A 227,889-nucleotide genomic window follows, 5' to 3' on the forward strand; every position below is an offset into this window, starting at 1 on the left:
ATTTAAAAAATTTATTTACAAATTTATGAATGTTGAATGCATTTAAATATAAATGTTACCTAAGAAAAGACATAATTATTTTTCATTATTAAGATAAGTTTCGTTTTAGAATTATGGTATCAAGAACATTATCTGTCAGAGCAGTAGTTGTCTAAAATCTAATATGAGAGTCAATCAATTGTCAATATTCATACAAATACTTTTTTCAGGCTATACTCATTTACTCGATCGCTTACTATTTCTAGCTCCACAGCAAAATGTTTGGATGCATATTTTTCATGAGCCTCTGGTTAATGGCTACCCCTGGATTGGCTGAGATATTCACAGCTCCTGAAACGTCGGGTGGAAAAAAAGCCAGATTAGTTTACATAAAAACAAGAGTCAAATGGCAATATATATTCTCTGCTACAGTAAAAAATCTTGGTGATAAGCCCTGTTACGTCAATCTAACAAGTCGCCCAACCAGTACCTCAATGAATATCAATGCATTTAGGCAACTCAATAAAGAGCTAGTTGTACTCGCTTGGTACGACAAGATGGCGAACGATCATAATCGCCAAGCTCAAATTGCATTAATAAGCTTGAATAATTGTACTAGAGGTGATCTTAATTTGAAAGTCGAAAATGCTATCGTTGTTCCATCAGCTGATAATTTAGATATTTTCTTTCAAGACTCCAGCGATCTTTGTTCTGTTAATCAGAATAATAATGACACCCGCTCCATTTATCGATGCTGGTACAGCTATTCTACACAGGATATTATCAATACTCCTATAGCAAGCGTAGTAATGAAATTTAATGTTAATCTCGATTGGTCGAGCATACGTATCGAAAGATTGCCATCCACAGATTTTGTTGTTCGTGGATTTCAAGGCGAACTTTACAAAGTATTAAAAATGGATCATTCTAATGGTAAATTTAAGGAGGTGATGTCACTAAAAAGTCCTAATCGGACTTTACAAATGGCTTCCAGCGGTTTAACTTTTTGCTGGGTCGGCAATTCTGGCCATGATAAGAACATTAATTGTAATCAATTCAATAACGAAAACAAGCTAGTTTATTCGGCTACAGCATCGTTTCAAAAACCTATAATAATTAAATACGTGCAATCCGACTATGAAGGACAGATTAGCTGTTTAGTTATGAAAGCTATCTGCAAAAATAGAAAAGATTGCTGGACATTTACGCGGAAGAATTTCTATCGCGAAGGTAATAAATCCACAGAAGACTCGGATATGGTCGATTGTAGATCAATGTATAGACATTTTGTTTTTTTTGGATTTGAAAAAAATACTACTGCTGTAAGTAGTACTAAATACTGGTATATCTGTACTCGGTCTGGAGATGTATTAGGTACTGAGTGATATGGAAATGTATCTCAAGTTTTATTTATTACATATCTGTTATATTAATTATTACATATCTATCTGTAATAGTTCTCCATACTGTATATGAAGTTACATCACTATGATGAGCAATTTCAAGTTGTTACATATCTAAATCAAATAAACTAAACCTAGTCTCTCTTTCTCTCTTTCTCTCTTTCTCTCTCTTCTCTCTTTCTCTCTTTCTCTCTCTCTCTCTCTCTCTCTCTCTCTCTCTCTTCGCTCTCCCTTTCTCTCTATTTCTCTTTCTTTCTCTCTTTCTCTGTGCATAAAGAAAAGGTTATTTTTCGCTCAAGTAAGTATAACAATATAACAGTTTACCTATGTTGTAGTAGACCATACCTTATACGAAGCCTATATTAGAAGCATATTCATTTGCATAATCTTTGTAAAACATTTCCTGTTTGAATGATTATTTACGTGAACGTTTGAAACATGAATACAATTGCAGAGAACCACTTCTAAGACCCTTGATACGGCAAAAAACTCGTACATCGATGACAATATCGAGCATGTTAAATCGCTAAAACTTAAATGGTAAACGCTTCATGACATTAGGATCTTTAGCCGAACTTTATCCTCTCCCTTACTGTTGTTCTCTCCTGATGCTCTTCATAATCATTACGCTTCCATAACAAACCGTCTCCCTATTTTGGCTCAGCAACGATTCGAGCCCATCCTTAGCCTCCCACAGTATGACCTTATGACCTCTAAACACTTCTCCCCTTTTTCCTTCTCTAATGTTTCTCAACATGATGTTGAGACTGAGGTGAGAGCTATTTCCTCTAGATGCAAGAGCTACGACGGTCGGACTGCTGAGATGCTCAGGCTCGGTCTAAGCTCCCTTGTTTCTCAACTCGCGCGCAATATTCTCATCAACACTCATCCTCACTTACAGGGTGGTACTTAAGAATTTTGCGTAGCCTTCTATCGTATTTTCATCTAAAATTTTATGTAAATAATGTATATCATTGAAGCTACTTATTACTAGTCCTAAAGATTTTATCTTAATGTTAAATCTTGTATATTTGTGAACTTTATCTCTTCTGAATGCGTATTTTATTGCGAAACGTTGATTTGTAATATCTTCAACTATTTTAATCAATTGTTTTTTCGACTTGCGCTATCGTGCGAAACTATAGTTTATATTATTTTGTTTGTATTCTCTTTGTATTTACCTAAAAACCACGGCGTTATACCCCATGGTTAAAAAGCTCAATCAATCAATCTCTTTCTCTCGTTCTCTCTATCTCTCTGATAAGTAGTGTGAAGACGTGTGCAACTTCGTTCTCCCGTTCAACGGCTGGAACTTTGCAATAATCAAACTTGCTTTGCACTAATTAAACTTGAGTGAAATACGAGTATTTTACAGATTTTCCGGTCTTTCGCAGGCTCCACGTGCTAGGAGTACTAACTGCTAGGTTCCTCTAAGAGAGACAGAGAGTCCTAAATCATAAGTGCTACTCCAGAGAAGTTGAAAAATCTGTGCAAATGTTTGCAAATTTTTGCAACATTTGGTGCAAAATTCAACATCACTGCGCCTGCTCTAACTAGTACAGTTCCGCCTCAGTAGAACCCGGTAAATCTTAAAATGCTCCAACATCATGAGCGAGTCCAAATGTGTCATCTGCGGGGAAAGCAGCAACAACAACAGCGAGGATCGCTGTCGGCGACAAGAAAATAGACGGAGGGTAGTGTGAGTGCCGCGCAACCTTCATTGACAGCGAAAACTCAGGTGAGCAAGCTGAGCACGAACATCGTCACGAGCGTACCAGTTAATCGCCACTCAAGCGTTCTTACCTACAAAGGGATGGAGCTTATCGCCCAAGCACTCACCTCGGCCGCCGAGTCGGCTAGTTGATGCGGAGCATACGGCAGAAGCACTTGTTGCAGGTGTGCGGGCGTCAACCGAAACTCTTGGATCGTCGAAACGGGTTGTCGCTGCACAGGCGTCTGGATCCAAAATTAGCCACATTGACGTGGAAGTTTCGAACAAAAACGAAGAGCACATTGATAAACACTTCCTAGGGACACCTGAGCTGCCAAGTAGTAATAATATACTGATTCCAGTAAGCACCCTGGAACTGTTATTCCAGCGTTTTGATGCCATTGAGAGACAGGTCGATGAAGTGAAGGCTCTCGTGAAGCGGCATCCAGACCTGGGAAACACTTCCGAGGTCATTTCATTACCTGTGACTGAAAGAGAAAGTACCAGTGAAGGTCGCTTCACAGCACTAGAGAGCGTGATCCGAGATCACTCCTCGATCGTAAAAGACCTGCAGAAAGCATGCGGTTCTTTTCTAGAGATAAATCGCTTTCTGGAAAAAAGATTTAAATAAGTTTGGACCAGGTCTGGTGATGTCCAGTGTGTTTGCCGGCTCACTAATAAAAAATACAGCCCAAAGAATGCGTTATCTAACAGGGCTAATGCTAACAAAGACAAAGGTGTTATCAAAGTAACACCTGCTTTAGACTCCAGTGGCCCCTTTGGACCTGGGTGAGGACACCGTGCAGCCTGGTGCGCGGGGGAAGTCTCATTGCCGTAGGATGTGGGTGCTGAAAGCTGCAAGGTCATTATCCACCGCCTCCTCAACGAAGCGTCGGACGCTTCCCCTGATAGTCGGCGCAGGGTGGCTCTTGTGACCCTGAAGGTCGTTCTTCCTTCATAGGCACAGGAGGACGTGATAGGGCTTCGGGCCACCTGGCCCCATCGCCGGCCCACGGTGTGTGACGAGAGCAAGTAGTAGTCTGCTTCTCCCATCTGCCCCCACCAGGCGCAGTGATCAGTATTGGGCGCACTATTTTCCATGCGCTTAATACTGTACCTCTTTTTCAGCCGCCATAGATTGCCAAGCCTGACTGAGATAGCCCAAAGAAAGAGAGAGAGAGAGAGAGTATGATGCAATGAAAAAACGAGAGAGAAAACGCTGCAGTTGAAGAAAGAGAAAGAGAGTTAGAAAGAAAGAAAAAGAGAGAGAACGCACGTAGGAACGCACTATGCAAGTATAGGCAGGCGGGCGACGCGCGACCAATTAGCGTTTTGTCGCGCGCCGCCTAATAAGTGATTAGAACTTGATGGTAACTATCACATACGTTGTTCTAAATTATATTTTAGATACTCATACTCTGCAAGCTGTTAAAAACGCATTTATCGTCGATGACGAAGTTGATTGGACGATTTAACGAAACATATTTCGGACAAATATTAGTTTTTTGGAAAGGATTGCACTGATGACGAGGTTGGAAAAAAATTGATACAAATTTTTATTATTTCATAAAAATCTTCATATATTGAATAAAAAATTTTGAACCATTGAAGTAATATTAATTTTTTTCAATTTTCCAGATGCACCGTATATACAATAACATGTACGGCAGAACAACGACTTTACAATATACGAATACTCCTGCAAATAACGTACTTTCAGCTGCACATATAGCGAGACGGGTGATACCGAAGATATTCAAAATGAACGCTATATTAAACGGTACCATAAGTGGGCAACCCTGCAAATCGCAGAAATCAACTGATCTGCTCAACAACAGTAATGAAAAGCCAAAGTTGAAATCACATACGAGACATTGAACGTTGTTGTTATAGATGTAATAATACGTAAGGAATCAGTTCAATGTTACTGTTAAAAGTTTATCTGAATAATTTTATAAAAGCACAGGTGAATCCTTTTTAAGAAAAATTTAATTAAACATTTTAGAGTTTTCAAAAAGGGCTGTCAAACAGAAAATATTTGACGAAAACAATATAGATAATCAAATCAGAGAGGTCAAATCTCAAAGAATTAGTGAGATTAAAAGAAGCCATTATTACGCTGTTGAGAAAAATATTCCCTACGAATGTAAATAAAAGACGGGAAAAGTTTCTACAGCGTTATGCTAAAATATTCAAAAATTAATATTTATTTAAAGTTTTTCAGCGATCGACATTATATTTCTCAATTATAATTATAAGCACATAAAGACTGTTGATTTGTTCTATAATATTATATTGACTTTTATATTACCATATACGTTCATGTATAATTAATAAATAAAAATTTCTTTAAATTAGTTGTATATGATTATCTATGATTATACATGTTTCAATATGAACATATTGTCACGTATTTAATTATGTATACTAAAAATGTAAGTATGATCATATATGATGAAACATCGTGGATTACGTATGGTGATACATAAATCATTTTTACACGGGTATTTTCAAAGATCTTATTTTATGTATGTATAATTATATAAAATTAGTGTTTTTCATATTTATATGTATAACTATTCTAGCAATTAAAAGAATTCCGCATGAAACTGCAGGAAAAGATACGTTGAAATGTGATTTTTCAAATAATTATGCAAGGTAGAAAAACAACATAAATAAGTGGTCAAATCTTTTTGATAATATTTCCAAATCTTTAATAAATTCAATCCGGTTACGAAACTTTTATTATTTCTAAAAACAATGATTTATTGCACACTAATATGAAATTTCTTTAACGTACGTTTGAATTTTATTATAATTATTTACACATATACAAATCAAGACTGCTACCTGAATTTTCATACAATATATAATAATACATACATATACTTAAATCTTACAAAAAATTAAAAATAAAGGGATTCTTTAGTTCACCGGTGAAAACTAATCAAAAATACAGTTCGAAAATTTTTGTTTCTATGTCTATAACAATTTTTTTGTATTGGAAAATTTCCAACATTTATTACTTGTAACGGTCCACTCTGATTTTTTCTTTGCTGCACTACGGTAATCTGCCACATACCCGAAATAAGGAAAAGTACTATCAAAATTAAGGCGCTACCTCAAACATAAACTTGTATCGTAAAATTTATTCAAAACGATTGCTGTCAGATCGTCGATTTTTTATTTGCAAAAGAAATAATTTGCGAATTCGTTATTTAATTATTAATTATTATTCAAATTCTATTTGATGAATTAACAAACTTGAACAGAGTTTCTTGCATCATAACCGATTTTTTGGTGTACAAAATTCATATATTATTGTAAATTTTGTTCTATTTATTTATTTAATTTTATTTCTTTATAAATTTGTAAAGCGATTTTTTTTTCAATAAGCGATCAATATCATAAAATTCAGTGTCTTCACGTTCATTTTTTACACCACAAACTTTTCACTTTGCGCGGGCGATTTTGCGTTAAAGCTTATTCAAAGTTTGTGCAAATATGCGAAAACAACGTTATAGGACCAGCCCCATGTAAGAAGCGGCCTCTACCATGAGTATAAATTCGCTCGTCACTGCGGTAAAAGGAATGCTGATTTAACCTTGCCTAGTAACGCGAACTAAAAGTCTCACCTATTTTTTAAGATACGTTTCATTATTTAGAGGTTAGCCATGCTTTTTTCTTTTCTACATGATTGTCTAAGAGCACAACTTATAAGACCCTTTCTCTTATAAAAAAAAAGGAGCCTTAGACAATCTCTTCTCACAATTATATTATTGAAGCCTAGAAATTGGACTGAGTCTTTGTTACGGCGCTGTCTGGTCTTTCACAGATAGATGTAACAATACTTAGTAGAATTTCAAGCGACGCATCCATGTAGCGAACCATGTCAACTTGGACTCTGTTCATTGCTCGATGAACGATATATTTGTTATTGAGATCTGTTTACTTTCTATCATGCAATTGTCGAGGAGTGTTACCCTCCTAACTTTGAATTTCTGAAGATTTCAGTAGAAATTATTGATATTCGCGTAAAAATGCGTCAATCTATTCTAGAAAACCATTTAAAAATTACTATTTTTATTTTTAATCATACATTTCTTGGTCAAATTCTTGTTTGCTGGCGGGAATTTAATTTGCAAATCTACCTTAGTTCAAACTTTATTTTTATGATATATTCTTGTATTATCTACACGTTTTAACAAGCTGTATCTACAATTTTATTTAAATGATTTGGTTTGGCGCATTCATAGTATCAAACTTGAATCAAAGGTGTCATAAGCACAATGTCATTCAATTTAATTATAACAAAACGCCTCTCAGAATCTTCAGATATTCGTAAAATATAGGCTATTCTTGTTTAGATTTCTTTTTAATGAATTTGTCTTCTAGTTTAGTTCAAACATTTTTTAATAATATATATTTGTGGCCTCCATCGTCTTATTTATTATAAGTTAAAATATAGAAGTTAATGTAAATTATGTTAACGCTCTGTTGGCGTTAGCGACTGAGCAAAACAAGTTTTTCTAGATTTTTTCTCAAAAACTGAATTAGTCAACTTGAAAATTTTTCAGTATATCCATTATACATAAAGAAAGAACTGTAAAGATGCAAGTCGTTTATTTTTGAAAATTGTCTTGAAAATCGCAAAAAAATAATAACTACGAGTAGTTTTAATATTTTTTCTTAATTTCAAAAATAATTAAAAAAATAGCTCTGTATGGCTCTTTGTTTATGTACAATGGATGTACTGAAAAAATTTCAAGTTGGCTAGTTTATTTAAGAAAAAACCTGGAACAACTATTTTGTTCAGTCGGTAACAAAAACAAAACGATAATTGCGACAATCCATATATTTTCATATCTTGTACAAACATAATGTCTTATATTATAGAATATTGTACTTACAGTTTTGTGCATACGGGAATAAAATGCGAGAAATAGTTATTTTCTTCGAAAAACCGTACCTTGCAGACGGGGCAAAAAAAAATGGCATATTAGCATAACAGATAAACACACTTTTTCCAATTTATCTCAAAACATTTTCAAGCAATATACAATATGATCTAACCAGATGAAAGGTGACATTATTCAGTAAATTTATACAAAAAATATTCCAATGCAATAATTTGAACCGAAACTAACGTCAGTAGAAAAAGGTGTGATTTTTTATTAGCGAAAAAACGTTTTTACGGTGCCAATTTTAATATATCACTTCGGTACTTGAAAAATGTTTGTAAAAACCTTCAAAATTCGGTATTGTCGCTATCCAGAAAACAAACGGGCGGGTGGTAAATTAGGAAGGGTCTCGGACAAGCGGCGAAAAACTGACTGACCATGCAAATCATAAAATGGTGCCATTAAAGCCTATGTGCAAGATGAGTGATATTGCACAGAAAGTTTGAGCAGTAAAAAATAAAGTAATTCTCATAAGTCCAGGTATTTCAGACATTTAAGGCTCAATTTATAATTAGGCCTCAGATAATCGCTGTCTTGTTTTACTGTGGATAGGACCTTTTTATTTTTAAGGTTTTGAGCCATTCGATGCAATCAAACCGAAAGTGCACGATTTGAAAAGAAAAATGGAGGAGAATGATTGTCTCTCTTTTCGTTGCCGCTACAGATATTCTATAGGTGTAAATAGAAATAAGTTTATTTTTGATGTGTTTATTTGTAATACGAGCAAATTTTATGTAAGTGTTATTTGTATTAGGACCGATGCGGAGATCAGAAATGATGTGAGGATTAAAAGCAATTGCACAACGATATGCGGGAGGGCAATTTTGTATCAATTTGAAGATGACGCTTCAAAGCTATCGTAAGAATGGAAAAATACGTGTTGTGATATAAAATACGTTGTGACTTTTATATAGAATAATATTGTAGAATTTAAAACTCTTAGAGCTATCTATATGTATTTTTTTGATGAATCTATCTGCAATATTTCAAAACTATCTCACAAAATGAAAAGGTATTATTCAACATTTGATCAATAAATATTGAATGCATAAGTATACAGGGTGAGTCATTTTAATTTCCCCAGTCTAATAACTTTTGAAACAAGCAAATTACGCAAAAATGTTTCAGACCAAAGTTGTAGGGGTTCAAGGGGGACATCTAGGGGTGACTTTGAAATTGACCTTGAGCTTGACCTTGACGGCTTTCTCAAGGTCAAGTCTATTTTTTTATTGGGAACCCTTATTTCTGACCTCGGAATCGGAAAGAGCAGGAAATTTTACAGGATTTAAATTTTTTAAATTTAAAAATTTTTTAAATTTAATTTTTTTAAATTTTACGGGACTATTCTTGTTTCCGTTACCTATCCTTTTTTATTTTTCACCGGACTGTATGATTATTATTAATAAATTTCAAATATTGGAAGTTGTTGCTAATAATTTGCTATTACAAGTCTATTAAATTAATGAAACTATTTCAGTATCAATCTGATGTTCTGCAAAGAAATAAGAGTAAAAGTTAAATACATAAGGATAAATTTCATGTTCAATGAAGAATCTATTACATTTGGAAGTCGTTTAGAAAGTAATCGCAATACGTTCAGTCGTGATTTCAATTTTGAAAAAGCTTTAAATATTACTTTTGTTTTAACCATGCTTGTGTTCATTGTATCACTATCATTATTTCTTCATATTTGAATAAGAGACCTTTCTTATTGCCATCGATCATATGAAATCTAATTTGGACAATATTGCCTCTGTTTTCAGTAATATTTAATTTGTATCATCTTTCTATGATCTTTGCCTTTGTTGATTTGTATTGAGGTTTTTTGAAAAAATCTTTTAAATATGGCTGATTTTACCCCAACAGAGATAGTTGATATGATTTGGATTTTAGGAGAATGTAGAGGTAATTACCGTGAAGCGTCAAGGTTGTATCGAATTCGATACCCACAAAGGCGCCATCCTGATCACCGTACCATTCATCGTCTTGAAGAAAGAGCTCGAGAGAAGAAGAAGAAGAAAGGGCATCTACGAAGAAGTCGACCAAGACATGAGTATGATGATAGAGATGCTAGGGTTTTGGTTGTCTTAGGATTGGTTCACCTAAATCCTCATATCAGCAGCCGACAAATAGAGAGAGAAACAGGAATACCTCAGAGAACCGTTATTAGAATTTTAAGAAGTAATAGATATCATCCGTATCATATTACCTTAACGCAAGCATTAAACGCTAATGATATGAGAAACAGAGTAAATTTCTGTGGGCTCTACAGATGATTTTGCAGGATCCGAATTTTTTTAATTATGTCCTTTTTTCTGATGAAGCTACGTTTCATAGTACTGGCCAATTGAATCGTCACAACAGTCATTAGTGGTCTGATCAGAATCCTCACTGGTACAGACCAGTCGATAATCAACATCGTTGGAGTGTAAATGTATGGTGTGGAATAGTTAATGGTCATCTCATCGGGCCATTCTTTTTTGAAGAAAACGTCAACGGCAATGCTATTTTAGAACTTTTAAGGGATCATCTCCCACTTTTACTTGAAGACGTAGATCTTGAGACTAGACGTCGAATGTGGATACAACTGGATGGTGCAGGACCGCATTTCGCTTTAATTGTACGAGAGTTTTTAAATAGAAATTTCCAACAAAGGTGGATTGGAAGAGGTGGTCCAGTTGCTTGGCCTGCACGATCACCGGACTTAACTTCCCCAGATTTCTTCCTTTGGGGATACTTAAAAAATACTGTGTTCGCTGAAGCGCCCACAACAAGGGAGAATATGATAGAAAGGATTAGAGTTGCATGTAGACAAATCTCTAGAGATATCTTACTGCGCACTATTGAAAGCTTCGAACAGAGGCTCAGGCAATGCATCGACGTAAATGGTAATAATTTCGAGCAAAACCAATAGGAAATAAGTTTATTCTAGTTTCATCACGAATTGTGAGAGGCAAGGGGACTCACATTAATAAAGCACCCCAAATCGTGAGAGGCAAGGGGATTCACGTTAATAAAGCACCCCGAATCGTGAGAGGCAAGGGTACTCACGTTAATAAAGCACCCCAGAGGGAACATAATCCTATTACGTCCACGTCGTTGTTCCTGGGTAGTGCTAAAGATAGGAAGTTTATGATCTTAAACATCAGCATCGTTAGTACATGGCCAGTCCCTTATTCTTTGGAAGTTTATTTAACAACGGTCATATGCGATAAAAGCTTCGCCTCGAAATGTAACAAAAATAAGAGAATTTTCAAGAATTTGACCTTTGCTTCACATTGAGAATAGAAGTACGACAAAGGTCTTCGATGCTCGTTAAACCTTTTGATGTTTGAAAGCGGCTTCAATTTCTTAAGTAAAAACTGAAATATTGTTTATGTTCTTATGAAAAAAAACTAAATAGATACTTGAACGTAAAATTTCTCGCTCTTTCTGATCCTGAGATCAGAAATAGGGGTTTCCATTAAAAAAATAGAAATGACCTTGAGAAAACCGTCAAGGTCAAGCTCAAGGTCAATTTCAAAGTCACCCCTAGATGTCCCCCTTGAACCCCTACAACTTTGGTCTGAAACATTTTTGCGTAATTTGCTTGTTTCAAAAGTTATTAGACTGGGGAAATTAAAATGACTCACCCTGTATAGGCTATTACCACAGTGTACAATAGCTGGATATTTCTATTCAATACATGCATTTAAGCGGAATATTTCTTATCTCGTGTGCTTACGGTAAAGCTATAGCTCTCTGCCAAAAAATATAGAAATCGGTATTTAAAAAATAGTATGTATTTACTTTAACTTCGCTTGATTGAACGTGCAAAACAGTTTTTAATTCTTAAACACATATACTTTGAATAATTACCTTTATATATGACCTCCATGTGTATTCGCTTTCAAATTTAGTGGAACAAGCTTATTCGAGTGTTTCGTACTATTTCATAACATAATACAGTTTTCGTATATTGTTATCGCAAAACAGTACTTTATATCTTACTGGGAATTCTGACATCGACGCAGAAATAACTCGTGTAAAGGATATTGTCCCCTAAATATTTTTTTCATATCATAAGAAATTTCTGAAACAGGTTAGTATTTTATGTTGATATAAAACTAATGTTTACACTGAAGGTTCGATCAACTTTAATTAACTTCTTATAACTGGATTATATTTATTTAATACTTTACGATACAATATGAATGCTTTATTCAAAACGGATTGTTTAAAAAATTTATTTATAACATTATGAATATTGAATGGGCTTAAATATAGAAGGTACTTAAGTAAAAACAAAATTATTTTCCATTATTAAGATGAGTTTTGTTCTAGAGTGGGAGTATCGAGAACAGTATCTATCAGAGCAGTAGTTGTCTGAAATCTATTATAAGAGTAAGTCATTTGTCGATATTTATACAAATACTTTTTTCATGCTATACTCATTTTCTCGATTATTTATTATTTCTAGCTCCACCTTTGCAAAATGTTTGGATGCGTACTTTTCATGACCCTCGGGTTACTGGCAACCCCATGTTTGGCTTACGAATGGTTGACAGCACCTGAAATATTTGAAGGTACCATTGCCAGACTATTTTATACAAAAACAAAAGACGAATTGCAGTATACACTTGATATTAAGGCAGAAGTAATTCCGAACATAAATAAAGAACCAAATAAACGGTGTTACCTCAATATAACAAGCCGCCCAGTCAGTACTACAATAAATATCACATCATTTAGGCAACTTAATAAAGAGTTAATTGTGCTCGCTTGGTACGATGAGATAGAGTACGATAATAGTCGCCAAACTCACATTGCAATATTGAACATGACTAATTGTTTTAGAACTCACATTAATACGATGATTCAAAATGCTATAGTTGTTCCGTCAGCTAATAATTTAGACATTTTCTTCTATGACTCCAGATATGCTTGCCTACATGTTAAAGATCATGATAACATACAACCCATTTATCGATGCTGGAATAGTTATTCTTTACAGAATATTGACAGTAACCCTGAAGCAAACGTGATAATGGGATTTAACGTTGATTTTGAATGGCCGAGCATACGCATCGAAAGATTGCCATCCAAAGATTTTGTTGTTCGTGGATATCAAGACGGAAACTACAAAGTACTGAAGATGAGTTCTTCTAACGGTAAATTTCAGGAGCTGTTGTCACTGAAAGACCCTAATCGGAATGTACAAATGATTTCCAAAGGCTTAACTTTTTGCTGGACTTCTATTTTTGACCGTGACAACAAAATTTATTGCAGTCAGTTCAATGATCAAAACGACTTAGTTTACTCGCCTGAAGCTAAGCTTGATGAACCAATAATAATTAAGTACGTGCAATCTGATTATGAAGGACAAATTACTTCTTTGTTTACTAAAGCTGAATGCACAGATATTGAAGATTGCTGGAGTTTCACACGGAAGAATTTTTATCGCAACGGTAGAAATTCGACAGAAGACTCGCAAGTTATCAATTGTAGAACACGAAATAGGAATAAAATGGTGTTTTTAGGATATGTAAAAGATACGACTACTGTAAGTCAGGCAGTTATCTGTACTCTGTCTGGGGATTTATTAGGTTCTAATTGAAATCGAGATACAGATAGTCATCCATTCAAATAAAGAAAAGCCTAGACATTTTTTCATCGTTTTATTATTTCTTTTTTCGATAAATCAGTGTATATGTTGCACGAAAAATAATTTAATTAATTAACAGCACTTTGGTAAATGAACAGTAATTATAGATTTGTGGTATTTAGGTTTCATTTTCAAAAATCATAAAAGGATAAAATAAAGGATAAATCTATCATAAAACGATTCACTACTTTACCGAGTTAAAAATATTCGTATAAAATCTGAAGGTGTCTTTTTTCGCTAGGAATCTTAGTTCAATTCCTTAAACTATAAATATTGATTCTTAAATTTTTATTCTATTTTAATAGCTTAAATCATAATAGCTTTGGTAAAATACTTTATATGGTTTAATGAAAAGTCAACAAAATTATTTTCTCTTATTATAGTTGTTATTACTGTTTTTTACTATTTCATTTCCTATTTTTCTGTATGTATGTTAACATCTGAAATATTTATGATTTTGTATATTTAATAATGTCTATATAGGTTTTTATTTCTGTAACTATATGAGTTATAGTTGACAATTTGTTTTATTTGTCGAGATGATTAAAAAATATTTATTTTTTCTTATTATTCTTCATGTGATTTTTTTTATTTTTATTTACTTATTTGTTATCGCTTTCCTCGATGTGGGTATTAACGGCAGTGAAACAGTGGCACCAAAATTGATTTACCTTATTTGCATAACTTGAATGGATAGTCAATTTTAACAGATATATATTTATATTATAAAATGTTTGTAGTTTTTGTTTTTTCCACAAATGTAATTACATTTTAGCATTAGTGAATGTTATTGAGAAGGATTTTGATGTCGATTTATAACTTGAGATTTGTCGTTCATTTTAAAGTTCTGTGCAGTGGAATTATTGCGGATGACGGTTATAAAAAAAACCGGCACGTGAAAGATTTACATTTTACGGGAATAGAAATACATCGAAACCCTCCTAACCGTTTAATTTAGACAAAAACGCCCAATAAATGGGAAAATGAGCTACGGTCATAAAAAAAGTATCGGAGAAGAGACTAGCCTGCTCGTCATAAATTATGACACGCTGATGTAAACACCGGTCCTTTCAGCGGGAATTTGGTGGTTTTCCCTGTACTCTACCGTACGTGCGAGATAAAAAGGAGAAAATGTTTCTTTGCATTTGCGGCTCGGCGTCGAAAATTTAGTTTAGGTACGTAGAATTAAGTTGCGTAACTTATAATAACGTCTTTGTAAGAAAAAACCGTAGCCGTTAATATTTCATTGATGAACAAGGGTGCGAGTCAAGCGGTGAAGGTCGGCCATTGATTTACGGTCTTCGTCTTCAGTGATTGCGTGGGTAATAAGTTAGGAAATCATCGACACCTCTCTTCCGTGGCTTCGCTCGTCTAACGAGCATGGCTGCCAACAGGCAGAACCAGGGCTGTACGCCACAGCTCGAGGTAGCATAAGTGCCGTGCGCTTCCTCGAGGCTGTTTTGACCACCCGTGGGAGGTCAAAAAGATCAAGGTTCGGTGGTAACAAAAGATTGTCCGGTGACCCACGAGCGAAGCGTAGTTTGAGAGAAAGAAACTAACAGATAGCGTGGAGGAAGGGGAACGAACGAAGTCGAGAGAGGACGGAAACGATCTATGGTCGGGGGAGAAGAAGCGGTACGCGTTATGTACCTGTTTTAGGGCCCGCAAGACCCGTTCATGATGACGAAGCACCGAGATCGGCGTGAAAGGGAATGAGCAGGGGAATAGTGCACCAACATCGGGAAGAGCAAGCAGAATGATTTACCTTACAGCTTGACGAGACAATTACAAAATTAGAAAAAGTCTGGCATTACCGCAGTTGTTGCGTTTTCTTGTAATTGTATTACTGTAGTAGTAGTTTAGCTGGCAAGTCATTGAAGCTGCTTCCGGAGCGTTTGTATTGTTGTTGAAATTATCTAGAATTATTTCGGCTATCCTTTCGAATAAAGTTAGTTTATTCTGTATGTGTTGTATGATTATGTTCTGCAAATCTTCTTGTAGTAGTTGAATGATTAGATCTTTGGAGGTTGTATGAATTATTGTTTTTTCGGTAAGAGTAGACTTACTTAAGGTATGTAGAATTAAGATTTCCAGTAAAGGCTGAAGTTTATAATATTTTGGTAGCTTTAGTAAAAATTTTTCTTGAGAGGGTAGAATAGCGGCGGCTATTATTTCTTTGGTGTGTCAGATTGTGTTATATTTTGCTTATCTTTTTTTTTCTTGCCCATTTGATTGGGGCATAATACATACGGCAGAAAATCGTTATATCCGAGTTGGTAGTCGCTAAAACATGCTGTAGCTCGAAAATAAAAGGATTTTCTTTGTCGTGGTTTGTTTTTATCATATGTGTTCAGGTATTTTGAGAAGAGGCAATGTGCTTCGGTATTTGGCGAGTGAAGGACTTTGATTGCATTGTTCACGCATAATTTTTTCCGTCTTATAAGGAATGGCAGGGAGGTGTCCGTCACCGATTTTCTTCAAACTTTGCATATGTGTAGTGTATCAAAAAATATTGAATACGTTATTTTTAGCGGCTCATACAGTAAATTAGAGAGTAAAAACAGAGTATATATACTTACCCTACATTTGAGTGCGTAAGTTGATGAAATCTTAAATTCAATTTATTATATCTCGGTGAAAAAAGAAAGATATCTAAAAGATTAAAAATTTATTTTAAAGGAAAAAGCTCATACTTTAAGATGCATTGATTAGTTTAGAAAATTTTCAAGTCTCCACATATTTGCCAATTATGTTCTTTGTACTTTATTTTTGTCAATACCAATTCAAGATTTGAATACTCTTCTTTCAGCGTAGTTGAATGTACTAACGGTATAGGAACATATACTTGTTTGTATTGTGAAGAAGTACTGCTTCAAGGCTGCACTGTGATGAATCAATGAACAGTCGTCAATCCTCAGGCTTGTACACGTCTGGCTTTAATTCATCGATGAGTCCTTTTATGTTAACATCACCTGGGAATGGTATTTTAATAAATCTGATGTCAAATTTATGATCAGCAACCTCAAAAACTCCCAATATACCATTCGTAATGCTTACTAATTGTTTTGAAGTGATAGAATCAAATTTCAATCGATTTCGAATCAAATTTAACATGAATTTCGGCTTTTTCCGTTTTTTAGTAGTTTCAACTCAATATGAGGGGTTGAAAAATAGTTAAAAATATATTCAAGACATAATTTTCAATGTATTTTTCCCCGTAAAATTCAATTCTGTAGTCAAAATAATTTTATTTTCACTCTTTTTAATTTTTAATTTCAAAAAATCCTCAAAAACCTCAAAAAATTAGGTTTTTTATCACAAACCTCAAAATAATCGAGGAAAGACTATTTTTTTACTGCATATTCGGATTCAACATCGAAAAATACGTAAGAAAAAGTATATCTGGTCAAAAATACAGACATCTTTTTTTTATGTGGGCCTGTGTAATCTAACATGTAGACAATCTCCGTGGAATGGTGGAATGATAAGCGTAGAAGAGTTATTACGACTTCAACATTTTATAAAAACATGGTATAATTTTCAACTGACATAAGAAACAGTTCAATTGTACTACCTGGTGTGAAGTCCAGTGTCATGGTAGGTGTCATAAACGGTACCTCGAGTATGTAATAGTACATTATGCACCTAGGGAGCACAGTGGTCAATCAATGCACTGGATGATATTGCAAACCAAGCAAAGCAAACTTTATAATATTTTCCTTTAATCTTACTAAAATAATAAATTAATTGACACCTTCACAATTGAGACATAAGAGAAATGTTAAATCTAAATAATTAATTTATTTGGTACGCAGAATACAGCAAGTTAGATATTCTTCAACATTGAGTCTGTGAATATTCAAAGCATAAATTTACAGAGTTTTTTCACAGCACAATAGCTGCATATTTCTATTCAATGCATGAAATCAAGGAATACCGGAGACACGTAAGTTCATGTGTTTATTGGCCAGTCTCTTTCTCTGCCAAAAAGTATTAAGACACGTATTCTAAAAAAGTATGTTTTTACTGTTATATCGCTTGATTGAATATGGACAAAACATTTTTAAGTTATTGACATATATGCTGAGAATAATTACATTTATTTATGACATCAATATTCATTTAGTTTGAAACGTAGTTGAGTAAGCGTTTGAGTGGTTCGTGCTATTTCATACCATAAAACAGTTTTCATATATTCTTATCGCAAAGTAATACATTAGAACTTACTGCGTGTTATAACTCTAACACTGAAACCACTGTCGTGAACAATATTGTCTCCTAAATAGTTTTTTCATATTATAAGAACATATTATAAGAACAAATAGTTTTTTCGTATTATAAGAACATTCTGAAGCAGGTTAGTATATTATGTTGTGACACAAAACTAAGTTTTACCCTAACCGGTCGATCAATTTCCATTAATTTCTTATCACTAAATCATATTATTTAATGCTGTACGAAACGTTATTAATTTTTCTTAAAAAAAATTTATTTAGTAAATTATGAATATTCAATCGACATAAATACGAAAGATATCGAAAAAAATTTATTTTCAATTATTAAAGTAAGTTTCGTTATAAAATCGGCGCATTGAAAAGGAGGCAAACGTGTTGATTATAAATCAGAGTAGTGGTGCATAGAACTTAATATCATAGTGAGTACATTTTCATTATTTGTTGAGCTAAATTTTTAATGTCATACTCATTTTATCGATAATTTATTGTTTCCAGTTTTACTTATGCAAAATGTTTGAATACGCATTTTTCATACGCCTTTGGTTAGTAGCTACCCCGGGATTAGCTTTCGAATGGTTGACAGCACCCGAAATGTTCAATAATACCATTGCCAGACTATTTTACGAAGAAAGAGAATATAAATCGCATCACATACTCAGTCTTAAGGTAGAAACTCTGCTGTACACAGCTAATTTCCCAGATAAACGGTGTACCTTCGATTTAGTAAGCCGCCCGACTGCTACTGCAATGAATATCACTTCATTTAGGCAACCCAATAAAAATCTAATTGTGCTTTCTTGGTACGACGAAATGGCGAACGATTATTATCATCAAACCAAAATTACAATACTAAACATGAATAATTGTACTAGAATTGACCTTAATGCCTTGATCGAAAATGCTATTATTGTTCCGTCATATGATAGTTTGGACATTTTTTTCCGTGACTCCAGATATCCTTGTGTATTTATAAAAGATAAGAATGATACGTGCTCTATTTATCAATGTTGGTACAGCTATCCTTTAGAAAACATTAGCAGTACCCCTACAACAAGCTTAACAATGGGATTTCTTGCTGATCTTGATTGGTCAAGCATACGTATCGAGCGATTGCCATCCAAGGATTTTATTGTTCGTGGATTTGACGGTGGACTCTACAGAGTACTGAGGCAGAATCGTTTTAGTGGCAAATTAAAAGAACTGATGTTACTACGAAGTCCTCATCAGAATTTGCAAATGGCTTCCACAGGCTTGACTTTTTGCTGGATCTACAATTCTGGCAGTGACAACAAAATGTATTGTAATCAGTTCAATGATAAAAATGAGTTAGTTTACTCGACTGAAGCATCGTTTGACGAACCTATGATAATTATGTACTTGCAATCTGACTATGAAGGACAGATTAGTTGCGTAGTTGCTAAAGCTAAGTGCACAGATATTAGAGATTGCTGGATACATATACGGAGAAATTTTTATCGCGGAAGTAATAAGTCCTCAGAACATAAGGGTATCATTAATTGTAAATCACGAAATAGGAATCATAAGGTGATTTTCGGATTTCCAAAAAATACTACTGAAATAAACGGAACAATTATCTGTACTCGGTCAGGGGATGTATTAGGTACTGAGTGATATTGTGAAATCATTTACATTCTATATGAAGTTACACACAACTTCGGTCTAACAGTTTAAAATCGCTGTTGCGTATCTAAATCAAATAAAGAAAAACCTAGAATTTTATTATTTTATTATTCCTTTTTTTAAAAAATCAGTGCATGTGAAACGTGAAACACAATTTAATTAACAAATTGCGATTTTAGATTTATTCATTTTTATATTTGGATTTGTGAAAAATTTACGAAATGACGATAAGAAGGTTTTGTTCTGAAAAATTAATGTTCTTCACTATAATTATACCTTTAATTTGATAAGTTGAAAATATTCACGTTGAATGTGAAGATATCTTTTTCTATTAGAAATATTAGTTTCATTTTCTTCAATAGGAAACATTGTTTCCTCGAAGCATTTTTCTTTATCTATAATTTATTTCTTTTTGTGACGATTTGTTAAATTTTTTTTAGTTTTTTTTTTAATTAGTTTATTATATACGAGTACTCTGAAAAACTACCTGTATATTGAAATTTGTTTAAATTTTTTGACTATGCAAGTGTTCTTTCATTAGTATAGATATTCGACCATTGACGTAAATCTTGCCTATTTTTATTGTAACATGTGAATTTTTTAATTTTAACTTTTTGGCTACCTTCAAGATTAGTATCTAAATATATAGTATCCTCGCTTTTTTGTGTATGAAAATATTTAAATTGCTATGTTAGACTTATTCTATATTTTCTTAAATTTTCCTTCAACAAGTTTTTACTCAGAAAAAAATTCCGAGTTTTTGAGTGGCCAAGTCAATCCCCGAATTTAAATCCTATAGAACACTTATGGCAAGAATAAAAATTAAAAATAGGGACTGAAACTTGTACAAATAAAGCTGATTTATGGGAAAAAGTTGAAGAAGAGTGGCAAAATATCTCTCAAGAACGAATTATAAAATTGATTGAATCGATGCCTCACCGATGTGCTGCCGTGATAGCTGCAAAGGGTATTGCTACTAAATATTGATGGACAACATGAATCCTTTTATTTATTTGTAAGTTTTTTGTACATATATTGAGTAATTTCTGTTTGGCCGGATATTTATGAAGTATCAAAAATTATCATTTTTGCTATAAATAATTATTGATTGTTATATTTAATTACCTAACCATGTAATAATGTAGTATAAAAATGTACTTTCTAATGGTATATGAAAGTTATTATTTTATACTATTTCAACCACAGTAAATTATAAAATTATGATTGGTCGGATAATTTGGCTTGCAACTGTAGTATTGGTGTTAGTATAAATTTCGTATTTATTATTCATTCAATGCTTTTTAGTACAACTGCAAAGATTTTTTATACTTGAATTACGAACGTTCCAATAAATAAATAAATGTCTTTTTGGATAAAATTTTGAAACTTTCTTAGGTCTATGGCGTATTGTTTGATTATTTCTAGCGCTTGTTACACTTTTTGAATTTTTTTCAAGGAGACTTAAATTTGGCTTTGTTCAGTAATATGTAACCGTGTTAAAGTAATTTTTAATACTATGTAGTTTGTCGTATAGTTTATCTTTTCTATTAACTTTTTTTGGATGTATTTGACCTCGCTTTTATTATTTTCGTTTACAAATAACATTACAGTTAATATTTTGCTAATATTTTGCACACTGGTATCCAATTTACTTGATTTTTGTTTACGTTTATTTGTAACCTTATGAAATTTATAAAGTGAAATCATTAGTTTTAGGTTAATTCGGTTTAAAATCCATTAGAACGTGATTTTTTATATTTTTAGCGAAGGGGTGTGGAATATCTTACAAGTTTGATGGTGTAGAATTGTTATTATCTAGCCTGACTGATGAATATGTTTTCATATGTAGAATTTTTAGGTTATCTATAGCGACCGTACAATTTTTCACGAGATGACCTTCTAAATTGCAAGAGAAAAATTTAACTGTATATGTGCTCTTATGTTACGTAAGCTTATTTGCCGCCAGCTACCTACGTGTTAATATCGTTATTTCATAATTGTAGCTTCGAATTTGTTAAGCATAGTTTCGAAAACATAATTGAGAAGGCATTTGAGAAAGTAACTTTCTTAAATTTACGTACTAATCATCTCGTTGGAACTTCGTGTTTGCCAATCCTAACAGTTTGAAATTTATCAGTTAAGTAGATCAAATGTCTTTGGTAAAGAGGTATATCAAAATTTTCAAGATTCGAGATGCACATGATACATTTTTGAATTGAACTATTTCGCCTGTGGTACACACATGAATTAGGTGAGTGCGAGGTATCCTACATAGTACTATTCGGAATAAAATAAAATAAAACTATTCAAGTGAAAATAAAAAGGTGAAGTGGAGTTCACATAACTTAATATTTATTAGAACACAACTCTAAAGAAGTTAACGGATTACATGAATCGTGAGTTAAAAAAAGAGAGGATAAGTTGCTGCAGACAACTTCACGAAAAGATAAGAAAAAAATTCTAGCACAAGAAACTAATGGTCTTACTTGCCTAATTGCGAGGTTGAAAGTGTTCTGGGAATTTGCGTTGAGCGAGTTAATAGTTATCCAGCTGACTTTCCCTCTCGTGGCTTAAGGGCCATGGGGCGTCGCAAATGGGCCGATTACACAAATTAATCATATCAGAATGACGTATGGAGATATAAATTACATTGGCAATAACCAAGCAATACTTTATTTTGATAGAGGTATCAAAGGTAAAACAATTTTAAAATAATTGAATTAAATTATACTGATGCTTATAATTTTATTAAAAACATTGATTTATGTAGCGTTGAATCAAATTCAACTGAAAAACTAGGACATCTCATTGTATGTTATATTGGGATTTTCTTATATAATTTAATATTTCTAAAACTCAGTGCTGTAGCAAGCCATTTTCCATTCTCACGAGCAATCAAAGATATCATACATGCATTAAAAAAGTGTTAGAGAAATATTGAAGATGTTGATTAAGTTTTAAATGATGGCAATGTTTATCAATTTATCAATTGATTGATATTGTATTAAAATATAGCTCGTTGTCTTTAAATTTTCCAAGTAAAAATAGACATGAAATTTTATAGAACGAAAATGAATCATTAAATAATTTTTCAGTTCTAGTCTGTCACCCGTAGTGAGTAGACTTGTTTACTATCGCTCAGCGTGTGGTCAATACTAGCCAAATAATTTAATATACCAAGTCTCAGGCGGCTAAGCCCCTGCTAAAATAAAACTACGAGTTTGATACAAATAAATATGGCAACTATACCTGCCAAAGATATGAGGTACGAAAGGAGGCTATCTACGACAGTCTTTTAGATGAAGTTTTTGATGCTTGTAAAAGGTAGAAAATAGGCCGAGACAGCAGGAAGAAGGATGGTACCGACATGCCATCAAAAAATATAAGCACTAGGACACGACACTCCGGCAAGTACCCGCAATAAACAGCGCGGGCACCGACGCGGCCCAAAACTCATCTGACACAATGGGATGGCATGAGTGTCACTTGCGTACCAGCTTTGAGAGTGCGCCTTCTAATCTTTACCTGCCTACCTGATTGCGTTTTTGAGTGAGCAAGAAAAAGATTTCGTTGTTTAAGATAGATGAACAAATGCCAACATGTGAAGGATGTGTGCGAGCGAGCGTGTCAAATGGACAGCAGAAATGTACGTGCGTGCGCATATGTACATTAGTGTGTAGACGTAGGTGTACCGTATCAACATATTTGCGCCAGCGAGAATGGGAGGGAAGGTCGGTCACCACGGCAGTCAGCTACCTTTCTGAAATATTTTGAGTCGATAAGCATAACTGATGCCGGTCGTATGATTGAGCGTCGCTGTGCTCTGCGTGATATGCCGAAAAAAATACAGGAATGGCCCGAAAGGCTCCGCCTTCACCGATAGAGGTGGTTAACGGCGAATAAGATAAAGTAACAGGCTGAGCGAGCGAGTACGCTGGTGACGGAACATCCCGAGCACTCTGATACGTAAGAAAAATATTTGTAGCGATAGCGACTTATAAATTGTTCAAGTATTAAAGATTATTATTACAAGTACAACGTATTCCTTTCCTCGTCGCATCACACGTCCCCGAACAATTCACATTGAAATGCCAAACTTGGTATTGATGATGCTGAAGAAGGTATCCCAGATAGCAATTTTGATATTGTTGGTAAATTCAATTTTGCTAAATGTTGAACGATCTATGTTATCTATCGTTTTAATTCTGAAATTGCTGTTTACTACTTTGAGATTTCGTATCTGATATTGTATTCCAAATTTACATTTTTCATTTTAATGTATATCAAGTTCATCATCTGCTACAACAATCCGTAGACATATTATTTTTAGAAAAATGGTGATCATTACGTGTATTGCTAATTTTTATCGTTATACAAAATCTTAACATTTTTTAATAAATGGTATTTCATTTGCCAACAGATGTACCAAGACTGGACCAATTGGGCCAACCAATGAAACTTCCGCAGGCAAAATGCAGATGTTCAAACTGCGAACGAGATGTCGGAGCCAACCATTTTAGGAGGCGTATGAAAAAATGTCTCGGCTTGGAAATAAATTCTGCTAGGGCAGCATCGCGTCGTAGTACCACCACCGTCAAGTACACAGAATCCGAAACTGTCAGCAGCGACGATGAGGACGACGACTGGGATAAGAGTAAGAAACGCAAACATAAATCCACGAAGAATCCAGCCAAAAATAGGAAGTAAAAAAACGGGCGTTTTAGAATAGTCATGTTTTTACTAGTAATTCACCGTCAGGTTAGTTAACTTGAATTATGCATAGTATAGATTTTTCCTTAGATTGATTCATTCATTTTTACTACTTTCTATTTTTTCTATTAATGGTTTTTACTAATTGCTACTTTTGTTCGCGTAATTAATGCAATAATTGTACATATTTTTTCTTAGATTACTTGATTCTTTTATGAAATAGTAGCGTGGATTTCAATACGTTTTCATAGCTGACTTGTTACTTTTTAAAATTTTGTAAATACACATTGTAAATATTTCAAAATAATTATAAAAATAATTACATTTAAGATAAATAAAAGTGTTAGTTCTTTAAATAAGTACAATACCATTACGTTTAAGATATTTATTTCAAAAGGGAATTTTCATATTTTTCAAATTTTTAGATAGTTTTATAAAATAATTTTTTTTGATTAAATCACATTTTGAATTCAAAAATTCTTCAACTGTTATATTTCTTGGCTCTTTTTATATAACAACTTTTATTAAATTATTAAATTTTATTAACATTAATATTGTTGGCGTTAATAAGATTCGTAAAAAACAATGAATGTAATCGCTTTAATTGTTACGTACATACAGGGAAGAATTCCTGTCCATACCTACTTTCGTACCAAAGTACCAGAAAACCCATCGCCAGTATGCAACTCTACCTTCTAATTTTACCGAAATGAATTAGTTTCATGAAAACCCCTATTTTTTTTATATAAATTTACAAAGAAACAATATTTATGTATAAATTCTTTAAAATTTTCGACCACTTTAAAGTATTGGAAGTTTAGAACCAAAAATTTAGAAAGTTTCACGTTTATCCATAACTTTAAAGTATAAATGAAGGAAAAAGGAAATGAAATATGTAGACACATTAGTGACTCATCTGACTGAAAGGGTTAATATACCACGAACTCAAACATGTTTGATTTTTTTAAGGCAAATTATTACTTTTAATTATGTAGATGAAATTACTTTAAAAATGTTAACATTATATTATTACGGTATGAATGTAATAAAATAACAAAAAGAATTATTACATTGTTCTATATTCCCAATCCAATCATTTTATTAATTTTTCTTTATTTACATGAATTCACAGCATTCGTGTCAATGGTAAATATCTTTCATATATATTTTTAATAGAATATATTATTAATAGAATAATATGAGATTGATACATTTAATATGTCTTAATTATGTATAAATCATCTGAAAATAATTTATTTTATGCGTGCTAGATTAGATTACTTTAAATAATGTTCTAAGATTTTATAATTTTTACAATTTTCAAACAATTTTATAATTTTCAAAATTTTCGGAAATTTTATATTATTTAAAATTTAAAAAAAATTTCTCATTTTCAAAATTATGATATTACGGCGATGGGAATAATGAGATGATAAAAGAATTACTTGATGGTATATGCTCAATCCAATCATTTTATTATTCATTCATTCAATCATTCACAGCATCCGTTGCAGTGGTAAGTAGGTTTCATTATTTTCAAAACACAACAATCTTTTTTCGGAAACAATAAAATGAGATTGATACGATATATATGCTTCTTAATTGTGCATGAAGCATATAATAATAATAAATATTATTCGTGCTAGCTGTTACTATTTTCAATATTTTTGAAAACTGTTAAAACTTTTAAAATAGTAGAACTCTGTATGTGCGCTTTGCTTAAGCTTACTGTATATAGATTTTTATTTTATAATTTGTTTTATCTTTCAAAAGCGTGAAGTTACTAATTATCCTGAAAAAGTTGATTGTAAACATAATTATTAATTTCTATTTATGTTATTTATGCACATAATTTTCATTAAATAGTTAAATAAACTCGCATAATCTAACTCAAGAAATGCAATACAAAATTGTCCGTGACTAAAGACATTCTTACGTTAGCCGATGACCACTTTTCAGAAAGATAACGCTTGAAATTTTACATAGCCATGGCATATGCTAATTTAGTTGGATATTGGTTTATCTTAAAAGCAAAGGAATATTGGTTTTCGTTATACCAAGTTATAGAATTTAAGAAAACAATATGACCGACTTCATCACATGTTATAATTTTGTATTTAAATAAATAAATTGATAAATTTCTGATTTACAATCTTTGGCTATTGTACATTTCTTCAATAATACTTATTTTTCTCATTAACATTAGAATAGACTTTTTTTAATTCCATTTTGTAGGTGGAAAACATTCTCGCATAATAGTGTCATACATATATATTATGTCAGCCATATGTACACCTATTAAACCATGTGTTATAACTAGGTTTTTCAAAATTATTATCGTTAGTATTATCATGGTTAATAATATTATGGTTAGTATATACTAACCATAATAATTTTCAACCACGTGCGTGAAAGCCGTCCTTATTAACCAATTAGATCAGGATCTTTCTAATTTCTAGAGAACATGATCGGAACATTTTAGAAATGTTTGTTATTTTTAATCAAACTTATTTTATTAATTTAATTTTTCAAATTGTACCAGCTACGTATCCTAGCATATTTCTAAATTTGGAATCTAGCACTGTACCAACACCGATCTAGACAATTACTGCAAAATATTCCAGAACCGATTTCTTTGCTATGTACGTACAGAGAAGGATTCATGTTCGCATCCGCTTTCTTACCAAAGTATCAGAAAACCACTTGCCGGTAAGTGTCTACTACGACTGATATTATTTGCGAGACAGTCGGCAGACGAGGGGAGGTGCATACCTGCGGCACCCTGTACACCGCGTCTCGGTTTATATGTTTATGTCTCAAGAGCAATTTGTACGTTGTTGCCGAAGGTATCAGTACTCTATTCAATGAAGGGTAGCGTCTCCCGCTGGAGAACAGACGCCCGAGAACTGAAAGATAATTTACAGCCGAGTTGTCAAATGTCGCTTGTACTAAATTCGGCTACCTAAAGTCATATCCGCCGACTTATTCTGAGATTTACGAAAACAAAAGAAGAAAAGGAAAGAAAATAATTTACGCCGAAAATTTGGCGATGATAGTGTGCATGTTAGTTGAAAATGATATAGAGGATATTCATTAGTTATAATAATAGGGGTATAAATTAAAATTAAACCGAATTCTTGATTGCAAGAATGAAAGAATGACATGCAAAAGTCAAACATAGTAACAATAAATGTTTTCGCATTACAACAAAATCAAAGTAAACTGATTTAATTAGAAATACGTCAATCAACTCAGCCTGCAATCTTAAATATGTAAACATTAATTAATTGTGGTTGTGACTATTCATAAAATGCAACATTTTCGCAATTAGTTGCCCGAGTCAGCTATTCGCAAATACTGTAAATAAAATTAGCTCTAGACATAATAATAGCTCAGAAACAGTGATCTTTTATGAATCAGAAACCCCATAATTGTAAATCGCGAGATCGAGATACAGGCGGCCCGTCTCTCGCCTATCGTATCCTAACTAACTCTAAAGGGAAATCCAGCATCGAAAATGAACCATTGGTAGAAACGGAGCCAAAGCAGAGAGAATAAAACGTGCCATTGGCCGATGGTCGAACGAGCGAGAAAAGGTGACACCCCCAACTTCATTGGGCCTTGAAGTGGGGGTATGCAAGCATGGTATTAAGTCTCGGCTTGACAGAGGAAAACTAACCAGTGTTGGCCCTTATTTTGGCAAGAAAGTTTCTCTGTATTTTTCAACGCGTACATCTCTCTCATTCAAACCAGCAATATGGCATATAGTCAATCCAAAGTTGACGAGATCGAGAAGCGCTTTCAGCAGTTTATGCAGTGTGAAGATGAGGTGGAAAAGGAATTGCAGGCTATCTATGAAAGCCTTCTAGATGAAGTTTTGATGGGATTCGTTTTTGATTCACATAAAAATGCCAAACTAGGTATCGATGATGCCGAAAAAGGTATCTCAGATGGAGATTTTTCTGCTACTAGTAAGTACAATTTTGCTAAATGCTGATCTATCTAGGTTGTCTATCGTCTGGATTTCGAAATTGTTTACTACTTTGGGATTCCGTGTTTGATATTATATTCCGAATTTACATTTTTTATTTCAATTATATCAAGTTTTTCATCTCTTCTAACAGTCCGTAAACATTATTTTTAGAGTAATTGTGATCATTATGTGTATTGCTAATTTTTATCGTTATACAAAAATCTTAACATTTTTCAATAAATGGTATTTCATTTGCCAACAGATGTACCAGGACTGGACTTAATGGGTAACCCAATGAAAGTTCCGCAGGTAAAATGCACATGTCCACACTGCGAACGAGATGTCGGAGCCAACCATTTTGCGAGGCATATGGAAAATTGTTTCGGCCTGGGAAGGAATTCCGCGAGGACAGCATCGCGTCGTAGTACCACCACCGTCAAGTACACAGAATCCGAAACTGTCAGCAGCGACGATGAGGACGACGACTGGGATAAGAGTAAGAAACGCAAACATAAATCCACGAAGAATCCAGCCAAAAAAAGGAAGTAAAAAAACGGGCGTTTTAGAATAGTCATGTTTTTACTAGTAATTCACCATCAAGTTCGTTAACTTGAATTATGCATAGTATAGATTTTACCTTTGATTGATTCATTCATTTTTATTACTTTCTATTTTTTCTATTAATGGTTTTTACTAATTGCTACTTTTGTTCGCGTAATTAATGCAATAATTGTACATATTTTTTCTTAGATTACTTGATTCTTTTATGAAATAGTAGCGTGGATTTCAATACGTTTTCATAGCTGACTTGTTACTTTTTAAAATTTTGTAAATACACATTGTAAATATTTCAAAATAATTATAAAAATAATTACATTTAAGATGAATAAGTATTAGTTCTTTAAATAAGCACAATACCATTACGTTTAAGATATTTATTTCAAAAGGGAATTTTCATATTTTACAAATTTTTAGATAGTTTTATAAAAAAATTTTTTTTGATAAAATCACATTTTGAATTCGAACATTTTTCAATCGTTATATTTCTTGACTGTTTTTGTATAAAAACTTTTATCAACCTAAATTTTGTTGACTTTAATACGACTCGTAATAAACATTATTTACATTAATTCATACCAACCATCTCAGTGGTAAATAGTTTTCATAATATTCAAAACATTACAATTTATTTCTGGAATTTATAAAACATATTGATACGATTGATGCGTCTTAATTGTGTATGAAACATCCAATAATAATTTATATTTTCTGAGTTCAATGAGGTTACTTTTAATAATTTTCTAAAATTTTATAATTTTAATAATTATGTTATTACGTCAATGGGTGTAATGGCTTGATAAAAGAATTACGTTGTGGTATATGCTCAATCCATCATTTTACTTATTTATTATTAACAGTAATTCACAGTATCAGTATCATCGGTAAATAGCTTTCATAATAATAAAAACTTTACAATATATTTTTGGAAATAATAAATTGAGATTGATACGATTTATGCGTCTTAATTGTGTATGAATCATCTGAAAGTAATTTATTTTATGCGTGCTAGATTACAGTACTTTAAATAATGTTCTAAGGTTTCATAATTTTTACAATTTTCAAACAATTTTATAATTTTTAAAATTTTCAAGAAATTTATCATTTTCAGAATTATGTTTTTACGGCGATGGGTATAATGAGATGATAAAAGAATTACTTGATGGTATATGCTCAATCCAATTATTTTATTAATTATTTCATTCATTATTTACATTAATTCACAGTATCCATGTCAGTGGTAAATCACTTTCATAATTTTCAACAATTTACAAAATATTTTTGCAATTAATAAAATAAGATTAATAAGATTTGTGCGTTTTAATTGTGTATGAATCATTCGAAGATAATTTATATTATGCGTGCTAGATTAAATTAGTTTCAATATTTTTCAAATATTTTATAATTTTCCAAATTATGTTATTACTTTTATGAGTGTAATAAGATAATAAAAAACTCATATCTTTGTGGTATATGCCTAGTCCAATCATTTCATTATTTATTCTTTTATTTGCATTAATTCACAGCATTTGTGTCAATAGTAAATAGGTTACATTAATTTCGAAACATTACAATCTTTTTCTGAAATAATAACAGGAGATTGGTACGATCAATATTTCTTAATTGTGAATGAATTATCCGAAAATAATTTATATTATCCGTACTATCTTTTACTACTTTCAATATTTTTCAAACTGTTATAACTTTTAAAATAGTAGAACTCTGTATGTGTGCTTTGCACAAGCTTACGATATATATATACGTTATCGATTTTTATTTTACAATTTGTTTTATCTTTTAGAAACTTGTATCTACGGAAGTAAAATAATAAATTTAAAAGCGTGAAGTTATTAATTATCTTGAAATAGTTCATTGTAAACATAATTTTTTAATTTCTATTTGTTATTTATGCACATAATTTTCATTAAATAGTTGAATAAAATCACATAATCTAACTCAAGAAATGCAATATAAAATTGTCCGTGACTAAAGACATTCTTACGTTAGCCGATGATCACTTTTCAGAAAGATAACGCTTGAAATTTTACATAGCCATGGCATATGCTAATTTAGTTGGCCATTGGTTTGTCCTAAAAGCTAAGGAATATTGATTTTCGTCATACCAAGTTATAGAATTTAAGAAAACAATATGACCGACTTCATCACATGTTATAATTTTGTATTTAAATAAATAAATTGATAAATTTCTGATTTACAATCTTTGGCTATTGTACATTTCTTCAATAATACTTATTTATCTCATTAACATTACAATAGACTTTTTTTAATTCTATTTTGTAGGTGGAAAATATTCGCGCATAATAGTGTCATGCATATATATTATGTAAGCCATATGTACACCTATTAAACCATGTGTTATAACTAGGTTTTTCAAAATTATTATCGTTAGTATTATATTATGGTTAATAATATTATGGTTAGTATATGGTTAATAATATTATAGTTAATATATACTTACCATAATAATTTTCAACCATGTACGTGAAAGACGTCTTTCTATTAACCAAATAGATTCTTTCTAATTTCTAGGATACATGATCGGAACATTCCAGAAATGTTGGTTATTTTTAATAAAACTCATTGTATTAATTTAATTTTTCAAATTGTACCAGCTACGTATTCCAGCACATTTGCAAATTTGAAATCTAGCACCGTACCAACACCGATCTAGGCAATTACTGCAGAATATTCCGGAAGCGATTTCTTTGCTATGTGCGTATAGAGAAGGATTCCTGTTACTATCCACTTTCTTACCAAAGTATCAGAAAACAATTTGCCGGTAAGTATCTACTACGGTCGATGTTATCTGCGAGACAATCGGCAGACGACGGAAGTCGCATACCTGCGACACCCTGTATGGCGCGTCGGCATTAATACGTTTATTCCCCAGAAGCAATTTGTACGGAGATCAGACGCTCGAAAACTGAAAGATAATTTACAACCGATGAGTCTAATGTCACTTTTACTAAACGGAGCTACCTACAATCAAAATTTACAAAATCTTACTCTATATTTGTAATCAACGACTTCACAAACCTCAAGATGGATAATTTTTAGCAAATGTTCATCATCGAATTTCTCCGGAATAAATTAGATTCATGAAAACAATTATTTTTTCTATATATAATTTATAAAAAAATAACATTTATATATAAATTCAAAAAAATTTCCGAGCTTTTTAAAATTTCAGAAGTTTAGTACCAAAAATGTAAAAAGTTTCACATTTATTGCTGACTTCAAGGTATGAATGAAGAAAAAAGGAAATTAAATATATAGGCACTTTAGTGGCTCTTCTGACTGAAAGAGTTAATATACTATGAACTCAAACGTGTTTAATTTTTAAAAGGCAAACTATTACTTTTAATTTATTAGATGCAATTACTTTCAAAATTTTAACAATATTAAATTGTTACGGTAATGAGTGTTATGAGATAATAAAAATAATGATCACATTGTCCTATATGCCCAATACAGCTATTTTTTCAATTATTCCTTGATTTACAGTCATTCACAGCAACCTTGTCGTTGAAAAATAGGTTTTCTATATTTACAAACTTTTTAGAATCTATTTATTTGTATAATAATATGAGATTTATACGATATATAGTTCTTAATGTGTATGAAGCATTCGAAAATAATTTATAATATCCGTGCTCGATTAAATTAATTTTAACAATTTTCAAAAATTTTATAATTTTCAAAACTGTTTTTACGGTGATAAGTTTAATGAGTTGATAAACACAACATTACATTACGGTATATGCCTAATCCAATCATTTTATTAATTGTTTATTTATTTACATTTATTCACGGGATCCATGTAATTGGTAAATAGGTTTCATTGATTTCAAAATTTTACAATATATTTTTTAATATAATATTATGAGATTAGGACTATTCTATTTCTTAATTGTGCATCCGAAAATAATTGCATCCGAAAATAATTTATATCATGCGTGCTAGATTGCACGAATTTTAATATTTTGCAAAAATTTTACATTTTTTAATATTATGTTATTACGGTGATGAGTATCATGAGTTGATAAAAATTACATCGTGGTATATGCCTAATCCAATTATTTTATCAATTGTTTTTTATTTATATTAATTCACAATATCCGTGTCAATGGTAAATAGGTTTCATTATTTTCAAAAATTACAATCTTTTTCTGAAATAATGAAATGAGGTTGTTACGATTTATATATCTTCATTGCGAATGAAGTATTCGAAAATAATTTATATAATGCATGCTAGATAACATTACTTTATATATTTTTCAAATATTTTATATTTTTTAAAATTATGTTATAACTTTTAACATTTTTTCGTTGTGGTATATGCCTAATCCAACCTTTTTACTAATAGTTCCTTGATTATCAGTAATTTACAGCATCCGTGTGAATGGAAAATAGCTTTCATTATTTTCTAACTTTTACAATCTATTTTTTGATAGAATATAAGATAAATACGATGTACTCGTATATTTCATAATTATGTATGAAATATTCAAAAATAATTTATATCATGCGTGATAGATTTGATTACTTTTAATGTTTTGCAAACATTTTATCATTTTTATAATTATGTTAATACTTTTAAAATGTTTTCGTTGAAGTGGTATATGCCCAATCCAACCTTTTTATTAATTGTTCCTTCATTATGATACAATTTTTTAAATTCAACTTGTTAGGTGGAAAACATTCGGGCATAATAGTGTCATATAATTCATTATTATTAGAAATTACACTATTAATAACTATATATAAATATATACACGTTCATTTCCACTAAGAAAGTGGAAATTTCTTCGCTATTGTAGGGTGAAGGTCACAGTAAAGATTCAAAATGAATTATGAATTTTATAAGTAATGTAACTATTTGTTTATGATATTAATAGTTTTATATAATTTTATGTTTATCATGCAGAGCAAATAATCAGTTGAATAAATTTATATCGAAATGGCAATTCAATCTAATCTAAAAACACTCATAAGTTATGTTATCTTAAAATTTTTGCCACAAATTATGTCAATTCGTATAGGCCAAGGAAACGTCAAAATCTCGATCTTCAATCGACCAATTAAAACATTTATAGGCTTCATTTTTCAATATTTTCTTTATTAATAGAGGACGATTTTTTTAGAATGATTTTCTGGAACAATTTGAGTACACATTAAAATATAATTAGTGAATAATATATACTTTTACTCAACATTCCGACGTAAGTGAACAGATTTTATTGTTCCTATCATAATTGTTAATATTTATCTTATTCGCATTTCTTTTTTTATTACATAGTTCGAATGCGATATATACGGCTTTTAAAATGCGTTATATCTACGCTTTCCAAAACTATTATAATTAGTATATATATACTAACCATAATAATTTTCTACCACATACAAGAAAGATTGCCATCAATTGGCTAAATTGATTAAGAACGTTCTAAGAAATACGATAGGAACGTTCCAAAAACGTTAGTCTTTTTCAATAAAACTTATTTTATTAAATTAATTTTTTAAATGGTACCTGCAACGTGTCCCAGCATATTTTCAAATTTCGAATTTAGCAAAGCACTTTAGCAACAACGATCTAGGCAATTGTTGCTGATCATTCCAGAACCGATTTTGTCTGCTATGTATGTACAAAGTATTCCTGTGCGTACCTGCTTTCTTACCAAAGTATCAGAAATCAACTTGCCTATAAGTATCTACTAAGGCCAATATTATCTGCGAGACGGTCGGCAGACCAGGGAAGGCGCATACCTGCGACACCCTGTACACCATGTCTCGGTTTATATATTTATGTTTCAAGAGCAATTTGTACACTGCCGAAGGAATCAGTACTCTATTCAACGAAGGGTAGTTTCTCCCGCCGGAGAACAGACGCCCGAGAACTGAAAGATAATTTACAACCTAGCTGTCAAATGTCAAATATACTAAACTCGGCTACCTCGACTCATATCCGTCGACTTAATCTAAGCTTTACGAAAACAAAAGAAGAAAAGGAAAGAAAATAATTTACGCCGAAAATTTGGCGATGATAGTGTGCATGGTAGTTGAAAATTATATAGAGGATTATTAGTTATAATAATAGGCATATAAATTAAAATTAAACCGAATTATTGATTGTAAGAATAAAAGAATGACATGCGAAAGTCAAGCATAGTAACAATAAATGTATTTCTGTTTTCGCATTAGAACAAAATCAAATTTAACTGATTTAAACAGAAATGCGTCAATCAACTCAGCCTGCAATCTAAAATATGTACACGTAAATTAATTGAGGATTCGACTATTGATAACATGCAACATTACCGTAACTAGTTGCACGAGACAGAGGTATTGCTGAATACTGTAAATAAAATTAGCTCTGGACATAATATTAGCTCAGAAACAGTGGTCCGTTATGAATTAGAAGCCATATAATGGTAAATCGAGATACAGGCGGCCCGTCTCTCGCCTATCGTATTCTAAATAACTCTAAAGGGAAATCCAGCATCGAAAATGAACCATTGGTGGAAACGGAATCACAGCAGAGAGAATATAACCTGTCATTGGCCGGTGGACAAACGAGGGAGAAAAGGTCACACTCATGACCACATTGGGCCTTGAAGTGGGGGTTGCAAGCAGGGCATAAAGTCTCGGCTTGACAGAGGAAAACTAACCAGTGTTGTCCCTTATTTTGACAAGAGAGTTTCTCTGTCAAGTACTTTTCAACGCATACCTCTGTCATTCAAACCAGCAGTATGGCATATAGTCAATCCAAAGTTGACGAGATCGAGAAGCGCTTTCAGCAGTTTATGCTGTGCGAAGAAGCGGTGGAAAAGGAAAAGGAGGCTATCTACGAAAGCCTTCTAGATGAAGTTTTGATGGGATTCGTTTTCGATTCACATAGAAATGCCAAACTTGGTATTGATGATGCCGAAGAAGGTATCCCGGACGGCAATTTTGATTCCATTGGTAAGTACAATTTTGCTAAATGCTGAATGATCTAGGTTGTCTATAGTCTGGATTCCAAAATTGTTGCTTACTACTTTGCGATTCCGTGTTTGATATTATATTCCGAATTTACATTTTTTATTTCAATTATATCAAGTTTGTCATCTCTTCTAACAATCCGTACACATTATTTTTAGAGTAATTGTGATCATTGCGTGTATTGCTAATTTTTATCGTTATACAAAAATCTTAACATTTTTCAATAAATGGTATTTCATTTGCCAACAGATGTACCAGGACTGGATTTTTTGGGTAACCCAAGGAAAGTTCCGCAGGTAAAATGCACATGTCCAAACTGCGAACGAGATGTCGGAGCCAACTATTTTGCGAGGCATATGGAAAATTGTTTCGGCCTGGGAAGAAATTCTGCGAGGACAGCATCGCGTCGTAGTACCACCACCGTCAAGTACACGGAATCCGAAACTGTCAGCGACGACGATGTGGACGACGACTGGGGTAAGAGCAAGAAACGCAAGCGTAAATCCTCGAAGAATCCAACAAAAAAAAGGAAGTAAAATAACGGGCGTTTTAGAATAGTAATGTTTCTACTAATAATTCACCATCAGTTTTGTAAATTTTGTACTACTTTATTATTGTTATACTAATGGTTTTTGATACTTTATACTCTTTCTATTAATAGTGTTTACTAATTTCTACTTTTGTCCGCGTGAATAATGCAATAAGTGTACGTGTTTCGTTTTATATTACTTGATTTTTTTATAAAATTGTAGCGTCGAATGAAATGTATATATATATATATATATATATATATATATATATATATATATATATATATATATATATATAACGGAATTTCTAGTTTAATTTAGCTTAATAATAATACACTGTACATATTCCATCTTAAACTACTCGATTTTTTTATAAAATTGTAGCGTCGAATTAAATGAATTAATATAACGCAATTTATACTTTAGTTCGCTAGAATAATGCAATGTACATATTTCATCTTAGATTACTTGATCTTTTTTACAAATCTGTAATGTGGAATAAAATACATTGTCATAGCTGAGTTTCTACTTTGTAAACAGTTCGAAATAATAATAAATATAATTACATTTAAGATAAACGAAAGTGTCAGTTTTTTAAATACGCACAATACTATTATTCTTTAAATATTTATATTTCAAAGTTATTACTTGGTTTTATTAAATAACTTTTGATTTCCAAAATTCTTTATCCGTCATATTTCTTAACTTGTTTCATATAAAAACTTTTATTAACATTAATTTTATACATGTTAATTAGACTCGTAATTAACAATAAAAGTAAAGGTGACGTCGCTCGGCAACCGCCGGCACGGCACACTGCATTACTCTACATTATGCAATAATGTTAAGAACTATAGGAACCTGAGGTGAGCGCGATGAGATATTCTAATACGATAGTATAAAACATAAACCATCTCGGAGAGAAAATACGAGTGTACAGCGCAAACGTTTTTTTCAAATTTGCCACATGGAATCTTATCAATCAATTCCTGAAATTCATAAATATCAATTGTTATTCGCACGACGTAGAGTCTGAGTTCCAACCGATCATCGAATAAATAAAAAATCCGGAAGTTTGTTTCTGGTGCGAGTCGAAATTGTAAGTAAATATCACGGGAGAATACTTCGCTAGCGCTTTAACTTGGATAACTGGTTGTAGCTATGTTCCAAATCACTCTGCGACATCATGATCTCTCGAATTTGATGGAACATTGGCAATTAACCGATGCAGTTGAAGGGTGTCTCGGTACAACGGCCTACACGCGCACCGCCGAGAGGGAAAGAGAGAGAGAGAGAGAGAGGAGGCCGTGTACAGTCCGATCGAAAAGTAGGTGAAGTTCGCACGCGCGCACCAGACCTCGATCCAGATCCAAGGTTGATGTCATTGCTGCGTTGCCCGCGTGCGCACGATAAATAAACGGCCTATACGCGGGTATTACTTTTTACGGGGATCCTTGACTTTTGCGATCGACGACCATCTTTTCGTTTTACAACTTCGAGTAATTAATTGTCGCAGTTAACGATGTGAGAGCGCGTTCGAAGCTTGACTATTGTTTCGAGTAACGAGCTTCGTTATTTTCTCGGGGTAGTTGGCAATATATTTTTTATTTTATTTTTTCCACTTCGAGTTATTAAAAGTTTTTCCACAGAAGTGTGATGGGTTTTTCTTTATCAAGAAATTGAAAGGGTTACGTGACCTTCAAGCTTATTCCGTTATTAAATCGACGTAGCTGCTGAATGATATCTCATTATTATTTGACCTTGAACTTCCCCAAGATATGAAGCTGCTGGCTGGACAAGTAAAATAGCATCACAAAACATAATTATGCAAAGTAGAAACGATCTGCAATGTTAATTAACGCGTGTTTCCCAAGTTCCGCGAGCTTTTTGAAACCATAAATAAAAACAAAAACTTTCGGGAAATTATCGATAAACTTTGTCGCTGCGCAAGTAAACAGTCATCTGCATTTCTACAAACTTTTGTATCGCAAGATAAAATTCGAGGGAACTTGTGTCTTTCTTCCACGGCTTTATGATAATCCGATTCTCTGCTTTTCTTCGCAGTGGCAATGTAAAAGCGAGAGAATAGCAACGCAGCTGAGCCAAAACAATGCCTCGAGGGCTTTTCGAAGACGTGTTGAGCGTCAGATCGGAAACGAGATGGGTTTCGACTTAATTGAATCAACGCAGACGTGAGCTCGGCTTCTAATTACTCGTCCATTTCATTTTAATCTATACTTATTTTCCCTTTCCCTTCGTTACACCATTGTTTTCTTTTTATTTTGTCAGTAGCTTCTACGGAATGACCATTCGAGAAATTCGCCGACTGATCATTCAACGATCTTGCCACTAAAAGAAAATCTTATCGAATGATATCTTCAATGTGGTATCGAAGAAAAAACTAAAAATCCAAGGCGTCATTCTTCATTCCTTTTGAATTAATGCGCGGCCTCTCCGCAATCGCACGGTCGTCCTGTTGAAATCAGACAATCTGCGGTCCACTGGGATTCGGATCAATTCACCTGCCGTTGTCATGTTCTGCTGCTGCTCGCTTTCTTCCGAGTGTTATTGCGTCAGAGCTCTCGCGTGTGCTTTAAAAAAAGACAGTGTGCGTCGCTGATAAAGAGGGTACACATACCAAGTTGCGCGTAAAACTTGACCTTGTTGACTTTTTTTTTAGATTATCGAGGTGTCGTTAACGAGTTATGCACGAATTAGTTCATTTAATTATACGTCTGTGATGGCAATTATTTTGTTATTTTGGGATTTCATGCTCTTCTAAACATATATAAATACGTAGTAACAGTATTAAAATATAACTCGTCTAACTCAGGTGTTACTTCAAATACCAATTAAAATATGCTCGTACAGTAATTAAAAGAATGTGATAACAAGATCAAAAGATAAATTTCTGATATTTATTTAATTTTGACCGAAGCATCGCACTTTACTAGTAATTTAATTGAAGATATAGTCGGTGATTTTCATGCAGCCTAATTAAAAGTAAACAAGACGTATATGTGTGCAATAAATTTGATAGAATGCGAGCGATAGGGTAATAGTACTTGAATAAATGCCCTCGGTATAACTTTTAATAACGTGTTCGTGCAATAAAAATGAATTATACCACGTAAAATGACAGTATTTCATTGCTAAATTTAACTTGATCTATTTCTAATTGCAAGTTTTGATAACGCGAATGGAATACGTTTCTGAGGTGGATCAACTCTGAGCTCGTGCGAGTACTCAATGCTACTCTGAATGCTATTTTTACAGTACCGTCTGACTACATTCACGTAATAATTAGTTTTCACTCACCAAAAGTTTCTTAAAGATTAATTTCCAGATGTTGGAACTCACAACTAACCTACACACCTCTGAAAGTTGCAGTACGCAGTGTTTGTACATTATTTTTCTCGACGGTGAAAAAAAACTCAACAAAACTGAACTAAAAAAGAAAGAAGAATGAAACATTTGTGCTTCGAGCTAAAAAAGGAAAAGAGGATAAACTAGATTATATCCGAGAAGCAACGGGTAAATATTGCACGGGAAGTTGGGAAGTGCAGTGCTGTCTTGGTATTTTACAGTAACGTGGAGTCATAACTTTGCGGCGTCGTACCACAGAAACATTTGCTTAGTGCCGCCCGGGAGCACAACATACAATCGTTTGGCTTATGCTGTGTTTTTTGAAACTTTGGATTGGCTGCAGGATAATTATTATTTATGTCGTAGATACGGGCTATAAGCTCGCTATTGTTAATTTTGTTAATATTACGAGTACGATATTCGTGTCATATGAATCAGTGATTCTAGTTATAACGGGGTTCCTGCTCAGCTTCGCTTGAGCGGGACACGCTATATAAAAGTAACCGCGGAAAAGTAGATGGATAGCTCTCCAGAGCAGATCGGCACTCCTGCACCGAACGTCCTGGGTCCAGCAGCTCAGTTGCCTCCTTTTCAGTCAGAAAGCTTGGCCCGCGGAGAGTGTCGTAGGCTACGTGTGAAGATGCGCGACGGCCAAAGAGAGAGATTCGGGCGTGTACAGTCGCATACACAATCGCAATGCAAGGAACGGGGAGTCGGCAAACAATAAGCACTCAAATATGATTAAACGTGGATGCGTGTAAATTTTAATTAGCAACAAAGGAATACATATTATCAAAACGATCGATATGAACAAAGTTAATCGTAACGCAAACAGACTCGCAATAGCTTGACAGTGAAGCGAACGGAACTGCGCACGCGCTACGCGGTCAAGGTCGCGCAAGCACTCGCTCTGTTGTGAGCTGTGCACGATGGCGATAGCGAACTGGCGCGCACCGTTCGAACGAGGGAGCGACAGCGCTTAACCTCGTCGAACCATGTAACAGCGGATTCGCCTGTCAGGAGCTGGACGTTCGCGAACGGCAAACCGCACTTATTCGTCTCGGATATGACAAATGTATAAAAGTGACTGCACGTTCGCGGAGAGAGAGATTGCCGGTACCAACCGTGGCCACGACGTAACGAGCACCAAAGAAAAGGCGGGCGTAAATGCGTGGTTCAGTTAGCGTGAAAAAGGAGAGAGCGGTGTAGAGAGAGGCCAGGTACTTGATCTAGTACTTACAGTAAAGCCGCTCGCACTTCCGTCCTAACCCACAAATCAAGGGCACGCGACAGCGGGCTCGCTTCTACCGCACGCTCGCTTTGTTTTCGTCTGGCTGACTCCTAATGGCACTTTTTTTTCTGGCGTGACAGCGTACACAGGCACGTGTGAGGCTGGGTGACCGCAGCAGGCTTCGACTCGCGCGAGAAACGTTAGCCCGTCAATTGTCGAAAACGGACTGTGTCAATTTTTTGAAACTCTCTCTCTCTCCTCGCAAGGAAGCGTCTCCCCACGAGGTCCGCGCCGCGAGTCGATATCGATTATCGTACGCGAGTCGCGTCGCTTACCAGTTCGCTGACGTCCGTGATGCTGTAATTATTCAAGCAATATGGTAATTTATAATGAATATTAAATATATTAGTTGCTGGCTTCTTGGAGAGAGAGAGACATAACGAATATACAAACGATTCGTTATATCCCCCTTCCCCAGACGCTGGTTGCCAGTGGGTACCAGATCGAAACCTAGTCTCTCTCTCTGCATGCGTATGAGTTTATTTACTCCATAGGGAAAATTTAAGACGCGAGCCTTCATATTGGGGCGGAATAAGCGCAACCACAAAAGGATAGGAAGGGTAAGGTAGTTAGAGTAACTCTCTCCTTTACAAAAACGGGCGTTTATTCGCTACATATGTAGTATAAGGTATAACAAAAATAATACACATTTTTTTTTTTTTTTGATTAGGGGCACAGCCCTCGCTTAGCGTTACGCGCGCCGCGTAACAATCAAGTAAAGGAACAAAACATGGTAGCGAAACTCGCTTTTAGCGTGTACGCGAAGCGTAACGCTTACTTGCTGCCCTTATGGGCGCGCAGCTCATTCGCCGTATAGGCGTATTGCGCTTGCTGCTCCGACAACCACAGCGGGTGGAGGGAAAAGTTCGGGCAGTCAGTCGAGCGAGCGACGCCAGTCAGGCCGCACATGCGGCAGAATCTTACGCCTATGAGGTCGTCGCGCGGTCCGTCCCATTTCCCGCACGGTTCCGTGCGGAACGCATTCTTGAGGGCCACGTGGCCGGGTGGCCGTTTAATGGTGCCCCGCGCGAAGCTCTGGGTCAGGCCTCCAGGCCTGGCCGGAGCCTGGGCGACGACCATTTCCGCGCACGGTCCCGCCTGGTCAGGGGTAGACTCCGTGTCCCAGGGCCTTCCGGCTTGGCAGATACGGAGCGCATGGCGACGGGGATCCACCGCCAAGCGATCCAGCTGCCTCATCTGGGCACGGAGGTCGTCCACCTCCCGCAGCTTGGCCTCGACGGCCTCAGCGAGCGCTCGCTTTTCCTCTTCGGCCATGCGCTGCGCCAGCCATTCAGTACGGACGTCAGCGACGTACGCTTTCCAGTCCAGCTCCTGCTGGATCTTCGCAGCGTACTCGCCAGCGACCCTCCTTGCCTCGGGGCCAACGACGCGGATGAAGTCCGCCGCTTCCGTAAAGACGGCGGTCTCCTCCAGGTTGGCGGCAATACGGGCAGCGCGGGCGCCTTTCACCCGCTGGAAGAGTTCTTCCCAGGCCTCTTTAAGGGCCCTTGGCCCATAGACGGGGAAGGGAGCGTCGTCGCTGGACTCGGTGTCGTCCTGGGCTGGTGACGAAGCGACGTCTGCGGCAACCTCCGAGTCTCCCTCAGTGCTCGCCTCTTCTTCGGGCGTCCTCACTCGCTCGTCGAGAGTTTCGGCCTCAGGGGCTAGTCGGAGGAGCTCAGGCGGCGAAGCGGGCTCGGCTCCAACGTCGAGGGCCTCTTCCCCGGTCGCTTCAAGCGTTCCCCCGGGGACAGCAGCCTCGGCGCTCAGCGATTTCTCGCCTTCGTCGGTCACGACCTCGACGCATATCGCGGCTTCGGCGACCGCGTCCTCAGCGACAGCGCCTTCGGCCGGAGCGACGACTCGCTGGGGCTCTCCCTCGGAGTTCTGCTGCGTAGATTCCATCTGAAAAATCCCAAGGTAAAGTAGTATCTCTTGGAGCTATCAAGATGACCCAGCAAGCAGGAGAAGATCAAGCATTAGAGAGCGACGGAGTAAAGCAGCAAAGCAGAAGTTGAAAAGACAGTAGATCGAGTAAAGGCATAAGCAAAACAAAAGCAAGGAAAAAAAAAAAACAAAAATAAGGCGCAATTGAGTCGCTTAATTTCGGTTGGAACGGAGTCGTCTCGGTGACGGCGGATTCGCACGCAACGCGAGCCTCTTCTTACCTTTCGGTCGGCCACGCTTTCTCCGCGGTTCGGAGTTCGTCTCGCAGTTTTCCGACCTATTCGGTTTAGACGCGCTCTCGACGGGTACTGGGGAAAACAGATCGTTGAGGTCAAACTCTTCTTCGGACTTAGGTTCCTCTTCTACTTCTTGGTCCGCGTCCGGACATTGATCCTCGTCGTGGCAAGGTCGTAAGTCGCATACGGCAACTTTACCCACATCGTGGCCTTCTTCGGTGCTCAATTGGTATGAGTTCAGGCCTAGACGAGCGGTCACGACAAAAGGTCCCGCAAACTTCGGGCTCAGCTTAGCAGCTATTTTCATCGCTGCTGAAGAGAGTAGGCGGTTCTTAGCCCAGACTTTATCTCCCACGCAATACTCTACACTTCTTCGCTTTACGTTGTAATACTTCTCTTGGCGATCTTGCGCGATTCGAGTGTTCTCTCTAGCGACAGCGCGAAAATCATCTAGCTTCTCCATCCTTGTGTGCCAGTGTTCCACGGCGGCGGCTTCAAGGTTACGGACTCGGTCCCTATCCTCCTTCCTTTTCTTGGTATCGGGGAGTTCGGGGTGCCGCCCGTAATTAAGGAAAGCGGGACTAGCGCGCGTCGCTTCATGTATCGCCGTGTTGTAAGCGAAAGCGAATTCCGCAATATGAGCATCCCAGGTGGTGTGATTTTCTTGAATGAACGCACTAATCATAGTTTTGATAGTGCGATTCACTCTTTCAGTCGGGTTGCTCTTTGGTGAGTATGGCGCGCAGGTGCTATGCGTTACGCCAAACGAATCCAAGAATTCGTCCACCAGTTTATTTTTAAACGGCGTACCGTTGTCCGATAAAAACTTATCAGGCACTCCGAATCGCAAAAAGATTCGCTCCTTTAACTCGCGGCGGATCGCTTTCCCATTAACTTTGCGTAGTGGAATGCACTCTATCCAGCGAGTAAAGAGGTCAACAAAAATGAGAAGATGTTCGTGACCCTGCGCTGACCTTGGAAAAGGGCCCATAGTGTCGCCTGCCACTATTTCCCATGGCCGAGAGACTACGTGCCTTCCCATTAAACCTGCAGGAGCGACTTGCTCCACTTTGGTCTGTTGGCAGACAAGGCAATTACGGACGTAATGTGCTACGTCTCTATTCATGCCAGGCCAATAATATTTCAGCGCTGCTCGCTTTAGCGTCTTATATCGCCCTAGATGTCCTGCTGTTAGGCTATCGTGGCTTTCTACAAGTACTTGAGCTCTGCGTTCTCGCGGGAGCACTAGTTTCCATGCGTCCTCGTCCGCGCCCATCAGATCGTCAACAAGAGGATCCGGCTTGTAGATATATAGCTTATCCCCGCTATACTTCCAATATGGGTGTTCGGTTGGATTTTCTCGAACCTTTTGAACCCATTTCAAATACCAAGGGTCTTTGATTGGAGTTAGCGCTGAAAGCGATGCTAAGTCGGTGGCAGTAGTCGTGCCATCTTCTTCGTGCATCCGTGATAAGGCATCTGGAACGACGTTGAACTTTCCCTTGCGATGCACTATATCGAAACTGTACGACTGTAAGATCAACGACCAGCGTCCAAGCTTACCGTTCGGATGCTTCAAATCTCGTAGCCATTTCAGACTATAGTGATCGGTTATCACTGTAAAATGATAACCTTCTATATAAGGCCTAAACTTCTCAATCGCCCAAATTACTGCGAGACACTCTTTTTCTGTTACTGAGAGCCTCCTCTCCGTAGCGCTGAGTGCTCGACTGGCAAAACAGAGCACTCTGTCTTCTTCTCCAATGTGTTGTAGGAGAACGCTGCCCAGTCCTGAATCGCTTGCGTCACATTCGACTATAAATGGGGCCGCGAAATCGGGCCGTGCCAAGACTGGGGCAGTGGCGATCTGTCCTTTGATGCGCTCGAAAGCGTCTTGCTGCGCTTCTGTCCACTCGTACTTAGTGTCTTTTCGGGTTAATAAGGTAAGCGGATCCGCTATGCTCGCAAAATCGGGCAAAAACTTCCGATACCAGGACGCCATGCCGAGGAATCTGCGCAAATGCTTCAGATTCTTTGGTGGCGGATAGTCCAAAATAGGACGAACCCTTTCAGGATCAGGACGAGTCCCATCCTTGTTGACTAAAACACCTAAGTAGCGAACTTCTGTCATACAGATGCGCGACTTCTTGTAGTTGATGGTTAGGCCCGCCTTTTTGATCCGATTAAGGATACACGAGAGCCATTTCAGATGTTCATCATAGGTCTCTGTGGCTATGATTAAATCATCTATATATGCGAAGGCGTAGGGCTCCATCTCAGGCGGTATCAGCATATCTGCCAGCATTTGGAAGGTAGCTGGTCCTCCAGCCACTCCATAGGGCATTCGCACAAACTCGAATAGCCCAAGGCCAGGGACAGTAAATGCTGTAATCGGCGTGGATCGCTCCGTAAGAGGGATCTGGTGAAAGGCCCCAGAGCAGTCAAGAGCGCTAATGTACTTAGCGTGCTGCAGTTTCCGCAGAATCACGTCCATGAAAGGAAGCGGGTAAGCGCTAACTTTGGACACTGCGTTGACCTTTCTAAAATCTACGCAAAAGCGATACGAACCGTCTGGTTTTTTAACCATAACGACAGGGCTCGACCATTCGCTTTTCGAACGCCGAATTATCTTCGCCTCAAGCATCTTATATACCTGCGCATGCATCTCCATTTCGATAACATGCGAAACAGGGTAGTATTTCTGCTTGATCGGCCGGGCATCTCCAACGTCAATGTCATGGGAAATCCATGAAGTACATCCGATGTGGCCATTCTTTGATTCCGGCAGTATCTCCTCAATTACTCGGTCGATCCCTTTTCGTTGCTCTGGAGTAATCTCTGCAATACCAAGTGCGGACAGAGCGAGCGGACTATCAACGCTCAAAGACGAGAGGGTAAGTGACACGTGTTGATCACACCCTTTTACCCGTAAGGTATTCGTCTCGGGATCAAGACAAGCGGAAAACGCACGAATGAAGTCTCCTCCTAGAGTACATTCAGACTCGGCTTCGCTTAAAATAAGGGCATCTATCATATAAGACGCTCCCGCGACCGAAAATGGTAATTGAACACTGCCAATGATGGGCACGTAATGTCCATCGATAGCGCGCGCTCCTGGGCCGTCGTACAATGTGACCGGACGGTCCAGGGCCGCAGCTATTTGAAGGCCAATGGGGCTTAAGACAGTTCGAGAAGCACCGGTATCATAAAGTGCTCTAAAAGTGAAGTGGCCTACTTGTACTGGTAGCCACCACCGAGGGTACGTTTCAACTAAAGCGCACGTCGCAGTACTTTGGTCTGGCAGAAGCGTAATCGCTTGATCGTTCCGTGCCGGCGAACGGACGACATTCGCTGATTGCTGTGCCTGACGGTCTCCTGAGTCGGCGTTAGTTGATGAGGCCCTCGGAATCAGGGGAGCGATAGGGACCCCGTCTACTCGCTCCTGTCTGCGTTTTTTGCAGGCTCATTTTTCGAGCATTCAGGGCAAGTAGCCTTAGTATAACCGGGCCAACTACACTCCCAGCAGAGTAACTTATCTGCGTCTGGTCCAGGAGTTTTATCTTTATTCTTGTCTGAGCGTGGTGTGATAACTCTTGCTCGACCTCCAGGTAGTCGATCACCTCCTCGACCACCTCTAGCATTCCATCGCCCTCCATTCCTGCCCCCTCTGCCACGAGAATCGGATCCTCTTCGTGGAGAAGTAGGTGACTGTCGTGCTGCAGCTTTCGTTGAAGTTGGAGTAGTATCCACACTAGCGATGGGCAGGCTTTTGGGAGAAGACACTGTAAGCTCCTGGTATTTCTTCAATAGGTAATTGTGGAGAGATTTCTCTAACTCGGCATCCGATAAACTCGAAGTTTCCGCCATTGAAGCGATATTCGCCTTTGACTTCGTCGTTGTCTTGGTCTTTGGCTTATATGCGGCCTCTGGGAGCAAGCTCTGCTCTGGAGACGGCGGCGGCTTCCAAAGTTCATCGGATTCCGCGATTTCCACCTCTTGTGCTCGATGGAGGAGCTGAGCTAGCGATGCGATGGAGTGTTGCTGCTTCTTTAGCTCCTTCTTGAGTCTTGGAACCATGTTATCTATTGCCAAGTCCACTTGGTCAAGGATACTCCATGGTCGCTCAAAGCGGCTGAAAATCGTATGTAGGGCTGACAGGTAATCTCTCACGGGTTCATCAGGTCCTTGCGTCCTTAAATGCGCTTCCACCGACAAGTTTCGGCCGTACCGACGTGACTTGCTATAGGCGGTTAGCGCTGCGTCTCGAAACTCTTGGTAGGTATTCCATGTTGGTCTCAAGAGGCGGTACCAGTGGAGCGCTTGACCTCTGAAAAGCGTAGATAGTGAATCCAGGATTTCATCCTCCGTGATACGGTCTAAACAGCAGTTTTCTTCTACACGCTCCAGGAATTCCTCAATGCTGGTATTTGAGTCATTGGAGAACTGGATTTTCCAGTCTCTGACCGTTTTTCCCAGGTTTCTTGCTTGAATTCGTGTATTGTCGAAGCCGTTAGCGTTTGTTCTCCAATTTGGAAGTCCATGACTAGTGGTCGCTTGCCGTGTCGCATTTGTTGGTTGCGATCCCGTAGCATGCGAGAGCGAAAACGCTTCGTCTCTTAGGACCCCCCTTCCCCAGCTCGAAGCTGCGGGGGTAGAAGTCATTCCGCAAGGCCGAAGGTCTTGCGTACTTGTCGCATTAGCTGTTGCAGTAGGTATTGCATTCCTTAGTATGCTTGTTCTGTTGGTAGCTATTTGCGATCTTCTCGTTGACGAAAACAAAGCTGCATTCGGATTCAGTTTTGACTTTTCAATTACTGTTAAATCGTACTCTGGATCTATAAGACTGTAGGTATCACGAAAATTCACATTTTTGTCCTGTCTTGTTGCTTTCCAGTTACTGATAGTTTCTGACATCGACTTTATTTGTTGTTGCTGAGACTCGATTTTGTGTTCGAGTTTAGCGTTCACGCTTTGCATTCTTGATAAGTCGTTTTCCATGTTATCGACTTTTTCTTGAAGCATAGTCGCAGCAATTATGGCTTCTTTCAGCTCTTTAGCCGTAGATTCTGGTATGTGCTGCGTTTTCCCTGTTGGTAGCAAACACCATACCATTTTCTCCGGTGTCTGTGATATTTCGCTTGTCAATCTGTTCTCCCATGTCGATGTCCTCGGCCTTGTATTGACAAAACTTGTTGTTGTCATTGTTTGTGCCGTATGTGTGCTCCCCGCGATCGTATTGTTTATTAAAGTTTCCTTTGTTAAAATTTGTGCCGTGTTAGATGTTGGAGTTAACGACATGTCCTTGTGTATGTTGTCTTCTTCATCGTTGGTGTTATCCGTGTTGTCAAAATCTTCTTCCTTATTCAATTCAGCCATAATTCTAAGATCGTCGCGTAAAGATTCCGGTATGACTTCTGATTGCATCAGCGTCACCCATAGTTTATCGCGTCTTTCTTTCGCTTTTAGCGTTAAATTGTCGATTGTTTCCATGAAGTCATCCGTTGAATAATCGCCTTGTAGTCGTCTGTAAAGTTTATTAGCGCGCTCATACATTGAACCGTTATTATCTATTTCAAGGTCATTTAAAATGTTATTTAACGTGTCGCTGGGTAAAGATTTTATCCAATCTTTAATTTTGCTATCGATTTCATCTTTAAATATTGTTAAATCGCTAATGTTATTCATCTTTAATTTAGTTTAATTTGTTAATTATTTATACTTTATTTATTTATTATTAATTATTATTTCTTGTTATGACTCTTGATTTGGTTCTTGTATTTCTTTTTAGATAATTTTATATTATTTGATTTAGAATTTATTTGATTTATATGCGCGTTCTAAATAATTATGGATTATGTTATAGTCGCTATGAATTATGGCGATATATAATATAAATCAGGATTGACATGCATACACAGTAAAATTCAAAATAATCGCTTATACTTGCGGTAACTATATACGTAATATATAGTGCAAACGCTTAAATTGAGAATGTTCGGACAATACGCATTAATATAAACATACGCTTGGGTAGCGGTTTTCGTTTCGAACGCTTTTCTCGCCGAGTGTGTCTGTACGACGTAAACACTCTGAATTCCTCAACACTATTGATATCGCAAGCAGCTTTTGTTACTAGCTTGGTCGATTTGTTGTGTTTACGTTACCACACGTACGTTTCTCTAAATTTTCCGCGAAGGATATCGCAGCAAAGTCACACGAAAATTGATGAACACGTTGGGCGCCAAAATATAACGGGTTCCTGCTCAGCTTCGCTTGAGCGGGACACGCTATATAAAAGTAACCGCGGAAAAGTAGATGGATAGCTCTCCAGAGCAGATCGGCACTCCTGCACCGAACGTCCTGGGTCCAGCAGCTCAGTTGCCTCCTTTTCAGTCAGAAAGCTTGGCCCGCGGAGAGTGTCGTAGGCTACGTGTGAAGATGCGCGACGGCCAAAGAGAGAGATTCGGGCGTGTACAGTCGCATACACAATCGCAATGCAAGGAACGGGGAGTCGGCAAACAATAAGCACTCAAATATGATTAAACGTGGATGCGTGTAAATTTTAATTAGCAACAAAGGAATACATATTATCAAAACGATCGATATGAACAAAGTTAATCGTAACGCAAACAGACTCGCAATAGCTTGACAGTGAAGCGAACGGAACTGCGCACGCGCTACGCGGTCAAGGTCGCGCAAGCACTCGCTCTGTTGTGAGCTGTGCACGATGGCGATAGCGAACTGGCGCGCACCGTTCGAACGAGGGAGCGACAGCGCTTAACCTCGTCGAACCATGTAACAGCGGATTCGCCTGTCAGGAGCTGGACGTTCGCGAACGGCAAACCGCACTTATTCGTCTCGGATATGACAAATGTATAAAAGTGACTGCACGTTCGCGGAGAGAGAGATTGCCGGTACCAACCGTGGCCACGACGTAACGAGCACCAAAGAAAAGGCGGGCGTAAATGCGTGGTTCAGTTAGCGTGAAAAAGGAGAGAGCGGTGTAGAGAGAGGCCAGGTACTTGATCTAGTACTTACAGTAAAGCCGCTCGCACTTCCGTCCTAACCCACAAATCAAGGGCACGCGACAGCGGGCTCGCTTCTACCGCACGCTCGCTTTGTTTTCGTCTGGCTGACTCCTAATGGCACTTTTTTTTCTGGCGTGACAGCGTACACAGGCACGTGTGAGGCTGGGTGACCGCAGCAGGCTTCGACTCGCGCGAGAAACGTTAGCCCGTCAATTGTCGAAAACGGACTGTGTCAATTTTTTGAAACTCTCTCTCTCTCCTCGCAAGGAAGCGTCTCCCCACGAGGTCCGCGCCGCGAGTCGATATCGATTATCGTACGCGAGTCGCGTCGCTTACCAGTTCGCTGACGTCCGTGATGCTGTAATTATTCAAGCAATATGGTAATTTATAATGAATATTAAATATATTAGTTGCTGGCTTCTTGGAGAGAGAGAGACATAACGAATATACAAACGATTCGTTATATAGTTTATATACAATCCATCGTTTAAAATCATTTAAAATAGATTTTATGATTATAATATTGAGAACACATTACTGGAAATTTTCATATGAATAGAATTTTAGAAAAAAAAATTACAATTCTCAAATTACCTATGAAAGTGTATTTTGTATTAAACTGTTCGAAACGATGGATTGTAAAGACGACAAAGTTATCGATTCACATGGATAATCATGAATATGAATCATGAATATTTTGAGAAATTAAAAAAATATATTATTCATCTGAAAGCGTTCAGGATACCTCGCCAATTTCATTTGAAAGTCAAACAATGGTTTCAGGTATAAAACACAATGTATCGGCGCATAATACTAGTTGAATTTTAGTTTTATTCTACATAATCGTGTAGAGAACATTTAAACGTTCGAAACAATTACACATACTTCAAAGCCACTTTATCGCATGAAAAATTCAAGCTGGAAAGAGAAGGACTTGAGGATTTGCCTAATTCATAAAGAGCTACTTCACATATATACGACTGTAGAGAGAGTTAAAGCCGCACTTGAGCTATGTCTACGAGATAACCCATTTACTTATTTCGTGAATAGAGAGAGTTTGCCATTAGACATTCATTCTCGCTTGTGAAAGTAATTGATCACAGCAAACATGTGAATTGTTCCGAACTCCGATTGGAATAACAACGTGTAACGCGTATAAGTCCCGTGCAACTTACATACAGCGTCGCGAAACTCAAGCTAAAACCTATTTGCAGTGTGGACACACAAAAAAGGTGGATCAAACCGAATCCATCGAGTGAATTTTTCAGTGGAGCTGCGGCGACCAGCAGCAGTGACGGTGCATCAGGTGTATGCAGCCGCTGGTGCAGGGGGCGTGCGGCTGGCCGGGTTTGCTTCGACATCGATCGCCCAGGTGAGGGGATCTCGCGACTGACCTTGGCCCGCGGGTTGCCGCTTATTCCTCTTGGCTCTTTTTTTCTTTCTTTCTCTCTTTCTCGACGTCGCCGACGATTATTATTGAGAGCAGTGCGGAGACGTGCCCCTCGTTAAAAGCCACGAACTTTTGTATACGCGAGGTCGTATCGTTTCGTTGTCGTGTTATCTCACGGACGAATAGATGATGTATCCGAACGATGAAGGCTTATGTTAATTGTAGGCGATATCGGCTTATGATATTCCGATGCGAGTCTGCGATATTTTTGCCTTGGGGCTGAAAGGACATTTTTAGCGAGACTTTTTATTTTAATTTATATTTCAGTTCATATTTACTTGAGTAAAAATGAATATTTATTTATTCGAAATTAATCACTTGAGTAAAAATACTTGAAGATTTTTTAAAGCATAGAGCTTGAACATAATTTTTCTACTAAATTTATATACACACATATAGGACTTGTGTCATTTCTTAAAAATATCGTTTCACGCACTTTAAAATTCAAATGTATAGATTCGCTACATATCAAAATACCATTGCAATCCTGCGCACAGCGATTTAATCACTAGTATAAATACAGAATCTAACACTAACAAAATAATTATTGGTTTTTACATTTCATTAAAATGTTGCACATTCCATAAATATTGCTTATACAAATAAAATTGATTCCAAATTAAATTTATATGATTTGTATTTATTTATGAATTACACGATACACACTTAGCAAACCTCAATTTAATTCGAAATTGTAAATGTAAAATTTGTTAGAAAATATTCATCTTCTACTTTTTCGCCATTTAAATCACAAAAATGGAAATGTGTCTACTTGGATTTCAGCAAGGTTTATTTTTCATGTTACTAAGAGATAAGGCTAATTTATACTCTCGAAGGAAAATGTTCTATAATCGTCCAGAGTCAAATGAAAGAGAAAGAGAGAGAGAGAGAGTGAGAGAATAGACCACAGTGATTCGTAGCGCTTTGAGACTCATTTAATGCACAGATAACATACAATTTTTATTTATAATTCCGATGCAGCTATAAAGTTCAAGGTCATTTTTCTTTATGGCATCGTATGTATTTAATTACCAGTAAGCTCGGTTGGAGTAAGTTATTGCCAAGTAACTTCCTATTGAACAAGCTTTTTATACTCGACAGATGAAATTTGATGAAATTCTCAGAGGCTCGTCCAAATATATAAAGGCAAGTATGAGAACGTTGTCTTGATTAACTTTCAGACGCCGTAGCCACGCCACTCTGCAATCATGGAACTTTTGCAATTAATTTTCTGCTTCCAAAGCCCGAGTTTTTCCCGAAAATTCAATTAATATACCAGAAAATTTTTACATCTGAACAGATTTACACTTGCATCGATAAATTACCTTAAAGCCACCTGAAACAGCTGTGCAGGGCAAAAGTCTTTCATCTTACGTAGCGATTATCCTTGCTGTGTGTTGTCACATTTTCCATTAACTATTTTCTCTTGTACCGCGACTTTTATTCACCTTCTTTTTCTTATAAATGCGTCTTGGTTTCCGCTTCGCAAGATCCTTTACCTTGCGGAGGCTTTTCATCTTCCTTGCAGCGCTTTCCACGGGATTTCCGGAGCATACCTATAATGTCGGATTTTTCTTTTTTATTTTCCTCTCGTCGATTTTTACTTGAATCTTTTTCTGAACTCGGCCACTGTAGTGATTCGCTTTCTTTGGCTTCTTTGTTTCGATTGTTTTCTTTATAATTAGTATATACATCAAAACCATGCGCCTGATTATTCGGATTATGTCTTTTAAAACTAGATGTCAGTTGTTTCACAAAAAACCAAATATTTTGAGAGGTAAAAAGTTATTAATACGGTTGATACTTATTATCGCATGTTTTATCTAATTAATTACTAATTATTATCCAACGTTTTATTTAATTCACATTTTAAATGTTCGAAGTAGAATTAAAAATTAGTAATTAATAATGCGTCATTAAATAATTACCCTAACATATCAGCAAAGTGATCGATGATATTTATTTCGTTCATATTACAATGGAATACTCATATATACAGTGCTATTTTCGAATAGCGTCAATCACATCCCTTATTCACATTTAATTAGCCGGTGCTTATTAAATCGATTAGTGCACATTGAAATTAATGAAGTCGTTACATGAATACTCACGTGTAAAACAATTTGAATCAAGAAATTGACATTTGCTTTCATTAATTTACCTGTGGGCTTTTATAATTGAAGCGTAAATGTCTCCACGGTGTTTACTACATCATCAAAAGAGATACACACACCATTACCCTAACATAAATAAAACCAAGTACATTAAGCTTAACCGCCTACACGAAGGTGCCGCGATACTACGCAAAAGAAAGAGAGAGAAAGAGAATTAGGAATACCGTCGGACGTGAATATTTGATAAAAAAAGAGATGCTTTCTCGACGTACAAAGATAGAACAAGAATAACAAGCGGAAAAAATATATTTCGTTTATTTTTCTTTCATTTTCTACATTATTTCTTTTTTCTCTTCTTGAATACATTACACTGTACTATTTTATCTATTATAAATATTGGACGGAAAACTTTTTATTATATCATGAGGATACTCAGGTCGTATGGATTGAAAAAAACATGGTATAAATACTTTGATGAATAAATATATGACGGCAAGTTCGCAATAGCGTATGATATGTGCTCGTATAAAATAAAAATGCTCTATTAATGAATTTAACATTGTAAAGGAAACCAATAGGCCTTCATCAACAATAATAGCATATAAAACTCATTGATCTCAACTACGTAACTACATTCCAATTCATAATTGATTATATGTCACGTGTACATTGCTAGTTACGTAACTATATACGAATTATAATGTATTATAACGTAGCTATTCACTCATTACTTATCTTTTATCAAAGTGATATTATAATACTTAAAAGAAATTCGAACGACGTCTACAAAAACGAAAATGAAGAAGTCGCACAGCAATAAAGATCGATGTGAAGAAAAGCGTGAGTAGCTGGTAAGGGTTTGTTGCGCGAAAAGGGGGGACGGGGTGCTAGAACGACGGTATGCGCGCGCGCGTAGAGAACGACAGATAGCCGCCCGCCGCACACACTACATTCGACTTTGCCGGTGAACCCGCCGCGCACCAGTCCATCGCGGCTCGCTTTCCCGCGCGTACGCGCCGCTAAAAGAAAGCTTTTATCTATTCTTCCCTGCCTCGTAGACCCTGTACGTGCCAAAAAGAACTCTCGTGTTCTTAAAGCTTATCTCACGGCAACTATGTCTCCCGAGCTCAATAAAGTATGCAGGTATGATTTTTATTTATTTATTTTTTTTTTTTTTTGGTGGTGTGTTGCAAGTTTTTATATTTTTCTTCTTCGTGGCGGTGAGATTTGCTGGAGAAATATTTGTGACTTTGAGAGGAAATTTCGTAACGATTTACAAAATAACAAGAGAATACAATACTCTTGCTATAGTAGTTATTAGGTTATCTTTGTTTTAATAAAACTTGTTTGTTTGCGGACAACATAGAACTCGAAAGTCATTTCTATGTTTTTACTTCACATTATAAATAAATATTCTATTTCATACTAAATTAATAGTAATACACATTGCCGTATTTTTGTGAAGTTCTACTTGTGAATGAAACGAAATCTAATTTAATATGATTAACGTACACTATTTAAATTTTCCTAGAACCTTCCGAAACTGAATATTTAAGAATAAATTCTAGAAACTGTCCATCAAAGATTGCATTTATCATTGAGCTAAATGTTATTGGCAAAAATATCTTACATTTCCAAAGGACTTTTCGGCTGATTTAATATATTCTAATGTGATTATTCAAGTAAAACAAATTATGATTAATTTTTATAAAATGACTCGCTCTACTTAGTTATTATTCTCTAGTTAGGTTCTCGCAATTCTCTACTTCTTTAAGAAGCTATATTTTGCATAACTTTTTTACTGAGCGTGTTTAATTTACTTGCATTAATTGAATACAAATTTCATTTCTACTGTTTGAATAAGATTACAAGACTTGCATGAAAATTCCTTTGTATCTGAATCTGAATTTCTACGTTAAATAAATAGTTTCGCGTACAGAACACTCTCGAAAAATGCTTTTTTTGCAAATACAAATCATTATTAGCGTGAAGCTGGAATCGTACGTAAATAATCTCGTTCGAACATCTTATTAATATTAGTAATCATTATTATAAAATAAATGTTTATATCTTGACTCAAGATACACAAATCTTTCAAATGATATAATTAATTATACTTTATAAAAACTAAAAATACAAAAAGGTTTATAGTAACAATAGCGCCGACTAAATTGGAGTTTCTTATAAAATCGTCTCATTAGTAACATAACACATACGGATAATGATGCTTTCGATTCAACGCTATTAAAAAGTTAAAACAACTTATTTTTATTTTATACATCGAAACTGCATTTGTCAATTTTCAGTAATACTCTCGCAACAATGTGTTTCATAATCACCTGCGACTCGTCCAACATAATGAGATTATCATTATAGGATTGTTCATGTCAAACAAACTTCACTTGTTTATTCGTTTACACTTCGTGTATTTATAAAGCACAAACACGTCGAGTCTTGTTTCCTTTGTCCGTTAATTCAAATTTAATACGATTTCAATGTTTAATTTTTGGACAGACGGATCCGGCATATCGAATAAAAATATACCCAAACTCCATACAATATGAGAGTTTTAGTCGATTTTTCGCATGGTATACTGTGTACGTTACTGATTGGTGTGGGGGGAGGCGCTGCTTAACGTACGAATGAATTCATTAGTAGGAATATGTGCTATATACACGAGACGATATTTCACTGGGAATGATTTGGTCTCCCTCGTTTATTTGTCAATATTTGATAAATTTAATTTAATTTATTACTACATAAGTGATGTGTTAGAAATGGCATTGTTAAAAATTTAACATTGCAAAAATGCAGTGATGTAAAATATTTGCTTACCTTGATAAGAGTGTCGTTGACAGATATACTTTGGACGGAGTACATCGATTTTATTACCGGATACAGTGAAACATGCAGTTGGACATGTAACATTAGAGAGAAGCGACAGCATGCAAGTACATGCACAACTTCTAGGCACTACTTTTACAAACCTCGGGAGAATCCAAGTGCGCATTGTATGTAAACATATCCGCCCGTGTGAATTTCGCCACTTCTCTGTGCCAGACGCATTATCATCAAGGAGTTGTTTAACTGTTTAACAACTCGCGTCGCAAAGTTCGTTCGATCCTCAAGAAGTTCATTTGCTAAGCATATTGTTTTATTCAAGTTCAGATTTTATTGCGCAGTCGCAGGATATTATAAACTTTTCTACAGCTATATTGATTTCCACATCGCAATTTTTAAAAATAGACGTGTAAGTTCACACAAGCCTTATTGATACGATAAAGCACGCGAAAGGACATTGCAATATGAAAAGGAAGAATGGCGCGTGCAGCGATTTTCTTGGAGAGAGAGAGAGAGAGAGAGAGAGAGAGAGAGAGAGAGAGTGCTCTTTACATCAGAGAATGACAAATGACTAGCGCTCGGATGGTGCGATTCTTGGCCAAGCGACAATTTGCACTATCGTACATTATGGGAGAATCGCTCGGCAAAATGGGAAAGAATAGACACGTGTTTGTTGGACACTTTTTTCGCGTACTCAGTGCTTCGCCGAGTTTTAACCTTGAACGATAGGGTGTTTGGAGACTCACTCGAGCCAATTCCAAGTATTTACATCGCAGAAATAATCGAAGAGAATGAGCTCGCCACATTTCCATCAATTCGTTTACGTGATCGAAATTCGATTTTTCTGTAAAAACAATCGTTTGGACAGAAGAAAGATTAATTGAACTCAATCGAATTTGTTGCATTTTCTTGAAAAGTCATGGCTTTGTTTAATTTTTCCCTTCACGAATTTATACCGAAGGTCTTGGTAATCATTATAGTGCGTAATCCATTCATGGCCATATTTTATATTAGCTTTCATGACCGCTATGTTATTATGCAAGCAAACAAAATATATGTACATATTAGAACAGGAAGGACGTGTGCGTTTAAATAGCAAAGTGATTTTTGATGCAGATGAAATATGAGACTTAGCTTTTAATCTTCTTTGGAAAACAACTTAGTTATTCCTCAACAGCAGTAAATCGCGTTGCTTACGCTTAAGCTCAATTGAAAGTTTCGTGTAAGATTCCATTAAAATTAACTATATCCTTCATCTCCAAAAAAAAGTCACGTTTAAATCTCATAAATCATTGTCTCCTTGATTTCTCAGCTTACGCGCGATATCTACACGATCTCTCGTAGTCGGAAAATCATACATTTTTTGTTCTCTCGCTTCAGCATAAAAACGATTAAATATAGCGAAATGAGACACGCGTAGGGAATTTTTCACACGCGAATATACTTTGCTGATCTCGGGGTCTCCATCGAGCTGCTTGTTTCTTATTCCTGCTCGCGTGACTTGCATGCGCCAAAGGGTTCAATGTCGAGAGCGCGCCTTATAAGCGCCTTGGAGCGTATGCTGGGGGGTTGGTCCTCGAGGTCAACGCTTCAAATGCGTGCGAGAGACGAAGCATTAAAAGACCTTCGTGGCGAAAGAGTCGTGTCAATGGAAGTTTCACGAGTCGGATGTCAAACGGAGTCTCGCTCCGTCAAAGCTACGACTTTCTTTGTGCGGCTCTGCCGCGGACGCATGCAAAGTGGATGAAACTTGATTTAGTCAGCCGAACTCCTGGACGTAACGCAACCTTTATTTTACGGGCGAGTCAGTGCTTCATCTTGTTTTTTAATAGAGCGATGCGTTTTCTCCCGGCATTTTGATTAAAAAGAAAATTAAAAAAAAAATCCAATGCAAGCGCCGTTCAATACAGCCTATTGACAAGATTTATGCGCGACTTCGTTGACTTTCCAGATTGCCTACACGTGCTCCGCGTGACTTTCTCAATAATGTAAACGCAATTTTCAACTTCCTCCGCGCATCTCAATTGCCTGCATTTTTGTTTTTTTCTATTATTTTCGACCATTATTATACCTCCATTACATAGCCGCGCGCATTTGACTCTTTACTCTCCGCTACAATTTATTCAAATTTCAATTACACACATCGGCGGGAGAACGGCGTACTAGCACGCTGCCAGCTTGTAAAACGAATATTACCAAGGTGCGACTGATGATTTCTTAGATAATTTATGGATTATTCGGTAACAAGGCCAAGCTTTGTTTTAAAATATTTCGAAGTAAACAATCTTGACATCGTCGATCGTGAAAAAAAGCTACTCATTTTTGCAGTTTAATTTGCGTAAACAGGATTCGGTACTGCGTACCATCTATACAGAGATCGCCGAGAAAGTTGATTTGTTCGTGACTGACAGAATTCGTTTCATACTTCTAGTTAGTTATTCAGAAACTTTACAGAAACGAACATTTAAAAACTTAAGGTGCATCCGCGATTTAGTGCTCGTAATCACTCATTGAAAAATTATGTACACAGAAAAATTTGCATTCGCTACTTGAAAATATTTTATAAATAACTTCCGAGCTTTTACTTACATTTCTATTATTCGCCAACACATATAGAGAGTCTTCTTTACATTTGATGCGTATTCGATGATCTGGATTTATTCTGTTCAACTAAAGCGTTAATATGTATGCCCTTTCAATGGATGATATGCACAAGAAAAACCTCTGCGTGTCTTTTATTAAAAATCTCATGCCACGTTACGGCATTTTTAATCATTTTTTTGTTGCTATACCCCAATAAGGTCTTTATCAACACATATTGCACAAATTTAATGTATAAAAAGAAATAACGAACAAATTTTAAAAATTTCTAAAAGCTGTTTAATATAAATTAATTCTTTTTATTCGTTATATATAATTTTTCTCAATTGGTGGAGGTGTATCGTTTAATTGCTAAATAGTTGAGCGAATCAGGAAATTGAAATAAGGAAATTAACTCCTAGATTTTAAAAACTATCGATTCTCTAAATATCCTGAAGCATTTCGTTCTATTCAGTAATTTGTGGCTCAGGGGCGAACGTGTTAATCTACTCGGGAATCCGAGGTTGAGAATGTGCTTTGTTGATTTATTGAACGAGGAAAGGCAATTATCTCTCCGACATTGTACTTCAAGCGTGAATATTAAGCCTCTTAAAAGAATACAGAACATTTTACTTCGCCTTTTTTCTATACTCCAAAAAACTGAGAGAAATGTCGTTATATGAACGAGATAAATCAATGGATGTAAGATGATTTATGATTCCATTTTATTTGCAGTAACACTCAATGTATTCGTAAAATCAAACAATTTATGCCTTATGATGGCAAGGTTTTAACGCAAAACTGTAACGTTAAATGCTAAAATGTAAATATTGAAGGAGAGACCACGCATCGCGAATTTCGGTGTTAGATTTGCATACTTGCGTGCGCGGGGAGAAAAACTTGGAATTCTACCAAGAATAAAGTGCATAATCGCTTAATAATCCGGAAATATTATGCGGATCATTATGAGAAAACTTTGATTTCCTATCACGCACTTCTTCTTTTTACCTCCTGGTTGATGTCTCTTTATTCAGTTTTCTTATAATGATGATCGTTCACGAACTGATGAGATCTCTACAATTTTAGCTAACATAACGGAAAATAAACAGCATTTTAGATATTGGTTACTGTTTCGAAGTCGTGCCAACCATATACATAAATAACGTTTTATTGAGGAAACGCAAACTGAAACTTTTGCCAGAAATCCGCAGAAATAATTGTTTCAAAGTATGATTACAATATCGTTATATTTTATCCCCAAAGTCTTTACAATTTAAAACTCATATTATAAGGATAATAAAAAATTCTAGAACTTATCAGCAAATTATCACATTGGTTTTCTTGAGCAACACCCATAACTTCGTACAAAAAGAAAATTCAATTGATTTATATTTTTTGCTTTCGTCATTGGCAAAATATCTGGCACACTTACGCGAACAGAAGACTTGTTTGATGCTACGGAGGGAAACTTTTAAGAATAATTTTCAGGACTTTCCTTGGGAGGGAAAAATCAATACGTACATACGTATGGTGCATTTAGAGGGAGCAGATTAAAGTACTACGGTATCTTTGACTCGAAGTGTTTAGCAAGAGAAACGCGGCTGCACTTTGCGTAATGACTCTTGGAAACAAGTTGAGGAGAAAAAAAATAAATACAAAAATATTGTTTCAAATTTTGAATTTGGCTTTGCAAAATAAGCAACATTTTCAAACTTTTACGTTATAAAAATGTTATAAATTTTTAGTAGTTGTGAGGTAATGTTTATTGATATTTATTTTCAATAACATAGTTTATTGTATCATTACTTTATATTCTGCCAAAAAAAGTTCCTACGAAATGCATAAAAGTTTCCTAAGAAACACATTCATAATTTAAGAACAATTAATTTAAGTAAGCAGCAAATTAAACATTTTTTGTAATGTAGTAAAATATCTGAAACACCAAATAGAAAAACGATCAATAAAAGTAGACAACATTTTTTTTCCCATAATTGAATGCCTAATATAACGGCATTATTGTATTCTCTACAATTTGCAATAGTAACCCTACAAATCTCTTTTTAACTGGCGTTTTATCGTACAAATCACGCATATCAAACCACGATAAACATAAAAAAAATTACATTGGCTAGCAAAAGAAGGAACAAATTATCCAGGCGTTGTGCTTTTATTACCAGCAGGGCCGTAAAAAGCGCTGACCACGAAATTCGAAAAAAAGGCCGTAAAGCGGGTGATCTGCTATCAGGTCGGACGTGAGCAAGAATAAAAACGTAAAAGACAGTAGCAGCGGCAGCGAGTCGGAAGAGAAAGAAAGTTAATGCTTTTGGAAGGCTTGTAAGGACAGGGACAGGGCGCCAAATGGCAATTCCGCATGCGAAATAGGGGTAGGCTTTAAGTTCGTTACGCGGAGTCTCTCGTCGCCCATATGCGCCGGCTTATGTGTAACTATAGAGCGGACAATTTTCTCGTTTATGCAGTTACTCCGAAGACTATGCTTCATAGCCTATTAGCGGCTCGTGCAGTCATTGTAGTCAATCCTCTCAGCTTGCTACTTGAGCGCAAGGCTTGCGTTGCTTTCTCCTCAATGTCGAGCTTCTTTTTAAAACTTCATTTAACCGCACGCGACTTTTATTGCCGACAATTTGCATTGATTCAAGTGAGCGATCAATTGCAATTATCTACGCTTGATAAGTTATTTTGAGGGCCTGCTTCTGCCTATAAAAACCTGAAAGCTTTCCCACTGAATGTATGCGTTGAGAGAGAATCCACGATTAGACGACAATTATTGAATTATAGGCAAGAACTGTGTACGAATATAAAATCGATTGGAAATCTCACGACTTTTTCCTAATAATTCACGAACTTTCTATATCTGCACTTCGAGGGGAAGCTAAAGAGAATATCGTGGATAAAGAATGATAGCAAAACAGTAAAGCGTGGATTTTTTAAGTAAAACGTGGCCTCCACCAAGAGTGTACTGTGTAACATTCCGAAACAAATACGATGGGAAAAAATAAAATAAGTTTCGTTTTGCTGGGAGATATATGCGAACGTGAGAACGTTCTAAAAAAGAAGATACGAAAAACGCGTAAAATTGGATTTCCCGGCCCGCGATATCTACTCAATAAAAGATGTCACGAAATTTCAATTGGAAAATCGAATGTTGTGGAATTCTGTTGGGAGTTATATTTGATACTTCATATACTCGAGCTGTTATGGTCAATTTATCAATTTACTTTGTTAACGAATTCGGGCTTTCTTTAAAAGAAATGAAATAAATTTGAAATATAACAAGCTCAAATGATTAAACGGTTATTTGCATATGATTGGTCATCAATAACACATAGTTGGACTACGATTTGCACAAAATTGTAATTACATTTCTTTTTCTTCCACGATCGAAAGAATTTCTAATACCCTTACTTATTCGAAGACCTTTATGAATGTTTAATTATTTGAGCTTTCCTTCAACTCCACTACATCGCAAGATCTCTTGGAAAGGAATATCAATATTACTCGAAAGCATCACTCAATAGTGCACTTGAGAAAAAGGAAGGTGCTTTTAGTCGTCGTGAAAGATTGGTCATGGAAAGCTTTCAAAACTACATTTCCATCGATGAAATTCTTAACAACAGCTGAAGCAGCTTTGCACAAGCTAAAGGCACTAAGAATGTCCAAGGCACACTTTTAAATCGGGTTTCCGGTCACGCGTGCCACCATGACCGCCAGGCAGGTTTTATCGCGGCTTATATTCTTCGGAGCGCATGCAACTATATACATATAACGCCGCTGCTTCATCTCGCTCGCGCACGAGCAAAGTAACGCGCCGGAGATCGATATAAAATAAGCTCTAAAGCTCGAGTATCGAGTGGGTGCTGGTGGGGGTATAAGGCCAGCCAGCTCGACCAACAGGTGAAGCCTTGTATGACCGACGATTCGTATATACGTTACACGCTCGTTCGATACACACTTTGTTTGCAAGATGTTTACTTTGCTGCTTGTTTACGGGTTTCTTTAATCATATCGAGGTTAACGATTAAAATTTCGTGCATTTTTTTAACGAAATTAATGGGGTACCTTTATGCAAACTACGGAATTGCTCGACTACGATAAACGTGTGAATTAATCATTGATATCGATAACATTTTCACAACAATATTTCTATGCATTTGTATCGAATTATGAAATGACAAGAATTGCACCAAATTTCAACGAAAGCTTTCGTGCATTTTGGAATTCAATCAAACTTTTCTAGCGTTATTGTACGACTATAAGTTACGCTGTTAATTAAAACTGAACACATTCAAAAGTTCGTAATTAATACTAGAACGTGATGTTTCATTAGCCCAAGACAATAGAAAAATATCAAACAAAAGCAGGTTATTAACTCGCAGTCACCAGCGCGTTTATTTGACGTTTCTGCCAAGAAAGGTGTTGAAAATTTGAACACAGAGATCACGAACATAAACAAATGAAGTACAGTACAGAGTATTAAAACGTCCAATTCTCATTCTCATAAAGACATATCTGTTGATACGTTAAAACACATAAAAGATATACCTGTTTGTATTTTATGGGACTTACATTTTCTGTTTTCTATTTTTTTAGCTTTGAAATAGCTCTAGTGCGTCTAAATTAAGAAGTAGTTTTGTAGTTTCCGATAAAAATAAAAACGTTTTTTCCACATATCTCTTCTAAAATATTTATCTGGAATTTCTATGTTGCATTCCCAGTTGAGATGCGTAACAATCAATGTGGATAACCTTTGGTTTTTCTACACTGTAAAAGATAATGACCGTTCTAAAACTATAACTATAATTATATATATTGCAAGAGTTTTAATAAATCCTCTTGCAATAAGAGGAAATCCTTAATGCAAGAATGATAAGATGAAATCTTTCGGGGCATATTTTGTTGAAGAATTTTTTTCAGTATAATAAAAAATACATTATCGTTCATGGTTGAAATACACTTATATAAATAAGTTATTTTTATTAAAAGTCTTTTCATAAACAAAAAAATAAAATTTATCCGTGTGTGACAGCTATGACATATAAATATAAGTTTGTTCTTTCGATTACAGTATTTTACTGCAAATGATTGCAAAAATAATTGATTGAATTATTATTATAGAAACCACTGAGAGAACTGAGCCGACTGTGGCATGGTACAAATAACCAGGCCAGTAACAATCAACCAACAATATTGACGGAAGTATGCAGCAGCGAGCCAGCCAGCGGTTTACCTTTGCTTCAGGTATGGCCGAGCGACTCACCAAGAGGCGAAGCAGACGGCGAAACATTTGTCTTCCCCGATGTTCAGGAAAACATCAACGACAGTGGTATCGAATCCATCCAGGTTGTTAATCATTAAATTTGGTCTACTTTTACTTACTTTCCAAATATACTCTGTTACTTCTTTCTTTTCTTCTTATAAACGTATACATAGTCTCGGTGAGGTAATAGTACATTATATGCACGGAGATAAAATTAAATAATGCTAAATAGTGTAGTAGAGATTCACCTCTGCGATCTCGACAGAAGGAATCACGGTCAATTTGCAGTATTACTTTCACTACTTTCTTATTGCCACATTTTCAAGTTGATTGGTTTTGTGCTTACACTAGTTTCTGATTCAAGAAGCAGTTGCGACATGGGTCGAAAGTTCGCTAAAGTATAGACTGCTATCATAATTATCGTCAACATTTGAAATTTGGTTGGCTCCAAGTAAAACATAATGGATTTATTGACACTGATTTAACAAAGTCAAATGGAAACAATGTATCTACCATTAGGACGGGTAAATCAGACAAAAGAGTCATTTACTTAAAGCTGTTCTCACGTTCCGATGGTATTTCCATGATCTAATTGATGAACATCATCTGTTTATTCAAATTTATTATATTGCTACATTTAAAATTTAGCTGAAAAACATGATTGACTATTTGTTTTTTATTATAATTACTACACTTTTTGTTTACTAGTAACAAAAAAAAACTGTCTAACGTGGTAAAAGGGTTGGAAAATATAATATAGCAAAAAGAGAATTATGTGATAAGGACGAGCATAGTACTTCTAATAACTGTTAACAACTTATCTTGCTATCTGGACTTCCGAAATTATGTTAGCAACGAGGAGACTTAGATATTAATGTCATCATTGAATTCTTTTTGAAAGTCATTTTGCTGAAGTTAAAAATCTGTCAAGAAACGACAAAATGACTGTAAGTAACCATAGTAAATCAATTTCTTTTGTCGTTGCAGATTTGAAAATGTAAAAAAGTTTCCTCGCGAGTCTTCGCTCGATTTATTATTCGCAATGCGAGAAAGCGTCACAATAGCGAAAGCTCTCACTTTCAAGGAGTCATGGTGAAATTAACAGGCTTCGCGTCGCAAATGGATCCTCCTCCATTATTCTTTCACCTTTGCGCGCTCTCATATCGCTCTCATATCGTACAAAGTTTCGGAATCTCGAAAAGTTCTTTTTTTCTCTGCTTTTGTGCCACTGAGTTGGAAATATACATTGATATTTAATGAAGTTATTTTGCTTGGAAAAGTAGCAATCCATTCATGAATTCGTTTGGCGAGAGACTGCGAATTTATCGAATTCTCGAGAGCAAGAGAGCAAGGTTATACATTTTAGTCATTTTAAGCATGAAAAATATATAAATGTGTGTCAAGGATATTTATGAATAGAACATTTTCTTTAATTTGAAAATCGTCGCTAAAAGTTTTCATTATTAGAGAAAAAAGGTATGATTAACTTGCGCATATAACGCGACTTTACGATATCTGCTTTACAATTAAAAATTCTATTATTGTGTATACCAAATGCCGAAGATAGATAGCAACGGTTACCCTAAATATTTAAGCAACTTGGAAGCTATTATTGCAATATCTTTTCTATTATTTTTATTTGTATTTCCCTCGGAAAGTTAAAATCTGAAATCAAATTTTGATTGTATTTCACTATAAGTACATATTGAATTAATTTCAGTATCCATTTAAAATTACGGTGTTTTTGCTGGTTCCATTAACAGAAGGTATTTTATTTAACAATCATGACATTTTGCAAGAAAAAGAATCAATTTCAGATTAATCAATGGGGCTTATATTTAATAAATTTCAATATCCTCCAGGCGTTTCACTTGAATTATTGGAAAGTTGAGAACTTGATTTCTATTGGACGGAGATGAGAAATTCTATTTCCATCTCAACAAAATACCTTCGCATCATTACGGCGGAGTATTCCCCTATAATAGTTCTTAGTTAAGAAGCTCGTATTGGAGTTATTGTAATTCGAAGAAATTAATAAAAAAACAAATCATTGTTATCTATATTGACATCAAAATACAATCGGATTATAGTCGGTGCACTTGAACTTTCATAGCTCGCTGTAAATTAATAAACGAATAAAAAATTTCAAAAAAAAAAATTCACATATGACAATAAGTATCAGATGGCGCATCTTTGGCCTTGACACGCTTCCCGTTCCAGAAAGGTGTCGGCGCGTGCAACATCTTTTCCTTTGTAATTGCAATCCTTGCTCTCTTTGTTTTTTCTACTGCCTTTCCCATTTTTATGCCGGAAAAATGTCGAGTGCAGTCGTGATCTTGAAATTTAGATTTACACGCTTTTTGGCTTTTCTCAAATTTCCCCAAGTATCGACAGAACGAAGTGAATTTATGCATTTACCACCGCGTCGCGTAAATCACTATCGGCGCTTGCGTTGTATTTGCCGACGAGCTTAACTCACGTCCATTGTGATAATTTATCTTTACATCTCTGGGGCTATGTATATGTTTTTCTATTATAATTTTTCACGATAAGCTCTCGTTTCCTCCGATTGGAAACTTTCAATTGAATGTTTTATTTATGTAAGAGTTTCTTTTTTCGTTTATTCTATAGTGCTTAGAAAGAAAAAAATTGTGTTTCATTTTCCTTTAGTATATATAATTTCGTATAAAGATTTTTTACTTATACTATATTACTAATCTGAATCTATTTTATTCTATCAATCAATTACATTAATTCATGAAACAAAAGTGAAGATGTATTTTCTTTTTTATATTATTACATATAACATCATTTTCCTGATCATCAGAATTTTACTCGTTAGTTGTTATATTTTTTAAATACATTATTTTATGACAATTATACAGAATATTTGATGTGATCGTTGTTAGTTCAACAATGCAATTCTTTGATATCTAACACTGATGTACATATCTGTTTTATATTCTCTTTTTTCATTATTGGCCATAAATGTCAAAGTCATCAGATATAAAATAATAATTTGAAATAATTAATTAAAAAAAGAAAAATTTGAAAACAAATGTCTTTGTCAGTTGTGCCACATATATAATATATCTTGTATGTATAAAAGATATTCCCTAACCGCATGCTATTTGTCTTTTGCTCCGTATTGTTTCTCCCCCGCATCTCTATGTCTCTGTCTCGATAACCATTGGAAAATACACATCCACACAATCGAAAAAAAACTCACGTCAGCGCTTGGAAATCAAGGCCTCTCCCTCGCCTGGTGGTGCAAACGGCGCAGGTGGTGGAGGAGGCGGCGGCAATAGTCCGACCCAAGGGACAACCCCGCAACAATCTCGTCGTTCAAGTTTTCTGCATCCAGATCACGCGCGACTTCATCATCATCGTATAGTCGTGGAAAAGCCAAGCATGCCGGACTACGAGGAGCCACAACCACCAAGTCCATCCAGTTCAACTACGAGCAGTCTCAGGTCTGTGCCCAGCTCTGCCATGACCTCGATGTCGCAGTCGCACGAGCGTCGACGTAGCAGCAGGTGGGCAAACATCATCAAGGATTATACGCCGTGCACGTGCCCTCCTCACTCCCAACTTTGTAGGCCGAACAATAATTGGCACACCTAACGATAGCCCACGCGGATAACACTTTCGATATACTACTACTGCGATCCATATTCCATATGTGTTCGGCTATATCTATTTTTAACCTCTTCATTCCCTCGGATTTGAACGAGCTTCAACTGCGTCCTTGGTGGGATTGTTTTGATCGTTTCGCACGTTCGAAAATTGTTATTTCAACCATTTTAAATGATTATTTTAATTAAACAAGCGCTTCGATTAAAAATCTAAAAAGTACGGAATACACCTGCGTACTTCAAACAATCATTTGGATGCTCGCCAGCGCAAAACAATATAAGCGAACCGGAATAATGAACATTAATTTCTAGCGTTTTAAATATACAACGATAACACATCTACATTGATCAACACGTGGATCGATTACATATTATTTTTACGTATTATTATTACTCGATCACCCGTGTTGACGATTTGAAATCCGAGTTAACAATGACTATCCATTCTTCACTAAAATTCAGTAATTAACCAGTTCGGCGAAATTCTTAACAAGTGTGTATTCGGTGCGGTGATATAACAATGGACGCACTCGTCATGCACGTATGCGACCACATATTTGACGTCAGCAAGATACTCATCAGCCTGTATTTTTTTTTCATTATCGGTATTCTCTTTGTACAATGCTAGTGAATGAATCTTTTTCACGGCTCGTCGAGCTTTTGTTGGCCGAGCAACGTCTTAGAGCGATCGTGGATTTATATACCTAGAAACACTCCGGCGCATGACAAAACAAAGCACAAACTGTATACACGTGTAACAAAGTGTATACGCGTGAGTGTTTTTATCTTCTAGAGAAAAGCGTTGATTACAATTCCAGTTGCTGAACTTAATGTTTTATTACCAGCCTAGCGTACAAATTTATTTAGAATGAAAATTGAAGATAAATTCACAACTAGACCAATATACAATTAATTAAACAAATTTCCAATACTATACTATAATTATCAATACTAGCTTTTAGTTAGCTAACATTATTGTAACTTTGATTAACCTTGCATCTATGTAAATCCGTCAAATAGTATCTGTAACGTAGGTTACTCGTGATAAATTTCTGATTAAAATCATAACTTGTTTTGCTACTATTCAAAGACTATTCATTAACTAATTAAGAACAATCTCTATTTTACGATTTTTTTACTCGATTTTTTAAAACAAAAAATTTGGTTGATTAAAATTAGATTTAGCGATGTAATTTTTTTTCATTATAAAAATCCACAAGCTATGTGAACCATTTTTAATAATAAACGAATGCTAATAATTATTTGCTTTATAACTAAGAGAGTTTCAACTAAAATTTAATATCTGTTGATTTAGGTACAGCATGTTCGATGCACTAGACCTCGAGTACGCATTGTTACGTGCTGCAGCGCGAGGATCGGTCGGGCCTTACTCATTATCAGAATCCTTGCACAAGTTGACCTTCACTCAGAGCCTGGCATTTCCAGCATTAGCTAGAGGCTTAGCTTCGAAGAAAAGTGAAGCTGAAGCTAATGGCAATTGTCAATCGGACGGTCACCAACGCACCGAAAGTGGCATGAACGTGTTTGCGAAAATAGTGACAGCTCTTGTGTTAGTGCTCGTGAGTGTGCTTGTGTTCGGGGTGGTTTACAAATTCGTAAGGACGTGAGGGTACCTGCTGGTGCCAGGAGGCGCTGTTAAACAAGAGTTGCCACCGCGCTCTTACTTCGGCAGTTCTCTTGGTGCCAGCGATTCTGCTGCTCCGCTGCGATACAACGATTATTTCAACGATGACAGCTCGTGAAATGTTGTTGATACGATATTAGCATTGACTTTTCTCAAACAGTCTAACGAACTGTTCAACTGAACTAAATTTGTGAGCTTGCGACGAATTTTCGACGTAGCTTTGTGGACTTTCTAAAATTCATATAAATTTATATTCGCGTATATGGTAATGTCATAAAAGAACAATAAATGATAGTTTGCCGATAGAATTGGATATACTCTATAGCGAATTATATTTTTTGGAACGCATATTACCGATATAGAGGAGATATTTTTCTGTCATTACTAATGCATATTGTATAATATAAACACAAATTTAAGTTTTCATCGTTTAAAATATGAAAAGTGATCAAATATACTGTAAATATTTACTGTTTTTTAAATAATTAGGTGAATCTTGCTAAAATAAAAATCGTGAAGAAACTAATTGTTTAAATATTCTTCGTTGAATAATACTTCATTTCTCTAAAGATTATTTTGAATATTTATGGATTCAATAAGTACATGCTCGCGTAAAGTACGTGTTACTAAATAACAATCATTCCGTCGCTTTGAATAGTCCGCAAATCATATATAACGTTAAAAAAGAAGTAAAAATGATACAAGGAAAAGAACTAATTATTTTGTCAAATTCAACATTGAAATATAATAATTTTATTACTATTTTTTATCTATTTTTGCATAAGTTATTAATTCTCAATCGATTTTTGTTATTTACTATTGGATTCTATGGAACTTTTAAAACTCTTTTGGAATTTATTAACTCTTTCAACATTTCGATATATTTTATTTAAAACTTATCAATTAAATTATGAAAAAAATATTCAGTAGACTACATACAAGTAAAGCGGTTCGTTGAAACAATACATTTGGAGGTTTGTATAAGTACAGAGAGCAAATTGTTTATTATAAAAATTTAAAAAATCCAGTTCACATAGATGTAGATAAGAAATAATTTTAAGACAAGTCCATCATTGATGATATTACATTAATTATACAAAACAAAACTTTTCAACAAAAATACTACAAAAATACTTGATATCTGAATAGCTATGAAAGAAAATATTTACGTCACCTCTATTCTTACATCTTTTTGTGTCTTTTGTCACATGATAACTACATATTTCAATACCATAAACGTCCAGCAAAAATTCAAAATAATTTATTGTCAGTTTAAGTTCTTTTTTTAAGTTATGGATAACAATTATAAAATAAAATTCTTGTGTATGTTTTGAAACAATATTGCTAATAAACATAATTACGTCTGTAATTGTTTTTTTTAATTACTAAAATGATTCAAGAGCTGAATTAATTGTTATAGCAAAATAGATACAAGTCTTTACTTTTGATCTAATTTTTTATAAGGTGATTTGAATGAAATTCAAATCGTTTTAGCAAAATCTTTTCAAAATAGATACTACAAATTTTTACAATATTACTCACGAAAAAGTCAAGGAATGATGAATATAATATTTTTATTAAAAAACATACCTTATCTGAATCAAATAAAATACTATTGATTAGAAGTCTATTTCCCAATATTAACGGGAGCGTAGAACAAAACAAATTCCGAATAATCATAAACAAAACAATGTTTTATTTCTTAAATATACAATGGCTATATCGGAAGAAATATATATTATATATAAATTATTATATTATTTATTTTTTTTTATAAATTAGTAGTATATCTATAAATATTTCGTTGGGAATTCTTTTTCATTGAAAATGGTTAATCATTTTTCATTTAAGTGTTATAAAATAATCATGAAAAACACACGACAAAATCAGTGATACTTATATAAAGAAGAGATCAAATAAATAATGAAATTTGTTAATTTTGTATGAGTTACGTGTAATCAAATCAAAAACTCAACGTTGTGAAGGAAACTTTTTGATACGTAATACATTTTCAAATATTACAATATTACAGTAAGAACTGGTTCACACGTGTCAATAAATAAAATATAAATATGAAATATTTCGCTACATAGTACATAATATCACTTACCAGATATTGATTGATTTATACATCCGAAATTGAAAGAGATTAACCCAACCCAACCCATTATTATTCAAGCGAAATTGAAGCCAAATAGCACCAAACTAACTATTAAATGACTGTCAAGACGAAAAAAAAATATCCATGTTTTTCTTCTGGCAATTCCAATTTTTTTGCGAAATTATTTCAATAAATTACAAAAAAATTTACAATTTCAAAAAACTAATCATACCTATCGATCCTACACGGAAAAACAAGTATAAAACCTTTTTAGAACTTTCTTGTACACATGTAATCTATTACCTAAACACAGCCCTAAACGATTGGTTAAAAGAAAATCATGCCTAAATGTCTCGCGCAATTGGTTGAAGTAAAATCTTGATTTCCGAATAAACCTTAATTTTCTAACAATAATACATTAACAAAATAGAATCTGTACAATTAATTGGTATGATCAGATAATTTCGCATAAACGATGGGAATTGCAAAAGAAAAGAAATGTGGATACATTTTTTTCCGTTTTAATAGTTATACAATGGTTAGTTTGGTGCTATGTGGCCTGGATTTTACTTGGGTAATAGTGGGTTAAGAATAAAATATAAAAAGAATGTTGAACAAATAAAATATAAACTTTTTCATGTAACGTTGATTTCTCATGAAAATTTTGTAAATATTGTTTAACCAATCAAACCGACTATGGCGTGTTTAGATAAAGCTGGTGTTTCCGAAATTCATCTTGAATCCGATATATTTCGTATTAATTTATGAACGTTCTACAATATTTTTAAAAAGTTGCTCAAACATAATTTGCATAGTATATTTTTCATATTTATTTTTAAAGTTATGTCTTCTTCTTTAAACTTCCATTGATTTATCCACTCTCAATTGTTACTTGTGCATTATGAATAATGTCTGTAAATAAATATAATCACCAGCAATTCTATAAGGATTGCGAAGTAAATTATTATATATGAAGATAAATCAACACAAAGTTATTGTAAAAATATAGTATATATTGTATAACTACATTTTAAAGTATAGGTTTTCAAAAGCAAATTTATATTCCGCAAATATAAAAATTGCAAGGTCACTATTATTATCTTTATTTTTAATATTAAGTAAATGAATATTAGATCATTGTAATCAAAATATTTTAAAATTTTACGAACATAAATAATTAAAAGAAATAAAATTCTAAAAATGTATTTTTATGGATAAACTATATTTTTTTATTACTTCAGCCATAATAAATTATCTATACAAACAACTAGTGTCATGTCTTATTTACCATTACTATTTTTTGCGTAATAATTAAAATTTTGAAATGTCAGAATAAACTTATTTTTATGGACTTTAAAAAATACTGACAACCCATTAGCAGTTTGCTTTCATTAATTTTTTTATTCTATATAATTTTTTATAATTTTGTGTGTTTCAAAGTTTTTACAAACATAATTAATTGATTATATATACATCACATGGAATGTATATTTTCACATAAAATAAAATAAAATTATCGAAGAAATACAAATTGTTATAATGTAAATTATAAGAAATATAATAGTAAAACTTAATTTGTGTGTGTGTGTGTGTGTGTGTGTGTATGTATATTTGTAAGTATGTATGTGTGTATAATTAAATTGATCGTGCGTGATTTCATTTTCAAGTTATTATTATAAATTTTCAATTGGAACGTTATAGATTGAAAAATTCGATTTCAGTAAAAAATTGTGGTTATTTATTTCAAGGACTCTACATTAATTATGTATGATAATCTAAAATATCTCTAAAACTCGTAAACCAAATAAGTTACAAAACGAGCTCAGTTTTTAGATGAAATAGTACATTACAATATAAGTGCGGAAAAGTAGATTCTTGTCTCGTGTGGCGCTTACGCTCGAGCGAAGCAAGCATGTGTCACACAGTATTTTTCGACACTCTGTGCGGAAAGTGCGTTTTTCCCGCACGCTCGGCAAAAAACGTGCCTTGAAAATCGCACTTTCCACACGTCGTATCAAAAAATACGGTACAGCACATATTCGGGAATAGTACATTACGGTACAAGTGCGGGAAAATAGATTCTTGTCTCGTGTGGCGTCTCGCTTCGCTCGGGCGTAAACACTACACGAGACTAGAATCTGCTTTCCCGCACTTGTATCGTAATGTACTATTTCGGTTACCTGAGTAGGGTCAGTCGCGTGACCTTTCTTTTATGACCGCCCGCGTTTTGTTTAATGAACCAAGCGTATTGCATGTTTAGACTTTCCCCGGTCCCTTCCTAGTAATTATATTTCAGAAAAATTTTATAGAGCAGAAAGAAAATAGTACAAATATAGCAGTCGAGCTATCATAATCATTAACAGAGAAATGAGTAATTGAGAGAGTGAAGTAAGTTACGTTGATGAAATGCCAGTAGAAATTACCGAAGCTACTCAAAACGTAGTTTTGAATTAGTTACCCGAGCAAAAAAAAGCTATATACCCAAGTATACAATCAATTTAAAAAGTAACGACAAATCAAAAATACCTGGTCATTTGTAGAAGAGGTGTGTTCACGCTTCGAGCACACCCCGCTGTGCTCTACTTCTCAGTCGCCCCGCCCGTCGGGTTTCCCCAACACGTGCACTTTCTCTGTCACCCGGCGCTTTGGGTTTTCCCCAACATGTGCGTTGTCTTTGTCGCCCAGCGCGTTGAGTTTTCTCCAACATGTGCATTTTCTTGGTCGCCCCGCCTCGGACTAATCATTGTCATGGTGTCTTTACGCTGGCGCTATTTTTTTTTTCACAGTTTGCTGGTCAATCGGTAATCTCCTTTTTTTTTCAAAAATAATAAAACCCAACCTTTTCAGTAAAATCTTAGATTTTCTTTACTGTACAACTCCCTTTCCTAAACGAATTTACATTTGCAGCTATATAATGCCTACTAACCTTTTTCAATTATATTTGAAGTAGTGTATTTAGTATATTTTGCTATACTGAAAGACAGTTTTGCACCATCAATTTTACGGGATCGCTATGCAATGTTGAATGTCACAATGAAAGCATGTGATAATATAGACATTAAAAATTATAATAAATTAATATTAAACTTGAAAAAAATGTAATACTGTCTTAAAATGTAAGAAATTAAAAACTTTTTCGTTGACTAAATTTTTGAAATTTCTGGAGAGATCACCCGATAATAATTATGTAGGGATCAAGGTAATATGGTATAGACATTTTATTTAAATCTCGTAATAGACAACTTTCTTATATATCGAGCCATTGGTATAAATACATTCACCTACAAGTCTTCGCAAAATTGCCGCATATTTGAATTTGGAAAATTCTGAGTTGTATACTGGTCACTCATTTCGACGAACGTCTGTCATTTTATTGATTAATACTGAAGCAGATATCACTACACTTAAAAGGCACAGAAGATAGAAGTCGAATACAGTTGCAGAAGAATATATTGAAAATTCGATTTCGAAGAAGTATCAATTAAGTAATCGAATTGAAAGTTACGTTTTCATAACAGCATCAATTTCATGTATCACAGCTGAGACAGCACCAAAATAACCAACACTAGATAATCTTACCAGTCAAAATCCACGCCTATCCACTTCCAATTATCAAGTGGAATCTTTTAAATATAATGATCGTGAAAAGTTACGTTTAAATACCAAAGATAATGCAAGTATAATACATATATCAAATGCACTTAAATTAGATAAAATCAATACTTTGAATTTTTACGATTGTAATATTACATCTAATATGACTCTCAATATCAATAAGACTTTTTAAGATTTAGTGTAACTTGTCAAGTATTTTTGATAATTCATTTTTATCATAATGTATTACAATTGAAATAGTTTAATACGTCTTGTTTTTCTTTCATACCTATCGATGTCTATTGTCCACTCTTTCCTATTTTTTCATTATTTCAGAAACCATAATTTTATTATTTTATATCTAGTAAATGTTTTCTTAGACGTTCTATTACATTGAAAATAAAAAGCATACTCTTAAAAAAATTTCACTTCGAGTAACTTTTTTTAGATCGGTTTTTTTGTATTTTCTAAAAGGGGTTTGTATCTATTGTCGAACCTTTCGCACCTTGCACGAGAAAATACTAAACAATACGCCACCGCAATGTAATTAGCAATTCCCACACGTGCGAATATTGCCGTCTGAGCGAAGAGAGGTACTTTGCGTTCTTTTATCATAATGTTCTATTTCCGTAAGAGTCAGAAACAAACCCCGAAGGTACGGTGTGGGTAAAAAATAAAAATTCTTGATATTAGTTTTAAGCAATTGCAATAATACGGCTACCAATGTTAAATTATAATCTTGTATATAAAATTTATTTAATTCTTTTACAAAGTAAATTAGAAATTAACGATTTGTTTTATTTGACACTTTAGAATTTCAAATATTTAATTTAATATTTTACTATACATTCTCATTAGAATCATATAAATCTTTTTTTACCCTTTATTTAAATAAATCAAGTGAGCCAATACCAGTCACATGCTGACACATAGAATTTAAGTTATTGATAACTACACGCATACGTGATACATACGCACGTACATGTACATAAATGCATACAGACTTTTTCTAAAAATGTTTTATATAAGCTGTATAACTTCATAATATTTTTTATGAAGTAATCCATCAATTTATGATTTTCTTTATAATTAATAATATATTTATTTGAAGATAAACTTTATAAATAAAAGTGATATTTAATAAATTTATATATCATAGAATAAATGTATTTGAAAGAGAGCATTAGGGTTATTTTATCATATTATTTTGAAGTTAAACCATTGACGGAATATGGGCTTCTTATATTTTCAAGGACACACGAGCATTTGGTAACGTGTTTAGTTTATTATTTTTCTATGTTAGGTAGCCAAAATAACATATTCAATTTTACATAACAATGCTTTTATGAGAAATTATTATAGTTACAAGTATAAGAAAAACTATAACTAATTTTTCTAATTTTTAATATACATATATGATGCTGGTATAGGTGAAACAAAATTGAATACCTACTCAATGCCTGGTACGAATATACCAATAATAAATCATACATTGATTAAACGCCGTAAGTGCTTTGTAGAAAAATTGATTAAGACGTTGACTGATGAATGGCGTGTAGTTGGAATTGAGAAGAAACGAGTACTTTACTTTAGAGAAATCAAAGCAATTGTAAGTGATATTTTCATCAAACTATTTGCGATGCAAGAGATCAATCATTATACACAATTATGCATTTACTTGCTGTTAATTATTAATAATTCATAGATCTATTAAAATAATAAATACTATGTATAAAATGATTAGGTTAACAGTATAATTTTTAGTTATAAGTAATCTCCAAATTTGGATACTATTTAAAACGTTAAAATTCAAAAAATCATCAGTTTAATTTTGAATAACTACGTATTTAAAAGAAAACACTCTAGTATCCTTAAAATCTACAAATTCTCTTAAAACTTATTTTATTAAATTACTCAATCGATAATATGTCGTCGTTAAATATCTAGGGATACTAATTAGTACCGATTTGCTGAATATGTTAGTTACTGTATTAAATTGTACCATGTGTACCTAATACACGTACATACATATATTACGTGCTGTCACATAACAGTAGCTCACATGACTTAATTCAGCCAATTGGATTATGAATAAAATGACTTCACTTACCAAGCCGTCAATCTTTTGAGAAAAAAAAAAGAAATCTTTTAAGAAAAGATTTATTGTGTTTTCTAATATAGCTTTTTGTTAATATATCCAGCTAGTCTTGTTATGAGCTTAAAGATTGGTTAGTGACTATAACGTCCAAGCTGATTGGAAATGATAAGTCGACTGTTAAGAGCGAGATAAAAGCATTTTTTGAGACGTAATTATAACTTACTCAATCTGAGTGTTACGTCCTCCCTTTGATTAGTTGGATGTCACGTTGCTAACATCCAAAGTACATCAGAGTCTTTTCAAGTAGATTTATTTGACAATTAGTAGTTATTGAAATTGATTGTGATCATAAATATTATATTGTTTGAACAGGTTAATTTTACTGAATAAAATATTCATAGAGTGATATAATATACACGCCAGCGCTAGTGAAAAAAATTAAGTTATTAACAAGTTTCTAATATTAACATAAGTAACATGTTTTATAATCATCTTAGTAGTGTATTATAATTCTGGCCTGCATTGTTAATGGAACATATAAAAAGAACAGTTAACAAATAAGAAAAATTTTAAATATGCCACCAGGGAGTCGTTGGAAAAATCGATTTATTTCAACGAAATTCTACGATAAAGAAGCAGGTATTTCTATCATTGGTCAAAAAAATAAAAATTCATACAAAAGTGATGAGTTGAACGATAGTGAATTAAAATTGAAAAGACGACGAATAATTGATTTACATTTCCTTTATAACGTGTTATTCTGTTCATTATGCAAAACCGCCTTATCTTTAGATAACATTGACAAAGAAAACTTGCATGAACGTGATTCAAGCATTTCTCGAAAATGTAAAAATTGTGTATTCTTTGAAACAATTCTTAGTTGGAAAACGCATGCAAATAGAATCCATGAGACTCCGTATATAATCAATGAGCGTGATCGTAGTTCTAAAATCATATCGAGTGAGTTTGCTATATTTTTTTTAATTGATTTTTTATTTACATTATATTTTTAGTCGTTTATAGTAAAAATAACATATTTGATATTTAGGAGATCCATGCGATACATTGAACCACAGCTCTGTTGAAAAAATCTTAAGGACCATGAAAGTTCCATATATGACGTCTAGAACCTATGTTAAGTACGAACATGAGGTTGGACCTGTTGTAGAAACTCACTTAGCAGAACATTGTGAAAAGATTGTTTGATTATATGTTGACTATGACCTCGTATCTTGTACATTCATTTGAATGATTTAATTTATAAATATACATGCTTTGATATTAAATAGATTGATAAATATACTATTGTTAAAATATGTTCGAAACATAACTTATAAATTTATAAGCTTCATATAATTTATTATTAATAGTTGAAAATTAAAATTTTTTATTGTTGCATAGTTTAGGTTTTTTGATTTCTGGTGCTTGCATTCAGCTAAAATTTTCAAAACATAATTTTTCTATGTTAGTTGGAATAAAAATAAATCACGTCAGGTAAGTGCCATTGAAAATTGGTTTTATTAACTAATATTTCAAAATTAACAATGAATAAAAAATCAATTTGCACAAATTCAATTGATTGTTCAAAAAAGTGGTAGAGGTCAGGAAAAACGGACGTTGTTGAAAGATTCTCAATAAATCTTGTACTTATACTTAAATCGCTCACCATCATATATTTATATGTATATTTTATTCGTTTGATAAGCGATTTTTTCGGGGGTTTTTCTTCATTCACCCCAAATAACCACTTTCAACGTTGCATATGTTTACATTTCCACTTTCTTTCATTCTTTTTTTCAAGTAATATAGATTAGAATTAGATTTTCACGTTCCTTCTCAAGTCCACATATTTTTTTATAATACCCTATACATTTACATACAGCTTTTGAGAACTAAGATATCTACAGTTATATTTTATTTTATGGAACGAAATCGACGTTCCAAGACCACTGATAGAACTTTTCACTGTTTATTTCAATTTTTATATTTTAATGACGAAATATTTTATTTTTTATCTAAGATCACCTTTAATTCTTCAATACATCAAAAATATACAATAAATGATAAAATTGTTCTAAATCATTGCTTGAGTGGTTTTTTAAAATAAAACATTTGCTAAAACGTCACGAGCTAAATATTCGTTACGACTTGAATTTTTCTTGTATAGATTATATTTAAAAGTAATTAATGGCGTATAGTTTAATAAATTAATAATTAGTTTACAAAGAACGCCGATCAATCTTAATAAACGTAGTATTGAGTTTTGAGCTCAGTTTTGAGTATTGAGATCAATGATTTTTAGACCTCTAAGTTCAAGTTTTATCATTTATTTTATATTTTTGGTATTGTATAGATTTTCTAGATCGGACCTCATTGCCACTAGTTTTATTACCATGTCACATATACTTTCATTTGATAACCAGCACATATTGTAAGTAGTCCTTTATTTTTTATTTATTTTTATTTTTTGTTTTCTGATTTTTTTAAATAAACGAATGAGAATAGACTCATTCATTTGGTTATCATTATTTACATGTATATATTTCTTGTTATTGCTAATTTACAAAGATTCAAAATCTTCGCACATGACTTTGTCGGTCAATTCATAATTATCGTGTGATGTTTTTTGAATGTTAGTAAAATTTATTTTGTATGTTAAAAACTTCGAAATATGATTTTCCATGTAATGAATCAAAATTTTATTCTGAACATGAACTCGATCAAGTTAAAAATGGAATATGAAATTAAAAGAAACATTTAGTTCGTAAATATAAAATCGTCGACAAAGCTGAGTGCGATGATAGAATTGAAGAATTTTTTATCTGTCTGGAGGAATAATTCATACATTTATCATGCATTACTATTTTTGAATCTGTTTCAATTTCGATTGATTTATCTTCATCTCCACGTTTTACTTAGGCCGCGCATTAATTTTCATTCTTTACTACATTTTCCGCGATAAAAGTATTACTCATCTTCAAAATTTATGTTACATATATATTCCTTACAAGATAATTTCTCAACTTACTTTACTTACATCAGACTATGTAGAAAAATAAATTGTACTAACGACCGTGGAGTCGTAAAGGTGAATAGCCCGGTTTCATTGATACCATTTGATTGCGTTATAGTATCGTATTTATAAGCTTATAGTTGAAATAAAAAGTGGTGTAGAACAAAGAATTTTTGTACCTATTCAAAGTGCCTATACGAGTAGAACATATTGACACATACTTCTCAAAACCTAGGAAAATGTCCATTATTCGTCTTATTAATATATTTAATTTTGTGTTAATGAATTTAATTTATATACAATCAATTTCTATTTGACAATATATAATTTGAAACAGTGTAAATAAGACAAGTAGTTTCATCAAACAATCGATGAATTTTTTCTTGTACCTTTTATAATTTATAACCAACATTTATATATCATTTTGTTCTGTTTGTGCTCTTTATTTTTCCATTCTCGAAAGTTTTTATTGAAGTAAAGTATACAACCCTTTGAATTTATTTAGGTTTATCGCTTTCCTTTTTTTTCAATTTTTCTCACTTTCGACTTTCTTGTTCCCTTTTTCTTAATTTGCATAGCGTTCAATTCAATATTTTGTGGTAATAAAAATCATGCTTTACACTCATAATTTGTAATGTGTTTAAAATTTTCATGATATTTCTCTAATAACCTTTTTTAGTTTTCTTCTGTACTATGCCATTTTTTTATTTTGGTCTCTTTATATACGGTAAGTCTTTGTTTTCTTTCTTTTAATATTTTACATTTTTCTAAATATTTCTATCCATAATTTCTTCGGTGTCACTTACATTAGAAAATTAAATGAAAAAATAAAAAATTCCATAGAAACATAATAAGTTAAATGAATACAAAGTATTTTTATAGTTATTAATATATTTCTGTTTCCTTATGATCATCTTAGATTTTTGAGTGATAAAAATATTTGTGCAATTTTTAATGTAAAACGATATTTTGAGCAATCAAATCTTACTTGAATGCTTAAACCATTGTTTATACGATTCATTGTTGAAAAAATATGAATTTTACATTTAAAAAATGTTATTAAAAAAAATTTATATACTGTTTTGTGCTGCTTTTCTCGTGACTAGAACCGATGGCTAGACTCAACTGATACAATCTTCAACGTAAATATTCTTATACTAAATGTTTGAATGTTTTTCTATTTTATCTGATCAGATTATTTATTCCAGTAAAGAATTATTTATTATGAATATTTTCATTCTGGTTTTTATATGTTTTAAATTTTGTATTATATCCTACACTCTTTAGATGTAGGACTCTTATTATTGAATTGCACGCTTTCTTGCCTGAATTTTTAGTAATAGGCTATATTTGACAACACTTACTAAGCTATTACATTCCAACTTTTCATACGTATTTTTTCTTTCACTCTACATTATACGTTAAATATTTATTCCGATCTTATAGATTTAACAGTTTTCTTTTATGTTTTCTGTACCTGTTTCTTTTGATTTTATCATTATTCACTTATAGTTCTTTCACACATTCCATAATAATCAATTATCAGAAAGCTAATGAAAATCTGAAATGAAGATAGAAATCAACACATCTCATAAATAAAGTTAACAAAAAGTCTCGTGAAACATGGACCATACTTTAAATAAAATTAATCAAACAACTTTGATATTATATTCAGTCCACTTGTACTAAAAAAACTATCGATAACTTTACATGAAAATATAAAAATTCTAAAGAAAATGCTTTCTTTTAATTTTACAATGATACAACAGTTTTTGACTTCTTAGATAGCTGTTCTCGACTGCCATAGTTTTATCTTAATTAAAACTATACCGAACATTTGTTCTGATCACAGCACTTTCAAGCTGTTATTTTTTTCTGGAGAATTTGAAGAATTTGTTAACGAAACGTCAAAAGCTGTTTTCTTTCCATACTCCGTCCACCAATCAAGCACAGTTTCAACTAAGGCAAAAGTTTTTAAATTTCATATAAAAGTAAAATTAATCAATTATAATTTTTTTTCAATTATTCTATCAATGTTTTTCTTAGGCTACTGTCGTGATGGGATAAAAAATGTATACATAAAATTGATTAAAAGTTTTCGTGAGCAGGACGGCCAAAGGATTATTAATTTATTCGGTAAATAAATATGTTATTAAATATAAACATAAGTAGCCTTGAACATTGACATCTAGGAATGTTAAAAGTTCTATGGTTCACGTTATGATTCGGTTACCATATAACCTATTCATACGGTAGTTATACGGTATTTGGAACAAAACATACTGGTACATGGATACCTTTGATATTTCCGCTATTCCCAACGAAGTTATCACAGACTTAAGAAATGTCTCGTGATCCTTATACTGACGCTACATCACATGAGCATTCAAAACATTTGTTCTTTTGCTCATCGGATTTATTGTATAATTTTTTATTAGACGAACAATTTAAATATACATATTGTTTTTAACGTAGAATAAATCTTTAACAAAGGCGCAATGACAATTTTTTTTACTGTTGAGTGAACACAATATTTGACAGCAAAGCGTTAGGCTACGGAAATACGAAATTACTTCATTAGGCTCATGATACATTTCTTACAGACATATACTTTGTTTTTCATAAATTTGCTCGACGCTTTTATTTTGTGCACAAATGGTCACTATGAGAAATGTTATCACCAAGATAATTAAATTTCACCACTGAACAAGAGGAAAATATTTATAGATTCATTTTAGTAGTTAGAACTTTTACAGAAGAATATCAAGGTGAATGAATTAATAACTATTCTATTTTCATTCTGTATGTTGACTTACTTAACGTTATTTCAAAATATACAATAAATATCGTATATATTACAATATTTTCAAATATACAGTTTTTATAAAAAGTTCATAAGTTTTTTGAACGATCTCTAAAAGTACTCTGAGATAGACTACTCACTAAATATTGTTCGCGTTATTTACGAGGCTTATTACAGCTTAAAAAATAATTGGAGTTTCTTCTTACACGTGATCAAATCATGTACATTTCACAAAATTCGAAAGACATTAAATAGATAGAGTTGGCAAAGTTGTTATTAAACGTCTGTCAGAGCTTCAATGCAGATCTGTAAGAATTCAATCAATTGCCGAATGATTTCATGAATTATAAGTAAATAATAATTACTTAAGTTTGAAGTGCAACATTTAAAAAAAGAAATCATAACATCCAAATATCATAAGATAAGTCCATATTCCGCAGCCTAAACAACATCATCAATAATACCGTTCTAAATAGTACGATATATATATTTATCGGCTTAGTGCTTTTCAATTTATTAATGTCCATTTACAGTTTACGAAGTATGTACAGACATGCAGATAACTGTTTAAAGACGATCTCAAGTTTGAATTCATTCTCCGTCATCGTACTATTTTTCTCAACATTTTCTGCTTTCTCTTTGGCTACAAAGACGACGAATCGAAGTAGCATGCAATGATGGGAAAGATCTCGAAGATCGCGATCCACATCTATTATGATAGTCGTAGAGTTTTTGCTACCGTTAGGAAAGACAGAGCATTATTTAACCTGATTATCATCGTTATATCTTTTCTTCTGATTTTTCTTTCCTATTTTTTGTTCATATACTTCAGTACACACAGATACGGAATTCGTTATTTCTCTGACACCAGTGTAACGACATCATCTTATACTCCACGCAATAACGCGTGTATTTCTTCTGTGCATTAGCCATGTGCGTTATGTTTTTGTGGCTTGATTCGCCCGTGACCGGCGATCGTCACTTCCTTCCCGACCAGCTTGTGATCGAAGAGCAATTTTTGTGTTTCCATTATTATCGCTTGGATGTATTCCTTTACTGGTAGATGATTGGGTGTGTTGGTTCGATGGGCAAATCACTGTCCAGGCGAAGAGGTACGCCATCTTTTGTCATCAAGTAATACGTCAGTAACTCTCCTTTGCCCTTTACAGAGACCATACCACGTTGCTCGAAACCATAGCCAAATGGTTCCAAAATTTGCCGCGTTTCGTTAGTGACCTGAAAAATCATTATTTACATTATTTCTTCCTTTAAATTACGCACTACTAATAATTATTAATTGTTTAATGATAAAATAACTATTTATATCAGCAATTTTGCTCAAGGCTATATGTAGTAATCCAAATGCAACGTTGCGCAAGTCTCCCAGAAGAATGGATTTTATGAAACGAAAAAAGCTGGAAAAGACTCATGAATATCAAGATGAAGCACTGTACTGTGATAGATCTTTTCAACAAAGTATGTATTAATGGCTTTTAAAATGTCACCGCGGACTGAAATCGATAACATTATTTTACTCAGAAACGATGCCAAGAGCTTAGATATACCTAAATATTTTCAATTTTGCATAATTTTATTTGTGTCTCGCATTACGAAACCATTATGCGAAATAAATATATGATCATTACATCATATAGTATAGATGTGAACAGTTTTTATCTTATTTTGAGATAATAAATAGTAGTTGGTGAAATAGTAGCGTAACAAGGACTCGTAAGCTGTATATGCGTTATTGTCGAATAGTTGATTGAAAATAGAATGAGTAAGTTTCACATATTTTACATGAATACTGCGACAAAGTAAAAACCCACTTGCAAGAAGCCAACTTTGCCAGTACTCTCCATCCTGGATGCGACATTGACGGTGTTGCCCCAGATGTCGTAATGAGGTTTTCTAGCGCCGATAACGCCGGCGGTAACAGGGCCGTGGTTTACGCCCATTTTCAGCACAAAGTGGTTGAAGCTCTGTTCATTTATATGAGAAAGGGCTTTCTTCATGTCGATCGCGAACTCAGTGAGTCGCGACAGGTGCTGCCACTGTGGTTCATTCTTGTTTTCCGACGAGTCGGTTATCCCTGAAGCGGCCATATATGTTGAGCCAATTGTCTTGATCTTTATGATGTCCTTGTACTTTTCTTGATCGAGGATCTGTTCAGGATAAATGTTGTTAATTTTTATAAGATTTTTTATTCAAAATGGATTATTATATCGTTGAATTTATTAGTGTATGGTGATTCATTAAAATCCTTTACGCGCGATACTTTAGGGATCGAAACACAAAGTAAATAGTAGTTATGAGCGTTTCCATAAATAAAGTTATTTAATTTGAAAAAACTCTTTTGCTTTTCAAACAGTTAAGTTTTTTTCATTTTTGTAGAGCATAAATGTATGAAGTATCAAAAACCTCCTGAAAATAATTTGATTCATCACTGCATACATTTGTCACTATTTTATATCCACAGTAGTGCTTATGTCAATAAAGACTTAACTTCACCTTTGATCATTTTTAAAATTTAATGAAAAACAAATAGAGATAATGTTAATGTGGATATAAATTTAAAATCTACAAATCAAACTATATTCTGGTGTATTTCATGTCTCCTATTCTTATCCTTTAGCTTTGAACTCTTGTGCATTATTAGATTTCAAAATTCTATAAGAATAAAATTTCGAGCAAAAAATAAACCAAAAAATAAATTTCTCAACGCATGTAAATGTGTAGAACTCGAATTGAAATTCATGTTAAATATTAACTTGTTTATGAGATTTCGAAAAAGCACAGGAAGTTATATTTCTTTATGTAACTGATTTTAACACGTCATCTACGTAATAAAGGGTGTGTGTCACAATTAGACGCGCTGATGGGCTCAAGTCACGCTATATAAAAAATCGTTGAATTTTTCTTGAATTGAGGTATGTTTTCTTAGAACCCCTCGTATATACAATAATTTATTCAAAATGCATATTTTCTCAATTAATGAAGTTGAAAAAGAATTACTCTAACTGAACGATGCTGCAGCACTCAATCAATTTTTCAAATAATGATATCCATACTTGCCAACTTAACGTCTCTATTGCTGTATTGTTGATCATGAAACAAGAAATCCGTTGACTTTACATATTTTCTTGATAATGTTGTTGGCGTTGACCAATATAATTCTGTGTCAAGCTACACGTTACACATAAAAATTTTTTCCAAAGCTCTTTCTCCCCGTAAATACAAAACTTATTCAACAAACAATTTTTCACAGTAATGGCGCAAAAGCTGCGTAGAAACATTCAAAATCTCGCTCAAAGAGAGCACTGCGCTAATTAAGCAAGTGCAGTAAAATTCCGTGAGAGCAAATACAAGGCGACGAAAATTAAAAACAAACGGTACTGCGGTCACGGCGAGAAATACAATGACCTAATTCGGGCGTTAGACTCGCAGAAATAGTCGTCCGCACGCAAACGAACAAAAAAAAAAAAAGAAGAAATAAAAAACGAAGCTTACGCTGACACATCGGGAACTTACGGCATCAAAGTCGGAGATGACCTCGTTAAGGAACCTGAGGCACTCGAGTCCCTGGTTGTTGATACTTTCCTCGCTGTAAAAGTCGGCGAAGTTGGGCATACTGGCGAACAGGACACCCACTTCGGCATAACTTTGACTGTAAAGGTCATCATGGTGGCGTGTATTGGAGAGAAAGTAGGCAGCAACGTGTGGCGGCAATATGTTGTAGATTAGGGCAGCGTTTCGTCGTTCCATGTCAGCCGCACGTTCGCGTTGTGCCTCCACTTCGCGGCCGCGTAGATACAGGATGCGACGTGACCTTTCCGTCTGCGTTGTAAGTTCCATATTGACAGAACAGAAATACAATGAATAAAGCCATAATTGATAAGCATAGCAACAGTGTTGTTGCAAAAACTCAGGAGCCATTTATAGATTTTTAATTAGTAAATATGAAGTTGGATGCTTTGCTCAACGAACCCGAACACGAAATTCAAAGTCCAAACGTAATAATGGATGTTAATTATTTAAGCGTGTTCGTACCAATCTGCATCTAAAAAATACGGTTCATAGCAGGTCGTACGTAAGGTATTCAATTATTTGAATTTTATATTTTAAGCGTCTTATTTCTTTAGAACCTGTAAAATTCATGGAATTTATATGCTTCGTAGCTTCCAGGAAGAAGCTTTCAGGTGACCCAATTCCCGAGTTTAACGCTGAGTGGCTTTGAAATATTTGTTGCGCTGATTTTAGACAGTAGCTTGTTAAAGTTGCATTCGAGTACTTTTCAAATTAGCAATACTAAAAGCATGCCGATTCAATAACCACTTTGGAGAAACTTGACAGATAAAACAGCTTTACTTGATAGCTTGTTACACTAAAAAATAGGAATTACAAATACCTGAATCGCAATGGCCAACAAACTATCGTCTTCTACTGCTGATTAGATGAAATCCCTAATTTCTTATTTTTAATTTTCATTTAATCTTTTCAAGCCAAAAGAATGAAAATTCCTATCCGTCGGACACAGGAGCAGCTTGCGCTTTGATATCTCGTGAGCGCACGTTTCATATACAACACGGGCAGAAAGAGAGAGAGAGAGAGAGAGAGAGAGAGAGAGAGGGAGAGAGAGAGGGAGAGAGAGAGATTACGCGTACGGAAATGACTCGTTTAGGCCTATATTTTGCACGAATGGAGCAGTCATAGCTGAAGCGCCATTTATTCGTTAAAATTAATCAGCAGCCAATCCCTAGATCCTCATTGTTCAACTCGGTCCCATTTGGAATTGAGTCGGCAAAGCTGTCTCCTCTATCCAAGACCTCGGCTCGCTTTATCTTTATTCTAGTTTTTTTCTCTCCCTCTCCCTTTGGCTTCTCCGCTAGATCCAATCGGGTATTCATTTCAAAAGGGGCGCATTAGATTATTAAAGCAATGAGCGCGCAGCCGCAAGTAATTTTTAAACGTTAATTAGATTTGATATATATCTTGGTGAAACATTTTATCATGCCCTGTATTTTTTTTTTATTTTTAATTAACTTCTGCAAAGATACCTCGTTGTAATAACGAGTCTGAGAAGTACTCTGATACCAACGCGTGTACTTAATTTATACATTTCCACAGTTTGTGATTTACGTATAATATTGCCCCTTTTATTTCTCAGCCTATTTATATTTTTAATTAATAACAGACTGCACATCGACTCGCGCAACGTGCACTTAGATATAAATTTTATAAATTGAAGGTAAATGTCCCGTTGACGGCCGTTTTAACGCCAGATATCCTTGAGCGTGAAAGGTATTAAAAAGTACGGGGTGATCGTAAATAGCTGGTTATATTTATATCAAGCTCGATCACTTACATGCGGCATACAACAACACTTCGTCTAACATTTTTTATGTTTTTTCCTTAACATCTACCGGTGAAATGGCAGCACTTCTCTTTGTATATTTTTTACACAATCATCTAATAGCATAGTTACGATTTTATAAATAAACGTCGACGTAAATTTGTCTCACTGAGCTTTTAACTTATATTTTTAACGGAAGGTGTATATTTACAGTAATTGCTCATAGAATTACTCTATCGTAATATTTCATAGTTTGTAATATGAACGTACTATCAGCTATTTTCTTCCCAAAACAGTCTCTTTATCAAAACTTATACGCTAACTTTGCAATACTATAAGGAAAAATTTATTAGATTTATTATATTTCTTCAAAATATTTTATTAGGTTAAAAAAGTGATCCGTGAAATAATAAACGATAAATTTGTAAATTAAAAAATATCCATCCCAAATCAAGAAAAGTATTTGAAACATACTCAAGAGCATTTCTTTATGTTCGTAGTAAATATTTGTAGTAAACCGACACTGAAATTCACAAGTAAGAATGAAAAATAACTTACGTATCGAGCAACGAAGACAAGTGCTAGTGCGATGGTAAGTAGCGTAGCAGAGAGCGAATACTTGAGGTGAAAGATTTTTTGTCCAGGCGTAGAGAATCCCATGTCTTCGCGATCGAGTGTCGGCTCGAGGAACGTGACATTGATGGCGCACTGTGCGCCAGCCAGTAAGAACATAAGAAAGGCTTTGCCAAGGTAACAGATGTAGGCTGGCATGGAGATTGCAACCAAAGCCAGAACACCAACGTACGAGTAGTAAGACGGATACGGACAGTGGGTTGAAAAAGTTGGCGCCGAGCTGTTTGCCGGTGGCTTCACTGTCTCGATTATGCCGCAGTTTGCCTGCACGTACGTATGCCATTAGTATCGATTTGCAAACTATTCGATAGTTTCGTCGCTTTATATCGGCGCGCCCAGATGGCTGCACACTTTAACCGACTGTAACTTTAGGTTCCGCGAAACCGCAGTACATTTGATTTTTATATTCAGTAAGAAAACAGCGCGGCCAATCAACGTGATCGATTAAAAAATATTTTTCGGAAGCAACGTTATGCTCATTCAGATGAAATTCATCCGTGCACGTGGTGTCCTTCATTTTATTCTCTTGCGAACGCGATCAATTAAAGTATGCCTGCTCGCCGGAGAATAAATCAAAAACAATCGGTAAAATATTCAATATTTACTGAGAATGCAAGCGATCTGAAGGGAATGGAACTTTTACTCACCATATCCAACAAAAGAAAAGTGCCAAGTGAGAAGATCATAAGTAGTGCGAGAGTTCGACGAAGCCACCTTGCACGCACAGCGCTGCCGAGACACGTGGCACCAGCGAGTACGATGGCGAAGAGAAAGACGACGCCGGCGCCGCCGTAAGTGAATCGACCCCAGGGTTGTAATCGCCATAGCGGCGATGCGCACAGTACTACTAATGGTCCACCCAACAATGACAACGGCGAGAATGCTTCCTCCGCGCTGTGAAAGCCTTTCTCCAATTGTAGATCCTTGAACGCCAACGTTATCCAGGACGCGTGACCTCGTAGCTCTGCTCCACTGCCGACTAACGATACGCAATAGTAATGTTATCTTTATTGTAGATTCTTACTGGAATCTTGATCAGTCTTATTATATGCACTTTGAACTGGTTGTTAGCCAACTAAAAATTTTTTTTCAAAGTCTTACAGGACGAGAATGATAAGTTTTAACGAAGAGGATGATTAAATTACTCAGGCGAAAAAAAAAGATGATTACATTGAATTGAATAATGTTTGTATCAAAATTTGAGAGCTAGTCCCTAAGTAAATAATTAAAAACTTTACACACACATTTTCCTGAAAGACGTTTCGTTGGATGGTTTACTAACCTCTTCAGTCTTCAAAACAAAAAAAACTATTAAATGATATTACAAATACTAATGCCAAGCAAGATTTTTACTAAAGAGCACCCTTGTAATTGTGAAAATCTCGCTTAGCATTGGTATTTGTAATATCATTTAATAGTTTTTTTTTTGTTTTGAAGACTGAAGAAGTTAGTAAACCATCCAACAAAACGTTATCTAGGAAAATGTGTGTGTGAAGTTCTTAATTATTTACTTAGGGACTAGCTCCCAATTTTGAATGCAAACATTATTCAATTTAATATCAAAAGAGAATGAAACTAGTACTTAAAAATGATCTCATTAGAATTATACCTTCATTAATTGATGATTATTCGATCGACAACTGCAAGTTAAAGTTGACTAAAATTCAATAAATAAAAATCAAAGAAACACAATTAAAAGTCTGAAATTAGAATTTGCTAATTTACAAAAGCAGTAGTCAATAACCAAAAGAAGACCATGCCTATAAAGTTTATTTTTCACATTCTCAAATTTACGCCTAAGAATTCATACGTTTGATTAGTTTAATTATTTGCCTTTGAAGTGCAAGCAATTACAAGACGGGAGAATTCTATCATCAGAAATTTATTTGTCAAAATTCTCTCGGGAAGAAAATTCGTTCCAAATAAAGCATCCCTCCTTCGAGAAAACTTGAACCAAATCAAATAACGGACGAGAGTAACGAAATTTCGATAAAAATTCTCAGAAAATACACATACGTAACTGTATATGTATAACTAATAGGAAAAAATACCTCGACTATCAAGTTCCTCGCGAAGTCTTTTCCTGAAATCTTCGGAGTCTTCTTTATTAGTGCCTTCGATGTTGTTGCCGGTCTTCTCCTGCTGCGTGTAGGCTTGGTCATCGTATGACGCGAGTGGCTCGGTGTCAGCAGAGCTAAATGGCTTATCCTTGATGAAGTACGTTTTGATACCAGCTTTCGCCAATGCCTCTTCCCTCAGCTCGCCAAAACCTTCTTCTACCTCGAATTCACCGTTCAGAAAGCTCAGCGTCACGTTCGAGATGTGCACTCGGCTGGAATTAAAGCGTACCGAGCGATTAGACAACCTGCCAGCAAACGAGATCAAGTGGAACTTTCAAACCAAATAGCTTTTGTTATTCTCGATGATACTTCTCGACCTTGGATTTTTGCGAAAATATTCCGTCGGCAACTTTGCATTATTTACTCGTTACGCGTGGCTTCGTTCTAGATATTCATAATACCGTTTCTACTTGCAAAAACTTCTCATAGCTACACCGATAAACTACGCACAACAGTTTTGCTATGTACGAAAACAATATTTAGCAAGAAAACTAATCGTAGTAGTATTCTTCTGAGACTAACAATGCAACGTAAACAGAAGTATTTTCAATTATTTCGATTTTAACTCGAATAAAATTGTGCAATCTAAGAAATGAGAACAAATACACGTTTGTGCCACAACGAAATTTTCAGCAGATCGTTTTGTTACAAATAGAGATTCTGTATTAGGAATATTTTTTTAGGAATTTTTCTTGGCCAAAAGGATCCCTTGCTCACTAAACGCATTTATTTTTCTCTTTTATGTTGTTCGTACTGATTAACCGAAGGAGATTTTTCTTAACAAATAAAAAAAAAAGTTGCTTGATCTATATTTTTGCCAAAAAACAAGCATCTATAAACCGTAAAAAAAAGGTGTCCAATAGCAATAAAAATAGCAACATGGCACTCTCTTGGCTATTTTCCGCCGATGCTATTGCGTTATAGAGAGAAAACACGCCTTCTAGCTAAATAATATACACAGCGATAAATGTAAGGAATATGAGGGCTCGCGAAATAGTTCGAGACGTCGAAAGTTCGATATTACGTTATATAATTAATGGTTAAATTTTAGTTTTAGGTGTCGAGATTCAAAACGAAGAAAGAGCTCATATACGGGTGATCCATGCTGTTAAGTTTCTCTAAGACATTTCTGAGTGGTTTTCACAATACGAATAATCACGAATTATTAGTTATCAAGATCCATCATTATGATCTAGTGAATAAAAGTTGCACTTATCAATAAATTGATTTTAAAGATAACTAGTTTATCAAAAATTTCGTGGCGATTTCAATAAAAACTGTCAATTACTTGAAAATCGATTTGAAGTATGCGAATCTAAAGTGTCCATGCTTATTTTTATTGATATTATTTTAGTTTTCAAGTTTATAATCGCAATGGGAGAACTGAATGTTTTTTTATCGTGAAAATCAAATTTTAATGTTATATTATTTCCCTCAATCATCATAGAATCTTTCCAAGAAAGTGAAATAAAAAATCGACTCTTCTCATAAATAATTTGATTGTTAACTGATATACCGCGAGAATTTCATATACAGAATATTCATTCAACGTGAAAGGCATTACACTTTATTACTAAATGAAAAAATAAAATGAGATTTTAATAATTGTCATTCAATAATTGCATAATATTAATTCCACTGATAAAATTTGAATTAAAATATTTTAATGACTTCAAACATTATATCAATCAATTTCAATGCTTATATCTACACTAACGAAAAGAAAAATTCAACACTTTGGCGCTTGCTGTAGTGACTGGTCGAAAGCCCCCTCTTAACTAAATTAATGCGTTAATGTGCTCCCTTTCTTTTTGCAGAAGCCAAAAGCTCACCGTTGCTAACGGCTCCTAGTAGCACATCCTACTTGTTACTCTAGTCTACCTACATTCGGAAAACGTTTTTTTCGTCTTTAATATAAATCGTCGTAGACAAATATAATTGGTGTACTTATATATTAGGTCTGAAAGCGTTCGGTGTGTCTGTATGCTAAGAAGTAAGCTCCGAAACTACAAGAGATCTCCGTACACCCTGAATATGGAATTTCCGTTAATCCGTTTCTAATTCATTTCGTCCGCCGATACGTTAGTTTGCGAGGCTTCGCCCTCAAGAGCATATGTTAGTTAGATTCTCAATTCAACTTCACATTAAACTTAGAATTACACTACATTGTCGTCGAGAAATTATTGGATTACGCGAATGGTATATATTACGTGAATATTCAGTTAAGCACAACGGAACATCCCTTGTGCGTCATTGTTATGTGATTTATCAGTATGAATTTTTGGAAAAAATTGACAAATCGTACGACTTTTTTTGCATTTATTTCAGAAATTTTTCAGAAAGCACAATATTTTTTCGTAGGAAAGATGGAGTTGAAATCATTAAAACTTTTTCCTATGCGTATATCCGCGCATAAATCAGCGAAAAACTGCTTCGTTCCTCAAACGCCAACAATAAATATATGCCGAAGAAGAAACCAAACTGTACTTCATTATAAAGAAAACAACAACGAAAATGCAAAAGGCTTAAACAAAGTTGACGACAACTGGTGTTATACAAACGTGCACCTCCGCAAAAATAAATATAAAAAAGAAAAAGAGACATCTAAAATCAATGCCAAGGAGGCGCCTCTCTGAAATGCGATGAAAATTCATGAAGGTACGACACGCCCGCCATCGCGCTATCTCATGCAAGCGATGGTATCGCGAGATCTATGTGCAACTTACGACATTGCTGCTGCAGTTAATCACGCCCGCTCGCTCGTTTCACGCTCTATTCGATGCGTCTTCGCGCTTTCTAGATGGCCACACGTTCGTTTCTTTTCGAAAGTCGAGTTATCGTTCGATCGGAATTATTTGCACTTATGTACATGCGAAAATGATGTGCGTTAAGCTGTGAGTAAGTAAATTGGAAACGTTTAATTACTTCAATTGCGAACGGCGAATTTTCGATTTCGGAAGCTCCTAATTACGAATAGAAGGTTACGGGGCTCAACTGCGTTGATCCCAAATGACAAGTTTGCAGCTTTACCGCCCGAAGAGCGATGGTTCTGCTGCATAATTTCGTTGATAGATGCGACTCGACGACAAATTTCAAACGTCTACAATTCGTTCCAATTGTTTTCGCGAATTGGCGTTTCATTAAAATTCAGCGCGTCAACTTTTCCGTGAACTACACCGCAAACGATACTTTTTTCTCTACCAAAAACTGCCAAGACAACGATCTCACAAGACGGTATATCGCAGAAGGTAAAAAAGCCTCTTGCCATGCCGTAAATTTTTCTGCAGAATAAGCCGCTATCGACAGCTGCTGCTTGGAAGTTGAAGAAAAATGTCGCTGATTTCGAACAGTGCCAAGTGAAGAAATTCCTAAGACTAGTGTGTTTCTTTCCAGGACAGAGAGAAGTCATTCCTCAGGTCTTATCTCGGGCCACTTCTCTTGTCTTCTCTATAGTGATGACAGCAGCGAACGAGTGCGAATGGAGTCTAACTCTCCACTTCGGTTTGTTTACTTTGGAGTAGGATAAATTGAGGAAAGCTGTTAGTGTTGACGGCGACGAGGGGAAGTTAAAGGTCACTTTCTCACTTCTCTCTCTCTCTCTCTCTCTCTAACGTACAGAGTGCTAAGGCTGGAAGAGCCTGGCTACCTGGTTGAATTTCTACTGAGTACAGGTCTAGATATATATCCGGGTAGGATGTAGCAGGCCAAGTTAAGAGTGGTTGATGCGAATTCTGGACGGTTCCCGAATCATTTCAGACAATGGGTACATGTTTCTGAAATTTTCTCCTCTAAGTCCTGAGACGTCTCCTATCACTAAACTTTTTCAAGAGGAGAAGCACGTCAGTACTTTTTTGAACGCGACGCGTAGAGTCTACTGGCGTTTCTGGAGCAATTGAACTTAATTGATCTTTAATAATAACAACTATTGTGGCTGCATTACTAGACTTAAATATTAATTATACAGACCCACACGCAAAAAAAGTCCTGTACATTTGACCAAATCTATCATTTTTTATGTTATTTTCGATACTGAATCCGAATCTACAATAAAAATATAGCCTTACCCTACAAAATTCAGCTTTTTTTAAGAAAAACTTCATTTTTTTCAATTGTTCCTTGATTTTTCAAAATTAAAAAATGAAGGAAGGTACTATAAATTTGATTTCAGAATTGAATTCCACGGTAAAAAAATACGTCGAAAACAACGTTTTTAATATTTTTATCAAACAGTTCTAAAACTTCATACAGCACTGAAAATATTAAAAATAAGATGAAATCAGAAATCATTCTAAATTTTACTGAAATGTTTAAAAAATTTTGTTATACAACTTTAAAACAGTTTGTAGACATTAAAATTACTATTCTAGGGGTTTTGAGGTCACTGATCATGAATTCGAAGTCTAATTTTGTAAAAGACAACACCCCGAGGGAGTTAGCGGGAAGTATACGTGGAAAAATTCATCGATTTTTAAAATTCAACGCTTTAAATACCACTTTGAAGTTATTCTACAACATGAATCATGAACGTAAGATTTACTTGGACTTTTAATTGTAAGACTTGAAATCGAGTAACATCGATAAATCCCGTTATAGTATTTTCAACTTATTTTACAAAAGTATCTCGTACTCTTAATGGTTTAGCGTAATTGAGTACCTAAATTCTTCTTAAATTTCTTAATTTATTTTGATGGAGAGGTGTTGGATACTAGAAGTAAATACTTTCTGCTTGTCTTTTTATCTCTTTTTGTTTACTGGAAAACATTCATAATTAGATTTTAATAATATTTATAGAAGATCTAGAAAATGAAAAGCTAAAAGTTAATTTTACGACAAATTAATGAGAAAAAGAAATGTTTTTTTCAAGTGACAACACATCCAATGAGGAGCCAAGTAAATCCAATGAGAATGATAGTACCCAAGGATAAAGAGAAAACTGTTAAATAATTTGACCAAAAAAGTTTGAACGATTTATTTAGAAAAACTGGTTTAACTAACGAACAATCTGAATTTATGGCTTCAGAATTAAAGAGGAAAAATTTGTTGAGAAAGGATATAAAAGTAGATGCATATCGTAATCGAAAGCAAAAGTTTCTTAAATATTTTACTAAAGATTCAGATCTAATTTAATGCATCGATGTAAAAGGACTTATTGATGACTTAAAACCGAATATGTACCAATCGGAGAATTGGCGACTATTCATTGATTCATCAAAGCGCAGCCTTAAAGTAGTAATTCTTCACAGTACAAATAAGTACGTTCCTATACCGTTAGCAGATTCAACTGTGCTCAAAGAAGAGTATTCAAATCTTAAGTTGGTTTTTTGACAAAAATAAAATATGAGGAACATTTGAACATTATGACTTGAACATTTTATCCATGATAGTAGGACAATAATCTGGATTTACAAAATATCCATGTTATTTTTGTATATTTGATAGTAGAGATAGAGCAAAGCACTACAAAAATAAAATTTGGTCATAACGGGAATCATTTGAACCTGGAAAACAGAATATTATAAAGGAGCCACTCGTTGATTCGTCCAAAATTTTGATACTTCCTCTTCGTATAAAGCTTGGATTGATGAAACAATTTGTGAAGGCTTTAGTGAAAGATGAACAATGCTTCGAGTATTTGGACAGAGCATGCCATAATAAAGCAGATGCTAAATTGAACGAAGGTATTTTTAATAAACCTGAAATCCGTACTTTATTTAGAGACGACAACTTTGACAAAATTATGAAAAATAATGAGAAAGCAGTATGGCCAAGTATTAAAGAAGTATCAACAACATTTTTAAATAACACAAAAGACGTAAATTACATAAATATTGTGAAAAGACTGGTTCATAATTTTGAAAAATTGGGCTGTTTAATGAACTTAAAGCTTCATTTCCTTGAACTTACATGTTGATCACTTTCCTAAGAATAATCAAGGAGATTCCTTTCCTAAGATCAAGGAGAAAGGTTTCACCAAGACATTAAAAGAATTTGAATGCAAATTTTAAGGACAGTAAGATGTAAATATGTTACGAGATTACTGTTAGATTGTGAAGAGAGAAGCGGCTGTAAGTCGAGGACAAAAGCGTTTCAGAAATCCTTTGCATCAGTCATTTGAAGAAAAATGTGTACGTAAGCGTAAAATAATTTTAAATATAAATGTGAAGATTTTCCAGTAAACAGAAAGAAATAAAGATACAAGCAGAAAGTATTTACTTCTAGTATCCAACACCTCACTATCAAAATAAATTAAGAAATTTAAGCTAGAATTTATGCACTCAATTACGCTAAACCATTAAGAGTACGAGATACTTTTGTAAAATAAGTTGAAATACTTTTGAAAATACTATAACGGGATTTATCGATGTTACTCGATTTCAAGTCTTACAATTAAAAGTCCAAGTAAATCTTAGGTTCATGATTCATGTTGTAGAATAACTTCAAAGTAGTATTTAAAGCGTTGAATTTTAAAAATCGATGAATTTTTCCACGTATACTTCTCGCTAACTCCCTCAGGGTGTTGTCTTTTATAAAATTAGACTTCGAATTCATGATCAGCGACCTCAAAACCCCTAGAATAGTATTTATAATGTCTATAAACTGTTTCAAAGTTGTATAACAAAATTTTTTAAATATTTCAATAAAATTTAAAATGATTTCTGATTTTATCTGATTTTTAATATTTTCAGTGCTGTATGAAGTTTTAGAACTGTTTGATAAAAATATTAAAAACGTTGTTTTCGACGTATTTTTTTACCGTGGAATTCAATTCTGAAATCAAATTTATAGTACCTTCCTTCATTTTTTAATTTTGAAAAACCAAGGAATAATTGAAAAAAAAAATGAAGTTTTTCTTAAAAAAAGCTGGATACATAAAAAATAATAGATTTGGTCAAATGTACAGGACTTTTTTTTTGTGTAGGCTTGTGTTATTTACAAAATATACTAGTCATGCTAAACTGGGATGTAGTGTTTAATCTGGACTACCTCTGAGAAATATTTGAACGTTTACCTTATGAAGTTTATGAGTGATTGAGATGATCTCTAGACTATGCTTTGTACTCCGTTGTGTTTTTCATTTTTTATTTATATCTTAGCTTACATTTCGACTTGTACTTAACCAAAGCCTTGAAAGTGCGAGCTTATAGCTTAAATATTTATATTCATGATCTGTGCAATCGTTTGTATTTTGTATTATGCCTTACGACAAATAAAAGAATATCTATCTGTCTATTTTCCGAATAGCGGATGTATCGATATTTGTAATATTTCTTTTTCTGGATCGTACATTTTTTCTCTCGATTCTATTGTACAATTATCTCCCTTTTCATAACAATGAATAACTAAAAGTTTTATAAAAACAATATTTTCTTTCGATAAATGATACTTGAGCAAAATTCTGCTACAAGCTATAAAATAAAACAAAAACACTTGGAAGTTTTGTAATTTGCGTGGGGAAACTAGAGCGCGTGCGCGTGCGAGTTTCTTGAAAGTGTATCGGCTTCGGAGTTTAAAACGAGATGCTTTGTAAGCCCTATTGTAAATATGATAATATCTCAGATTAGTTGACTTTCGCGAAAGCAAATAAAAATACCGTTATCAAAATCAAAAGCAACGCTTCACAATGATTACTATAAAAAGTAGGTATACAAAATTGATGAACTCACCCGGCTTTCCCGCTGCTTTCCATCTTGTTAGCAAGCTCGACGTCCTTGCTATAGACATCGAACTGCCACTGCCGTTGACCAAGAACTCCGGCAAGCACAGCGCCTGTATGTATGCCGACTCGCATGTCGACCGGACTATTGGTTGTCTCCCGGACGTACTTGATCGCATTGACCATCGACAGACCCATGCGAATGCAAAGTACCGCGTGATCTGGACGCTCTTGTGGCGCTCCGCTAATGCAATAGTAACAGTCACCCAGGATTTTTATTCGCAGCTGCTCGTATCTGTAACCCAATAAAATCTATTCTTAAGCTTCTAAACTTGAATAAGTTACAATATATGCGTTAAACTTTTCATTTCCAAGGAATGAATTTAAAGGGAGAACATTGAAAAAAACAATTTTCATCTAAACACTTTTAATGTAATCAATGCTGGAAATATTAATCGTAGATAAAAGTAGTATCTATAAATTTTTATGACTATGGTTACATACAATATAATTATAATAATTAATAAATAGAAACATTTTTTTCTAAATATGAAACTCACATTGAAACACACAAGAAAAGATTGTTCCGTAATTATAAAAAAATGTTTTCAAACACGCAACCATTTCCTAAAGAATATATTTTATTCCCTTATTTTTCTTTATAAAAAAAATGAAGGATGACATGTTGAAACGTTTTATTTATGATACGATTCGCTGAGATCTCGTCACGCGATATACACTGTTTTGTGACGGCAAATAAACGTATATGTATGATTTCGAGTTGAGATTTTAGTAATGAAAATTCAATTTATCATAATCGATAAGGGTCATTTTGAAGATAACGAAAGAAAAAAAATAAGCTGCACTATTATTATTCTAAAGCTCATTTTATAAAACTAGCAGCGAGTAAAGCGTTTCGTAAAAACTAAAGGTTATACTTTGAAATTGCTCTAATTATTTCTTTATTACTAATCAATAATCTGGTTTTTGAAGGTGTTAGATAAAAATAAATGTTATAATATCACAATCTTTATGCAAAGAGTAGAATAAAAATATTTAATAATAATTTGATCCGTGTAGTTGAAAAAAAAATTATTTATTGCAGTTTTCGATATGATAAATTATGAATTTGGAAACGTGGAACTGATTTTTATCAATATAGATTTTTTCCTTGTGATATGTGTTTTGTAAAAAAAATTGAAAAATCCACCTTTGAAAAAAGTATTTGTATTAATAATGTTAATCAATATAATAAAAAATGAAAAAGAATATAAGAGCATGATTGATAAAATAAAAGTGCACCATAGGATAATTTCAATGTTTTTCTAATTTTTTAATAAGAATCCCTAATTAATTATTTGTCACACTATAATATTTAAAATATTTATTAGGCTTTTGTCTGACCCGTATTTTCACTGCCAACAATGATATTATAAAATCAGTACAATTTTATATGTTGTTCGAGCTTTCAAAAACAGAATAAAAATTGGTAGAAAAAATAGATTCATATTGTATAATTAGGACTCAGTAGTTTACCGCGATTGTGAAAGGCAATACCGCATGTTGATTCAACAAATATCGAGTCGATCAAGCACACAGTAAACAAGTATTAGGTCCATATGTGATACTGTCTAAAAGCAACGTTCAATCAATTTTTTTCTTCCGACACATATAATATACGAACATTCGGGTTCATTGTATCGTACTTGTATCTCACTGACGACACAACAGTAGGATGAAATTAACAACTGTAACGAAATCAAAAAAGTCAATCGATCATACAACAACAGCAAATCTTTCTCGTTTCATTAATGACGCTGTATTGTCGATGTCACTCGGAATTATCACCATTCAGGCATCACGGCAAACAAATCAATTGGACTGACTACATTTATCGACAAAAGCAAATCCGTCTTTGGCGTAAAAAAAAGGACAATTTATCAGTCCCACGCGGCACACGCACGCGCATTCATCTCTTGCCGCGCGAACGGACAAAAAATAAATTCTCTTTTCGGCGAACTTACATATCGAATGATAAACGACCTGCGTATACAGATATCTGGAGAGTACGTAACGGATGTTAATGCACGAGCGCGCGCGATAGATATATAAGAAAGTAGGCTACGGTCACACCAACCACCAGCTTTTACCCTCTTAGGCAGTTCTCTTTTTTTCCTCCTGCGGCGCGCCTATACGATCGATCCACGTACCCCCTTAAAACTTAATGTCGCCGATCAAACGCACGTTCTATACGTACATAGTTTCTACCGAGGCTCTTTTCAAATCCGATAAACTGCTACTCATCCGATTTCATTTTCGGAGATTTTTTTTTTTCGAAAAATTATTCAGACGGAATTGAAATATTTCTACTGCCACGTACATTATTCTAAATAAAGATTTCAGAAATCAAGTGAATTAGAATACTTGACTCATTTTATTCGAGTCAATACAATTTGATATGATTTTATTTTTACTAGCAATCAAATCTTAACGAGATAGAGCGAAATAGCGCTTCACGCTTCGTTTGACCTCCGTTAATTACGATATCAATAGGAAAAGGTAAGATTAATTTTCAGAACAAGTGAAAATTCTCTGAAAAAATAATCAAACAAATGATATCAGGTTGAAATACAATAGCGACCAAGTACCTCGAATCTCTACGTAACAGTCGAGCGCGATGTTCGCGTGCACTTGGGCGCCTTACTCAAACTCCTTTATAGTGGAAAATTTGCCGCGGAGAAAGAGCTTTTTGGAACATACTCGTAGCGTGTTTGAAGAGCCTTCGCGCAAACGTCGCCTAATTCCCAAGCGCGCAGCGGTGGCCGTATACCGTCAACTCTTGACCGACAAAGGAGATGAAGAGCCTCCGCAATTTGCGTCCGAGTTGCGGTCACATTTGTGATTTTAGCACTTGAGCGCATATATCCTTTGAATCGTCGGCCATAGCACGACTTTAATTTTAATTATTTCGTTTACATGAATGATAGTGTATCCGTACGTTTCGCTATCTGGGTGTGCGAACTTTCGACGCGATTAGAATAAGGCGTTGCTTGTTCCACAGTTATATAAAATTGCCTAAATTTTATTTATATTAGCGTGGCTTAATGGGGAGTTTGTCTAAGCATACGTAAAAAAGGGTGAAGTAAAACACGTGTTCCGATGCATAAAGAATACCAGGCATGAATATTTTCGAAGAAAGTAGTGCAGGGCACGTCGTTGACAATCTACGGTGAGATTTCAACGTTACGGCAAACCGCATCCGAGCGCGAGAATTCAGCCAAGCGCCATTTGGTCGACAAACCACTATACGCGTAAAATTTTCCGTCGAACGCGAAAAATTCGCATTCGAAATGGAAGTAAGCAGCACGAGTGTAATCGGCATCAATCGTCTCGCTGCACGTAGCCTTGCCCGTTGGCAAGGCGTAGGCGACAGCAAACTTATACGTCCGAGAGTCTCATTGAGTAATCACAAATCGATAAGCATTTTCCGCGTCGCGCGCCCGCGTCAACACGCTCGATATTTACAGTCGGTCTCTGAAGGGACTGTACAAGTCCGATGACGCAAGCGATGCAGGGCAGCGATCGATCAGCGAGAGAGTGAGAGAAAGAGAGAGAAAAAACGGTAAAATATAGATCTCAATGGTGCGGTGAATGGTTGATGCTCGCATGCTAATCAATCGCTCGCGGGTATTTTTAGAAAGAGTTGGTTGTGCGCGATAAACGAGAACACGCGCCGTGGAGTATTGATCTCTTCGAGGGAGAATCGTCAAATTTCATTGTGACTCTTGAATAGCTTTGCGCCGTTCGAATAACTTTAGGTTCGCTGCCAATGGACAATCTTCGCCGTGCGTTGAGCGACAATCACTTCAAGTTCTCGTATTGACGTTTGATACGCGTGCCAGATACGACTACCGCAGTTTTAATAAATTTAGAAATGCTGATAATATTCGTGTGAAGTCCATGCAAATCGGAGTTTAAAATGCCTTGACCCTCTTTAGGTTATCTATAGGGGGAAGGGAGGGAATCTGGAAAGATTAAGTTGAGTGGAATTCATCATAACACACACGAGACATGCCCTTTCCTACACTGTACGTACAGCTAAATATAGATTGCTTTTATCACGTGTGGCAACGGCACATAGGCTTAAGCCCAAAAATGTCCCTTCTTCCCTTCATATTTCACACTCACGTCTCAACCATTTACTTTTTTTATCTCTTGTTATCGTAATACCTTGCTGTGCTGTTCTAAAAATGGATTTTTACAATTTACTGGATCTATTGTTTGATTAAAATACCATTTACGTTAGAGATCGATTTGAAAGAAAACCATTTTTTAATCGATAGGAAGTTTCCGCAATCACACAACTTTTATGGAATCTAATCAACGTAATAAAAATGTGTACAGGATATTTTTCGATATCGTTTGTAATACTTTTTCACCCTTTTGATTTAATCCGTGTTTGAAATACAATAATTAGTATTGAGATTTTATTTAAAAATTTGTTTGAAAATTTATGATTCGGACTTTATCTTTATCATCGTTCACAAGAATAACATACGTATATACTTTATATAAATCAGTGACTAATTTAATACAAACTCAATCGAAATAGCCCGCATTATTATTAAATCAAAGTTTAGTAAATTGGCTGAAGATTTATCGTAGTAATAAAGTAAATACTTGGTAAGCTAATAATAACCTAATGGAAAAAGTTTTCGCAGCCAGCCGCCTCGAGCTGTATTTACCTTTCCGAAAGCTTATCGAACCTAGCGAACAATTCATTGAGAATCTTGACGAGTTCACTAGCTGAATAAGTCGAGGATATCGCGGTAAAGCCAACGATGTCCGCGTAGAGTATAGACACGTTCTCGTGTCGAGACATGTAGATCTTCTTGAACTGAGTGTCGAGGGAGGCGCCAAGATCTTGGCGCATCTTGACCGCGACGTGCTCGGGCAATACGCTGAGCAGCAAACGCTCCTGCTCGGCGCTTTGCTCTTCAATCACCAGCTGCACCTCCAGGCTCTGCTTCGTCTCCAGGAAGGCTCGGCGCTGCTGGAACTCGGCCAGCGAGTACGAAGCCGCGCCGAGGATCGCCGCGCACAGCGATAGCGTTGCCGTCAGGATCTGCAACGACAAACGCATCCCCTCGCTTAGTTTTCAATTCCGAGTAGCCGAATATGAATTCAATGATAAATCGATAGCGCGCCCGTATAATAGTCTTTTTATCCGCGAGACACAAGTCCTAGCGAGCAATTACATCAAGAATTTGCTGGGGAAATATCGCCTCGGAGGGTCCACGGCTATTACGAAAATCAATAAATTGTACGCTAAAGCAATACGCAAACCTACTGCTTTTATAGATTTTATATTAGGATCGGCATATTGCCGAGTAGGTACGAGTACTTCTAACAAAACGATGAACGTCAAATACAATTAATGCGTATTTCAACACGGAGTTTGTTTCTCTTGTCTGCGTGTCATTTCTATTATCTAAAACGCAAAATAAAGTTTTCTAAGCCAGATAGCAACATTATAAGTGTTCCATATGTTCCATCGCATAACCGTATTTCATAAGTTTACCAGCGCTGAATCATATCCGTGCATTTCTATATACCGCGATGGACGGATATACGACAAGCGTACGGATAACTGAAATTTCATGCGCCGAGCGCGCACTCGAGAGTCGCGGTGAATTACCTTCTAAAATCAGCGTCGCGAAAGAGTGGATATTAATATCGCGATATTGAAATTTTGACAACAAAAGAGAGAGAGAGAGAGAGAGAGAGAGACGCGTGCGTGTGTGTGTGTTCCGAAACATTGGCTAATTAAGTTGGCGTCGAAAGCACACGGAATATATGCATATATCGAATTTCAAATTTGGTTAAAAATATCACGATGACGACCCACTTACGCACTTACAGAGTGAATTTATACTTTTTATAAATTTATAATTTATACTTGCAAATGTGTTTAAAATGGCATAATTTTTATTTGCGAATGGCAGTTAAAAGTGCGCTCGATTATATTGTTTCAAGGGTGGTGTACTCAAACTCAATTAAAATCCCATGAAAAAATAATGAAAACAATTATTGAATTAATTCAGATATATTTTCTATTTATTCAGTCGCTCATTGGATTCTTCAGACACATTTTCTTGCTGAAAAATTATCACCAAACAATTTCCATTTGATAAATATTCTTGATCACAGTTTTCTTCATTCAAAAGGCATGACAAAATAAAAAAAAAACGCGCTCGCAAATCAATGGCTAGCTTCGAACATTGCGATGATTCCTACGGAACACAGCAATCGATAAGCATTCCCGGCAAGTTAGTCAGCTCCCATACAAACCGCACGAAGGCAAATTAATATTTTCACGGAGACAGAGAAGCTCATCGTGCGTTCATCATATAGCATCACACTCAAGGGGAAAGTGTAATTACGATGTCTCTCGCGGCGCCAATGCGTTACTGCGACAATTAAGATTCAATCTCGAAGCACCGCGACGGCATTGTCAACGTTACGTCGTTATCGCGTCTTCTTTTATCTTGCTCGGCGTGTTTGCGAGATAAGCGTCATATTGACCCATCGTCTCTCGCTTGGCTTTTGTCGCAGACACATTGAATTTATAATGATGGCACGATCAGCGTGGGGTATAATTAGCCGTGGCGAGCATGAAAATACAAAAGCGTTACGATACGTTCAATCCGCGAGTTATATGTCGCGCGCGAAAGAGCCGAGTGGGAGCTGCCACTGTTACGATACAATGTGACGATGCTTTTGTGCAGCTGACGACAATCGCGTCGTCACCCTGCGGCTAAGCTGATTAGCGCCATGACGACGAAGTTTAATTAATTTTTGCTTTTTTGGCAAGAAAGAGATGAATTTAAATTTAAAAACTTAACTGTAGTGTTCTTTTATATTTTGTGCCTTCTACGTCTAACTCTTCGTCTTGCCAAGCTCTCCCTTCGGATGAAAATCAGTTAATGTCAAATATCTGAGCGCTCAATATCTGATTCATTTGACTCACTCACCGTTCATTCATTCACGTTTCATTGATGTACTAAAATTATTGACTCAACTATACATTGCAGAATTTTTTTTTCTTAATATACCAGCTCAATGTTTCCGTTTCGTATACAGTCATGAATATCGATACTGTTATTCTACTTGGAAACTCTCAGATCGAACTCTCAGACAGCTTCCAAGTTAAGATTATTGTTAGCTGGAATCCAAGAATAGAATGCGAACAAATAAATTTACAATTCCCATCAGAACTTGTGTCTTTGACGTTTCAATCTGTGAAGCATCTGTCAACGCCTCTAACTTTCCGTACTAAAATTACTACTGGAATGATTTCGCTTCCGTAGTTATAAAACCGTACGTCTATTATCAAAAAATACGATTGGAGAACTCAACTCAAGAACTTTGTTTTAACTGCATATGAACATCCGCTGACGCGACTGCACTATAATTTGGTTCAACTTGCAAAACTGTTAATTCGACAACACGCAATTTGTAAACATAAATGTACGGAAATTTATTTGACTAAGGCGACAACTCAACAATACGTTCATTGACACAAAGTGTACATTCCGGGAGTAACAAAATTAATTGAATATTGAAATAATAGAAAACGTTAATTTCAACAAACGAATGTAGTGTTACTTTGATAAAAAAATATACATTGACATTAGTAGTAATATGATATATATATTAGGAATATAGAAAATAAATTATATTTATTTCATGAATACGCGGTGCAATCCACGGCTAACGATGATTAAAATAATGCTCTTATGAAATATCAAGCTAAATTACGTATATATGATATTTAATGAAATATCCAAGCTATTCATGCCAAGCGTTTCAGCGTGATTTTCAAACTTTCCTATTTTATTCTCTACAGGTTGCGAATATTTGCTTCAGGAAATTTTTATAAAACTATATTATGCAAATAAAATAGTTTTATAAGATTTAGAAGAAAAATCAGAAGAAACATGAAGCTTATTTCGGATACGAAATTTTTCACACAGGAACTTGTGCAAAAAAAAAGATGAAAATACCTTACAAAGCATCGCCATCATTATATAGTAACTTTTATTTGCCAATAAATAAGGATGGATATGTGTATGTGTGTGTGTGTGTGTGTGTATGGAGCAGTGATGCAGAAGTAGATCATGTACATATAGTAGTATCGCGAGTTCGTTGTTTTACCTTCAGCCGTCTCGACTCTTTATTTTAGTATCTGACCATTGACTGGACTTTCTGTCTACTCGAGCGTAACACGTGCATCGCAACTCGGCGCATTGTTGCGGCTCAAAGCCAGTCACACACATACACTCACACACACACACACACACACACACACGTTGACTGACTTCGCCCGGCGAGTTCAAGAGTTACCTCGAGGGTTTCATGATCTCGCTTTGTCATTAAAATTTTTCAACTTGCCGCATCAAAGGCCGTCGTCCTTCATCAAAGATATAATATGTTATCGTTATTTTTGCCTTAATCCTTGTCATTTCATGGCAAACGGACTGTCGGTCATTAACTTTCCGAGCGAATGAAAAAATCAGAAAAAGTTCAACTGTAAGGTCGTTCGACAATTGGCCGCTTCGCTATCAAATATTTGAATCTTCATAGGATATGTTGATTCGAAATCAATATAAAATTGTTCATTAGCGTCACGCAATATACTTTTCTCTTTCGCTGCTTAAAAATGCAATAAGTTTAGGCTGCTGACGGCTCGATCGTACATCGTCTATATAGATTTCAATCCAAAACCATTTCGTACTTAACGTATTCAAATGAAGTAGCCGTTCTTCAAGTCAACTTAATTTTTCACGATTATCAGATTGATACGTGTCAGTCACTGTTGGTGAAAGTTGTTCTCGTCATAACGATTTAGATAAAATAGGACAAAAAATTTTAGTACAGACCGTCTCAAGCTTTGTTCACGACTACAGCAGCAGTGCGGCTAATACGTCATCAAACATACAACAGCTACACCTCTAATTAGCAAACTACCGTAAACTCCTCTTCGCTTTCATGTACAAGAACTATAAAAACCAATTTTCTGATGCGTCAATAACGTATCTCGCCTTTTTTACAGGATCACGCGAATATTCAAAAAAAGCGCGCCCCTATAAAGGAACAGGCAACAATAACACAAAAGCAGCTAGCCTATCGCGAGGACTGTTGAGAGAAAGAAAAAAAAGCTCTCTTGTTTGATCGAGCTCGACGCGCGAAAATAGGGTGTCGCTAAAAAGGCCTCATCTCTCGCGAGCACAGCGGCAGCCTTATCGGCGGTAGTAGTGGTGGCGCGCGCGCGCGCGAGGGCTGCAAATTGCAAGTTTTCAAGGTCGTCGGAATAAGGCCGCACTGTAAGATATCACGCCCCACGCGCAAGCGTGGCCGATGTAAATGTAAATGCAGCCACTCTCTCTCTCTCTCTGCTCCTCTATCTATCTCATCCTTTCTTGTGTGCGTGCGTGTGTTGGAGTTTTTTTACACAATTTGCATGCGATAAATTGCCAACCCTCAACGGCTTGCACACGCCACCCTTTTTTCCCCGTTAAAGGTTTATTTGTTTTCAGCGTAGATATTTATTGGATTTGCGCGAATAATTGCCGATTTATTATAAAAGATGAAACCTCCATTGACATGTTTTACGATCTAATAAGTACGAAACACGTGCAATTTGCTATAACTTTTTTATATTTCTCTAGCACTAGACTGAAAAATGAATTTGACGTGAAATATTGAGAAAGAGCTTTGAAAAAAAATGATAAACTGACTAGTGGCCACCGTGACGTGACTCATAATCAAGAAGTTGAACAACAATTTCAATTTTTCGCAAAATGTTGTTTTGTAAAATCAATCCCACGTTCCTAGAGCTCTATATAGTCGTGTCCTGTTTATTTTTCGTTCGAAGTTTAACCCCCTCCCCCCTCCCCTCTCTTTCAAGCGCGAAACAAAGGGCGTTTGTGTAATTTGCATGCAGCGCAACGGCTCGACGTATAAGTTTAAAAATTGCGAAAGCTCTCTCCGGCGCATTCGAGTAATACAGGCTGTCGAAGCTTCGCTGCGGGTACGCTCGGAAAGTATCGGGCGCGAGAGCGAGCAACGAGGGATATAAAAGCCGAGCAGGCAAACTTTCGCGCAAATGAAGTAAGACACTCGAGCGCGCGGGCGGGATGTATTGAGATTAACGTCGGTTCTCGCACGAGGATAAACACGGCAGCGCCTCCGCATACTCAAAACGCTTTCTGGCAGTTTGTTTTCCGCGGAGCAAGCCACTTGGTTATCATAATTTATTCGGCGCGCGTTCGCGCGCGAGAAGCCAACGATGACGATGATCTATAACGGAAAGTTGCAGAAGAGAGGAAATGGACGGATCCCATTATGCTCCCACGTTAGCTGGCAAAAGAATAGCATTTAACGAGCGAAACTGCGGGACAGATTCGGGCGAGAACAAAAGCCATTTGGCGCGAATCAAGCGCCCATTCAGAAAACCACGAATCGCACGGAAATGGCCATGATCTCGCAACAACGACAGCTGCACTTCGGCTGGCCCGCGCGTCAATTGCTCGTACAAATAGACGCGAGCTCTCGCGAAGGTGGCGCGCGGTAATCGATCACGGAGGTGATGCGAGTCGTTCGGCATTAGCGAACGAACGCCGAGGCATTAACCGCGCCGCTGTAATTGTTAGTCGGCTCGCCTTGACCTTGCGAGCAGCCAGTCCCGCGAGAGCGAGCAGATACAGCTGGCATACTCACGAGCACTTCGGGATTGGTAGGTACATCCTCCCTGGAGAGCCAGGTGACCGACAGCATGTAAAGCGCGGCGGTGCCAACGGCAAGCAGAGCGCACAGCGAGAATCTGAGGGGCAGAGTGGCAAAGTGCAGATAGAGCAGCACTAGGAGCCAGCCAAGGCTGTCTCGGGGCGTGACCTCGGCGGACTTGAGGAACAGCTGGGCGAGAAGCTGCAGGATGGCTATATGCCAGGCCAGGTGCGGCACCAGCTCCCACAGGCCGGCCCTCGCCCTTGCTCCCCTTTCCGCCCAGGCCAGCAGGCCCAGATTCAGTCCCAGAAACACGGTCGTCAGTCCTCGCGTGTGCAGCTCGCCGTCGGGCAGCGCCAGACTGTAAAAGTCGTACAACACCGCGGTCACCAGGAAGCATTGCAGGCCGCCGCGGCGCTGCTGCAGGGACGACGAGCGGTACAGCTGCTCTAGCTTGCTGGACGAGAACGAGGTCTTCAGCAGATTCGACGGCCGGCCGCTGTTCAGGTACGACTCCTCGTTGGAGGTCTCGCCAGCCCCGCGGCCGCCAGCGCCGGTCGTCCCCCGGTGGCTCAGCGACATCCCGAGCACCTTGCCTCGCTGCTCATAGCACTGTCCCTAGTCCATCGCCCCCGGCACTCGTCGTCGTCGTCGTCGTCGTCGTCGTCGTCGTCGTCGTCGTCGTTGTCGTCGCTGATCGTCAGCTCTCGCGCACTCGGTTTGCCTCCGCAGCGGTGACAGTGAGCACGCAGCGCCCGCGCGCGGGGGACTGGCCGGGTTATGCTCTGCCTGTAGACCGCCAACGCTGCGGCCGATCACAGCGCCTCGGCAGCAGCGCCAGTCGAAGCGCACGCTTGCGCAGCGAGCCAGCGAGGATCTATATCGCTGTGCGCGCCTTATACCTATACGTCGGCCTCTCTCACCCACCCTCCCCGTTTGCGGCCCGCGGGTCGATACTCACACCAGCCGCACGCGCGCAGCCCGCGTTCACCTCTCTGCCTCCAGCTTTATTCGCCCGCCTGCTCTCTTCTTTTGCACGGCGATGATCTTCGATGACCATCGAATCTCTCCAGATGACACAACCTGCCCGTTTCCTCAGCGCGACACCTTGGATCTGTAACGAATTAATCGCTCCTCCGTATTGTCGCGGTTGGCCATTGCGCAATCCAGACGTTATTACCTATCTTGTCAACGACATGCCGCGTTGCTGTAGCCTGGAAGATCACTGTAATCATAATTCATCGCAAGCAAAATAGCCGCCTCAAGTCGATTGGCGCTCGCAGTCACGCGACAATCGAAGAGCCAAGTGAAAGTTGTGTTCTCTAAAAATATACTAGGCAATTCTTCTTCTTCCCAAACGAATGAATATTTTAGACGCTCGCCAAGCAGTTCTCTCTCCCTCTCTCTTCCCGATGTATACATCACACTGAGTTTCCAAATAAAGCCGTGCCGCTCACTCTTTCAAATCAATCTTTTACTTTCTCCCTTTCAAAGTTCAAATTCATTTCGACTTGGTTGCAATGGCCCTGCGCTACCCTCGGCAATCAGTCACTTTACTCGCGACGCCTTTGCCGCGCTGAAAGATTAATTTGTCATAAACAAGCTGCTCTTTAAAAAAGAAGACCAAAACAAAGCAACTTTATTATCAGCATGCTGCATACTTGTTGAAATATATATCAGTTTTGAGCTTTAAGCTTTCACGCGGCTTACAAAAAGGAAGCTCTCGTACGTAAAGGTACACGATCTTGATTTCTCAATGTTATCCCGCCTTCTGCTATCTTTACAACGGTATCCCTCGCAATAATATGTAAACCACTGCTTATTCTATATATTAATGACGGTAATGTCAAGTTTTAACGTTTCCAATGCGCTAAAATAAATGAAAACTTAACAGCCACAAATCACTTCGCGGTGTCATTACCCTCAAAGTGCATGCAACATAGTAAATATAAGGGAAATTATAAATTACAGTCGAAGCAGTTTAATCTAGCGTTGGAAAGGTCGTTCAGCCCCCTATCATGTCTGATCATGCGAGGATCTACTCCACTTGCGGGACTTTTAGGTAGGGACGATGAGAAAAAAAAACGCATACACATACGCAGATGCGAGAATCGAGGTAAATTGAACTGCAACGTCTTATTTCGAGTCTTGAGCGCTTGACGGGAATATATGGAATCCGACGTTACCTCAGTGGCGCGCAATATCGATATCACTCTTAGGTAACGCTCAGGGCGATTCAGTTATTTCGAATGGTTGAATTATAAGGGACAAATGTCTAGTCGCTAGGAAAAACTAAGAGAGATATTCTTTTGTATTTTCTCGACAGAGGAAAGGGAATACGAGATTGTCTTGTGCACATATAGACACTGCTTTTTTTTATACAAGGAATATGTATTTTTCAGCATTTCTTTTTCATTTTTTATATTACTCTTCCTGTTTGTGTTTTACGATTTGTAGATCCTGTTACATTTTTATATAGCACGTATTTTCTTCTCTACGCTGTATGCGAAACAATACAGCGCATACAAAAGATAACGAACTATATATTTTACGTTGCAAGAAACGAGAATCTAATATCTACTTTGTTAAAGTTTTCTAAGTGGTTACAATTTACAAGTGTGGCATCCGAAAAAATGCAGAAAAACTTTGTTTTGCAGATATACGTTAAGATAAAAGTTCGAAGGGAGAGAAAACAAAAGCAGCTTTCATACGTGCGAAATGTTTCTATAGCGTAAAGTGTACAGAGGCGGAGAAAAGTGCAAGTTCAGAGAAAGAGAGGGTGAAGAGACAAAAAAGCTGTACGCGGCTTGAAACCACATTCAAAATTAAAGGCAAAAAGGTACGTTAGAAATTGAAGATATTTCCAGCAACCGCACAGAAGCTATGCTCTATCTTACATCTACGTGCTACAGCTGGAAAGCACGTGGGCTGCCGCCTCTTTTCTCTCTTTCTTTCTTTTTCCTGTCCGCGCCCTTCTTCCGACTTTTCAACTCGCTTGCTGGGGCACTTTTTTATTTTCTCTTCTAGCTATTCATTCTGATACTTGTCTTGCTAAACCTAACGATGATTTTTTTTCCCTCGCCCCTTGAAATATTCAATTGTTCAATCGATGAAACGTATTTTACTTGGATAGAACGCTATCTAAAATGTTCATAGAAGATTTTATTATTCTAGCTACATACTTAATTCAAAATGTACTTATCATTTATTTAATTAATTAACATATCACGGATATAAAAATGTGTAGATAGTCAAAATTTGTCAATCACTCTAAAAACAAAAAAAAGATTCTAATACAGGATGATTTATCGTTTCGAGAACCGTCCGCAATCGAGACTTTTCATTGACAAATGGTGAAAATCGAACAATATAAAAAAGCTATCACGCAAGATAAAGTACAGCCGGGCTATCAGGGAGCAACGCAATATCAGGGGACGTTTTTCTTTTTGTTTTTGTTTTTTTTTTGTTTTGCTTTTTTTCGAAAGAATCATATGTCCGCTAATCAACAGACAGCTATTTTTTCACGTAGCCAGTCCGACGCGATTTATTTTTTGGTGCGTGCGTACGTGCGAGGTATGTTTGCTCCGCAACGTAAAAATCGATCGGTTGCCTAAGGGAACGAAATTTTTTCTTCCTCTCTCTCGCTTTCTTTCTCTCTTTTTGTCTACACAAACAAATAGCTTCGCTTATAATCGAACTTACAAAGCTCTGTGTGTATCCTCGTTCAATTGGGGCTTACTAATTGCGCGCTCTCGAGTTTCTTTTTATTCTGCTGAGGACAAAAATAGAACTGCCCTGCGGATGACGACTACTGCTACACTTGATAGTCCTTTTTGATACGGATGATATACAAGTTTAATACGAGAATCGTTGGTGCTTAATTAGAACCTATTATCGCGACGGAAGTTCATGCATTCGTATGGGCTGCTATATTCCAATTTTTAACCGGTACGAATTCCACTTTATAACAGTATTTTTTCATTGCATGCAAAATTGAATGTCATATTTCAACTAATTCTGTAACATCGGATCTAAAGCTATTTCAACACACTAACAAATACAATGGGTTAAAGCTCAAAGATCATTCCACTTATACGTTTCTATCTCATCGTTATAATCTCATTACAAAAGCCACTGCTTCTATCAAGGATAAAAGAGTTCCTTAAAGCCGCCGCCGTGTTATCGACATCCATTGTAAATGGGCCGCGGGCGCTGGCTTGGGCTACACGCCGGGAGAGAACTTTAAACGCTGACAAGCTCAACTCAATCTCGAGTAGCAGCAGCGGCAGCAGCAGCAGTGTCGCTTTCGTACAGCAGCCAACTCTTTATTATATTCACAAACTGAGAACCGCGTTTTTCCTCTTCCGTTTCATTGCCAATTTATTCTCCGTCGTAGCTCTAATCCGCGAAGCTTCATAAATTTTATTTTTTTCCTCGATTAGAATGGAGGTCGACAATTGATAAATAAATACAACAGAAAAGGAGATAAAGAGAAAAAAAGTTTCATGATCAAACGGTATGCATGTTTTTTTATATCACGCAACGAAGAAAACAGAGAAAGTAATCAATTGAAGTAAATTGAAGAGGGAAACGAAGCAATAGGAAGTATACTTAGGTGGGAGTTCGACAAGTGTCCCAATAAATGTACTCGATGCGCATAGATTCAGTTGGGTTTGCCGTCGTTCGTGCCACGTTGCAGCTGGCCCTATTTCATGCTCGTCTGACGAAACGTTTTCCGATAGTCAATTATCATTCGGGATAAATTGCTCCCCCCTCTCTCTCTTTCTCTTTCTACTCATTTTATTCGTTCGTATTTTTTTACTTTTTTTAAGGCACATTTCTTTTCTTTAACATATATGTGTCTCTGTGTATATGCAAATGATCCACCGCACGAATTTTACATGCGCTTTCATGTTTTGCTAAATGACATTTGGTATTTATGGCTTTTGCTTGTTTCAAAGCGTAATCGGATTTTCGGATTATACATTTTTGTACACTCTCTAGAGAAAAGTTGTGGCAAGATTATTTTATTTTACAAAAAGTTTGCTTTTATACCATTGAAAAAAGTAAATGATTCGCGTACATGAAAAAATTAAAAAATATTTACCATTTTTTTCACGTTTATTATTGTCTGTCTTACAAAACCACAGTACAGTTAAGCTCATTGATACAGGTTTAAGCTTTACTTGGTGAAACGAAAACGGTAATCTGTTGTCTTAAAACTGTTTATGTTTTTTGACTGCGAATAGACAAATTAAATTTTTTTAAACCTTGTAATAGTCTGCTATTTTGGACGGAATATTGCAGTGTGAAACCAATTTTAAATAATAAAAATTACGTTAATTTCGCTGTTTTTTAGACTAGAACTCATTATTTATTCTTTTAATTATAGTTGATCTATTCAATCATTGAAGGTACGAAACTATGATTTTAGCTGTTATAAAAAATACGTTTATTAAGTGTAATTATATAGATGACTTATTTTCATTAAAAAAGCTATCGTTCTCTTTATAATTTGTTCATAGAAAAAAAAATAACTTGACATGTTCCTAATCGTAGCCAGTATCGTTATAGAAGAAAACTCTCCTCTCTCTACTGAGTAAAAAAACTGTATCACACACTTGACAGATAATATAAAAATAAAAGAAGAGTCTACGCTAGAAAAGCTATTACGTTCGCGTGTACAACACCATATTTTTGACGGTAATCAACGTTGAAATTTAATCTCCCGGAAAGACTAAAAGTCAAAGTGAGCATACATAATTCCAATCAAACTTTCACTATTTCCGAGGCGGCACACGCATTTAAATGAGAAAATTATTGAGCTTATGTAACTCTAGTCATCAGCGTCATCCTTGGCGCAAAATTCATCGGGAATAATGTATCCGAGACCTTTCATTTCTTTGACCACGCGACGATCCTTGCCGAGTGCGTCGATCCACCTGTAGTAAGGCAACTCATCTCGTGTACCTCCGTACTTCTTGGGCAGATAATCAGGTGGCAAGTGCCTGTGCAAACTTTCCATATCCGAGCCGTGGAAGAAGATTTTGGAGTTCATTTTGGAGTCGATTAGTGGCTTGAACACAGCAAACATCGTGTCGAAGATCCATGATTGATTAAGTATATGAATTGCGTGGGTAGTTATTGGGAAAGCCGTCACTATCAGAGCAAATACCATACTTGCGACCTACATCAATTAAAACCAAACTTCATTATGAGTCATTCATTTCTCGTTTAATTTGTTTTCAATAAACTTGTGAAGTCATATTCGCAAGTTTTTATTAAAAAAAACTAAATCATTGATTAGTTCCTCAAGTACAGAAAATATAATTTTCAGCAGATAATCTTATTGAAAATTCTTAACAAAAACCAACCTGAGGTGTTATCGTCCATGCATGTGCCATGCTGATACCCTCGAAGTCAAAGATAACAATGCCCCCGAGGATCTGCGCCATAGGCTCGAGCAGTCCCAGCTCGAGTATAAGGACTGTGGCTTTGAATATCTCGTCGACGGAATATTTACGAGGGTCCCAATTGCCGATGCGATAGATCATTAAGCGGCGACCACAGGGTGCACGATATGCTGGCACGGTCATTACGTCGTCATCGCCGATGTGCCTCATCTCTAATGGGTTGACGTTCACGTGAATCTCTGGATGCTCATCTTTGAATGCGTAGTAACGGACGATCTGCAACGTAGGAACAATGTTAAATTTTGAATTGCTTTAAGGTAAGGTAAGAAGCGTAAAAATTTGATTTACGCATTTGTCAGTCCTATTATTGTGTTTTACAGGTTGTATTATTGAAATAGTCATGTGGAGGTTTTGAAATCAATTAACATCTAAGAAAAATTATAATTGAAAGATTTACTAAACCAATGAAAAAGATCTATGGAAATTTACTCATGCGTATCATTTTAAAACTGAAACTTTTCAAACAAAATTATCTATACAACAAAGAGAGAAAGAGAGTAAATCAAGACTCAAATCTCAATATACGCAAATCCATATAACTTTCAAAACAAGTCGCCCATATCAGAATACAATATTCGAAAATAAATATCTTAGAATCATATTTTAAAATAAACTTTCGGTCAAAGATCTCTGCAGTAATCGATTTAACACGATATATTCGCGGCACTCGGGTCGATATACGAGGATATAGGTCCTGCTCAACAAATAATCTTATTTGAATTTCCGAAAAGGTAAAAACGTTCGTGACCAAATTTTCTCTAGAATAATGAAAAATGCATCGAGCTGAAGAAGCATTTCATGGGGAAGTATCGGGCTTGTACAATGTGAATTTTTTAACAAAACAAACTCAACACTTTTCAGATGAATAATGATAAAAAAAAAAGCAAAAAAGGTTGATCCGTGCCGTGCTTCATTGAATATTGCGCGTACGAATGCTCTATATCCAAGCATTAATATCCATTTGCTCGTTCGACTATAGGGAAAAGGAAGCGATAGGTCATACATTGTTATACAACTGCCGTTACATTCGTCAATGCTGCTGCAATATTCAACGGCCATACAGGCTCTTCCCATCGAAAGAAAAGTGCAAAATAAAAGTTGACCAGCAACATACGTCGGTGGATCCGCTTAAGTATCGCCCCCGTCGTAGCCCTTAGAGACGACTTCGAAGAAACGAAAGTTACGAGGCAGGAAAAACGAGCAGTGGAATTCGGAGAGACGGTATATATAGCGTAGCGTGATAGCCGTTTGTTTGCGTTGAAAAAGGGGAAGGAGAGCCAGTGGCGAGGACTGGAGGCAATATTCGGCGGAACTAGGTCGAGCGTCTCCCACGAATAAATTATCGGATCGCCCCCTACCACCCCCTCTCTTTCAGCAACAGTTTTTCCCGGGCGACTATTTATCAGCGTGACTGCGCGTCGAAAAAGGATTTTAAATGTTTTCTTTTTTCCTTCTCCTCTTGTGTGCTCTAACTTCTTCACCTAGTGTCATGGATTTTCCGCATTTTCCTTCGAATGGAATTTTATGGATTTTATTTTATCCTTTTTTTCGACGACAGAAAGCGGAATAGCAACAAGTCGTCTTCAAGACTCAGTTCAAGTTTTTTTCTAAACGTGTGGATACATACCGTGAGATTTATTTGTATATACTTGATATCACCTTTCCTCTTACATTTTTATTGACCGTAGGGTATCTTTGATTTTCTTTGTGAAAATGTTTTCAATTTTGAAAAGTAATGCAATATTGTGTACTGCAGAACTTTGTTCGCACATACATTGCATTTTATTGGTTATTGAAAAATAGATTGTATTACGCGGAAAAAGTGCTGTGACAGAAGAGGAAATAAGTATAAAATTACAAAATTGTAATAATAGTTTGCAAATATAAATTCTGAGAGAAAGTATTGCTTTTTATCCCCTATCAATAAACATTATCAATAACAAATAAAGATTCCTTTTAAAACATGGATATTAAAACCTGTTATAAAAATAATTGTTTTATTACAAAAAGAATTGCCACGTTGATTTCAAGTGGAAAATCTTATTGTTTCAAAGGGATTTTTTGTCAATAATATATAAGTCGAATACAGAAGTATTTTAACTGAAATTTAATCCTATAAAAACTTGTTATTTTCAAAATCATTGCATCGCAAACAATTTCTTCATCATTGTACCTGTCAATAACCAAATGACAAATTAGATTGGACAGTCTACAATACGACATTCTGCCGGAGTAGAAGTAAACGTCAACTCAGTAAAGATATCTAATAAACTTACGAAGCTATCAATTAAAATGCATACGATATACACTCGGCCAGGTTTGCTGTAAAAGCTTTAATTGTCTATTCACAATGTCGTTACAGACAACATGTTGCACAGTTGGTTCTTGATGACATCAGTATGTACGTTTCTAACGACCACAGCTATCATTTGTCGACGTGCTCTGAAATTAAGCTCTATAAAATTTGTCGATATAAGACGCGCATGTAAAGAAATATTTGCAAGAGTAGTATAAGCTATGGAGATCTTGGCACAAACTTTCTTTTTTCGCAATCGATGCTTGTCTAGCGCTGAAGTCGCAATCTGATTCTACGTTAACACGTAAGCAATGAGAGTCGGTAACAAAGTCGATAATGTTCTTGTAACGACGTTACCGACGCCCCGACTGACCTAGAAGACGATAACCCCCTTGGGGGGTGATGTCATTAACGGTAATGCTCGAGTGCCGTTGGGATCTTCATGTTCTGCAGTACGAATCCAATGCTTATGCACTTCTGTAACCCATGCTACTTTACTGACTGATATTTTAAAGTTCATGATCCCGTGCTACTTTATCGGCCGATATCGGTATTTTGATGCGCCCGGTTCGTGCTACTTTATCGGTCTCGTGTCCTCGCCAGGTAATATTATTGATTCTAGCGCGGTGATGTTCCAGCTTCTTTATTGATGTCAGCCCCCAATCTCAAATCCCATGCCCCATGTCCCGAGTCGGTTCGTTGAATCAGAGTCGCTAATAAAATTTGAGGTCCTGTACTCCGTGTACTAAGTTATTGTTGTACTGACAGCTATTGAAATTGTTGATGTTTTATGTTATCAAGGTATAAGAATATGATTAAGCCATGAACATTGACGGTAATTATGTTTTGTACTTTTCACATGTAGAATATAAGAAAATGAACATTTTACATAAATTATTCGTAAGATTTAAAAGAAGGAAAATGCAAGGGGAAGAAATATAACAATATATGTGTGAATTAATGACAAGCACATAATATAAATGTATGAAAAATATTTTTTTATTGTCAAGTCAATGAACATACAGTTTAAATGAATTCTAGTAAACATCCACCAAGATATTTTAATTGTACATTTCGCTTGTTCATCTCTTTAACCAGTGTGTCATAAGTATTTTGATTTTGAATGAGGTGATGTTTGACTTTTGAAGGAAAAAAGATTTCGAATTCCGCCTCTAACTAAATGACAACTTTAGTACTAAATCTTGTCTTGACTTGCTTGATACCTGTGAGAGTGTACAAGATTGCTGGGTCTAAGTCCTTTATTCTCTTAGTTGATAGATAACTTGAAGTTTTCGCTACTGCATTGATAGCTTCTATGATAAGTAGCTGTAACAAAAATGAGAATAGATATAAAATAGTACAATCATTTGCTTTTTTACAAGTTTTAGTAGTATAACACATTTTTGTTGAGCTGATTAAGAGCAATTAGTACTTAAAAATTAGTGAAGCTACGCCATAAAATTGGAAAAAGTGAATGAATGCTCACTTCATTCGATGTTGAATGTATAGGGCTTAACCCTTTCTCTAGCCTACTATATCGTCTCCCTCCTTCTCCTTCTCCTCCTCCTCCTCCTTCCACAAATATAATTCGTCCACCATATCGATATACATCTCATAATCGCTGTTGAAAGCTAACATTAGCGAAGTAGATTTTGATATGTGATAGGTATTATCATCATCATCAGAACTGTTGTAATAGACTTCTTCCTTACTATTAGATGACAAGGGTGGAAGATACCTTGTACTTTTAATACACCGTTTGAGTGCTGTTACATTTTGAAACGCACAGTTTTCAGACCAGACAGGATGACATTAACGGTAAACGATGGGTCTTCGAAACCCTAACTATTACAGTCAAGGACAAAGAACATCTTCTAAATCAAACATGATCTAGATATTGGGATAGTCACTGAACTTTGTGACGATCTTTAACGTAGATCATGACTACATCAGTGTCTGCCGCTAAACGACCTATTTCTTGAATATCGTATGGAATGTTTCCTACATTCCAATCAATCCCATGAATGTTAGCCGTGAGCCAAGAATTCTCTCTCTTGGAATAGCTGGGAAGTTTTTCACATAGACAAGATGGTGAAAAAACCCAATGAGCTGGTTCTATGTGATCATCGTTAAGATTGACAAGCACAGGTTCTTTAATAATCGTTTGGTCATTGAACTTAAACGCTTGTATATCAACGATAACTTCTATTCCATATCTGCAACCAAAAAATATATATTGTATGTGAAATTAAATGCGTCTACAAGTTAATATTTATAGTCGTAAGTAGCAAAAAAAACAGTTTTTTTCCTACCGTGTGTATGGTTCACAACGTGCCATGATTGCTAAGCTTAAGCAAATATGATGGCAGTAAAGTCAAAATACTTTATATATACATTTTTCCCCACCACTCACTACACCTCCTACTACTTGTTGGATTAGTAACTAAAAAAATGTGTAATTATACATTGAAGTACATTTACAAATATGTCTCTTTAAAAGCTATGATGAAATAATAAAAATTCTATATACATATACATATATTTCTTAATGTATAAGATAAAGTTTCTGTGCACATGCGTAGATTAGAGTTCATTTTATTTTACTCGAAAACTATGATTTTATTACGCTCGAATGCGTAAGCAACTAAGTCCCTTTACATATGTTAGACTCTGATGTCATTTACACATATGCTATGATTTTCTCTACACGTATAGTTGATTATTTTATTTAATTTAGTTCATTATTTCATATTAATTATCTTAATCTTTGTACAATCCACAATTGAAAGCTATTAGCTAACTACGCTACAGTTATGTCTTTATGAAAGTTTATAATTGCGGTTAAATCTTTTTATGAGTAAAAAATTCTAAGTCCTCGCTATACCTTGCGATAACTAAGTACTATTACATAAATTAGTTCATTCTTCGTCACAGTGACTAAGATCTTATTAAATTTAATGCATACGCGGTTAAGTCCCTTTACGCACATAAGAATCTCTCATGCTCCGATGACTAAATATTGAGGAGTGGCTTACGCATTTAAGTTCTACTACGCGTACGGCACAATCTCTCACTACCTAACCTACGACTCATATGAATTTGTACAGTTATGAATGAAGGACTTTTACAAGTGTACCACTATTACTCTATTCTTCTATCATTCAAAAATGCATATGTCTTCGCGTTATGCAATGTGGACATTAATTGAATGTCCATGCTGTACATGATTATGAGTATCAATGCTCACATGTCTAATGCTGATTACAATCATGCTTTAAAAGTTTGAAATATTTTTAGCATAATAACTCTTAGTGAATATTTTGATTTGTACATGAAAACTGGTGTATTATTGTTTGCTGATGTTTTTGAAAATTTTTGTAATCAATGTTTATCAGCTGATGGACTTGATCCAGCACATTGTTATATAGCACCAGTATATTCACAACAGTTCAATTAGAGTAAAAACTCAAAATGACTTTCTAAAAAGCATTTTTAAGTTTATAAATAACTATATATATGGAAAAACTATGAAAAATATTCGCAAGCATGTTGATGAGAAAACTCTTAACTAAGTAGGATGGACGATATGGTGTGGAAGCAATGGGATCGAAGCTAAATTTCCATCTTAATGCTATATTTGATGAAGATCTTGTAGCCAATCAATTGACAAAAACGATTTTGTATTTGAAGAAATCCGTTTAGGTACGTTTATCAGTGTTGGACGTTTCCAAAATGATGGTGTATAGTTTTCATTACAATTATATGCAAAAAATGTCTGGTGAAAATTATAAGCTTCTCTACACTGTTACAGACAGAATTATCTATACCATAAAGTGTCAAAATTTTTATACTGGTATGAAAGCCAATATTAATAATTTCGACACATCAGACTATCCTGCAGATAATGTAGTCAATATACGATGAGTAAATAAAAAAGTCGCTGGTAAGATGAAAAGCTAGTGCTAGTCAAACATAATTACTAAGTTTATTGGTTTAAAGAGTAAAATATACTGTACTCGTGTCAATGATATTGATACAATGAAAAAAGTTAAAGGAGTAAATGTTTCTGTTGTTAAGAAAACCATTGATTTTTATCATTATTTAGACTGCTTACAGAATTGACTTATTTGTACAAGATATCAATGTACGATTAGATCTATATTATACAATGTTGAGAAGATTCATTGGAGAAAAATTGTGTTAAATTCTTATGATGACAAGAAGTAGTTGATAGCAAACAGTACTAATACACTAACTCACGGAAATTTCAAAATTGCGTGAGTAAATTTACATCATAATGAAAAAACAAAAAATTTTAATATTATGTAAACAGTTATTCATACGGTGTTAATCAGTTATCTTTAATTCTAGATTAAATCATAAGTGTGTTCTTTTCTAAGATAAAGTTTAAATTACGCCAGTACGTGTAAAATAAAAAATTAGTAAGTTTCATTTAATTTTATTTTCTTGATAATTTTGTTTACATAGTACATATAAAATAATCTTCCTTCCCTTTTTTTCTATATCTATATACAAAAAGTGGATATACCGGATGTGGGATCGATCATCCCTTCATTTTCATATAATCATTTAAGATAATTGAATCATTGACGCTCAGTTTATTCAGTACATCATTTGTATTGGAAAGATTATTTTCGACTCATTGAACTGGAGAAAAATAAAACTTATGTTCTTGGGTTAGTATAATTACTTATCTTCAATTCAATACTAAACATTGACTTTGGATATAATAAAATTAAAAGTTAGTACTGATGTTATGAAATTAAAGACATTGAATGATATTTACAAGGAAATCTTCAATCATCAGGAACAAAAATTACTATCTAGCCTAATAAATAATATATTACGTAGTGAAATTACTTGCAATAAACCGATTGACTTTCAATCAGACAAGTTAATTGGACGTTTACTAGGCTTTACTCCACGTCTCTTGGAAGCCAATAAAAGTCATGTGTCTGACATGCTTGTGGCCGTTACGGCTTACATGTTGAATGTAACATAACATCAGGAGCTTAAATTAATTAACACAAGAATCATAATATTCACAAGTTCTTTCCTGCTGTATCATCAGGCTACAAAATCATTGAAGTATCCAAACAGATTATATATCTACCTTTAACTGTCAATATTATTGATCATTTACAATTGCGTTTGGTAGATCAAGATTGAGACTTAATACATTTTCGAAGTAAAATTATCACGATTCGTTTACATATAAAAAAAAAGTTCACTATCCTAAAGTAGGTAGGCTATATAAGTACTCTATCATGTGCTCAAAAAGTCAGTCATCGATTGATAGTCAAAGGACTAACACGACGAAACATTCAGTTCCTGAAGAGTCTCAGCCTGAACGTGATCGTAAACGCCATTCAGACAAAAATAAGATAAAGAAACGTAAAAACCGTAAAAAGTTACCGTCTATATTCATCTGTCACTGTCATCGTAAAGATGGAAGAAATACTTAGCATATAAACACCGATCATCTTCGATGAGTCTACCCTCATTATGAAATTCATGCGCACCAGCCTTACACCTCACAAAACTTTAATAACAGTGATGATATAGAATATTAATCCAACATCAACATCAACATCAACAACAATGACATCAAAAAATTTACATTGTAGAAAGACTTCGATAAAACCATAGTACTGCTGTAATTGGTATGAAGTTTATAAATAATGCAATATGTTAATTGTTTGGGGACATTCGCTAAGAAATTAATGCTATTGAGATAAATAGATGTAAAAATGTTGGTATGTCGAGTACTATGAAAGGTTTATTTCATTCAACAAGAATCAAAGTAGATTTGTTGAAAATGCTGGATGACTTGATATTGAAGACTATACTAGAAATATAATAGATTAGAACAGCAACTTTGATGTATCATTACTACTCTCAACAATTTTTCATTTTGCTAAAAATGATTGAAAAATTCTCGCGAATGTAAAACATGAACTTATTTAACGTGGTCGAGAGATAATCATAAGGCAATTCTACAAAATCAGATTAGAATTTATAATGAAAATAAGTATGAGTCGCTAAAAATAGAACTTTTCGAATCGAATAGTTGATGCCTTATGTAATTATGTTAGACAGACTTAAGATACAATTATTTAATTTTATTCAAAAACGTGTATCTATTTCCATTAGTTTTTTGATCGGGGGAACTTTATGAATATCCAGAACTACCTCAAACATCTAACCATATTTGGATATTCAATACATCAATTCAATTGTAAGAACCAAGATTCGTTATATTAGGTTTTCAGACTAAACTCAAGTCTGATAAAACAAAAAATTGTATTAATTTCGAACATTGAAATATAAATTTTTTCTCAATTCTCAGCAATATTCAGCTATTAAATGGCAATTAAAATCTCGATATTAATAATAATCAATATTCAATGTTATATGATATATATGCGCAATCATAACATGTGTACTACAACAGAGATGTTCAATCCACTTTTGGATAAAAAGCAATTTTAATGCACCCTTAATAGTGATAGACTGTTCAAAGCAAAACGAGATATTGAATCAAACTGCAATTGATGTACGTCTACAGGTTACAATAAAATATAATATACCATAAGGAACAGCTGGATATTGTCTTATTTTGCACGATATTATTAAGTTCAATCCTATTAACGGTAATATTGTAAAACTTGTATGAGTATAATCATTGATATGTCATAAAAAACATTCTTTATTTGCCAACTTTAATTTCATTTTATTCATTTTAACAATGAGCATTGATGTATTCGGAGATAAGTTGGATGGATCTGAAAGTAATCGTGGTCCACCTGGTATAGATAAAAAATAAAAATAGAAGAGAATCAATACGACTTAGTAATGTGATCACTGCTTCACATTTTTATAACGCTATAAACTTAAAGGCTGTTCACGATATACTTTCAGTAGAACATACAAATGTCCATGACACTCTGTCAAAATTAAAAGCTCGTCTAGAAGAATTGGATAGATTAATTGATATTCATCGAGAAGAACTTGATATATGAAATTTATATAAGTTTACTCTGACATAAATAAGTTGAAAAAGTTGATTGTAATAAATTTAAAAAAATGTATTTGCTCTGCTGTTGAAACGAATTATAAAAAAGTCGTCTGAATATACTTTACTGTGAAATAACTATTTTCAATTACAGAAATTTAGCTTCACAAGTATTTTAAAAATATTATCAATGATCAATCTTTAATGCTTTCTCAAGCTATATAAATACAACGTATTTAGCTTATTGTAATCATTTTTCATCAGCATGTGGCAGAATAATAGCGTCATACACTCGTCTTTCTGAGACTATGGAAACCAGTATTAATAAAAAAGAAAATAAGTCATCTTAGTGAAAATCTTACACTGAAAATTATTCAAGCAACATCCAATCCTGACAAAATTCAGTAGGTTATAACAAATTTTAGACAAATTCACATATTCCAACCCTTATTTGCAAATTGTTATATTTATTTATTTATTTATTTTTGCAAATTTGACGACTTCTTAAAGAATAACTGTTGCCCTTCAAAACGTACTTCTCATTTTTTTCAATATCATTTTTTCCGATAGAGATATTAAACATATTAAAATATGATAAATTTGCTATTTTGCAAATGTCGTTTAAGCAGAGGAAAGATTCCCTGAAAGATAATCTTCGTTGAAAAATAAAATAACATCCCAAGTATCTTGATCAAAGAAGCATGCACCCTGCTAGGCAATAACCTGCGACCGTTACATTCAAAGTTCCTTGATTAAAGAACCCTGTACCAATCTAGGCAATGACCTCAGCCCGCTATATCCCAAGTACCTCAACCCTATATCCCTGTACCCTGCAATAATCCCCGACCGCTACATTCTAAATTTCTTAATCCACTAACCCTGTATCCTGCTAGGTTTACCATTATTATCTTTCAGTGAAATTTTCTTCTGCTTAAACGACATTTGTGAGAATGCAAATTCATCATACTTCAATATTTCATATCTCTGTAGGAAAAAATGATATTAAAAAATATGAAGATTACGTTTTAAAGTGCAAGAATTTCTTTTTGAAATACCGCAACTATTCTGAGCTCGGATTCAGTTTCAGCGCACTAAATTTCTTCGAAAATACCTGGCCGGATCTCTGGGTCTCAGAAGTATTGGCCTGTAATATCCTGTTCAAGTATTCAAGTATCATATCTAAATGTTTCACAATCCCTCTACCGAAGATTACATTATAATCGCACACCCGTAGGGGGTGGAGGTGAGCTCCACTCTGCGGTTATTCATTAATTGGTCATCAGACTGACCTCAACTAATGAAGCGTTCTAATTCTAGCTAACTAATGGAATACCCAGATGTCTCCCTTTCAACTAGTCCAAACTCCATACTGCATCATTATCTTAATTGAATGAATAATCGTCGAAAATCGGTGTCTACTTACGAATAAATACACTAAGCTTTCCAAAATAAACAACTTTGAAACAAAATATGTGAATTTCTCCAACAACAAAAAACTTGACAGCGCAAACGATTTCAACTGACGTAGCGTGTTGCCACGGAAACACGCAAGCTTAAGAGAAATAAAGAAGCTTGAATGTTAAAGGATGAATGGTGAAATATATAACATATACATACATATGTATATGTGTGTGTGTATAGCAGAAGCATAGCTCATACGCTCGTTGCTGCGAGGTTAATTAATTCAAGCCACGTTATCGGTCACCGTGGGTGGCACTTACGGGGTGTGGCGCGACGTGACAACGTTCGTACTTAAATTATGCACCTGAAAACTGGTACCCTTTACTAAAGAACGTATAGACTCATGCTGACTAAATTTTTATTGCTTTTAAGTGGCGATTTGTACTTTAGGTATCTATTTCAGGGAACTTGTTAAATTATAGAGCACAGCATTTTTAAAAGAAAATCATGCATTGTGTTAGCGCGAAACCGTCAAAGCTCGACGTTTCAATTAGCGGATAAACGACGCTAATACGCTACATACTGAAAGAGAGTTATAACTTTTTTTTCTATAAAGACCCCTTAAACGAAAATGCTTTCACGATGGAGTAAAAAGAGTCGCTTGAAAGCGTTGACTATGCATTTTTTCCCCTTCAAAAAAAATAACGCGAAAAAATTAATTGGACAATACACACACACACGCACATACACAGGCGCACGCGCACGCACACACACACGCGCGCGCACGCTCGCTCGAGCTAGTAATTTCATAATAGAGAACGACTTTTTATTAAACTTGCGAAGAAAAAAGTTAAGTTTGCATTTGCAATCAATTACAAAATCATTGTTTCATAACCGGAGCTTGTGTTAATATTAAATGATTGCAAATAAAGTGAAAGTAAATCTACGCGTCTCATAAATCTTGCAGTGATAATAAATATTGTAATGCAAGCTTATTTCTAATTGTATATTTTGGATTATTAAAATAATCAAATCAACGTAAAGGTTTACTAGAAATTCAGCATTGGTAATGAATGTATCGAGCCAAGCCGCAGTCAATTTTCAGCATCGATAAATAAAAGCCAGGCAACAGTGCGTGTAATTGAAGCGGCCAGACGAAGGTTTTCCAGACGGACAGACACGCATAAAAAAACTGTCGATTCGCTGGCGAGCCCATCAATTCACACAGACACTCCACGTGTCGAGAAAAAAAAAAAAAAAACTGTACGCACATCATTGAGCGATAGTGCGCGCGCACAGGTACAACTTCTCTTTCCTTTGTCCCCGACGTTTAATCAATCGCCAGCTGCGAATGATCTGTGAAGGCGCTCACCTTGACACAGAACCCGCCACTTTTCTTATACGTGCCCGCCATCGCGAACGCGACTTTGATTTATAGGGACCATTTGGGCTCGCTACTCACGCGACTCTGCTCTTTTTTCTTTCCTATTGGTATCACTTGATACCAAGGTGTACTATCTCAACTATAATTGTCTCGAAAATTCTTAATCATTTACAATTAACTTCAATTGCTTGTTTATAAGCGTACACGAATGTCGTGGGCATGCTCTATCTAAAAAAAGCCACTGACAAGAATGAAGCTTACATGAGTAATTCCATAGAAATAAACAAACATTCATTTAAATTTTACTGCTGAAATTACTGCTTTTAATGCTGAATTCGTAACTGCTGCGGGTAATAATTTATTTTCAAAAATATTTAATAACAAAAAAAAAATGAATGATCAAAACAAAGATATATTTGTACCCGCGACTTTTACCAAATTACAGCAACAAAATGACATTTCCATTTATATTTAATAAATCTTAGAACATTTCTGATTAACCATCTATAATAAACTATAATATTTCATCATTACCGATTAGATATATTGCATGTATCGAATAAGGTAAATCCGGTTCGTGAAGTAGTTAATAAACTCGTTCCATGACAGATAGAGCATGAATTTGTACCTTCATTCGTAATAAATTCAATGAAAAATAAAGCAGTAAAGGCTTTGGATGTTCGAAACTCACCAATCGATGAGCACGGTTTACATTAAAATTACGGGCTCGCAAAAATCTGAGCAGGAACTCGTCGTCCATGCGATGTGGCATGCATTCTCCTCTCTCTGCAATAAAACCAATCGACATTTTTTATTATATCATCGGCTGACTAACCATAATTTATAAGCTTTACAGTTTAAGGTCAAGGATTCAATGATTGCAAATAATGGCGATTGTTTGTATAATTCTCATTTAAAATCTGCTTATTCCAAGCGCGACTGAAAAATGTACTACTGAAGATGGTAATACAAGATGCAAGCTGCAAGAATAACAATATGTGCTTTGGTATTCTGTTTTTTGATATACACCAATTATGACTTCATTTTTATACGACAAGACGTATGTTCGCATTGGCATTATCCTAACATCACTAAAACTGTTCGAAATAGAGTATTTTCTACTTCTCGTTTCAACTGTTAGCTGAGCTAGAAAGAGGAGCTCGATCAACTTTGTTAAACGAGTTAAAGCTCACTCGTGTGTTCTCGTGGTAGCATTACGAAATAAGTGGTTTTCTAGACTATAGCAGCCGCCAACAACTCGACATGCCAACTGAACCTGACACTCGAACAAAAAAGAAAATTTCAGTGTCCTTGGCTATTGAAATTACACATTGAAATAAAAGAGTTGAGATGCAAAATAACGAGTGGATACGAATTACAACCATATTGATACTGAAAAATCTTTCTATATGTCTAGGTACCTCCTATAGAAAGTAGATACTTGTATAAGTATTACTATTTTATTTCCAATTGCAAATTAAATATCGCTCTGGGTATAAGGAAAAGATCAGTTAAAGTATAAGCAACTACAGTCTATTAACAGTTATATAAGCTTGCGGCTTTTCTAACTGAGTTGATGCTCTGTCAAAAAGTTCGTTTGTAACGAGAGAATTCATGTTACCGTGAGAGGATTTTTCTCTCAAAAGAGCTCTAAATGGAGTTTACGAGAGAATATGTTTTTGTTACAAGAGATTTTTTTTAATTATTAAAATAAAACAATTCATTTACAATTATACGAATACTTATCTTTTCAATGTGAGAAAATTGATAGAATAATGAAAAACTCTGATGACCTTCAGTAAAATTGTCTCAATATAAATTAACTACTTTCCGGATATCCTGAGAAAATTACTTTAGTTTTTACGCGTATTATTAGGAAAAATTTTTACTAAAAAAACGTAATGTAAATAAAACCGTTTTTAGTAAAAAATCCTCGAAGTATTTAATTATGTTATCATGTCTAGTATTAAAATTAAGTTATCTAATTAAAAAGCTAATTGAAGTTTAATAAAAATCATAAACAGTTGTACTTTTCTGCACATTGTTTTTACAAATAAATGTCATACAATAATATCACAAAATTGACGAAACCAACAAAGCAAGCATCAAATTGCACTATACCTAAAAGTTCAAAAAATGATAGCTCGTAAGATAGTCTTTACACAACTGACTTTAAGAGCGGAAATATTCCAAAGCTATTACTTGTGTTTAAAAAAGCTTCTTCACTCGAATGTAAATATTAGTAAAACATATTCACGAGGAGCTGTATGAATTTTTTTTCCCTGTTCGACGGAAATAATTCTTAAGTTATGATAGTATATTCTTGTTGGCTGTAATGAAGCAGTCATTCAAGGTGTTCATGACGTTTACGATGCCAGCGTTTACTCACTCATGCTGCGTAAATAGTATATCATACTATGAAATGCGCATTTAACGAAGTTCAAAGCCAATTTTACTTACACATACTTGGCCTAACTTTACCTTAGAAGATAATTGAGTGATAATTTAATAACTTGGCACGAAATGATCCGGTAGCTTGGAAAATTTATTTTCCTTGTATATAAGAGTGTACATTGAGACCATTAATTACACAAGAATGCAGAATTTCGAGAAAACTACAATGATTTCAAACGCTGTAGCTGTTTTACGGAAAATAATAAATCAACAAACGAAATATAAAAAATGAACATTTGCATTATCATTGTGAATTCTGTATAATTAACTCGCAATTAATCTTTAATGAGTTGTGATTGCATTGCAGCGTTCCACTTATATGACGTGACGAAATTATTGTTTATCCTTATCTTATAATAATAAACTTTTATTGCAAAACTTGATTGAATTGATTTACAGATCAACGATTAACATTGAATGCAATTTCAATTTTTTATTCTTGTACGCACATTTCACTTCGTTTGATAGAGCATTAAATTGCTCTAAATGAATATCTCGTCAATTTGGACGATTCATACCATATATATGTTAATCGCTACCGTATTATCATCAGTTATTTTAATCGCACATTAAATGCAAAAATGCAGCTGGATAACATATCACCAAAATTAATAGAAAAAACTCCATACCGAAAATCATTTCCCTCAGCTCATGAATAGTCTGACACTTGACTTCCTCGCTTTCACCAAGTTCGTGGCGAGCGTATTCAAGTACATTATCGGGTATATGGTCAAGTTCAAGAGTAACAATTTCATCGGGTCTTCGAGTACCACGAGTCTTCTCATCGTCATCGTCTTCATGCTGAAGCGTCGGCCGTAACTCTTTTGGCTCAGGCATGTTGTCGTCTTCTTCGCAGCAGCCACTATCACTACGTTTACAATCATCCGACGACGACTTGCTTAAACGTTCTGATGCATCTTTACCATCGAGTTGCTTTTCTTGCTACGACAGATAAGAAGAAAACACATTATGGCGAGGTCATCAAAACGTTGTTGGTAGATTTTTGTTATATGTATGTCAAGCTTGTGGAGTCTTTTCTATTTCAGAAAAAAATAAATATTAATTGCATTGCTGTAGTTTGCGTGCTACATATATTAGGAGACTTAATTTGAGAAGAATAAAGTAATTTATTATCGTAGGAGGAAAAATCACGAGGATACTTGAAAAAAAATTGATTGATTCCTTGTGCAGAAAGAATGAAGATACTATTTTTGAGGAATTAGAATGAATGATTTGACAAGAAGGTGAGAATGATCATCTAATGTGAACATTAAGTTGTACAAATAAGTAGTATATGTGTATATAAAAAAATATTATGATAGATGAAATAAAATTTGTTTGAGTTTTAAGTAAATTCTTTAATATTTGTTTCATTTTTCTGCTACTAAATTAAAAAAATATCTTACTGAAACAAAAAATTTTTTTTAATAGTAAAAGCATTCTTAAAAAATAAAGTTTTTTAGTTTAAACGCTGCAACAGTATAACTAATAATATAAATTGGATGCAGTTTGAATGGACAACTGCACGCACTGAATTTGAATTGTGATATCAAACAACGATCTCCATAAGTGGGTCGTCTCGCGAAAGACAAAAAACTCGAGCATCTTAAGGATTTCCACGAATAGAAAGAGTGGAAGAGTGGAGAAAAAGTGGACCCGTTGGAAATAGCTACCCAATAGTTGATCTCAAGGACAGCAAGTGTATTCTTCGGTTGATAGCCTGTGCATGGCTTACAATGAGGATTATTGCGCCAAGGCATACTTCACTCGAAGCAACGACTTCCCGCTTTCACGACGATGACACCGGCAAAGACGTAGCTCTTAAAAATTAATGCCATTGTTTCGCTGGAAATCTCAAACTTACGACCCCATCTTCGTGACTGTCACAACGAGAGTAAGATATATTTTCACGCTTTCGAAAGCACAACTCAGGGCAGTTAGAGGTTAACTAGTTGGTAAAACAAAAGAAAGTTGTTTCTTCAAACAACTCAACAAACCAAAAATAATATAACAATCAAATAAGCGTAACAGGAAAAGAAAGGAGATGAAAAGAGAATAACCTTGTGCTCGGTCGGTTGATCGGCATCGCGCATCCTCACGGGACGAAGGAAGCGCAAGCTGGCCGTTTATCAGCGAGGAATACGAGGGCGAGAAAAGAGTAAAGGCAAAGCAGCCGCCTGCAGTTGAGAGTGCGTGTGATGCAACTGAGCGAAATCCTGCTGCCGTCACTTACCGGCAAAGGCCGCCTCGCGCTCTATGCGCAGCCTATAGGTCTGCACGTATCACACACTCCAAGCAATAAGATGTATATAGCCAGAGGCGGACGGACAAGGCCTAGCTCTTATACATATATACAAACTGTGCTCAACTGCTGCACTTAGATGTGATTAGTCAGCCGATCGTTAAGGAGCTTGCACACCGAGCGCGACCTTTGAGCATCTCTGTGCCTAGGCTTGCAGCGGCATCGCTGTTCACTTTACGCACAGACGAGTAATTGATTATTCGACATTAATCGTTGGAGCTGTTGGATTTTTTCTTCTTGGTAACCTTCAATTTGATATTCCTTACCCAGGTTGACGAATGTTTGCGGTATTTCATTATCTGGCTGGGCGGTGACTCAGTCGAGAGAGATTCTAAGATTCTTTTGGTGCTTAATGAGTTCTTTTCGTTCAATTAACTATTTTGACATTTGCCTTCTTTGTGAGTCGCTTTCATGAGAATTTATCTGATTTCAAGAAATTCAATTGACTAAACGTTGCAATTGCAAGTTTGCAATTTAATTACATGATAAAAATGGCATTGCCTTTTTCAATGATGAAAGCTAGAATTTTTACACTATTTTTTTTTATTCGTAAATTTTGAAACGCATAAAAATGATTACTTTGTTAAGTGCTGAAATATGTGAATTTTTTTGAAAATGAGTACCTGTTATCATCAGTTTTCATTATCAGATATTCTATTAAAATATAGGCTAGAGTTACAAATTAATTTGTAACTCGGATATGCGATACTTTTCTCTCAACTTGTGATAGGCTCAGTCTCTAAAAAATTAAATTGTTACTATCGTCTTAGATTATTTATCATAACTAATTTGGAAATAACATTGGTATGAGTATCTCAGTCTTGCCTTTCAGAAATCACTAATGAAAAAAACATGAATCAGCAGTAGGAACAATAGAAGCAAATATTATCTTTATAGACAGAGTTTTTCTGATGAAAAATATTCGTCATGTTTTGTCTCTTATTCAAGACAATCTAACAAGATAGCCATTAACTTGAATCAGCTCGTTATTCGAATCTGTGTACTGTATAACCGAACGAAAATAAAACTAGCTGCTCGTGTGATGATTAGTTTTATTTTATTTTTATTAAAATTGAGAGAGAAAAAAATGTTCGAAACGAATTAAACTGTAACATAATAGGTCATGAGTATTAAAAAAATTATTTTTGGTTTCTCTAGAAAAATCCAGTATAATCTTGTCAACGCGTATAATTATACCAATCACTCACTAAAAATACAAAAAATGATGAGAATTTATTTATAATTAATGAGTTTAACGACTTTTCGCTGCATAAACAGTTATCGTAGATTCAAATCAGCAATAATCATCAAGCATTTACCACAAAGACCGGCCTACTTAAATATCTATTAATAATCAAATCATAGCGTTCGATCATCATTGAGCAATCGTACAAACGGGCAACAAAAAGAACGAGTAAAAGAAACAAATGAATGCACAGTTCGAAAGCCTTAACAATCAGTATACAAGTGTGCAGTTGAAAGCAAAACAGTAAAGCACTTCTATTCTTTCGTTCTCGTTTTCCATTCTCACTTGTTCTTTTTTTATTTCTTATCAGCTTGCACAGAACCGCAGAGCACACTGTTTACTATTTTTTTTCTCATTACGACGGTGCACCGGCAAAAGGCGATAATGAGGGAGAGAGAGAGAGAGAGAGAGAGAAAATTAGCGCGCGCCTCCTAGTATTATGGTAATGCAGTTCTTGCGGGAGCATGGAACTTAACCAAGGCCGCAGCTTAGTTTTTAAAAGGACTCTTATTCGTTCGCTCACGCGCTGTGGAATAACTTCTTTTTGCGGCTTTCAATTTCGATTTTTCTTCGATCGCGTGATTCGTTGTGAAATATAATATCGTGATTCCATGTCGTTTTACGTTTTTCGCTCTCTCTCTCTCTCTCTCTCTCTCTCTCTTTCATGTATATACGTTGTCACGTACTGTAATCAATCACGTTAATCGAATGCAATAGTTGCGTACAAAGAATTGTAATTTGAAGAAAAATGAAAAAAATAGTATAGCAGTATTTACTATAAACAGTAATTAATAATTGTGCTATATATAATTTAATTATAATCGAAAAACAAGCAAAATAAATAATAATTTATACAAGAAAACTGAAAGATAAAGTCGTATAGCTACAAGGTGATCTGACTGTTTTGGAATACCGTTGCAAAAACTAAACCACCATAAAATCGAAAGAAGAGAGTTGAATGCAAAAAAGTGTCTACCTACGATACAATGAACAAATATCCCGAAGAAAATAATCTCATTGAATTAGCATATCACCTTCCAGATCAGAGAACTAGTTTTTAATATTAACAACTTGAAATTCACTTTCAGTTGAATAAAACTTTTTTTTCCAACTGCAATAAAATTAGCTCGCTAAAACGACGTCACAGTGACTGACTGCATCGCAATAAAACGTTGACGCGTAATACCGTTAAGCAGCTGAAGGGAAATACCACGAAGGAAAAAATGAATAATCATCGACGATAGAAGAAAAGACAGCGTGCGCAATGTGTCACCAACACTCGGTTCCCCGTGCATACGAGAGGCGCGCGCACATCCGCCGCCCGAAGCGCGGGCTATTACGAAAAAGGTGGTCAGGGACGGACGACTCGGCAGTGTTGCACAGTGTAACCACCCGCGCACGGAGCACGATGAAACTATAATGATGATAATATTTACGGTACAGTACTCTTACCGCTGACTTAGTAAATGCCGAGACGTAGGCCAACATTTCGTGCTATTCTTATGTTTGCACGTGTGACACGATTGCGGCTGTGCTTCCCCTTGCTCGTGGCAAGTTTTCCTGTGGTTTCGCTCGCAGATTGCCCAAGCTCCCCACTTATTCGCTAAGATGCGCCGATTAGAATCGTTGCACTTGGAATTATCGGGTTTTCGGTCGAGCTGGCCGTTGCAAGAAAGCTGCGACGGGCTTATTTGAAACGACGGGCATCGGCAAGTGTCCTTATGCCGGCATATAAAATCGATATTGTAAAGTCGAAGCAGCGAGAAAATCTTTTGTCTTTTGATCTTGCAAAGCTTGCTTTTGAATAGTCACAGCGGAATAATACGTAACTCGCTTGCTTGCTTGCGCACACCCACAACACTGGCAGCGAAACGACGAACAACGAGCGACTGCGGCGTGCACCTCATGCGCGCACAATATTCCCATCCCAGAGCGCTTCTCTCTTCTCACGAACGTCTCTCCACTCCTCTCGCCCTCTCAGTCTGCTCGCCATTATATATAGTACAGTTTTGTCTCCCCTAAGAAACAGGTCGCGGAGCATTAAACCACCGTAGAAAGCGAAGTGCCAACCAACCGGTCGCCCTTGAAACTTGCAACTCGAACTTAGGCCGGTATTCGATTATTTTCCAGACTTGTTTATATATCCTCTCGATCCAGGATGAATAATCAAGCCTTTCGAACTACGCCACGCTATTTTATGCTATACGATGACCCATGCGATATTCCTACGTCGAGACCTGCATTTGTTTTCGTTGTCGATCTGTCTGGTACATCGCTTGGACTTGAGAGTATCTCGTCTGTATTTTAAATATTTATCGGTTTTAATTGCAAAATATTTATATTTTTAAAAGATTCGTTATTCAGTTGCTACGTAGAATTCAGTTTGTAAAAAGAGATATGAATTTGAAAATACGTGATGAATTTTGAGCATCTTGCTTATGAATTTTTAGCAAAGAATATCTGAATACGTATTCTGACAGGACAAAATTATTGAAAAGATTATTGATAGTCTTTTGAAGACGTGATTCGCTTATGTCACTAGTGTAAAAAAACTGTTTTCATTTTCGTTCCAACCTCACTAAAGTTTTTGTTCGACAGAAAATAGCTCAAGAGCGATTTTTTTGGTATTGTCAACTTGAGTTTATTCTTGGAATATTCCGTTAAGATTGATTGAATGACGCGTTATAATTTACTCGATTTGAAAGCCAGATTTTTACTTTTTTATTGTACCAGAAACGAATTGACGTTGAAGGTTATTTTGCTATTTGAAAGGAATATATATTAATTAAGTTAATAATTTTCATGCATATATTATAATCATAAATAAGTAATTATGCTGTATAATTAAAATCAGTTACAGAATATTACGTGATTTAAGTATTAATTTACCTTACAAATTTGGTCACTTAGTTCAATGAATATTTTGTACTAATAAATCTTAACTTGATAAACAGAAACTCGAGGACAAGTTCAATTGAAACCTGTTTGATCAAGGCTTTTGTGGTATCACATGGAATAAGGATTTTCATAGAAATTTTAAAGAAAAATGTATTTTTCCATTCTGACGAACATATTTTTACATTTTAAACCTGAAAAATACATGAAGCATCGAAACTCTAGGTTATGCTGTCCTTGGATTGGAATAGCATTTGTGGAGTAATGAAAACAGGCTTGAATAAAGCTTCTTTTATGATATGCTACGTACAAATGAAAAAAACGCACAGTGAAGAGAAAATTAGCGTTATTGAGTTATTGGAGGTTTTTGATTGGATAATAAAAAATTTATTTTTTCTTGCACGTTAAATAAGTTAGTTTTATAAACTATCGTATGTCACGGATATTTTTCATTATTTTCTACGTGTACTTCTACGTAGAATATCTTGTTTTTCTATAAAGATATCATAAAATAAGTAATAAATGTTCTCTATCTATTTTTCGCATTACAAACAACTTTTTCTTTCGTGATTTATTTAATTATGCCGTTGTCAAAAAGCTGATTTAACTGATAATTTGTCAGCAGCTCGAATATCTGAGCAACTTTTGATTGCAAACAAACTAAAATAAATTTAACAAACACTATTAATTCGATTGACTTACTAATTCTAGAAGAAAGAATTTATTCATAAGTTGCATATATGTTAATGTGCCCATAAGACGCTAACTACTATAATGGCTATTTCTATATTACTCTCATGAAAACTCAATTAGAATTTTTGGATTTGTACAAACATGTTTACGATTTTGAATAGCCACCTTCCATAATAGCAATTGAGTAATATAGTTACATAAAAAATTCCAGAAAAATTTTATAAGAAACGTAATAATTATTTTACTATTAGATGAAAAGAAACGTCTATTAAACTATAAATTTCTTAGAACAAAATTGACATAATAAGCTCTAAACAGATATTTCATAACATAGCAAGACCATGAACTTATAAGTGCTCCCGCTTCCGTCCATTCACCTTGCAATGAGGCAATAGATTTATGCATACAAGGAAAAATGATTTAAAATAACATTTTTATATCTTATAAATTATAATTTTGAGATGTGCGTTTAACATTGTTATAAATTGAACTCGTAATTTATTTTTATTTTCATTAAATGTAATTTAATTTACTAATAATAAGCTATCATCATTTATTTGTTCTAAGAATTTGATTTTTTTAAGAAGATCAGTTATTTTGAATAACACGTTTTTGCTGACATATAAATCTTTAGTTGATTGGAAGCACAATTAAAAGTGTAAAAAAGCTTTATATAATGAGGTGTAATGAACGCTGAAAGTCATCAATTTTTTTGTAGAATAAAAAGCGGTTTTCATATAATCTTTTCTTAAATTACACTGGATTATATAACATTAAATAACTAATTTTTCTAAAATTACTTGATTATAAATAATTATTAATTATAAATAATACATATTGTTTATTCTTCAACAACTGAAAACTTTGTTTATTTCCTCGAAATTACTCTGAGATTTTCTCAAACTTCTCATTCATTAATCGTTACTGATTTCGTTCAATTAACCTGAAAGAAAAGTTCTCTATCGTTTTATTTACTTTCACATTACATAATCATGGAAAATTTTGTACCAAGTAGATTACTTGAATGTTTCTTAAAAACATGATATCATTGAAATCAAATTGCGAACTACAGAACATTTATTGTAAACTACAGAATTATGATTTTTTTACCATTTTGTATTTTAGCATAATTAACAATCGCGTCCAAGTACCCTGTTTCTGTTTCATCTACATTTAACACTGAGATAGGACAGAAATTTCAATAGAATTGTATTCTATATTTATTTTCAAACTATAAAATTGAATAATAAATAAATTTGCCTTTTTGTGCAAATTCCCAATAATGTAAGATCTACATTATTTTTTTATTTTCAACTATCTAGTAATAAAAATACTTCAGCAGAATTTAATTAGTATCAATTGTCAGATTCGGTTCCAATCAATATTTGAAATTGTAGAACGATTCAAAATTTTAATTTGTATGGTTGCAATCTACATGTGATGTGTAATTCAATTAATAATTAAGTTTTAAATGAATTTACTTTTGATTCATTTATTTAAAAAAATGATGATATCAATACAAATTTTTGTATAAAATACTTTTTTCAATAACATTTTTCACATATTTAATAAGACATATTTATTTTTACATCATTTCTACAGCTTCTTGTTTGAAAAAAGTCATGATTTTCATCTACTGCAGACTTAATTTAAAAACAAACCTCCTTTATGTAAGAACTTTTATTATAGAAAACAAAAGGAGTTTTTATGTTATAAGAGAATATCTTTTTTTTATAAAAAGACTTCTTATCCTAACAGGATTTATTCAAACTTACTACGTTGTTGTTCAAAGGTATGGAAAAAATATCTTGTTATAAAAATTTTCTTGTTATAAGTAAATAAATTTTTCAATGAATACATTATTTTTTGGTGAATGCATATAGATAGCATAATAACAAGTGTCGGACTAATAACTGTCAATAATATTGAATATTTGTTTTGTTTTTATTGTAATGTAAAATCAAATAAAAATAATATCGCATCAAATTAGTAGAGTTCAGCTTTTATGTCACAAAATTTGCATATAAAGAAATCATTGCCTAAATTTTCATTAATATTGAACAAATAATATTGTAAAAAATCTGTAGTTAACCTCGAAACGATACTCATTGTCCTTAATTTTACGTTACTTTCTAAGTCGCGGAATTTTTTAAACTGTCAAAACCCTCAATCATATTGAAAAAACTTGTGCGAACTTCAATATTACCACAGTAAACTGATGATGAAAACTTATTGGAATTTCAGTTCAAAATTGAAACTATTTATTATCAAAAATACTAAATACTACTACCCATTTGTATTTTAAAGAAGTTATCGTGTCCGCATAATTCATAACGCAAACTAAAATTCTTTTTAAATATTACCAAGTAAAACGTGGAAATTTAATACTAAATAATAGATAGATGCAGTTAATGGATTTAAATCTGACAATTTGTTATGATGAGTTGTGAACAAAAAAAGAAAACAATGTTTCAAAAACACGCATGCAAATTTAACAGGGGACATACGAATAAAAAACACTAACCTAAAATAATTCTGCGAAAGTCCGTAACAACATAAAGAGCTGAAACTCCAACCAACGTGAATCTACAGCTTGCGGAATAAAATCAGCGCGAAGAGCTACGTGGTGTAGAACGTGCGTTGGGATATACAAAGCGCTCGATGTTAACGGTGTAGCGCGCTCGGTAAAACTGGCCGATCGTCGGCCGGCTCGGCTCACACGACTGCTATGCTCTTCCGCGAATGTATATACTTGCAGCGAGCTGGAAAGTTGCAGCAGTACAATCACCTCTCCGCGCAAGCCCGCCAGCCTCTCTCGTCAGACTCGGCTCGGCCTGTACACTCCCACATCATCCATGACATTACCGCATCGCTCGCAGGGATACCCTGACTTCGCTAACTCCACGGCGATTGAGAAATTTCCCTTTCGCCGATTATCGGCCGACACTCTGTACAACGGCAATCAGTTTCGGCGATATGGCCCAATGGTTACCGCGGATATTGCTGTCACGCCAGTTTACTATTGCCGCGATGTGATTTCATGTAATTTTATGTATGAACGATCCATCGTAAGATTTACAGCTTAGCTATGTCGGTTATTGCATTTAAACTACAAGAAATTTCCATGTCGTACAATGAATCGTAGAAAATGAGGTTTCAAAAGTTTGCATGGATGTCTTAATATTTACGGAAGTAAATTTTTATTTGATAAACTTCACTTTGACATAATGATAAAACGCTGTTGCGGTGGACGTGTCGCCTTCCTTGGAGACAATCCATGTTAATATACTTATCGAATGTAGTAATAAAATTTTGTTCTATTACATATATATTTTGAAAAAACTCTTTATTAATTACGCGAGGAAGTTCCTTTAGATCTAAGAGAAAAACAAAGATTCAAGGGTATCACGACAAAAACAAAAATCTGTATAAAAAGATCGAACGATTACAAAAAAATAAAAACAGCTTGAAGTATATCGTATTCAACGTCATGAAATAACGTCCTCTCAAAAATTACCTCTTAACACTATCAATCTTGATTCTATATCAACTTTCATTTCGATCGATTGGCATTAGAAAGCGTTCTTCTCATCGCGAAGAAAAAATCAGATTCCCTCTTGATCATCTATCGGGAAAAGAGTGAGAATTTGTGATTTATGCGCGTCCGCATCCCATAAATGTGCGTAGTCAAGAAGGAAGCCGATGAAAACGAGAGATGCAATGACCGTGCAGTCACGGTATACAAGAAATAACTTAGGGTCAGTGAAATCGCAATGTACAATTTTGCCAAGTCAACGCGAAAATATCATAAAGTTGCAGTGTTCTAATTAATATTTGATTATATAAATCCATTGGTTAACGTTTGAAATTTCGGCAAGGATTTTGAAAAAAAGTAACAAAACCTAATAACCAATTTAGAATAATCGTCGCATTATTTACGATGTATGAATTCGACAATAGGTACATTATATACATCATTAAATAATCCTGCATAACCCACTTAGCAGCATTACCAGATCCAGAAGTTTCATAACAAACTTTTCCACGGTTAAAGCTGCTTTCTTCGAAAACACCTTCCACGGCGAGCGATTCATCTCTCGGCTCGCAAAGACCGGCTTCGAGTCGGAAGCAGTGTGCACATATATCTGAAGCCCGATGTATATATATATATATATATATATATATATATATATATATGCATATAAAAGGTGGTCTGCTTTACGTGCGCGCAAATTTCTCTCATGCGAGTTCGTGTTGTGCAATCGAGCATTCACCGGCGCCGATTTTTGATCTTTAAGAGTCATCATCTTCTTTGTTTTCGATCGTGACGAGGAGTTACTTTCTTGGCTAATGACTCTCGCTCAGCCTAGGAATGTCGTTAGATTACGCAGCATTATCTTTTGTGTACCCGCAGAAATCTCGTTTTTGGTCGGTCGTTAAATTCTGTCCGCATATTACTCAATGCGACTTAAATAAAAAATCGAAGGAAAAATGATGTGGGGTTAATGAAACTTACGTAACGCATCTCTTTTCATCGACGTTTTTAATTATTTAATAGCTAGCTCGTGATATATCGCACGAAGAGGCGAGGCATTATAAATAGCTTCAGTATTTGGTTTGCTCGGAATACGAAGTACGATTGGTCTGTTTCGCATGCTAATCTGCAGACTTGGGCTATTTTATGGGTTCCCTATACTTGCATTCTAACGTTATTATTATCGCTTTATTTTTTGGATTTTCGTTGGAGAGAAAATCTTGCTTCTGCATTTTTTACGAAATTCTAAATCTATTTCATTTCAAGTTTTTTAATTCTTCTAATGGAATGCTTGCTTAATTACAGATATTTAACCACAAAAATTAAAATAATAATGGTTGTTAACATTAATTTGGTGCAACAAAATTATTTTAATTACTCCAATAATAATAATAATAATAATAATAATAATAATAATAATAATAATAATAATAATAATAATAATATTTTTTCAGAAAAATATTTTCATATGAAGATAAGTCCTTTGTGTATATAACTATGTTCCAATGCAGTTCCTAAATTATCTTCTTTTATTGCAAAGAATAATTTTGTTATAAATATATTATTATAAGATGATCAATTTTGCGCCAACAAAGATTTATTTTGATTAGTAGAAATTTCTTCTAGGCTTTACAAAGATTCATTTTTGTACATATTTATGAACTGCTTTCGGGCTCTAATTTGATAGAAATATTTTCAATTCTACAAAAGAATATATCGTGCGTGTAGAAGGATTTATGTTCTGAAAATAAGAGAGCTTTTTGCTTAATAATCTTTAGAGATAAAAGGATTACTTTTCCTATCCAAAAGAATTGACATACTATAATTATATTAAAACAGTATACTTTTTATACGGAAAAGACTTATTTACGAATCAAGTGACTTTCACTACGAGCGAGATTCATACAAAGATCTTTACACATGCAACAAGGGTTATATTTGTAGTTCGAGAACTGAAAACAAATGGTGAAGGTGTGACTTTGAAGTGAGATGACCGAAGAATGTATTTCAACGTAAAATTTAAATCATTCATTATTTATCGAAATAAAATTCTTTGGTTTGTAAATTGAGAATAATTATTTAAGAACATCGCTGTCTTAAAATGATTGAAAAAGTGTGATTACATTTGGTAATTTTATTTTAAATATTTTATCAAAAATAAAAACACCTTTAATGTTTATTTTACAGAATAATTTCTATATAGCCACTTTCGCATACCTTAACATTTATAAGGATACCTGTAGGGTTATCAAATAGCTTTACATTACATAAAGATACCAGAACTTTATATAAACGTGATTACAAATTTCATCGTACTAATGGTTATTAATGAACATTATATATAAGAAGTATGATTTTATCTTTTCTTAAAATGACGGAATTTTCCTGTAATATAAAGTAATTGAGGTATGTTATATTCATAAATGATACTAAAAGCTCGATTTTATATTTAAATAAATTTAATGTTTGTTGCTAAATAAAAGTTTTTATCCATTATGTGAGTCATTAAAAAATTGGCACTGACGTCGGAAAATCATTTCCGTTTCATACAATTAATCAATAAAAGGAAAACCAGCTGGCACTGAACTTTCTTTCCGAATACAGTAATCTAACATGAGAGTTTTAAAACTACCCACACTAATTATAGCTTAAATTGCAAACTGCCGATCACGATATCCTTCAAACATGCGTAGCTTTAATCTGCGGAAATTTCTTATCGAGATTTTTATATCATTCACAAAGTTATCAGTATTCTTTTATACTATATGGACTTTATACCACCACAACCTTTTTATTTTTTTATTCAAGTTTTTTTTTGTGTTTCATCTCATCATTCAAACAGTCAACAAAAATGCGATGAATTTGATACATGATGCTTAAAAATTATAACTGGAGATAATCTATAATTATTCATTGGATTTTTGAACAAAATTCGTGAGTATTCATTATATTAATAGACCATAGATAAGTAATATTAACACACATAATCTTAGTAATACACAAACTACATATAGCGTATTAATTGACTACTAATAATGAAGCAATCTATATATCACTTTGAATAGATCAATGGCGTGTAGTAATAACGCACTTGACATACTAATGTAGAGCTTGTGGTCATTAAACATGGTGAAATTATTATATATAGAAAGATTTCAACATAATATTTTATAGATAGTACAAATATCGACAACAAATTTTCTCTGGATAGAAGCTTCAATTAAAAGAAATTCAACTATTTTAATAATAATCAATTACTTTAAACATATTTTAGAACAAAAATTTATCTATAAAATGTGTAATATTATATAGTCAAGACCAAATTTTAAATTAAAAAAATTGCGCCAATTTTGCCAGTAAAGCCTAAGTCACTGTTCACCACTATTTACAGCGATGCTTAACTGGCTGCCATTAAACAGGGTTTCATTAGAAGCGAGCACTATCTATCAGCTTAATCAGAAAGTGTAAGGATAAAAATAGCATAAGAAACTTGAATTATGAAAAGTGGAATGCCTTAACAACACATGTCAAAAAAATAATGTCTCACATTTTTCCTGACACTTGTAAAAAAAAAAGAAAAATCACAAGAGGATATCTCAATCGCGAATCATAAATACGATGCCGAGGTTGAAAAGCATGATTTTTTATAGGACCATGGCCTAAATGTTATGTAAATGAGACTGCTATTTTATGTGGTTTTTCGTGAATAAATAGACAGATGCTTGGCACAACTAAGAATTTTAATAAAAAATTATAATAGATGTTTAAAAAACGCTATATCGCTTCTATAGAAAACAATGAACTGAAAAATCTTGCAAAGCATTCCAATAAATATGATTTCCATAGTAACCTTGAACTAAACTTCAAATTGCTTCAATAGGAATTTCTTACATAACAAAGTTCATTATCTTTAAAATGAATACCTGAATGTGTTTCAATTATTATTTTTCATCGAGATAACAAATTATATTGTTGATTAAAAAATGTATTGTTACGAAATTATTACGATTATTTTTAAACCCGCTTTATTCATTACAATTTGTCTGTCATTGTTTTTTTCCATATTGCGATAAGTTGCTCACTGTTATCAGTCAACAATATTTTCAACAATAATAGTTCTGTTAAAAAATCTTAGCAAACAACAGAAACCAAAAAGTTCGAATACGCAATGATTTTCATTTAGTATGCGTCGAGCATATCAAATTTTTTTTGTGCGTAACGCTAAAACAAGTGAAAAAAGTAATAAAACTCGTGTGCAAAACAACATTATCATGTGCGCGTCTCCTTTCGGATAGATCACGGAACGTACAACTCTTGTTTTTTTTTTACGATCTATCAATGTCACAAGGCGAAAATTCAGCGTAAAAACTATATCGTCAATGACAGTACAACGCGAGCGTGAAAGCACGTAAAATTTCCGTTCACCTTGTCGAAAGAACTGCTTCTGCTTCCCTTCCATTCGGAATTATGGATGCGCGAATCCATGACGTCGATTTACCTGCGTAACAAAGTGATCATTAATCTCGACGACGTAACGAGGAGGCAGCGTGTGAGTATGGCTCCTAGTAAAAAATTGCGCTAGTAAAACTATCATAATAGATGATAAATAATTTCGAGAGAGAGAGAGAGAGAGAGAGTCACCACAATATAGTTATTACCTTGAACTTTTTTTTTCACTCGAGGAGGCATGTTTAATTGCTACTTTTATCTGAAGGCGGACTAGTGATGACATTGATTCAGTACATTTTAAGTTTTACGCGAATAATGTCAACTTTTGACGCAGATTGTCTTATGAAAAATGTTATTTTATAACCTTTGATTTAATACAATCGGTGATTGCATATAATCCACTGCAACGTAATTCTTAGATGGATTATGATGGCATGTAGCTGAGTAATAAATTTAGTTAAAAGATTATTTATTCAAAGTTTTAATTTATGAATTAGTAAAGCGAATTTTCTAGCGGGACAAAGAAAAACAACTTTCATTAAGGACTCTTCTATTCGTAGAATGTATACCTTAAGATTTGTCTGGAGCTACTTCAGCAAGCTTCGTATATATATATATATATATATACATGATACAGGCATTCTCGAGAGTATTATATACTAAGTCATTCGGTCAATTTTTTTTCTCCTTCCTCCCTCCCTCTCTCTCCCTCTTTGTCGAGTGTGTTACCTGCAAGCACGGAAAAGGGTCTCTCTAGTGCTGCCACGTGCCTTGTCGACAACTGCATGTTGCGGCGAAACACCAAAATATAGGCTAATCATCATCTTTCCAATGTCCTTTCGTAATTGAAAATTCATTTAGTTCATCAGTTTATAATCCGATAAATCACAATTACATATACATACTTTAGCAAAATTTAAATTTTGTATCGGTATAAAAACAAAAAATGTTCAGAATAATTAACAGACTTGCAAAATAAAATAGATCAATTTTCATTCACTATTCGTATATTTTCTTAATTAACATAAACATTTATTTGTTTCTAACGAAACTATAACAAAATGTGATATTCACGATTAATTGCTATTGTTGAACAAATTTCAAAACAAAATTTCAAATATGATAAATTTCGCACATATATACCGATGACTGGCGTTTATCAACTTTTCAAAATTAAATAATTTTTCGTTGGCATTAGTGAGTCAATAAAAGAACGGACATAAATTTTGCACGATAATAGCGAATATCAAAAGCTCGACCTCGAGATTTACACTTCTCTGAAATAAAAACTACAAGACGTAAAATCGTCAGAACTTTCTTCGCTTTTGCCAGCGGAATTTTGCATTGAAACAACGACATACATTTTTTATATTGTTCTTTATAACATATACAGAATTGACGTTCGCCGCTGGTGCAATGAAACAAGATTACGCAGGGACTTCGATCCTGATTGAAACTTGTCGTCCATGGCCGCTCTTCGCTCTTTCGCTATGTTCAGCTCGACCCATCATTTCCATTCGCTCATTCCCTTTTTTTCTTCTAAACTCGGTCAGTCATAGTCTTTTTCCATTGAATTCGAGATGATATTTTTCCTACATTAATCTTCATGTTTTGATTTTTATTGTTCATTTAAATATATCTATGGGTTCTGCTTCTAAAACTTTGAGGGAAACAAAAAAGAGAACTTTACGTTAGCCAACTAAAGCATTTTTTTATGAGCGTTCTTCTGTGGTAATACAGGTGTGACTGTTGCAACAGTATCATTATCTTCAATGTACTTGTCTTATTCGCAAATCACCACATTCCTTATATAGTTGCACAGTTTTTGGATTAACCACGTACTACGAAAGAAAAAAATCGCTGCAATTTATTAATTATCTTGAGATTCAATGTGGAAAGGGAAAGTTTCAATTGAAAAGTGCGACCTTCTCATATTGCACATGGCAACCTACTTTTGTGCATCGTAGTCTGATCCCAGTGGTAATGTATATTTACAGAAAATATACAATAAAACTTTGCTTCGGAAACCACATTAACGAAAGAGTCGTATACTAGTAAAAGTAAAAATGAAAATACAGCAACGTACACTGTTCAACTGTTATTTTAAAAGGCAAATATGGTTTGCTCATTAGACCAATTTCGTTCAGGTGAGAGTGCAACGCTAGGCGCGCGCCTATACGTGCTAGCAAGCGTAACCAACGAGCCACAGAACGAGACGAAAAAAAAAAAAAAAAAAAAAACGCACGGCACACACGCGAAAACATAAAGTAATGTACACCCACGCTTTTCCCCAGTGCGTTATTTGCACAATTAACGCCCCGGCACCACCGCTTGCTTTGTGGACTATCTTTTTTTATTTTTTTAATGTCGTTTGAAAAAAACAGTTTCCTCCTTTTCTCTTTCAGCCGAGTGATTTTTGATGCAACGTGCGAAATTCTTGCGTATTTTTTCTACTATGATAATTGGAGACTCGAATACGTCAGAGGGTATATGGTAACTTTTAGAACGTGCCATAATAATGAATACGATATATTATTAGTTCACTTTTAGAAAAAAAATGCCTACTATTTTTAGTAAGATAAAAAGTTGTAATAATGATAGCTTCTTTAGTTATCCACAATTTTTTATAAACTTTGCAGTTTTCAATAAACTTTACGAGTAAAAACTTTCCGTTCCAAAAACGGATATCTAACAACTCAAATTAAACCGTATATAAGTTTTACTTGCTTCAGATTATTTATATTAGTTATGAAAGGATTGCCATCTTCAATAGTCTCCTATACCGATTTAAAATATAGTACTAGACAATTAAAGAAAAATTATGAATAGTGAAAATCTGCTTTTCTGTATAAACCCATCATTAGCTGATAACATTCAATAATCGATAGAAATTAAACTTGCATCAATTTCATTGTGCATCAAAAATGAAAAGAACGTTTTCCTAACAATAAAATTACTTTAAGGGAAAAATATCTCGAAACGCAAATATTCCTCGATGTGATATTTCAAAGCCCGAGACGGCAAGAGTAAAAAGGATTGAACACGTAGAGAAAAAACTGACAAGACAGGCTTTTGACGCACTGGAATAATAAGCGAGCGAGGTGCAGTAGCGACGACGCCTACTGGTCCATAGCAGTAGAGAGAAATAGAAGTTAGAACCCCTCCAGTGTTTTCTTTTTGCGGTCTGCCGGTGGGCGAGCGCGGGAATATAAAGCCGTGAGTGGAAAAGGCGCGCGCCTTAAGACCCACTTTGGCGGCGCAGAGTGTCGTGTCCGAGTCCAATACGCAAATCAACTGTTCAAAAGCGCCGAGCGTTTGAGGAGAGAGAGAGAGAGAGAGAGAGCGCTATTGTGCTCCGATAGACGATACTCGACGTCAGTCAGTGTGTCAGTGTGAGCTCACCGCCATCGGACGATCATTGCCGGTCTTGATTTGTCTTTCCGACTTTCCATAATCACAACGTGCTCAGTGATACGCTAGAAGCATCGTCTACCTCGCCGTACATTCTCTTTCTAGCCAGGGAGAGAAGGACTCTAGGATTATACGGATACCGGGTGAGTGGTCGCAAAATATATCCACGTGAAAATAACCGAATCTTCGCGCGGGCCACGAATACGTCAAAGGCTCATCTGTTCGTGCTACGTCGTAATACCACTGTGTTTTTCCCCACCGCGGCCAAAGCCTCTCGCATCGAAATTTACCCGTTCTTTCTTATAATTATATGCGAGTGCGATGCCCATCTGCATTTATTGACGTGCACTGAAATTCCCGAAAGAGTTTTGGTCATCATTTGTTTTTAAATCGTGACTATCCAACACGTCAGAACGGATAGCGCGACACGCTCATATTTTTTCCTTTCGCACCAAAGTTTGCGATTAAAGAAGTTAAAGCGTGCTACCTTGAGCGTATCAGTCGAGCATTTCATACTTCAGCCACGGTGCGCAAAAGCGTGGCGCGCGATTCGCCGTGAAGTTTCATAATCGACGCGAGCATTGTACTTCTGCACTTTCATCGACGTTATCCAATGTAAGCCACGAAATAGAGGAGCGAGAGCGAGAAAAACTCGCGCGAATCGCATCAGCGGGTCTGGCATTCGATTGCCGCGCACAGTTGCGCTGTTGTCCGACGGCGTAATCGTAAACACACGTGCGCTCACCTCTCTGTCTCCGGGACAGCGCGCAGCTAAATACAGAGTAGCGGGCTTTCGATTTCTGCGAGGGAAACGGTCAGCTCGCAGACGTGCCTATATATTCGCGCACGAGCAGAGCGAGCGTACTGCAAGTCACCGACTGCGCTACGGTGAAGTGTGCGCGCAGGCGCGCTTCGAGCAATTTTCGACTTGTCTTGTCAGTCGTGCGTTGGACCGCATATACACAACCACCCGCGCTTGCCCCCCTCCCCCCGCCAGTCCTTCTTTCCGGATGCACAATGACCAGCCGAGACGTTAATTAACGGAGAGGCGCTGGCCAGCTCGAGTGCAATTCTTTGCGTTCGCGCGTTGTATCTCGCATGAGTGAGAGGACACGATGCGCGAGATCCCAAGAGTTCATTGGCCCGAGCCGCTGCAGCTTCGTACTCAGTGATACTAGGTTATGTCGAAGCCGGGAAACTTTGCAGCCGCGCTATGTTTATGTGTGATTGTTGACAGAATGGCGACAACGCTCGGTAGGCTATTGCACGTTTACTTTTGTGCTTGTTAATCGATTGATTTTTCGCCTCAGATCGGACGCGCGTGCAAATCTCGCGTTAGCCGCGTAGATATGTTGCGCTCGTCCGATAAGACCACCCAATTATCGTTATGGACAAAGTATAATTTGCCCATAACGGCTGACGTTATTAACATCGAATGCTTTTTCAAGCCCATTCCTATAAAGTATTGGCTTTATACGAGCCTAACAAACAATCTATTCGATATAGTAACAAAGCTCTTTGTCTGACTACAGCCTGCTTTGTCTGCTGCTCTCACTCGCACGTTCTGTATACGCGTAGCATCTGTCAAATTGCACGAGCTTTTCTTACAAGATTCATTACGGTTGGCGGTAGTCACTTTAAGCGAATGCTTCAATGTACACCACTGTAATGCGAGTTTGTATCTTTGATGTTTTTGTCTTTAATAAAAACCGACTCAGCCGTTCTTCAGTCAGAAATCCAAGTTTTACTGTTCTTAAAAGCAAACAAACGTGACTGGCAACAAATCAATTTATAATTATAAAATGCATTTCCATTATTTTATCACAGCCAAATAATATTTACAAGCTCATCACTGATTAGTACGTGCTAAAATACATTCTGCCACAAAGTCCTTTAATAGCCTTTGAAATTAAATGAATTATATTACAACCTGTTTTTTTAAATGTAAGCAGTTTTCGCAGAATTTCTTGCATAAAACGTTATAAAAAATCTTTCAAAATAACGTTTATCCGGTGAATGAAAGAATAAAACTGACAGGCGTGTGTATTTTGCAAATCAAAAAAATACTTCACTTGCCCCCGTCCATCTTTCACAAATTATAAAAAATCTTAATTAAAAATCTTAATATCTCGAATATCATTACAAGGTTAAGATACGACTCGGACATCAAAGAAACAAAAACTATAAGTAAGATATACTCGACGAGTGAAAAACAATGTCAGGCGTTACATTAATCACGTTTTTCCTCTCCTTTTTTTCGCAAAGCAGTATAGTGTTTTTATGCGAAAAACACGCTAATGCTCAGATACGCCCGACATGGATATGTCCTTTTACTTTTCATAACATGTGGTGATGAGACTTTGAGTCACATGACAACTTTTGAATCGCGAATTCATAATTGATTTCTTTCCGGCTGTACCTGATTAATTAAAATCTTGCTAACAGGTATTTGTTTAACCCAGTTTCGCGTGTACTTGTTTCTTTTTTACGAACAACGTATGAAGATTCATTGCACATGAAATACGTGGAAAACACCGTGTTCAGAAATCTACTACTAAAATCTGTGAAGTCGAGTTTTACTGCTTATATAATTAGGTGAGTAATGAACTTGAAAAACAATTCAGGGACACATTATTATGATTCAGATCTGCTGCTGTGCATCGGTGTAATAATTTTTTTTCCAAATAACTAAAAGATAGATTTTTTTAGTATCATTTGACAATAAAAAGTATATCAATCAAATTAAGATTTATACAACAGTATGAATGAAATTTACTTAAATAAATAAAAAACATTTATCTAATCTATCTTATAAATTAGCTTGAAATATTTGATATATGATAATAGTTGTTGTTATATAAAAAAATCGAACATTATTTTACGTCTCAATTTATATTATAATAATTGACAAATTATTGTTCATAATGTTTATTATCATTATTAATATTATTTATTATAATTATTAATAATTATCATTCATATTTAGACAGATAAATGTTTTGATATTTATATTTGCTAAATATTTTGGGATACTCCATGAGTTTATGGAGGTTTAAAAATGTATGGTGTGTTCCGCGAATTTTGATTTACGCACCTATCGAAAAGTTTTACATACATTAACCTAAATGTTCGATACATGTTCGGAAAAGTCTCGTGATATAAACTTTTCAAAACAGCACACGAGTAGGGTATCTATCTTTTTTCCCCAATAAATCTTAAATCAAACAAAATATTTGTTTTAATCTATAGATAACTATTTTATTTTAGAAAGATCATGTTAATAAATAAATAAAAAATTATATTTCTAATCATGTGAATTCGTCAACGGGTTATTTTGAAAATGAAATTTTCATGCGTTTTTTGTTATATAGTAGATCACATTTATCATCATGCTTTTTTATGTCTCTTCATCTGAATAATAGATCATCTTCAACATTTTTAAAAGACCGCTGTAAGCGTAACAAATTCATACAAAACAAAAGTGTTTTTTCTGTGAGCACATAATTTTCATCATGCTAATCACTATGATTGACAACTGGCAAAAAACCTCGTAAAAATACATGCAAAAGAACAAGATAACTGTTATTTTTGCGAGTCATTTCAACTCGTTTCGTGTCTATAAAATTACGTAAATCCTAGGAAAAAAGAAACAAAAAAAACCGCTGTCATTTGTCAATTCTCGAACGAGTAAAAATAACTATTATATTTCTCTTGTTTTTAAGAACTTTTTCGTATTTGGATTTCATCTTGCAATTACTTAAAAAGAGTCATTTTTTAATAACTGATTATTTGTCAAAAATAATTTGAATGTATAAATGAACAACCATAACAAGAAACTGTCAAAGCTTCAATTTACCGACAGTATAAAATATCGTAATGTATAAATGCTCGAATTTCAATGAGGTCAGAACGTAATTTAGTTTCGTTTATGTAATTATCTGACACAAGCACGCTCGTTTCTCCTTTTTTTTCCAAGTCCATATAACTTTGAAGAGACGTGCTTTTAAAGATCAATATTTTAGATGGCAGTTGAAAAAGCTCGCGATAAAAAATAGCGAGGATCCGGATATCAAGGAAAGCATACTTCTATAAAGTATGCAAGACATGTGCTGTTCAGCGGTTTAGGAGAAATTGAAAGCAGACTTATGATTTATTTTTACACTGAAAATTACTCAAGATTTGTCTTCTGGACAAAATCATAAAAGTGGAATTGTATTGAAAATTCTATAAATGACTATTTCTATTTTTTGGAATACAGTAGCGATAAAAATGTGACTTGTATAAATTTCACACAGGTCATGTTTTTTAAATACTTTGCTAATAGGTTTCATTGATCGTCTCACTGCTAAAGCAAGAAAAATAAATAAAACAATATTTTCTACGGTTTCGAGAAAATCAACTTTACGTTCGCCTTAACTCAGCTATTCGTATTTTAGTATTACGCGAAAGCACTGTAGCACTGTTTACAATCTCCGTAAGTACCTCGAGTTGCACGTGACAGGATGAAGACGGATGACAATATCGTCGTAGGTGTAGGATAATCATAGCTCCTCTACCTTTTCCTTGCAGTACATTTTTATACGTAAGATTTAACTTCGGTTTCAGCTGTTAAATTAACTTGTCGATCTTTTTTAAATGTACAATTTCTACATTTCATTGTATAGACGTAGACATGCACGCATGTACGTGTTACAAAGTGTCTCGTTGAGTCAGTTGACTTTGAAGAATGTTAATATGGTTGTTAGCATGCACTGAATATAAAATGATCGCGAGGAACCAAGAATCCGAAAAATCAGGTTAACAATAAAAAAAGAAAAAAAGCTCGAAGATGTCACTAGGAGTTCTCGCGAATTCAACTAGTTTAGTATTATAATTACTGTGATAATGCAAAATTTGAAAATCATAAATCATAACTTTTTTATTATATTTTTAGTTCTTCAAGATAGCACAAATTTAAACAACTAAATACCAAATACTATATATAAAGTGTCTTTTAAAGTATTTAAAATACAGTTGTATATACTTTATTATTGTAATGAAATTTTGAACGGCGTTGAACGAATTTATGACTTTTCCCGCATTATTTCAATTTTGCATCACAGAATAATAAAAGAAATAATTGAATGTTTTATTTAGAACTGTAAATTTATGTTCAATTATCTAAATTTTCGGAACGCATAGGAAATATAATAATTATTCATTCTTCAATGAACAAATTAATCCTTAATTCGATCGGAGAAAAGCTCTTCACTAAAGTCGCAAACCATGCCCACGTGAAATTCGAGATTCGCAAAAACAAAAAGAAAAATGAAATTAGCCTTAGTATGAACGCGATAATGTTTGGTATTCACGTCGTTAGAACCGGTATTTTATATTTCATTACGCGCATTCTGCACAACACAGCAAGCGCGAGACAGCCGCGTCGTTCGGACGTCAGGAGGCAGTGGCGTCGCGTTCCGAATGTGTACATATACATTGTGACTGTCCGTGCATATAGCAATGAGCAATGCCCATATAAAAGTGAGGGACCCAGACGGACCCATAGCATTTCGGCGTCGACCGCGTCAAAACTCGTGCAACGGATGTAAGTGTAATCACAGCTTTTTTTTGTTTTAATTGTTTATCTTTTTCTTATCGGACGTGCGCTCTGTTGTTGTCGACTGCTTACATTAATTGAAATTGTGCGCAGGAAACTCACTGATGTGATTGTGTCATCATCGCCGGATGCTTAGTAATAATCTTGTTTTATTTTCAATCTTTGCTTATCAACGTAATCGCGCGAGCGCTGGTTTGGAAAACTTAAAAAAAAACGAGCGATGAATATACCTTCATTAGTAGACGGAAAGTTGGCTCAACGTATATGCACAATTAATTGATCAATTGCAATTCGATTAAATTTATTCACCGGAAAAATGAAGTACGACGTTTGCATGGATAATTTGTCCAATTATCGTAGAACGCACGTTCGCAAAGAAAATCGAGAAATAAACGTATACAAAAGGCGGTGCAACATTTATAGTCCAGCAGCAGCTCTTCGCTCTTGTATGTGTCTGTGCGCGCGTCTGACATCGTAACAGTGCCTACGTTTCCCTCACGATGACCATGATGGATCCGAAACAAATAAGTGAGTAAAACACTTGACTGCACCTGTTCTTTCGAAAGTCATCCTAATGTCAGTGTCACTATGCTTTGTACACCAAACTGCCATTATGACATCAGTAGATTTTAATAATTATTGTTTTCTTCTATTGTGGGCTTGGTTAATTATGCGGTAAAACGAAAAAAAAGGTATCGTCGTTAAAATTTTGTGGTGTTGAAGTTTCCTTTGTAAAGTATTATATAATAAAGGTATATCTCATATACAACTCGTTGACTAAAAAGATTAATCACGCGTGCATGTGATTATAATTAGATGACGACAAGCACATGGCTGGCATTATTTCGATTAATACTATCCGGTTGCAAGAACGTGATTTATACTAAATACATTCAGTACCATACCCCTTCAGTTCTGCCAAAAAATTAACGCGGATAATTAAATCTAGATGTATTTATTAATTTAATTAGTTTACTGTATAACATGAGTTAAAAAAAAATAATCGCAAAGGGATGCTTCGATATACGTGCTATAGGAAGCACAAAAATGATTAGCATTGATTTAAATTTAGAATTTTAAACAATACAACAAATAATCATATAGTTAATTTTCTTTTTTATAAGCATTAGTTTTTTAGAAAAATAAATTTGACTTGTAAAAGCTGTCTGTTTTTTGTCTATAAATTTTCTTTGATGGAGTAAGTGATTTTACTTTCGAGACAGTTCATTGGCATTCATTGAAGACTGTTCACGGTCTACTATTCAGCTTTATCTGCGCTGGCCTTGACTGTAATACATATCCATATTCCTCACGCACTGCATAACTGAATCAATTGGCCGATTTCTCAGAATTCGCAATCACTTTTTACTTAGTAATTATTCAATTTTTTAATACCACTTGTAACTCTCTCCGAGTATACTACTTGGAAGAGCCATATTATCACATATGTACGTACGCAAATAGACACGCACGCAGTTTATGTGCTTTGGTATCAAGAAGCTGTTTGAAGTGTTTAAAGTTCTCAAATGTTAGTTTCGTCAATATTTAGACTAAGCACATCGCAATATATCTCACGCGCTAAATGCTGCTACAATAACGAAGTGAGAGGTGAGTCGAGAGCGGCAGTGACGAGCAATCACCTTCGCCAAATTTCGGAGAGCTCAAGGGAAAAAAAGACTAAAAATGACTCGGGTTCCCTTGGAAGGTCGCCGAGAAGAAAAAGAAACGAGGTTCTTTCGATGAGGGATTCGCGTGTGCGTATACCCGGGAACGTGACGCGCATGAGGACTACTGGCTCACCGTTCGCTTCGAGGTCTATGATTTATGGAGACGTATATAGGGGCATTTGACCTGGAATCAGGTTTTGAGAAACTAGCGTGCGATCTGCGACCGCGAGAAAAATTATTCAGGAAAATCTTCATGAAATAATGGTAATTCGTTATGTAGAATTTCCAGAAAGCAAAGCCGAGCGCGTTCTTTCTTCGCGTACGTTTTTGAGTTTTCGCAATTGAAGTCTTGTAAAAAATCTTGTCAACATACTTTTCTAACGTTGCAATTATCTTGACACTCGAATACTTAGCTTACGTGTAGTAGGAAAAGAATGAGAATACACACGTTGATGATTGACATAGGATAACTCACAGGCTGAAGCTGAGTATAGTTGATTATAGCTTTCGCCATTTCATAAAGATGAATAACAACGTTATTCTATTGCCATTCTAAATGCGGTTAGTTATTATACTATTATTATGCTTGGAATGTAAAGAATACAAATTAGAAATTTACCCTTCTAACTGGAACATACATTTTTTTAAGTTTAAGCTTGAATTGTTAATATGTTGATTTTTCCAAATTTGCTAGTTTAGTTTTTTTATGGCTATGCAAAGTTCTTTCGACACTCATAAATCACAACACTATTTTCCGCGTCATAGACTGATTCTACATAAACGTTTCAGCTCTGAAACACTTCATAGCATATTCTTTCACATTTTGCATACATTATCTCATTGATGCTGTACAAACACTTCTAACGAGAAAACATTTAGTTTTTGTCGTAAGATAAAATTTACATGTAATTGAAACTCAACTAGAATAAGAAAATCCAAAGTAAATTACAATCAATGAATCATTCCCTAGTAAACAATAAATTACATGTAATTGAAATTTACATGTAATTGAAACTCAACTGGAATAAGAAAAGCCAAAGTAAATTGCAATCAATGAATCATGGCCAAGTAAACAATAAAATAAACGAAAGATTTAATTTACTAGTTGATCTTGCGATGGAAACAATTCGCCGCAAGTATTCTCCTTTCGAGAAACCTTTTAATTACTGAGAAGGAAGTCGAACAAACATTGAAGAGTTAGCCTCAGCAGTGGATTGCAATATCCCCAATCCCTCCTACATCAAGCCCCACACCGATTCGTCAATATTTCCAATCTCGCGCGCGCTAAAAAGAAGTGAAAAGGAGGCAACCACATTTGAACTCCTTGCATTTAATTTTCGATTTTCAATCTTGAAAGCTTCCAGAGAGCAAAAAGACTAATGAACACAATAAGCGAGGAAAAGCAAACTGTTGGCTCCTTCGGGAAATTTGTCGATAAAATTGTTGTTTTTTTACTATTTGAGCGTCATACATGCTTTTCACTCGCCATGCTCTTGTTTTCTAATGTTTTTTTTATTAAATTAGTTTCGTCAAACGCGCTTTGCGTGCTCATTTTTTTGTTTGTATTTAATTAATATGCATTTTAATGCTTGAATCAAATCAATTGTTATAAAGGAAATTTTTAATTCTCAATATCAGTACATACGTTCATAAAATAATTCTATGATTTGAAATAATAACATCCGTTATAAATTAGTAAATTCGAATAGTATCTTCGATATTACTTAGTAAATAATTATTCAATTAAATTGATACTCATATTCATTAGAAATTTCAAATTTAATAATGTTATAGCTTGTGAAGTGTTTAGTTATAGATATAATAGGCAGTGCACTAAATTCGTTTCCGTTTTTTTTTTTAATTGAATAAACCGCTAGCTGCGCCTAATGATGTAATATTTATTTTATTTTTTTGTTATATTTGTTTATTATCTCAAATTTTTAAGGGATATCCCCAAAATGATAAATATATTATTTTATTAAAAATATTGTAAATCAGTTTTGAGCTATTCGACGCTATTGTATTCTCAAAATAATTTTCAAAATTTCCAGTATCAACAATCAACACAACTTTTGAACCGCTCTTCAATTATTCAGTCATGACAAAATATAGCTTTAATTAAAAAAATATATTTGAATAAGTTATTGTACCGAATGAGCTGTAATTACTTTACAATATTTTATATCAAATAATAGATCAATTCATTATATTTATGGCGTTTATTCGAAGCTAAACTTTATAACAAAATTATGGACTATATTTTCATGTTTAAGGTATAATTGTAATTGACGATAGAGTACTAGGATTATTTTAGCATATAATTTTTTTATTCAATTACTTAATCGACAATATATCGATGTAAAATGCCTAGGGCTATTCATTAGCGCTGATTTTCTGAGTACGTCAGCTGTTCTGCTAAATTATAATATCTGCATAATTAATATATACACACAGGTGCCCTGGCATTAATGTTTGACCCGTGTAGTTCAGAATCCAAATTATTTTTGACGATTGAGTATCGATGATATCAATCGACGTTAGGTCAAGGGGCTCATGTTGGGAAGTTGTATCCTGACAACTTGCCAAAAAAAAAATTTAATTTTTTGAACTTTGCGAGTTGCGAATTAATCTACCAGTAGCGTACATACACATTTACAAATTACATAATGCTGTCACACAACAGTAACCCACGTGACTACATTCAGCCAATTAGGTCAGGTATAAAACGGCTTCACTTACCAAGCCGTCAATTTTTTTAACAAAAAAAGAAGATTAAATCCTAACATTGTGATCAAAAATTATATCACAGAACTATTTTTAAACAGAAGTTGTGATATTTTTTCAATATATGCAAAATAGATCCAAAATAAAAACGATTGAATGTTTTCATGGATTAAGAATTTTTATCGGCTCACTTTATCAGCATCATCTGTAAAGTGACAAAAAAAAAGATAAAGACAAGTAAAAAAAGTGTAGTGGCGCAAACATCACGTACACCTTGAAATCATCAGTTTTTTGTTGTGCACATTAGCGTCTAATCGATTGAATTATTTTTCGAGGTAAAAAACACATCATAATGTTAACTACATCCTTCGACGCTATCAAAGTTTTTTGCGTGACACACCTTGCGTTTATGAGTATTTCGCGATTGTATTCTAATAAACAATAAACTAAAAACGGGAAATCCCGTCAAGGGTCACAACACTCGAGGATCTTAATATTCTGCTTGCCTTCACCAGTATAATATATTCATTGAATTTCAGCGGTTATCCCTTGCAAGCATTCCCTGCATCATTTTGGCCCTGAATACTTTAGAGCCTAAAATTTCGTAACATATACTGTCGCTTGCATACTAATCGTAACTCTCATTTCGAAACAATGCCTATCGTTAACAAAAACTACCAATTCGATGAGAGGAAAGAAGCCGTGCGTTGGTCATCGCAACAAAATAGTAAGGCGCGTACAGCTGTCGAAACGCTCGGATGCACCAGTTACGCTCATTAATTTCTAACGACCATTTCATTTTTACGCAGCGTTGAGAAACATTGCTATACTTTTCCAATCTATCGTGTGTATTCTCGTAACGAATTTCATCATTGCCCGTCGACTAATAATCCATTTTTTTATTGGCGATGCAATTTTGTAATTGTTGACGCAACGCTACCTTTACCATCCACTTTTCTTTCAATTCAAATTTCGATCCGGTTTTGGGATGAATTTCATTCTGAATTCGAAATTTCAATGTAGTCATAAAATTATTAGCTATACGTATTATCTACTAATGCTATTCAAAGCCAAAAAAAGAAAAATTGTGTATTTATATTCCAAGCGTATGTCAAGTGATTATTAAGTAAAACAATCACGTGCGACAAGTCGTAAACTCGTTGACGAGTTATCCATCGCATGACTTTGCATTGTCATGAATAATCTTGCTTAATAAAATCAACTACTTTTACAAATTATTCGACGAGACAGAGAAATGATAAGATTAAATTGATCAGCTCGTAACTCGTATTGAAGTAATTGCAGTCAATTGAAGGAAAAAACTATCATTAAGGATATGTGTTACGCATATAATATAAACATCCGTAACTCATGCGAGACACGATATGAATGCAATACTCACTATACCAAACATTTAATTTTCTAAAAACTATATGGGCAATTAGCGAGCTTTCTTTTTCAATGGCTACGAAGCTTCATTTTTTTCTCCGCTGAATCGTGACAATTTCAATTTTTTTCGAGAAAACGCACCTACGATTGCTAAGAAAATTTCCTCGTGTCATTATCCATATCGTAGACTTTTACATAACAAATGTTGGGTATGGAAAATAATCTGTTATTCTAGATAGACTTGGCCTTGATTTTGCACATTATACACGAATTTTTAATCATTTGTAACCATACGAAACCTGATAGTAACTTCTTTACAAACAACCACGTTTTTTTAATGCATGCAGAATACCGGAGATAATTCAGATTCCCTCCGAACAGAACAGTACAAAACTTGAAATTAGTTTGGAAATTTTTGGCCGTCATCTACGAAATGGCAACAGTATGTTTCTTTTAATTTTTGTTTTTCGTGAAAATTGATGAGCTTCTTGTAGTGGTCGAACGACTTACGTGACTCAGGTTTATTATGCAGCTCTCGTCGCGATTGCATATACACATTATTTTCTTGACATTGGCAGAAGTTGCAATTCTGACAAATGAATAACAACTATTGGTATATACGTTCCGCTTTAATTAATGTTTCTTTATCAATGGCAAATTGAACTCGCTGATGTAATTTGCATTACCAGTATTGGCGAGAGGACAATCATACAAACATGTGCTTCCAAGCTAACACTATATGACGTATCAAACTATTAATACCGTTGACATCCTATTATAACGATACGCTCTCGAGATAATTAACAAAACATCCAAAAGCGAAAGTTTAGGATGATTAATACCCTCGCTCTGATAAACCGCGACATAGCTTTACTTTACATTTTGTCGATAAAAACTTTTGTCGACAAAAAAACTTTGTTCGTTGCGCAGTGCGAATCCATAAATATTGGAAAATTAAGAGTGAAATTTCATCTTTTCTATCGTTGCTGCCTTTCCTCCGTCGAATAATATTATGGCTATATATTGGATAACTGAAGTCAATAAAGAATTTATCACTTCGAATTACTCTGAATGAAGAGGAAATGGAAAGAGATGATAACGTCTAGTGCACATAAAAGATGGTTATATTGCATAATACTATACATCCCTACTCCCATCATTATATAATGTCTACAAGCGTAATCGGATCCAGATCATTACTGAGTAAACACAAAACTCATCGAACTTCGTACTCTTTATCATCTTGGAAAATTCGAAGTCTATACGCAGTGTACAAACAAAACTACGTGTTCCATTATCTGTATTCTCTTTCTCTCTCAATTTATCGCTGCCTCTTTGACTGTCATTGTCCCAGAATAAAAAAAGGGAACTGAGAGTACTCGTGTACATATAAAACTTGCGAGCGTATCAAGAGTCGAACGAGTCACACACTTGACTCTCGTTCAGTTTAGCCACGCAAATCCAATATCCGATTCTTTTCAGGTGTACTAAGCAACGGCATTTGGACAAGATGGATAGTAAACTTCTCAAGCTCATAAAAGGTAGAAGGTAAAAACTGTGAAGTTCGCGAGGGCACGCGCAGTGCCTCGAGTCGCACAAGTGGTATTCATCGCAAGTGCGTTTGCCTATGTGTTCTCTCTTTGCCTCTGTGTGTTTGTGCGCATCTCTGATATCGATTAATGAGGGCATTAACTGTATTGCTGGCGAGATATTAGGCGTAATAGCTGAACCCGAATTGCCGATCCCAACGTTACTTCTCATCTGTTATCTTTTTCGAGAATCATTCGTTAAAACTAGTCGTCTGCCACGCGCACGTGCATTGTGGGTATTGATATTTTTCGTACGACATGAAGGACGCGGTATAAATTGTAAATTGGTCACGTATACAATTCTTGCTAATATTTCGCCGGGGTGCGAGGGGAGGTGGAGGGGGGCGTGATATGCCAAGCGTGCAAAATTTAAACATGGTTATATTCCGCACCGCGCAATACGCATATATATCCGCGGGAAATTCGCTAATTGACGTTTAACGTAAATACACGCCAAGCCACATTTTCACACTTTCGAGCATAACACGCGTCGAAACGACAGAAATTCATTAAGACGAGCAAAAAAAAAAGGGGGGGAGGGCGAAAAAAAAAGTAACGTGCGAATTCGAAAAAATCTTCCAGCTGCGGATATTTTTATCGAGGAAAATAAAAGATAAGTGGAATACTTACGTCAGAGCGTCGGCTCATGGTTGCCAGGACACGCGAAAAGAACAAAGAAAAATAGAAGACCTTCGCTGAACGCGATACTGACCGATGTATATTCCTTAATGCGACAACTATTAAAACTCGAGTTGTCCAGTCAATATCTGACGCAAGCGCCGCGCCACTTGTTTTGCGCGTACTTGTATTATCGCAAACATCTTTCACGCTCTGTCTCTGTATCTCTCTTTCTCTCTCTCTCTCTCTCTCTCTCTCGCTGCGAGTCTGCAAAAACTCGCTTCTATCGGTTTAACACCATTCGATGTGTTTTCGCAAACACACACACACTCGAATGCTATTCGTGCGTCATGTTTTTATGTTTTTCGAATGCATGTCCTTCCAGAAGTTATATCAAATAAATGCATGGTCGTAGTGGTGGGAGTGCATTGTCCGATTTCACGGATATTCGAAGAGACCTTGACTGTTTTTTGGACTTTCTGTTACTGTTGTTTGAGGATCATGCTTTTGATTTGTTTTGCATTTACTGTATATACGAATATCATTTTACGTCGCTGCTCGAAGGTTCGAGAGTATGGTACTTCGAAGACCTACTGAACCTAAAATAATCCGTACAGAATATTTATAAAATAACAACTTTTTTCAACTGTCATATTATACGTATATAAACAACTTGATACACTATAAACTATCGTTAAAATTGCAATATAAATATATATACTCTTCATCTACAACGAAGGAAGCATTCATTAGCTTTTTGTTTGAAATTGTTAATATTATTATGCTATCTTAATCTCAAGATTTGAAATCATCCTATGATTTATATATTAACAGATAAGAATCATTCTTGAATTTTTTTGAAACATGATTGATCAATCGGATAAACAATCCGATAATTATAGAATTATAATAAAAGACTAATGATTGATCGTATGACAAACTCATCGTAAATAATACTGATGAATTCTATGATTGAACCTATTTTTATAAAAAATAAGATGAAGTCGTGATTACTAAATTTAAGTGTTATCATTACATGCTTTTTGTTGTTATTTATTATGTGTTATTGTATGTTTTTAGTCATTTGAACTGCTCTGTGATTAAACTAACCGAAGACGACACTTTGCTTTTGTTATTTAGCAACAATGTTGACCGAAATGGATCAGCTTCCTTCGCTCAAGCTGGGCGACTTGACATTGGAGTTCGAGCTCTGGGAGCCCAATGCCGAGATTCAGGAGGTGGCCAGAAAAGAACTTCGCGAAACACCAGAAGTCCAGAAGCAAGCTGTTCAAGATCTCAAGAACCTTCTCAAAGGTACGATCAATGTAATAAATCGATTGAATAAGTTTTCACGAGAATCATTAAATTCTCCAGCTGAAACTGACTTGAAATGCCCATTGGACAACGACGCCTGGCTGATTAGATTTTTACGGCCAAGCAAATATTATCCCGACTCGGCATTGAAGCTCGTGAAGAATTACTACAGCTTCAAAGTGAAGCACGCTAACGTGTACGATGGTCTAAAGCCCAGCAACGAGGGAAACATTTTCAAGCATAATATACTCACGGTGCTACCCAATCGTGACCAGCATGGTAGGCGAATCCTCATTATTGAGCTTGGCAAGAAGTGGAAACACCAGGAGGTTACCCTCGATGAAGTTTTTAAGGTAAACGTCATATAAAATTCTGAACGAGATGTTTATTCCACTTACTAAATAGCATTTTTTGCAAAGATAAGTTATTATGATAAGTAAAAGTTCACCTCGTTTCACGTGACATGAGTTAGAACGATAAATTTTCAACGTTTCTGCACTATACATAACTTATCGTCAGCTCAAAGAAGCTTGTACATGCACCATTTCAATATCGGAGATTTTACGTGTCTAATTGAGGATAGCATTTGACCTTATTAACGCGTGACATTTTGATAATAACAGCACTTCATTCAAATGAAACACGTTGTTAGTGCACAAAAAATTATTCACTTGTTTACACACGTCATTTTCAATATTTTTAACTTAAGAAATAAGCAAACGGAAATTTCTTATTTTGAGAAAAGTCCCTATTTTAAGTGCAAATATTTTTTAATATCAGTAACGGACTGTTAACAGTATTTAAGAATTACTATTTGCAATAAGAAAAGTTTTATTAAAAAGTAAGAAAGCAAGTTGCATTTGTTTTCTGTTCTTAAAAGTATAGTTTTGTTTTATGCTTTTTTAATTTCACAATGACATAACACCATTTGAACAAAAATAGATTTTTTTAAATAGAATAGAAAAAACTGAAATCTCTATTCTCATTAAATATTTTTTTCTAAAGAAGATTATGACCTATTTCAAAATTGTTTCACAAATCGGTATAAATAAATCAATGTTGTATACTAAGATTTTATCTTTGCAGGGATGCGTATTATACCTTGAAGCCGCAATGCTCGAGCCAACGTCACAAATCGCAGGAGCCATTGTTATCTTTGACATGGATGGTCTGTCCCTTCAACAAACGATGCAATTCACGCCGCCCTTTGCCAAACGAATCGTCGATTGGTTGCAAGATGCCATGCCCCTTAGAATCAAAAATATCCACATTGTCAACCAACCCTACATCTTCAACATGGTCTTTGCTCTTTTCAAGCCGTTCCTCAGGGAAAAGCTGAAGAACAGAGTAAGTTTCTTTGTAAAACTTTCATTAACTTCAAGTATGCTCTTGCCTGCACAGTAAAAAATCACGAATATGTTAGTGAATGTGTTAGTACACCAATCTTTGCACAATATGTACCTAACTAAAAAATTGTTTTCAGATCGTTTTCCACGGGAAAGATCGCAAATCTTTGCACAAATATATTTCGCCCAAATGCTTGCCAGAATGCTACGGTGGAACTATTTCAATCCCAAGGGTAACTGGCAGCCAGTGGCTTGAACTGCTGATGATGTGTGACAAAGAATACGAAGGTAAATAATTTTATCAAGGAATCAAGTTTTTCCGATCTGTAAAACATTAAGAAAAACTATAATGTGTATATGATAAAAGATATACATAAATCTCTGTATTGAAAAGTTATGAATAAGTATTCGGTTGTTTACATAAATATTGCTCAATTGATAGGCATTTCTATTATAAAATCTAATTACTGTTTACAAATATTTTTCTTAATGTTATACTAGCAATATTTTTATTTTTTAGCATTTTTCGATAAATTTATTGAAATTTATTTACCTATCTCATAATTTTTTTGTCCGTAATAGCAATCAATTCATATGGATACAAGAAGTAGAGCTCGACCGGTGATGTATTTACCGACACGTCAATGGAATCATCTTGTCGTCGTCGATACTCTACGAAAAATGTATTCCCCAGCGTTTTTTAGATCGCAAAACTTGCTGTAAATACGTCTACGTGGTCGTTGATCGGCCGAGTTTACTTAAACAAATCTCGGGACTTCCAAGTTGAGATCTTCAACTTCAGTAATCAAAATTTTGTTAAAATCAACAACACATGAAGTGAATTATCTTTTCTGTTTTAAATACGTAATAGAAATATATATATATAATTAGTTGAATTTTTCTTTTTTTTTAATGATATTGTTAGCGATTATTACTATAGTAATACATGAAGCAAGTTTTAGGATATTCGTGATAGAGCGGAACGGTTATTATTGTTATATATTTTATAATTTTTAATATTGTAAATTAGGTAAGGTTTCATCTTGTAATTACATATAATGATTTTCATGTTTTTTGTACACCTCTTGTAAATGTAGTCCACGGCCCTATATAAAAGCAAATATCAACAAAAATGCAAGTGTATTTTCATCTACAATCTATAAAAAAGCGAGAAAGCAGTGTAATTGAAAATAAAAAATTTTACGTTGGTTTTATAGTATGCGACTTGTGAAAATTGTCATTGTAGCCGTGTAGTGTCGGAAAATGGAGTATTAGAGTGAAAAAAATGAATTCTTCATGTGCGGAGAATCGAGGCAACCCTTAATGTCAATTAAAATGTGAATTAGATCGTGCTGTAATGATATTTATAAATCCACATCTCTCTTTTTTATTACACTATCGAATTTACAATAAATATAAAACACTGATTCGTAAATCATCGCAAGTATTTATTTCGTCCATCCTTAACCCATATAACAAATACATATGTAAATATCACAACGCGCATAATATTCCAATACAAAATTTTAAAGCTACGTAACTATTATTATTCCAATCGCGGACTAATGTTAATCACGTGATTCTAGAATTGCTAACCAACTGAGACTAATGCTGTATTTAAAATTTAATCTTTAAGCGTCATTAATCTGTAAAAATTTTCAAACAAAAAGTATAAAATAGGTATAAGAGTATTTATCTTTCCGACTAACAACATTTATATTTAAAAATTTCTGATCTTCATAATATAACTATCTTAAGAAATCACATTTATCGAAAAAGTACAAAATAGCAAGGTAATAGAGCTTTACAATTAAATTAATTTTCAGCTATAAGTAGTGTCAAACTATTTCAGAATACATTTTAACTATTGATGACATTTTTATTCATTTAAAAAAAAAATAAAATTAAAGAATGTGAACTTCCAAAGATTTAATCTTTGAAAATTAAATTCTGCTTTTTGGTTGATTGTTTCTGGCAATAAATGTTGTAGATTCATCGATTTGCCAAGTATACTTCGTTGACGTATCCGTAAAAATTGGCATTAAAATACATCCAAATTTAATTCAAATTTTCATCAATTCTTCATTATTATAATTCATTTACATATCCGTATCGATTAGCATCTAAAACGGTTTCAAATTTTCAAATATTTTCCAAAAATTATTGATAACGTAACATGTAAAATGAATTATTACCTGTAAAATATTCATCATATGTTAATCCGTACTCATAAAGTGATTCACCGAGTGGCTCAAATTCGAATTCACCACCATACTTTTTAGGACAGACTTTCGGATCAATGTAATCTAATATTGACGGCCTATCAACGCCATGGAAATATATTCTATCTCTAAGTTTTCCCTAAAAAATATTGAAACAACCAATGGTATTATAGTACTGATTTATTCAAAATTAATATTATCAAAATTAATTTTAACTTACATGGATGAACGGTTTAAAGAACGCAAAAACCATATCAAAAAGATACGACTGATTGACAATATGAAAACCTTTTAGACGACAAGTTAGACTTTTCTGCACGAATTCGACGACTGCAGAGGCAAAACTTGGTGAGAAGTAAGTTACATGCGTCAGAGTTAATCCTTCCATGTCCATAATTACTCGCACTCCACCGACCTTAAAAGAAATATTGCATTGAATAAATAAACAGTTTTAAATCAGCTTATAATGTCCTTAATAGTACATTGATATCAAGTGACCATCCTTGAATATTAATCAAATAATAATAAGACACCATTGCTTTTTTATTATATCATCGGGGTAACTTCACATTTACTGCTTTACCTCTCAAAATATATTAATTCATTATCAATAATACTGTAAGAGGTAAACTGCTTTGTATCCAGAAGCTTTATCATGTTTATTTTTTAATATGTTTGCACATTCCCTTTCTGATCTTATATTAAAGAAAATCGTGCGACCGTTGGTATCGAAGTTTTTCATAAAATAGACTATTGAGATGCAAGCACATCCAAAGAAACGGCCTTCGACGATGTGACCGAATCGTGAAAAAACTGTTGGAATAATCAATTATGAAACCTGAGTGATATAGTATTTTCTGGATCTTTCTTTTTATTAAAATTATTTCATTTTTTTGTCATAACTTATATGCTTATTTATTCGACCATGAAAAAGATTTATCATTATAAAAAATCAGGAAAATTTGAAACTGAAAACTTCTTTGATGAATATACATCATATTTTTTATTAAATAAAAAAAGCATCGAATTTTATTATTAGCATAATAAAGAATAGTCAAAAGATTACCTGCGTTTTGGGCTCTGTAATAGCAACTTCGAGGATTAGTATAGCTCCACGAAAGATCTGCTCGAGTGTCACCTCTTTTGGATTCCATTGTTGTCCAGCTTCAATTACTACCACCCTCGCTCCATCAGCGCACCTTCTTGGTAAAGGAGTCAGGATACTTGATTTATAAATTTCTCGCTCATTACTCGGCACTAAATTGTCGTAAAACTCCGGGTGGTTTAGTTTATACTCATAATACCGTTTTATCTACAATCATAACAAATGAGTCAGAATAAATTTTAAGTCTCATTCTTAATAAGAATCAATCAAATGAATGTACGTTGTGTCGTAATTTAGTTTTTGTAGGTGAAAATTATGAAAACTCTAGGTGTTTCATCATCTGATATTGCATATACTCATATCCATGCCAGATCGTATGTCGCTTTAGTGCAAATGAAGTTATTGAAATTTAATAATTACATTGTACAATAATGAATTATTGATGTTGGATAATCACTATTATAAGCTATCCTTGTGCAACTTTTTTCTTGTGGACCACAACTTTATAAACTGCAGCCCGTTAAAGGAGTCATTAAGTTACAAATTTAATTTTTAACAGTTATCAGCTAAAAGATTTTTAGCAGTTCAAAATTTGAATTGTAATAATGAATTGTTTTGTAATAATAAAACGATATTTTTTGAGTGAGGCATACTTAAATGAGAATTAATTTCTTCATGAAAATAAATCTTTTAATTTATTCTTGTAAACTTTTAAAGTTATTTTTATTGTTGAATATTTTTTAATAAAGTTAAAAACCTGTAACATTATTCAATAACGGAACTAATTACACTGTTGCATTAGTAAACAACTTATTATAGCTCATGCCTATGGATCATTTGTATTTATTCGCGATTAGATAATTTTAATTTTTTTACATTTATACTTCAATTATTTAAATAAAATAGATTACACTCACCAACTTAAATGCACTCTTTGGATACCACTTACATGGTCGAAGAAATCTTTGCAAAAACCACTCTTCTAAAGGTACAAATAGGTTTTCTTCCTCTGTAAAATTAAAGAATAATCATTGTATCCCATTTTATTAGCTTTTCAAAATTACTTTTGCTATTCGACGCTTTTCAAACGAAAATAGAAATTAGTAGTGAAAATAATTTTTCAAATTGTCAAGGAAAACAAGTGCGATTACAGTGTCTATACTGTCTATATATTTCCATCAATGCAATGACTCAGGACAATTTTACTTTATAATTTTACAAGCTTGTTCGGTTTTAATGACTCATGGTACTTTTTGTAACTCAAAGTGACAAGGTTAGCAAAAAGCATATCTTGTACTCAGCGCATTGATCTCTAACGTGAAAAAGCCTTTCATAACTAAAGCATATCTACATTGTAAAATAAATAAGGACTATCAGATTTGACTTTAGGGTAATTTTTACACAAGAATAAAATTGTTGGTTTTGAATAAAGAGCAAATACATGTTCAATTCTATATTATTTCCATGTAAAACAATTATATAAGTTGAGTATCCCAAGGCACTGCTTTTACTGAACGAGTAATCGGATGAAAAAATCTGTCTGAATTCATAGTTCGTAAGGGACATTAACTATAACCATTTTTTAGACGGTAAATAAGTGATCGATACATCATGTGTGTGTGTGTGTCTGTCTGTGTGTGTGTGTGTGTCTGTCTGTGTGTGTGTGTGTGTGTGTGTGTGTGTGTGTGTGTGTGTGTGTGTGTGTGTGTGTGTGTGTGTGTGTGTGTGTGTGTGTGTGTAGGTTTAAAAATGATAGGTCTGCCGTATTTTTAGGAAATTACTTGAGCTAAAAAATTGTACAATGATGACATCAAAGGGAAGGAAAATATTTGGACATCAGTGTGCATGAGCTTATTTGTGATTTATTTACTTATTAAATTAAGATTATTAGAATAAATTTAGTGGTATAAAATAGAAAAAATGGATTTTTATGATTTTCATATACAACTTTGAAGGTTTGCTATTCAGTTCGAAATAAATTAAGGTGTTTAAAAACAAAATTAGATAGATACAATAAACATTAAAGAATGTATAGCCGTGCTAATGTTTTAAAAATTTAGAAAATAATATTAACAATCTTAAAGAAACTGGGAAAAGTCGAATATAAACTATGAAAAGTCACGCAGACGCGAAATTTAACTTAAAAAATCATTGAAAAATCATTTTTCTTTAATTGTATGAAAAAAATTTGAATTTGTTCATTCTCAAGCAACAGAGATAAAAAAGTTTCATAAACTTTTATTTTAAATGTCCGTGTTACTATGCATAAACAGTCATATAAACTCCCTTAAGTTAAAGTGTGTTTCGCATTTTGTGAAATTCTTTATTAATTTTTATTTATTCAAAGTCTATTCATTTTGAGTTTGAAAACGAAATTTCAATGCAAAAAATGGAAACATTTTTAATAGTTTTCTTATTACATTTATGTCTCAACAAAGGAAAATAAAATTAAGATGAAATAAGTAAAAAAAAGGATGAAATTTTTTTCATTCAAATTTCGTTAAGCTCAAAATCAACAAATTTTGAATAAATGAAAATGATTTGAGAATTTTGCATAATCCTTAAGCTTACATTTTGACTTATGAGAGTTTATATAAATTGTATTTATACATAATAGCATGGATGCACTAAATAAAATTTCATCAATCTTTTGATCCTTGTTGCTTGAAAATTAATAAATTTAAATAATATTTTTTGTACAATAAGGGAAAAGTGATATTTTATGATGTTGAAAGCCAAGTTTCGTTTGTGTACGACTTTTTATAGTTTATATCCAGCTTTTTAAGATTGTTAATACTATTTTCGCAATTTTAAAAAAATTAGCAGGTCTGTGTTCTTCAATGTTCAACGTATCTACATAGTTTTTTTTTAAAGTAATTAATTTATTTTTGACTAAGTAACAATCCTTAAAATTTCTTCTAATAATCTTAATAAGTCGCAAGCAATCTCATACATGCTGATATCATAACACTTTCCTTTGACGTCATGCAAATCCCACCATTGTACAATTTTTTTGGTCAAATTATCCACTAAATATACGTTGAACCTATCATTTTTAAACCGGTAGTAATCGTGAATCAAAACTTGTCAGAGATGCTAAACAAGCTACGTCAGCAAGCATCTTTAATAGAAAAACTGAAATTATTTTTAATTATGTGTCGAATCCACATTTTTTTATAGCCATTGAAAAATTTTAGTATCAGTCTCTCAATTATACCATTTGCTTTTTGATTACCTATTTGCAAAATTCATATTAAAGAAGCTTGGTTCATAAATCATCGAATGTAACATAATGAACCAAATACAACTTTACACGTCTATACATATGCTCAATAATTTTTATACCTAATAATGAGACTGCATGAGCGTAATGTCCAATTCCGGGAGGTGTGCCACATACAGAGTATCAATCTAAGCCAATATAATACGATCGATTGCATGAAAAAGTTTTCCATTTAGAGACTTTTTCTAAAACTGTAGCAATTAATACTGGGATCTTGTAAGCGAAAACGTCATAAAATGTATACTTATTATTATCGAATGCTTATAATTTTGGTCGAGTAGAATGAGAGCAACTGAATTAATAAATCTTATTAACACAATCATTGAGGTCATGTCAAATGTTACATTGCACACACTCTCATTTGTACTCTACTCACATTCTAACGATGAGGTAAGCATGTACAACCTTACTCATTAATTTACATTATTAATTTTCACACAAATCTAACCGAAAAGCATTAGTTCCGAAATTATAATTTGCAAATTTCAATTAAGAAATAACAGAGGGAAAGAAGAGAAAGGCAATACAACTAACCTGCCAGCATATCGCACAAGAGCTTGATTGATTCTTGTACGACTTCGGGTGTTTCGCGCAATTCCCGTTCGGCTTTGTCTCGATGGAAATCATCGAACTCGTCGGGCCTCACTGCCAATTCCGAATCACCAATCATATAATGCACAGCCTTCAACTTTTTGGTCAGAATTTCTATAGGGTTGCTCATTTTCAGGCTGTCGCTTTCGTTTGAAAGGTGCCCCAAATAAAGTCTATAAAGAACTCAAAAAACACATCGTGAAAAAATAATATTGCAGAACATTTTAAAGAATAATTGCTATAGGCACATCTATATATATATAGTACTATTATATTTAAGTTGTTTTATTAAGGTAAAAACATTTTACTCAATATCAAACAATTTTTGTTGTAATAAATTCTACAAAATCTCATATAAATTATGAGCAGCTGTCTATCAATAAAAAATACTTCTAATAGATTCAATTGCGAAATGTTTCTCTATTAAATTATATATTTATATATTACATTTTTTATAAGAACTGTATAATTTTATAATATAGCATTTAATATCTCTAAAATTATTGATTTGCATTATGATTTTACTAACTTATCATAAATATTAACTTTTCAAATTAACACAATGTATCTGGGATATTTGCCGAAATCTCGAATTTTCAACATTTTACTTAGTATACTGCATATCGTCCATGTTAGTACACCTTTCATCAACTTACAACACATGTAATTTTTCCATTATTATAGCAAAATAATTGAATAAAAATTTAAATATTACATAAAAACGACACAAAATCTAGATTAATCATTTTCTTTGAAAATTTTCGTAACTTTAATATTTTTTTCCTTTACACAACTAACAAGAAATGTTGATATGTAAGTTGAGAAATATATCATTAATGATTATCGTAGCAATAAAATTTGCTCAAAACACAGCATGAAATAGTTTATTAGGTTATTGGATGTTCGTAAAAAAGTTTTCTATATACTTATATTGCTATTAGATTTACTTACAATATGTAATATGTCATTACACTATCCAATTATTTGCACAAGAACTGTTCCATATAATCATTGATTTCACAATTGAAATAACAAATATATTTTTCTCTCGGTTAAAAAAATTATAAATAGAATATTTGCGACTTGTTAAATAACGATGAGTCAGATTGCTGCTGCTTAATAAAAGAACGTTATTATTTTCAACAACTGTTTTTATGTAATCTTAATGATCCCAGCTTAGTACACGCTTTATTCACTGTCAATAGTAAATCACAATCACACAAATTTTACGTACTGGACTTCAGTGACGTAAATTTTTTCAAAATTATTTTTCAATATGAAATATATCGATTGATTTGTAATTTTTCCAAAACATATCTACATATTTTGTATATAGATATAACTTTATCGAGTGAATTATTATCAGAGACTTTCATGAGCGATAAGAGTAAAGCACGAATAAAATTTGGTCTTCAACATATAACTATAATTTTTGTAGTTGCATGCTAATATTTCAATATGAAAAAATAAAGTAAGAATAGACGTAATGCCATTATAATATTGCAATGAAAAGCGCATTAATAAATCCATTTGGGTTATAAACTTACAAATAATAAAAGAAAAAAATCGTAAACTCGTGTATTAACAGAACACGACTGTAGATAGTCTCTACAAGATTTGATCGTTTTCCAAATGCAAACTTGATTGCAAAACGGACTAAGCAATACTTGTCAGTATCAACTACACCAAGCCTTATAATTACCCTTTCGAAAATCAAGTGCTCGTTTGCTCAATCTGACGTTGCTAACCGACAAGAAATATTAATATCTCGCCAAGATATCCTCGAAAAGCATAAGATGAAGAAAAAGTACCTCCAGCGCAAAAGGAAAGCAAGCAGTTTTTTGAAGAAAAAAAAAATTTGGTCAGTAAACAGGCGACGACGGCGATCCGAGTGGCTGAATGTCTCGTGGCGGACTGAGCGAGAGATGCAGGAAGGCGATTAAAGTTGCGGCGGCGGTGCAGAGAGCGAGAGCGCGCGCCACCGATATTACGCGCCGCGTTGTCTGCCGCCGCGCTACCGCTGCACGCGATATAGACCAAATTACAATGCAACCGCGTCCGTTCGTTCGTCTCGCTTTCGCCGCGAATGAAGAAATTGAATGAGACGCCGGTCGCGCGGGATACAAAATTAACAGCGCAAAGTGTAACCTGCAGTAGCCGCATTTTTTCAAAGTAACAGAGCGTGTGGACCCACGCACGAGTGTGAGCGAGAAGTGTCCCCGTTATCACTGCGTTATACATTTCGATTTCGCTCTCGTACATGTAGCTACGGGTTATTCAACTCTTGTGGCTACTTACAAATATAGCCCCCTCCTCTCGCCCTCCCTCTTCGATACATACTGTAATTATACGGGAAAAGTGCACCAATACGCTTATTATCAATTCTTTCAAACTTGGCGTGAGGCACGAAAAGAGCTACCCAAGCTTTACGAAAATCCTATAGATTATACTTTCAATTTTGAACGAGTTCCTTACGCTGTACCACTTAATTTACATCACAATCTAATGTTACTGAAATCTCATTCACGTGCTATATATGCGATATTATTTCCTTTCAGAGCCTTTCTTTTCTAAGTAGTCGCCCATAAACAATCACAATGGGCCTAGAATCTAGAACGCTTTTTGCGCGTATAATTCATAGTTACTCTCGAGGAAATGGGATTGAAAAATGGTTTGACTGCTAGACAAAGAAATATACCTTGAAATTTAGAAAGATGAGTGTGTGGTATATGCATGGAAAAAATTGTTTCCAGGCAAACATCACCAATATTGTCCTTCGAAAATATTACGATTCACTGAATTATTCAACATTTAGTGATAGCGATGGCATGCCATTTTCACACTCCACGGGAATCATCTGGTTCGATTGAGATTCATAAGAGGCGAGTATTATTCCAAATTACTGGTCAATGAGCGTGAAAGAGCGATATGAGGAAACTTGGTCGGCTCTATAGATTGCAAACAAGCTGATATCCTTGCGATAGACGTCCTACTAAAAATGACGTGAAAGATTGCATCTGATGAAAATCAGAAGCAAAGAGTGCTCACCGTTACTATAAGCCATATTTCACAAAGATTTACGCTGATTCATTTGAGGTTCAGAGTCCTTTATATTGACATTGCGTCTTTGCACAGACGAAACCGGTTGATCTCGTCTGTAAATAAAAGATATCTCTCGGCTTTGTTTTGTTCCCGATGGAAGACTAAGCGTTGACGAATGCTATAAAACAAGATTCTTTGAAATTCGACTTTGTTATGCAAATATATTTTTCAAAAGAAATAGTTACATACTACTTACTCATAAAATTAAATTGGTTTGTGTTTGGATGTCAACCATGAAATATTGGCGATGCGAATATCTAATTATCATTTGTCACTTAATTTAAATTTACCTATTAAAAGATAAGTATTATATTAATTATATATGTTTGACAAAAATGCAGCGATTGAAAAGAATTTATCAAACCTCGTGCAAGACAACTATCCGTTTCATAATATACTGCAGAATTATTAATGAAATTACTCATACGTGCTCAACGTTAAAAATGAGAGCTTCATGCGAATTTGCAATTGCACAAAAACGAAACGGAAATTTTTTTGTTTTTAGTTCACTTACCAGTTTCAATTGAAGATTACCTTGCGAACTGATACACTTAAATGCGGCAACGTGCAAGGCGACTCCAATTTGGCTAGGCGTACTTTTCCTTACTTTCACAGTACTTTCTATCGAACACTCCGACTATAGATGATATTTTGAATTACTGTCAATTTTTATTACAGACTAAAAATGATTCGTCTTGACATTTTATATCAGTTCAAGTGTCAAAATACTTAATCACTTTTTCCTTTTTTACATTCTGGAATGCTCAGTCAATAATATTTTATCAATAATAACACTAAAAAAATAAGCTAGCGATCATTAAAGAATATTTATCCGGAACTTAATTTGGATTGTGCAGTAAAGATTTTGGTTTTGACTGGATTTGATAAGAATTTGCTTACGGTAAAATTCTAGAACTATATATTTAAATGAAAAATTCTTAAGATTTCGAGTTGAAAAATTCTATATTTCCTCTCGTCATTGTTAAAAAGGTTAATAATAAAAATATCTCACCGATAAGATCATTTTCACTATGGATATGGCAATGTAGTAAAAAATTCTTTTTTAAAATGGCATGCAGATGTAGAAATTATAATACCTATGTATTTCGATTTGAAAAAAATGCATGGTACGAGTAATGAACTACGAGAATTCAGTATTGCAAATTACATTTGCATGGGAACACTATTAAAAAATGCTAAACCAATTATTTAAGAACTACACGCACGAGCGTGAGTGTGCGTGTGTGTCTGCCCGTGCGCGCAATAGGAATAGTAGCAATAAATAGCATTAGTATTGATTTAAGATTTCAACAAATATAATGTTACTCGACTGTAACTATAAAGTTGGAGATTGAGGTTGGCAAGTTTATACTAAGAAAATTGTAAATTGATAGACGAACAATAGAAAAATTTAGATTACGAAAAATTATTACAATTCAAATATTGCGCGTTCTTAATGTACGTGTCAATTTTACATTTATATAATTGTAATGAGTCACCATATCAAATCATCCTGATAAATGCTACACGTAATTAGATTGGAGAATATTATTTGTAGGTTCCAAATAAATTGGCAATATTATGAAGTTAAAAGAATTATCTAAGACAACTTACGAGAATAAATGTTATAAAAATTTTTAAAACAATATATTTTTCATAAGTTTCGGCCATTGGAATAATATATCATTATAAAATTGATTGAAAAAAAAATTACTTGAAAATGGCACCGAACTACGCTACTCAACTTTTTGATTTTAATTCGTTCTGGAACGATTCCTGTGCGACGGCGGGCCGAATACTCTAATTGTAAAACTTTTTTTTTTATTTCATAGAATTAAAACCAAGAACGGAATGAGAACCTTTGCTCGTGTGACTAAGTTGAGTGTTACAGCAAAAATTTTCCTTTATGGTTTGCAAGTGGCAATAAAATCTATACCGAACTTAGTACTGGTTTAGGCACCCGCTTTTTATATTCCTTCGCCCGTCGCTCTCTTTCGCTCGCATGCAAAGAGCACGCAGCCTCCGAGCACGTGTCTGATAAGCGTACACATATCGATAAGAGGAGAGGGGCATAAAATTGTGACTACATCCTTCCTCTACTTTTCCTAACGAATTTTTCTTCTTTGAAGATACTCAAAAATTTATCATTAGAAAGAAATAAAAATCAAAAATTGTCCGAATTCAAATATTTAAATTACACATTATGTAGCAAATAATCAGGGCTCCTTAAAACCTCTCATCGAATTCTCGCTCCGGAACTTGGTTTAGCCAGAAAACAACGAAGAAAAAACGAAATTTTTTATTTTAATGGGGATTTCTGCGATTTAATGGATTAATATCTTAAGAAATATAGTTTCCGTTTAAATTCAATTTAATTAAAACAATATGATCAATAAATAGTCAAATTTCACGTTTAAGATAACAATAGCTTATAGTAAAGATTTGTAACGAAGCTTGTGAGCTTGCAAACTGCTCCCTTCATCTTTGTATAAACAATTACTTATTAAGTGTATTTACGATCGAGAGTCAAATGTAAGTTAACTGATGAATACTGCGTAGATTCCGAGAGAGGTAACTCTTTTTGGAAACGATTACCCCAAGACTTGTGCAATTTTTACCGTTATGGCAAACTGTATGAGGGCATGGCCAATAAGATTACGGACGAAAATGGAAAAATTGTTTATCCCCTTACTACCGAGAATATTACTTTTGCTTTAGTAGTCAAAGGTAAACGATATATTTGTGGATATGAGCTACAAGAGACCAAACATCCTAAATATTTTATTTTCGAGACGAATTACCAGTAATCAGGGAGTAACACTTACCAATTTTGATATATTTGCATACACTAATTCTAAGTTTGTTTTTGTAGAGCGTTATATTAAAACGCAAATTAATAACTTATACTGTGATATATTCATGCACCGTTGTAGACAGGAACAAAAAGTTTTGATGAATTCTCTTACTATTGCTAGTTTGTCTTTTGACCAGTTCGTTCACAATCTTATGAAGGAACCGGGTTATATGGCTGTACTTGCTGGTGAGATGGTACATATTGTTAAATGCCTTCCCGTGGATGTCAAAATTGCTGGTAAAGTTGAATGTTACCTTCAGATTACGGTGCCGATTGCAACGCATTATTACCGACCTATTTCTACGTTAATAATGATTGGTTCAAATTCTTACCCCAGGTCGTGGAAGTAAAGGCCCCAACAACTCTGTAACCATTCTCACAGATGACTTGAAAGTATCAGGATATTGCGACCCTTACCACTAGTGGAATTTACACAACAGAAGATTTCGAGGAATTACTGAACAGAATTATGTTTCTTGTTGAACAACCGGCGGTAATCAACGATGTCGCAAGGGAAATACGAGGTCGTGTCGGAAAGGACAGCGATGATACCATTAGTCGCCAACTAATCTAAAATACCTTGGAATGACTGATGGAGAATGCCTGGAACAAAATGTAGACTAAGAATTCATGACCTTCGGAAATTTCAGTATTGGATTGATAACCGTATTAATCAAAAAGGCTATCGAAGTATTCACTGAAACAGCACAATGAAATCGTCATATCACCTGATCGGCATTGTTTGGAACAGCCTAATTGCTTTCCTCATCTCAAATCAAGGACTAAAAATAGGGTTGATCCTGACGTAGAGTACCGCTTAAACAAACAAAGTTGCCTAAAAGCTGGGAATAAGTATGAGATACACCAAAGAGAGAAATGTGAACCAAATAAGGCGGTAGCGAAAGAAGTACCAAATATCAATTCATCTTACTTCCTGGTTAAGATTGTGGGTTAAAATGTTAAGATTAAAAAATAAGTAAGTCGAGCAAAGAAAAAAAATTAAAAATTTTCTTCATAAATTTTAGGAACTGAGTTAGGGCCCGGAAACCAAACGAGGGAAAATCTAAAGAGCTTGGCAAACCAATTAGCAGGCGATTTCCCGCTCCACTTTTCTCAAAAATGAGGGGACGAGAGAGGGACTCGCCTCCCAACCACCCCAGGATATAAAAAGGGCCATATGATATTAGACAACGGAGCTAGAGTAGCTACCAAGAATTACTCAAGAGAACAAAGAAGCCGCCAAGAAACAAATGACGAGCTGAAAAACGAGACGTGAGTACCAACCAGAGTGTTAGATCGTACCCAAAGGAAAATAAAAGAAAGTAGTAAACTAAAGAAATCTATTTAGTTTCTCTCTCTGTCTTTTTCTACCTCTTACAATTAGCTCACGAATCTCTAAAAAAAATCCTTTTCCTTGGTATCTAAAGACTACTATTGATAGGCTCTAGATATGATCCTGAAGAGAAACCGGGTTCTACTATAGCTGGACCCTGGGTACTTCTCGTCTTTGGATTACTACGATCGATTGGAATCTAAAAGGCAAAAGTATAAGGAATAATGGCCTACTGGAAAGGCCACTGAAAAAGCCTCTGGAAAAGCCATTGGAAAATTCTCTGGAAAGACTCTGAAAATAACTCTGAAAGACACTGGAAATAACTCTGAAAACTCTCTTAGTTTGATAGCAAGCACTGGTAGTTAGTAAGGTGAACCTCTATCCCTGGTAGAAGGATAGAAGGCTTCAGATAGATCTGAAGCTGGTTGAGCTACTCGAATTAATGGTCTAAATGATCCGGAGCATTGATTTTTATACTTTTGCTCAGAGCGCTCTCTTCCACTGTGTCATATTTTGGGAGAAGAGACAAGATGATCCATAAAGAGTAGCCCTCTGGTGAGTTCTGAGATCAGTTCTAGGTGAATTTGTAACATCAGAGAAGATTTGATTCCAGTTGCTACTTGTAGTCCAAAATATAAAACAAGTATAATCAACAATCGTATTGTAAGTTAACAAGAAGCAAGACTCGACCTGTCGTTGTAGATCGGCGAGATAGAAGACGAGGCCAAACATTTACTTTTAATATTTGTAAAGCCTCGACGTCACAACTGTTTACCATAGATTCATTGATTTGAGCGAAAAAAAAGCCACCCATACAAAAATCCGATATTGAGGGGAAAATTTGGAAATGTAGTCCGAGGCCTGAACAGTTGGTATGCTGTATAGAGGTCAATATATGTGCAGTTTCAAACCAAAATGTTAATAAGGGGCTGATTTATCAATTGTTGAAAAAAAATAGGATTGTTTGTTTTAATTTGATTTCTCAGAAAATAATAAAGATTCAAACTATTCACAGTCCTTTGAGAGATAAATTAATATGTGTGTAGAATGAATACAGAAGTATAAGGATGGATGATATCGTTTAGGATCTGTAAGATAATACAATTTGATTTACTAATAAAAAAATAATATTTATTTATTATTTAATGGCTCGACTCTCAGAAATAAAGACAAAAAGTAACATAAAGAACACGAGTCATGCGTTGGGAAAAAACCCTTTGTCTCAGAATTAAACATTTAAATTACATGTAACAAACTTAAATTAAACGTAACACAAATAAATGATAATTAAGATAATTACATACATGCTTGTAACACGCGTGCAAATGTTGAATGTTCGAAGCGCACACCGCTAGAATGAGAACTTTCTCACCATACCTTATTGCATCCGCAATAGTCGAGAAGACGCTTTCACAAAGTACGCACCGGTATGCCGACGTCTTGGCAACAGAATTAGGTTTCCCACTAGAGGAACGAGGAAAAGCTACTCAGTGATGTAGCTACTGATAGTAGAGCACTTCAGGATGTACTAGGAGCCACTACAGCGTTGGCTCGGCAAAGTGGCATCCCACGAGTTCATCAGTATCGAGACCTCGTTCTGACTACTGAAGAGCAGACTCGGAAAAATGGCTCAGGATATCGCACAAAACACAGACGCACAGGAGTTGCCATAATACTTCGGTATTATAATCCGCTCACGATGGCTCGTGGATCGAGGAGAGCAAGAGACTCAGTAATACCGTGGACGTTAGTTCAACACCACTCTCGTTCTCCTAACATACGCGCATGCGCAATGCTCGAAGCCTCTGATCCCCTCAAAGAAACGTACTTATTATTTATATTTTGAAAGTAAATTTTTCCGCGTCTTTTAAAAAATATCTTTATTAGTCTCTGAGAAATCAAATTAAAAAAAAAATTCCATATTTTTTCAACTTTTTTTATGTTGATAAATCAGCCCCTTATCAACATTTTAGTTTAAAGCGGTGCACACGTTTATTTATATACAGTATACGAACTCTGAACAAAATTGGTGATTTTGATGTTACGGGTTATATGAAACAGTCAAAAATAACCTAAAAATAGTATTTATCTTAATTCCATCCATGATAATCATCATAGAATGAAATAGTATTTGCAATGGATGATTTCGATCGAATCGGAAAAAAAATCAGATTATTCCATTTACCCTGTTCATTTTTATAAAATGAATTATTACGAATATTAAATAAAACTTTCTCGATATTTCTTCATTATAATAATCACCATTATTATTGCTTTGTTCAATATTCTTTGTAGATCTTGTGAATAATGCTTGAACTAAAAATTATATTTTTATGAAAATTTTCTTACATAAAATTTTATATTGGAAATATATGTCGAAATACAATTTTTTCAATATTGTTATCAACATATAAGTTTTGCTTCACACATTTCAATTGAAATTTTTTCAAGTCATCAAGATTATGTGTGTGTATGTGTGTATGTTTTTATAGATACACAAACAATTTAATAATAATTGAATGGAATGATAATATATAAAAACATTTAATTTAATTTAAAAACTTTCTACCATATTTATAAAGTAATTTTCAAAATATACTTTCGATTCTAAATAGTCATTAACTTTTTAATTTAACCAATTAAAACATCGTTGTCTCTCTTCTTCCATAATATTTTCATTATTTAATCACTGATTAAATTAATGTTTAGCTAGAAATACGATAAAATTTAATATCTAGAAATCAGGAAATATTGGGTTATTAGGTTATTATATTAGTGCTCTAATAGTCTACGAATAATATAACATTCATTCATTGGTTAGAAATAAAGATATCTGTAGTAAATGAGAGCAATGCAGATTTCATTCTATAACAGACAATAGAATTAAATATTAAAAAAAAACTTTTTATTAACTCTTGACTGGTGGTAAAAAATAATTAATTATTAGAAGTTACTTCTAGAAAAAGTGCAGTAGGAAGCTAATTAAAAACTAAAGATACTCAATATGTGATTTTTCATGAAGCAAATAAATTACTTCCTGAGCCAGTTCTCTTCCAGTATTACCTTAATATTATTTCAAAATACGAAATTATCGCAATAAAAAAGATGTATAAATAGATGTCGGTAAAAGAATTTTTATTTTTTGTTATTCAAAAATACAAAAAAATGTATTCTAGGACAAATACATGTATAAATTTGTTTAAAAACTGAATCCAGATAAATGCTCTTTTCATAACATAAAGTGTCTTTCCGTCAAAAAAGTACATATATTATAAAATATAACAGTTAAATCAAATGGTAAACGTTGAATGCAGCGTATATTTAATGAAAAAGTAATGACTAATCGTAAATACCAAACATCTATGTTTCGTTCAAGCAATCAAATTCTTTCATTCATTCTGATTGTATAGATATCATTTAATAGCATTTATGTAAAAATTGCCGTAAAATTACTAATATAGTAATATCGCAACTGGAGTAAGTTTCTACAGCTCGAGAGTGACTATAAACACGTAAGCTGAGCTGTTAGCAATTATTGTTGAACAAATTCCTTATACTATTTCGAGATTATATCTCATAACGTGAAGGGGTTATGCGTGTGTAAAGTAGGAAATTATTAAGTTGGCAAGTATGTTATTCAATTATTCCTAAATGAAACTTACGAAGTTTACAGTATAAAATGTAATAAGTCATATGTTACACAGGCAATAATTCTCGCTGTTATAAGATACAATCACGAGCACCGATAATAACATTTTGATCAACAATTTCAATTACAATTTAGATGAAAACATTATGTAGAAGTAAATACACTTTAACACTTCAATGAACCGATGGAAATACGTAAATCAAAAGATCTTCTTTACGACTTGTTGATGTAGCCATGTTTTGTTGACACTGAAATAAAGAAATCAATAACGATAAGATATGCGTGTATTTTGTATCAGATAAATGGAAATATATAGAGATCTACCATTAAAATCATCTTCAAACGTTGACAAGAACTTGATGAAAGGCTCGCCCAAGGGTTCATTAGGGAATTCCAATTCTCCGCCATACCTCTCGGGCAAGCACGCGGCATCAATGAATTTCTTCAATGAATTCCTATCAGTACCGTGGAAATGTATCCTTTTCCTGAGTTTTTCCTGTTTAAATAATAAAGTATTCATAATCAAATTCTAATGAAATAAGCTTACATATTTATTTTGTTTTAAAAAGTAAACCTACCTGTAAGAAAGGTTTGAAGAAGGCGAAAACCATATTGAAGATGAAAGGTTGATTGATAATATGGACGCCTTTAAGGCGGCAAGGCAAACACCTCTGTACAAAGTCAACCACTGCTGCAGCGAAGCTTGGAGTAAAGTAAGTTACGTGTGTCAATGTCAAACCATCCATGTCAATGAGAACTCGTACTCCAGCCACCTTTAAGATAATTTACATTTTTTATAACGAGTCTCATGCATAAATCGTAATTTAATAAATAAGTAGATAGTTACGAGTCTAGAAATTACGTAAGAATAACTAACCTAATTACTTAGAATTTAATAAAATAACATTGGTCTAGGAAGAAAATGTTTGTAACAAAGTATTTTACCTGCGATATAGGTTCAGCCATAGCTGCTTCAAGGAACAGAATGACACCACGGAACATTTGATCCAGTGAAAGTTCCTTGGGTTTCCATTTCCGTCCACCTTCAATGAGGATAACGCGGACACCATCATCACAACGTTTAGGGAAAGGCGTAAGAGTTCCAGACATTAGAACTGCATGTTCATTGCTAGGTTGCAAGTTGGCGCAATAGCGTGGATGATTTGCACGATATTTGTAAAAGCGTTTCATCTACAAAAAAGGACACGTAGTCAATGATGTTACTTTTGAATAATTGAATAAAAAATGTTGACTGCTCTATATGTCACGTTTGTTATTGCAATTTTTACGATTTCTTATCAACGACAAAAAACTCTAGAAACGAATTCTTTTCCGGAATTCTCTTATCAATTTTCAGATAGTGATAATGATGATAATAATTATCCAACGTACCATGATCGTTGCGATTATAACTTTAGCGTACAGTAATCAGATTTAAAAAAAACCGATATGTTTTCACGTATGAAAACTTTGTCGTTTGACTATGATACTTACCAGCTCGAAGGCACTGTCTGGGTACCATTTGCATGGCCGAAGGAACTTTTGCAGATGTTCTTGGTCAGTAGGTACTTTTAAGTCTGGTTCGCCTGCAGTGTAACAATTTGTGATTAAAATCTTTTACTTTTACATTAATTTCTTGCTTGTTCTTTATTGAAGAGTTATGCTAAGAGAATTCTGTAATGTTTCTTTGTTTTAAAAAGAAATTATACAATTTCCGAGCTATGACTAAAAAACTCAAAAGAGATTTGATACATTTTGGAATATTGCGAAGCTTTTAAAAGTTAATTACTTGCTCTTTGAATAGAAATGAAAGAATAGAGAAGTGATTTATAAAAAAACAGGATTGGAAGCAGAAAATTACTGTCCGTATTTTTTGTTGCTTTTGAAAGATTTTATTTAAAAAATATTCAGATAAATGAGCGAATGAAAATTGTATCACGGGAGTTTTTTTGTTCTAGCTTCACGTGGCGCTAAAACACGTATTCTAAAATTGCATCACATTGAGCGTTTCTGTTTCTTATGAGTGACTTGCTTTTTAGAATCGTTTTCCTAAACCTGCTTTCAAAACTCTTTCAATAGCTTTTCAACCTTAGAATTAACCACGTGAGAGTTATTTGCATGCAAAATACTGCTTGAAGTAATTAGTTAGCATGCAAATCGTTTCTTTCAATGTCAGCAGAATAAAATAATGTGAAAGAATGGCTTATAGCTTATACAAACTACAATACAGGCCATTTCCAATTCGACTCGATTATAAAAATAATTGGCGAGCATCCGTTTTTTTATCGACTACAAATCTGCAGTAAACATTTAGAACACAATCGAACATTTCCCCTCTCATTTTCCACCTCTTTTTTCCTTGTTGAGCTACAGAGCTGCCGTGCATTACATTATTACTGTCCTCTTCCGTTACTGCGGACATTCGGTCAACTTTCAATGTTGCATCTCAAAATACTCTGTGCTACTATGACGAATTCAATACCGGGGCCAAAGAGCTAAGGAAGTATTTGACTTTCTAAATTGAATTTCAAGTTAATCTACTCTTCGATTTTTTTTCCTCGGCAAAATAAGACAATTAATTAGTTAAAATGCGGGAAAATTCGATTCTATTGTTCGACTATGTTATGCAATAAGACTTTCTAGCAGCTAATTTTTAGAAATCCAGAAAAGTTAATGAAAAAATTCCTCTGCTGCAATTTCACTGACTATTCATACGTGAAAGATTCTTTTCAAAACATGGACTTTTATGCGAAGACCATGTAAGCACTATGTGTGTCAGAGCTTGTAATAAAAAAACTTTCTTTACAATGAGGCAATCATCTGGTAAAGTATGATGATTTTTAAGTAAATCTATTAACGATTATGAGATTGATTTTAATTGTCAATAAACTGAATGATAATTTTTTAGATCGAGCTTCTATTTTATTATTAATTCTGATATTTAATAAACATCCGTTAATTGGAATAATAAACACCGTTGATTATAAATAATTTTCGATATGAATCTTTGTTTCCGTTGAACTACGATGAAGAAAATACTGTCGTCAGCAATCTTTTACAAAAAGTATATATTTACTTTTTACATGGCACGCAAATAAAAACCAAGTTTTACTTTCGTTTGAACCGGTCTTTCAATTGTAGGTCGCTAGGTAAAGCGACGTTTGTCTGGGAGATTTCAAACAAGACAATGAGCAGTATTTAAATGTAGAAGATTCTATGAGTTAATGGACCATTAAAATTGTATCTATCCTTCAGTTAGGTAAGTGGCAAATCATTGTCATATCACATAAAGATCAAAAAAATTATGTAACAATGTATTATACCTTGAAAAGTTGCCGATTCAAATTTTTTCTTCCCGGTATAAGAATTATTTAATAATATTAAAAATTATTTTAGGAAAATAGAAAAGAAATTCTAAAAAAACAGACGTTCAAAAGTATTTTATAAGTAAACATAGAACTACTAGTGACACTTGATTTTTATTAATTTATTTTAATATATGTAGGTACCTTATATAAAATAACTTTACATTATTTCAATGAACATATATTTTATTTTATTATTAAAAGAAAACGCTTAAATCTAATATAATTGTCTAATCAATCTAATGAATAATTAAAAATCTAAATATAATTATTTAATAAAAAAAGTCATACTATGCTACACAACATTTTTGAAATTGAAAATTCAAGTATTAAAATCCAAAGACGGATGCGCAATCAGAATCTTCACGATATTCATTAGCTCGATAATGTAATCATAAATGCCAATGTCACAGAATTAACGTGCACTGATTGCAAGCATAACTACTCGCTAACAACGCTGTTTGATATTCTGAAAAAAAGGAATAAAATGACTATAATTATTCTGAGGATTACCTTTGATATGTTCGCGCAAAATTTTAAGCGCTTCTTCGATATTTTCAGGTGTTTCGCGTAATTCTTTGGCAGCCCTCGCTTGCATTTCAGAACTAAGTTCGTCAGGATCGAATTTGAATTCGATTTTACCAATATAAAACTTAGGTGCGTGTTTCAGCTTATCCTTTAATGATAACTGCTCGGTGGCTGTTATTAGTGCATCCTGGTTCACTGACATTTTTGCTTTGTTTATTGGATTGCTTTTTCAAAACTGAAATTTTAAAGGAAGATAAGTAAGCCAATTCTGGAATGAACGTGATATTTTTTAAAACGAATAATACGTCATGAATATAAGTTGATACAAATGAAATTTCAAGTTTCCCGCTTTCACGAAAGTTTACAAAATATTTTTTATCCAAAAATATCATTTTTTCGTGAAACTCTTTCTACTTATAGTAAGAAACAAAAGTTTTTGTGGTTTTGGAGTTACGATGTAATTTTATCTTTCTCAATCTTTATGTAGACAAGTATGTTGTGAAAATTACAGTTCACCGACTGGCTGTTTGTGAAATTGTAGTAAAACCAGAAAGTGAACTCTTCACCTTCAACTTGCCACATATACCAACTAGATACTCGAATTTCGCAAACGTTGTTTCATTTCTTTTCGTTTTCTTTCTACATGTTTTCTCGGTATTTAGGTTACGGAACGATCAAAATACAAATTATTTTTGTTAAAACAATACATATAATCTGAAAGCTTGAAAACTGCAGTTATTTTCCACTTGAACTTTTTCAATAATATTCGCGAAGATTTTCGAAGGATATCTTTAATACAAACAAAAAAATTGGTTAGCCTTCAGCCTGCACTTGAAGCTATTCACTTGTTGCATCAAGAACTTTCACTGAGTGTAAAGCATAAAAACATTTCCGAACCATGAACGCAAGGACCACTGCAAAGACTGCAAAAAAACTTATTCACCTTAAATCTTTTCGAGTTATTTTTTCCAAAAAGTATTGCTATGAAAATGAAATCATTATTTTTTTATTTATAAAAATACGATAAATCTCATTATTTATCTCGATTCAATCACAAAATATATTTTAAGTTTTAATTAGCATATTTTAAATATTATAATCAATTGATGTTAGAAAAATAGCAAATTATAGAAAAAACTCAAAAATACATATTATGTTGAAAAACAATTTCTTTTATCTTAGAAAATATTTCTCATAACATAAATACAAAAAATATTAACATAGTCGTGAATAGTTACATCACAGCCGTAAGCATAATTTAAAAAACGTTTTAACGACAGTAAACTACGAATGGGATATATATTATAAAATAACTGAAACTCCGAGGCTGAAGAAGCATTGAAAAAGGAGTTTACGAGTCGACTTCTACTTGAATCAACGAAAAAAATCTTTAAGCTACGTTAATGTCTATCTAACTAAAGAAATTATTGGTTATTTCATCCGCGACCAATACATCAATTCAAAACTCATTCCAGCGTAGCAATTGTACTCTTCTACTCTATCCCAGTGACGGACATAATTGTTGGTCATTGAAATTGCTTTCAGTGCTCTCTAGTCGGCGTTTTACATTTGGCGGCGATTTAATTGATAGTTTTTCACTTGATAGAGATTTCTTGATAAATCGAGTACTTGGAACGAGGGAAATAACGTTAAAATTTCGTGAAAAATTATTTGAACACTTTATGCGACCATAGCAAAAAGAATTATACCATAAACATGAGATAAAAATCACACAGGATCCAAAACGAGAACACAAATTTACAAACATTACATTTCACTCCAAGAACACTAAACAAACTGAAAGAATTGCATTGATATTTTGCTGTTTACAAGATGTACGAAGGATCAGCGACACAACGTTTGAAATGCAAAAAAATAAAATAATTTATAATAAATAGGAAAAAAAAAGTGAAAAAAACTAGTAAAGAATAGAAGAAGACTTTTGTATTACGTATTATTTTACCGTAAGCTGTACGCACATATACACAGCACACAGCACAGCACACTCACACACACTATGGAAAGAAATCAGCGAAAGGAGCGGCAAACCGGTGCGCCACTCCACGGAACTCGCTTACAAGACTGACGAGAGAGCAACGGTCCCGTACTTAGCTCGCCTCGACTCTCGTGTTCGCAGCTCGTTTTTCCCCACCTTTTTGACCTCATCAGCGTCATCGACAAAACCACTCTGTATTCGTATAGGCGACCCCACGTGGAAAAACAGTACCCAATTCGGTGCTTGCTTTTTGCTGCTTTGGCTTTGGCGAAAAAGAAATTCCAGGATACGTTTTCAGCTGTGAACGTTGAATGGCATGCTTTATTAATGGAATTTAGTTGAATAACCAATGAACATACGTCTATCGGATCTACCGGTGAGGTAGGTTCGTTTAATATTTCCTTTCATTGCCTACTAGCAAGATTAACTTGTGCAATCTACCATCGATGGTTTGTTCTTCAGATATGTTTCCTTTAGATTTAGATTCGCGTTAGGATATGATTTGTTCTTTCGATTGGTTCTTTAGGCACGTTTCTACGCGAAGTGGTCTACTGTCTGATGATATTGCTTATAAGTAATAAAATTGAGCTATATGTCATGAATGTAGACAAGAAGAGGAAAATTTACTGCCCCACGCAGGATGTGATTACGCGATTTTTCACTTTTAAGCTAGATACGATACATCCACTATGCATGGAGAAATCAACAGTATTTACCATTCTATATACAATTATAGACGAGAAAAAATTAAATAGAGCAGGCCAGATAGAACAACTCGATGCTGCAAACTTGCACTACGATCATTATTCTCGAATCACTGTGTAAATGTGTATAAAATTAAAGTTTCTTATTGATTGCTTATATTTTTCATTGAGTAAGAATTTTAAAACTAAATGTAATTTTATATAATCTAAATAAAATTATATTTTAAATCACACTGAACAGTCGAGATAAGATAATACTTTGATTATCTGCCAAACGTTATTTATTATCTTGTCTCTCTATTAAAATGCCAAGTACGTTAACCAATCTACCTTAACTACAATATGTGTTTTAAATCCGCTTTGTTGAACACAATCTTAATTTTCTTGCGTACGTCTAAATTGTTGAAAAGATGATTTAACGCATTTATCAGGTCATTCGCTTGGTTGAAACGATTCTGCAAGCACGGATGTTGAATAAAATTAATACTTAATTATAAGATCATTATACTTTTGCCTAGTATAGCAAAAAGAAAGTTTAGAAAATAAAATTAGATTTCGTCATTTCGATGCTTGTTGTATAAATAGATTACGAGGCTTGAGAGATTGATCGCACGAATGAGTAACCAAATTCTTTTGAGATGGGAGTATTACAGTGACTTAAAAATGCTAGTAAATAAAAAAGCCATTATGTATTTTATACAATTTGTATTTTATACAATTACATTTAATCCTTATCGTTACAGTAAAAGAGAGAAAGACCGGACATGTCACAACGCCTTAGAAAAATTATACATTCACTTAACTAGAACTAGATTGTATTAATTATATAAACAACATAAAACAATTTTTTTTTTATTTTCTTAACACTTCATTGCAGATTATGCGTAAGCTCTGCAGTCAGTCTGTTCGTTCTACTTGAACCCATAGCTGTTCATTTCTGTAATAAAAAACATCATTTACATTAGAAAATACTCATTTTCAAAATATTTTCTCAAATAATGTGACATTAATAATAATTGTAAATTTATATTTCATATAAGTTATTGATGATCTCAAAACTAGTGTAGTTTCAGTCAAGATTTTAGTATTGTTGAACTAATGTACGACTTTCGAAGACAAACGTGAAACGTTAATAAAAAATATTAATCGTCAGTAGAAATTTTTATCTAAAATTTAATTCCATTATTAAATCCGATAAGCACAAAGGAAAGATGTGCATAGTGAGTCGTCGTCGTCGTCGTCTTTGCTGACAACAAAGAGAAAAGTCGTGAAGATAAGGACAGAGAAGTTAGTCTTCCGCGGTAATATAAAGAGCATGGAAAAAATAAAGGAATTAGCATAAATTCGTTCGCCTATGAGCTACGTCCACTTTGGAGAATGTACATGGTGCTGACGAAACTATGTGACTCCGGAACGCCGCGTTGCCTAATGTATACTCTTGGACTGTCGCGGTTGTTGCGCGATATATTCCGAAGCCAAGTGACGGATCCAGAAAATTTTTTTTTCTTTTAATGATGTTTCCCGTAAGCAAAAGTAAATGATTTTCGTCTGCTTGTTTGTCATTTTTGTTTCTTTCGATATTCCGTCGAGTTAGCGAAATTATTGTGTCGTCGTCATGGCTTAATCGCTTATTATTATCGGGTTTTCCATCGAGTTGAACTGTTGTTTATACCGTTGCAATGCGTGCAAGCATTGGCTCTAAAGATTCGTTGGCTGTCGAAAACATCGCACATGCCGCTAATGAATTTTACATCACACTTGCATCGTCGGTTTACGCACGTAGATGCACATTTCTAACGCCGGTTTTACGCTCGTTCGATGCGAAAACGACGTGTAACGTTTTAGAATAGAGGCAGCCGAGAGAGAAATGACCACAGACATAATTTTCCGTCGAGGCTCGATTTACGACTTCCGCCGCGCAGAGTTTATGAAGCCCATCGCGACCTTCCATCAGTCCACGCACTTTAACGCAATACCGGAACACTAGAAACTCACGTGTTTTATAATGCCAAGCGTGTGTTGCACGTCACGAAAGAAAGTTCGTACCCGCGAATCGGTTCATCAATTTTGCTGCTGCTCGTCGAAATTCGCAAGCGAGAAAAACGCGGCGAATCTTTACAAGCGGCATCAGCGTATACTTTCATTTTCTTTGCTCTTGGAAGCGCGTCCCTCGATATACGTACAGCGAAGCACGCGGCGATCAAATGCGCGCGGTTGCTGTTGCGCTGTGACGTCGCTTTCGCGCGCACGCTTTTTTACCTTTTTACCATAGCTCGCGAGAACGAAACGATTTTCTCGCATATACTTCTTTGTTTTTGCCAAGTCACGACTAGACGGGTAAAGAGAGAGGGAGAGAGAGAGAGAGAGAATGAAAGAGAGATGTATTGAGAAATTTTCCTTGTTACATAAGAGAGCACACTGTAACATTAGCCCTGCAGCCATCTCTATTGCGATTAATGAGAATGTTCGCCTGTGTGTCACGTGCATTCCAAGAGCCTCCAACTCTCGGGCGTCTGAAAAAGCGCGGACCACACGAAAGCGTCTGTCGTCGAGAAAGAAAGCGCGATTGACTTCCGCCACTCGCTGGGTAGAAATTGAAAGATCTCGTCGTGGTCATCGCTGAAACGAGGTAAATTTTCCGGGAGAGGCCAATTGTAGCCAGCAGCCACGCGAAGATGCTCGGTAAATGGATTAGGCGGTCGGTGTGCAGGTTAACGCTCGGAAGATGCAGGCATACTCGCTAGCTGCTCGTTGGGCGTTACCGAAGCTTCAATGAGCCATGAGAGTTGAATGCTCGCGCGCGCTCTTGCTCATCAATATTTAAGAAGCTACACATTTGAAATCCCGGCTTACGCGTTTATTGCTACACGTCACTGTATGTAGGAGATGACGCCCCGATGGCATTTAATCAGACTATTTCGTGATTACGTGGGTTAGCTATGATAGATTCAAGTTTTGTTTGTTGTTTGCCGAAATGTAATTCGAGAGATAAATCACGTGACACTTTTGTATACACAGATTTGAAATACCCTCTACGTATGATTCTGTCACGTAACATTTACCTAAGGAATCAACAGAAATATGTGTGAGATAGAGATTACATCTCCACAAGTTACTGAATTATTATATAAGCTAGAACTGTTTAGTACTATGGATTTAGTAAAATGCTTTCTCCGAGTGGTCAAATGTTTACTTAATTTTCTTTTAATGTCATTCATTTGACGTCTGCAAACGGGAAAATGGTTTATACATTCCCAAAACTATTTGAATTTTTAAACTAAAGTGCACTCTAAAATATATTACATTAAATTTTATGTACAAAGTAAAACGAAAGCTTCCAATTCGATCGCCTTCAAAAGAGAAATCTGCAGAGACCGTTAATATGAATTCCTTCCTTACCGACACTGATGTAAAATCTTTTTTTATTTTGATTATCGTCGAACAATATAAGCGAACACTAATTTTATTGGTCCAATTGATTCGAATTACTTGTAAAATTAATTATAACGTGAAATTAGTTAGATTCATAGAATAATCGACTAACAACGCGATAATACACGAACTATTAAGCGTCTGGCAAATAAACAGCGCGTTATTTGAAATCGAATGACTATGCTATACTCCACTCGATTGATTTTCGCGATAAAAAATAAACTCACGTCTTATGTGGTCCTCGTAGTTAATGATAGTAGGATACCAATCAGCGCCTGAATAATCGATCTCAGGCAGTTCTCCACCGTAGTTCTTGGGCAGATGACTTGGTGCCATGTGCTTATGAAGCGAGGACATCTTCGAGCCGTGGAAGAACATGCGCTTCTTCAACTTTTCCTTCACGAATGGCTTGAACATTTGCCATACCATGTTGAAGATGAATGGCTCTTTCACGAAGTGAACCTGTAATAATGGACAAATCGTAAATGTTTCTTTTTATTACGTGAATCAAACGTATTAGTAAATAAATGTCTTTCAAAAAAATACCTCTTTGAGACGAAGTGGCATAGCTTCTTGAATAAAACTAAGGAGCCTCATACTAAAGGCCGGAGTCAAACCTAAAACTTGTTTCATTGACAAACCATCGAAGTCCATAATAACAACCACACCGTGTACCTGAAATTCATAATAAATGAGTTTATTTTTAACATCACGTGCACAAGATTGTAGATAAATCTGTTCATTGAATGACTTTCATTAAAAATGCTTCTACAAAAATTAGATATATTTGAAATATTTGAAAGATTATGAAGCGACCTAATAAAATTATCCCCGGTTGTAAATTTCATCGATAGTGTTTTAATTAAATTGGTACAAGAAGAATCTTTTATCTTTTCGTTCATCAGTAATGCAGATTTTTGGCCTTGATAAAAGTTGACACGGTAACAGTGATCGTATTGACTCGCTAACATCTCTTCAATTTTTCTAGGTAATGTCAATGACAAAATCAAATTAATTATGCGCTTGATTGAATTAAACTTTCTCCATTGATTTATTTTCGATTCAAACGAATTTAATTAATACAATGATGTAATATTTCACTTTGAAAATAAATTTATATAACGAGATCAATAAAATTAGTTTTACGACCTCACTGACTCAAACTAATTGTTACACAAGTTTGCATGTAATAATATTCATTATCAATCGTTCGAAATCGACCTTTAAAAATATATGCTTATGTTTTTAATTGAATTATTATGTATAAATATGATTTCGAAAGGAATTATTATAGCATTTAATTGAACAATACAAATTGCATCTACTTGTAATTATCATCCCAAAATAGACGTTGAAGGAAAATTTGTGTCCATTTCGAAACTCGTCTTGGCTTTGTTTACTAAGTAACCGATCAATTCTATAAATAACCGAAAAATCATCGAATAAAAAGAAGTGCTCACCTGTGTTTCTGGCTCAAGAATAGCAGCCTCGTGAATAAGATAAAAGATGCGGAACATTTGATCCGCATTGACACGCGATGGATCCCAGGATTTGCCGGCATTGACTATGAGGACACGTCTACGTTTGTGATCCCGATTCTTGAGCACATTAACCACGTTATTCTCGAGGAAAGCTACTTTTTCGTCTGCAGGCATTAAATTGTCCAACAGTGATGAGTTTTTTTGCTTAAATTCGGCGATCCGTGTCATCAGTGCGTATGCCGATTCTGGATAAAACTTGCATGGCCTCAAAAAGATTTTCAGGAAATCGTCGTCCGTTCTGAAGTGCAATTTTTCGTCCTCTGTAAGCGTGATTATTGCAATTTTTATTGCTTGCCTTACGTTTCTCTAGTTATCTTATGAACAAAGACCCTGATGATAATTTTCTAAAGATTCGTTTTACGAGTAACAAAAACTTTACGATGTGCTGTAATGCAACGTTAAATCGACGTTTACTAGGTGGCATTTATCATTAACACGTAAATTAGTTGCTTCTATATTCTTTTATATAACCCTTCTACGAGGAAACATCAGAAATTACAAATAAACTAATTTATTTTTTATTTAATTTATTTTGAATTTGACAGCCATTACAACCCTTTTACTAATTCTCTTTCCCCATTGGGGATTTATCCTTGACGAAAGCAATATGTAAATTGTCGATCTATATACTACAGAAACGTTTGGCATAAATTTCGTACATGTTTATGCTGTAAATTTTGGAATTATTGAGACATGAAATAATATTAGATAATGTAAATATTATTCTTGCACCGAATAAAACGCACAATTATTCAACCCATCGTTTCGTATAAATCAACTAAAAACAACATAGTTCTTTCACTTTATCATTTTAGTGTGCGAATTCGACCCTGACAAATCGGTGATACGCATGCGTCAATACAAATAAGTCCTCGAATCATCGAAATCATCGGAAATTTTCACGAAACCTTCGATTGTCGTCGATCTTTTGCATGCAATCGGCGTTGCGCGTGCGTGATGTTTTTGACTATATAGTTCTCCTTCGATTGGCTCATTATTATTTCGAAAGATATATTCCCGTCTATATATAGATACGGTAATTTTAATCTTCCAAGGAATCATCATTGAGCGTGTCACGCAAATTTAGTTGAACTTTGATACAATGACCAATTTGTGCAAGAAAAACTTTTTTTTTCTAGCAATCTTGTTACTCGATAATGACATGCTGCATCCGACGTATAATTAATATTTATGAATAGAGATTTGCACGTTACCATTGTGATGCGAGCAAAACAACAAACGTACAAAAAGAAAATGGCGAAGAACAACCGGCGATTTAATTTGCAACAAAAAATGAAGATGAAAATTGCTTATTGAATGATAACAGCGATTGACAATAGCTTCGTTTTTATTTTTTTCATTATTTTGACCTTATGTCTCGCTGCATCTTTTGCAATGCGAAATTCGGACGTAAAAAACTATAAGCGAAAATATTTTCTTACGCGCGAACGTCACTTCATATAATTGCAATTTCGTCACCTGCACTGTTCATTGTTCCGTCGCTTATCAATGTATGTACACATAAATATACTCAGTCAGTTGATCGCTTTTTCCTTTCTTCTGATATTATTCAAAATTGACTCACACTTATTGTTATATCGTTACTTTCAACGAATCAACTTTGAACAGAAGTTTTGTCTTGCTACTGAGAAATTTCCGGAGTGACCGATAAATCTCGATGAATCTTCTCAGTAACAGGACGGGAGATGCAAAATTATCTACATTCGCTGTAAGAGTGCACGCGAGAAAAACAGTAAGTCGAAGAAATTGAGGTTAACGAAGCTTTATTATCTCGCTGATTGTTCATTAGTACACACTTTGAAAACCTAGTGATCGTTTACCTTGGATAAAATAAAATTGTGCAATCATTTAAATTAACAAAAGTAACCTAATCTTTGGCATGTCTTCCTTGAAAAGTTTGCTAAATAAGTGCACTTTGTGAGCCTTATCGCCGGAAGCCCTATCACAAAGTTCATATTCTGCAGAAATGATTATCAACTTTATGATTCCGTGTCACTAAATAACATCTACTTTACTTCCAATGGAAAATCTTTGTGATGGATTATTTCATTCAAAGATTCTATAGACCGTTTTAAAGTACGAAAAAAGTAAATCATTAGTTTGACCTTTTCAAATGCCCGGCATTTGATTACCGATATCTCAAGATAAATTTAAGTATATCCCTGATTTGATGATGTATCTTGACTCTAAGATAAGAGAAATAATACCAATTTTTAAAATAACAACTTTGAAGCTATAAGATGTTTGATATTTTACGAATTACAACCGAAGATTATCTCACTATTATACCGCTAATCTAACTAAAAAGCAAAATAATCGTTAGCAAATTCAGTCAAAAGAAGGTTATCGATATACAAGAACTATCGAAAAAAAATAATACGGACCACAGCTGCTAATCTTATCGAATAATTATATTATTTTCTAACAAACAGATTTATCTGTACATGTAACTCGACAATCCGTCTTCTATAATTTAACATTTAATGCGTTTTATAGTGTTTCTAGACTGAAGGGTTATTCTCAAATTAATTTTCAAATCGAAATAACAATAACATGAATAATCACATTGAGTATTCGAAGACCCCTATTGTAAATGTCTTATACTTAATGTTTTCAGTAACATAACGACGACGTTAAACTTGGTGCTACGTGTAATTGGACACGTACGAAGAGCGATATTCCACTTTTCAGATCAACCCCCTCTGTAATGCACGCAACGAGCCCTCTGCCCCATAACACCTTCACCTACATATTCGAGTCTGCGTTCAAGGTGATACGCGCGCGTTCTAAACGTTAAGCGACCAGGCGTTGCCGAAATTCAAATGAGATAGACGCTTCTGCACTTGACCTTCTGTATATATACGAGCTGTCAACTAAAAAGGACGCAATCGTCGTAGTACACTGAACTCATCGATATATACACATTGGCGGAAAAGTAGTTGAATGAATTGCCACTTTAATTCGAAACGATGGATTTGTAAGATTTGAAAAAGAAGCTAACAAGCCTATTGCTAAACCGATCAACGCGCTTCCCTTGGGGATAAATAAAAAAACCTACCTTCCAACAATTTTCTGAGCTTTTCGATGCCCTCCTTGACATTCTCGTCGGTTTCGCGGAGCTCTTTGACAGCGAGCGCCTTGGTCTCGGCGTCGATGGGCCCAGTTTGCAGCTGGAAGTCCGCCATGGTCCCGTCACTGGATCAAAGAACAACAAAAACAATGAAATCAGAGCAACGAGCGAGAGATCCTGCTTGTTCGGGAGTTGCCGGCGCTTCTGTGGCCCAGGGCCTGACACCTCGACTCTTCCTTCGTCCTACCCCCACTCGCGCCTTCTTACTCATCCATTGCCCCCCGACTTCTCTCTCGATTCCAAAGTCCGAGCGTCGACAAATAATACCATACATACGCGTATGTGCGTGCGATTAATCTAAGCCTCGCTGTGTGTATTGAAGAGCACTTGAACGCGTCAGTTTTTCTTATTCGGCCGTGACAGATAAACCGCGCATGCTCTTTCTCTCTCTCTCTCTCGCTCTCGCCTGCTCTCGCGCGATAACGACTGAAGCGATATCGGTTCGTGTGGACCGCGCGCGGACGCCGTGGTCTCCAGAAATTCAACTCGCTTTCTCTCGCTTGCTGCTTCGACTTCAAGGATTGTCGGGACGACTTTTTTCCTCCCATTTTTTGATTGATGTATTATTGTTTGGCCTACCTGTGGCCACTTCTCCCTATTTACTTTGGCCGCTTATTACGACAGCATGTTTGACCGCGTCCTACGGTAAACTCTCGCTTTCGTCGAGTGTTATACTTTATTTGGCGTGATCGACTCCGCGACGACGTTTAAGAATCTATTTTCCTTTTAGTTTTCTTATCTCATGAGACAGTATTGTTTCAGCGCTCAATTTATTCGGTAAACATTACATATGTGTGATTGTAAAATCTTGTCGAATTTCCAAGCACAATTTTTTTTATCCACGGAATTAATAGGTACTATTGTACAAACTGTGATCGCATCAAAGTCAATAAGCACGTTTTTTTTCGGTTTTCAAAATCTGATAAATCAATGTATAATTTAATTAATAACAGCGTCAACAATGTTGTATGAAACATACAAGATCTCTAGTTGATTAGTACCTTAATAATTTTTCTTGTTCAAGCTTCTTTATCAGATTATCGCCGAACTTTATATTCGTTAAATCAATGCGATTAGCAATTACTATTAAGATTACGAGATACCTGTATAGTCTGCGTTGGACTTTGATCTGATCGTTTCTTTATAAAGTGAGTTAATGTTTAGAGATATAACTTTTTAATATCCTCACCACGAATCTTTCATTAGGAAACCGGTTTGAAGAATGTATTGCACTCGCATGTTTTGATAAGTATTTTGAAAAGCACGCTATTCTATTCTTACTTACATTTCTTGCAAACTTCAGAAATCTTCCTTGCTTCCCTCAATGTTATAAATTGTGATCACTTTTAACAATACCAAAAAAGGGAAGCACTTACCGCGGGAGAATAATTTTAACGACTGGTTACCAGACTTATAAGAAAGCTTCAAGCATCGTACTAAGAATATACTGCGATACGATTGACTGTTTGGCAGCTGTTTCTCGTACAGTTAATTTCTTTTTGCTCTTCCCATCATGTGTTTGTCCGGTTATCAAAGTCTGTCGTCAGCTATAAGCCTATCGCTACTTTTACTTTTCTGTCAGTTTTACCGATAACACCTATTTGCAAGACTTTTTCTAAACTTTATGTAATATTTTATCGAATTTTGATTACGTACAAAACTTTTTTACCTTTGCGTTTTATCCAGTGATGAATATAACAGCTCCCGAGATAAATAATCGAATTTAGTTTGATGATTATACGATTCTCAAACATGTTTTTATATGTTCAATTTTGCACTGTATCTTGCATCCTTTTTCATTTCAAATTCATCATTGTTCTTTGACCGATTATTTTCCATCGCTCTTAGACGTACATCATATATATTTATGCTCATCTCTCTCTCTCTCTTTCTCTATGATTATGCTAAATATTTTTTCTTTTATTTTTTTGTAAAATCTAATCTTTTTATCGAGTAATGACACTACTTTTTCGCTATTTCCTAATGTATATCATTAATGCATTCGTATTTCTGTGTTATACGAATCATAATACGGGATTTTTTCATAGACGCGAATACGTGTTAACTTAATTTTGATAAATTGATTTTTTATTCTAATTAGCAAGATTTCTGAAGAAAATAAGATAAATGAAGACAGTAATAATAGATCAACGTACAACTATATCAGGCAGTGTGTATCCATGTGTTAAGCTACATTGTTTACTAATTCTAAAATAACCTATTTCAAAGAAAAAAGGACAGCAATTTATTGTCTTCTCCATAATCTTAAAGCAACAAGTTGATCAACATTTGAACAAAAAACAAGATGTTTTGACTGGTCTTATATGATATTGAAAATAAAATGAATCGGTAATACTACGTTTCTATACGTACTGGTTACACTTAAAATCAAAATAATGAATTATTAAGAATGACGAAAATTGACGTTATCAAGTAGAACAAAAATTCTCTACTACACAGCTAGACTGTTTGATTTCCCTATTGTTAAGCAAGAGTAGGGGTCTTGACGTCTAACAATGGCCGCGAGTATGGAGATCGCCGGAAATTTTGTCGGCCACGAATTGAGACTTGTATTTAAACGAGTTGACGACACTGACAAGACAACGGATAAACCATTCTTGTTTTATGCGATCGCGTTTTTCTTTTTCTATTCGCGTCAATTGCCGTTGAAAAATAGCCGATTTTTAACGCTCGTGAGTAACACGACAATACCTAGAGTACCTGCATCGGCAGAATGGTGCAATATGCCCACCTTCGTCCACGATCCGTGATGTAACTGTGACTTTCAGATTTTTTAAATCTATCACTCGTATAGTGTGAAGTATAGTATCAAACAGATGAACACTAATGACAAAAACACATACTCCAAAAATTTATAATACGTCTTTTGCGGCTTCAGAACTATATGCGTGTTTGTCTGTTATGCCGTGCCCACGGTGCTGGCAATACTGCATAGCAAAATCACCTTATAAGCTTTTTTCACAATCAATAGCGAATCACATTAATTTTCAACTTGAATTCCTCTTTTTGCTTCGTGTTTACCGACCCGATACCTCAAGGCAGTTTCATATTCAAACAATCGCTTTGAATAATTTTATGGTATACGTTTGGAGTCGTATATAATATTTCATATATTTTTCGTTTGCTTTTCTGCTAATGAAACAAAAACAATTTAACTTTAATTTTTTTATATTTCGAAATATTATGAACTATTACTGTTTATTTGTTTATTGATCGATGTGTTTCATAAATAGATGTAATTGCGAATATTTCTATTATATCACGACACACTTTCGCCAAATAGACTTAATGGTATCAGCAGATCGAAAATATTATTTAATTCGTCGAGACTTTTTTTTTAAATCGCTGCTTGCTCTGCCGCGATATCGCGCAACCTATTTCAAATAGTTAAACAAGCGTTTACAGACATAACAAATGTAACTGTAATTATAATATTTTATATCGCACATGCATCGAGAATATAAGTATAGGAAAACAAATGAAGATAGACCACCAGTTTGTCATGGAAAATTATATGGACTATAGAACATTTTTTACATACTTATAGGCTTCGTGTTTTATATTACGTACTAGTAGATGAGTATCATTGAAATAAATATTTCAACTCAGATGTTCATATAAATTAAAAAAAACAAATCAGGTGCTGATTTTTATATTAACATTTGTAGCAAATAGAAAACTACAGTATCTAATCATCGGGATGAAAAACTGTTTGGTATATTGTATTTCTGCATACGACATAATCAATCCAAACATCTTTAGAAATTGAATAATACAGAAATATTGTATTTATCACATGATCCGCAATATTAATTCACAAAAATCCTTATAATGGTTAGGTTAATATTATTTAATCATCACATGTCTTTTGACTTGCATATTTCAAAAAACAATATTATTAGTCGTCGGTAAGGTAACAGCCCAACTTTACATGAAATTTTTTAAAAGGTAAACATTATGAATTGAACAGAGGTCTTTTAATTATCACACGACTGGAGCGAATTGCGCTAGTATTTTTATAAAATCAATTAATATAACAGATTGAAAATGTTTAGTCTGATTTCTTAATTATTGTCGTAAACTACATCGAAGGTCGACGAGACACGAAAATTGACAGACTCATCTTAATTGCTAATATGATTATATCAAGATACGGATCATATACACATATGACTTTTAAAATCTAATATGGCATAAAAATCATTCTAGAATGAATTTGTAGCTAATTCTTACGTTAATTCGGGCAATATACATATATTTAACTGCGCAAAGCAGTTCGAAAGATTTTTATAGTAATCAAGACACATGACACTATATAACTTTAATTTAATTTGTAAGTTGGTATTAACGATATAAAAAAACTAACCATTAATCCTTTTTTAACTACATTAATCGTAATTAACTCTTTCAATTAACTTTTAATATTGCTACAATTTCTATGTTAGCGCCTTCTACTTGCGCATCAATAAGTGAATGTCAACTTACAATTAGTGAGACTCGAAAACAATTGAAATAAAAAACTTAGTTATATTGAAAATATTCATTCGTGTATAATATTTATAAAGAGATTCTTTCAAATATAATCATTATCCTTTTGTTTGTTCCAATATTTTGCAATTCGTGTATCGAACAATCATAAACTGAAATGTATTCACTGTATAACATGTTCATCTTTAAAAAATTAATCATAAAAAAGATTCATAATAAACCTGTGCAAATCACTTGCTTCCATGTGATATGTGAATAAAGGAGAGATAATAAAGTACAACAATATTTTCCAATAAATAGTAAAAATCGTAATAAACTTTTATTGGCGTGGAGATATATCAGCAATTAATAAAATTGTTCTAGTTTTTTATAATCCATGCTCAGCACTGAACGTACTTTAAGTAGTTACAGGTGTTGGTTCTGAGATCGAAGACCAGAGGCTTGGGGCACGAGAACTCGTGAACGATGTACTTATTGTAGTCAGGTTGACAGTAATAGAAAACGTTGCATTGCTTTGGGTCCCTACTGTAGCCTTCACTTTTGCAAATTTCGGTTGGTTTGGGTTGGTTGGCTGATGGTTCAGCGGTGGTTTCGGCTGGCGGGTTGGTTGGCAGAGGTGGTTGACCATCACGAAGAACGTAGTTGATTGTTTTCAAGAGTGGGTACTTATCACCACAGACACCTTTAAAATCATCAGTCTCAACACCCCAAACCATCATACCACCGAGACCCAAGTTCTTGGCGAATTCAGCCTTTTTAGTCAACGAGCTGCAATGTTTTTTCCTCGTTACAGCCTTGGATAATCTCATAATTGGATAGGTAAAATGGTAAAATAGATCAATCTTACCGATGATCGTCATATCCAACCCACTGGTTGCCGCTTACGGCATAAGGTACGTATTGCTCCTCCTGGAATTCAATATGCCAATTCTCGTTGATAAACTTCTCACAGATTTCATTGTAACCAAGTACGCCAGATTCACGAGTGTAGGGACCGGCCATGGACGGTTGGTTAGCTGGAGCGCCAATTCCGTTCATTTGCGAGTTGGCCAGGGTGAAACCACGGCCGTAAAATGGCACACCAAGGACCAGTTTTTCAGCTGGAGCACCATTCTCCAGCCAGTAGTGTACCGATGCATTCTGTAAATGTTGCATTTTCACTTCAGAAAAATAATTGACTAAACGATAATATCAACATTTCTTGTAATATTGCATTAATAATATTTTTTTCTCGGCAGTTCATCATTGACAGTAATATCTGATAAATTTATTTTTAAAAATTCTGATTGTATTAATATTTGCAATTGCACTTGCGTCATAACTACACGAAATGTTCTTGCTACGTATTTAAAATTATTCAATTGAAAAATCCACGATAACGAATCAAACAATGTAACTGATCAATATTTTCAATTCATAAATTTGGTAAGAAATCGTGCGTAATTCAGACTTGATTAATTAACAAAACATCATCTCACTGCCGAGTTCTACAAAAATTCGGTCTGCTTTTAATTCAAAAGCTAAAATTTTTCGAGCACTTGATCTCCAAGACAGAAGCTAACTTGACTATTATGAAAAAATTTTAAAAAATAAAACACAAGTAGCTCGAGTTACTTTGGAACTAAGGTAGGTTCCGAGCTTTTCAGGAATCTGCTCCCTAATATTCCTCTACTCAATCGTAGATACTTACAACGTTAAGACACCTTTCAGCGTCGGTTTTCTCCCAAGAACCAGCGTACAGTGGTGCGTTGATTCCAGTCTTTTTTTCCCAGATTCCGTGCATGTCGTAGGTCATCAAATTGATGAAGTGCAGGTACTTGGACATTTCGCTGATGATGTAAGATTGGCTGGCGGACACCTCAGCGGCTGCAACGGCAGCTGACAGAATGAGATCCTCCTGGTCGAATTTCTCTCTGAGTTCTCGCAATAGAGCCACATAGTTGTCTTTGTCGGCTAGAACTCCCCCACGTTGGTTAGGGTATTCCCAGTCGATGTCGAGTCCATCGAAACCGTACTTCTTGACGAACATGACCATGTTCTCAACGAAGCGTTTGCGGATGGTCGGGTTGCCGACAACCTGGGAATATCTGACCGATTCCTCGTTCCAACCACCGATGGCGATCATGGTTTTAGTCTGGGGACTGATTTCGCGTAATTTGTTGAAGCGACTAAAGCCGTCCTTGCCGTAATTATCAGGCAAGTCTTGCCCGGCGTCAAGCACCTTCACATCGCCGTCTTCGGTAATGCCAACGAACGCGTAGATCATGTGTGTACACAGAGATGGATCGATGTGTGAGATGTCGAATTTGCCATTATTTGGACGGTAAACTGCCCAACTGCTAAAGTAGCATACGACTTTTTCTGTTTTTCGCAAAATACAAGAAATTTAATATTTTAAGTAGAGCACTTTTCAGGTCTTAAATATATATTAAAAATTAAAGTTAAATAACCGTATTTTAATGGACAAAAGAGATAGTGTTAATTATAAAAGTTTGATCAGCGGGATACGTAATTGCATTAATAATATTCATGAAAATGGTGACTGTTCTTCATCGTACGTTATACGAAAAATTCAACTTTAGAAGTGTCATATTATCAAAATTGCTCGAACCTTCAGAATGCATTACCATAAAAATTGAATAATTTATGAAATATGCAGTCATATATGTTCTGTAACTTATCTTTTTGTGATTTTCAATATTCAAAATGGAATGTAATTTATGAAATGATATTATTAAATTTTACTATAAAGAAATGATCGATAAGATAAAGAAGTTTTATTGAAATATTACTAAAATATTTATGTGGGTTTATTAGAAATATTATTGATTTCATAATATTGCAAATACGTAAATCTGGCTTCTTAACACTATGGAATCAAAAATAACAGTGAAAGAGAACTTACTCTCGCTACTAGCCACAGCCATGGCCAAAAGGCCAGCAAACACCACCGAGATCGCTCGCATCTGTAATTCAATATTAATACAACTCAAAATCGATCCTTTTCTTAAAATGTAATTTGTTAAACTACGTATGAAATCTCAGCCTATCAATCAGGAATTAAAGGAACTGCGATAGACTAACGATAAACTATCATCTTATCATATAGATAATACAATTCGTAATCGTCACACTTTCTATTTATTTTTACTTTTTATCAAAATGATTGGAACTATCTATCGGATAAGTTGTTTGCGTCTAATAAAAATCATCATAATTAAATTTCTTCGTAACTGTACTTACCTTAGTTTTCAATACACTTCTTTTTATGGACTGTGATCAATAATTTTGCAAATTCAGTATATATAGATTCTGCCAATCATTATTAACAATAATCCTTACAAGCTGAATGTGTAATGTAACTAAACAAGATAAAGAAACAGGTGTGCCTCTTGGTTCAATGAACAAGTAAATTAAGTCTCTCTCTAATATGGGTTACTAATTTTTAATTGACGTAGGAATCATCAATCAAACAACAGTAATTGTTTAATTTGTCGGTTTCTTTTTTTAAATGATTTTATGTGAATTTCGATTTTTCAGTTTCGTTATTAGTTATAAAAAATATATAATGTATATATTGCAAAAGTTCAAAGATAATATATTTTATTTAAAATTTTATTAACCAAGATAGACTATTTTCTACTTTAACTCTTTTCCAGGCCAAAAAAATTGGGCTACTGTATAGATATGCATGCATGTGTGTGTGCATGTGTGTGTGAGATTTAAGAGATTCGAGGCATCGCTGATTTCAAATTTGTTGTTGTTTTTTATTGTTTAAACAAATTGTTTATACAAATTATTGAAAAATCAATACCACAATCGGATTCTACGAACAACATACCTCTGCAGCGTTCCACGTGGACGTAGTTCTTGAAGTAATAACAATAACAATAACATCTAATATACTAGTTTTAATTGTTGAAATACATAGTTATTAATAAATTATTAAATAGCTAATTTTGAGATATAAATAAATCTTTTAAGGTTTACATAAGAATAAATAAAAATATTGGCTAAGGGGTTTTTCAATGATTTTTGAAACTTATTGAAAAATTGAGTTTTTTTACAAAACCAATGCTGAAATCAGATTTTTTTGGAATAATTTCTTTGTTTTTACTTAATTTTAAATTTTATAATACGAATTTATATGTACTAAGGTATAATTATATATTAATTATATTAGTACTACTGTTAGATTTTCATTATTATTTTTATCTAATATTTTAAAAACAACAATTTTCATTTTATAATCATTTAATATAATATTCAATTCTCACTGTTCAACGCAGAACATGATTATCAAGCGATCCCAAGAACAGCTGTTTAGAAACAAGATTATTTATTTGTAACGGACCGCTCAATTTTTTAATTATAATTTTTAAATGGTAACATTGAAATATGCAGTAATCCTTGATAAACATATATCTGATTTATAAACATTAATAAATCAACATCGTATTGATATTCTCCAAAATGATACTGTTTTAATCAGGTTCTTAATTTATTTAGAAATATTTCCTTTTTGGAAGTTATACTATGGAGAACTAATAATTTAACTACACATACAATAGTGCTTCAACTCGGCATAGAATAATCACGCTGAATGTAAATAAAACTAATTTTGTAATATATTTAAATATTTTTTATTTTTTGTTTCTTTTATTTTTTTCTTAATTGCTTTTGGACAATTTTCTTGTGGGTATTTGTGTATATCTTTGCAGGTTATTACTATATAATAGTCATAACTTAATTGTAATAAATAAAATTAAATACAAATAAATAATCTAAGCTCAAAACTATATATTTGGCCGAAAATAATTTCTCCATTTATGTGTGATTAATTTTTCTGATATCAATAATTTATGTATACTTGACAGTCGTTTTGCAAATAATAATTTATATCAGTTACTGTATATGACGATCCAAATCAAATTAATGCAATTACAAGCTAGTGTTATTATTTTAATTTAAAGTAACATGTATAAAAAGCGTACTAGTAATCGTTCAATGAACGAATCAATTAATGAAGTTAAAAAAATGAATGAGTTTTAGATTTTTTACCAATTTGAATGATGGCTGAGATGGCTCCTACATCAATTAAACATCTGTTATCGATATTGAAGACATAATTCGTTTGTTTTATTCCGAATCCAAACCAAAATATTAACTTACTTGAATTGCATTAGATTGCAGATTGATGACTTCTTACGTCAATTAAATATTTACCGTCAACATTGAAGATGTAGCTCATTGGAAAGCATATTCACTATGATGTCCATAGATGTGTAAAATAGTATTTATCAGAGGTTTTGAACATAATATTTTAAGAACAGTTAAAATGAATTCAACTTTTATACAAAAAATCCGATCATTTGAAATTCGGTCATATTCGCTATGTTTTTAAATGCTAAGATCCATTCAAATGATAGTTGTAAAAATTATTAAAAATTTGAGAAAATAGTAAATGGCACTGTTTCCTTCAATGAGATGATAGTAAATTTTTCGTCGCTCTATCAGCAATCAGTCGGTTTCCTTATTCATGCTAATTTATTTTAGACTTCACGCACATTTTCATGTATTTGAGTTGAGAAAAGGATAAATTTTTGATCAATTGATTTGCAGATGCGAGCAATTACGGTGATGTTGGCTAGTTCCTTAACCATTGTCTCGACCACCATTGAGAGTAAGTTCTTTTATTTACATTTTTAAGTTTGATAACCATTTAATATTTTTGATGGAGGTACCGTGCAATAATTCGATAAAATCTGATTTAAAAAATCCATTACTATAATTTTCTCTTTTAATTTTGCAAAAAACAGAAAAATCCATGTGCTACTTTTGCAGTCCTGGCCAGTCTATTGTCCAGAATGGCTAATTCGACATTTCGCATGTCAGTCAGTCTCTGTGCCTTTATATGATCGTTACGTTCATCGACATCACAGAAGATGGTAGTGTGAGTGTTGGACAGATTTTAGAGAAAATGTTGAGATTGATATAAAGTCCGTCAGCCAATCTTACATTAACAGCGAAATACCCAAGTATCTGCAGTTGATGAACTTAGTGGCCTATACGATTCGTGCAGTATCTGGGGCAACAAGACTGTAATCAATAAACCACTGTACGCTAGCTTCTAAAAACACCGACGCTGAAAGGTGTTTCAATGTGTTAAGTATTTGTTTTAACAATTGTAATACTAGTGGGAAGTTTATAAAGTTAAAATATTAATTAATTTTATAGTTTGCTTTCTCCCTAGTCGTATAATTTTCATAGATATCAGCAAAAGAATTTCGTGTGTAGCGTAACGCTGATATAATAGCATGAGTTGATTCCAGAAAGTATATTATTTATAAAATATTAGGATTGCAACGTCATTAGTAATAGTGTCGCAAATCGATTAAATTATTTAAGGAACATGAACCAAAACAAGCTTGCATAATCTATCTATTTCTTACTGGTTAGAAAACGGTAATCGAAAAAAGAACGGAATCGGTGCTCAAGACTGAATCAATCGGCCCCTACAGTTCAGAACCTGGCATGCATACAAGTACGACGAGTTGAGATTTGCGAGAAGCGCAAAACAAAGAGTAAAGAGCAAATGTCACGTTGAGTTCCAGGTGGAACAACGTTTATCAGTATGTACATAAATTAGTAACAACTATAACGAATTAAATAATTGCAGATCGTTGATTAAGCAGGCTGAATACATCGAAGTATGGGTCTGAGTGGTGTGAAGATCTCAAGTGTAGAGACCGATACTTTTAAGGTGGTCTTATCATAAATCGAAATCCACGTCATTAATCTGAAACTTTCAGGACTTCAAGTTCATAAATAAATATACACCTGTGCAAAGTTTCGAATCGATTGAGTATCTAATTTATGAGATATAATTTATCAAAGTCTTCTCTTATATACGGCAGGTATAGGGTGAGGTGTGAAGATGCAATGTTTCTTTGTGCGTAACCTTTTTAACAACCAGACTACTATTTTTTTAAAACTAAATGATGCTATATATACAGCTATATTGTGACCATATATTTTTTGCTTCAAATGTTTGACCATCTAATTCTGGCGCAATAACTATATTAGAATGTGTCAATTTGATGATCTTACTTATATTACTATATATAGTATGTCGCTTATCGTTAAGTTTGAAAGTTTGTATTCTTATTGCTATAAAGTCTGCAATATCAACAGCAGCAAGCACATTACGAAGTGTAAGGTTTCTAATTTACGGCATCGAAACTATAGCAAGTGTAACCATACCCAATTCGTAAAATACTCAAATATTAAAATTATTATATAGTTATCAGTCAAACCTTGATGTAACTTAAATTTAATTTAATTTACTCTACTGAATGTATATTTGTTACTTAATTTGGCACGTCTTATATTTTCATACAAATATTTTGTAATAATATTGTCAATAACATACTATTTTGAATTCTTTCAAGAATTAACAGAGTTGAGAACTAATTACCTAAATGAAAATATTTGAAAATAATATTATGTAAAATTGGCAATCTTTCGTTTTCGAATAAGAGTTTCCTGAAATTATGTAAATATCAAACAATTAACTATTTCATACATGTTTTGCATATTTTTTAAGATAAATAATATATACTGCCGCGATTTGAGGAATTAAATCTGAAACAAAATTATTTTATCTTACTACGTGGCTTAACTTAAGTAACGCCTATCTGTGACTCGAGTACTTCATTTTTGCACTCGTTAGTGCTGGTGGTGACCTAACCTTAGAATGTAAAATTGATCCATCATATTTCACGGATAGACGAACCGTGAGTGTTGATTTGACATCGTAAGTACTATAAAATGTACGATACTTGTGACTCAAGTATTCCGTCGTTGCACGGCGTGATTATCGTCCTCGCTTGTGCTCGAGCGTTAATAGCCATGCAATAATAGGCGGCTACTTGAGTCATACGTATCGTAATATACTAAAATACTTTTCAGTTTAACAATGAGCTCGCACGATGCAAACACAAATTCACGAAAAAATTAACGAAAAATGACAACATTTTTATTTATTTCACTACCACATTTCTTTGTATTTATTTCGATGGAATGACTGGCCACTAAAGTGTACTGTCAAAATTCAATATACGCTGCAATAGTAAAAATTAAAAGCATATGAAGATTTTTTACATCTCGAGGAAGAATTCGATTATTACGAGAAAAATTTTAAGCGTAAACATCGGCATGAAAACGCCTGAGAAAGCTGGAATAGTAGAAAGAATCGTTTATCAGAAAATAAAACAATCATCAGTTGACAGCATCTATCTTCGTTTGTTTAACTGACATCGATGATTACACAGGCGAAATGGACAAAATCGTGAACGCTAGCAGAATAATCTTCTAAAAGACTTTATTAGTATAATGATTGCAGATTTTAAGAATATGTATGAATCTTCTTGTTTTCTGAATTATTTGAAATTTAAGAACAAATACATTTTTCATCGTAAACCTAAAGAAATCTCTATAGTTAGAATATCCCTATCGCACTTATTCATTTCAAAATTGATTTACTGGAATAGCAATTTAATAGAACATTACTTTCGAAATCTTTTCGGTACTATATTACAAAATAGTTATTAAAAGATGTTTATAAATTATCAATATTTATACTTATAAGTTTTATATATATAAAGTTTTGTTCAAGTACATATTCACCAGACCAGTGTACAGGAATTTATTCCTCTGCTGTGTTACATATATTTATTGTGTAACGTATTGTAAAATTCACTTAAGTGGATTGTACAGTACTCTAGGTTAATAAATAAATAAGTAAATAATAAACCATGACTATTTAGTTTTACGATATTTTTGATAAATTGAAATCGTACATTTTCATCTTGGAAGATATAAATGATTATTTTTAACTAGCTTTAACGAATCGAAATCGAAATCTTAATCGATATCGAAGCGAAAAGACTGACAAAAGACTAGGATAATTCATGTTTCTAATCGATTTAATTTAGTACATCCGATAATTGAAATGAATTCAGCAAAATCGTAGCCATTCACTCGAACTTAAATTGGAGATTATGAAAAATACAATTAACATATTCTTTTAAATTATGTGATTTTTCATACGAAATAGCCGAACCCTAATATTCGCATTTTTTTAGTTCTATCTCAATATACTGAAAACAAAAAATTAATTTAAAAAAAGTTTTATACTTCTTCGAGTTATTCAATAAGATGCGGAAAAGTCTCTAAAATGAGTTCAGGTTAATTTGCAAGTAATTTTTGGCTAAGATACAAGACTTGCAAATCAGCGCTAATGCGGTTTTCGAAGGAGAAAGACGATTGAGCGGTAATGGACAATGGCCCATAAATTAAAAATCTCGATTGAGATCGATGTAATGAATCATATTATTTGCCAATAGCTGATACATACAATAGTAAAAGAAAACAAAATACAAATAAAATAACGAATGAAGATAAAACTCAAGAATTTTTCTGAAAAATAATGTAATTGCACAAGGCTGGAATCGTTCTATTTCTCGATAAAATCATTACAATAAGCAAATTCTATTTACTTTGAGAAAATAAGTGCACGCCCTCGTCAAGATAATAAGTTTTACCGCAATAAAACAGATAATCTAATATACATCACGCGCGTGTTCTTTAAGTAGATTTATTCGCATTTATACCTATACGCACGTATGCATACACACATATATATATATATATATATATATATCACCACCTACACGCGCGAGTACACGTGAATACTAAAGCGTACGCCTACTGTGGATCACATTTTTTCGCGTAGGATACGATATAGTTCTACACTGCATGCCTCATGTTTACAATCAATTCAGTCAGTCGGTCAGCGAAACAAAAAGTGTAGAGTGATACTGCAGAATAACCGGTATTAATTGTAACGTATGCAAGATACTACTCACGACGCCGAACGAAGTAGCAAAAAAACAAGACGGAAGCTCTTCTCCCACCTTCGAACGATCGCACCATTGGCAGACCAGTGGCAGACCCAAGCTAGACAGAATACGTAGTGGCGGTAAAGTTTGTGCTGATAACATAGTTTTTGCGGTGTATACACTGGTGTACGTTATTGCAATCAACATGTCAGAAAGGCAGGTCATCTCCACCGAAATAATCGACGGGGTTTGGCCCTTTTTACAAAGTGTGAGTACACTTAGTCATTTGTTTTGATACTTACATTTTTCGTGCAATAGACAGTTTTTATGCAGTTAGTATGGAGAAGACGCAAAAGGCCTTGAAGACCGACAAGTTCTTTTAGGTTAAGGATCCCCTATATATCGTCGTTCAGAATGAAAGCGAAAGTATTTTTATTAAATAAAATAATACCATTATATTCACGGTATCTCGATTTTTTTGTCGTATAATGCTTGCTCTATTGATCATATTTCTAAGGTTGTTAATTTTAAAAAATGATGTAAATCTATGTTACATTGCTATTTTTCTGTCCTGTGTTCAACCTTAGATTGTATAGATAAGAAAGAAAACAGAATGATTCTACTAATATATGAATTAATTCAACATTTTGTGATTTAACTTCTGTATTTATTGACAATATAGAGAAATCGTAAGACGTTCTTTATTTTATATTAATATTAATATAAACTAAACTACAGGTATATTCAATCTAATCTGCATAAAAGACTTATCTTATCACTAGTTTTCCTTATAATTAATGTCTAGTTTATAACATGGAAGATATCTGGAAAAGAAAATTATTAGGAGAGTTAGATATATTTTTATTTTTTATTTTCAGATTGATTGGAGGGATCCATGGCTAGCATTACTGTTAACCTTTCACATCGCAGTCACAATGACAGCCTTAATGACAAGAAATCATGCAAACTTTCAAATTTTATTATTTCTTGTACTACGTAAGTAATGAAGAACTGCTTTTATTGGTATATTTTATTTTAAAAGAATTAAATATCAAATATTTGACATTTATAGTGTTGTTAGTTTACTTTTCTGAAAGCATCAATGAAGTTGCTGCCACAAATTGGATGTGAGTGTACTTTTGGAACTCTACTATTACAAAACATTGATTTCTATATTATTACTATTAACAATGTTTTTTGTCTTCAGGGTATTTTCTAGACAACAATACTTTGATTCCAAAGGATTATTCATATCAATTGTGTTTTCTATACCTATCTTAATCAATTGTATGATAATGGTGGTAAGTACTCTAAATTGGTTTACATAATAAATCCATCTTATATTGAAAAATAAGTTTTGTAGTAAATAATATTCAAATTTTTTATCTTTACTTTTTTTATATAATTTATATTTTGTCTGTTTCTAAATTCCTTGATAATAATAATAACTTTTATTAACAATAAATAATTTATTAAATGTATTGCAATGATGCTTTACACCCTTTATATATCTAAGTATTATTCTTTAAAAACATTTGATCATTTGGTAAATTTCAATTTCATAAATTTTCTTTATTTTAGGCAAGTTGGTTGTATCAATCAAGTCAATTAATGACGAGCCTAAAAAGAGCGCAACTACGTCAGCAAGCGAGAAATAAACTGACAACGAACGCGGAGAATACATCGAAAACGTCGAGTGATACTTCTCATCCCGTCGAAAAGAAAGATAATTAAAGGATAAGAACACTAGTCAACTCGACCTATCAGAGACACTAATGTTCTCCCTAAAATGATCAAGAAAGTGATATCCTCAATCAATGTATCCTGTAGAAAACCATGAAAACAGCTTCGCATTGAAAATGAAAAAATTAATTTAATGATAAATATTAAATGGTATAAGGTAAATATAAAAAGACTAGATTTTGCTTTGCTCGTAATTTTTTTGAAGTTTAAATGTAATTATAATTAATACAATTTTACTATAAACCGTTCATGAAGAACAGTTTAAATTATTAAATCACGAATTCCTAAATATTTATATAAATGATATAAGATTTTAAGAAGCAAGCCATTTTTTTTGGAAAATTTATTCACAAGGATTTAATGCAGTGTTCTTACACTGTTTAATTATTAATTACAATATACAAACATGTGAAACTTACTATCAATAATGTCCATACTTATGTTATCGAAAAAAACGTACAGTATTTAAAAAATGACTGTTATGAAACACTAAAAAGGACGTTGCAGAGACATTCACAGTAAAATTAAAGGTTTAAAATAATTAAACATACTAAGATAATGAAACCATTTTTTTATTAATTAAAGATTTTTTGATATATTAATGTAGTTGCAAGTAATCATTTTGATCAAAGTATTAATCTCATTGAAAATTATAAATAATCTGTGATTTTAAACGCATTACTAATCTGATAAAACTTATTTATTTAAGTACTCTTATTAATTTAAGTACTCTCATTAATATTCTTGCAGCTCAACATTTTTTTTAATTAAATAAAATTAAAACTATGTCACATGTTTGCAATGGGATGTATTACAACTGAAAAATCCAAAGTTTCTTTTAACTTGATGCAGCCATTCGACTGTAAATCGCTCACAATCATTTACGTTTGTGTGAATCATTTTCAATTTATTAGAATGTGTATTTCCTGTTGCTATTTTTGTTCGATTATTCGATTGATAATAATGAGTAGGGACTCAAGATGCGAAAGATGTACTTATTGAAATTGCTGTAATCATTGTATATATTTATTACTGTAAATCAAACTATTATTTAAATGCTAAACTTGAGCAATTATAGTAAATAAAACTACTTGTTGAATCAAATTTTTTGCATGACTGTTAATTGCTTCAATTACCATGTACAAGGTAATTGATTTGTTGCCTTGCATATATACTTTTACTAAAAAAAATACAAAAAGTAAAGAATTATGAAAAAAGTGTGCAAAACGAGTAAACTAATTCTTGTGTGTGCTTTACACTGTATATAGAGGAGTTTATAGTGTGCTCGTATATAATATAAATGTAATATTGTTTGCTTTTAGTTAATGTTCAAATGTTAAAATTATGTTTATGAAACAATATGCATAATTTTTTAATAAATTTAGCCTTGTCTGAAAATCAGTTATAGTATATTTTATTATACCCTGTTTTACTAGATAATAAACATCGTTAGATTAATTTTCTTGTTTTTGCAATGAACTTGCACTTTTGTTTTTAGTAATTTATGTAAGTAATTGTAGTACATTAGTCATTTTCTTATGTTTACTTTAGTACGGGAGTAAAATAATATAGCATTGATAAAGTTTTAAGCAACAAATTATGTTAAATTGTTAGTTTTCTTTAATATTCATTTTAGGCTATTATTTTATTATATTTATTTATTATATATTTATTAGTTTTATTATTTATTTATTATTTATTATATATTATATTAAATCAGTTATTCCAAATAATAATTCCTGAAATATAAGTATTTGAATGGTATTTTGAATTTTACGAAAGAATGTATATTATGCTGCTGAGATTAAAAATATTTTTGTAACTGAAATTTCATTGTTTATTAACCAACTTAGCTACAACTGCATGGTAAAGTATGCGCAGGTACCTACTTTATTTTTTATTGCCTATTACTTTTTCTAGTATCAATCTAAGAGACCGTGGTACACCATCGTTAATATAATTAATAAAATGTACTGGTACAGAATTAGTATCCGTATCATACAATTTCGTTTTAATATTTTCAGAAAGTAGTTTGCCGGCTAATTTACAAATATTCTCACACCGCTGATTATAGCGTCTAATTTTTCTTTTTTTCTGTACCAATTTTCAGTTAAAAATTTTACGCTTGCATCGACGTAAATTAAAATATGGCCATCTTTTAAAGTATGAATGAAAATGTCACTGTTCCGAACTGTGACTCAATTCTCTCTTAACTTACGAGTTTATCCGGCTTCATAAGTGATAAACGAAGAAAATCAAATTATTGACTTAGTGCATTTGTGATTTTTCAATAAAAAAAATGGTCCGCATAAGTTTTGATTAAAAATATTTTTGTATTTGAATTTATGGAACCATAAACAAAGTTAGCTTGTACTATTTAACAAATATTCTGAAGTAGTAAAAATTAAGTTTTCAAAATAAATTTCAAACGTCACTTGCACGTAATCAAGGAACTCGCTGACAATAGCGCTATGTAGCGAGAATATTGTATTGCTCTTGCTTCTTCATGCACAAAATGTCACAATTTTCACCGTTTTTACAAGAGGCTGAGGCTGCGGTACTGTTGTGTTAAGCCAACCCAGTCTTAGGGCGGTGCCGTTTGGTGACGTTTTCTCCACGACAAATGCTTTTTTGTCCAACCATTTGAATCTTTAATTGGTCTCCTCTCTCATTGCCTGTCCTGTATATACTTACGTATATACAGAATCCGAGACAACATCAGCAACAGCAGCAGCAGCTGCAATAATCGAAGTGAATAATCTACTCCTTTTTATTGAAGCGGTATTTTTAGCAGCTACATCTAACATTGATGGATCATCTTGGTTTTAATTTCAAGTTCCGCGAGGCTGGGAGATCCACCTATGGAACTTCAATTTATTATTGCATCTAAAGTCGAGTAAAAGTAAATTGACTAAAACGAAAAAAGGGTAAGCGAGACATCACGTTCAATACATCCATTTCTTTTATTTACTTTTATTTACATCATATCGTCACAGTTACATTATTTCACTAATTCAAGTATAGTGACTAGTATATGATTGTTATTGTATAAATATTTCACATTAAATTTCATTTCAAATTAATCACAGCTTACTTTGAAATGACCAAAAATACACTTTTAACAAAGTAAATAGGTGCATGAATGCTTCGCCAACAGTCGTAGTTTTATTTTTCAAATATTTTATATATTATACTGGATAAATCTAAAAAATAACAAACTGTTCTTATTGGAATTTATTTCATATATGAACTCCATTATTTTCTACAAATTGTTTGTAAAGTTTTAAAAATAGTAAAATCTATTTCACAATGACTCGGATGCTTAAAACTAATTTAATAATTTAATTAATTAATCAAATTAATAGGTATTAAATAGTAAAACCAAAAATCCATTTTAGCAGAAAATTTACAAATTTCATGGATGATATTCTACACTTCAGTTACTAAATATTAAGATTTATACACGTAATAAATTTCAACAAGAAAAATTTGTTAATTTTTTTTAGATTTATCTATTATAATATAAAAAATAGTTAAAAAAAGAACTGTATCTGTTAACGAATCATTCATGCAACTTTTCACTTTGTCAAAAGTGCCCTTTTTCTGTAGTAAAGAAAACTTTAAAAACTATATAGGCACCAGAGGCACGCTAAATATATTACAACATTAATAACACAAATAGGAATTCACTTATTGAAAAAAAAATCAAGTGTCGGTCAACATATACATAAAACTATAAAAAATTTAAATACTAAATCGCTATATCCTTGTATTACAATATTATTTTTTTTAAATCAAATAAAAAATCATGAAAATAAAACAAAGCTGTCAGATCCATTACCTTTTCTGTGCATAGAAAATTATGTAAGTATGCTGCGTTACTATAACCATTGCTGTACGCCTGTCGTCGATGTTTATTGAACTCGGAGCGATAAAAAAAGACCACGTTTGCACTGCTGGTGGAACATCTTTTATTTTATTTATTTTGATTCCCGGAAGCTCCTTATACAAATATGACAAAAGATCTGCGCGGAATGGAAAGTAACGACTGCAGTTACCCTAAGGACAAAAATGCATGATGTTGCATGTTTTTCTACGACTGGCTGAAGGCTTTTTACCATCACAATCGATCGTAAAATTTTGTGTTTAATAGTATATTTATTTTTCGTGAAAATTCATATCCATCAAGTTTTAATATAATTGCTGCTCTACAGAAAATTAAGATCCCGGTCCCATAGCTACGTATGAATGCGGACGGATACGGACGCGAATCACAACTCTAGTAACATCATTAAAAATATCTAGTTCGATTATTTAGTACCAACACTACCGGTAGTGAGTAAAAGTAACTGTTGTTTAAAACTGTAGCGCCGAACGTACCATATTTAATGAACGCCTATCTAACCTTTACATTATTGCAGTCTATAAGATGGCAAATGATAGAGAATTGATGGACTTTCAACTACAATTAGTGGAATTAGGCCTTAATTTTCTTCTTCACAACAGTGATTCTGATACGCCATTCATCCGCCAGGGTAAGTAAATCGACGAGTACCGCCTCCTGATGTGAAATATCCAAGACACCAGGAGCCAGCACCCAGCGAATGCATGAATTCGCAGATCCATTGCACGCTCACACCACCTTCCGACAAAAAATCCCCACGTTGTCGCCATGGAAGACTTGAATTGTCATTTGCCCAGCAAACAATAGACGTCTTGAAAGAAATCTGAATTCTGTCTTTCGGAAGATGTCTTTGTGACAAGTTCAAAGATGTCTTGAAGTATCAACAAGACATCTAATGACCAGATGACGTTAAATAGACTAGTTTTAGACATATGTATAAGCTTTGCTGTAACATAGGGGCCAAGTCATACTGATTACAGTACGAAATTGACCGGAAACGTCTATAAATTTTACGAGTGAACTATTCTACGCATACTAACTGTTCTGTTCCTATAATTACATGCATTTGACTTATAAAAATGAACTTATATACTCATTGATCACCAATTTTCATGTGGAAACACGGTTGGCCAGTTAATACTCTAATCACTGACATGGCTGTTCAAAGATTTTTACCAATTTATACATTTATAATTCCATCTCTTTACCTTACCTTTCTTTACTTCTGCTTACTATAGCCCACTTCCTTCTATTGATACGTCTAGGTAATCTTCCGGTAATAATAAGGCCCCGGTCCCATAGGTACGTACGGATGCGGACGGATACGGACACGAATCGCAACTCTAGTAACATCACTAAAATATCTAGTTCGATTATTTAGTACCAACACTACCGGTAGTGAGCAAAAGTGACTGTTGTTTAAAACTGTAGCGCCGAACGTACCATATTTAATGAACGCCTATCTAACCTTTACATTATTGCAGTCTATAAGATGGCAAATGATAGAGAATTGATGGACTTTCAACTACAATTAGTGGAATTAGGCCTTAATTTTATGGAATATATGAGAAAAAGGAGAAAATAAAATGATATGTATTAATCATCCCAAAAACTTTTTTTACATTAGCATACTCATCAATAAGCAATATTCATGAGAATTTGAAAAGTAAATTGTAGACCTAACATTTGAACATTAAATGTGGTACGTTCGGCGCTACAGTTTTAAACAACAGTCACTTTTGCTTACTATCGATAGTGTTGGTACTAAATAATCAAACTAGATATTTTTAGTGATGTTACTAGAGTTGCGATTCGCGTCCGTATCCGTCCGCATCCGTACGTACCTATGGGACCGGAGCCTAATTGTTACGGAGTCTTCGAGCCCCTATTTCAGTCTTTTGTTGTTCTGGTTCTTTCTTGTTTTATCAACATGGTCTATTTTAAGAATGCAAATGTTTATTTAATTTTCCCATAAGTTACATATTTCAAGAGTTATACATTTCTAAAGGTCGAAAATTCCACGTATTTGACCAAATTTAAATGTTAATAACTTTTTATCTATATAGTCCTCTGTCAAATTGGAAAAATCTGTTTATTCTTTGAACTTTCCTTTATAAATTCATATTATTTAAAATTCATGGTGAACCTTAACTAACTTATTATAAAAATTCAAAACAACAAAGATTTTCTTATTGGAATATTTTCAAGCATGAAATGCTAGTATTTTGAGATCAAAATTAAAATCATCTATGCATCCATTTTTGACAAAAAAAGAAGATTTCTTAGTTAAAACTTATAATTTTGCGTTTGAAATTATTTGTTGCAAATAATTATCATATACACCCACTGGTAGGCCAATCAATAAAGAAATTTTTGGGTAAAAATTACATGATGAATGAAACGCGTATAGTACTTTTCAGGACAATGTAAATAGATGCTCTATATCAAATGTAACTCAAAAAAAAAAACATCGCCTATTGCTTACGAAGGTTTAAAGTTGACCAAAACTAGTGATGGGCGATTATCACAAAAGTAATTAATCGAACACAATCGATTATCAAACTCTATACCAATCGACTAATCGTTTAATCAGCTCAAATTATTGAAAACAATCGGATAATCGATTAATCAGCGGAAACATTTAAATAATTATAATTTATCCAGTGTTTATTAAATAACGAAATTTATCGAATCCAACTTATTATTTTCAATGTTCTACTATACAATAATGAAATTGATCATGGACCCAATTAATTACAATAAATTTTTCATATTTCCAAACTTTTCTTGGCCTTCTTCTGTCAAAATAAAAATTTGATTATGTATTTCTGCTTCATCGGCATTATTGAAATCTAATTCTGTCACACCAGATAACTTTCGGCCAGGATGCGTTATGATGATGGATTTATTCGAATTTGATTATTATTGATAAAAAAATAAAAAATGGTAGTTATGCGATATTTCCATTTATGTACGCATTATAATAATTTTGTAAACATTTAATTGTTACGAATCGTTTACAAAAATGATCCGCAGTTTTTCAATGCAAATAATTTAATTTATTCCCGTCTACTCTAATGATCTATGAGTTATCAACTTGGCAGATTTTTTTATCAATGAAAATGAAATTGCAAGAGACTATTATTGATTTTTATATCGTTACTAACACGTATAATTTGTTCTATAATTTTTTCGGAATAATTTTCGTAAATTTCCCGATGAGTTCAGAGTTCCTTTATTCCTCGGAAACAAATATCAACTTCTCTCTTATCCCCTACCACAACATATGTGCAAAATCACTGATAAGTGATTGATTGATAACTATGATGAATCAAGAATCAAAATGTCAAGTTATTTGCATGGAAAATCTGTAAAGAATTGTAACAATTGATTGTTTACAAGATTATTATAACGTGTGTGCAGATGGAAATACCGTATAACTATACTTTTATTTTTTTATCAATGACAAACAAACAAATTTGTTTTGATGCTCATTTTGCTAATAATGCGTAGCTATGCTGTATTTTTTTTAGATTTTTATTAATCCCTGCCTGCGTTTTGGAAACCGTAACTACCTATCTTTGTTGATACGTTAAATTGAATCTTACCAATACTATATACCAATAGCACATGCCGTTTAGCCGTCGATAACTCTATTATAGTTGCAGCTCCTGCATAAGGCCCCGATTCCATAGCTACGTATGAATGCGGACGGATACGGACGCGAATCGCAACTCTAGTAACATCACTAAAAATATCTAGTTCGATTATTTAGTACCAACACTACCGGTAATGAGCAAAAGTAACTGTTGTTTAAAACTGTAGCGCCGAACGTACCACATTTAATGTTCAAATGTCAGGTCTACAATTTACTTTTCAAATTCTCATGAATATTGCTTATTGATGAGTATGCTAATGTAAAAAAAGCTTTTGGGATGATTAATACATATCATTTATATATATTTTCTCCTTCTCATATATTCAAGTACTTCCATAAAATTAAGGCCTAATTCCATTAATTGTAGTTGAAAGTCTATCAATTCTCTATCATTTGCCAATTTATAGACTGCAATAATGTAAAGCTTAGATAGGCGTTCATTAAATGTGGTACGTTCGGCGCTACAATTTTAAACAACAGTTACTTTTGCTCATTACCGATAGTGTTGGTACTAAATAATCGAACTAGATATTTTTAGTGATGTTACTAGAGTTGCGATTCGCGTCCGTATCCGTCCGCATTCATACGTAGCTATGGAATCAGGGCCTTATGCAGGAGCTGCAACTATAATAGAGTTATCGACGGCTAAACGGCATGTGCTATTGGTATATAGTATTGGTAAGATTCAATTTAACGTATCAACAAAGATAGGTAGTTACGGTTTCCAAAACGAGAATTGATAGACTTTCAACTACAATTAATGGAATTAGGCCTTAATTTTATGGAAGTACTTGAATATATGAGAAGGAGAAAATATATATAAATTATATGTATTAATCATCCCAAAAGCTTTTTTTACATTAGCATACTCATCAATAAGCAATATTCATGAGAATTTGAAAAGTAAATTGTAGACCTGACATTTGAACATTAAATGTGGTACGTTCGGCGCTACAGTTTTAAACAACAGTTACTTTTGCTCACTACCGGTAGTGTTGGTACTAAATAATCGAACTAAATATTTTTAGTGATGTTACTAGAGTTGCGATTCGCGTCCATATCCGTCCGCATTCATACGTAGCTATGGGACCGGGGTCTAATCCGGTTACTTATTCGAGTCTGGCTGGTCAGCACGAAGAGAAAACACAAAAATGAATTATAGGCTTAGACCCTAATATTTTCCTACAAGCATCCCATAAAGGTCAATTAATTAGTGTGCAAAGAAGTAACGATTTTAATTATAATAATTTTCTCTGGATATTAAATGATTATCAGTAGCTACGCAAAAAAATATCAAATTCTGTTTTTCAATCATCAAAATTGGACTAGATTAATTAAAAATTATTCAAATCTAGTTAGTCAGTTCAGCAAGAAAACTCAAAAATGAATTTTAGGACTCGTTTACTCGTTCCTTGCCTGTCCTCTTCTTTTTTCTTTGCTGAAAACTTTCACTTTTTAGTAGTAGTAGTAGTATGTGTTTTTATTGGCAGAACTTTTTACAAGTATAGGGCCATAGTACTAAATTTTTCGACTTTTTCTCCATTAGTACGTTTTGGCACCAGCTAACAGAATTTCTTAAACTAATCTGTACACGGATCTACATCTGTCCTATAAGCGTCTGTATTTGTTGAGGCTACTATGACTATAGTTTCCATGCATGATATATATATATATATGTATATATATATGCTCCGCGTGTCTCATTCTCGTTGCCTTTGAGTTTGAGGTTGAGTTTTGACTGATGAGTTTTAATCTTGTAAAGTTGTTACTCGTTGGTCTGCATTGTCTGAAAGACTGGAAATAAACAAATATTTTGATTATTTTGAGAAAAATTAACAATATATAAGAACTTTCAATAGGTGATTTGTAAGTGGATTCCTCATTCAAGGTAAAAATATTTCATGTTTATTATAGTTATCAAGCTTGCTAAAATTTAACTTTTATTTGTCAAGCCTAAAAAATTGTTTTAATGAATAATCAATATATAGGAAGACAAAATAATATTCATTTGTTTAAATATTATCAATTTTAGACAATATAAAATCACACAGTAATGGAAATAGACGAGTCAAGCCCAACTTTTGATATGTATGAAGCTGATCCAAGTACAGAAAACATTGAAATTGTAGGATCACCATTAGTAGCAGGAAATATTGACGATGATAGTGACAATGAACAAGGTGATGAAATGTCATGTGCACAAGCACTTCAATCACTTGAAAATGCTTGGTTGAATGAAAAATTTGCACCAGAACTGTTACCACATCAACAAGATCTTGTTGATTTCATGTTGGAAACGATTACTTACATGGAAAATAATATAAAAAAGTAAGTAGTTCAATAGTGTTCTCTATGAAAAATTAAATAACTATCCATCTCATTTCTATCATAAATATTTATACAATAGATGTGAAAAAGGTGACATTCGTATTAATATTCACACTATGGAGAATAGAAGAATTAGGTTCATTATCTCAAGTTATTTAAGAAAAAGATTAGATAAAATAGAGGAATATGCAATTCATTTACTAACTGAAGATAACAATAGAAGTACAGAAGAAGCTTACATGACACCTGCTGAAACAAAGTTTGCCAGAGAATATTTATCCAGTGTTGAGAACTTGTTCACAACAGTAGCTTTACAGCATATGCCAGATAATGTTAATAATTTTGATATAAAAGCAATGGCTTCCAAACCCAATATGGACAAACATGTTTTTGTAAGAGCAAACAAAACAATTAATGGTATTTTAATTGCTGGTAATGAGGACATAGATTTTGAGGAAGACTCACAACATATTGTACAGTATAGTGCTATTGCACATTTAGTAAAAAATGGAGATGTACAATTGATATAGCAAATAGTAAATTTTTTACATACAAAAGTTGAAGTATCTAAAATTTTATAAAAACTTTTTGAATTATAAAATACACTGTACATACCTCATTGTTTCCGGTATAAATTTATATTTTTATACTAATGATATGTTTTAAAAATCATTGGTATTTTTAATATTTATTGTTTGAGAATACATCATAAATAAAGTTGTCATACTGTCTCAGATTGATATTTAAATAATAAGATTTAGTAGAATATTTTCAATTTTGTAAAAATACAATTTTGTTTTAATTGCATTTCATTTTTTTGCAATATTGATACAATCATTAGTAATAGTTACTATTTATTTGTAATATTGAAAATTTAATTTTAAAGTCCTAATATTTAGGAAAATCTTACACTATATTTTTGTATACATTTTATTAAATAAAATAGTTATACAAAGATAACAAAGCCACTTATAAAATATATTCAATTAATTCTGATTCAGTCATATATGTTAGTAAAATTGAAAAATGATCTATTTGTTTTATTAGCCAAATTAGTCGGAATATCAAATTCAACTATTATTCCATGATCTACCACAAAAATTGTTTTACTGTCTGAAATAGTACTCAATCTAGATGCCATTATTAAAATCTCACTTGCAATTTTTGCACTTTGCAATTTTTTTTCTAATAATTAAATCAGTTAACCTTCAGAGAGTCGAAAAACGCTTAGAGGCGTAAAAAATCAAATTATTTGTTTATATTTTACAAATAATAACTAATCAATTATTTATGGTAAATTTTTTTATTATGACAGAATCACTCGTAAAAAAATAATGATACAAAATTAATTTATTTAATCAGATAATACATCTATAAATATAAAAATAAAAACAATAGTGCAATTGTAATGTTATTTTGAATTTTGAAAATAAAAAAATTTGACTATACCGTACCGGATCGCGGTACGCTTCTAGGAGTAAAGAGTTCGATCTACTAACACCCCAAATTATTTTAACTCTAATCTTACGAACCTTAGACCACATCTGTAACAAATACGATTTACAAATTTTTCAAAACCTCGGCTCTCTAAAGATTAATCTGTAAGAAAGTCAATATTTACAGTGACTTCATCAAGAATTAAAATACAGTTATTGGCAATACTAGCACGAGTCAGGAAAAATAACTTTTTCTCCAGTACTAAGATTATTACCTCAATTTTCGATGCGACAGTATAGAAAATAAAATGAGCATTTAATTCAACATTTTCAGGACTTATCATATCATTTCGTTGTATTTTTCAAAAAGATCAAGATTTCGTTTTATTGTCGCAAATGTTACTGCGCAGACTGCTGAGCCTATAAATTTTTATGTCAAACGCTATTGATATAAATTCAACCCTCCTAGTTGAATAATTAAAATATATTATTATAATCCGAATTATGAACGTTTTCCTTTACCAATGCGTTCTATCATTCCGATCTGAAATAATATTAGTTTAATTATTTTTGAACTTGATTAAAAATTTGTATAAGCAAACGACGTAAAATTTGTTTACACTTTTTCTCGTCGTTTCATGAAAAATGAAACGTTCTTCAAACGTGTTTCATCATCTTAAAAATATCTTAAATATACATTTTTAAATTCGATTAGATCATTCGTTAGCCAGCTTTCGGAAGTACCTTCAGGTGCAGTTACGAAAGGACCTTCTTGCTGAAAATTTGTGAACTGCAATATTCTTCTGCAGTTATCGTTTGTGTTATCATTCTAGTAATTTGTCGAAGTCCATACTGCACCATTTCGTACAAGATAAGAATTTGAGTCATGACTAAGCCTATCATTCCAGCGTAAATATTATCTTTCATGGAAAAAATAAGATAAAAAATAACAAAGGCTTACAATAACTAATGGAAATAATATTGAAACAAAAATAAAAAACTAATCCTAATACTATATATTGATATAATGAGCAGAGGTATAAATATTCTGTAGAGTTAAATTTTATGTTTGCCATTTTCTGCATTTTAGCGGAACGATTTTTGCTACACCGGATATTGTTAAGCTAATTTGTGCAAATATTGAACTTTTCGCTGAAAAAAAATCAAAATGATTTTAATTTATTTTTTCAATGAACAAATTTTGTTTGCCTTTGCTATCCAAACGTCTGATATTTTAAGCAGGTGGTAAATAGCTATTTTTTAATTTTCAATAAACTAGTACAACTATAGTAAAAAAATAACATCCACTAGTTGAAAATCAAAATTTGAATAATGACCCCGCAATACCATAAGGAATTCGTGAAATGTGTGTGTGCGTATGTGTGTGGGTGCGTGTGTGTGTGTGTGTGTATGTATATGGCCAATGCTTTCTTTATGTAGAGTCTTAAGTTGAATCAGTTCAAAATGTTTGTCCCACTGTACAGCATTTTTCAAGGAGGTGGTTAATGCGGCAACCATACCTGTACAGTTTCTTCCCGTAGTTGTGCAGACTTAGTTAAGACTTTGTTACCGTTTCTGATTGAGCGATAGAAGATTTTCGAGGTTTTTTCTTAAACAAATGAAGTGATCAACTTGAAACATTTTAAGAATATCCATAACCTAGCCAGCAATAATTGTTTCCGAAACGTTCCCAAACCATTTTTGTTGTCCGTTTTTGTTTGAAGCCAAATATGATAAAAATGTTGAAGAAACCAATTTTTTAAATGTTGTCAAAATATGAAACAATGCACAAAAACAATGCTGCAACATTTTTGCCGGTTGCC

At 34.1% G+C, this 227,889-nt stretch overlaps 15 protein-coding genes across 33 annotated transcripts; 8 read left to right on the forward strand and 7 right to left on the reverse strand.

The window, feature by feature from the left end:
* The first annotated feature begins 17,965 nt into the window (after window positions 1-17,965).
* LOC131666727 (uncharacterized) lies at window positions 17,966-19,826 on the forward strand. Its single transcript, XM_058939591.1, has 2 exons — window positions 17,966-18,352; window positions 18,429-19,826. The coding sequence occupies exon 2, from the start codon at window positions 18,444-18,446 to the stop codon at window positions 19,563-19,565; it is 1,122 nt and encodes a 373-aa protein (XP_058795574.1). The 5' UTR covers window positions 17,966-18,352; window positions 18,429-18,443; the 3' UTR covers window positions 19,566-19,826.
* A 4,082-nt stretch (window positions 19,827-23,908) lies between these two features.
* Window positions 23,909-24,281, forward strand: LOC131666702 (SAGA-associated factor 11 homolog). Its single transcript, XM_058939559.1, has 2 exons — window positions 23,909-23,924; window positions 23,995-24,281. The coding sequence occupies exons 1-2, from the start codon at window positions 23,909-23,911 to the stop codon at window positions 24,279-24,281; spliced, it is 303 nt and encodes a 100-aa protein (XP_058795542.1).
* Window positions 24,282-28,041: 3,760 nt separating this feature from the next.
* LOC131666703 (SAGA-associated factor 11 homolog) lies at window positions 28,042-28,806 on the forward strand. Its single transcript, XM_058939560.1, has 2 exons — window positions 28,042-28,255; window positions 28,520-28,806. The coding sequence occupies exons 1-2, from the start codon at window positions 28,042-28,044 to the stop codon at window positions 28,804-28,806; spliced, it is 501 nt and encodes a 166-aa protein (XP_058795543.1).
* A 6,779-nt stretch (window positions 28,807-35,585) lies between these two features.
* LOC131666704 (SAGA-associated factor 11 homolog) lies at window positions 35,586-36,353 on the forward strand. Its single transcript, XM_058939562.1, has 2 exons — window positions 35,586-35,799; window positions 36,067-36,353. The coding sequence occupies exons 1-2, from the start codon at window positions 35,586-35,588 to the stop codon at window positions 36,351-36,353; spliced, it is 501 nt and encodes a 166-aa protein (XP_058795545.1).
* An 18,429-nt stretch (window positions 36,354-54,782) lies between these two features.
* Window positions 54,783-71,421, forward strand: LOC131666721 (uncharacterized). 2 transcript variants are annotated; one of them, XM_058939582.1, is made up of 4 exons: window positions 54,783-54,922; window positions 64,334-64,558; window positions 67,710-68,011; window positions 69,426-71,421. In XM_058939582.1, the coding sequence occupies exons 1-4, from the start codon at window positions 54,917-54,919 to the stop codon at window positions 69,736-69,738; spliced, it is 846 nt and encodes a 281-aa protein (XP_058795565.1). In that variant the 5' UTR covers window positions 54,783-54,916; the 3' UTR covers window positions 69,739-71,421. The 2 variants fall into 2 exon arrangements, with proteins under 2 accessions (XP_058795565.1, XP_058795566.1); XM_058939583.1 differs by having other exon boundaries at window positions 67,725-68,011.
* Window positions 71,422-79,047: 7,626 nt separating this feature from the next.
* LOC131666674 (adenylate cyclase type 3) lies at window positions 79,048-110,668 on the reverse strand. The gene is made up of 9 exons (XM_058939508.1): window positions 109,907-110,668; window positions 103,870-104,249; window positions 99,135-99,419; window positions 91,402-91,682; window positions 89,998-90,329; window positions 89,276-89,614; window positions 86,896-87,201; window positions 85,194-85,529; window positions 79,048-84,600 (listed from the first exon to the last, which is right to left on the reverse strand). Exons 1-9 carry the CDS (start codon window positions 110,492-110,494, stop codon window positions 84,418-84,420), a joined length of 3,030 nt encoding a protein of 1,009 aa, XP_058795491.1. The 5' UTR covers window positions 110,495-110,668; the 3' UTR covers window positions 79,048-84,417.
* Window positions 110,669-114,998: 4,330 nt separating this feature from the next.
* On the reverse strand, window positions 114,999-164,200 carry LOC131666751 (alpha-tocopherol transfer protein-like). 5 transcript variants are annotated; one of them, XM_058939634.1, is made up of 6 exons: window positions 133,017-133,130; window positions 132,630-132,836; window positions 131,586-131,898; window positions 129,194-129,288; window positions 116,287-116,601; window positions 114,999-116,099 (listed from the first exon to the last, which is right to left on the reverse strand). In XM_058939634.1, exons 2-6 carry the CDS (start codon window positions 132,714-132,716, stop codon window positions 115,749-115,751), a joined length of 1,161 nt encoding a protein of 386 aa, XP_058795617.1. In that variant the 5' UTR covers window positions 132,717-132,836; window positions 133,017-133,130; the 3' UTR covers window positions 114,999-115,748. The 5 variants fall into 5 exon arrangements, with proteins under 5 accessions (XP_058795617.1, XP_058795621.1, XP_058795622.1 ...); XM_058939638.1 differs by lacking the exons at window positions 132,630-132,836; window positions 133,017-133,130 and adding an exon at window positions 163,083-164,200; XM_058939639.1 differs by lacking the exons at window positions 132,630-132,836; window positions 133,017-133,130 and adding an exon at window positions 140,617-140,747.
* Window positions 120,084-121,144, reverse strand: LOC131666754 (uncharacterized). Its single transcript, XM_058939652.1, has 2 exons — window positions 120,994-121,144; window positions 120,084-120,897 (listed from the first exon to the last, which is right to left on the reverse strand). The coding sequence occupies exons 1-2, from the start codon at window positions 121,017-121,019 to the stop codon at window positions 120,588-120,590; spliced, it is 336 nt and encodes a 111-aa protein (XP_058795635.1). The 5' UTR covers window positions 121,020-121,144; the 3' UTR covers window positions 120,084-120,587.
* On the forward strand, window positions 149,308-167,165 carry LOC131666752 (alpha-tocopherol transfer protein-like). 7 transcript variants are annotated; one of them, XM_058939641.1, is made up of 7 exons: window positions 149,308-149,630; window positions 162,346-162,404; window positions 164,211-164,384; window positions 164,445-164,737; window positions 165,471-165,731; window positions 165,868-166,018; window positions 166,313-167,165. In XM_058939641.1, exons 2-7 carry the CDS (start codon window positions 162,374-162,376, stop codon window positions 166,339-166,341), a joined length of 939 nt encoding a protein of 312 aa, XP_058795624.1. In that variant the 5' UTR covers window positions 149,308-149,630; window positions 162,346-162,373; the 3' UTR covers window positions 166,342-167,165. The 7 variants fall into 7 exon arrangements, with proteins under 7 accessions (XP_058795624.1, XP_058795627.1, XP_058795625.1 ...); XM_058939642.1 differs by lacking the exons at window positions 149,308-149,630; window positions 162,346-162,404 and adding exons at window positions 154,927-155,071; window positions 155,507-155,611; XM_058939644.1 differs by lacking the exon at window positions 162,346-162,404 and having other exon boundaries at window positions 149,309-149,630.
* LOC131666753 (alpha-tocopherol transfer protein-like) lies at window positions 166,627-175,923 on the reverse strand. Of its 4 annotated transcripts, none has more exons than XM_058939649.1 (7): window positions 175,630-175,923; window positions 172,875-173,104; window positions 169,975-170,066; window positions 169,019-169,264; window positions 168,173-168,367; window positions 167,926-168,091; window positions 166,627-167,853 (listed from the first exon to the last, which is right to left on the reverse strand). In XM_058939649.1, the coding sequence occupies exons 2-7, from the start codon at window positions 173,059-173,061 to the stop codon at window positions 167,819-167,821; spliced, it is 921 nt and encodes a 306-aa protein (XP_058795632.1). In that variant the 5' UTR covers window positions 173,062-173,104; window positions 175,630-175,923; the 3' UTR covers window positions 166,627-167,818. The 4 variants fall into 4 exon arrangements, with proteins under 4 accessions (XP_058795632.1, XP_058795631.1, XP_058795633.1 ...); XM_058939648.1 differs by lacking the exon at window positions 175,630-175,923 and adding an exon at window positions 174,743-174,848; XM_058939650.1 differs by lacking the exon at window positions 175,630-175,923 and adding an exon at window positions 174,743-174,832 and having other exon boundaries at window positions 172,875-173,114.
* Window positions 175,924-183,344: 7,421 nt separating this feature from the next.
* On the reverse strand, window positions 183,345-189,959 carry LOC131666682 (alpha-tocopherol transfer protein-like). Of its 4 annotated transcripts, none has more exons than XM_058939526.1 (7): window positions 189,773-189,959; window positions 187,748-187,997; window positions 185,364-185,455; window positions 184,815-185,060; window positions 184,448-184,642; window positions 184,194-184,365; window positions 183,345-184,117 (listed from the first exon to the last, which is right to left on the reverse strand). In XM_058939526.1, the coding sequence occupies exons 2-7, from the start codon at window positions 187,962-187,964 to the stop codon at window positions 184,083-184,085; spliced, it is 957 nt and encodes a 318-aa protein (XP_058795509.1). In that variant the 5' UTR covers window positions 187,965-187,997; window positions 189,773-189,959; the 3' UTR covers window positions 183,345-184,082. The 4 variants fall into 4 exon arrangements, with proteins under 4 accessions (XP_058795509.1, XP_058795506.1, XP_058795507.1 ...); XM_058939523.1 differs by having other exon boundaries at window positions 189,742-189,959; XM_058939524.1 differs by having other exon boundaries at window positions 189,726-189,959.
* A 1,200-nt stretch (window positions 189,960-191,159) lies between these two features.
* LOC131666688 (clavesin-1) lies at window positions 191,160-198,743 on the reverse strand. Its single transcript, XM_058939535.1, has 5 exons — window positions 198,515-198,743; window positions 195,355-195,695; window positions 194,441-194,569; window positions 194,122-194,356; window positions 191,160-191,399 (listed from the first exon to the last, which is right to left on the reverse strand). Exons 1-5 carry the CDS (start codon window positions 198,639-198,641, stop codon window positions 191,374-191,376), a joined length of 858 nt encoding a protein of 285 aa, XP_058795518.1. The 5' UTR covers window positions 198,642-198,743; the 3' UTR covers window positions 191,160-191,373.
* Window positions 198,744-203,427: 4,684 nt separating this feature from the next.
* LOC131666719 (chitinase-3-like protein 1) lies at window positions 203,428-213,222 on the reverse strand. Of its 2 annotated transcripts, none has more exons than XM_058939579.1 (5): window positions 213,025-213,222; window positions 206,001-206,061; window positions 204,786-205,456; window positions 203,943-204,235; window positions 203,428-203,863 (listed from the first exon to the last, which is right to left on the reverse strand). In XM_058939579.1, exons 1-5 carry the CDS (start codon window positions 213,220-213,222, stop codon window positions 203,476-203,478), a joined length of 1,611 nt encoding a protein of 536 aa, XP_058795562.1. In that variant the 3' UTR covers window positions 203,428-203,475. The 2 variants fall into 2 exon arrangements, with proteins under 2 accessions (XP_058795562.1, XP_058795563.1); XM_058939580.1 differs by lacking the exon at window positions 213,025-213,222 and adding an exon at window positions 206,339-206,426.
* LOC131666720 (transmembrane protein 18) lies at window positions 213,131-216,132 on the forward strand. The gene is made up of 5 exons (XM_058939581.1): window positions 213,131-213,265; window positions 213,876-213,993; window positions 214,070-214,124; window positions 214,205-214,298; window positions 214,579-216,132. Exons 1-5 carry the CDS (start codon window positions 213,203-213,205, stop codon window positions 214,729-214,731), a joined length of 483 nt encoding a protein of 160 aa, XP_058795564.1. The 5' UTR covers window positions 213,131-213,202; the 3' UTR covers window positions 214,732-216,132.
* A 7,727-nt stretch (window positions 216,133-223,859) lies between these two features.
* Window positions 223,860-225,451, forward strand: LOC131666728 (DNA replication complex GINS protein SLD5). The gene is made up of 3 exons (XM_058939592.1): window positions 223,860-224,190; window positions 224,335-224,630; window positions 224,710-225,451. Exons 2-3 carry the CDS (start codon window positions 224,356-224,358, stop codon window positions 225,158-225,160), a joined length of 726 nt encoding a protein of 241 aa, XP_058795575.1. The 5' UTR covers window positions 223,860-224,190; window positions 224,335-224,355; the 3' UTR covers window positions 225,161-225,451.
* Window positions 225,452-227,889: the final 2,438 nt, after the last annotated feature.

The sequence above is a fragment of the Phymastichus coffea genome, unplaced genomic scaffold (genome assembly GCF_024137745.1).
Source record: "Phymastichus coffea isolate CEN01 unplaced genomic scaffold, Cenicafe_Pcof_1.1 PCOF00060, whole genome shotgun sequence".
Lineage (NCBI taxonomy): Eukaryota > Metazoa > Arthropoda > Insecta > Hymenoptera > Eulophidae > Phymastichus > Phymastichus coffea.

Excerpts from the sequence above, each read along its gene's own strand:
- LOC131666727 (XM_058939591.1), top strand. The coding sequence starts at position 18,444 with ATGTTTGAATACGCATTTTTCATACGCCTTTGGTTAGTAGCTACCCCG.
- LOC131666703 (XM_058939560.1), top strand. The coding sequence starts at position 28,042 with ATGGCATATAGTCAATCCAAAGTTGACGAGATCGAGAAGCGCTTTCAG. Across the intron at positions 28,256-28,519 it reads TGGAGATTTTTCTGCTACTA|ATGTACCAGGACTGGACTTA; the intron begins GTAAGTACAATT and ends ATTTGCCAACAG.
- LOC131666704 (XM_058939562.1), top strand. The coding sequence starts at position 35,586 with ATGGCATATAGTCAATCCAAAGTTGACGAGATCGAGAAGCGCTTTCAG. Across the intron at positions 35,800-36,066 it reads CGGCAATTTTGATTCCATTG|ATGTACCAGGACTGGATTTT; the intron begins GTAAGTACAATT and ends ATTTGCCAACAG.
- LOC131666721 (XM_058939582.1), top strand. Across the intron at positions 64,559-67,709 it reads GTGGTATCGAATCCATCCAG|CGCTTGGAAATCAAGGCCTC; the intron begins GTTGTTAATCAT and ends AACTCACGTCAG. Across the intron at positions 68,012-69,425 it reads GAGCGTCGACGTAGCAGCAG|GTACAGCATGTTCGATGCAC; the intron begins GTGGGCAAACAT and ends CTGTTGATTTAG.
- LOC131666674 (XM_058939508.1), bottom strand. The coding sequence starts at position 110,494 with ATGTCGCTGAGCCACCGGGGGACGACCGGCGCTGGCGGCCGCGGGGCT. Across the intron at positions 104,250-109,906 it reads CTACCAATCCCGAAGTGCTC|ATCCTGACGGCAACGCTATC; the intron begins GTGAGTATGCCA and ends TTGTCGTTGCAG. Across the intron at positions 99,420-103,869 it reads TTCGATAAGCTTTCGGAAAG|ATACGAGCAGCTGCGAATAA; the intron begins GTAAATACAGCT and ends ATTGGGTTACAG.
- LOC131666754 (XM_058939652.1), bottom strand. The coding sequence starts at position 121,019 with ATGGCACGTTGTGAACCATACACACG. Across the intron at positions 120,898-120,993 it reads CGTTGTGAACCATACACACG|ATATGGAATAGAAGTTATCG; the intron begins GTAGGAAAAAAA and ends TTTTGGTTGCAG.
- LOC131666751 (XM_058939634.1), bottom strand. The coding sequence starts at position 132,716 with ATGCCTTGGCGCAATAATCCTCATTGTAAGCCATGCACAGGCTATCAA. Across the intron at positions 131,899-132,629 it reads TCCTTGAGATCAACTATTGG|CAAGAAAAGCAACTCGATGG; the intron begins GTAGCTATTTCC and ends TATCTGTCGTAG. Across the intron at positions 129,289-131,585 it reads GCTGAGGGAAATGATTTTCG|AGAGAGGAGAATGCATGCCA; the intron begins GTATGGAGTTTT and ends GTTTTATTGCAG.
- LOC131666752 (XM_058939641.1), top strand. The coding sequence starts at position 162,374 with ATGGATAGTAAACTTCTCAAGCTCATAAAAG. Across the intron at positions 164,738-165,470 it reads CCCTCGATGAAGTTTTTAAG|GGATGCGTATTATACCTTGA; the intron begins GTAAACGTCATA and ends TTATCTTTGCAG. Across the intron at positions 166,019-166,312 it reads GTGTGACAAAGAATACGAAG|CAATCAATTCATATGGATAC; the intron begins GTAAATAATTTT and ends TGTCCGTAATAG.
- LOC131666753 (XM_058939649.1), bottom strand. The coding sequence starts at position 173,061 with ATGAGCAACCCTATAGAAATTCTGACCAAAAAGTTGAAGGCTGTGCAT. Across the intron at positions 169,265-169,974 it reads CAAAGAGTGCATTTAAGTTG|ATAAAACGGTATTATGAGTA; the intron begins GTGAGTGTAATC and ends TTATGATTGTAG. Across the intron at positions 168,368-169,018 it reads TTACAGAGCCCAAAACGCAG|GTCGGTGGAGTGCGAGTAAT; the intron begins GTAATCTTTTGA and ends ATTTCTTTTAAG.
- LOC131666682 (XM_058939526.1), bottom strand. The coding sequence starts at position 187,964 with ATGTCAGTGAACCAGGATGCACTAATAACAGCCACCGAGCAGTTATCA. Across the intron at positions 184,643-184,814 it reads TGGCTGAACCTATATCGCAG|GTGGCTGGAGTACGAGTTCT; the intron begins GTAAAATACTTT and ends ATTATCTTAAAG. Across the intron at positions 184,366-184,447 it reads TCTTCAAACCTTTCTTACAG|GAAAAACTCAGGAAAAGGAT; the intron begins GTAGGTTTACTT and ends TTATTTAAACAG.
- LOC131666688 (XM_058939535.1), bottom strand. The coding sequence starts at position 198,641 with ATGGCGGACTTCCAGCTGCAAACTGGGCCCATCGACGCCGAGACCAAG. Across the intron at positions 195,696-198,514 it reads GCTCAGAAAATTGTTGGAAG|AGGACGAAAAATTGCACTTC; the intron begins GTAGGTTTTTTT and ends TCACGCTTACAG. Across the intron at positions 194,570-195,354 it reads TTCTTGAGCCAGAAACACAG|GTACACGGTGTGGTTGTTAT; the intron begins GTGAGCACTTCT and ends TATGAATTTCAG.
- LOC131666720 (XM_058939581.1), top strand. The coding sequence starts at position 213,203 with ATGTCAGAAAGGCAGGTCATCTCCACCGAAATAATCGACGGGGTTTGG. Across the intron at positions 213,266-213,875 it reads TTTGGCCCTTTTTACAAAGT|ATTGATTGGAGGGATCCATG; the intron begins GTGAGTACACTT and ends TTTTATTTTCAG. Across the intron at positions 214,125-214,204 it reads GTTGCTGCCACAAATTGGAT|GGTATTTTCTAGACAACAAT; the intron begins GTGAGTGTACTT and ends TTTTGTCTTCAG.
- LOC131666719 (XM_058939579.1), bottom strand. The coding sequence starts at position 213,222 with ATGACCTGCCTTTCTGACATGTTGATTGCAATAACGTACACCAGTGTA. Across the intron at positions 204,236-204,785 it reads CTGAAAGGTGTCTTAACGTT|AATGCATCGGTACACTACTG; the intron begins GTAAGTATCTAC and ends CAACATTTACAG. Across the intron at positions 203,864-203,942 it reads GTTGGATATGACGATCATCG|CTCGTTGACTAAAAAGGCTG; the intron begins GTAAGATTGATC and ends AAAACATTGCAG.
- LOC131666728 (XM_058939592.1), top strand. The coding sequence starts at position 224,356 with ATGGAAATAGACGAGTCAAGCCCAACTTTTGATATGTATGAAGCTGAT. Across the intron at positions 224,631-224,709 it reads ATGGAAAATAATATAAAAAA|ATGTGAAAAAGGTGACATTC; the intron begins GTAAGTAGTTCA and ends TTTATACAATAG.